A 238000-nucleotide genomic window follows, 5' to 3' on the forward strand; every position below is an offset into this window, starting at 1 on the left:
CTAGGCACGGGTGGAGACGGAGCTGGAACCCCTGAGATGCGCGAGGGCTGCAGCAGCGACGATGTAGAGCCCAGCATTCCCTCTGCTGCCCAAGAGCTCCCGTTTTCGGCCCTATAGATCTGCCCTGCCATTCCCATTTCTGAGATGAGGAAGCCGAGGGCCTTTTTGAGGACCTCTCCGAACCAAGACCTACGCCCTCACCAGGCACTTTCTATGGGCCAGACGCTGTGCCTGCTAGGACAGGGGTTCTAGAGACCACAAGAAGCCGAAGGCATAAGCTTCCAGAGTGGAGAAGACAGACCCACATGCACACTTTACCCTAAATCCCGGTGAGATAGGATCAGACAGGATCGAACCTCAGCTTAAAGTTTTCTGCCAAATGGTTTTTGTGGCCTGGGCGCAATTTTCTCACCCCTAAAATGAGGCTAATAGGCAACACCCCAACCCCACCCTCCCAACCCCTACTCACACCACTCATGTGAGAATTAAGTAATGGGCTTAACCCACTACCTGGCCCACAGCAAACCCTCATTAATGCTGACTACATCCAGTGTATTGTGTTAGGACAAGCCCCACGCCACAGCCCTGCGTGTCCCCACAGCCGCCTGCCTATTGCAGAGATTGGGGTGGGTCTGATAACAGAGCTTGACCCTGGATGACACTAAATTCTGTACAAAGCTGGAATTCCGGTACGCAGCCTCGCAACATCGCCCAGGATTCAGAGCTCGCTCAGGCGCTGCAGCCTCTGCTCAGCAGCTTCCAGGGGGAGCTAAGCAGGGCGTGTTTGTCATCTGACAGGGCTTAATCCCAGCCCCACTGCCAACCCATTCCTGGCCTCCCGTGCGTGATGCTCGCCTTTGTGCATGGCTTCCCATTAGTCGCTGGCCTCCAACCAGAACATTGCGATGAGACATGTGTGCAAACCTGTGTATGTGTTAATTAAAAATGCTTTTAGTTATCTTGCCTGAGTCTTGGTGGGGAGAGGATATATATGTGCTTTTGTAATGAAAGCATAAACATTTTTGTGAGTCTATGTGTATGAGTATTATATGTATTTGAGTATGGGAGCTAGTATCTATTTTTGTATATTGTGTTTTAAATATCTGCATGTGTACTGATGCGTGTTTTATGTGTGTTTTCTGTGTAGTTTTGCATTAGTGAGTACCTATGAATGTTTGGGTATGTCCATCTATGTATGTAAGGGGGAGGGGTGAAATAGGAGGAGTATATGTGGTTCTGGTTTCTGACCAATATCTAGGAAGCACAAATCAAGAATCTGTTTTTACTTCTCTTGAGGAATGGAGGACAAGTCATGCCTCTTCCCCATATTCTTTTGCTGAATCCTTCTACCCTTTCAAACCCCAGCCCAAATATCATATCCTTTAAGATACTTTTTTGGATCTCTGAGTAGGAATTAATCTTTTCCTCCCCACTTTCCCACTGCCCTTTGTTTATTCATTGTTTATAGCCCCGGTCTATCAATCTATCTCTCCCCACTTCTTCCTAAAAGGATTAAGGATGGCTTTCAGAAATATATACAACAGGATAAATTGAACTGCCCACATGGCTTTATTACTTCTCACAGGCATGCATCAGAGGTGATACTAGAACTTTCGATTTCTTTGTCTGTCTCTCCTATTAGGCTATTCTCTCTGTTCTCAGTGCCTAGCAGGGGTAATGTGTGTAAGCATGAATCCAGGCTGGTTAAATGGAACTAAATTGAAAAGAGATCCTGTGGTGCCATGGGAAGAGCTTGTATCTTTAGAGTCAGACAGATCTGGATCATGACTCTGATGTGTGTTTAACCGCTGGAAGAAACATTTCCCCTCTCAGAGCCTCAGTTTCCTCCTCTATAAAATGGTACCAGTGAATTCTGTCTCATTAAGTTGAGCTGAGGCCTGAAGAGAACATTTTTATGGAGCCTGGCACACAGAAGTTGCTCGATCTGTGGAGGTTCATATTTCATTTATACCAGTGCTAACTTTGAGCCTTGTTGGCTAAAGGACCACAAGTAGAAACCTCTGTCCCATAACTTCCCCATCAGGTGACTCGGCCTAACGGTCACCCTACCAGATATCCCAAGTCATAACTGGAAAATTCTCGGTTGGCCCTAAGCTGTGCTATATCAGAGATTTTCTGGCACTAGGGGAGAAACGCTGATGCAGCTTCTTTGCCTGGAGAATCACAGAAAAAAGACTACAAGACCATGCCGAAGTAATCCAGGTCACAGACAGGGATCACCCACACTATGACTTCTTCTTCTTCTTCTTCTTCTTCTTTTTTTTTTTTGGTCTTTTTAGTGCGGAAACTGGCATATGGAGGTTCCCAGGCTAGGGGTTGAATAGGAGCTGTAGCCGCTGGCCTACGCCACAGCCACAGCAACACGGGAATCCGAGCTGCATCTGCGACCTACACCACAGCTCACAGCAATGCCAGATCCCTAACCCACTGAGCAAGGCTAGGGATCAAACCCACGTCCTCATGGATCCTAGTTGGGTTGGTTAACCGCTGAGCCATGCCATGGAACTCCCCACACCATGACTTCTAAGATGAGTTAATTACCTTGTGATACGTATGGAAAATGTTGAATTGTTTGGAAAGGTGATTTAAATGTATTAATGTTGATTCACTCAACATTTAATTCTTAAATTTCTTCTTTTGCCTTTATCTCTAAACTGCAAGATGACTTTTTTTTGGCTACGCGCATGGCATGCGGAAGTTCCCTGGCCAGGGATCAAACCCAGAGCCATAGCAGCACTCCAAGCAGCTGCGGTGACAATACCAGATCCTTAACTGGCTGTGTCAAAAGGAAACTCCTGAGATGACTCCCCACCCCTTAGGAATAATATTTTATTTTTGTGTTTAAAAATAGGAAAACTCTAAATATCTGACATCAGAGAAAAGTATTATTATATATTTTCAACTCAATCATATAAATCATTGTAAAGGTGGCTATGAAGACAGTGGAGCAGATATGAATAATAGACCATTGAGCTTTTACTGTGTGTTAGACAGTATACTAAGAGCTACACATAAATTATTCCATTTAATCTTAAGAACAACCCCAGGAAGTAGGTACTATTATTATCCCTATTTTACAGATAAGGAAACTAGGCCACAGAGAGGTTAAGCAACTCGCCTAAGGTCATTTAGTAAGTGATAGAGTCAGAAATGAAAGTAAGGCTGGCTGGCTCTAGTTGGCCCTCTTAACAATGCACTCTAAAGGGGAAATGCTTATGATATAATGTGAAGAAAAGAGAATATAAAACTTATAGCTGTGACTCTGTGTAACAGAATGTTGTTTGGCAGTTTTCCTGTGGATCCGATCTGGAACTGCATCGAAGGCCCAAGTCTCTAAAGAGAGCTGTCAACACCCCCACTCCCCACCATCCCAACCCGACCCCACCCCATTCCCAGTCCTGGCACCTGGGGCCCTAGGACTCAGTAGGAGGTTGGGAGGAGGGGCTCAAAACAGCAAGTGGTGAGCAGCCTGAACTTTCTCCTGCAGGCAGCAGAGGCACTGTAAAGGCCCTGTCTGAGTCCACTACGTATCCTCAGAACCAAGCATAGTGTCAAATGCACCAAAGTGGTACAAGAATTTTATGTTCAGAGAAACAAACAAAGCCTTCTGATGTGGCAGACACTGCTCCAGGAGTTTTGCATTTGTAACCCACTTATTCCCTAAAGGTAGTGCTATATCACCTGTACCTGCAAGAAGAGCATATCAAAAAATGGTCAGATGGGAGTTTCTGTTGTGGCTCAGCGGTAAAGAACCCAACTAGTATCCCTGAGGATGCAGGTTTGATCCCTGGCCTTGCTCAGTGGGTTAAGTGTCTGGCATTGCTGTGAGTTGTGGTATAGGTCACAGACATGTCTCAGATCCTGCATTGCTGTGGCTGTGGCATAGGCCAGCAGCTGCAGCTTTGATTCCTCTAGCCTGAGAACTTCCATATGCTGCAGGTTCAGGCCTAAAATTAAAAAAAAAAAAAATTAGATAATTGAAATTGAACTTTCTATGAAGAAGACAGACAGATGGGCAAAAACACATGAAAAGATGCTCACCATCACCAATTATTAGAGAAATGCAAATCAAAACTGCAATGATTCACCACTGCTTTTCAACATAGTTTTGGAAGTCTTAGCCACAGCAATTAGACAAACAAAAGAAATAAAAGGCATCCATATAGGAAGAGAAGAGATCAAACTGTCACTGTATGCAGATGATATGATACTATACCTAGAAAACCCTAAGGTTTCTACCCCAAAACTCCTTGAACTGATTAATAAATTCAGCAAAGTGGCAGGATATAAGATTAACATTCAGAAGTCAGTTGCATTTCTGTATATCAGCAATGAAACATTAGAAAAGGAATACAAAAATACGATACCTTTTAAAATTGTACCTCACAAAATCAAATACCTCGGAATACACCTGACCAAAGAGGTAAAGGACCTATATGCCGAGAACTATAAAACTTTAATCAAAGAAATCAAAGAAGATGTAAAGAAATGGAAAGATATTCCATGTTCCTGGATTGGAAAAATCAATATTGTGAAAATGGCCATCCTACCCAAAGCAATCTACAGATTCAATGCAATCCCTATCAAATTACCCATGACATTGTTCACAGAACTAGAACAAACAATCCAAACATTTATATGGAACCACAAAAGACCCAGAATCGCCAAAGCAATCCTGAGAAATAAACACCAAGCAGGAGGCATAACTCTCCCAGACTTCAAGAAATACTACAAAGCCACAGTCATCAAAACAGTGTGGTACTGGTATCAAAACAGACAGACAGACCAATGGAACAGAATAGAGAATCCGGAAATAAACCCTGACACCTATGGTCAATTAATCTTTGACAAGGGAGGCAGGAACATCAAATGGGAAAAGGAAAGTCTATTCAGCAAGCATTGCTGGGAAACCTGGACAGCTGTATGCAAAGCAATGAAACTAGAACACACCCTCATACCATGCACAAAAATAAACTCAAAATGGCTGAAAGACTTAAATATACGACAGGACACCATCAAACTCCTAGAAGAAAACATAGGCAAAACACTCTCTGACATCAACATCATGAATATTTTCTCAGGTCAGTCTCCCAAAGCAATAGAAATTAGAGCAAAAATAAACCCATGGGACCTCATCAAACTGAAAAGCTTTTGCACAGCAAAGGAAACCAAAAAGAAAACAAAAAGACAACTTACAGAATGGGAGAAAATAGTTTCAAATGATGCAACTGACAAGGGCTTAATCTCTAGAATATACAAGCAACTTATACAACTCAACAGCAAAAAAGCCAATCAATCAATGGAAAAATGGGCAAAAGACCTGAATAGACATTTCTCCAAGGAAGATATACAGATGGCCAACAAACACATGAAAAAATGCTCAACATCACTGATTATAAGAGAAATGCAAATCAAAACTACCATGAGATACCACCTCACACCAGTCAGAATGGCTGTCATCAAAAAGTCTACAAACAATAAATGCTGGAGAGGGTAGAGAAAGAGGAATCCTCTTACACTGTTGGGGGGAATGTAAATTGGTAAAACCACTATGGAGAACATGTAGGCTCCTTAAAAAACTAAATATAGAACTATCCTATGATCCAGCAATCCCACTCCTGGACATAGATCTGGAGGAAACCATAATTCAAAAACATACATATACCCCAAAATTCACTGCAATGTTCATTGCATTTACAATAGCCAAGACATGGAAACAACCTAAATGTCCATCAACGGAGGATTGGATAAAGAAGATGTGGCACTTATATACAATGGAATATTACTCGGCCATAAAAAATAATGAAATAATGCCATTGGCAGCATGTGCATGGACCTAGAGATTATCATATTAAGTGAAGTAAGTCAGACAAAGACAAATATCATGATATCACTTACATGTGGAATCTAATAAAAATGATACAAAAGAAATTATTTATAAAACAGAAACAGGAGTTCCCATCGTGGCGCAGCAGAAACAAATCCGACTAGGAACCATGAGGTTGCAGGTTGGATCCCTGGCCTCGCCTAATGGGTTAAGGATCTGATGTTGCCATGAGCTGTGGTGTAGGTCACAAACATGGCTCGGATCTGGAGTTGCTGTGGCTCTGGTGTAGGCTGGCTGCTACAGCTCCAATTCGAACCCTAGCCTGGGAAACTCCATATGCCGCAGGTGCAGCCCTAAAAAAATAAAGGACAAAAAGAGACCAAAAAAAAAAAAACAAAAAAAACACAGAAACAAATAGATTTAAAAATCAAACTTAGGGTTACCCTATGTGGGAAAAAGAATGGCTATATTTATGTGTACAACTGATTCACTTTGCTGTACACCTGAAATGAATACAACATTGTAAGTCGAACTCTACTCCAATAAAATTAAAAACAACAACAAACTCAGGGTCACCAAAGGGGAAATTGTGGTGGGGAGATAAATTGGAAGGATGGGATTAACACCTACACACTACTGTATTTAAAATAGATAACTAACAAGAACCTGCTATATAGTACAGGGAGGTCTGTACTATTCTGTAATAACCTGTAGGAAAAAAGAATGCATACATGTATGTGTATAACTGATTCACTTTGCTGTAAACCTGAAACATTGTAAATTGACAACGCCCCAATAAAATTTTAAAGAGAGAAAGAAACCGAACCTCTGAGAAGTTAAAGGACTTGCCCAACATCTGCCCAACTACAAAATGCAGATTCTTCTCTAGACTCCACTTTCCATTCATGCGACCACTGTGCCTTGCACATAAGTAGGAGGTGAAAAAACACATGATGAAAGAAAGAACATGTACACACCAAATTTAACCTTCCTGCCAGGGCAGCATTTAAGAAAAGAGAATCATTAGGAATAAAAACAGAAGAGAAAGCATAATAATATAATCAGCAAAATAGCTTCATCTCCCAGAATCGAATAAAACATAGAAACTTTCCCCTGTCTGGTTTCATTGAAACAGCAATGCTGACATGGACTATTTCTAATCCTGCCAGAGCCCAGGCTCCTATCAAATGTGTTAGTTGCGAGGTTTGGCATCATCTGCAGACAACTTTAGGATTATTGGGGCCACTGTTAGCAAAGTCTGCTCAGCTCACAGACAGGGAAATGCAAATGGCCAAGACACATGAAATACTGTGTATTCAGTTTAAGTAATCAAAGATTTGCAAACTGAGACAAAGTTACCATTTTTTTTAACCTATTGATTTGGCAAGAATGTTTAAAAACTGGTAATACTTGTGACTGGCAAGAGACTGCCTCACAGAGTTGATGAGAATGTAAAATGATAAAACCTTTCCAGGAAGCTTTAAAAGTGTTTGTTCTCTTTGACTCGTTGTTTCCACTTCTATGGGAAATAAACAATTACATGGAAATAAAGCTTTATGTAAAAAAATGTCCATTAGAGGATTATGGATAATGATGAAAATTAGAAAAATCTGAACAGATAACAATAAGGGATAGGTTCAATACTTTGTGTTCTATGACCTACCTGTGTTAGAGCACTATAGCCTATTAAAAAATCATATTAATGAAGGAAATTCTTATAGTATAGAATTGTGGAAAAAATAGGTTATGCACCTCTTAGAATAGCCAAAATCCAAAACATTGGCAACACTAAATGCTGAAGAGGATGAGGAGCAAGAGAAAATCTGCTGGTAGGAGCAAAAAATGGTACTTCCACTTTGGAAGACAGTTAGTGATTTCTTACAAAGCTAAACATCCTCTTACCATATGATCCAGCAATGGTGTCCTTTGGTATTTACCCAAAGGAGTTGAATACTTAGCATAACTTCTGAAACTTGGAAGCAGCCAGCACACCCTTCAGTAGGCAAATGGATAAATAAACCATGGTCCATCCATTGGTTAACCATCCATTTAACCAATGGATAAATAAACCATGGATAAATAATCCATGTTCATCCATAGACAATGGAATATGATTCAGCATTAAAAAGAAATGAGCTGTCAGGCCATAAAAAGACATGGCAGATACAAATGCATATTACAGAGTAAAAGAAGTCAATTTGAAAAGGCTACATACTGTAGGATTCCAGCTTTGTGACATTCTAGAAAAGGTGAAATTGTGAAGATGGTAAAAAGATCAGTGGTTGACACGTTGTGGCGGGGAAAAGGGATGAATAGGTAGAACACAGAGGATTTTTAGAGCAAACAAAAATATTTGGAAGTGATATTATGACAATGGGTGTATGTCATTATATTTGTCCAAACCCACAGAATGTACAACACCAAGAGTGAACCATAATGTAACCGACGGACTGGGTGAATATAACGTGTCAATATTAAGTTCATTAATTATAACACATGTAGTATTCTGCTGAGGGATATTAATAGAGGGAGGCTGTGGGTATTTGGGGACAGGGGCTATATGGGAAATCTCTATACCTTCTCAATTTTATTGTGAACCTAAGACTGCAATAAAAAAGTTTTATATAAAAATAGGTTATAGGAGGAGTTCCCATCATGGCTCATCGGTTAACAAAACCAACTAGCATCCATGAGGACACAGGTTCCATCCTTGACCTCACTCAGTGGTTAAGCCTGGCCTTGCCATGAGCTGTGGTGTAGGTAGTCACAGATGCGGCTCGGATCCCACGTTGCTGTGGCTGTGGCATAGGCCAGAGGCTACAGCTCTTATTGGATCCCTAGCCTGGGAACTTCCATATGCCGCTAGTGAGATCCTAAAAAGACAAAAAAAAAAAAAAAAAAAGTTACATGACTACTTATACTATGATCCCAATTATTTAAAACAATATACAAATACCTATAACCTTTGATACACACACATATATGTAAAATTAAAAAGGAATATACCAAAACATTAACAATCTTTGTTTCTAAATGATTGCATCATGGGTATTTAAATTTTTTCTTCTTTATACTTTTCCACATTTTCTTTTTTTTTTTTTTACAGCGAGTGCATATTACTTAAATAATCAGGAATAACTGACCACAGAACTCATTTGGATCTGGGAATCTGCTGACCACATCCTGGATCTTCCTCCAGGGTACCTCTCCTTAAAATAATGAGGAAAAGGAAGGTATATGCTCATATCAATTGCAAAGTCCCTTACCCGATGAAGCAAAATGCTGAAATCTGCTTCAAAGTCCTTCTGATGTTAAAATAAGCTCAGAAAAGCATTTGCTGCAGTTCTTGGAGATCCACTGAAGGACGTCATTCACAGTGGGCACCAAGTCAAACCCTCGCTCGTCATCAGCACTGGCTGCAGAGCAAAGAATTTGAACCATTTGGGGGAGGAATGGGGTCAGATCTTCACAAATAACTCTTTCCCTTAGGTTGCTATAATTATAACAGAGAGGATTACTGACAGGTGCAGAACACATGAAGCTTTCCCAATCATTGTCTCCTTTGAGCTTTGCAACCACTCTGGAGAGAAGGTGGTGGTGTTATCATCGTCATCATTATTAGTGGTAGTGGTGGTTTAACAGCAATAATAATGACTAACATTTTCTGAGCACTATTATATGCCAGATGTCCATGCTAAATGCTTCATGCAGATTATCCCTTTTAATCTTATACTGTAAAACAGGTGTAATTATGCCCACTTCATTTGTCAGTATACTGTTGCTTAAAGAAGTCAAATGACTTGCCCAAGGTCAGCAAACTAATAAATGGAAGAACTAGAATTCGAAGCCATTTATTTACTCCTCAAATCCAGAGTGATTTCCACAACTGCTTACTGAACTTGCTCAGCTTTGACTGATTTTCATTGCTATTGCTATTAGGAGAGACATTAGTGTTGCAATAGAGTGTCAGGCTCAATCCTGGTCTTTCTTGCTGTATAAGTTTGGACAAGTCACTTTGGCTCTGTGTTTCAACATCCTCCTCCGTAGAACGAGGATCATAATATCTATCTCAGAGGCCAAGGTCAAACAAAGCAAAATATATAAAGTGTTGAGCCAAAACTTACCCCATCGCAAACACTCAAAAGACACTGGAACATAACTGATTTTTCTAAACCTTGTTTTTTCACATAGTGGGTCAAGTTCAAGAAAATACAAAGACCATGGAGTCAATACTCAGAACTTCTAGCCTCTCAGAGGAATCATACTCCCTGACCTAATCCCATGATCTCAGGCCTCTTGGAGTGGTACCTGTCATTGGAATGTTTACCTAGTATCCAGGGCTGAGAGTGGTAGAAATAGGCCCCTGACTCCTTGGTACTCCTGAGAAACTCAGGCCTTTGGAACTAAGATGCTCTTTGTTGAATTTTTTTCTGGCCACATCTGGGCATGGAAAAATTCCAGGGCCAGAGATTGAACCCACACCACAGCAGTGACCCATGCCACAGCAGTGACAAGGCAGGATCCTTAACCCACTGAGCCACTGGGGAACTCCAGGCTGAACTATTTTGAGCTAGCCATGTCAACTTCAGGCTGACTTCTGAGGGCTGGAATTTAAGGAAATGAAATCCTAGTGGAGCAAAGTTTCCCTGAAAAAGGCACAGAAAGAGCAAATATCAGAGCCAGAAGAAGACTTAGGAAACGGCCCCTCCAAACTTGCCCAAGTTAAACCAAGACCCAAAGAAGGAAAGGGCCTTGTGCAGACCCACAATGCACATTAGTGACAGAACTGGGGTCAGAGCTAAACCCTCTGACTCTTAGGCCACCATCAGCCCCCAAATCATTCCTTACAGAGGAGGCAGCTTAGAGCCAATGAGGGACCAGGAGTCTGCTGGCTGGGAACCTCAGGGCCTTCCCACACACAGCTCTGCCCTTCTGACTTCTTTCTGGTCCAGGGCTTTTTATGTCACCAGGCTCCCTCACCAGGAACTTTCCTCCTGGAATTACAGCAATGGTACCCGACTGCCAGCTCTTGACCAATGGCCACGGCAGTATTTTAAATGATGACAATGATCAAGGTCTGCTCTCAGGCAGTGGTTGAGGCCTCGAGAATGGCAAAATCTTCCAAATTAGGCCACATTAGGCTAAAGGAACTAGAAACAACATCTTTCCCATTCCATCAGGCCTAAATTAGAACAGCTCTGAAGAGGATCCTGGGAGATCAGGCCAGTTCCCAGGCCCATGGGTCTGATTTTCTTCCTCAAACAATCACCACACTTTGCCTGTGATCATGGGGTATTTATTAGGTGTGTGTGATGACTCAAGTACAGCGTGGAACTGATTGTAATCAGCCACATACAGACACCTCTTTAGAGATGGGAACTTTGGAATCTCTGCCATCCGCTCCCATATTGGGGAATTAGCCTAATGAATCAGCTAGGCTATGTTCCCCACCTAGTCTATCTCCCTCCAAGGTGAAATGGTCTAGGAGGAAAAGCCCATAATCTAGACCCTGGCTGCACTACTTCCGGGCTATGTGACTAGGGCAAGATTTAACCTTGCTAAGCTTCAGTTTTGACATCTGTAAAGAAAGCATACAATGCCGGGTCTACTCATTTTGCTGCTAGGAGGATTCAATCATTCATTCATTCATTCATTCATTCAGGAGAAATATATTAAATACTGATCAAGAGATACCCTAGTGAATAAGACCAAAAAAAAAAAAAAAAACAAAAAACAGGATATGGGGGAGTACCCTGGACTTGTGGTGCTTACAATATATCAAGATTATCAATTAACAAATAAACAGGTAAATAAACAAGATATTTACAGATTATGAGTAATGCCACAAAGGAGATAAAAAGGGGGCTGCAGGAGTTCCCGTCGTGGCGCAGTGGTTAACGGATCCGACTAGGAACCATGAGGTTGCGGGTTCGGTCCCTGCCCTTGCTCAGTGGGTTAACGATCTGGTGTTGCCGTGAGCTGAGGTGTAGGTTGCAGACGCGGCTCAGATCCCATGTTGCTGTGGCTCTGGCGTAGGCCAGTGGCTACAGCTCTGATTAGACCCCTAGCCTGGGAACCTCTATATGCCATGGGAGCGGCCCAAAGAAATAGCAAAAAGACAAAAAAAAAAAAAAAAAAAAAAAAGGGGGGGGTGCTGCGACCCAGAGAAACTGAGAGACATTCCCTTAGGGTGGTCAAGGAAAGCCTCTCTGAGGATGTAACATGCAACCCAAAAGCCAAAGAAGGAGCTGGTTTTGCAAAAGCCACAGGAACAGCAAGTGCAGGACCATGAGGTGGGAAAGGGTCTGAACGGAGCCAGAACAGATGGAGTGTATTAAGGGAGGGAGAGGGCAGCACAGGATAAGGTAGGAGCTGAAAACTCAGGGCTCACTCTGCAGCCGTGTTAAGTAGACTGGATTTTCTTCTAGGAGAAATTCGAAGTCCAGGGAGAGCTTGAAGGAGGGGGCAAAGGTGGATTATAGGGCACAAGGGCAGGAGCACAGAAACGGTGAGAAACTCGAGTGGTCCGGCGGTGAGAAGGTAATGACTTGGACTGGCCTAGAGGCAGATTCAGGATCAATTTTAGATGTGGTATGTCAAGGCTTGCTTTTGGATTGAGGGAGATCCCTTGTGGCCTAGTGGTTAAGGATTGACACTGCTGAGGTTGGAGTCACTAATGCAGCATGGGTTCAATCCCTGGCCCTGGAAATTCCACATGCCATGGGCCCAGCCAGAAGGGGAAGAAAAAAAAAAAAAAAAAAAAAAAAAAAGACTTGATATTGGACTGGATGTGGGAAACAAAGAAAACTAGAACAATTCCTAGATGGAGGAATCAGTGGGATCACTTATTGGACAAACATGGATGAAGCACATAGGTCTACCTGACCCCATACTTAGTGTTGTGGATAAAGATGTGGGCGAAGATCACAGCTTCATCGGGGAGGCAGACCAGAAAACAGGCAAATTTATGCATTGAAATAATTTCAGTAAATGTTACAGAACATTGAACTCTGCTAAGGGAAGAGGATCAAAGACGTCTTCCCAGAGGAAGGGAATTTTTTTTTTTTTTTTTTTTGGTCTTTTTGCCATTTCTTGGGCCACTCCCGCAGCATATGGAGGTTCCCAGGCTAGGGGTCGAATCGGAGCTGTAGCTGCCAGCCTACACCAGAGCCACAGCAACGCGGGATCCGAGCCGTGTCTGCAACCTACACCACAGCTCACGGCAACGCCGGATCCCTTAACCCACTGAGCAAGGGCAGGGGTCGAACCCCCAACCTCATGGTTCCTAGTCGGATTCGTTAACCACTGCGCCATGATGGGAACTCCAATTTTTTTTTTTCTTTTTTTGCTTTTTAGGGCCATACTTGCAGCATATGGAGGTTCCCAGGCTAGCGATCCAGTTGGAGCTACAACTGCTGGCCTACGCCACAGCTGCAGCCACAGCCACAGCAATGCAGGATCTGAGCTGTGTCTGTGACTCGTGGCAATGCCAAATCCTTAACCCACTAAGCGAGGCCAAGGATCGAACCCATAACCTCATGGTTCCTGGTCAGATTTGTTTCCGCTGTGCCACGACAGGAACTCCGGGGAGGGAAATTTGAGCTGAGTCTTGGAAGGAGGAACAGAATAAGGAGGGGGAGGGCTTTGAGGTGGTGGAACTGAGCTCTGAAATAACAACAACAATAACAGCAATAATCATGGGAGGTGATATTTGTGAAGCCCTAACAATGTGCTAGGTACTGCTAGAAGCACAAATTAACTTATTTAATCCTCATGCAAGAATGCTATGGGATAGATACTGTTATTATCATCTCTGCTTAATGAATGAGGGAACTTAGATGCCCTTAACCACTGTTCTGTAACTTGTCCAAGGCCATCTCATATGAGGCTTCAGTCTCATGATATTTGGGCTCCAGAGACTCTGCTCTAACTACAACATAAACTGTCTCCCTCTGGGAAAACACTGCAGCTGAAGGGGTTGACAAGTGCAGAAAGGGAGTAGAAAGGTAGAAGTCGATGGAAAGGGAGATGAATGACATGAAAGTATTTTGCGGCAGTTCCCGTTGCGGTTCAGCAGTAATGAACCCAACCAGTATCCATGAAGACGCGGGTCTTGTCCAGTAGGGTAAGGATCCAGCGTTGCCGTGAGTTGTGGTGTAGGTCGCAGATGCGGCTTGGATCCCACATTGCTGTGGCTGTGGTGTAGGCCCATGGCTACAACTCCAATTCGACCCCTAGCCTGGGAACTTCCATATGCTGCTGGTGAAGCACTAAAAACAAAAAAGAAAAAAAGAAAAAAAAGAAGAAAGGAAAGAAGAGAGAGAAAGGAAGCATTTTGCAAACTATTAAGTACTGTCCCCGAGCAGATTTTCACCATTATGATGAAATAACTTTAAGAGGCAGAGGTTTCTCAGCAATGGCTCTGGATTACTGGCCTTGGGAGACAGTGGGGGCTTGGGTGGTAGTGGGTGTTGGGTGGGGGAATGGCTGCCCAAACAGAGGAGATCTCAGGAGATCTCAGGAGAGGATGGGCTGAAGTGACTCTGACTCAGCAGGTGTGGGTTCCAGTCCTTGTTGTTCCACGGTTTCAGATGAGTGACTTCTCAGCCTGGTCTTCAGTTTCTCCATCTGGAAGATGGTAGGAGGGAGGCCTGGGGATTCTAAGGGCTTGTCCAGCCTCCACATTTTGAACAATTGCTGTTGCCCTTGTGCCCCACTTCTTGATGGGATAAAAAATGAATGTTTACTTGAGACCCTTTACCAAAGCAAGAATGCCCCCTTGCATGGGAATGGCACCTTCCAGAAAGCAGGACCACCCATGCTAGATGAGAAGCCTCTGGCTTATGTCTCCTGGGTCCACGGATCTCTGAGTTAAATACCTTTCATCTCCCCTGTCCTTGCCAGGATGCTGGTGTCCAGCTCCCCTTAAATCCAACCCATTTATATCCCTTTAATCCTCCAGGAGGATCTCAGAAACACAGACAGCACTTTAGACACTGTACTTCAGAGGATGCAATCGGAAGATGTGAGTTCTTTTACATCCTAGGAGGTCCTATTTTAAGTTTTCTGTGAACCAAAGTCCCAGGGCTTTTTGGAATGCGCTGCTCCAGGCTCCATCTGTGTGATTGGTTTTGGATCCACTGCCCTAGAATAAAAAGCATTCAGTTGGATGCAGTGTTGGATCTTTCTCCCCATGTCTTGGGATCTCCATAGTGAGAACAGACTCACAGTTCTCTAACAGAATTTTTTCCATCAAAGCAATGCACTCCAAAGCCGTCTTGCTGACATAGAATTTTGTAAACTGTAAAAACCACTTTCACACATTATTAATTCACATATTACTTCTTTTGCACCTCATAAAATTCCTGAACTCAGAGTTCCTTGGTGGTTCAGTGGATTGAGGATCTGGCATTGTCACTGCAGTGGCTCGGGTCACGCTGTGGCGCAGGATTGATCCCTGGCCCAGGAACTTCCACATACCATGGGCCTGGCCACCTCCCCAAAAAGCAAATAAATAAATAACCCCACCCCCGAAAAATAAAGTAAAATAAAATTCCTGAACTAGTTTGGACAGGGCTAGGGTTGAAAGATAAAATGCAAAATGCCAATCAATTTTGAATTTCAGATAATGAATAGTATAAGTATAAGTATATCCCAAATATTGTACAAGACATACTTAAATTTTTCAGGTTTGATCCTTGGCCTCGCTCAGTGGATTAAGGATCCAGCGTTGCTGTGAGCTGTGGTGTAGTTTGCAGACGCAGCTTTGATCCCGAATTGCTGTGGCTCTGGTGTAGGCTGGCGGCTACAGCTCCGATTAGACCCCTAGCCTGGGAATTCCACATGTTATGGGTGCAGACCTAGAAAAGACAGAAAGACAAAAAACAAACAAAACAAAACAAAAAAGACACACCTAAACTAAATTTTTTTAAAACACCAACTATCTTTATTTTTATTAACTTTTGTTGTATAAAGTGTTATTCATTCTTTACCTGAAATTCAAATTGTTAGGAGTTCTCATTGTGGCTCAGCAGGTTAAAAACCTGACAGTCTCTGTGAGGATGCAGGTTCGATCCCTGGCCTCACTCAGTGGCTTAAGGATCCAGCACTGCTGTGTAGGTCACAGATGCGGCTCAGATCCAGCACTGCTGTGGCTGCTGCCTAGGCCTGCAGTGGCAGCTTTGATTTGACCCCTAGCCCAGGAACTTGCATATGCTGCTTGTACAGCCCTAAAAAGAAAAAAACAAAACAAAAACAAACAAACAAACAAAAAACCCCCACAAACTGCATCTAACAACCCTAAACAGGGAAGGTTAATCCCATTTTGCAGGACTGCCGTTGAGGGGTGAAAGAGTATAGCCAAACTCCCTAAAAGTAGGGACCATGTCTGATTCTTTTTTTTTTCTTTTTTTTTCTTTCCTGGCTGCATCTGCCACTGCTTCCTGAAAAGTCTATTCCTCTGAGAATCTATCCCCTGTGTTTATATAGGTATGTGTATTGCACAGGACATTAAAAAGGTAATGATACATTTTAAATCTCCAGTTCCCAGCCTGGAGTTAACTTCGAGAAGATGCTCGGGAAATGTTTTCTCAATGATTGGGTTTTCCGAGCCTCTCACTCCTACAGGAACCCTACAGGGTGAAAGAAAGAGCTGGCTCAGGACAGAGGATGGTCCCAGGAATCAGTACTAGGCTTCCTTGTTCGTCCAATGTGGTTGTGGCTAAAATTAATTCAGATAGTTTCGGGGAAGAAGAAGGACACTGTAAAATATCATGAAATCAGCACAGGGAATCATGAAAAGTCTCTTTTTTCACGACAGCCCCTTCTGACTCCAGGTGCAGGAATATGGGAGGTCTTTCCAGGGCTGCCATCCCTGGGTGGTCTTGGCATAAAAGCTGCCCAAGGAGCCCCTACACCATTGACTACAGAGGGACAAAGTCCCTCTTCTGCTCTCCGGATGAGCAGCCCAGACGGGGAGCTAGTGGGACAGCCTCCAGGAGACTCTGGACCAGACTCAGCTCATCTCTCTCCTGACAGACATCTGGGGCTCTGCCCACTGACAGATCGCATACCAATGTCATCTGCCCAGCCAAAGCTGTGAATAAACACAGACCCTCTGAGAAGACTTGAGCTGCTGATGTTGGAGGTCAAGGATCTTGGTTCCCTGCCAGGCTATCCACTAAGAAAGATGTCCTCGGAGTTCCCGTCGTGGCACAGTGGTTAACGAATCCGACTAGAAACCATGAGGTTGCGGGTTCAGTCCTTGCCCTTGCTCAGTGGGTTGACGATCCGGCGTTGCTGTGAGCTGTGGTGTAGGTTGCAGACACGGCTCGGATCCTGCGTTGCTGTGGCTCTGGCATGGGCCGGTGGCTGCAGCTCTGATTAGACCCCTAGCCTGGGAACCTCCATATGCCGCAGGAGCAGCCCAAGAAATGGCAAAAAGACAAAAAAAAAAAAAAAAGAAAGAAAGAAAGAAAGATGTCCTGCTGAAGGGCTGGAGTCTGGCACAAGCCCTGGCCACAGGTTTGAGGTTCACTGAGTAGAGGCTGGGAATGTTAGAATTCTAAGAGAAGCCCCTAGAAAGCATCTAGGTCTGTGGAGTTCCCTGGTGGCTCAGTGGGTTGAGGAGCCAGCATTATCACTGCTATGGCTCAGGGTGCTGCTGGGGCACAGGTCCCATCCCTGTCCCAGGAATGCCTGCATCCCTTGGGTGCAGCCAAAAAAATGAACCAACCAAACAAAAAAGCATCTAGGTCTAATCCAAATAGTCTCATTTCCCCAGAAATACACACCAAGGCTCAGAGAAGGAAAGGACTCAGTCAAGCTCACATAGTAACATGGCAACAGAACCAGGCCTGGAACTCATTTTTTTTTCTCTAGGTGCCGCATTCCTGATTGAGACAATCAACCTTCAGTGCACAGCAAACAGCAGGTGGGGGAGACGTGGTCAGTCACCAATGTGCTGGCGCTCTGGGTCATCGAGTTCATCCCTGGCACACAATTAGCATCTTAATCCAGTCTGCCACTCCCTGAAGGCCTGGCAGGCCACAGGCTGAGGATTAGAAATAAACTCCTCTCAGCCAAGGCCCTGAAATTGGAGATGAAATGGCTCATCTGATCTAGTTCCCTCAGCAATGCAGAGTCCCCAGCATCCATGTTGGGACCAGTTCCAAGAACCTGAGAGCTCAGCAAGCTTGCAGGTTGCTGACCAAGACTCATGGAGGCAGAGGATGATGAATCGGTCATGGAGAGATGGCCCAGGTATACAGCTAGCCCAGGTACAGCAGCATATCTCTCTGTCTCCTGCAGCTCTACTCAAAAATCCCATTTTTTTTTTCTTTTTTAGGGCCCCACCAGTGGCATATGGAAATTCCCAGGCTAGGGGTCAAATTGGAGCTGCAGCTGCCATCCTACACCACAGTCATAGCGACATGGGATCCAAGCCATGTCTGTGACCCACACCACAGCTCATGGCAATGCCGGTGAGCTGAGCCACACCACTGAGTGAGGCCAGGGATCAAACCTGCATCCTCATGGATACTAGTCGGGTTCTTAACCCATTGAACCACAACAGGAACTCCCAAAAATACTGTTTACATCCCACTAAAGTCATCTATATGAGCTTCTGTCCAGTGGGTCCAGTCGGCTCCTTCTGCAGACTTGGGTAGAGGAGGTGGCCCAATTGATTCCATTGGTGAAACTGCTGAATTAGGCAAGAACCCAGATCCACATGCTGCCTAGCCAGGCCTCTCTCCCCAGCAAAGCTGATATGTGGATCCCACTTAGGAGAGGAATGAGCAAACCAGACGAAGAAGAGCAGGGGCAGCTCTGCCTGGGAGTTGGGAAAGGATTCCCCAGTATCCGCCAGCTCTGAGCTGCCTTTGACACTGCCCTCGTGGAGCCGATGTTTGGTTAAGGAGGCAGACAATATACAGCTCAATAAATTAAGACAGTGTGAGGCAATGACAGTGCTAAGAAGAAAACACAGGCTGAGAAGGGGATAGAAAATGATCTAGGGGCAGCATGACCTCTTGGAAAATGTGCCCATTGAGCTAAATGCTGAACTCAGACAAGGAGGTGAGCATGGGAAGAGCCAAAGAGAGGGAACAGCATGAGCAAAGTCTCTGGGACAAGGACAAACAGTGTGTTTGAGAGAGAGAAAAGCCAGAAGGGGTAGAACATCATGAGTGAAGGGAAGAAGGGGAGAAGATAAAATCTGAGAGGCGGTCGTGGTCTGAGCCACTGCCTACTGCACTGTGCTTGGCTAAAGATTAAATCATGGTGGTGGAGTTCCCGTCATGGTTCGGCGGAAATGAATCTGACTAGTACCCATGAGGACGCAGGTTCGATCCCTGGCCTCGCTCAGTGAGTTAAGGATCCAGCATTGCCGTGAGCTGTGGTATAGTTTGCAGATGTGGCTGTGGTGTAGGTAGGCAGCAACAGCTCCAATTCGACCTCTAGCCTGGGAACCTCCATATGCCATGCGTGCGGCCCTAAAAAGACCAAAAAAAAAAAAGGTGAAATCATGGTGACAATTCCACTCCCAGAGCTACAACAGAGCAGGAATCACAGCATTGTTGTGAAGATCACTGAGCAGGCCCTGTGCTTACATACAGTGTTGCTGGGATGGGGTCACTGAGCAACTCCACTGGACCCCACAGCTCTGTTCTCACCTCCAACATCCATCACTGGTTTGTCTAAGTCAAACAACCCAGAGGGGCCTGATCCACAGCTTCCCCGGGGGGCACTGCCCAGCTAGGGAGCCCCATAGGTCAGAGGCAGTAGAGGAGCAAGCCTAAGTTTTAAGAGATTTTGTGAAAGCCTGGACTCTGAGCTTCACCTCCTTCCTTGCTTTCAGAGTCTTTACCGGGACTCTTCACCTCCTTCCCCAATCAGGCCTGTTCTCAGAGCTGGAAATGATAAAATTGTTCACCCTGCGGTATAAATGGCACAGTGCCCTCTCCTGAATTATGAAGAGTCAAAGTCCTGAGCCAAAGGAATGCATCTGAAATTGTGTAATTTCAGTCATCAGCTCCCCAGGTGGGGGCGGGAGGGAGGGACTGCTGAGTCAGCAGGTTGATGGCAGGGCCCCGCCTGGAGCTTGGGCTTCCCACTCCAGGGTTGCCTCCACCATGTGGCCATGTTCTGGTAAAATGTTGGTTCCTGCCCAACACAGGCATGTGACGCTTGGGAATTCAAAGGACATTCTAGAAAGCACTGAGCTCTGTATTAACTGCTGGTGCCCAACTCCAACTGCTGGTGCTGGTAGAGGAGGTGGGGTGGCTCTGAATAGACTGACAGTCTGAGGACTGGGATATCAGTTGAGGATATTCTCAGATATCAGTTAAGGGTGTTCTCATGGAAAAGCCCAGGCCCTTCCAGAAAATTCTGCCTAGCTCGGCAAATTGTCCCCTCATCTCACTGGCTCTGCTTCTGTATTTCTTTCCATTTCAGACCAGGAAGAACACGTGGGCAATCTCTATGTACTGGTTTTATCTTCCTTCGAGATGATCTAACCTTGGAGTTCCCTGGTAGCTCAATGGGTTAAGGATCCAGTGATGTCAGCACTGGGGACCAGGTCCCTGCTGTGGTGTGGGTTCGATCCCTGGCCCAGGAACTACTGTATGCTGTGTGTAGAGCCGAAAGAAAAGAAATCTAGGAGTTCCCGCTGTGGTGCATCAGGATCAACTCTGTCTCTGCAGCAGCAGGGTTGTAGCTTGGGATCCCTGACCCCTCTCAGCGGGTGACAGAACTGGCATTGCCACAACCGTAGTGTGGATCGCAACTCTGGCTCAGATTCCTCGCCTGGGAAACTCCATATGCCTTGGCTAAAAAAATTCGAAAAAATAAAAATAAAAGATCTAACCTTTAATTTCAGGAAAAGCCAAGAAACCCTATTCCTACCCTCTGCCTCTTTAGTCTGCTTCTAGGAATGTATTCCCAAGGAAACACTTTCAAAGATTGCTTTAAAATCTTATTTTTTTGTTTATTTTGTTTTGTTTTGTTTTGTTTTTGTCTTTTTGCCTTTTCTAGGGCCGCTCCTGTGGCATATGGGGGTTCTCAGGCCAGGGGTCCAATCAGAGCTGTAACTGCCAGCCCACACCAGAGCCACAGCAACGCAGGATCCGAGCCACATCTGTGACCTACACCACAGCTCATGGCAATGCCAGATCATTAACCCACTTAGCGAGGCCAGGGATGGAACCCGCAACCTCATGGTTCCTAGTCAGATTCATTAACCACTGAGCCACGACAGGAACTCCCCTAAAATCTTGTTTTAATAAAGGTTGATAGTACCATAGATACTAGCAGAAAGTTAGAACTATCCAGATACCAAATGACAAATGGATGAACAAATTCTGGTCCATCCACTTGAAAGCGTAGTATGACAAGCTTAATAAGGGCAAACAGAAATCCTGTCAAGACATGGAAGAGTATATGTGAAAGAAGGAGTATCCAACAAAAATATTAGAAACCCAAACTGTACAAGTCTATCAATTTTTTCTTTTTTTTTTAGCCTTCTCACTGCCCTTGAAAGGCCACCTGCCAGGCTCTGGATTTGACACTGTTCTAGTTTCTTCTCGTTAATGGTTGAATTCCGGGAGACATCACCCTGTGCGAACTGGGCCCCATAACTAGGGTTTTCTTCAAGGATGAAGAAAAATAGCCACAACCAATTTCAATTTACTTTTTACTGTCTCTAAGATGAGCACTATTTTTTTTTTTTTTTTTTTTTTTTTTGGCCACACCTGTGACATGTGAAAGTTCCCAGGCCTGGGAAAGTTCCCCCACAGGTACCACAGCAGTGACCAGAGCCACTGCAGTGACAACGCCAGATACTTAAGCCACTGCACCACAAGGGAACTCCTCTAAGACAGGCACTTAATGTACAGTTGGCTCTCCGAATCTGCCAGTTTCCATACAGAAGGCTGAATAGAGCCTGTACATAAAAACCCAGATAGTTCCTATTGTGGCTCAGCGGTTAATGAACCCGACTAGTATCCATGAGGATGAGGGTTCGATCCCTGGCCTTGATCAGTGGGTTAAGGATCTGGTGTTGCTGTGAGCTGTGGTGTAAGTCGTAGACGCAGCTCAGGTTGCTGTGGCTCTGGCATAGGCCGGCGGCTACAGCTCTGATTGGATCCCTAGCCCGGGAACTGCTATATGCCATGGGTGCACCCCTAAAAAAAAAAAAAAAAAAAAAAAGAAAAGAAAGAAAGAAAAATACAAAAAGATAAAAACTGGAAGAGAATAAAAATTTAAATAAAATTGTGGGTATTTGTGTGCTCAGATGATGTAAATAAAATAATTCCTGTGGGAGTTTCCACTGTGGCTCAGCAGGTTAAGAACCCAAATAGTACCCATGAGGACTTGGGTTCGATCCCTGGCCTTGCTCAGTAGGTTAAGGATCTGGTATTGCCACAAACTGTGGTCGAGGTCACAGATGGGGCTTGGATCCTGTGATGCAGTGGCTGTGGCTATGGCCAGCAGCTGCAGCTCCAATTCAACCCCTTGCCTGGGAACTTCCACATGCCGCAGGTACAACTCTTGAAAAAAAAAAAAAAAAAAAAAAAGTAAAATGTCATTTTAACTGCTAATTGCTCGAAATTGCATTAGGTGGTTGGGACAGAAAAGTGATCATGGAGTTCCCGTCGTGGCGCAGTGGTTAATGAATCCGATTAGGAACCATGAGGTTGCGGGTTCAGTCCCTGACCTCGCTCAGTGGGTTAAGGATCCGGCGTGGCCGTGAGCTGTGGTGTAGGTCACAGATGTGGCTCGGATCCCACATTGCTGTGGCTCTGGCGTAGGCCGGTGGCTACAGCTCCGATTCAACCCCTAGCCTGGGAACCTCCATATGCCGCGGGAGCGGCCCAAAGAAATAGCAAAAAGACAAAAAAAAAAAAAAAAAAAAAAGAAAAGTGATCATTTGCTGCCTGGGATTCAAAAGAGTAGGGAAGGAGTCTCGACCCAGCCTTTTTGTTCTTGGGTTACTCCAGGAGTTGGGATGCGATAGAGGAATAGCATGGGCTCACACCCAAAGGCTGGGAGGTCACTTTCTCAGCCACACTTGTCCTGGACCAAGGGAAACTGCCCAACTGGCCCAAGTGGCCTGTCCTTCTAGAAAAATACCCTGCTCCCCCAAGTAATAATTTTCACTATATCTGTCAAGATTCTTAGCTGTAAACAATATAAACCTACTACGGATAGTTTAATAATAACAACTCTTATTACTGTTATTTTCACCATTAGTGTCCCTGCTGTTATAGGCAGGCACTGTGCTAGGCTTGGTGGTAAGAGTTTTCAAAGCATTATTTCTTTTTATCTATAACTTTGAAAAGGAGGCAGTTCCCCCCTGATAAAAATGAAGTATTCTCTGTTTGGAAACATTGAGAAACTTTCCCCAAAGCCACAGATTTAGTAAGTGGAGGAAATGGTTTTCTTTCTCTCTCTCTCTTTTTCTTTTTTAGGGCCTCACCCACAGCATATGGAAGTTCCTAGGCTAGGGGTCGAATGGAGCTACTGCTGACGGCCTACGCCATAGCCACGGCAACACCAGATCCTTAACCCACTGAGTGAGGCCAGGGATTGAACCTGTATCCTCATGCATACTAGTTGGTCCATTACCACTGAGTCACCATGGGAACCCCGAGGAAATGATTTTCGAAGTTAGAACAGAGGGAAAAGCTGGAGGTTTCAAGGCCAGGTCCTGCCCTCTCAACAATGAAGCTCCTTCTGGGCTTCAGCAAGAATCCAACAAGCAGGCAATGAGCCTCCATCCTCTGTGGGCCTCCAGTGGCCCTCATACAGCAGGGCAATTCCCAGAGAGCTGGGTAGAGGTGGCTGCTGACATTCCCACCAGCACAACCACGGAGCCAGCTTTCCCAGCAGCCACATGAACTGGCAAGAAGCAGAAAGACTCTCATGGCCTCAGGAAACATCTGCAAGTCCTCAAGGAGGCAAGACTCAGCCCCTTATCGCCTTTTCAGGGGAGAGATAACGGGCCTGTCCCATTTGCCAAGACTGGACAGACATACTGCTTTTACCTTCCAGGCTGGGTTTTGCAAACGGAACAACCGACTCCTACTACACTTTTAGGATTGGGGACTTGGGAACAGACCCTGTACTGGGCAGCAGGGGTTGATGTCCTGAAATCAGAGCCACCACCTGCCTTCTAGGGCTCACAGGCAGTCACATGACAAGTAGATTTGCAATTCAAGGTGACTGGTGCAGGAGAGGGGATGTGGGGTAAGAGGAAAAGAATGAACTTTGGAGTCAGAAAGATCTTTCTTCACATCCTGCTTGTGTGACTTTGGGCAAATTTCCTAACCTTGCTAGGTTGTTTGTTCATCTACAAGAAATGTAAATAAGTATATTTTTATTACATAATTCCCATGAGAATTTAAAAAAGCCCAACATCAATACATGAAATTGCCTAGCACATAGCAGGGGCTCACTGAATAATAATTACTAGTATTAATATTGCTAGTATTATTATAAAGGCTCTAGTAGGGGCAACTATAAATGGTGGGGGATTTTTCTTTCTTTCTTTTTCCCCTGCACTCACATCATGTGTAAGTTCCCAGGCCAGGGGTCTAATCTGTGCCACCACAGTGACTTATGCTGCTGTAGTGACAATGCTATGCCACAAGAGACCTCCCTATAAAGGATGTTTTTAAGGAGAAAACAACAGAAGGGTCATATAAGCTGGGTTTTAACAGGTAAGTAGGAGTTTGTTAAGTGCCTGGTGGGCAAGAAGTGTTTTCTACATAGACACAACAGCAAAGGCAGTTTAGTGAAGGAGCATGGGATGTTCAGGGAGCATGAGAGAGGACTGGTTAGGATCCATTGAAATATTCCCATCAAGTGATAATGGCCTGCCTGGGGCAAGATGACTCTGAAATCCCCTTTCTACTGTCCTCAAATAAAGGACCATAATTGACCTCTCAGAGGGAATTAAAATAAACCAGCATTCTCATAATCTATGTTCCCAGAAGGGAGGCAGCCTCTGTGGCCATGGCCAGCCAGTCTACAGAGAATAAATGAAGCTGAGGACTGCTCCAGGCATCCAGGTCTCTGGTTCACATTCTCTGGATTTACACAGGCTTGGGTTTGATTCCTGGGGGAGCCACTTTCCTCACTGTATAACCTTGGCAAGCCACTAGTCTCTCTGTCCTCTCAGTTTTGCGTCTGAAACAACTGGAATAATGACATGTTGCTTAGAAGTCATGACACACCATCCCAACTCCTGGCTCACAGCAGGGAGGGGGAAAGGGGCTGTTCCAGTGCCTGAACTTATTGGAGTATCAAGGGAGGACTAACACATTCCTGGGATAGCTTTGCAATCTCAACCACTACAGAGAGGAAAAAAAAGACTTTCACCCAAAAGGTATATTTTAGATATTGCTCAGCAGCTGTGCTTTTTTCCATGAATAATAGGTCATGTCAATAGAGAGCTTCCTCGTTCTTTTTTTCAGTTGAGATAGGAGCCACATACCACAAAGGTCACTCTTTTAAAGTGTTCAGTTCAGTGGATTTTAGGATATTCACAAGGTTATGCAAGCATCGCTACAATCTAATTCCACAACAATTTCATCATTTCCAAAAGAAACCTTGTACCCATTAGTAATCATCCCCCATTCTCCTCTCCCAATAACTCCCTGTAATTACTTAGTTTATTTCTGTCTCTATGGATTTGCCTATTCTAGATATCTCATATAAATTGAATCATGAGACCTTCTGTGTCTGACTTCTTTCACTTAGCATAATATTTTTCAAGGTTCATCTATGTTGGAACTTCATTAGTTTTTATGACTGAATGAGTATGGATATTATATCACATTTTGCTTATCTATTCATCATTTGCTGGACATTTAGGTCGTTTCTACTTTTTAGCTATTATGAATAATTCCCGTTCTTCTTTTTTGGGGGGGCGCACACGGCATGTGGAAGTTCCCAGGCCAGGGATCTGACCTGAGCCACAGCAGTGACAATGCTGGATCCATAACCTCTAGGCCATCAGGAAACTCTCTCTCTCTCTTTTTTTTTTTTTTTTTGGTCTTTTTAGGGCCACACCTGCAGCATATGGAAGTTCCCAGGCTAGGGGTTGAATCAGAGCTGCAGCTGCCAGCCTATGCCACAGCCATAGCAATGCCAGATACAAGCTGCATCTGTGACCTTCACAGCTCATGGCAATGCTGGATCCTTAACCGACTGATGGGGGCCAGGGATCAAACCCACATCCTCATGAATACCAATTGTGTTCATTACCACTGAGCCATGATGGGAATTCCCATCAGGGAACTCCTAATCCCCATTTTTAAAAAATGCATAGTATTCCACTGATTGGATATAATATAGTTTATTTATTCTACTTAGGAATAGTTCCGCTTTTGCCCATTTTTGGATAGTGTAAAAGGTTAGTGCAAAAAACGTTGCAGCAATACCCTTCTAGTTTTCCATAAGAAGTAGTCAGAACTTACCCCATTTCCTAAGGAAATTATTCAACCAAAGCAAAAAGTTGTTTTGACAAAGATATTAATTGCATCAATTTTTACAATAACACAAAATGGAACTACTTAAAGAGTCCACAAAAAGGAGCTATTTAGACAAACCCTATTGTTTGATGAAATAATGCATAGCCAATAAAAAGATGATCATTACAAAGGCAATGGAGCAATAAGTGAATTGCTAACGATGATCTGAAATGAAGGGAAAAAAAAAAAAAAACACAGCAAAATCACTTGCCCACACCAGTTCTCACAATAGCAAGACATAGGGCCAGGAAGCACACCCATCCCTCTGGCCTCAAGTGTCCCATCTCTGCCACATCGCCGTGATGAACAGAAGCTGGGTTTCCTCTCTAAGGATCCCTGCCACCCCGCATTACCGAAGGTGCCATGAGAGGACTGCTCATAGGAGGATGGAGGGCTTTCCCCTCAAGTGACAAGGGGAATGGCAGTCATGGTGCCTTCCCTAGATTTAAGGTTCCAACTCCTTAAGCTGTCAGAGGGTGGGTCACAGCTGGCTGTGTGACCGTGATGGGAATCATGGATCAAGTTCATCTTGGGGCTACAGAACCAGTCATTCATGAAAGTAATGGGTGACCTGCTGTGATGGAAGCTCTGTAACCTCCCGTGTGCTGTGCTGGAAAGTCTCTTGCCAGCATTCAGGATCTAGGACAAAGGCTTCTTAGAGTGCTGCCTGATACGTACTGTCCACAATAATGATTGCAAATGCATTCAGCCACAGCAAGTGTGAATACATTCAACTGATCCAATCATGAGAATCTCTGTTGTTTAACGTATGCTCTCTGTTGATGTCATAATTGTGTATACTACGTTCATTGACAATAAGAACACACAATGTGGCAAAATTAATGATAAATATGCAGCCTTTAAATTATCACTGTGGTTCAGCAGGATAGGAACCCAACTAGCATCCTTGAGGATGTGGGTTCAATCCCTGTTCTCCCTCAGTGGGTTAAGGATCTGGTGTTGTAGCAAGTTTGGTGTAGTTGAGGATGTGGCTCGGATGTGGCGTTGCTGTGGCTGTGGCTTAGGCCGGCACCTGCAGCTCTGATTCGACCCCTAGCCTGGGAACCTCCATATGCCATGGTGCAGCCCTAAAAATAAAATAATAAAATAAAATATTAATGGGAAAGTTTAGGTGCAATGGAGGATGTTGGTCCTATGGTTATAGTTGCAATTTTTTTTTTTTTTTTTTTTTTTTTTTTTGCTTCTTTAGGGCCACTTCTGAGGCATATGGAGGTTCTCAGGCTAGGGGTTGAATCAGAGCTGTAGCTGCTGGCCTAGGCCACAGCCACAGCAACGCCTCATCTGCGTTGACCTACACCATAGCTCACGGCAATGTCGGATCCTAACCCACTGAGTGAGTCCACGGATCGAACCCGCAACCTCATGGTTCCTAGTCAGATTCGTTTCTGTTGTGCCACAACGGGAACTCCAACTTCTTATCTTTTTGATAGTAGCCACGACGAGAACTCCTATAGTTGCGATTTTTGTGTTGGGTTCTATCAATATACTTAGATTATATTGATTATTTATTATATCTTAGGTTATGTTATAAGAAATAACAAAAGATTATAGGTGTTATCTCTAAACATTCTAAACCTAAAATATACTAAATATGTAATGTCTCTGAAATCATAGTTTATATGAAGGACGGTAGAAAACCATCATGATAATCTGTAAAGTGCATAGTGGTTTCCAAGTGCTCTGCTACCAGCCTCTACATCAGCTCCATGAACCATGAAATTATCCCCAAAATGTCCCCAGTCATAAGCAGAAGTTTGGGGTTGTATTTCTTACGGCCACAGCTAAGCTGCTACAACAAAGAGACTCTAAAATAAAGCGGCCCAAATGTGATGAAGTTAATTTCTCTTCAAAACAGGACAGCCAGGGAGCTCCTGCTGTGGCACAACAGGATTGGGTGTCTCTGAAGCATTGGGATGCATGCGGGTTTGATCCCTGGCACGGCAAAGTGGGTTAAGGATCCATTGCTGGGGCAGCCAAAAAAAAAAAAAAGAATAGCCAGCCAGGCTGGGTTGGTGAGGTGACTCTACCCTAGACAAGTACGAGGTTCCCTGCTGTTCTGCCATCCCCTCGGGTGTCATCATTTGCTTAACCAAAGCTGGTTGCTACTCCTGGGAAAGAGGAAAGAGCCAACATCGAAAATAAGGATCTTAGAAATGACTCAGAAAATGTGCATCACTTCCTTTTATATCCTACTAGTCTAAACTTAATCACACATCCAGCTGCAATGCTCAGAAATGGAGTCTCTCACAACATTGTAAATCAACTATAATTTAAAAAATAAAAGGCAAGACAAGCAGTTAAAAAAAGAGAAAGAGATGGGGGTCTCTACTCTGTCCGGGAAGAGGGAGAAGAGGAATTTGGGGAAAAAACTAGCAATCAGCAAAAGAGATTTTGTTTTTTTTTTCTTTTTCTTTTCCTGAAGCATATGGAGGTTCCCAGGCCAGGGGTCGAATTGGAGCTGCAGCTGCCAGCCTACGCCACAGCCACTGCAACGCCAGATCTGTGAATTAGACCGCACCTTTCAGCAATGCCAGATCCTTAACTCACTGAGCTAGCCCAGGGATCAGACCTGAGTCTTTAAGGATAACTGTGTCAGGTTCTTAACCTGCTGAGCCACAACAGGAACTCCAAGAGATTTTTTTTAAATTAAGAAAAATATGTAACAACAGAATTGTATCACAACCCCAGCACACAACTGCCGACATTTCTCTATGGTTCCTCCCACTCTTGATATGTACGTGTCTTCTTGCAAAGTTGTAAAAATAATCTATGCAATTTTACATTCTACCGGATTAAAAAAACATAATTAAAATAAATGGTATACCATTTTTTCATCTGTGACACTGGCAAAGATTTTTTAAAACTATAGCAGCCAGCGATGGGGAACTGATGTAGAAATAGCCACTTTCAAAAGTGACTAATGAGGATGTAAATTTGTGTGACTTTTCTGGAGGGGAAATTGGTGATACATTTCAAAGGCTTTACAGATTTAGCCTAAGGGGGAAAAGTCAGAGATGTGGATAGAGATTTGGATAAAAGGCTGGCCATCAAAGTCTTATTTATAATGCTAAAAAATGGAGCCAATCTAAATAACCAACAGCAGGAAGTTGTTTAAATGAATTAGGTCCTATCCATCCATACGACCCACTACCACAGAGCCATGAGAATCATGCTTTTGTAGAACATTAATGGCACGAAAATTGTGATAATATATTAACTGGGCAAAAACACTTGGCAAAAGAGTATATACGGTCTTGATGGTGAAAATAGTCAATAAACAGTCTATAATAGGAACAAAAAAGAGTTTTATTTGAGCCAAACTGAGGACTATAGTCCAGAAGACAACCTCTCAGATTACTCTGAGAAACTGCTTCAGAGAAGCATGGTTTTCAGCAGTTTTATGTCTTGTCAGAACAAAAAACATCAAACAAGTCAAGGATATGTTTCCGTCACATTTTCAGGAAAAGCAGATCATCATGTACACAGTGAGTTAGTATGGCCTTGGCACCTGGGAAGGCAGCCAGATCACTGAAGGAGTACCAGCATGGGCGTTCCAGGAGGGAGGCACTTAATATATTTTTTTTTTAATGGCTGCACCCACGTCATAGGGACGTTCCCAGGCCAGGCATCAAATGCAAGCCATAGCTGCCATCTACACAACAGCTGCAGCAATGCCAGATCCTTTAACCCACATACCAGGCTGGGGATCAAACCTACGCCTCCACAGCAATGTACGCCACTGCAGTCAGGTTCTTAACCCACTATGCCACAGCAGGAATTCCTTAATCTTTACTTTATTAGGGACATTCTATATTTCTGGTCAGTGTGCTCTTTTTTAAAATAATTAAAGCAGGTATACAGTGTGTGTTCAATAGGCCACAAACTGGCTGTTTTAGTTAGCATAAAATTCAAGTTAACTCATGTACAAGCCAGAGTGACTTCCCCATACCTCAGTATTAACATTTCTTGGAGTTCCTGTTGTGGCTCAGAGGGTTAAGAACCTGACACAGTGTCCATGAGGATGAGAATTCAATCTCTGGCCTTGCTCAGTCGGTTAAAGATCTGGCATTGCCACAAGCTGCAGCATAGGTCACAGATGCGGCTGGGATCTGGCAGTATTGCTGTGGCTGTGGCACAAGCCTGCAGCTGCAGCTCAGATTCTACCCCTGGCCTGAGATCTTCCATATGCTGCCGGTGAGGCCTTAAAAAGAAAAGAAAAAATAAAATAAAATTTCATTTGTCATCTCATTCCATCTTTTTTTTCACTTAAAATTATCCAGAGATATAAAAAGGAATTGAAGACTATTCACCAAAATGTGAACAGTGGTTCTTGTGGGTGAGTGGTATTAGCAGTGATTTTTACTTCCTTATTTCTTCTTTTTAGTATTTTTCAAAATTTTTGCAATGAATACGTTACATTTATAATAAAGGAGTTATTTAAAACATTGAATTAGAATTAGACATACAGGAGTTCCCGTCATGGCGCAGTGGTTAACGAATCCAACTAGGAACCATGAGGTTGCGGGTTCGATCCCTGCCCTTGCTCAGTGGGTTAATAATCTGGCGTTGCTGTGAGCTGAGGTGTAGGTCACAGACAAGGCTCGGATCCTGCATTGCTGTGGCTCTGGGGTAGGCTGGTGGCTACAGCTCCGATTGGACCCCTAGCCTGGGAACCTCCATATGCCGCGGGAGCGGCCCAAGAAATAGCAAAAAGACAAAAAAAAAAAAAAAAAAAAGAATTAAACATACAGAATCCTAACACATTAGAGTAGGAAGGATCCTTGGCAAAAACCCCCTTATGTTCCCAATAGAGAATGTGACTTGTCTAAAGTAACCCTACTACTCAGAACCAGAATTTGAACCAAGTTCTGTCTTCAAGACTGATATTCTTGGGATTTCCCATTGTGGCTCGGCAGAAACGAACCTGACTAGTATCCATGAGAATGCGGGTTTGATCCCTGGCCTTGCTCAGTGAGTTAAGTATCTGGCATTGCTGTGAGCTCTACTGTAGGCTGCAGACAAGGCTCGGATCTGGCGTTGCTGTGGCTGTGCTGTAGGCTGGCAGCTACAACTCCAATCCAATCCCTAGCCTGGAACCTTCCACGTGCTGCGAATGCGGCCCTAAAAAAAGCAAAAAAAAAAAAAAAAAAAAAAAAAGACCGAGCTCCTACTGTGGTGCAGTAGGATTGGCAGTCTTGGGAGCCACTGGGACATGGGTTCAATCCCTAGCGCTGCACAATGGGTTAGGGATCTGGCGTTGCAGCAGCTGTGGCTTAGGTTGAGACTGTGGCTCTGATCCCTGGCCCAGGAGCTCCATATGCAGTGGCCAAAAATGCCAAAATAGTAATAATAATAATAAAATAAAAATAAAAACAATTTGACCCTGATACTTTAGTCTGTGTTGAGGTGACTGCAAAACAAAATGCATCTGGAGAACTTAAAATAACTTCACACACACACACACCCCAAACTTCTGGTACAACCAGAGCTGATAGGGAAATAAACACCAGGGGAACAAACATTGACATTGACAAAGACAGGAGATGATAACTTCATTCATTCATTACAAAACTATTTGTGGGCACCTGCTATGTGACATTTGCGACACACTAGATCCTGGTAGTCAGTGATGAACAGATATGATTCCTGCTCTTCTTGTTCTACTTTAAAGTATTTGAAGTCTGCTCATAGTTGCCAAATGTCTATAGTACACTCTACATCCCCATAGACCTCTGTCTGCCATATTTCACTAGCAGCATTATTAGCCTCCACTTATTGAGTTAGGGCCTGACTATTATTCATGGTAACTAGGCACTATTTCTAATCTCACAGCAACGTTATAAGACAGCTCTCATTAACCCCATTTTACAGATGAGAGAACTGAGGACCAGAGAGATTAAGTGAATGTCCCAGGATTACAGGTACTTAGTGGCAGAGCTGTTTTCCAGTGCATATCTCTGTGTACTTAAACTGTGGGTCCTATATCCTACACAGAGCGTCACCCTCCAATACCAGTTCCCACCAAGGCCTAAATAAAAGCCTACGACTCAATGATTTGGACCTATCTAGACTTACTAAATTTATTGGGATGGGGCCCAGGAATCGTCTTGTTTTTTTTTTAAATCAGTTGTCAGATTTATTTTGAAAATGGTTGTCAGAGTCTTCTGTTTTTAATAAGATCCTTATATACATCGTACCTATGCTAAACTTTAGGACCATGGCCTTAATCTGTAGCCTGGAATCCTACAGTTCCATCTTCCAAGACAGGAATTGTCCCCAGGCTCCAATCCTGAAGTTCCACTAGGGGGCAGAATTGGCCAATGTGTCTAGAGGAATGGCCATCGCAATTTCATCCAGTCACTGGACCAAGAGTGAAGGCCTCCATGGAGTTCCCGTTGTGGCGCGGCATTTACGAATCCAACTAGGAACCATGAGGTTGCGGGTTCGATCCCTGGCCTCGCTCAGTGGGTTGAGGAGCCGGCATTGCCATGAGCTGTGGTGTAGGTTGAAGATGTGGCTCAGATCCCATATTGCTGCGCCTGTGCTGTAGGCCGGCGGCTACAACTCAAATTAGACCCCTAGCCTGGGAACCTCCATGTGCTGGGGGTGCAGCCCTAGAAAAAAAAAAAGAGTGAAGGCTTCCTAAGTGCCAGGCACTGGGCTGGGCAATGGTGAATGATTCCTATAGCTCTTCTGCTGTTTAAAAACTAGGAAAATTGCTTTGGAGCAAAGTGGTAGATGGGAAAATGGAGTCATAATATTTTGTCATTTCTCCCATCAAGAGGTGGAGTCAGAGTTCCCGTTGTGGCTCAGTGGTTAACGAATCTGACCATGAGGTTGCAGGTTCAATCCCCGGCCTTGCTCAGTGGATTAGATATCAGGCCTTGCCATGAGCTGTGGTGTAGGTCGAAGACACAGCTTGGATCCTGCATTGCTGTGGCTCTGGCGGAGGCCAGCGGCTACAGCTCTGATTGGACCCCTAGCCTGGGAACCTCCATAAGCTTCAGGTGTGACCCTAGAAAATACAAAAAAAAAAAAAAGAAAAAAAAAAAAAAAGAGGTGGAGTCTATTCCTTAGCCCTTGATTGTGGGGCAGCTTCGTGATTTGCTTCAACCAAGAGAACATGGAGGAGGTGGCTTGAGGAATTCTAGAGCCTTGACCTCAAGGACTTGCTGCTTATACCTTTGCCTTTTGGAAGGCTTCTGCCACGGAGAATGGAAGCTGATGTTAAAAGATGATGTGGAGAAGCCCAACTGCCCCAGCTGAGGTCCTAGACATGTGAGTCGGGCCATCTGGATAGTGTACCCCAGACCAGCCACCAGGTGATTGCAGCTCCCTGGGTGAGCCCGGGTGAGTCCAGCAGATCCAGTTAATCTACTGAATTGTGAGAAACAATAAATTATTTTAAGCCACTAAGCTTCAGAGTAGAATATTACAGAGCAACAGATAGTGGATAGAAATAGCAACGTACAGAGAATTATTCATGTATTTAACAATTACTTACTGAGGACATACTCTGAGCCAAGCATTATAATACTCCAGGTATAGGAAGTCTGTATCTTGTTGAACAAGAAAGGGGAAGCCCTCAACCTTGTATGGATGAAGACAGTCAATAAATAAGTAAATTAAACAACCTATAACGAATCCGACTAGAAACCATGAGGTTGCGGGTTTGGTCCCTGCCCTTGCTCAGTGGGTTAAGGATCTGGCGTTGCCGTGAGCTGTGGTGTAGGTCACAGACGCGGCTCAGATCTTGAGTTGCTGTGGCTGTGGTGTAGGCCGGCAGCTACAGCTCCGATTGGACCCCTAGCCTGGGAACCTCCATATGCCGCGGGAGCGGCCCAAAGAAATAGCAAAAAGACAAAAAAAAAAAAAAAAAAAAAAAAAAAAACCAACCTAAATGTCCATCAACAGACGAGTGGATCAAGAAGATGTGGTACATATACACAATGGAATATTACTCAGCCATTAAAAGGAACAAAATACCAGAATTTTTAGCAACTTGGATGAACCTAGAAATTATCACACTAAGTGAAGTCAGCCATACAATGAGACACCAGCATCAAATGCTTTCACTGACATGTGGAATCTGGAAAAAGGACAGAATGAACTTCTTTGCAGAACAGATACTGACATAGATTTTGAAAAACTTGGAGGAGACAGTTTGGGGGTGGGGGGATGCGCTGGGGTTGTGGGATGGAAATCCTATAAAACTGGATTGTGATGATCATTGTACAACTATGAATGTAATAAATTCATTGCATAATAAAAAATAAATAAATTAATTAATAGATGTATACTTTCAGATGGAGATAATACTGAGAAGAAAAAACCATAAGCATATAAGGAGTTTGAAAGGGATTGGAGTTGGACATGGGGGCTTGGGGGAAATGGTCACGGAAATCTCTAGAAAGGTGAAATTTGAGGAGTTCTAAGTACTGAGAAGAGGCAGGATCTGTGCAGATCTGGGAGAAATGTGGGCTAGGCAAATGGAACAGTCAGAACAAAGACCACAAAGCAGAATATAACCTGGAGGCCAGTGGGATTTGTTAAATGCAATGTGTACTAGTGTAAGCTAACATTTTAGCTTATTTAGAATTCTTTTTTTTTTTTTTTTTTTTTTTTTTTATGGAGGTTCCCAGGCTAGGGGTTGAATCAGAGCTGTAGCTGCCAGCCTACACCACAGCCACAGCAACTCTAGATCTGAGCTGCGTCTGCGACCTACACCACAGCTAATAGCAACACCAGATCCTCAACCTACTGAACAAGGCCAGGGATCGAACCCGCAACCTCATGGTTCCTAGTCAGATTCGTTTCCACTGTGCCACAACGGGAACTCCTTATTTAGAATTCTTTATATTTCAGGTTTTCCTGTCACTCAGAACAGGGTAATGCTAGTCACTCGCATTCATGAACTGTGAACTTGAAAGGATACAGTTCTCAAGTATTTGTTGAAATATGTCTAAAAGTTCTTTAGGAGTTCCGTTGTGGCTCAGTGGGTTAAGAACCGGACCAGTATCCATGAGGCTGTGGGTTTGATCCCTGGCCTTGCTCAGTGGGTTAAGGATCCTGCATTGCTGCAAATTCAGCGTGGGCTGCAGATGAGGCTTGGATCTGGTGTTGCCATGGCTGTGATGTAGGCCTGCAGCTGCAGCTCTGATTTGACCCGTAGCCTGGGAACTTCCACATGCCACAGGTGTAGCTATAAAAAAAGGAATAAATAGATATAAAAGTTCTTTATTCATTGTAAATCAAGTGTATTTTAATTTAAAAAATTTTAAATAAATCTTTATTTTCCTGGCTTCTGAATCAGCAAAGTATTTTCCACTTTTCTGTAGTTCTTATTGTCTTTAACGTTCTTCTGTGATATTCAGGACCTGATTCTCAGACCTAGACTACCTCTTCAAAGAATATGAAGTGGTTTTATTTATTTATTTTTGTCTTTTTAGGGCCGCACCCGTGGCATATGGAGGTTCCCGGGCTAGGGGTTGAATTGGAGCTGGAGCTGCTGGCCTACACCACAACCACCACAAAGCCAGATCCAAGCCACCTCTGTGACCTATACCATAGCTCACAGCAATGCCTGATCCTTAACTCACTGACTGAGGCCAGGGATCGAGCCTTCGTCCTCATGGATGCTAGTCAGATTTGTTTCCACTGAGCCAGGACGGGAATTCCAGAAGTGATCTTAAATCAGATCAAATAAATGATGGGTTCCCTATTAAGATGCTAAATTAACTCTAGGCTTTCTCTCTCTCTCCCTCAAAATCCATCCTGGAGAAATTATTTAAGTGAAATGGAAGTCTGGAATTGAGGAACTTGTAAAACAAGACATAAAAAGAATCTTCCAGTCCTGTTTGGATCTGGCTTGGGAAGCTGGCAGTGCCGAAGGTGTACCTGCAGCCTGGGGGAAAGGCTGGTGGAGGGAGCAGAGAAAGGATAAGTTGGAGGAAAGACCTTTAAGGTTGGCTATTGCTTCACCCAGACGCTGTCATGGGATAACCACATCTGCCCCTTCCCATGTGAAACCAGCTGCACAGGTTGCCACACGGTTCAGCCTATCAGGAAAGCAGGAAGCCCCAGTGAGAAGGAAAATAAAATGGAACTAGAGATGATGCCCCGGAGAGACCGCCTCCTGCCAGTGCTGCTTACTATTTAGGTAAGGACAAATCCCTGACCAGAGACTTAATCCCATCTAGCAAGGTGGTGTTAAATCAGAGGGATCGAGAGTGATTCTGCGGGTTCTGGGGTTCTGTGATGTGGGGCTTGTCCCCTATTCTCTCCTTAAACCTAGGGGGAGAGACACAGACTACAGCCTGATCTTTGGCCCTTCCCCCTAAAAACACTGCTGCACAGAGCTGCTGCTGTCCCAGGGGAAGGTGAGCTCAGAGATCAAACTAATGAGCCACCTGAGGACCAGAACCACGGTAAAAGGACAAACATCTACTGTCTGAAGCAACGTGATTTTTAATAGACTGTCCAAGAATACACTTAGGAAAATAAGGCATTTTAAAGCAAACTGGGAATTCCCTGGTGGCTCAGTGGGTTAAGGATCTGGCATTGTCACTGCTGTGGCTTGGGTCACTGCTATGGCATGGGTTCAATCCCTGGCCCCATAACTTCTGCATGCTATGGGTACAGCCAAAAAAAAAAAAAAAAAGTGTAAAACAAAAAAGAGAAATCTTTTTTTTTTTTTTTTTTTTAATAGCCACACTTGCAGCAAATGGAAGTTCCTGAGCTAGGGGTTGAATCAGAGCTGCAGCTGAGGCCTATACCACAGCCTCAAAAACACTGGATCGGAGCCACATCTTCGAATTACACTGCAGCTTGCAGCTAGGCCCAATCCTTAACCCAGTGAGTGAGGCTAGAGATTGAACCCACATCCTTATAGAGACAACATTAGGTCCTTAGCCCGATGAGCCATAACAGGAACTCTGGAAATCATTTTTTACAACGTGAATGATATATAATTAACATACAGTAAGATGCACTTGTTGAAAGTATTCAATTTAATGAGTTTTGACATAAATATACATCTGCGAAACCATCACTATAATCAGGATAATGAAGATCTCCCACAAAGCTTCCTCCCGTTGCCTGTAATCCATGCTTCCTTCCGCTTCTATGCCCAGACAACTGCTGATCTGCTTTCTGTCTCTCTCTCTTTTTTTTGTCCATACCTGAGGCATGTGGAAGTTCCTGGGCCAGGGACTGAAGCCACACTGCTGATGCAGGCTGCACCACAGCTGCAGCAACGCTGAATCCTTAACCCAGGAAGGAACAAAGGAACTTCCTTATTTTGTATGCACTTTCTGTCTCTTGAGATTAGTTTTATGTAGAGAATTTTGCATAAATAGAATCATTTAGCTTACATTCTTTTGGTGTATTGCTTATTTCACTCAGCATGATAATTTGAAGTTCATCCATGTTATTGTATGTGTTGATAGATTTTCCTTTTTTGTTGCTGTGTAGTATCCCACCATACGGATATACCTCAATTTTGTTTATCCATTTAAAAAGAGTAAAGCACATTGGTTAAGATACTCCTAAAACCTGTGCACATTGAGTCCACTTCTTCTCAATCACTTTTCAAGTCAAGATTATCAGTGTCTGTGATTTTCCACCTGATATCTTCCTCTATGCTAAAGAATACTACTTATGCAGCATTTCTTTTAAAATATTAATGAAAGAACAAAATGACATGAAACATTTTAAAGACTTTGCTTATATGTGAGCCAGTAAATTTCCACAGTTACCTGAAACTTGTTGCGAGACATGTTTTTATAATATTTTCTTAGCCTTTTTTCTGAAAACTCCATCTTGTCCTTCTTTACTTTGTCCCGTCTTCCTGCTTGAGAAACAGTCCACAGTGATGGTAAATGACTTAAGCTTAAGAACAAAGACCTAAAGTCATTGGTTATTCGCGGGGTCAGATGAATGAGGACATGATACATTGGACTAGGCGCGCCGGACCTGTGCAGACTGGCACGCCATTTGCACAAGCATGATATGTCCTCTAAAGAATAAGAGAAAGAGGAACCTCATGGCCAAGTGGTTTATGAGTGATCATTAGCAGAATATTCATTAGCAAAGAGAACCAAGGTGCAAACCTAGGCACAAAGGGTTGCTGCAAATAGGCATGCCCTTTGAGGAAGCACAGTGAGGATTCTCTGAAATGCTATGCATAGATAGCTAACTCAAATGCTAATGATTCTTAAATGCCTAAAGTTTAGAGTAAAAGTTTAACCATCTACCAGCTAAGTGACTTTTAAAATAATAAAAGAACTTATAAAATAATAAAAAAAAAAACCCTATATCCTGCACCTATAACCCCCTTTCCACTTGATGTAATCCTCAAGAGCACCATAAAAGCAGTGTGGTTTCTTGAGGCAGGGCTCTTGGTCCCTGAGACCTTGAGTCCCCCAGTTCCCACCTTTAATTAAGATAAATGTCTCTGTGTCTTGTTTTATGTAAACTTTTTTTCCTTAAGTTCCACATTACCCGTTCTTCAGCCCCATCCTGCTGAGCTGGTCTTGGCAGAAACTGAAATTTCTCCCACCTTCTGGGCTTAACCAATCATTTAAATCTTTCATAAAAAAGGGTTTAACCCAGTTCATTAAAAAACAAACAAACAAAAACAAAAAATGGAGTTCCTGTCATGGCACAGCGGAAACAACTCCAACTAGGAACCATGAGGTGTTGGGTTCGATCCCTGGCCTGGCTCAGTGGGTTAAGGATCCGGCGTGGCTGCAAGCTGTGGTGCAGGTTGCAGACATGGCTTCGATCCCACGTTGCTGTCACTGTGGTGTAGGCCAGCAGCTCCAGCTCCAATTCAACCCCTAGCCTGGGAACCTCCATACGCCATGGGAGTGGCCATCGAAAAGACAAAAAACAAACAAACACAAAACAAAGAATGGGGTGTTCCAGAGACAGATGTAAAAAAAAGAAAAAGAAAAAAAAAAAAAAAGAATTAAATGCCTTCACTGCTGAGCTCTAAAGCCAGAACTGCAATTGTATGTGATGCTAACTTAACTTTTTCAGTATGTTCTCTTACTGTGATAAGTTACATATAAGATAATTTTGCCATTTTAACCATCTTAAATTGTAGTTCAGTGACATCAGTCACATTTGCAGTGTTGTGCAATCATCACCACTATTTATTTCCAAAATTTTTCATTATCCCAACAGAAACTCCATATGTGTTAAGCAATAACTTATTCTCTCCTCTTCCCAAGCCTCTGGTGACCTGATTCCACCAGTAGCATCATACAATATGTGTCATTTTGTCTCTGGGTTATCTTACCTAATATGTGTTTTAAGGTTCATGCATGTTGTAGCATTTATCAGAATTTCATTCATTTTTATTGCTGAATAATATTCCATTGTGTATATATGACACTTTTGTTTGTTTGTTTTTGCTTTTTAGGGACCCACCCACAGCTTATGGACGTTCCCAGGCTAGGGGTCTAATCGGAGCTACAGCTGCAGGCCTACACCGCAGCTCACGGCAATGCCAGATCCTTAACCCACTGAGGGGGCCAGGGATCAGACCTGTGTCCTCATGGACACTATTTGGATTTGTTTCCACTGCACCACAATGGGAATTTTAGTGTATACTCCTCTGCTGATGGATACTTGGGTTGTTTTTACCTTTTTGGCTACTATGAGCAATGCTGCTGTGATTGCTGATATATAAGTCTCTGTGTGAGTCTGGTATTTACATAAGAGTGGGACTGATGGGTCACATGATCATTCTATGTTTAACTTTTTGAGGAATCACCAAAGTGTTTTCAATAGAGGCTATACCATTTTATACTCGTACCAGCAATGTCTAAGGCAATGTCTAATGTCTCCACAAACTTGCCAACACTTGTTACTTAGCTTTTTTTTTTTTTTTTCTTTTTAGAGCTGCACCGGAGGCATATGGAGGTTCCCAGGCTAGGGATCCAATCAGAGCTACAGCTGCCGGCCTACACCACAGCCACAGCAACGCCAGATCCAAGACTTGTCTGTGACCTACACCACAGCTCACGGCAACACCGGATCCTTAACCTACTGGAGCAAGGCCAGGGATGGAACCTAAAACCTCATGGTTCCTAGTCAGATTCGTTTCTGCTGTGCCACAACGGGAACTCCAACTTCTTACCTTTTCGATAGTAGCCATCCAAATGAATATGAGATGCTATCTCATTATGTTTTTGATTTGTATTTCCTTAAAGATTAGTGATGTTGGAGTTCCTGTTGTGACGCAGTGGTTAACGAATCCGACTGGGAACCACGAGGTTGCAGGTATGATCCCTGGCCTTGCTCAGTGGATTAAGGATCTGGCATTGCCGTGAGCTGTGGTGTAGGTCACAGATGTGGCTCGGATCCCACGTTGCTGTGGCTGTGGTGTAGGCTGGTGGCTACAGCTCCGATTAGAGCCCTAGCCTGGGAACCTCCATATGCCGCAGGAGCGGCCCAAGAAACGGGAAAAAGACAAGAAAAAAAAAAAAAAAGATTAGTGATGTTGAGCATCTTTTCATGTGCTTTTTGGCTATGTGTACATCTTCTTTGGGGAAGCATCTATTCAAGTCCTTTGTACATTCTAAATTATTTATTATTTAATTATTATTATTATTATTTTTGGCAGCACCCACAGAATGCTAAAGTTCCCAAACTATGATGGAACTTGAGCCATAGCAGTAACAACACAGAATCCTTAACTGCTAGGCCACCAAGGAACTCCCTGTCCATTTTTTAATTGGGTTGTTAGGGGGTTTTTTTGGTTGAGTTGTAGGAGTACTTTATATATTCTAGATATTAAACTATTATCAGATATATGATCTTCAAATATTTTTCCCATTCTGAGGTTTGTCTTTTCACTCTTTTGATAGTATCATTTGGTACACACAAGTTTTTAGGCAGTTCCCATGCATCCTATGTTGTTGGAGCTGTGGCACAGGTCACAAGCACAGGCACTGGTTTGATCCTTGGCCCCAGAACTTCCACATGCTAAGGATGTGGCCAAAATAATGTTTTTAATGTTAATGAAGTTCAATGTATCTACTTTTTCTTTTGTTGCCTTTTTGTGTCTTTTACGAAACAATTGCCAAATCCAAGGTCATGCAGGTTTTCTCCCATTTTAAGACTTTTATGGCTTTTGCTCTTAAATTTAGGTCTTTGATCTATTTTGAGTTAGTTTTTGTATATGGTGTAAGGCAAGGGTCCAACTTTATTCTTTTGCACATGGCTATTCAGTTTTTCCAGCACTATTTGTTGAGACTGTATTTTCCCCCATGTAATAGTCTTGGCTTCCTTGCGGACAACTCATTTGATCATAGATCTGAGGGTTTGCTTCTGGGCTTTCAATTCTGTTCAACTGGTCTATGTGTCTATCCTTCTACCGGTAATATACTGTTTGGATTACTGTGGCTTTGCAGTAAGTTTTGAAATCATGAAGTGTGAGTTCAACTTTGTCATTCTTTTTCAAGATTATTTTTACCATTACGGGTCCCTTGAAATTATATATGAATTTTAGGATAGGTTTTTCTATTTCTTCAGAAAACACCATTGGGATTTTAATGGGAATTGCACTAAATCTATATGGGCAGTATTGTAAACTTGATAACATTGTCTTCCAATCCATGAATGGAAATCTTTTCATTTATATGTCTTCATTAATTTCTTTCAGCAGTATTTTGCAGTTGTAAGTGTATTAAGTCTTGTGCCTCTTGGGTTACATTGATTCCTAAGGGTTTTTGTTTTTGGTTTGTTTTTGTTTTTTTTGTCTTTTTTGCCTTTTCTTGAGCTGCTCCCACGGCATATGGAGGCTCCCAGGCTAGAGGTCGAATCAGAGCTGTAGCCGCCGGCCTATGCCAGAGCCACGGCAATGTGGGATCCGAGCCGCGTCTGCAACCTATACCACAGCTCACGGCAACGCTGGATCCTTAACCCACTGAGCAAGGGCAGGGACCGAACCCGAAACCTCATGGTTCCTAGTCAGATTTGTTAACCACTGTGCCACAATAGGAACTCCAAGTTTCCACTTCTTAAAGAGGGGAGTGTCAATGAATTTGCTGACATATTTTCAAACTATCACACATAATTGCATAGAAATACGCAATTTACAAGAGAACTAAAAGCCCAGTGGAAGGTAGTATATAAAGATATTCAATGTCACTGATGATCAGAAAAACAAATAAAACACCAATAACACTTTATACCTGTTAAGGAGGTGGTACAAGAAATCTTGATAATGACAAATGTTGAGAAGATTGTGGGAATATAGAAGTCTTCATTCATTGTTGTTGGGATGAATGATGGGGCAACCATTCCAGTGTACTGAGTCCTATGAGGCATTTACTCCTTCCCCCTACTTCCCACCCCGCCCCCCACCTACACTGCAGAGAGAAGCTGATGGGAGCCAGGAGGTGACTCAGTATCCAGGGAAAAGAGACTTGGGCCAGACCTGTCCCCACAATCCATGACAATGCCCCACCCAGGTACATTCCATTCTGGAAAGTCCTGTTTCCCTAAAAGGCGCCTTCACCTCTTACCTGGACCACACCAGCTTGTGATCTCATCCAGGTGCACAAATGCCCATGAAGGCCTGAGTGAACCTCTGGTGATGGGGAAGTCAGGCGATGGATGGGGAAACCTCTGGCTTGTGCCCTTAGTCCAGGCAAATATAACTCCCTAAGCCTCAGCTCTCCAAATGTGAATGGGGGCAAAACATTAGGTGGTATCCATAGAACTGTCTGGCTTATACTGGGTACTCAGTATTAATTCTTCTCTATCACATTTTAATGCATTTTTATTGAAGTGTAGCTGATTTACAATGTTGTGCCAATTTCTGCTGTACAGCAAAGTGACCCAGTCATACATATCTATATGCATTCTTTTTCTCATATCATCCATCACGTTCTATCCCGAGACTGGATATAGTTCCCTGTGCTATACGGTAGGACCTCACTGCTCATCCACTCCGAATGTAATAGTTTGCATCTACTAACCCCAAACTCCCAGTCCATCCCACTCCCTCCCCCCTCCCCCTTGGTAACCACAAGTCTGTTCTCTATGTCTGTGTGTCTGTTTCTGTGCTGTAGATAGGTTAATGTCTGCCATATTTTAGATTCCACACATAAGTAACATACGGAATTTGTCTTTCTCTTTCTGACTGACTTCACTTAGTATGAGAGTCTCTAGTTTCATCCATGTTGCTTCAAATGGCATTATTTTGTTCTTTTTATGGCTGAGTAGTATTCCATTGTGTATATAGTACTTTTTTTTTTTTTTTTTTGTCTTTTTAGAGCCACATCTGTATATGAAAGTTCCAGGGCTAGGGGTCAAATTGGAGCTGCGGCTGCTGGCCTACACCACAGCCACAGCAATGCCACATCAGAGCCACGTCTTTGACCTACACTGCAGCTTGTGACAGCACCGGATCCTTAACCCACTGAGCCAGGCCAGGGATTGAACCCAAATCCTCACAGAGACAATGCAGGGTCCTTAACCCCTGAGCCACAGTAGGAACTCTTACACCACATCTTTTTAATCCATTCATCTGTTGATGGACATTTAGGTTATTTCCATCTCTTGGCTATCGTGAATGGTGCTGCTAGGAACATATGGGTACACATACCTTTTTGAACTATAGTTCTATCACATTTTTGACACGTAAGTGGCTGATCACCTCTGGGGACACAGAGGCTCCTTTGTCATGCTACCCTATAGGATACACTAAGCCATCATCTCCATGCTAAATCCAATCTACCTTCTACAAGGTTAAAAAAAAAGGTATTTAAATACTGTCAAAATATATAGAGCTTGAAATGAAAAACAGTTCTGGAGTTCCCGTCGTGGCGCAGTGGTTGATGAATCCGACTAGGAACCATGAGGTTGCGGGTTCGGTCCCTGCCCTTGCTCAGTGGGTTAACAATCCGGCGTTGCCGTGAGCTGTGGTGTAGGTTGCAGACGCGGCTCGGATCCCGTGTTGCTGTGGCTCTGGCATAGGCCGGAGGCTACAGCTCCGATTCGACCCCTAGCCTGGGAACCTCCATATGCCGAAGAAGCGGCCCAAAGAAATAGCAAAAAAAAAAAAAAAGAAAAAAAAAAGAAAAAACAGTTCTACCTTCAGAACACTTAGAATGAACTAATACACTTGGAATAAAACGAGCAGTTTCCAATCCCTGAGTCTTGCCCTACAGAGAGCCACAGAGCTGACTGCCCCCCCCTCCCCACACATATTTAACTCCATATTTTTAAACAAGGTGTTTATACTGCTACTTCTTTCTTAGGATTTTCCGCCTACATGAGGATTTAGCACTGTTGCACGAACTATCCTTTGGGCATCCTCATCTGCTAAATTAGTCATCACTCCTCCATACACATCTGCTTTAACTTCAGAAATGTTCTCGCAACTCTCCCATTTACAAGTGCCTCCTCCTCAGCTCTCTTTGCTCTTGGGCCTTTATATACTGCTTTTTATTCCTTTACTATCATGTTGAGTCTAGAGAAGGGCAGAAAATAAAGGCAAGATGAACCTGCCATCTTTTAAAAGAGAAGTCTCATGAGCTTCCTGGAACAAAATGTTATTGAAAAAAAAAAGTAAGTTATTTACATCATTTCGGGGTAGTAGTTCATACTTAGTTAAGCCTGAAACTATGGCTAAATATCTTTTACTCTTGCTGAATATATACATGTGAATTGAGATTCCCCAACTTGGTTAATGGCAAAACTAAAAATCTGAATTGGACTGCTGATAAAGAATTTATCTTTATCGTAAAAAAATACAATCTTGAACTGAACATTTCTTTCATATTAACTGATCATGGACAGTTCCAATCTTCTCTTAAGGAACTTTTCTTTCTTTTTTGTTTAGGGCCACACCCACTGCATATGGAGGTTTCCACGCTAGGGGTCCAATTGGAGCTGTACCCACTGGCTTATACCACAGCCACAGCAACGCTGGATTAGAGCCGCATCTGTGACCTACACCACAGCTCATGGCAAGGCCAGATCCTTAACCCACTGAGTGAGGCCAGGGATTGAACCCACATCCTCATGGATACTAGTTGGGTTTGTTAACCACTGAGCCATGAGGGGAACTCCAGGTAGGCATTTTTTGTTAGTTGATTTATCATCACTTGTATTTCATTGGAATTTAACATTTGTAGTTTAAGCAATGAATAGCCCTAGAGTTCTCTGGTGGCTCAGCAGGTAAGGGACCCAGCGTTATCGCTGCTGTTGCGCAGGTGCGATTCGTGGCCCAGGGAACTTCTGCATACTTCGGGAGCAGCCAAAAGAGAGAGAGAGAGAATGAATAGGCGTATTTGATTCCTACTATACTTTTTTTTTTTTTTTTTGTCTTTTTAGGGCAAAACCCATGACATAGGGAAGTTTCCAGGCTAGGGGTCGAATTGGAGCTACAGCTGCGGGCCACAGACGCAGCCATGCCAGCTCTGAGCCACGTCTGTGACCTACACCACAGCTCACAGCAATGCCAGATCCTTGACCCGCTGAGCAAGGGCAGGGATTGAACCTGCATCCTCATGGATACTAGTTGGGTTCATTACCGCTGAGCCACGATGGGAACTCCCTTACTAATCTTTTAAAAAAGTTTCCAATGTTGGCACTTGCCAAAATCAGATCCTTTAACGCACTGTGCTGAGCTGGGTGTGGAACCTGTGTCCTGGTGCTGCAAAGATGCTGCCAATCCCATTGTGCCACAGTGGGAACTCCGTGTATGCCTTTTTTTTTCTTTTTAGGGGCCACACCTGCAGCATATTGAAAAGCCCCAGGCGAGGGTTTCTAATCAGAGCTGCAGCTGCTGGCCTATGCCACAGCCACAGCCACACCAGATCCGAGCTGCATCTGTGGCCTATACTACAGCTCACAGCAACACCAGATCGCCGACCCACTTAGTGAGGCCAGGGATCGAACCCGAATTCTCAGGGATACTAGTTGGGTTTGTTACCACTCAGCCACAATGGGAATTCCCATGTGTGCCAGTTTTAATCCTGTTTTTCACCTTATGTTTTTGCATGTCCCCATGAATTATTCTTCATAGCATTATTTGGTAGCTGTGTATTATTCCAGTGCATGATAAGAGAAATTTTAGTGCAAAATTAAAGGCATTTATTTTTAAAACAATAGGGATGAGTTTATGTAGACTGCCTGCTGATATCTTGACATGAAATGCCCTTAACTAAAAATTAAGTACAAGGCAACTCCAGTTTTCGAACACATTCTGAGTGGCTGTAACTTTTATTTTTATTTTATTTTATTTTATTTTATTTTTTTTTGTCTTTTGTCTTTTTGTCTTTTGTTGTTGTTGCTATTTCTTGGGCCGCTCCCGCGGCATATGGAAGTTCCCAGGCTAGGGGTTGAATCAGAGCTGTAGCCACCGGCCTACGCCAGAGCCACAGCAACGCAGGATCCGAGCCGCGTCTGCAACCTACACCACAGCTCACGGCAACGCCGGATCGTTAACCCACCGAGCAAGGGCAGGGACCGAACCCGCAACCTCATGGTTCCTAGTCGGATTCGTTAACCACTGCGCCACGACGGGAACTCCCTGGCTGTAACTTTTAAATGCAAGAAAGGCCTTAGTATAATTAATGTATTCTGCTCATTACCAGATGCTGTTCCTAAGGATTCCAGTAGGTGGCAGAACAGACTAGATAATAGCAGTGGTGCACAACCTTAGCCAGCTTGGGAACCACCTGCTGGACTCCACCTCAGAGCTTCTGATTCATTAGGTCTGGGGTCCCGCCCAGTAATTTGCATTCCTACCAAGTCCAGGGTGATGTGAATGTGCTGTAAGGAAATTACACATTGTGAGAACGCTGGATTATAGGAATCAACGTAAACCCACCCAAGGGCCATTCCATCCAGTCCCTCTTGTAGGCAACATGGGTACAGAGAAGAGTAAGATATAGTTCCTGTTCTCAAGACACAGTATCTTGGGGGAGAAAATAAGAAATAAAGAAAAAAAACCGCTTAGTCAGTTTAGGCTGACACACAGTCTTCATAACTTTTTTTTCTGATTACCACTCAAATAGAGTTCAGGCTCTGTGCCCTTAAAGCTTGAATGATCAACCAGCTCAGGAGTCTCCTTACATGGCTAAATCTGCTGAACCAACACACTCGGGAATGTTTGCTTTCCTGTGAAACTCTCACAGATGGACAATCTCCTCTCTGAACTCGCAGAGGCCTGAAATACAAAAGCACACCTGACAACCCCCATCCCTGACTGTGCATTAATGAGCAAAAATAAAACACTAGGATGACTGGACTGTGTTCTTGAAATCTGTACTTGGTTGCCTTTAAAATGAGTTCTTCATTTCAATTTCAACATATTAATTTTGGAAAAAAAAGTTTTTTTGTCTTTTTTTAGGGCTGCACCTGCGGCATATGTAAGTTCCCAGGCTAGGGGTCAAACTGGAGCTGTAACCGCTGGCCTATGCCACAGCCACAGCAATGCGGGATCCAAGCCATGTCTGCGACCTACACTACAGCTCAAGGCAATGCTGGATCCTTAACCCACTGGTCGAGGCCAGGGATCGAACCTGCATCCTCACGGATGCTCGTCAGGTTATTTCCACTGAACCACAGCAGGAACTCCTGGAAAAAAAATTTGCCCATATTTTCCTTTAAATATTATCAGTCACCTGTGGTACCTCTTCCTCAGGAAAAGACAGTTCTATATATCCAGTACTGTTGCTGAGCTCTCTGCTGTACTTTGACAGGTAATACACAATTTGTGACATACATTAATTACTGGGTTGTAAACTGATTATTGATAGGCTTGCTTGACATTAATCCTTTTTATGGAAAGAAAATTTCAATACATGCCTTGGGTGGAATTCCTACTTCTAAATTAGTGATTCCTAGATTAGTGAAACTTTGTAATTCATCTCAATGTTTCCCAAGTTTTCGAAAACGTACTAAGAATACATGGTTGAGGGGGAGGGGGAGGGAGTGGGAGTTTGAGGTTAGGAGATGCAAACTACTAAATTCGGAGTGGATAAGCAATGAGATCCTGCTGTATAGCACGGGGAACTATATCCAGTCACGTGTGATGGAGCACGACGGAGGATAATGTGAGAAAAAGAACGTGTAACTGGTTCACTTTGCTGTACAGCAGAAATTGACAGAACATTGTAAATCAACTATATTAAAAAATAAAAATTAAAAAAGAATGGGTAAAAGAGGAAGACAGAATTCAAAAGAAATACAAATAAGCACACATAAAAATGTCTTCATGTTAAATAACAATAATAGCAACCTCGGGAATTTTTTTTTTTTTTTTTTTTTTTTAGTGCCGCACGCATGACACATGGAATTTCCCAGGCTAGGGGTCAGATCAGAGCGCAGTGCAGCTGCTGGCCTACACTACAGCTCACAGCAACACTGGATCCCCAGCCCACTGAGTGAGGCCGGTGACCGAACCTGCATCGTCATGGATACTAGTTGGATTCATTTCTGCTGAGCCACAACAGGAACTCCTGGGATATCTTCTTTATACCTACTTAATGGACCAACATTTAAAATAACTACTGAACACTGATGACGTTGTGTTGAACACAGACTCAATCCAGCAAGGTGACAACATAAATCCCTTTAACCTATTTGGAAAGCCACATGATAAATCTGAAGCAAAGGCCATGAAGTGTTCCTTCCTGGAATGGAGGTTTCTAGGGGGCCAGAACTGTTCTTTCTTGACTTGGATAGTGGTTGGACAGGTATTCACTCTACAACTACTCAATAACCTTTGTGTGTTTTATGCTCTCTTCTGTGTCTATAACAACAACAAAAAACTAAGAAAAAATTTCTTCTGTTTTCACCAGTAAGTCATCTACTGGGAACTTGTTCTAAGAAAATAATGTGCAAAGAAGTTCTCTGTGGAATTATCCAAAAAGCAAAACTGGAAACTACTTAATTATCCACCAAAACAAGAATGATTAGCAAATTATATGCAATAAAGAAATGTTACAAAGTATTACAGTAATTGCCAAGATTTAGAGCACATTGCTGACAGCATAATACAAAACAATGATTTGTAATCACATAAACCTACACATACACATGCATAAGGAGTAGAAGAGAATACTAAAAGTCATTATAATAAAGGCGTCTGGGTAATTTTCTCCATAGGTTTGTGTTATTGTCAGATTATCTCTGCCACAAAGAGAACAGAACATGCGGTTAAAATGCAAAGGACAGAAACACCCCACTGGCAAGGACAACTCATGTCTAATCAGAATGATCATCAAACATTCTGTGCAAGTGTACTCAGAATGTTTACAGAATACGGCAGAACAGGGAAGTCTAAGAGAAGAGCTGTGTGTAATTGATCTTTCATTTTTCTTAAAGCTCTGATATTCTCAAGTTATTTTTCCTCCATAACATGTAGCCCCTAAGATAATCCATGGAACTTATTAAAATATCAAGAATTTATTGAGCATCGTTTAAGAACCCAATTCTAAAATGCTGCTGGAAATACAATGGATTCACCTACTAAATTCTGAAAAATGTAGAGATTAAGGGTAAAAGTTAATTGTTTGCCAACTGCAAAAGGTACTACATGATGAATCGCCAAATGAATTGCACAACTACCTATCCTGGAACAAAACACTGAGTCTGCCTGAGTGGGGGATGGTGGTTAGCAGAGGCTTTAAAGACAGTGGGAGGTCAGTGGGGTCCTACAGCTGGCCCAAGGACAGGTAGAAAGAACAGGGAGGACCCAAGGTACAAAAGCAGGAAAAGAAAGACCATGTATTATTTGAAGAGATGAGTTAGGACTCAATTACGTTAATAAATCTAGACTCCCTCTGTTGATAATAAATCTAAGGAGTCATTAAGGTGGCTGAACAGAGGAGCCATGTGCTCAAAAAACTTGAGGAGACACCCTGGAAGCAGAGTCCATGATGGCTCAAAAGGCACACATGAGTGGTGAAGGGGGAGGACAGAGGTCCAGGTCCGGATCGAAGGGACCAAAGTAGGCAGAGAATGGGAAAGGAAACAAGACAGAAAAAAAACCCAGGTCTGTGGAGGCTAAATGTCCTGGCCCCAACCTCATCCTCACCACATACTACTCCTCTAAGCAATGAGCCGCTCTTCCAAGCCTCAGTTCTCATCTGTAAAACAGGAAGGACAGTCTGTTCTATGATGGTGCTACCTGGGATCAAAGGCACAGGACCATGTCAAATGACAAGGAGTCTTATAAATGTAAATTAAGAAGAAAGAATGGACCAACTTGGGGATGTGCTGAACAGAGGGCAAAAGAGAGGAAGCTGACTCCAAGGTCTTGACCCTGCCTAATGCTACTTTTCCCACTTGCATCTATTCATGAAGAGCACCAAAATCCTTGTTCCCCTTCTTGGATCTCATTCAGAAATCACTATATTGTTGAGCTACATTCTAGAACATGAAGAAAGATGTAAAAGAACAGGGACAGCTTAGATCACTTGAGGGGCAGGTCCATTTCTAAAAACGCCTTCTAAAACACGCTTGCTTTTGACAGGTTCCCTCGGGATTGGCTGGGGGGAGAAAGCAAGAAAATAGTCTTAACTACAGAATGTAATTTTTAAGGAAATGCAGCTTTATTTCTTTCAAGTACAAACAGAACTTGGGCGTGGCTAACCAAACGTTGCCTAATTGAGGGAACTTGCTTTAAAGTAAAGGTATAATGATTTATATTAGCACAATCACTCACGGGTAGAAGAATGCTTCTCTGATGCATGAAAATAACCTCTCATCTTAGAGAGACATCTTGTTCCACAATCACTCCACTATGTGCGTAAGCAAGCCCTTTTCCCCTGCCCACCCACCCCACAGAGACAGTTCAAACATAAACGTCACGTCATTCCCCCCCGGATCACAACATACATCAAATGAGTGAAACGTGAGTTACACATCGCTGTAGATGTAGGATTGGTGAGTCCAGCCTTTTTCAACCTGAGCCTTCTCATCAAGAGTGTACTAAGTCGAAATTAGTGAAATATGGCTGTTCACCATTTGAGTATACAGACACCAATGATGAGCTTTTGTCATCTGAATTCGTAATTTTCCAGGTTTAAATACAAGAAAACACATTTTTATTTGAGCATGTTCATGAAGAGTGGAAGTAGCTGTGAATTATTTAAGCTGCAATAAAGGAGGTTTTGTTATCACACTGGTCAAGACTGAAGTACTAGTTTTAAGCAACTAAGCCATTCTGGAGAAGACTGGAAACACACTGAAACAACTTTGACAGCAAAGGACCTTTTTGCCTTGAGCATGATCATTCAGCCTTACTAGGCTGACGGGAATGGTACAAAGACGATCTAGTAATACATTTGAGGGTTTATCCTGAAAAAAATTCACTTTCCTAGAATAGGCACAGGGAGCCTTGGATCAGGACACTGCCAAATGATGGCTGGCAGGCATTTCTGTCGAGGATGCTAACCTGTTCCCTCCTTCAGACACTCTATCTGGGGACTGTAGAATTCTCAAGAGTGTCTTGGTTGTCTTAAATATCTCGGCAAGCACCAGCATAACCAGGTAGGAAGGCTGTGTCAAGGGGACAGTCCTCAGGGGCCTCTTCCCCATCCTGACAACTCTATGGCCCTAAAGGCACAGGTGAGTGTGCCCTGGCCCCGGCTGCATCCTAGGGTAGCAATCTGACTGCACACTTCCCCACAGAGCACGGCAAGTGGCTCAGACAACAAGGCCCGACAAGGGCCCAGACAAGGAGGCATGGAGAGCTGGAAGGTGATGGTAGGAAGATTCACCTCTAGGCTCCCAAGAAGCCAGGGCAACAATCAGGGCTTAAGGAGCTGGTGAGTTGGCCAAAGCAACATGTGAAGCCAGGCTCCACTCTCCTTAGCTGCTTCTGTTTGGTCAAAACGTTTCACCTAACAGAAACAATTTCTTCATGTCTAATAACATAATACTGTTTCCTAAGTATTTCTTTTCTCCCTAAAATGTTTTACAAAGGCAGAGCAGTAATCATTCTCCTCAGAGCAGATACTAGAATGAGTATATAATCCTCACTCACATTTTCTACACATTTTCAATGGCCAGAACAGATTCATTTTAAACTATGAAAAATGAAGTGTACACCTTAAAATTTAATAGCAATATTCTCCACCTTCCATTTAAAAGCTGTCCCTTCCTGTGGAACTCCTTCGAAGTCTAGACCCTCTCCTGGAAGAAGTCTTCCGACTTCTCTGATAGGTCTAAGAGGTCAGATTAGATAGAACTGGTTTAGACAACACTTATTACTTCAAATGATGGGGCTGGCTGGAGGAATCTCCCTTCTTTTGGAATGGGAACAGAATCTGCTAGAATCTCACACTCAACTCAGCTCTGATGGACCCCATCCTCCCACTGGAGCCTGAAGATGTGATGCTTCCCCATTTGAACCCGAGAGGAGATCAGCCCCCTTCTACCACAGCAGGCTCACTCAAGAAACCTCCATATGCCGTAGGAGCAGCCCTAGAAAAGGCAAAAAGACAAAAAAAGAAAAAAAAGACATCCAATGCTCATAAAGGAGGGAGTTTATCTGCTCATGACTGAAGAATTTTTCAGATATGAGAATGTTCACAAAAGAAGGAAGCAGAAGTCAGTGTGAGGGCAGACAGCCTCCAACACCATGAGAGGAGACTGAAGGGCCCCCCACCCCCTGCTCTTGCTGCCTCCCCATCTTGCTTTATTTTTTTTAAAGGATGAGTTAGTTTACCTATATATATATATATATATATTTTTTTTGGGGGGGGGGTCATTTTAGGGCCATACATGACACATGGAAGTTCCCAGGCTAGGGGTCCAATTGGAGCTATAGCTGCAGGCCTACACCACAGCTCATGGCAACGCCAGATCCTTAACCCACTAAGCGAGGCGAGGCCAAGGATCGAACCTGCATCCTCATGGATATTAGTCAGATTCGTTTTCTCTGAGTCACGATGGAAACTCCCTAGTTTACCATATTTATAACAGCTGGCAATACTATGAAGAAATCTAGCATCCATAAAGCAATTAAATAAAATGCTCAGGTGAAATAAAGACCTCTGTGAGGAGGAATCAGATTTAGGACTCCAAGCACTGCCTTCAAAATCAGCTGCGCCACCTTGACGCTATCCTGAGTATTCACCACCGAAACGTGAAATGGGATATGCTACACGGGCTTCAGGTTTGTCATTTTCAAAAACTTTTTCCTACAATTGACTGTAATTATAATCGCTTGCTCTCTGAAGCTACTGGATATATCTGGGGGTGAAGTGGGAGTGGGGAGGGTCATTAATCAATAATCTCAGTTTTTTGCTCCAGCTGGATGAAAAGGAACAAGTCATTTACCCTCATCACTGTCCAAAGCCTCCTGAGGCTCCTGCCAAATGGACCCCAGCTTCGAATCTGGTTGCATTTCTTAGAGGACCAAGCAGAGCTCACGCAGAGAACTCAATGTGAAGTAGATTTGGGAGGATGGAAAAAGATTTTGTTCTTTCACCTAATTCCCTTAGAGTCTCAACATGGGTATTAACTAAATCTATCCTTTAACCAACCATTAATTCTCTAAAACCCTAACTTCGTAGCATTCAGAGGGCCATTGTCAAGCTCTAGGCTGATGAGGTTCTTGGAGAGAGATGTCCCCAGTGTACTTTCAGGCATTCTCAGCTCTGCCAGCAACCCTTTTCCTACCTGAAAAATGTAAGTGCTTTGTACCATAATTAACAAGAATGAATACCTCATATTCCCAGGCAGAAGCTCTCACTCAGGTTCCAGCTCTTAAGTTCATCTTCAAACTACTATCCTGTCAGTCTGTGAATGAAGTGCCCCCTCCCCCAACTCCTCTGTACACAACAGGGAAGAGGTGAATCTTTCTGATTGCTTGCTCCATCTACACTCTCCCTAATGTTAGTGAAAACCATGTTAAGACATTTCCACTGCTGAATCACAGTTATTTTCTAACTTTACAGGAACGAGAGGATGGAGAATAGCCTGTACAGATGTTCTGTTCAGCCCACTAAAACTTAAATTCTCTTCAAGTTACTGTCAATATTTTTTAAATTAGGGAATTACAAATACAATCCTGGATTCCTAAGTCCTCCTGAAAATCAGAAGACCTGACAATTGGGCTTGTCAGGGCTGCATAACTGGCCTGTTAGAGACACTGGCACTGGTGTAGTACTTCCTAGCTTGCTGCCTGCACTCAGCTACATTATCTGCATGGTTCCCCTGGGTGGGTGAGTTTGCAAACCCTAATCTAGGGCAATTCCTTCATTTTCAACAGAGGGTTAAGCTGCCTGAGGCTACACATCAAGTCACAGACAAGGGAGAGAGGAAAGTCAGGGTTGGGCTCTTTCTTCCTGATTACAGCACAGTGCCTCTCCAGAGAGCCACAAGTCCCATCAGCATTTCCGCCACCAATCACCTACATTTACTTCAAACTGGAATACGTTAACATTTTCCACATTCCCACTTATCCACTCCTTTTCATATATTTGATTTCCTTATATAACTTTGTATCCGTGATTTCATTTATATATTATCTCCAAACCCAAAGAAACAATGAATTAGCAATCAGAAAAAACTGCAATGTCAACTTTTGCACACCTTAGCAGATGCAGGACCAGAACCTTAGAAATCACTTAGCCTAACAGCTACCTATACAGATGGGGAAAATGGGGCTCAAAAGTATATGCCTAGGGTGCAGGGTTCCTTCATCTTCCAGCTCAGAGCCCCTCCTGCTGCACCATGTCACCTCTATGCAGTCACCTAGGCTGCAGGGGACCAAGGACCAGCTGCTCCACATCCAAACAAAAACTACAGAACTTCCTCCTGTCTCAGACATGATCAACTTTGACCCTGTCAAGAACTAGGGTTTAGAATGTGTTACAAACCATCAATTTACAGAATTAGATTTGCACTAGAAGACAAATTTCCTTTAGAACTGGTATTTGGTGGAGAATTTACAAGTGTTACAGGACTTGGTGGTCTTTGTAACACAGGCTGTTATAAAAGCTAAGCTCCATGTGAGAAAGTTGCTGTTAACAACATAGCACCTTTGCTTCAACTTCAAAAGAGAAAAAGGCAATGGTAGAAAGCTTTAATAAGAGACTGAATATGTTTTTATAGGCAACCAATTAGCAGATTAATGAGCGATTTGAATTTCTATACTTAAAACCAATATTCAAGAAAGATGAGCCCCAAATGCACCCTCTTATCCTGACCAACATAACTAAGTACAAATGAAGTCAATGGTGCACCCCATCAGCATGCTGCAGTATATGTCCATAAAACAAGCCCTCCCCAACCCGAGCCCTGGCCCCCTGGCAAACAGAGATAAATGATTGTGCACTGCGTGATGATACCATTAGGTGAGAACTTTGGTTCATGCAGTCGGCTGCCACAGAGGTTGCACTCAAAACCCGCAGCCCTGGGCCCAAAGTCAGTCAGCGGTGCGGCTCGTGGCCTCAGCTGTGCTCCTTCCCCAACACCAGGTGAATACTGTGGTCAGGCATGCTGGTGGCAAAGACCAAGCCCGTGTCATTGTGCCCATCCAGTCCATTGAGCCAGGACGCTTCGCCCGCCAGGAAACTGGAGCCTCTCTTGGATTTCCTATACTCTGGCAGAGGCCAGCGGCTAATCAGGCTCTCTGTCCGCAAGTCCATGATATACAGGTAGCGGTTGTCAAACAGCAGGGCAAAGATATCTCCAAAGCCAAGCAAGGCCAAGTTTGCTATCTCAGGAGTCTTGATGACCCTACAAGGATGAGAGTTAAGAAACATGAACCAGAAAGCAACTGTGCTTCTGTTTATGCTACTTTAATCTTTTCTGGAAACATTTAAAACCAATACAAAATTCAAGCAAATTTTGAATTAAATGAATTTCTTTTTATACAAGGGAAAATGTGAAGATAAAAAGCTCACCCTAATTTAGAAAAAAGGCAGCAGAGGAGTTCCCTTATGGTGTAGCAGGGATCTGGCATTGTCACTGCAGCGGCTTGTGCTGTTGCTGTGACACAGGTTCAATCCCTAGCCTGGCAACTTCCACATGCTGCAGGAGCAGGGGGAAGAAAGGGCAGGGGGGAGAAGAACCCTTCATAATGATATGATAACATGTGCATGTAAGGAATGAACATTTATAAAAGCACAAAATTCCCATCTAAGCTGTAAAAGATCTAACAGAATACCTTTTTTTTTTTTTTTTGTCTTTTTAGGGCTGCACCCACGGCATACGGAGGTTCCCAGGCTAGGGCTCTAATAGGAGCTGTAGCTGCCAGCCTACACCACAGCCACAGCAACTCAGGATCTGAGCTGAGTCTGTGACCTACACCACAGCTCACGGCAATGCTGGATCCTTAACCGAATGAGCGAGGCCAGGGATCAAACCCGCAACCTCATGGTTCCTAGTCGAATTCGTTCCTGCTGCGCCACGACAGGAAATCCATGATTATCTCATTTAACACTGTCATTTCTAAGATGTGCAAACTGAAGTCCAGCCAAGGTAAAACCTCAGCAAAGGATTTACTAGTTAGTTACCAGTTAGAACAAGAGTGTAATACTCAACCTTACCATTAGGTAAAAAGACTTAACTCATCGAATCCTATATATATATAGTCACCCCTTGGTATTGAGGGGGATTGGTTTCTAGATAGATCCCCTTAGGTACCAAAATCTGAGGATGCTCAAGGCCCTTACATAAAATGGCGTAGTACAGGAGGCCCTCTGCATCCATGGATACAGAACCCACAGATGCGGAGGGCCCTGTACGGGCCCAGGGGAACCTCCCCAAGCCCAGAACAAAGACTGAAAACCAGGTAACTCAAGGGCTACAATATTGGGCAGGTAGAAAGCACATAGGTTCCGCTCTAAAAACAGTGGAGGCTGAAAATATAATGTTCCCCAAATAATTCAGAAACACTCACTAATAACCAATTCATAGTAAGTCAGAGAAAACTGGGAGAGTTGGGAGGACAGCTTTAAGCCGCTCAGGCTGGCAGTTACTAAAGCACTAATGACAAAGGCACAAAGTGGAAAAGACCTTGCTAAACAGAATGACAAAAACCCCTCAGTCTCTGTTATGGACTGTTTAGTAAGGTGAAAAGTTGATGTCCTCCTTAGAGGTGCTAGGAAAAGAGCTACAAGACAGGGGATGTACAAATTCTGCTCCGTGATAGTAAGTTTGAGCCCATGTGAGAGAGGTCACTTCAGCCTACATCTTAACAAGGACACTGCCGACTAGTGCATGTTCAAGAGGCCAACCAGAAGGGACAGGGCTGGTAACCAGGACAATGTAAGAGCTTCAAAATATTATCCTGAGATGGAGCAAGAAAGAACTGGCAGGGAAGCTAGACATGATGTCACCTTTAGACAGCTTTGAAGGACATGGGAGAAGCCAGGCATCAGGGGCTCCAGCAGAGAGAAGGAAGGCCAAAGGGAAAGTTACACAGAAGCAGATTTCAGTTTGGTATCGGGAAGGGAGGGGACTTAGCAGTGAAGATGAAGACCTGTTCCTCATACTCAACTGATCCAAAACCAAACTTCTTAGCCAAACCTGTTTCTCTTTTTTCCCTGCTTGCTCATTCACCCAGCTGCACAAGCTAGGAAACATGGCAATCACCCAACTCTCAAATCATAAACCCACTCATCATGATCTACTGATTTTATCTCCTAAATTTTCCTTCATTTATTCACTACTACCTGAACTGCCACAACTCTGATCCAAGATACCGCCTTCTGCCTGCATTGCCAACAGTTTTCAATTGGTCTCCCCAAATCTGCTCTTTGCCCCTTTCAATCAGTTAACCTCACACTAAAATCTAATCCTATCACCACCTCATTTAAATGTTTAAGTCTTTCCATGGCTCTCTACTGCTCTACTCCTATCTGCCATCTGCCTTCTTTCAGTCTTTCAAATGCACTGGGCTCCTGCAGTCTCAGGGCCTTTCAACAGATGGCCCTCTCAGTCCTACGATGCTTCTCACTGCAAACCTGCCCCCACTAGTGAAATGCATCCACACATCCTTTAGGGGTCAGCCCAAATCTCCTCCTCAAAGCAGCTTTTCCTTGCTCCTCAAACTAGGTAGGGCCTCAGAGGACCCTGTATGATGTTGCCTACACCAACCACAAAAACATCTGCATGTAGTCAGCTGTCAGCATTCCCTCCCATCAGTTAGTAATCTCCACAAGCTTGTTAAGTAACTCTGCTGGTTCCCAGAGTACATCACAATGCCTAACACACTGGTTAGGTAAGTATCTGCTAATGAACAGCACAGTGAGCACAGGCAAATACAGATTCCTATAAGAGAGACACAAAGGAGCTGGGGAAAATGGCAAGAAAATCTAGTAAGTCCCACATCCTCAAGGCAAGCAGAAAATAACAAGAAACTAAGAAAGCTGAGTGGCCAGGGGAAAGGACTTTAAGCCTGAGGAAGATGAGCTGACTCCAAAGACTTGAGCACAGATGTGTTACAGGACAGAACTCAGATCTTGACCTGTCAAGAGTCAAGCACCCTCTACTTTGATTACTTTTACTGTAAACAGACATCCCTGCTGTGCAGTCTGGGCCCTTGAACCTACAAACCCTGCCTGTTGTACTGAGATAGCCTAGCTCAAGAGATTGCATCACAGCTTTATGGAGCAACATTCTGCTGTCTGTGCTTTGCTTCTTTTCCACTAGCATCAAAGCTTAAGTAACACCACCGGGTCCTGGCAACTGAGGCCATAGGATTTGTACTGAGACTTCAAAATGAGGTTGGTTTATTGCTGTTTGAGGGGGAAAAGCAAGTGATAAAATAGCCCTTTCCTTCTCAAGGAAAAATCTGAACCTAGCATTTGCTAGCAGCAAATAATCTTGCAGGTTTTTTGTTTACATCTAATATATCCAAACACCAAAAACTAACAGAAATTTCATCTGGGACTATGGACTCTGTATGCCATTCTGAGTAAGAAGTAGACCTGAGAAAGAGAGATGCGGGATCAAATTAAAGAGATTCTATGCATTAAAAAGATTATGAGGAGTTCCCGTGGCTCAGCAGTTAGCAAACTTGACTAGCATCCATGAGGATGCAGGTTCGATTCCTGGCCTCACTCAGTGGGTTAAGGATCCAGCGTTGCCATGAGTTGTGGTGTAGGTCGCAGACGCAGCTCGGATCCAGTGTTGCTATGGCTCCGGCATAGGCCAGCGGCTACAGTTCCAATTGGACCTCTAGCCTGGGAACCTCCATATGCCTTGGCTGTGGCCCTAAAAGACAAAAAGATCAAAAAAAAAAAAAAAAAGATTATGATACCTCTATTCCACCTTACCTTTGCACCCCCTCTTCCAAATTTTAATTAAAAACAAAAACAACACTAACGTTAAAGATCTGATTTTCCCATGATGACTATAGTCATATCTGTGGGAAACTGGTTCCAGGACACCCTCAGATACTAAAATGCATGGATGCTCAAGTACTTTATATGAAATGGTACAGTCTGCATATAACCTAGGCACATCCTCCCATATACTTCAAATCATCTCTAGACTACTCATAGCAAAAACAATGTAAACACTAAATAAATAGTTGTAAGCACAATTTAAATGACATGAAAATAGTTGTATTTTCAATCCTCAGCTGGTTGATCTGTGGATATAGAACCTGTGCCAACCTTTTTTTTTTTTTTTGTCTTTTTGCTATTTCTTTGGGCCGCTCCGCGGCATATGGAGGTTCCCAGGCTAGGGTCGAATCGGAGCTGTAGCCACCGGCCTACACCACAGCTCACGGCAACACCGGATCATTAACCCACTGAGCAAGGGCAGGGACCGAACCCGCAACCTCATGGTTCCTAGTTGGATTCGTTAACCACTGCGCCACAACGGGAACTCCCAACCATCCTTGAATTTCTTTGCAAAGAATCAAACACTTTCAAAAGTTCCTTTTCTCTGGCTTGCTGGTACCTTAAGCACATGCCTGCTGGATGATCCAGTCATGGATGGATGGATGAAGGGATACTGGATGAGGATGAGCTGTGGGATACTGGAAGGCCCTTATCCTCTCTCAGCTTCAGTTTGTCCATCCATAAAAGGACTAATGTTTTCTAGGATTTGTTCCAGTCTTTTTTTTTTTTTTTTTAAACAAAGTATAGTTATCAATCATTTCTAGAAATTATTCTAACATCTTGGAAAGCTAACTATTTAGAAGTGTAAGTCTGGGAGTTCCAGTTATTGCTCAGTGGTAACAAACCCAAACCCTGATGACCCAGGTTCGATCCCTGGCCCTGCTCAGTGGGTAAAGTTCTGCTATTGTCGTAAGCTGTGCATAGGTTGCGGATGTGGCTTGGATCTGGCATTGCTGTGGCTGTGGTGTAGGCTGGCAGCTGCAGCTCCAATTTGACCCCTAGCCTGGGAACTTCCATATGCCTGGGTGCGGCTCTTAAAAAAAAGAGACAAGAGAGAAAGAGAAGTGTAGGTCTGATTCCAGGAAGACATAATGGGGTTGTACTTATGACCAGAGGGACAGGCTACCAAAGTCTTGTGGCTAGTAGGATCAGATTCCATACAAGTTCACCTCAAACACATGCGAAAAACAAAACAAAAATCAATTTCTGCCAGTCAGCTCCGAATCATGCCTGGAAGATAATTCTGTGAGCTAGTTAGGTCTCCTCAAAAAAGCTGTGCACAATACATGAAAAGAGTAAAAAAAAAATAGGAGCTCTCGGACATCGTTAGTAATAAAGACTTATCACGTCCTGTGCTAGGTCCTCATTACAGGCATTTCATTTAATCTTTACGGTGAGAAACTGAAGCACAGAGAGGTTAAGAAACTTTCATAAAATGACACAGCTCATAAGAAATGGAACTAGGTCTAAACCAAGTTTATTATCACCAAAGTAATTCTCCTCTTTTTATCTTTTAGGGCTGCAACCCGGTGGCATATGGACGTTCCCTGCTAGGGTCCAATCGGGAGCAGTAGCTGCTGGCCTACACCACCCAGAGCAATACCAACCTGAGCCGTGTCTGTGACTTACACCATTGCTCACAGCAATGCCAGAAACCTTAAATCACTGAACGAGGCCAGGATCGAACCCGTGTCCTCATGGATACTAGTGGGTTTGATATTGCTGAGCCACCACGGGAATTCCAAAAGTAAGTTCTCTTAATCACCATGTGGCAGCTCCACAGCCCCACTAGCAATGGATACGCCAGTCTCCAAGAGTTATGGTATGCAGTGAACTACCAAATATTGCCACGACCTCTCATTATTCTTTGGAGAAAACTTGCCAGCTTTAAAACTTTCTCTAAGTACCTTGCCTTCAACTTGGCAACAGAAGCCACCTATCCCAATGAAAATTCAACTGACAAGGAAGTAGAACTTAAAACATTAGAACAGAAGACCGAAAACTTTCATCAAACTTTTTCCTAGAAAAACTGAGGGAATTCAGAAATCTGAAAGGAAGTAATCAGAGTAAAAAGGATTAGAACCTAACCTCTAGATTCAACATGTAACTCTTCTAATTTAATACGCCTTAAAACATTATGAATTTCAGCATCAAACTCTGTTATAAGGATGAATAAACATTTCCCAAGTTACTAAGGTTCATCCAAAATTATCTCTCCTATTACGAATTCAACAGACGTTAAAGGTAAAGACCAAGAAACATACCTGAAATATCATACTGCAAAGTCCCACTGGTAGAGACCACGCTGAACTACAACAGTATTGCCATCAAAAGAAGTTCGGCTGCAGCAGATACTCATCCTCAGAGACAGACAACGTCTTAAGCACTACAGTTAAATTTCTCTCCCAATTGCCAAATCTACAGATAAAAAAAAATTGGAAAAATGACAGATCACATCCACCATAGAAAGCTCTCCTAACAATGTGCTTTTGTGCTGAAGTCAATACTAATGAAGGAAACTGCAAGACACAGTTTACAGCTGAGGCATGGGTCAAATTCTATTCTGCAGGTTTGTGTAACCTTGAGTAAAAATACTTAACTTCTCTGAACTGAGGTTCTTGCAATGTAGATAGTTAAATGCCTACCACATGCAACAATTTAAAAGATGCAATAAAAATATGTAAGAGTGCTCTATAAACTTTTTACGAATTGCTTTATTATACAAATAAATGTTTGTTTTCATACTTTAGATCGACAAATTGAGGGAGACAGAGATGCGTCTTAAAAAACAGTAAGAACGTGTTGAAGATAAATTTCTGTGATTTTTCCCCTTTATTTACAAATCAGTAGAAACTGCTGAAACATAGAGATAATAATACTTTTTCAATGGATTTAAGATGGCTTAAACTAAGATATTCCCGCCTCCCTTGAAATAGCCCTTGTGCCACACTTCATGAGGCAAATTAGTGAAGGAAAAAAACCTTACCTTGATCTCATATTTGTCTGCACTTAAAAGGATATAGTCTCCAGGGCTGTGCAAGAGACTGACTTTGCACTTCTGCAAACCACCTAGAAATAATAAGTATCCATGTTATAGAAAGATCCTTTCAGTGCCGTTCCTATATCCCTTCTAATAAAAATATGAAAGAGCTCAAAACGATATGGTACGTGAGACTAGCTAACCTATAACTTTATGTTAACTATAAATCATCTAACTTTTACTAAGAGTTTACTATAACCAGATTATCTAAATCATCAGATTCTAAGTGTCTAACGTTGCAGCATTTACTCAGCTTCGCTGGAAGCCAACATTAGACTCATTTAAAATTATAAATATGGGAATTCCCATCGTGACTCAGTGGGTTAAGATCCCGAATAGTATCCATGCGGATGCAGATTAGATCCCTGGCCTTGCTTAGTCAGTTAAAGGATCTGACCATTGCTGTGGCTGTGGCACAGGCCGGCAGCCACTGCTCAGATTAGACCCCAGCCTGAGAACTTCAAAGCCGAGGGAGCAGCCCTAAAATGACCCCAAAAATAAATAAATAAATAAAAATAAAATATGACTTTATAAAAAAGTATGAGGACTGGCAAAGAAAAAAGTCCACACGCAAGTAGATACAATGAACTGTTTCTTAAGCACGAGCACTGTAAAGGAAAGCACTAGACTCAGGACCAGAATTCGCCACGTGCTGACTTGCAACCCTGGCAGGACCATCTAACCTCTTTGTTTCTCAGTTTCCTGTTCATCCATTTCATTCCCCACACCCCATGCCATGCCTCTAGCAACCACCAATCTATTCTCTATAAGCTTGGCTTTAAAAAAAAAAAATACAATTTTTAAAGGTTACTTTCCATTTACAGTTATTAGAAAATATTGGCTATATTCCCAGTGTTTACAATGCACACAAGTACCCACCCATCCTCCAGCCTAGCTTGGCTTTTTGTTCCCCTTTAGATTCCACATGTAAGAGAAATTATGTGGTATTTGGCTTTCTTGACTTATTTCACTTAGCATAATACCCTTGAGTTTCATCTGTGTTGTCATGAATAGCAAGATTTCATTCTTTTTATGGCTAAATTATATATACATATATATATGTGTATATATAAATATATATTGAACACACACACACACATCCACTATCCACCCATTGATGAACACTTGTTCCATATCTTAGCTAATGTAAACAATGCTGCAATGAACAAGAAGGTGCATGCATCTCTTGGAGTTAGTGTTTTCATTTCTTCAAATAAAATCCGAAGTGGAATTGCTGGATCATGTGGTGGTTCTATTTTCCATTTTTGAGGAATTTCCAAACTGTTTTCACAGTGGCTCCATCAATTTACATTCTCCAAAGTGCACAAGAGTTTCCTTTCTCCACAACCTCACCAACACTTGTTATCTCCTTTTTTTTTTTTTTGATAGCAGCCATTCTAACTGGTGTGAGGTGATGCATTTGATTTGCATTTCCTTGATGACTAATGATGCTGAACATTTTCATTTACTTGTTAGCCATCTGTATCTTCTACAGAAAAAATGTCTATTCAGATCTGTCCATTTTTTAATCAGGTTGCTTGTTATTGAGTTGTAGGAGTTATTTATCTATTTTGGAGATTAATCCCTTATCTGATACATGACTTGCAAATATTTTTCCTACTTTGTAGGCTGCCTCTTCATTTTGTTGATGGCTCTTCTGATGTGCAGAATTTTTTTTAGTATGATGTAGAACCACTTACTTATTTTTGCTTTTGTTACATTTGCTTTTGGTGTCAGATTCACTAAATCATTGCCAAAACCTATGTCAAGGAGCTTACTGCCTACATGTTTTCTTCCAGGATTTTATGATTTCAGGTGTTAAGTTCAAGTCTTTAATCCATTTGAGTTATCTTGTATATGACAGTGGTTAGTTTCATTCTTTTGTATGTGGCTGTTCAGTTTCCCAAAACCATTTATGAAGAGACTGACCTTTCCCCATAGTATATCCTTGACTCCTTTGTCATCAGTGATTTGACCATATACATACGGGTTTATTTCTGGGTTCTCTATTCTGTTCCATGGATCTATGCCTGATCTGTGTTCATTACTATAGCTTTGTCATAGTTTGAAAACATGATGCCTCCATGTCTATTCTTTCTCAAGATTGCTTTGGCTTTTTGAGGGTTTGTTTTTGTTTTGTTTTGTTTTTTTGTGCTTCTATATAATTTAGGATTGTTTAATTCCCTGGAAAACGTCATTGGCATTTTGATAGGGATTGCATTAAATCTATTGATTGCTTTGGGCAGTATGGACATTTTAACAATACTGATTCTTCCGTGAGCACAGAATAGCTTTCCATTTATTTGTGTCTTCTTCACTTTTTTCTGATATTAATCTTTGTTATGTCCTAGTATTATTTATGCAACTTTTTTTTGTATTAATTTGTTATTTTTTCTGCAACTTTACTGAATTCATTTAGTAGTTTAACAGTTTTTGATGGAGTCAAGGTTTCTATATATAACATCAAGTCATCTGCAAATGGTGACAGTTTGACCTCTTCCTAATTGAATGCCTTTCTTTTTCTGCTTGGCTAGGACTTCCAATTTTATGTTGATACAAGTGGCTAGAAAACAGCACAATGTCTTTTAAAGAGACTGACTATTACATTTTCCTTTGTTCCACGTGCAAGCATCTTCTTTTCAAAATGGAAAATTGCTTTTCTGATTTAAAAAGAAATGTGTCTATCCTAAAGGGAAAAAATTCTCACAATTCACAAGAAATATCACCGTCAACAGTTTGGCGCAAAAATACATTCAGAAACTGTTACCATACTTGACATAGTCTTCTGTATGTAACCTGTTTTATTTGCTCCCTCTACCCACCTAATATATTGTGGGTATCCTTCCAGGTCCATAAGTCATTCACTCATTAAACTATCATACTGGTGTCTTTTTCATGCTGGCCACTGTTGGACACCACCATGCTTTGTGGTTGCATCTATTCCATCTTACACCCACTAACATATGAGGCATCCACCCACACCTCCATCCCACCTCCAGCAAGAATGACAGCAAGATTTCTTTCTTTTTTTTTTTCTTTTTCAGATGCTTCTGTACATATAGAATTCCCATGCCAGGGATCAAATCTGGCCGGGTCTGTGACCTAGCCACAGCTGGATCCTTAATCCACAGTGCTGGGCCAGGGATTGAACCAGCACCTCACAGAGACAAGCCAGATCATTTGCCCACTGTGCAAGAGCAGAACTCCTCCCCCCCCCCTTAAACTTCTTTATAAGTTTTCCTACCTTGGTGACCCACTCTGTGTGCCCGGTCAGCGTGTTCAGGCACGTCCCAGCAGATAAAGCCCATACTTCACAGTGAAGTCTGCAGAGCCATCACCAAGATGTTCCAGTTCATCGTTGTAGTGACGCTAAACACTAGTATATACAACACACACAAAGTTAAAACATGCCATTGCTATGGGTCTTTTATAATAGAGTTCAATAACATTTATTCTCCCTAGCTGCCCAAATGCTATTTCTCAGCCAGAACTTCTGTCAAGAATGGTGCTTATGGAGTTCCCATCATGACTCAGCAGTAACAAATCCAATAGCATCCATGAGGATTGGTTTGATCCTGGCCTTGTTCAGTGCATTAATGATCCGGCACTGCAGTAAGCTTGGCATAGGTTGCAGACAAAGCATGGTTCCTGCGTTGCTGTGACTGTGGTGTAGGCCAGAGGCTACAGCTCCAATTAGACCCCTAGCCTGGGAACTTCCATATGCCACGGATGCAGCCTAAAAGGAAAAAAAAAAAAAAAAAAAAAAAAAAGCACTTACTCAACCAGCAATTTTATGCTAAAAAATAAATCCATTTCAAAATTCTTGTTATTAATACAGCTTATTACTCTAAGGATGAAAGGTCCCTGAATAATACAAGCTCTAATACTTGTGCTAGCTTCAGAGTGAGAGGTAAAACCAGTGTAGGAGATAATGGTATTTCTTCTCATGACTCTCTGCCTGATACTACTCGTAACTTATCTAGCTTATGCAGGGACAACATAGGTGGACCTACTCAGATTTGCACTATTTATTGCAGGATGATAAAATGTGAAGAATATAAGCTGCAAAACAATACCCATACTCAAGAAAAGCCAATGTAATGAGAAAAACAAAACAAAAACTTCTAAGGTCAGACTGAGCCATTCTTTCAAACTGTCTGAATCCACCCCCCGCCTCCTTTTTGGCCACATCTAGGGCATACAGAAGTTCCAGGCCAGGGATCGAACCAAGCCACAACAGTGACGACACCAGATCCTTGACCACCAGGCCACCAGGGAACTCTCATGAATTTCTTTGCAGTTGTATCTCCAGTACCTAAAACAATGCCTGAGTACAGCAAGTACTCAAATACTTGTTTTTAAATGTCTGTCAAGCTTTAAAGGAACACTAGGGACCCAGAGATGAAGACAGTAGTTGTTTCTTTAGGGAACTCAGTTTAAGTGAGGGTGGAGGAGAAGTCCAAAAATAAATAAATGTTTACCTCTTGCTAGGGAAACACCAAGGAGAATGACTAACTCTGCCCAGGGGTATCAGGGAGGACTTCAGGGAAGAGGCGATATTGGAGATGGGCCCTGAAGGATGAGTAGAATTATCAAGAAAAAAAGAGAATATTGCAGGTAGAGGAACAGCAAGGCACGGAGTTAGGAAAAGCCACAACAATGTCTAAGGAACAGCAAGGAGGACATTTTTGTGAACAGGGCTCTCAAAGTGGACCAGGTACATAATCACCTGGAAGTCAGTGTACACCCCTTGACACTGGAATGTTACACTCAGCTTAATATATAAGTTCCATGAAAATCATATACCTCCAAATGTTAATTTCTGTAACAAACAAGAGGTAGCAGAGCAAACTGAAGAAAAATGTGTAGGATGACAAACAGAATGTTTTTTTGCAATAAAACAACTAGGTTTACTTTAAAGAACTACTGAACTCCAGTTATGGTACAGGAATTCAGGACCTAAGGGTGAATATGATAGGCAGGATTCGTGTCCCTTCTGGAGCTTACAGCTGGTGGGGAAGCCAGTTATCACACTTACTTGTATGATGAGTGTTATACAGTTATTGGGAACATAGAGCAGAGGGACTCAACCTGTTTAGGGAGTCCAGGAAGGCTGCTCATAAATGTGATGCTCACGCACATAGACTGTGATTTGCAGGAGTTAATGCAGCGGGTAAATGGAGGAAAAGAAGAAGGCAGTTGCTGCACAAGGGACTGGGAACTAGATCAATGTGATTTCTGCACAAGGCTCCAAAATACAATGCAGAGAATGAGGGAGAAGCTCAGGTTTGAAGGCTATACTCAAAATGACCAGTCTGTGTAAACCAGGCTGCTGTAAATTATTAGGAAATATGCAGGTATCTTTTTTTTTTCATCTTATTTTTGGACAATAGCTTGTTTTAATCGTCACCAAACTCCAATTTGATGTAATTGTGTAGTCACTCCAAAGGATTCCAGTCCTAATTCCACAAATAAAATGAACTGAACTTACAAGTGTAGCACTTACTCAATTTAGAGGTATGGAATTTGATAAAATAAATAAAACTGATCAACTGTTCACAGGATATAAATGAGAAAGGGGAAGAGAGAACCGCCCTACCCAGTATAAGGGTATATAGAAAGGTCTAAAAATAGGCCAAGAAAAAGCAAAGGTTAGATAGAATTCCAAATAATAACAACTTGAATAAATGGATTAATTGTAGTGACTGAGAAAGAAGCTGGGGGAAAGACAGGTTAAATTAAAAAATAAAAACAAAAAAAGATCACATTCTTGGCTCCTGGCTTTAAGGAATGAGGTTAAGGCAACTGTCAAACCCTTGAAGAAATGCAACCCACCCGCCCCCGTGTGCCCCCGGAAGTGCTGGGTCCTGGCTCCGGAACTCCATTCCAGCAGGCCACAGTGTTGTCAAAGGAGCCTGTCACAAGCTTCTGCTCATCAAACTTCACCGCTGCACAAGTGTGGGTCTGGATGCCATAAACACACTGCCCTGTGCTCACATCCCATAGTTTTGCAGACAAGTCATCTGACCCTTCAAGAGAAAAACAGGAGTTAATAAGAGAACAAATACTAAATAAGGAGAAGCAATTGGTAAACCATGGCACTCTTAAAGAAGAACCTTAACAGCTCTCCCTAGCACCCCACATTGGAGCTAAGAAAAATCAAAGCATGGAGAGAGTACCACAACCTGCCTGGTCACCAAAATGTATTAACAGCCAGAGACTGAACCCAAAGCTTCTGGTTTAGTTCTTTTCCCTTAACTTTCCAGGCTACAGAGGACTGTTAGACTAAAGCATCCCCAACCCTAACTTTCCCAAATCTTTGGCTATTATGAGCTCTCTGATTTACGAGGAAAGTTATGGGTATTGCCTACGACTTCATGTGTACACTTGCAGGCCTGTCCACTACCCAACAACTCTGAACAAATAAAGAGTGTTGAATAGTAAAGCTGTCTGCTGGAACACATTCTAGTCTAGGCAAGTCAAAGATAAGCCTCCAATCACTGTTAACTTCCTGCAAACGCTAACTACTAATTTTTTGATTCATCTTGAAACATGTGAAGGAACTTCAAAGAAAACTGGACACAAATTATCCCAGACATTCACAACAACTCAGTAAAGAGCCTGTAAAACCTCTTAAGATTCTGTAGAGAAAAAAGTAGGTTTTATTTCTGCCTCTGATGAAAATATTATACTGATTATGGTGACAATTCAGGATTTTCTGCCTTAATCACCTTTAAAATCCTAATGATTAACTCGTGGCTCACAATTCACTTTTATAAAAGAAAAGAACTGGCAAAGAATTTATCACACATTGCAATCAACCACACTTCAGTAAAACTTTAAAAAGAAAAAGAAAATTGACAAGAAAGGCCATTTTGAAGATACAATAAATGTAGACTCTCTAAAAAGGATACGACATTCCAGAAAAGTACCAACTGATCAGTTTTCGAAAAGCTTAAATGACTAAATAAAGCCAGCCATATTTCCACATTAAGGGCTGATCAAGAGCCACTGAGTCAGACAATGGAAAAATATCTATCACTTCTGAAGAGGCAGAGCACTAATTTCAACTCAGGCAAACAAACCCTATGAGAGCATACTGAAATGAAGACGATATTTGTTGTCATTTCACTATTTAGGGACTCAGTTTCCTCTCTATAAAATGAAAGGTAGGACCTGCTAAGGGTTCTCAATGAGTATCTGAAGCATCAGAATCACCTGGGAGCTTCATCAAAACACAGGCGCAGGGCTCTATCATCCAAGATTCTAACTTACAACACCTGAGGTAGGAGCCAGTAAGTGTAAAAGCTTGCCAGGTGATTCTAATACATCAGCAAAGCACCAAGAACCAATGGCCTAGAACAATACTATCCACTAGAATATAAGGCAGCCCACAGGCGCAATTAAAATTTTTGTTATCTACTTTTAAAAGTACAAAAAAAAGGGAAAATGATTTAATAATTTTAACTTAATATGCCAAAAATATTATCATCTAACATACAATCAATATAAAAAATTAATGAAATAGTTTACATTTTAAGTCTTCAAAATCCAGTGAGTACTTTCTAGTTCACATCTCAGCCCGAACTAGTTAATACCACAGGTGCTCAAAAGCCAAATGTGGCAAGTGGCTATCAAACTAGACAGCACAGGTCTAGATAATCTTTAAGGTGCTCTCAGCTTTTTGATCCAGTTAGCATTTTGTGACTATATTTCTAGGAAGCTAAAGCAGGAAAGAAATTTTAGGTTCTATCTGTGCTTTGTTTATTTTATTGCCAGTGTTCAACTGGGTTTCCACTGCTTCATTCATCTATCCCTTCACTCAACCTATGCTTAGAGAACTTGGGTCAGGCAGGCTCCTGCTCTTATGGTATTCTGTCTACCTAGGAAGACATAAAGGCTAAACAAGCAAATAATATTCAGTACAGTAAGTGGTAGGCAGTACAAAAGCCCACGGCAAATACAATGAGGGATAAGAGGAAAGAACATCTCATGAAGCCCCACTGAGTCTACAATTGTGTTCCTCGACATCGAGGTGTTCTGCAAACACGCCTATGGAGATGACATGTCTGGCTCCACAACTACACTCTTAATTGTTTTTAAGCCAGGCTTTGGTGTAGGACTGTTGAAGAAAGAATTTCACAGCTTAAACTCCAAACTTTTAACTACTTGAAATCTAAAGGATGAATGAATTAATCAGCACCTTTGTCACAACCAAAAAACAGTATATGCCAGAGCTCAGCCAAACTTTTCTATAAAACTAGCTAACTATATTATCTGTTGAGCCACACAGTCTCTGTGGCCATTACCCTACTCTGCTAGATCTGGCCCCTGCAGTTCAGTTTGCCAATCCCTGGAATAGAACTACTAAAATACCTACTAAGTATCTCTATATATTACATAACTATATGCCAACAGTCATTGAGGTCAACTCATAAAGAACTACATGGATTTCTAAAAACTGTCTAGTAATTATTTACAATACTTGTCAAAATACATTGCCTAAACATGGCCACTGGTAACAGTTGAGTGTGACTGGGAAATGGCTGGCAAGGTCAGGCTGGAGAACTGGGTCTGGAGGATGGTTATGACCTTATCTATCTACATTTCTGAAAGATCACTATGGCTGCGTCATGGAAAATGGTCTCAAGAGGGGCAAGACTGGAAGCGGGAAAGCTAGTTAAAAACTAGGAGAGAGGATAAACAAAATGTGGTACACACATACAACAGATTCTTTTTCAGCCCCCAAAAGAAAGGAAATTCTGACACAGGCTACAGCATAGAGGAATCGTGGAGACCTTACCCTAAGTGAACTAAGTCACAAAAGAATAAACACTGTAAGATTCCACCCAGGAGGTACCTAGAGTAGTGAAGTTCAGAGAGAGCAAGGAGAATGATGGTTGCCAGGAGCTGCGGGGATGAGGGAATAAGGTGTCAGTGCTTAATGACTACAGTTTGAGTCTGGGAAGATACAAAACGTTCTGGGGATAGATAGTGGTCATTGCTGCACAACAATGTAAATGTGCTTAATGGCACTGAACTGTGGACTTAAAATGGTTAAAATGTAACTCTTATGTTATCTACATTTTATCACGATTTGATTTTAAAGGGGGGGGATTAACTAAACTAATTATTTGAACTAGTTTACACAAGAAAACAATGGCCATTCCATTTTACATCCTAAAAAAAAAAAAAAAAAAATCAGGTAACAATAAAGTTGAGTTGTGTTCCATTTGATAGAGGTAGAAGTCTACTGTTAACTGCTGAGCCTGTAGGAGCCATTATTCTCTGCTCCTTTTTGGCTTTGTGGTAACCTTCCCTATGGACTCTCATTTGCTGTCCTGACCCACGCAACATGTTTTCAAAGAGGTTACTGATGACACAGCCTAAAAGGAAAGTGAAAGGGGACTAAATAAATGCAGACCATTTTTCATTACCTGAAAGGGGGAGAAAAGAGCCCTCTCAATTCAGAAAACAGGGTAAAAACAAGCTTTGATATAAAAGTTACAGATGTAACAAAGGTAAGCAGAAAAGTGAGCTGTAACCCAAATAGTGTAAGCTATCTTATCAAACTAAGTTTAAATATTTAACTGGCAGAATCAGATCTCAATTCTCAGACCACCTCTCTGAAGCATTTTGACTCTGCTAACCAACTGAATAAACATTTACCAGTGACTCTTAAAACAGGCAACTTTGATTCTCCTTCTTGAAACCCTCTTCACTGGTCTTTATTTTTCCCCTTTCTCTGAGTACACTCTCAAAGGATTCACCCTGTGCTATTCTTTTTCCTCTCTCCATCTCCTTCTAAAATTTCATTCACAGCCACAGCTATAATGTGACTAACTCGTAAATCATTCTCACTAGCCTGGAGCACTCACTCTCCAGAGCTCTCATCCAGCATTTCCAGATACTATGGGAATCTCTGTTTACACTTCCAAATGAATTCACTGAATTCCATCTACTCTCTTGAATTTACTCCTTCACTTTCTATTGAATTCATTGAACTCCATCTACTCTCTTGAATTTACTCTTGCATTTTCTATTCTTGTCACTAGTACTACTATCTTTGCAGGTGTACACACAACTAAAAACCTTCAGCCATTTCTGAAATCTCCCTATTCCTCACCACATACCCTACTCATTGCCAAATCCTGTCAATTCTACTTGAATAACTGCTCTTCCATTCAACTGCTCCTTTAAAAAATCTCTACCCTTACTATCCAAAACCTCTATCTCTTTAAGCTCATCTAAACTGCAACAGGCTAACACTTTAATTTGGAAGCTCTGGATCTATGTCAAAGAGTATCAATAAAATTAGTATCATCTCTTAGGGGAAGTATTTTAGAAATTTGTAGGGTGGTTTCATTGTCACAATGGAGGGAACATTACTGGCATCTACTGGGCAGAGGCCACAAATGCTGGATATCCTGCAATGTTTGCAGTGCACAAAAATAACTGTTTTGTATTCGGCATCACATTCTTGAAGTTTCTGTCAGCTATCTGTAGGTGAAAAGCTTATCTGACTGAGTCTAAAATCTGTTTTACAAAGCATATTTGCAGTTTAACTGTATACTGAATTTTCTATGAGCGTTAACTACTAGAAAAAACTGAGGAAAGATGTACTTTTCTGGGAACTTTGCTAAGAGTTTTTCACTTTTGAAAAGATTGTATCATGGATGGTAGCTGTGACACAATTAAAACATTCTGCATTCACAGCTGTCGTGTTCACAATGACAGTACACATCTGACTGCTTTAATGCCTTCTAGCACAGCCATGTTCGAGCACTGTGTGTTCAATGTGTATTATTTTAAATTACAGTCCTCCCATTTCTACTCTGGATCAGAGTTTGGGTATTATGTTGATTTTTTTTTTTTTTTTTTTTTTTTAATGACCATACCCTTGGCATATGAAAGTTCTTGGGCCAGGGACTGAATACAAGCAGCTCCAACACAGGACCCTTTAAGCCACTATGCCAGGCCGGGAATCAAACCAGCACCTCTGAAGCAATCCAGGTCAGTGCAGTCAGATTCTTAATCCACTGTGCCACAGTGGGACCCCCTAGTATATTGATTTTTTTAAATGTGTATGTACAGATAAGTTATTTACATGAATTTTATGTCGAGATAGCAGAATATTGCAAAATAATTAAAAAAAAAAAAAAAAAAAAAAAAAAGACCTGGGAGTTCCCATTGCGGCTCAGCAGGTTAAGAACTCAACTAGTATCCATGAGGATGCAGGTACAATCCCTGGCATCCTTAACCATTCAGTGTGTTAAGGATCCCGTGTTGCTGTGAGCTGTGGCATAGGTCACAGATGCAGCTCAGATGTGACACTGCTGTGGTGTAGGCCAACAGCTGCAGCTCCAATTCAACCCCTAGCCTGGGAACTTCCATAAGCCAAAGGTGCGGCCCTAAAAAAGACAACTTGGGTCTGATGGAAATTAGAAACACTCGTTTATGTGAAACAGAAAGCTCTGAACCTTGTTCTTTGTCTACTCAGATATCTTTCATTTTATAGCAAACGGTTCAAACACGTGTTCCTGGCATTCCAGGCTTACAAAAACATAGCCCAAGTCTATTTCTTCAGATCAAATTCTAAGAGTCTCTTAGAGCCCCTACTTATATTTTAAAATTTTAGCTAAAATGGATTTTATTTTCTTCCTTCATGCTCCATGGTTTGGCCCTTTCCACGCCTTTCAAATGATGGTCTTTCTATTGGAAATCCATAACTATGTATCTCAACCCTCCAAAATCTATACAATCTTCAAGACCCAACATCTACTGCCCAAGGGGACGAAATCATTCCTTCCTCTGAACAACTATATAATTTTATATTTCTCACACAATCAACTTCATCATTTTTTTGTTGTTGCTGCTCTCTTTTGAGGTATGACTGACACGTAATACATTAATTCCAGGTGTACAATGTAATGATTTAATATTTGTATATATTGTGAAAAGCTCACCATAATAAGTTTAGTTAAATATATCATTTGATCATACTTTTTAAAATGATTTTTATTTTTCCATTATAGTTGGCTAACAGTGTTCTATCATTGACTTTATTTATTTTTGTCTTTTTAGGGCGGCACCCACAGCATATGGAAATTCCCAGGCAAGGGGTTGAATCAGAGCTGTAGCTGCTGGCCTACACCACAGCTACAACTTGGGATCCAAGCAGTCTTCGACCTACAACCACAGCTCACCACAACGCCGGATCCTTAACCCACTGAGCGAGGCCAGGGATTGAATCTGCATCCTCATAGATACTAGTTGGGTTTGTTAACTGCTGAGCCATGACAGGAACTCCTGATCATACTTCTTCATCACTCTTGTTTTTCTTATTCAACTATAAGCCAGAGGTCACAACACAACCACTTAATAGGTTAAATATGACCCAACCACAACATTTAAAAAATTGAATAATACATAAAAAAGAATACTTTAACTATTTTGCTTTGTAGGGCCGCACCCCTGGCATATGGAAGTTCCCAGGCTAGAGGCTGAATTCCAACTGCAGCTGCTGAACTACACCACAGCCACAGCAATACAGGGATCTGAGCCGCATCTGTGACCTACACCACAGCTCATGGCAATGTCAGATCCTTAACCCACTGAGTGAGGCCAGGGATTGAACTGGAATCTTCAGGTATACTAGTCGGATTCACTTCTGCTGTGCATGACAGGAACTCCCCAAAACGAATACTTTAAAAAAAAATCAGGTTATTTCACAAAAATCTAGTTTCTCTTGAAAAGTCAGATCTGATATAACTCTGAGCCCGAATCCCAATAATTTACTATAGTGGAACAGCAGCTACCCACTTCAGTGTTTTAGGATTAGCCAAAGTTCCTACAGAGACTTCTACTTAATCAGGTTAACTTCCTGATCCCAGTGTGTATGTTCTTTGAGGAAAGAACAGATCTAATTCAACTACGCAAGCCCTCAACAGTCTTTCACACGGTAGGCATTTTATAAATAAATATCTGTTGAATAACATAAAACACGACAGGTTCCTTTCTTACCATTTCAGAAATAAGCAGAAGAATAAACTACCTCAATCTACAGTACATTAATTTTTAGCATTATGATCAATCTTTTCGGTAATACTGTTTTATTGCTTCTCAAAGGCTAATCTGATTCATGATAAATTCACTGCCAAATTCTTAATTAATTTCCCAATTCAACCACAGTGGAAATACAAGCTCTTAGGTAACAAGATGACGCAAACACATGTTTAATTCTATAAGAAATACTTTCCTCAGTAGTAAGAGTCCAGGGATACTACTTTGAGTAATTTTCAATAAATAGAGCATAATTTTCAATATGCAAACTTGGTGAATTTAATAATATTAAAACTAACACAGCATATAGACCCACCTGGAGAATAAATTTAAAATGCAGGTTTGGGTCTACAGTTATTGTAGAAATTAACTATTCAAGTAATTAAGGAATTTAGCAAATGTATCCCATTCACTTTTGCACCAAGTAACTAAGGCTTTACTTTTTTTTTAATTAAAATTTTTTCTTTCATTTTAGGGTCACGTCTGTGGCATATGAAAGTTCCCAGGCCAGGGACTGAATCGGAGCTGCAGCTGCAGGCCTATATCAGCCACAGCCATGCCAGAGCCGAGCCACATCTGCGACCTTTACCGTGGTTCACGGCAACATGGGATCCTTGAACCCACTGAGCGAGGCCAGGGATTAAATCCACACTCTCATGGATACTAGTTGGGTTCTTAACCCACTGAGCCACAATGGGAACTGCCACTAAGGCTTTATTGTATTTCAAATGTAAAGTTTAATGAGACATTAAAAAAAAAAAAAAAGTTTGGAGGTGGTTCTGAAAATGAATCAACTGCCAGTATAGAGTAAGTGCCAAGCTCAAAGGCAATACAGCATCTCAATCGTTAAGAAAGGAGTTCCTGCAGTGGTGCAACAGGATCGGTGGCATCTCTGTAGTGCTGGGACACAGGTTCTATCCCTGGCCTGGCCTGGTGGGTTGGGAATCTGGTATTGCCACAGCTGCGGAGCAAGCACAACTGCAGTCCAGACCTGATCCCTGGCCCATGTGCCTTGGGGCAGCCAAAAAAAGAAAAAGCAAACAAAACAAAAAAAAACAATTTGATCATGAAGTAAAAAGTAGTTAGAGCTTTCTGACTCACATCGCATTTAAAAGAATATCTGGGAGTTCCTGTCGTGGCTCAGCGGTTAGTGAACCCAAGTGTCCATGAGGATGCAGGTTCTCTCTCTGGCCTTGATCAGTGGGTTAAGGATCTGGCGTTGCCGTAAGCTGCGGTATAGGTTGCAGTTGTGGCTCAGATATGGCATTGCTGTGGTGTATGCCAGCAGCTACGGTTCTAAATGGACCCCTAGCCTGGAAACCTCCATATGCCATGGGTGCAGCCCTAAAAGACAAAAAGACAAAAAAAAAGAAGATTATCTGGAGTTTTATTCACATAAAATTTTATAAAAATAACTGTTTTCTCAGAGTGAAAGAGGATAAAAGGGGGACAAACCACTCAGAAATGGGAATAATGCTATTACAGATAGCTCATGTAATCAACAATTACAATTCCCAAGCCTGATGAGTACTTTTTTCTGTTTGTAAGATTACACCCTATGAAATGCAAAAATTAAAAAAAAAAATAAAGGGTCCAGGCTCTCTTACCTGTACAGAGAAGTCCGTCTTTGTAGTAAAGTGCATACACTCTGGCACTGTGTCCAATTAAAGATGAGGTCTCAAAGGCTTCATGGTCCTCCAGTTGCTTCATTCTCAAAATAGCCTTCAAATAAACCTTCTTCCAGTGCAAAGCGTCCTGAACAGAATCATCTATCTGCCAGCCCAAATTTTTACAGGCAGTCTGCCACACCTCTGTACAGGCACTTATGACCTTATTCCACTGTTTAGAGACGAGGCAGCATGTGAGTAAAGTCTGAGGATCGAGCCATTTTAACAAATAAAAACTGAGCTCCAGGGGAAGGAGTTTGAGGAAGTCCCGCTTGAGGAGAGTCTCCAGGTTATTGGAGAGATGCCTGAGCTGGACTGCCCCACTCAGACTAATCAGGTGATCCAGAGTTTCATTTTTCTGCAAGTCCGTCAGAGAAAGAAATGTAACAGAAATGTTATCAAGCCATGTCTCAAAGTCCTTTCTCTCCATAAGGTTATGGAAAAATTTACCTGTGGCACATCAAAATATTGTATTAGTTCTGCTCAAAAAGACAGTTCAAGCAAGACTGCTAACAAATGAAGTATTAACAAATTAGTATAAAAAACTTGGCAACAACTTTATGCTTAGTTACTACATTATAACTTTACAGTTAATACACTGTATTTATCTGAAAAGTTTCCATGCACACAAAAGAAAATACATTTAAGAAAACATACTTTAACAAATCATGTCCTCCAAAACATAAGTCAGTGAAACTTATGTTGGTGTGTGACTTGCACTTTTGAAGTCTAGCACATGCTACATGCATCTTCACAGTAAAAGATTTACAAAGTATTCACTATGAAACAGTGTATTCTATATGATACAATCCCCATCAAAATCATAATATCATTTCCTTAATACACTCTATCACTCTATTTGGGTGGAAAGTAACAAAAATAAGCACCAGGATGTGACAACCAGAAAGCAAGTGTTCAGAGCAGTAACCTGAGACATTAGTTACCATACTAGGGACAACCCAACCTGTTACCAGAATTACAAAACTGACTACTGGCTTTTGCAATAGAAGCTCAGGCAAAAAGGTCTGGGGAAGAAAAATAAGCAAATGCACTAAGTTATATGGCTCAGATATTCTAGTTCTTCCACTTCCTTTATGACACTGCCTGTTAGAACCTGAATTACCAAAGGCCTTATCTGGTCTTACAAAGTCTGTTTTCATAAGCCTCATAGGAGCTGGTGACAGCTCTTAACCTCATGTGACCCCGAAAGCCATGAGGGTCCTGGAGGCACAAATTAGACAAATTAGTAATTCTGATGCTTATAAGACAACCTAAAACAGGTGCCATCATCTCCACTTTACAGAGGAGGAAGCTGCAGATCAGAGAAGGTCAGTGATTTGCCTATAGCCAACGGAGCTATTAAAATAGTAACAGAACAGACTGAAAGTCAGTGCTCTCAATATTAGTACTCTTCCAACCAAGCCAAGCTCCTCTGAAGCCAATTACCACCAGAATTGCCACATGGTGATAAAATCTGGGAGCCCTATGCCTATCTGGTTATACTATCTTTCCTTTTAGGGCTAGTGGAACAAAACACAAACAAAAATTGCTCCAGGGCTAACTGGAACAAAAAATTTTACAAGTATCCAGCAATACACAGTATGTCAAGGTGTCAACACATTCTTAACAATGGGGACTAAACTAATGGGAAGAGAACAAAAAATAAAGCAAATCTGTAAAAACCATCTTTTCCAAGATAGGCCATGTTGGTAGATATTAGTGCTGAGGGTACATAAAGGTTTTTTTATTCTATTTTCATATTTTGTTTTGTTTTGTCTTTTTAGGGCTGCACCCAAGGCTTATGGAAGTTTCCAAGCTATGAGTTGAATCAGAGATGCAGCTGAGGCCTAAACCACAGCCATAGTAATGCCAGGTCCAAGACACACCTGCAACCTATGCTGCAGCTCAAGAAATGCTGAATCCCTAACCCACTGAGCAAGGCCAGGGATCAAACCCACATGCTCATGGATACTAATGAGACTCTTAACCTGCTGAGCCACAATGGAAACTCCCTCTATTTTCACAGGTTGAAACATTTCCCTAATTAAAAGAAGGTAAAAAAAACAAAAACAAAAACAAAAAACCTTTCCTTTTAATGTGACCACACAGGTTCCCAGCAGTCACAACTAACTTTAAAACTTTAGGTCCAAATTAATGTGGAAGAGGAAGGTAAATTCCTTTCGATATATGTCACCTAGATCAGGTCTACACAAACAGCCAGGTCTCCTCTTCCAAATGTGTTAACATTAAGGTATGTGATAATTTTCACTCCTTTCCCAATATCAAATCTGGTGAAAAGATCATCAAACAAAAAGCAGTAGAAGCAAATGAATCTCTTCCTATCATGTCATCTGTGGTCTAATAGTTTTGGTTTTTGGAATAATGAATGAACTCTATGTAGGAATTATTAATTTAAGGATTTTACTTGGTTGCCAAAAAAGAATCAGTTCATCACAATTTTACCAGCGTAATACAAAATAACAAGCCTCTTTTTCTGAATCCTACCAACCTAATACCTATAATATTTTTGGAAAAGTTTTATTTTTAAAAAAAACAGCATTCACAGCAGCAAGACAAAAAAAAAAAAATTTCTGTGGACAGCCACAAAATGTCACAGCAACTACTTAATATTGGCCCATTAAAAACATAACCAAAAACATCTGCCCAGGAATTATTTTTTACAGTAAAAGGGGCCAGGGGGTTCCTCTATCACATCTACATCCACACAAAAAGTATGCCAATACCAACTGTAGAAATGCTTATATTTATGCAAGGTGAAGTGTTATTTAAATAAACACAAGGCAAATTCATAATACCCATAAAAACATATCAAGTTCTCATCATTACCAAATAACTAAGAGACACCATAAAGCAGCATGCCAAAATAATGTGCCCATGACACCACAGAGATTATGGGACAAGTTTTCTAGTGAGCACCTTTAAAAATCCAGCCATTTCTTTAATAACAGCCACTGTCTGTTAAACTACAGAACTCTTTACGGGAGGCTCTTTTCTATTATCATTTTTAAAAAATAAAGCAGGTCCCATTAACTTGGCAGAATGTATTATTTAAAAAATCAGTTTTTATTTCTTTAAATAATGAACTGACTCTGGTGAGAACTTTCTTAAGGTCACAGGTTTAAACTGGTCTCTGATATTCCTCAAGGAATATCATGTACTGACAACACAAGGCCCATGGGGAAAACCTCAGGAAGTGGGATTTCAATTCAACATAGGGAGGAGCTTTTAAAATATCAGAGCTTTCCAATAACGGAAGAGCCACCTCCAGAGTGGTGAGCTTCCCATTACTGGGAACAGTCAAAGACAGCTGGATATAAAACACGAGGTAAATGAAATTGTTTTGGACTCAGTCAAATCTTTCACTGATTCAGCCACTTTCTATGCGCTCATGAACATGTTCAACTAACTTCTGTGCTCCAGTTTTATCATCTGTAAAATGGAAGCCAGCTCACCTTGAGGGATATGAGAATCAGAAACAAGAGTAGGGACATGCTTAGTACAGAGTCCCACTCAAATGGCACTTTTGGTTAGTTATTACTGTGAATACCTGGCAGGAAAGCTTTACTAACATCCCTTCCAACTCTATAATAAACTACAAAGTTTCTCTTAAAATGGCTTAAAATATACGAAAGAAAGCTCAATTGTTCAAACTTACTGGGAGTTTAATTTTATAATTAAGGGCAGTTATTGACTTGAGGCTATGATTTCCCCCAGGTGCATTTTCTCTCCAACCTCCCCACACTCCATGGTGTCTCCCCCCCCCACACTTCAGACTAAACATTAAACTTGCCCTTCTGCCCTCAATATTAACAAGCACAAAGCTCTGAAACAGCTGGTATGATGAAAAGATTCCTGAACTGGGAGATGGGAGACCTGGAAATGGTTAACCCCTTATATTCTCCTAGGCAACTCTCATATTTGTACTGGCTTAAAAGACTAAAATACTACTCACAGATATTACTCCATTTGATATCCACGACCTCATGTAAGGTATCAGAGCTATGCTTAACTAACAAATGTGGATATTTATGGCCCAGGAAGTAGAGTGAATTTCCCAGGGTCCCCACAGGAAGGAGCAGGCGAAGCATCTTGCCCAGCCCCCACCCTCTCAACACAAAACAAAACCTCTATCCCTAGGTCTTACTAAATATATAACATTTTTGACAATACAGGATGAATACATTTGCCTATCTCTCCTGCCTCCGGACCAGGCCTCCCTAATCAAGAGTGAAAGCAAGACATGTGTTGTCCTTCAAGAGGAAGCTTCACCTTCCCTCTCTTTTCTTATCCAGCATAACCAGCAGTTTAAGAGCACAGAAGCTTTGAAAACGTTAACAAAATAAACCTACATATATATAAAACACCTTTTGAATATTCAAGAAGCTGGTAATACCAGCTGCTTCCAGAGGAAAGTGGAGGGCTGAGGAATAGGAGTGAGGGTCCCTTTTTAAATTTAAAACCGTGTGAATATCCGATCTATTTAAATTCACCTTCAGTTTTAAAAGGAATTTTTTAAAGCTTTTTAAGAAAGAAATAGTATTTCTAAAATAAGGGCTCTGCAATTCCACTTGTTGCTGGGTGATCCTGGAAAAATCACTTCACCTATGTCAAGCCCTGTTTCCTCACTTGTAAAATGTAACCAGGAACAGCATTACCTACAACGGTATTCACAGGATAAACAGGATAACACACGTAAAACAGCACAGTGCCCCGCACACTGTAAGCTTACAAGAAACGCCGGTTACCATCATTACTTAACACGAACCTTGTTATCTTTATTGAAAACAGCACCTCACATACACACCTGTTTCTAAAACATACGCATAATTATGGCGCAGCCCCTCGCATTAGTACAGCGCTCTATACTTCATAAACCACCTATCTACACTTCATCATCTTTCAAACTCATGGCAGCCCTGGGACATCATTGTTAACTCAGTTCGCAGCTAAGGAAACTGAGGCACCAAGAGGCAATCACTCTGAGACTTAATCCTTCCATCTCTAAATCAACTCCAGATCCCTTCAATCCGTTCGTCGCTCCCAGGTCCCCAGCTCCCGAAGCCGTGTTCCGCGCGGCACTGACCTGAGCGAGCGCCCCGGGGCCCGGGACCTCGCGCCGGGTTCACACCGACTAGGCGCGCTCGGGCCGCCAGAGCCTCGCAGCGGCCGGGTCCGCTCCGCAGCCATGGCGCCTGCAGGGAGAGAAAGACAAACAGCCCGAGGCGGGGCAGGTCAGCAGAGGCGCGGGAGCTAGACAACCCCCTCTCCGCCCCAGCCCCGCCTCATATCAGACCTGGACCAGCGGCCGCCGTTCGGGGTCCGCAGCCTCACAGGGGAGCGGCTTCCGGTGCTGCCTGCGTCATCTCCGCGCGTCCCTACTCCCGCGGCGCCCAGCGGACGCGGCTGCATTTCCGGCCTCGCCTTAAAGGGGAAGCGGGAGGGCGGAGGCGCGTAGAGGGAGGTGGAGCTTGCGCAAGGCCGCTTCGACCTGTGGCTCCTGGACTAGTTTGCTTGCCTTAGCTGTACACGTGAGTGTTTGTCCAGCGGGTTTATGTCTTTCATCCAGTCTAATCTTAAACTCTGAGCCACTTTTCCTTATTATGATAACTTTACAGAGAGAGAGGGAGAAGTTAAGAGATGTGTCCAAAATCAAACAATGCGTGGCATAGATATATCATATAGACAGTAAGGTAGTCAGTCCATTTAGTGAGGGCACAGCCAAGGCTCCACGCATCCTGAGTACTTCTAAGGTACTTGAAACATGGGAAATAAAAAGTTGACTCTCTGTGGTGGAAGCCAAGTATGGAGTCCAAATATGGGTACACAGATTGGATAACCTTTATGAAAGAGAAGGCAGTGCTAAGGTAATCAAGAAAACTAAGCATTTGTAGCGAATGGTCAACCCCAATATGGTAGGAGTTTGATGCATCAAATTGAAAATTCCGGGTGGAAATGAGGTAGGAGGTAGATGGGCCCCTGGGCTGAGAACAGCTGGGACTTGTTAGGCCAAGTAAATTGGGCCTTATTTCTCTTTGACACTTCAAGGAGAAAGTTAATTGCCGGAGCTGAGTTCTGCAGGAGTAGAAAGATAAGATGACCACTTCAAATCACTCCTGGGGTCAGGGAGAGCTCCCCAATTGCACATGCACAGTAAGATTCCTAAGGGTCAAAAAGGGAGGGGGTGTCAGGCCATAGTAAGTCTTGATATAATCCCAGAACCCTTTGCTCTGGACTTCATCATATCAGGGAGGGCCCTGGATCTGGTCGTGTGTGAGAAATGAAACAAGGTAATTGGCCAAAGGAAAACAAAGACCCAGAAGAACTGTCCTACACAAGTGATTTAAATCACCTCTCTGGCGAGCTCCTCCTCAGGGGATGTCCGAACCTGCACTTCTCTTTAGGGTGTGTATTAATTCTTTGCTTCTGACTTAATAAACTGCTTCTCTGTGTGCTCTCCCACATGTTTTACTGTGACTCTAATAATAAAGCTTGCACCTATTTTTATAGTCTTTGCCTCCTTGAAACATTCTTGCTTTCAACAGGGGGCAAGAATCAGGGCAATTCTACTTCTAGCCTCTAGCTGGTCTAGTGGCTAGGATTCCTGGTTTTCCTCTAGGCTGCCCAGCTTCAATTCCTGAGCAGAAAATTAAGATCTCGATTCAAGCCATCACTCACTGCTATCTCTCTGAGATCAGAAATGCCCCAGAGACAATATTATTTGAACCTCTCATGGACAAAAAATCCAAGTTGTCTAAGTTCAAGCCCTGAGGAGATCCAGGAACAAAATATATGGCTCTAAATAAATGAAAATTGCAAAATAGAATTTGTGTTTAATATAAGACCTATCTTTTTTTCTTTGCTTTTTAGGCCACACCCATGGCATACGGAAATTCTCAGGCTGGGGGTTGAATTGGAGCTGTAGCTGCTGGCCTACACCACAGCCACAGCAATGCCAGATCTGAGCCACATCTGTGACCTACACCACAGCTCACAGCAATGCTGGATCCTTAACCCATAGAGAGGCCAGGGATTGAACCCATGTCCTCATGGTTACTAGTCAGGTTCGTACTGCTGAGCCATGATGGGAACTCCAACAAGACCTATTTAATTGTTCAAATTAGTATATGAAAAAATTTCCTCTGATTTTAATTTTTTTAGAATAAATATTCCCACTTTGTAAAAATCTCCAAGATTGCAAGATGGTTGTTGAGGAATACATAGCCAACTTTAAATGTAATTAGTGGAGTTCCCGTCGTGGCGCAGTGGTTAACGAATCCGACTAGAACCATGAGGTTGCGGGTTCGGTCCCTGCCCTTGCTCAGCGGGTTAACGATCCGGCGTTGCCGTGAGCTGTGGTGTAGGTTGCAGACGCGGCTCGGATCCCGCGTTGCTGTGGCTCTGGCGTAGGCCGGTGGCTACAGCTCCGATTCGACCCCTAGCCTGGGAACCTCCATATGCCGCGGGAGCGGCCCTAGAAAAGGCAAAAAGACAAAAAAAAAATTAAAAAAAATAAATAAATGTAATTAGTTATTCCAAGCCAATTAATTACAGAAACTGCTATGGATTGCAGGTAAAAAGATTGATATGCAAAAAGAAAAACATGAAACATAGCCTGGATAGGAACAGAATGCTCAGAATAATTGCTTATGTGACAGGAATATTAAAATATGCTGGATGTTGTTTCTTTTTTTTAAATAAACTTGCTGGTCAAATGGTGGTTGAAGTAATCTACCCCCCACCCCCCGCCCCACACACAATAGGAAAATTGCAAACATCAAATACTTAGTTTCTCCAACGCAGGCTAAAATAGACTACATGTTGTTTTCCTTTTTTTGGCTTTTTATGCACCTGCAGCTTATGGAAGTTCCCAGGCTGGGGATCGGAGCTGCAGCTACTGGCCTACATCACAGCCACAGCAGTGCCAGAATGCCAGATCCAAGCTGTGTCTGCAACCTACACCACAGCTCATGGCAATGCCAGATCCTTAACCCACTGAGTGAGGCCAGGGATAGAACCCACATCCTCATGGATACCAGTCAAGATTATAACATGCTGAGCCACAGTGGGAACTCCCTGTTTTCCATTTGGAGATAAAGTTGCCTAGGAGAGGTAGTTGGGTGACATGGATTTAGGAAAGTTCTTGCATAGCCTATACTAGGAATGCAAAAATCCTTTCCAATGAGACATACACCAAACCTCACCATATGTTTCTTTGAGTAGATAAAAAACAAAAATGCACCCACTAGGGATAAGTATCCCTTAATATTTAACATATTTGTTGCATGTGCATATACCAGGGAGCAGAAATTTCTCCAACTGTTTAGTTTCTTGAGAGCACTGCTTGTGTGATGATGCTATGGAAAGATGATATGGATAACTTACCTTTCTTTCAACTCTCACGTATATTTCACCAGGAACTTAGCATAAAGACAAGGGGTTGGTTTCAAGAAGTACACAAGGTTAGAAGCACTTGAAGAGGTTTGCTTTCTATTCTTTGTTCTGGATTCACTTGGCTGTAACATGATCAGCCTTTGCCCTCCTATGAAGCCAACAAGTATTTTGGGACAAAAGCTTAGGTTGACTGGCAGGAAACCTTATCCTTAAAGCCTGAAGCACAAAGTATTGTACTTCAATTGCTGTTAGACTGAGTAATCCTGAGATGCATTTGGGCATACTCTGGCATCTGGACTCAATAATTTCCAAAGCCCTGAAACTGTCCACAGACAACATGCAAGTAAGTTTCTTATAATCTTTGAAGCATTTTATATCTATTGAAATGAGCTTTGAGCAGGCTGAAGTTTCTTCTGTGTGTAAATTATCAGACCTGAGAAAATGGAAAGTTCAGATTATAATTGCAGGAGTTTGTTTTGCTTTTTCTTTTTTTTTTCCCTATTCAATAGACTAAAATGTGGAAGTCAGGATTCTCTAGTGGTTAAGAGTGAGCTTTGAAATGTGACAGATTTGGGTTCAAATCATGGCTGTAGCTCACCTCCTTACCCACTGAGTGATCTTGAGCAAATCACTAAAGCTTGAATGGTCAGCTTAAGTTTGAGATAACCTATCTGAAAGGGATATTACAAGGCTAAGCATGTTAAGGCACGAAAAGTGCCTAGAACAGTGCCTGGCCCACAGCAAGTGCTCAGTAAGAGGTAATTGTCATTGTTGGAGTCTTGTTGATTGAAGCGCCAGTGAATAGTGATTCCTTAATGTCCCTGGCTCTTGTTATATTGCAATACTGTATATGCTCTTCCAATTGAAAGTTTCCGTCTTTGATGAGGTGGAGTAAGCTTGGCACAGGTACACCCTAGATCCCTGAAGAGGTGCTATGCAGATAACAGGAATCTGCCCATATTAATAGATATGTCACATGGATTAGGGGACATAGTCAAAACAGACCAGTATTAGATTAAATTGAAAAGTCATACTAGAAGAATGTAAATGTTTGATAGTAAATGTTTGATAGTAGCCACAGTGCAGTGGCCAACAAAAGCTACCGCTACATTGTAAAACAGCACTTGACCTTTGTAATTGGAAGAAAGGATCCAAGTGTGTCAATTATAGAAAGAACATATATTTTCCTGTAGGCTTTTAGCACAATGGTGCCACTTGTCACTTTATATCCTTGTGTCTAGTCCGATTCCTTTTTGCTTCCCCAGTGTCTAACACAGTGACTTAGTATGTAGTAAGTAGGCTTTCATCTAAACAAGCAAAACAATCAACTAACATTTTATTCAGTTTCTACTTTGTGCCAAGCACTGGGCTCAATTAGCACTGGAGGAGAGGCATAATGCCTGCTGTCCAGGGGGCCATGAGCTACTAGTAGAGATAGATAACAAAAATAAGTATTAATAAAAACTTGGTGTACCACTAAGTGCTGTAAGAGGTACATGTAGTGTTCAGTAGGGACAAAAACAGAAATGGAAATAAGGCTTGAATGAACATGTGTTCTTTAATTCAGGAGAGATTCTGCAGGCTTCGGACTCACAAGTGGTGTTTCATTCTGTTTAATATTATTCTATTTCATGCCTTGCTTTTTGGGGCTGATTTTGTGGAAGAGTATTTTTGGCATGCTGTGCCATATGTAAATATGAAAGTTCTGGAAATTAAGGCTAAGGCAAGAAAACGGAACATGAAGCCCATAAGAAGTAACCTTGCTAAATATTATATCCTGAGCCACTTGGAGGTGTGTAAAGGGAAGGATGTATTTTTACTCACTCTTATCTTCAGTAGCCCAGGAAATGGAACAAGGTGAGACCTCATTAGGAAAACCTGGGGTAATGTGACCAGTGTCCGAGGGCACCCCATTCTCACACTGTTTGCTTAGGGGATGCCTGTTTTGGTAACTACCCAGCAAGAGATAGACAGAGTCCCAAAAGAATAATGATACAATTGAAGGAAACTTCTTGGACAGTGCTGAGAACCAAACTCTGAAGATGATCACAATGATGCAGTGGGCTGTAACCTTCTGCCCTAATGCCCTTGTCATTCTCAAGGTTGATGAAGAGATGTTTGTCAATCTACCAAGTTTGGTAGACCATCTCCTCAATTTGAAAGAATACCTTGAAGACATCTATTTAGGAAGAGTTATCCACCAGGATACACCCAACAGAGACCCTAACAGCCAAGAATTTGTCCCTTTCAGTGAGTACCGAGAAAAGTATTACCCAGGTTACTGCAGTGGTGAGGCCTTTATTATCTCCAGAATGTGGCATGGGTGATGTACGCTGTTTTCAAAGTACCCATTACAATGCCTGCTGATGTGTTTGTAGGAATTTGCACTAAGGCCATTGGTCTTATACCCATCCACAATTCAAGGTTTTCTGGGAAAAGGCACATCGGATACAACAGATGTTGCTATAAGTTCATTTTCATGTCTTCAGAAACTACAGATACTGAAATGCCCCTGGCGTGGAAGGAAATTCATAATGGAAAAGAATGTACATTGTTTGAAACCTATCATGGGCTCATTTCCTGCAAACTTCTGACTTACCTTGACAGCTTCAAACATGGGTACCATAAAAAATAATGCCATGTATTTTGGTGATTAGGATCTCTTTGTTTTTCTTAAAAGTGTATTCTTTGAAAATTACGTCCTACCTTGTAGAAAGTGCCCCTCCTTCCTCTGTTTTATGTACTCTGCATCTTTAATTGTATTCAGCAAGCGGTGAGTAGTTCTTAGTGCTCTGACATACTACTGAATTGAGATCTCATTTAGGAAATGTAAGTTTGGAGTTCCCATTGTGGCTCAAGTAGTTAACAAATCCGACTAGGAACCATGTGGTTGCAGGTTTGATCCCTTGCCTTGCTCAGTGGGTTAAGGATCTGGCATGGCTGTGAGCTGTGGTGTAGGTTGCAGATGCACCTTGGATCCCGAATTGCTGTGGCTCTGGTGTAGGCCGGTGGCTACAGCTCCGAGTAGACCCCTAGCCTGGGAACCTCCATATGCTGCAGGAGCGGCCCTAGAAAAGACAAAAAAAAAAAGAAAGAAATGTAAGTTGGTGTAGCATGATTCTGTTGAAAATAAAAATGTTTTTGTCCAGAAAAGAGAGAACAAGAGAACATTACAATAATAACCAAAAGTCTTGTCTGTACAATTAATTTCTAAAAATCACATTCTGTGGAACTGTCATGACTCAGTGATAGCAGTGCTGAGTTTTGAGGATGCTCAGAATTAAAGGAAAACACCAAATAAAGAATCTAACAAAATGTTCATCTTGTCTGCAAGCAGGAAACATTTTTATAATCTAGACGGTGAATTACACTTACAAGTTTTAGCTCCCAAGTATATTTAACTTAAATTTCACTAGTGTAAAGACTTGGATCTCTAATTTTTTTGTGAAACAATTTTCATCAAGTCCTGATTAGGCAGTGTTTTACAAACAGGATGCCACAAATACACATTTCATATTATGTATATTCTCTGAATTAGTTTCCAAGAGATGCCTAACAAAGTGCAACAAACTAGGTGGTATAAACCAACAGAAATATAGTGGCATTAGTAGGAAAATGGCCAGTATGGAAACATGGAAAAGGGGACTCAGAGGTACCAGAGATGGCAGAAGAGAGATGACTAATCTGGGGACAATAAAATTCCAGTCACCTGAGAATCATTTTGCTACAGAGAAGAGCTGGTTTATCAATGTCACCATGGCTCAAAAGAAACCTATCTCTACATGCTGAACTATCACACTGATAACAAATTCATGTAGAAACCTCTAGGTTGGTAAAATGATTGCTCTGCCCTTTATTATTTTATTTTTTTGCTTTGCCCTAGACAGCTGAAAAATAGGAAAACAGGTGGGAACATTTTTTAATCAATGAAAAGAAAGTGCATCCTTTGCTAATCAGTATCCTGGTTTAGGCAGGGTGTCCCCTCCATTCTGACTCTGGTTTTCGGGAGTCAGTTTTCCCCTATCTGATCAACTCAATATTGACTTGATGAATCTCAAAAATCAAAAGCAAACCTTTCTGGTTTGGCACATTATCATTCCACCTCAGCCAAAACCAGAACAGAGTAAAAGGCATTGCTAAACAGCAAAAAAAGCATCAAGGAACACTAGAAATATTTTTAAGATTGTTTATTTTTAAAAGGAATAATAGTAACAAAAAATAAAAAAAAAACTTGTTAAAAGTACTTCTTATTATAGGGAACATAATTTTAAAATTGCATATTACCTGTTTTTCAAAGAAAATTTATATCCAAGACTTTGCAAGTGGAATCAGAAGGTGGAAAAGGACCAAGAAAAAAGCGATGAGAATTCACAAACAATTTTAGATGAAGTGGATTTTAAAATAATATAGTAAGTCCACAAAAATTTTCTGGGGGGAAAATAAAACTTCTTCCATCTTTTTGCAAGGACTAAGGCAGTCAAAGGAATCTGAGAACTGTCTGGTTCAATTACGATCAAGTTTGTCTGCTTTCCTGGTTTTACACTGAATTTCAATGTAGAAACACAACAAATGTTGATGGTAAGATTACATCAGATATTCCATGATAATTTTGGTGGTAGGGAAGTTTCTGTTTTGTAAAACACATATGGAGTCAAATGCCTCAGGAGAAATTTTGGTCAATAAATGGTCTAGACTCTAGAAGAAATCATTCTGCTCCTTCCACTGCTGTCGTGGAAATAGGTTTCACATAGTATGGACCTTCACTCAGGTAAGTTCTAAGCCTCAAATAATTTGGGTTACCAAAGATTTCTGCAATTGTCTTGGAATTGGCAAGCGCTTTTACCAGTTCATATTTGGCATCCTTTGAAGCTTTGTCATGCTCTACGGACCGGTCCATCACATATTCTACAAAACCTGGACTGTTAAACATAAGTTTCTGAGCCCAGGGTTGGTTTGCGATGGCCTGAAATAGAAAGAAGAAAGAATAATTCCTCTGAGTCTTAAGAAGATAAGTTTGTTAACAGGATAGCACAAACCTTAGAAGAAATATGGCAATATGAACTTTAAAAATGTTACTTTTTTTTTCTTTTTGCTCTTTATGGCCACACCTGTGGCATATGGAAGTTCCCAGGCTATGGGTCGAATTGGGGCTGCAGCTGCCATGCTATGCCATAGCCCCAGCAACACAAGCCATCTCTGTGACCTACACCAGAGCTCATGACAATGCCAGATCCCTAACCCACTGAGAAGAGCCAGGGATTCAACCACATCCTCCTGGATACTAGTTGAGTTCATTACTGCTGAGCCACAAAGGGAACTCCGAAAGTGTTAGTTTTTGCCTAAGTAAATTCCCTCCTGAAACTCTAACTTAATAATCAAAATATTAAAAAAAACTTTGTATACAAAGATGCTCATCACAGTATGAAAGGTACAGTATAAACCCTGAATAGCGGCCATATGGGTTAGTAAAATTATGGTACATAGCAATAAAAAGTTAAATAAATATTAAGAATAATGTTTAGGGAATTCCCTTGTGGCACAGTGAGTTAAAGAGCTGGTGTTGTCTGCAGCGGTTTGGGTCGCTGCTGTGGCACAGGTTTAATCCCTAGCCTGGGAACTTCCACATACTTTAGGTGCAGCCAAAAAAAAAAAAAAAAGTTTATAAAGAATAGGTAAATCTGTTATACAAAAAAAAAAAAACAAAAAACAAAAACAGATCCAAATTATATACATGGTTGGAGTACCCATCATGGCTCAGTGGTTAATGAATCCGACTAGGAACCATGGGGTTGCGGGTTCCATCTCTGGCCTCGCTCAGTGGGTTAAGGATCTGGCATTGCTGTGAGCCGTGGTATAGGTCGCAGACGCAGCTCAGATCCTGTGTTGCTGTGGCTCTGGTGTAGGCCGGTGGCTACAGTTCTGATTGGACCCCTAGCCTGGGAACCTCCATATGCCGTGGGTGCAGCCCTAAAAAGACAAAAAAAAAAAGTGTATATATATACATGGTATAATTATAACAGTGGAAAAAATCCAATCAAAGACTAGTAAATACTACCCTAAACTGTCATACATGTGCATAAGAGGATATATTTAAGAATGTTCATTGTAGCATCATTTGTAATAGATACCATCTAAATCTTCACTTACTGGAGAATGACACACTATAGCCATACAATGAAATACTAATGACTTTCTCTCTTTTTTTTTTTTGTCTTTATAGGGCAGCACCCACAGCATATGGAAGTTCCCAGGCTGGGGGTCAGATTGGAGATACAGCTGCTGTCCTACACCACAGCTCACAGCAACGCCAGCTCCTTAACACACTGAAGGGGCCAGGGATCAAACCTGCATCCTCATGGATGCTAGTCGGGTTAGTTACTGCTGAGCCACAAGGAGAACTCCCTAGTGACTTTCTAATTGCCTCTTTTAGTTTAGATAAGTCTTAAAAACATAATGTTAAAGAGAAAAAGCAAATTGCGAAACGATATGAACAGCATACTATTTACACAATTTAAGAATATGTAAAATACTATAATTTTAAAATATAATACAACCATGAAAAAAAACTATAATTTAAGTATACATGCATAGGTAGTAAAAGCATAAAATCATGCGTGTGCTTATGAATCCTGAATTCATCACAGTGATTACATCCAGAGAGGGAGAAAAGGGAACTGGATTGGGCATGGGTAGCATGACTGTGTGTTTGAAATACTTCACCAATAAATAAGTAAATAAATAAATATTAACAAATACCAATACTAAAAGGAAATATACCAAACAGGTATATTCTACTTCTTGATCTTTTTCAAATTTAAAAATAATGAATAAGCAACTTATATGGTTCTTTTTTTTTTTTTTTTTTTGCTTTTTTTTTGCTTTTCAGGGCCTCATCTGCAGCATATGGAGGTTTCCAGGCTAGGGGTCCAATTGGAGCTATAGCCGCCGGCCTATACCACAGTCACAGCAATGCGAGACCTGAGCCATGTCTGTGACCTACACCACAGCTCAAGGCAACGCCGGATCCCTAACCCACTGAGCAAGGCCAGGGACCAAACTTGTAACCTCATGGCTCCTGGTCAGATTCATTTCCACTGCGCTACGATGGGAACTCCAATAGCAACTTATATAAATATTTTTGAAAATTTCACTCAAGGAGTTCCCGTTGCGGCACAGCAGAAACAAATCTGCCTAGTATCCATGGGGATGCAGGTTTGATCCCTGGCCTTGCCCAGTGGGTTGGCGATCTGGCATTGCTGTGAACTGTGGTGGAGGTCACAGATGTGGCTTGGATCCTGCATTGCTGTGGTTGTGTATGCTGGCAGCTATAGCTCTGATTTGACCCCCAGCCTGGGAACTTCCATATGCTGAGGATGTGGCCCTAAAAAGCAAAAAGAAAAAAGAAAATAAACTCAGCAAATCTTTGCTGAATGAATCAATAAATGCAAAGTATAAGAGCCAATATTGCTTAGCTCAACCTTGTGGGTTTTCGCAACACCTGCTGAAGAGATACCTCAGCTAGTTCTTGAAAAATGAATGAGTGGTTAACAAGCAAAGCCAGGAAGTCAGGGAAGACTGTTGAATGGAAAGAGTACAGGAGGATGCAGAGATATGAAATGAGAAGTCTGGTATCACTAGAACATCCTATGCCAGAAAGGAAGGGCAGGAAATAAGGCTTGGGAAAACCTGGGCTAGGGACGTAAAGAATCCCGAATTAATTCTGGATTAATTAATTAATCCTGTTCAAACATATGCTGTAGCACCTAATTAATACCTTTTACTAATAAAATCTATCTACAAAGCTGTCTCCCTCATTAGTCTACACTAAGAGTAGAGGGCAGAAACTTCCTGTGCTCTTGTGTATCCCTAGGGCAAGGCAGAGGGACTGGCTCACTAAGTATTCAGGTACTGAGCTGGCAGAGGCCTAGAAAGGCTTGTGAAGAGAATGCTTACCGTAAACACTTTTAAGGCAGCACAGTGTAGTTCAGGGAAAGGTTGATTACTGATGCCACGGAAGAGCTCCAGCGGGTCCCGAGATAAAGAAGAAAACCAGGATTCTGTCATCCTCAGGAGGTCATCAGTCTGCTGTTCAGGCTACAGGACGGAAAAGGAAAATCTCAGGACACTAGAAAGTCAGGAAACCTGGATTCTGATCATACTCTGTCTTTAACTTGCTGTGTGGTCTCTGCCAAGCCTGAAGTGCTTCCCCCTAAACTCAGCCCAAACTGCCCCAGTTTTTTGCTTTTTTTGGGGGGGGGGGTTGATTAAGCAATTTCTAGGGTGCTCTCCAGCTTTTTTGTTCATTTTTTGGCATGTGAAAGTTCCCAGGCCAAGGACTGAACCTGCACCGTAGAGATGACCGGAGTTACAGCAGTGACAATATTGGATCCTTAACCTGCAGAGACACCAGGGAACTCTCCTTTCCAGTTTTAACATTCTACGATTCCACTTTAACTTAAAAAATGTCACCAGTCATAAATGAGGGTTATCTTCTTTCACTACAAGTGAGAAAGATGGCGTTTTTTGGTCAACATTTATAGTAAGTTAACCAGTATTATGTTGATTCATACAGATTTCTTCTCCCCTACATATCCCTAAGTCCTTTATTAATTTCCCAGTCTACTTACTGGTAAATAAAAAAGAGAGGAAACTGCATCCAAACACCTAATTTTGAGCTCTGTTGAGGCATTCTTTGCTTGATATCCTATTTTCATGAGCAATCGTTCAAAGCGAGTTCCTTTGAAGAATAACAAGATTTTTTTTTATTGTGGTAAAACACACATAACGTAAAATTTACCACTTTAACCAGGTTTAAGCATACCACTCAGTACATTCACAATGTTGTGCAACCATCGCCACCATCCACCCCCAGAGGTTTTTCATCACCTCAAACTGAAACTCATTGTTCATTAACAATTCCCCTTTCCTCCTACCCCCGTCCCCTGGTAACCACCGTTCTACTTTATCTCTGTGAATTTAACTATTTTAGGTACCAAGTGGAATCATACAATATTTGTCCTTTTGTGTTTGGCTTATTTCACTTAGCATGATGTCTTTAAGGTTCTCCTATGTTATAGCACATATGAGAATTACATTCTTTTTTTTTTGGTTTTTGTTTTTTTTGCTTTTTAGGGCTGCGCCCTTGGCACATGGAAGTTCCAAGCTAGAGATCAAATCGGAACTACAGCTGACGGCCTACATCACAGCCACAGCCACTCTGGATCTGAGCCTTGTCTGTGACCTACACCACAGCTCATGGCAACATCGGATCCTTTAACCCACTGAACGAGGCCAGGGATTGAACCCACCTCATGAATCCTAGTTGGGTTTGTTACCGCTAAGTCATAACAGGAACTCCCTACATTCTTTTTTTTAAAGACTAAATAACATTCCTCTGGATGTATACACTACATTTTGTTTATCCATTCACTCATCAATGAACACTTGGGTTTGTTTCTACCCTTTTTGGTTATGGTGAATAATGCTATTAATGAACACAGGTGTACAAATATCTATTTAAGTCCCTGCTTTCCACTCTTTTGGGTATATACCCAGAAGTGGAACTGCTGGATCACATGATAATTCTATGTTTAATTTTTTGAGGAACCACCATAATGTTTCCACATTACCACCAGATACGCACAAGAGCTCTAATTTCTCACATCTTGTCAACATATGTTATTTTCTTTTTTTTTTTTTTGGCTTTTGTCTTTTTAGGGCCACACCTGTGGTATATGGAGGTTCCCAGGTAGGGGTCTAATCAGAGCTGTTGCTGCCGGCCAACGCCAGATCCGAGCCACGTCTGCGACCTATACCATAGCTCATAAGCAAACCTGATCCTTAACCCACTGAGCAAGGCCAGAGATCGAACACGAAACCTCATGGTTCCTAGTCGGATTTGTTTCCCTGTGCCATCACAGGAACTCCTGCTATTTTCTTTTTCTTTCTTTCTTTTTTTTTTTTGTCTTTTTGCCATTTCTTGGGCCGCTCCAGCGGCATATGGAGGTTCTCAGGCTAGGGGTCTAATCGGCCAGCCTACACCAGAGCCACAGCAACGAGGGATCTGAGCCGCGTCTGCAACCTACGCAACGCCAGATCCCTTAACCCACTGAGCAAGGGCAGGGATCGAACCTGCAACCTCATGGTTCCTAGTCGGATTCATTAACCACTGCGCCACGACGGGAACTCCTATTTTCTTTTTTTACGATTGTTTTTTTCAGCTGCACATGTGGCATATGGAAGATCCCAGGCTAGAGGTTGAATTCCAACTGCAGCTGCTGAACTATGCCACAGCCACGGCAATGCAGGATCCTAGCTGCAACTGAGACCTACGCCACAGCTTGTGGTATCACTGGATTCTTAACCCACTGAGTGAGGTCAGGGATCAAACCCATATCCTCATAGACACTATGTTGGGTTCTTAATCCCCTGAGCCACAACAGAAACTCCTATTTTCTGATTTTTTTTTTTTAGGGACGCATCAGTGGCATATGGAGGGTACCGGGCTAGGGGTCCAATTCGAGCTATAGCTGCCAGCCTATATCACAGCCACAGCAACACAGGATCCTTAACCCACTGAGCAAGGCCAGGGATCGAATCTGTATTCTTATGGATGCTAGTCAGATTTCTTAACCACCAAGCCATGATGGAAACTCCCCTATTTTGTTTTGTTTTGTTTTGTTTTTTTCAAATAATCGCCATCCTAATGGATGTTAAGTGAACAATGAGATTTTTAAAAGTACACTTTCATACACTATGACTGCTACCAACCTAAGCCAACATGAAATTAAACATGTAGTCAGAGACCATGACACATTCATATGCAATACAAGACATATAAATTAAAGTGTACAGGATTTGGAATAAAAGGACCTGCATCTGAGTAGCAGTTGCTCCACAGTTTGAAAAATGATCTTAGAAAATTTTCTTCACTTCTCTGAGTTTCAGCTACCTTATCAGTAAAATGAGAATGACAATAGTATGTTATGTGCAGGATTGTAAAGGGATTTTATGTCACAGGTAAAAGCACCTAGAAAAGCACATACAACTTGAATACCAGCTGTGATACACAATAGCATAATAATTTTCAACAAATACTTCACAAGGGTTTTAACCTTGCTGTACATTATTTTTTGTGTAGAAATCATAGTACTTGCAAGATACTCAAGGATGTGCCACAGTGCCAAGTATCAATCTTTTTTTTCTGGCTTTTTAGGGCTGCACCCATGGCATATGAAGTTCTCAAGTTAGAGGCTGAATTGGAGCTGTAGCTGCTGGCCTACAGCAATGCCAAAGGAACGTGGGACCTGAGCAGTGTCTGCAACCACAGTTCACAGCAATGCTGGATCCCAGACCCACTGAGAGAGGCTAGAGATTGAACCCACATCCTCGTGGATACTAGTGGATTTGCTTCTACTGTGTCACAACGGGAACTCTTCAATCTTTTTAAAATTTTATTTTGATTCTTTTCTTCTTTTTTTTTTTTTGCTTTTTAGGGCTGCACCTGCGGTATATGGAGGTTCCTAGACTAGGAGTCTAATCAAAGCTATATGCCAGCCTACACCAGAGCCACAGCAACATCAGATCTGAGCTGCCTCTTCGACCTACACCACAGCTCATGGCAACGATGGATCCTTAACCCACTGAGGGAGGCCAGGGATGGAACCTGCAACCTCATGATTCCCAGTCAGATTCGTTTCCGCTGCATCACAACAGGGGGAACTCCCTAATTTTATTTTAATAGTAAAGTTGATTTACAATGTTCTGTCAATTCCAAGTATCAAACTTACACAAAATCTTGTAACAAATTTTTGTTTTCCTTCCTTGACATTGCAAATATATAAAACAAATGTCTTGGGAGTTCCCATTGTGGCTCAGCAGTAATGAACCTGACTGGTATCCATGAGGATGCTAGTTTGATCCCTGGCCTTGCTCAGTGGGTTAAGGATCAGGCACTGTGAGCTGTGGTGTAGGTCACAGATGAGGCTCAGATCCTGTGTTGCTGTGGCTGTGGCACAGGCTGGCAGCTGCAGCTCCAATTTGGCCCCTAGCATGGGAACTTCCATATACCAAGAGTGTGGCCCTAAAAAAAATAAAAAATAAAAATAAAATACGTCTTTTCATTAAATATTCACAACCACTGAGAAGCAGTTGTTATACTCTTTTTATAAATGAGGAAAATGAAGCCTAGAGTAGTGAAGTTCAAAAAACTAAGTCAGTGTTAGAACTGGGACATGAATCCAGGTCTTTCTGACTCCAGACTACGGTCTTTGTACCAAGAATACTATATACAGAAGATGCGGAGGGGAAAGAGTGTTTGGTACAGTCAAGTTAAAAAAAAATTCAGTAATAATTATGAGACTATGTATTTACTTATTTTTTGATTTTTAGGGCCGTACCTGTGGCAAAAGGAAGTTCCCAGGCTAGGGGTCAAATTGTAGATATAGTTGCTGGCCTATGCCATAACCATAGGATGTGAGCAGCATCTGCCTACACCACACCACACCACAGCTACACCACAATGTGACCTACACCAGAGCTCACGGCAATGCGGGATCCTTAACCCACTGAAGCGAGACCAGGGATCGAACCTGTAACCTCATAGATACTAGTTGGGTTCGTAACCCAATGAGCCACAACGAGAACTCTGAGACTTTTTGGGGGAGTTAAAAGGGGTTAGTACACGGTCATGGTAAAAAGACTGCCATCTGTAAAAGTAGTTTCTACCATGCAGTTAATGTAACAGCAAATGAATTTACATGATGAATCCTTGTCAAAAATTGAGACATCCCTAAGGAAAGCCAAAACAAGTCATACCAACCTGTTTTCTGTAAAACCTGTTTTCCTTCAACATTGGATCCCAGGATTCCAATCGTGTCCACTGCTACACCAATCATGGTGGGGTCCTGACTTTCTGTCATTTCAAAGACTTTCTCCACAAAGACAGGATAACGCTCACAGATTTGTTGAGGACTATCCATGATAGCCAGGTTTCCAAAAAACTTCACAAATCCTAAAGATATTTACAATAATATATTTTAATAGATGAAGAAGACAGCATCAATTGTGGGCCCTAGGCTTTCGTGGGACAGTAAGAAATTACAGGCCAGAAAGAGGAGAAAGATTATGATACTGTGTTACCTGGAAATCAGAGAGAGCATAATGAGACCTGTAATCTGTGCCCCTGAGGGAATAGAAGCCCCAGGGTGTCAATGGAGCTGGGTCCAAATACTGAAGCATTGTCATAGGCAAGAGGGAGAACAAAAAACAAGGACCAGTGGATACAAATGATAGGGAGGGAAGTTTGGAGTCATTATCAAGAAAAAAATTTTAAATAGAGAGGTTCATTAATGAAATAAGCAAGGCTACCCAGGGAAGGGATTGATCTATTTCTGGAAGTGCTGAAAAGCAAACAAACAATTAATCATGTCCCAAAATAGAATGGCTAAAATAATTCCACATTAGATAAAGATTCTAACTTCAGAGACTTGATGAATCTCTGCAATATACTATAAATGCTATTACTAGTAGTTTTATTTTTCTTTCTTTTGGCTGAAGTTTGGCAATATTTCCAGAAAATCAGAATCAACAGTGCCTGGCTCTCAAGAGCAAAAGATTCCACCTCATCAAAGGGCAATGGGGCATCCTCTCAAGGGAATGAGCTCTAAAGAAAACAATCCCTGGCCTTTCCTGTCAGAGGTAACTCAGAAACAAAACACACACTACCATTTCCACAAGCATCAATACTTCTTACCTGGCAAATAGAAGCTAGAGAAAGGGTCTGAATCCGCCCCAACAATTATATTAGAAATCTGATCAATGACTCCTTCTTGAGCAAGGTACTGTCGTCCATGATGAGTATATGCCAGTGATGTCACCATCTCTATACAGGTGGCTCTGAAATGCCAAGGTTTTGCAAATGATTAGCTTAGTTCATAAACTACTTTCACACAGGCTATCTTATTTAATTCTTCCCACCAATGTGAAAGGCCAATGATCCTGGCTGTACTTTTCGGATGAGGATACAAGAATGAGAAAACTGTGAGTTGTCCAGAATCATGTTGTTTTTACGAGGCAGAGTTAAGACTTAAATCAAGACCTTCTGGAGTTCCCGTCATGGCACAGTGGAAACAAACCTACTAGGAACCATCAGGTTGCGGGTTTGATCCCTGGCCTCGCTCAGTGGGTTAAGGATCTGGTGTTGCTGTGAGCTGTGGTGTAGGTCGCAGACGAAGCTCAGATCTGGCGTGGCTGTGGCTGTGGCGGAGGCCGGCAGCTATAGCTCTGATTGGACCCCCTAGCCTGGGAACCTCCATATGCTGAGAGTGCAGCCCCCCCCCAAAAAAAACAAAACAAAAAAAACCCAAGTCCTTCTGGCCAGAGGCCCACTATTGTTACCACCATAATGTAGCGACTTCCTCAAAGTTTTTAAACTTTGCTTTTATCTTGAAATGTCAAACATATACAAAAGTAAAGAGAGCAGTACAGTGAGCCCCATGTACCCATAATCCTGATTATACAGCCATCGAGATTTTACTTCACTTATTTCAATTTTTCCTCCCTTTTTTGCTGAGTTATCTTAGATCAAATTCTAGTCATCTTGCCATTTACCTCTGCATACTTCAGTATGCATCACTAAAAAACATGAATATTTTCTCACACAATTATAATGCCTTTACCACATTTTTTTTTTTTTTTTTTTTTTTTTTTTTTTTTTGCTTATTTTAGGGCTACACCTGAGGAGGCATAAGAAGGTTCCCAGGCTAGGGATCAAATTGGAGCCACAGCTGCCAGCCTATGCCACAGACACAGCAACGTCAGATCCGAGCCACATCTGCGACCTACACCACAGCTCACAGCAATGCTGGATCCCTAATCCACTGAGCGAGGCCAGGGATCAAACCTGCAACCTCATGGTTCCTAGTCGGATTTGTTTCTGCTGCACCGTGATGGGAACTCCTACCACATTTTAAAAATAATTCTTTGGCATTAGCCAATACCTAACCGTGACCAAATTTCCCCAATTAACTAAAAAAAAAGTATTTTTATAGTTGATCCTAAGGTATTTTAACTATTTGCGAAGATTTTTTTTCTGTTACAAAGCTAAGGAAATTTAACGAAATAATTTTTTATTAGAGTAATATGAAACAATGTAACCCAAATGCTTTTAGCCAGTGCAACTGGTAACTGGTTTACGTTTGTGAGTTTAACAAGTTCAGTCACATTTAAAGAACACAGGACGGGAGTTCTCTTGTGGTTCAGTGAGCTTTTAAGGATCCGGTGTTGTCACAGCAGTGCCTCGGGTCACTGCTGTGGTGCAGGTTTGATCCCTGGCCCAGGGAACTTCCATATGCTGCCATGTGGCTAAAAAAGAAAAAAATATAAAAAATAAAGAACACAGGACAATCAGAAAATCATTTAAGACACAGAAAACAAAATTCTATGTATACAAAGATAACTTTTAGGACAACAAAATACTTGAAACAAACCAAGCGTTCAACAGTGAGAGTGTATTAGTAAATTGTGGATCATCTACAAGGAACCACTTGGCAGATACTAAAGGGGATTTAGGGAGCAGGGGGCTGGGAGTAAAGATACTGAAATTAACATTTCCTTGAGAACCTATTTGTACTGCTCTCCATGGTCAATTCACTTAATCTTCATATTATCATCTTTATAGTCATTGTTACCCTTAGGAGATGAGGAGACAGGTGCAGAAAGGTTTGTCTGAGGTCAAGCAGCTACTAAGCAGTAGAGATGCAAGCTCAAGTCTCATTCATTTTCAAAAGTCCGTGTTTCTATCATGCCATTGTGCTATTATTTAACGTCAAAAAATGAATATGTTTACATGTTAGTTAATACATATGGCAGTAGCCATGTGATTGGCAAATTTTATTTATTTATTTGTTTATTTTTTGTCTTCTTCCCTTTTTTAGGGCCGCTCCCATGGCACATGGAGGTTCCCAGGCTAGGGGTCTAACTGGCACTGTAGCCACCGGCCTACACGAGAGCCACAGCAACGCCAGATCTGAGCTGAGTCTGTGACCTACACCACAGCTCACAGCAACGCTGGATTTTTAACCCACTGACCAAGGCCAGGGATCGAACTTACAACCTCATCGTTCCTAGATGGATTCGTTAACCACAGTGCCACGATGGGAATTCCGTGATTGGCAAATTTTAAAGAGCCCATGTGCCTAAGGACAGGGAACACAGTTACTCAAAAGAAGCTGAATTGTCATATAGGGCTTTGCTAAGTTCAAGATGCTGTCACTGTGTAAGCTGAGCAATGTTGTAAAGGCCCCTTCTTCAGGACACACATCAGTCATGAGATGGCAACCAGGGCACAGGCTCCATTAGGGAAGATCACACTTAAGTCCCAAGATGGTCCTCTGGCCTTCAAAAGAAGATAATTTGCTTTAAGAACTCTCTCCATCAACATACCTGACCAGCACATCCTCACCGGTCAGTTCTCGGAGGAGCTGTGTTACCAATCCACTGGTGGTACAGTAGTTTAAAGATTCTGGTGACACGGAGGAAATCTCCACAATTAGCTGGAAGAAAAGAACAGAGAAAGCAACAAGGTCAAATCAGCCAAAACTTGTTTGATGTCATTTTAAGTTAAATGCAAGGACTAGGCTGGCTCAGTGGTTAACGAATCCGACTAGAAACCATGAGGTTGCGGGTTCAATCCCTGGCCTTCCTCAGTGGGTTAAGGATCTGGTGTTGCCATGAGCTGTGGTGTAGGTCGCAGATGTGGCTCGGATCCTGCATTGCTGTGGCTCTGGCGTAGGCCGGCGGCTACAGCTCCGATTAGACCCCTAGCCTGGGAACCTCCATATGCCTCGGGAGCGGCCCAAGAAATGGCAAAAAAAAAAAAAAAAAAAAGACAAAAAAAAATGCAAGGACTAGGTACTTTATATAATTGAATTTTTAAAAACCCATTATTTGTCTCCACAAGTAGGAAGATTCATTCAACACACAAGAAATTACTCTAAGAGTTCCTGTCATGGCTCAGTGGTTAATGAATCCGACCAGGAACCAAGAGGTTGCGGGTTCGATCCCTGCCCTTGCTCAGTGGGTTAAGGGATCTGGCGTTACCGTGAGCTGTGGTGTAGGTTGAAGACTCGGCTCAGATCCCGTGTTGCTGTGGCTCTGGCGTAGGCTGGCGACTATAGCTCCGATTCGACCCCTAGCCTGGGAACCTCCATATGCCGTGGGAGCAGCCCTAGAAAAGGGAAAAAGATCAAAAAAAAAAAAAAAAAAAAAAAACAAAAAAGAGAGAAATTAGCACAGAATACTCCTTTTTTTTGGCTTGTTTTTTTAAGGGCCAAACCCTAGGCATATGGAGGTTCCCAGGCTAGGGCTCCAATTGGAGCCTACACCACAGCCACAGCAACGTGGGATCTGAGCTGTGTCTGCGACCTACACCACAGCTCATGGCAACGCCAGATCCTTAACCCACTGAGCGAGGCCAGGGATGGAACCTGCATCCTCATGGATACTAGTCGGATTTGTTTCTGCTGCACTACAATGGGAATTCCCAGATTTTGATTTTTCAAAAGATCATTCTGACTGCATGTGACGACAGCTAGCAGCGACAAAAATGGATGAGATTGGACCAATGTGGATGCAAATACAGTCTTCCAGGTGAGAAACACTGGTAGCTTAGATTACGGTGGTGGTGACTATGTCAAAGAAGAGAAATGCACGAGTTTAAGTAAAACTAACTGAATGGATATGAAGCAGGGAGAACATGGCCTTATAGACAATGAGCTGGAGGTCCAATATCCAGCCATCTGGACTGTGAGACGGCGTCAGTTTGTTGCTGCTGTTTTCTATTAGGGGCATGAGGTAGGTGGGCAAGATCAGGAGTTTGATTTGAACATGAGCATGAGCGTCCTACAGAAAGCAGTTTACTTGAATGTCTGCGCTCAGAAGAGAGGTCATAGGTTTACATGTGAGAGTCATTGCCATTCCAGGTGGGAAGTGAAACCACAGCATGAACACAACTGCCTAGGAGTGAATATAGAGCACAGTGAGAACAGGGCTTGGGATTCTGCATTCACAAATTCCAACAATTAAAAGTTCAGCAGAGGCTAAGGAGCCAGGAGACGGAGAAACAGCTAGAAAAGCAGAAGGAAAACCAAGACAGGGTAATATTAAGGCATGCAAAGTCAGAAAGTGTTCTGGAGAGGGAGACAGACTGTAGAAGGTCCCCCCCCGCCGCCTTTTTCTTTTGTCTTTTTGCTATTTCTTGGGCCGCTCCCGCGGCACATGGAGGTTCCCAGGCTAGGGGTCGAATCGGAGCTGTAGCCACAGGCCTACGCCAGAGCCACAGCAACGCGGGATCCGAGCTGCGTCTGCAACCTACACCACAGCTCATGGCAACGCCGGATCGTTAACCCACTGAGCAAGGGCAGGGACCGAACCCGCAACCTCATGGTTCCTAGTCGGATTCGTTAACCACTGTGCCACGACAGGAACTCCAGAAGGTCCCTTTTGAATATGCAGCCTACTAACTGCGTGGTCTTGGGTTAATGACTCCATCAATAGTGAGATTAATGACAATGAAGTACAGGGTTTACTGTGAGAATTGAAGGTACTTATGTGAGGATTTAGCGCACTGCTCAGTACACAGCTTCTTCTTACCACCACCACTACAGCTAATTTTTTCAAAGTCTAGTTTCAGCGGTATCGCCTCTATTACAGAACTTAGAGTGTAGTATAAATATTTTTTATATGACCATCTCATATACTAGGTTGGGAGTTCATCCCTACACCCTGGGCACCTAGGATAGACCCTAACAGATTATATACTCAATAAATACAGGATACATGAGCCATTCTGCCTTCTAATCTAAGCGTTGCTGCATTTTGAATTACAGGCACCAGAAAGTATGCTTTCAGTCTTACCTCATACACCCTGTATCGAACAATGTCATTTGTCTTCATCACACTTTTCAAATCATCTAGCAGATTACTTTCGAACAAAGCCTCCAGTCCAGCTTGGGTCAGTGAAATTCTTGACAGGGATTTAATGGCCTGATAAGGAAAGAAAATAATTTAAGTCATAAAAATATAGAATTGTATTTTCTACTTTATAAGATTGAGGTGAGCTCCCATCGTGGCTCAGCAGAAACGAATCTGACTAGTAACCATGAGGATGCAGGTTCGATCCCTGGCCTCACTCAGTTGAAGATCTGGGGTTGCCATGAGCTATGGTGTAGGTCGAAGATGAGGCTCAGATCCTGTGTTGCTGTGGCTGAGGCATAGGCTGGGAGCTACAGCTCCAACTCGACCCCTAGCCTGGGAACCTCCATATGCCACAGGTATAGCCCTAAAAAGACAAAAAGAAAAAAAAAAAAAAAAAAAAAGATTGAGGTGAAAATTAGTGGATGGAATGCATCTTACCCAATGAGCATTCACTACATTTCAGCTATTCTTTATAACTGGAAAAGATACAGAGTATTCCCAACAGAAAACAGAAAAAAGCTTCTTATCAAGAAACCCAATGTAAGCCCTATGATGGATAATTTAGCTATGGATTTCTAGAAAATAGAAGAGATTCACTAGTATTAATTTGACATCATTTATTTATTCATTTGATACCATCTTTCTGAGGTTGCAAATTCAATGACACAAATCATCCATTCTAAACCTTTACCTCTCAATCCAGAAGGCCTTTCTCTGTCTTTTAAAACACTAATGTCTCTGCATGTTTAGGCTGATGGTTGTGACTCACCGCTTTAGCTACAGACAGATTCTCTCCACCAATACAATAAACGATTTGTTTTAGTAATTCAGCATTATTTAGAATCTCAGTAACAGCATCAGAATTGTCAACAATTCTTCCAACCTGAAAAGAAAACAACAATCAGAACTACTCTTCCAATGTTGGGCAACATGGGAACACATGGTGGTCAAATTTCCTTAGTTATTTCACGAGTTACTGCTTACGGCTACAAGATGAGCCATTAAAAATTCCAAATGATCCAAATTCATTAAAGCCAAATATAGAGATGATAGTCACATCTTTGAAAGCAGAGGGAAAAAAAAGGTGAATAAAGAGTTGAGACATCTTAGTGAGTGAAAACAATACAAATCCTAGTTCTACCATTTTCAGTTGTGTTGATCTTGGGCAAATTAAATAACTTCTTTGAACCCAATCTTTTGTTTGTAAAATGGAAATACTTAATTACTGTCCTCCATAGTAATGAAGATTAAATGGGACTAGATAGGTAAAGAGCCTCCTACAGACTTTTGCACATAAATGGTCAAAAAATAAGTTGATACTTTCCCTCCTTTCTTTTTTCTCTTTAGGGCTGCACCCTCAACATATGGAAGTTCCCAGGTTAGGGGTCAAATTGGAGCTGCAGCTGCTGGCCTAAACCACAGCCACATCAACTCGAGATCTGAGCTGCATCTTCGATCTACGCCACAGCTCATGGCAATGCTGGATCCTTAAGCCACTGAGCAAGGCCAGGGAAAAAACTGGCGTCTTTATGGATATTAGTTGGATTTTCAACCTCTTGAGCCACATCAGGAATTCCTCCCTCTTTCTTAAACAAACCATTCAGAGAAGAGGAAAAACAGTAGTTGAACATCTTTTGGATAAGTAACTGCTCATCTTCTGTCACTTCAGGATAGTCCTCAACAGCAGCTCTTTACCTAAATTATAGCATGTGAGGCTACCAGGGTAGTAAGAGTTACTGTCTTAATTTGTTGGTATAGTGACCTTTATAATAGTACTTTGTCCATCACACTACAATAAGACTTAACATGGTAAGCTTTTGCTCTGGACCAAGGGCTCACTGAAGGAAAGAAACAGTAGCTCTAACAGCATATGGTACAATACCTGGTAAAAGAAACTCAGTAGTTGATGAATCAATGATTCAGATGGTACTGAGTGGAACTTCTTACTTTAGCTTGTGGTTATAGTTAGGCATGCACACTAGAACAGACTAGACACTCCCTAGGGATAGAGAGAGCACATGTTTTCTTCCCCTCTGTTTTTGGCACCCAGCACAGAGTCTTGCCCAGGGCAGATGGTTACTAAACGTCAATTCCCTTATGATGTACTAGTAAAATTTCCTACCTGGGACAGAGTGAGGATTTTTACAGAATCATTGGTATGAGTAAGTCCCCTCTGCAGGTCAACCTTGAGGTTCCGAGCCACGTGAACTGGCTCTAAAGCTTGAAGCAATCTCTCCAGGATGGATACACACAAAGTAGTCTGTTCCCTAAAGGAGACACCAGAGATGTCATCAGTTCATGTCCTACTAGGTAAGAAGTAACAACCTACTAATATCTGACACCTGGCTCAATGAGGCTCTCCACACAGACCTCCTTTCAAAACACCAGCTTCTACCAATTTACTCAACATTTATTCAGTACCTGTTATGTACCACGCCTATGCTGGGCTACAAATCAGAATAAGATATATTCTCCAGTCTCAAGGAGCTCAGATTAGTGGAAGACACAGAAAAATAAAAAGACAGGGTTCAGAGAAGGCTTCCCAGAGGGATAACACCTGAGCTAAACTTTAGGAAAAAGTGAGCGTTATCTAATTGAAGAAATACGTTCCAAGTCGAGGGTATACTAGTAAATGAAGTCACAGAGAAATGAGACAATATCATGCCTTCGAGGTACCAAAAGTTGCTTGGTATGATGCGGAGGGAGAGAAGTGGGGAGAAGGATGAATGATAAGAAACGAAATAGGAGTTCCCGTTGTGGCTTAGTGGCAATGGCCCAACTAGTATCCATGAGGACATGGGTTTGATCCATGGCCTTGCTCAGTGGGTTAATAAGGATCTGGCATTGCTGTGAGCTGTGGTGTAGGTTGCAGATGCAGTTCAGATCCTGTGTTGCTGTGGCTGTGGCACAGGCCGGCAGCTGTAGCTCTGATTCCATCCCTAGCCTGGGAACTTCACACCACATAGATAAACCTTTAATAATGCTGTGTGAAATAAACCAAACAAAAGAGTATATAGTAAGTGACACCTTTTGTGGGAAGGGGAGGCTGTGCCTGAAGCATGTAGAAATGCCCAGGCCAGGGATTGAACCTGTGCCACAGCAGTGATTTGGGCCACTGCAATGACAATGTCAGACTCTTCACCCACTGTGCCAGAAGGGAACTCCCATCACCATTTATGTAAAAATACATATATATATATTTATAAAAATATAATATTTTTAATATTTCATAGTTATAAAAATATATATTTATGTATTATAAATATATATATAAAGAGGCAAACTCATATATAGGATAGGAAGCAAAACAGCAGTTGCCTGGCTGAGGCAGAAAGGGACTCATGAAGGGGCACAAGAAACTTCTGGGGGTGAGAGACATTTTTGCTTCTTTGATTATGGTGATGGTTTTGTGGTATATACATGCCAAAACTTGTCAAACTGTATTTTACTACGTGCAGTTTATTTTGGTAAATTATGTATCAATAAAGTGTTTTTTTGTTTGTTTGGGTTTTTTTGCTTTTTAGGGCCAAAGCATATGGAAGGTCCCAGGTTAGGGGTCTAATTGGAGCTACAGCTGCTGGCCTACACCACAGCCACGGCAATAAGGGATCTGAGTCCCATCTGCCACCTACACCACAGCTCAGGGCAACAACAGATCCCCAACCCACTGGGCAAGGCTAGGGATCGAACCTGCATCCTCATGGATACTAGTCGGATTCATTTCTGCTGCACCACAACAGGAACTCCCAATAATTTTTTTCTCTTTAAAGCAATAGTAGGTTAAACTGTACAATGCACAGATACAGGGTCACATGTGGCCCTCTGAAATCAAGAAACCAAAGAATTAATAACATACAGTCTTGTTAGCCTTTTATGTTTAAGGAAGTAATCTTAGGACTTACTTTCCCTCACAAAAATTCCAGTCAAGTCTAGATTTATAACTATCAGCAAAGATCCAGAGTTCCCGCTGTGGCACAACGGGACTGGTGGCATCTTGGGAGTACTGGGATGCACGTTTGATCCTTGGCCCAGCACAGTGGGTTAAGGATCCGTGTTGCCACAGCTGTGGCTTATGTTGCAACTAAAGCTTGGATCTGATCCCTGGCCTGGCCTAGCCCAGGAACTCCATATACCAAACAAACAAAAAAAACCCAAAAAACAAAACCAAACCCCAAACCAACATATAAACCTGTGTGATTTAATCAGGAAAATGTATATTGCCAATCCACTATCCAGAGAATGAATGTTCCCACAAATCGTAATTAGTAGCTATGACGTGCTGAGTTCTGAATAACTTTATCTTTAAATTTCCATTAAAATTGTTTCCTAGAGCACTGCTCCTCCATTCAATAAACCACCTATCCCATGAAACTTTGTCTTCAAACTCCCCTAAATTTCTGTTCCTATTGCAACTCTGGTATTAACTTATGTTGTGGTCACTGAAACTCTCTTCATCTTTAATATAAAGTGATTGGACTAGGTGGGCTCTCTAAAATTCATGAGTTTAATGTCTCATTTGCCATATATTGTATTATGTGCTACACCTTAGGAAGCATGCAGAGATGAACAAAATATTCTTTGCCTTCAAAGAATTTACAGATTAGAAACAAACACATATGGAATTATAACATAAAGCGATACTGTCAAATATCATTAATAGAAGTTAACAGATCTGGAGATCCGTGGCCAGTCCCTTGCCAACTGTAGTGACTGAGAAAGCCTTTTTGGATGAGGTGGTAATTCACCTGGGCCTTAAAGGATGGACAGATTTGGAGAGAGGGTGAGGCATTTCAGTTAGAAGGACTGGTGTGAACAAAGTTAGGAAAGTGCCAAGTCATGCTCAAGGGAAAGTAAGTATTGCCACGCGGTAGCTGGAGCAGATGAAATGTGTAGAGTGGAGAAAAAGGATGAGGCTGGAAAAGTAGGGTGGAAACATATTGTAAGGTCCAAATGCCAGACTAACAAGTCATGATTTTACACTGGAGTCAATGGGAAACCATGGAAAAGATGTGAGCCAAACGACCTGGGCAGTTCACTGTGGTTGCAATGTGGGAAGGACACACTAGAAAAGGAAGCTCAGAGGTAATGAATGAGAAGTCAGACTAATGCAACAGACCTAACAAAAGGGAGAAAATGAGGGCCTGAATTAAAATGGACAGAGACATTGCACAGGCAGACTTGAATGTTAACTAAGAGAAATTAACAGAGGGAGAACACATATGAAAAGGGAGGACTTTTAGAAGGTCAGAGCCAAGAAAACCCTCTGAAATCACCCAGTGTTGATCCAGTGCTTCATTCTCTTCCAGAAGAAAAGCTCTTTTACAATTTCTGGATCACAAACATTTCAAAAGTCTTTTAAGTTATCAGATGATCAAATACAAAGTGTTTAAAATCAAACACTACAGATGTACATAAAATGAAAATAGTTGCCAACCTACCATTCAAAGTTGCACTTGTATGTTAATAGTTTCAGATACTCTTAATGTTACACTGGCCTGTGTTCACAAGGGTGTAGGAGGGTTGTAACCGCCCCCACCCCCCCTTTTTGGCTGCACCTTCCGGCATTCAGAAGTTACCAGACCAGGAATCAAACCTGTGCCACAGGAGTAACTAGAGCCAATGCAGTGACAATGTGGAATCCCTAACCTGCTGAGCCACCAGGAAACTCCTGTAATCCTTTTCTAAAATTACACATAATGAGATCATAAAGGCTTCAATTTTCTTCTTTTTATTCAGCAACATATATTAGAGATCTTTCCATGTCCACATACTGGATCTGCCTCAGTTTTTCTAATAGCTTCATAGCATTACATAGTCACGTATCATCAATTTAAGAATCCCCTTTTATTGGATATTCAGGTTGTTCCTAGGTTTTTTTTTTTGTTTTGCTGTCACCTTCTATCATGAAAGTACATTTTGTGTGCGAGCATACCTCTACGTTAAATTTCTATAACAGGAATTACTGGATCAAAAGGTATGAGTTTAAAATATTGATGGATCCGGTCAAATTGCCAGGATAGTACCCCTTCTTAAGAGGAGGAGAAAAGTCAAGGACTTCGATATAGGATTGTGGAGTCCTCCCTGGCAAGCGACTGCCAGGGGCACACCTCAGAGCCTGGACTTGAACACTGTCTTTCGCTTTTCAGCCCAGAATCCTCCCCTCTCTGAAATTTCAGCTAAATTCAACCTTCTCTGAGACTGGGAAAAGCCTCCCCCGCTACCACGCCATCCCTGTCTCCATAACTGGGGGTGTCACTCTCCCCTTCTCAAGTAGAAGGATCCTCTCACCGATGGTTCTCGTTGAGCAGGGAGAAAAGCGGACCGAGGTGCAGTTCCGCAGCATGCTCACGGAGCTCGCTGAGTGGCACCGACTGCAGCACCGATTGCAGAGCGCGCAGCTCCTCCAGCGGCGCCTCCAGCCGCGACACCTCCCTCAGGAGCGCCAGCACCTGGGCCGCCATCTTGCCCCCTCCCGCCTATGTGCCGGCCCTCTTCCCGGCGCATTTTCCCGAACCTCGCGAGATCCGCCTGGCGCAGCCTCTGTTCCCTGAGTTTTGGCAGGACTGGGACCAGCCAGGGCGAGCCAATAGCATTTCAGAGTTGGCGGCCGCGCGCGCTCAGGGGCTGCTAAGCCTCGCGAGACCAGGACCCATTGGGGTCGCTGATGTTACGGGGTCGCGCGGGGTGTCATCTTGGCTACGGCTCTGTTAGTTCCACAGTCCGATGCTGCGGTCTGTTTGCTTCTTTCCCACCGAGAGGGAAGGCAGAGGAAGTGCCCCGCAAGCGGAGTAGGGAGAATGAGGACCAACCGAAGGTTAAACGGCCCTGCGGGCGTCCCCCGGCTCTAAAGCCAGGCTCTCAGCAGTGGTTAAAGTGGAGGCCGCTGCAGCTTGAGCAGCGTCTTAGGCCGAGCGGAGGGATGGGCGTACTGCTCCCGGGCCAAAGACGTTTTAAGAGGAGGCGGAGGGTCATGGCTCTGGAAGACGAAATGAAAATTCTCGATAACCTGGAGGAAGGCGTGAGTAAAGGCGGCGTGGGGCGCCCTTTGGGCGTCAGTCAGGCAACCACACGGATCCTGAAGCAAAACGAGAAGGCCATCAGGGCCAGCATATTTCGCCATCTACTCCAGGTGCTGTGCATTCCCCGTGTCGTAAACATTGAGAAGATGGAGACTTGCGTTAATCTTTTGGGTGTAGGATTAGACCAAAGGGGGCCGGTCTCTGACGCCGAAGGCCAGCTGCGGGGGCAACCCAGAGAAGTTTTCAGCGTACAAGGGATGGTTTGAGAAGTGGGGAAGTGGCTGTAGTCTGAGAAATTCGAAGTTGGTGGGGGAGGAAGAACCGTTAAATACCCAGTCGGCTCTCATGTATTCCAAGCAACTCCAGAAACTGAGGGGAGCCGGAGGCTTTGTGTCTCAGTAGGTCTTCAACGCCAAGGAGATGAGCCTGTTTTGAAAGTGCTTTCCTTCGTGTGTTTTTGGGGAAAGAAACAAAAATCCGGAAAGTTTAGAGGAAGCTAAGGATAGATTTTCCCTCATTTTTTGTGCCATCGATGCAGGTGAGAAAATGATAAAAATCGTTGCTGCTTTATGAAGATCCTAATCCTACTTGTCTTGTGGAAAAAAATAAACGCCTTCCTGTTTTCTGGCGGTCACTAACAGTATCTTTAACAGCTGTCATCATTTTGGATTGGTTTCCTAATTGTCTTACTCATCGAACCTGGAATTATTTAACAAAAAAAAATCTTTTTTAGGGCCACAGGTGCGCCATATGGAAGTTCCCAGGCTAGGGGTCACATCGGAGCTGCAGCTGCCAGCCTCCCCACAGCCATGTAGGATCCGAGCTGGGTCTGCGACCTACACCACATGGCAAGCCAGATCTTTAACCCACTGAACGAGGCCAGAGATTGAAGCCGCATTCTCATGGATACTAGCTGGGTTCATTTCTGCTGAGCCACAACAGGAACACCCCAGAAAAAAATCTTGAATTCAGTGTTGCTAACTTTGGACCGGTGTCCCAATTACCTAGACTCATATTCTTTGTTCATTCTAATGTTGATATTGTGTTTCTCCCTCTGGAAAGCACTAACTATCTTCAGCCCTTGGATCAGGGTATAGTTGAAGCTTTCAAGAGGTTCTGCACGGAGCGTGTATTTGACCACTTTGCTGACTCTATTGAAAAAAAAGCCTTGCTGATGCTTTGGTAGTAATAAAAGAGGTGAGGGATGATAAAAAACCAGCTGCTCTTAATAAAGCCTAGTGGAAACTTTGGGATGATGCTGGTGATTATGCATGTTTCCCTAGAGCTAATGAAGAGGTTGAAAAACAGTCTGCAAAATGGATGGGTTTTCAATTCATTGATATCGATGAAAGTAAAATTAATGAGCTACTTGTTTCAAGCTTTGGCAATAACAGTCTGTATCTGTAGATGAGGAAGAAGACAAATCTCTGGAACCAGAGATAAAGATGAACCTAAGGAAACCAAATACTGTCTTATACTAGGCGCCAGACCTCATTGATGCAGTTGATACGGATTCTTTCCTGGCTGGAAGTTTGGCTTTTACAAAAGATTTTAGTAAATTGTATACTTATAAAGAGGTGCAAAAGAACCTTCAAAATTAAGCAGAGAGTTGAAGAGAAAGGAAGACACAAACAAAAAGAAGTGTGTGAAAAAAATGGTACAGAATCTGAAGAGTCTTGAGGCCGGATCTGAATCCAGTAAGGAGGAGGAAAGAAAGAAAGAGGGTAAGAAGTGTCCAGAAGAGCTTGGAGCCTCAGGTAGTGAGTGGCTCTGAGACTTACCATATCTTAAGAATCTGCCAAAGGCTTAAATGGACTTTTGGAGTCTAATCTTGGAATTGAATCTGGAGAGAGTAGAAGTGCCTGAGTTGAAGCAAGAAAAGACTATAAAGATGGTTTCTTCCAAATAACAGTTCATCTCTTGCCATCCTTCCCTGTTACCCCAACATTACCTTCATCATGACCATCCTTATAATCACCAGTCACGCATCCATGTCATGTGATCACTTGACAAACATTTGTTGAGCATAATCTGTGCGGGGTCCTGTGCTGAACTCTGGGACATCATCTCAGAATCTAAGGTAAAATGGTCCTTAACAGTGGCCTTTCTTATTAATGTAATAGGTATAAAATTTTACAGCCTTGATTTATTTTGAATAAATCAACTTTGACTATAAAGTTTTTTTTTTTTAGGACTACTCAGCCTCATTTTCCCTAACACTGTTTTTTCCACAAGTGGAGATTTCTTGAGTAAACCTTGTTTGGTAGTTGGCATGAGATCACCTGCTCTTGAAATGCTGACATGGTCTTAGGTTTGGTAAGGCACTTTTCCATTAACCTCTGTTAACTCTCACTTGAGGTCTGTGAAAGAGGTATTAGCACTTCTTTACCCCCCTCCCCCGCGCCCAAAAAAACTCAGGTTAAATAATTTGCCTGAGTCTGCATAGCTGTTGATGTAAATGACACGATTAGGGCTACAACTGCTGTGTTGGACCCTTTGTTAGGAATTGTATCAGGCCTTTAAGAATTTGTAGTCCCAAGGAATGAGATAGAAGGTAAACTGTTAAATACTGAGGCTATGAATTGGCCACCTGCAGGCCAGTTTGGCTAACAGGTGTATTTTATTTGGTCTGCCTAGTTTAAAACAATTTTGAATTGTTTTTCACCATTTCTTTAAGGTGCTATTTACATACAATTCACCAGTTTAAGTATACTTTTTTGTTATTGAACTTTTTAATGTTTGTGTAACCACTGCCATAATGAAGATACAGAAGTTTCCTTGCCTTAAAATTTACTTATGTCCTTGTGTACTCAAGCCATTCCCCAGAAATGTCATTTAAAAATTAAGATATTTCACATTATAAAGCTGGATTCAAAAATTGGAAACCGTGACAACAGTGGACTCTGCATCCTCGAAGGGCAACGGTCAGTCATTAGTTTGCTGCTTTTTAAGATTTGTTTGCAGCTCCCCATAGTTGATGTTAAATGCTGCAACAAAAGTGTGGACAAAGAGCCTTAGGCGAAATAGAGGACCGTGGCATTAACCTTGGGAATGGCTGCACAGAGCAGCTGGCCTGGAAGACGAATGAATTCATAGGCACAGCAGTCAGGAGCAAGAGTGTTCTAAGCCAGAGAGAGTTAGAAGGGAGATCCTGGGAGGAGGGGGTGATACAGGAAAGCAGCTGTGGGTGCTTCATTTATTTTTGGGGGGATGGGCCTCTAAAGTGGAAGAGTTTTGTGTGTGCCTTAGTGTTTGTGGGCTGTGCTTTCTGAAGGTTTTACATATCTAAGAAACTTAAGTCTTTTATACATCTGGGGATTTTATGAATTTTTTTGTACATGTGAGTATGAGAAGGGAAAATTAGTATTTTTATTTTCGCAGGGGGTGGAGGTTTGCATATGGTGCTTGGATTGTATTTTCTAGAGAGTTGCCCAGTGAAAATTACTCCCTCTTTCCCCATCCCCTCCACTATCTCTTTACAGCCAGGCTGGCTTGGACCTGGCTGGGCAGTGGGGGAGGCAGCAGGTGGTAAGGGGAGAGGGCAGTTCAGGCCCTTCGTGCCCGCCCATCAGCCAGCAACTCGGCCTGCAGTTCCAATAGGCTGTGCTGCTAAATTACCAGCGACGCCATGGACAGGCTGGGTTTACGGTGCCCTCTGCCAGGCTGCCCGCGGCCCTCTGTCCTTATATGCCTCCTGGTGAGTGTTCCCCGGGCTACGATGCTATGGACAGTCTTACTTCTAAACCTGGGGATTGGAGGAAGAAGGCGAATTTCTCTTAGTATTCCTGGGTTTTGAGTTAGAGGCAGGCAGGTTGGGGGTGAATGGTAAAATCCTTGGAGGCATCACCCAGTGTTCTGGAGATTGTGGTGTGATTCTGAAGATTACTAGCACCCCTTCATGCCCTGCCTTGTGAGGAGGAGTGACTGGGCTGTGTATTACTGCCAGGGTCGTTGGAGTGGTGAAGGGTATCTGCTGGTGAGTTCTCATGTAAGGTTACAGGATAGATTCTTTCCGATGTAGTTACTCTGTCATTTTTCTGTATTTTTCTGGGGGCTTTGTTTTCTCATCTTTTAAAATACTGTGGTTGGAAGTGGCTGCAGAGGACCTGAAGTGGAGCTGGTGGTTGCGACAGTTCAGGGGGAAGAAGAAAGGAGACCTGCAGGGAGGGCCAAAAGCCCAGGGGTCTAGCCCACCCAGCTGCTCACTTTTTGATGATTTCTTCCTCTCTCTGGTCCTTAATTAATTGGCACAAATCAGTGGCTCTTACCCTTTTGGGGACTAGATTTTCTTGATTTGTGTGTGTATGTGTAAATTCTGGATTTTTCACCCAAGGAAAATTTATGGATAAACATAATGTCAATTTCAAAATATTCACATTTCTTAAAACAGGGTGGGTTCTAAGTTTAAAACCACTGAGTGGTTTCTGAGGCCCCTTTTGCCTTAACACATACTGCAAAGTCAACTATAACCTCTTAAAGGCTAGACATGTACTCCAGGACAAAAAAAAGGAAAAAGGTAGAATGAAATGTGAAATAATTGAAAGGAGATATAAAATATTTTAAAAGACTCTAAAATTAGAAAAGGCATAAAGACAGAAATATGAAAATATTTTAGACTTTTGTAATTTTTTCCCATAATAAATTTCTATTAGGAAATGTGGTGATGTATGTATTTTGCTTTCATATAATATCACTCTCTCTAATGTATTATAGTCCATCCTTGGTTCCAGACTGACATTTCATGCTCCCGATTCTTGTTGGTATCCACAGACATTTCTCAAGCCCTACTCCTTGTTGGGTTGTAAAGTGCTGGGGATGCAGAAATGAATGAGGCCAAAGAGCTCATGTCCCGTGCAGGAGATATAAACAACTGTGTGTATTTAAGTGTGATCGATGGTTCTGTAGAAAGATGTTTATGAGCAATTCTGGCTTGTACCCACTAGATGCCAGTGACATCTCCTCCTCAATCATGACAATCAAAATTATCTCTAGATGTTGCCAGATGTCCTCTGCAGGGTCAAAATTGCCCCAGGTTGGAGCCACTGGATTAAGTGAAGCTGAAATAAATACCCCACTGTATCATTCCTAGTCATGCTCCTCAAAATGCAGAGAGCCCAGAGGCGGGAGTTTTGGATTCAAATCTTGGTTCTGTCAGATAATTTCTGTGTCTTCTGCTTCAGTTATCTGTTATCTTAGATAATACCCAAGAACCAACCCAGAGTGCCTCTTAGTATTTTCACCATGAGTTCATACAAAAGTTTGAATATATTTTAGGGAAGTTTATATTTAATTCTATTAGCTTTGTGTTCCACTGATAACCTACTGGCTGAAATGCCCCAGCTCTTCCCTAGGAGTGACTTTTTTTGATTGGGAAATAGGCCATTGCTCCTTTAGATTCTAGTCTGTGCCAGAAGCTTCCTTAGAGTCGTGTACTTAACACGACAGTGTCCTGGTATGTCCAGTTCTCTGCCAAAAGCACTGTGGGTGACCCAGAAGCCCTGCTTACTTCACAAGGCTGTTTAGTCTCAGTATCAACATCTTGGTGTTCTAATTCACCAGTCTGGAAGTATTGCTTGAGAATCTGCTATGTGCCATGAACTGTCTTGGGGACGTAGGGATGAGCAAAGTACCGTCCCTTCCTTTATTGGATTAGTTTTTCCTATCTTGTTTCAACCTATGGCAACTTTGAGACAGCACAGATGTCATAATCTCCAATTTCTAGATAACACTTACAGAAAGGAAAGGAAGTAACTTGTCCAAGGCCACATGCAGTTAGGAGTACTGGCACTAGGATTTAAATCCTGTTCTATAGTGCCTTTAGTTTTTTCCTGTATAATCTAATTGAGTTGTCGTTAAATACACACACACACACACACCCCACTTCATTGGAAAGCCTGGTTCTCTTTTTCCTTCTTTGATCACTGATTTAGTTCAGAAGACTAGTGTATTGGATTGGAGGTGTTGGTGGAGGTAGTGGGAGGGGAATGAGAAACCCGCCCCAGACAGGCTTCTAGTCAAGCTGAAGCTAAGGACATAAAAACACTACTCAGGCCCTGCCAAAAAGTAGGAGCCAGGCAGGGCCGGGCTATAAGTAGGAGTGAGAGGACAGAGGTTTATTTGAGCAAGGCAGGAGCCCTGGGCTGGGAGGCAGGAGAAGCATGCTCTGTTCATTCTTGCCTGAGTCACAGTGGGGCTCCTTGCAAGTTGCCTCAGTCCCTGTTAATGACTTCTTTGTATTCCCCAAGCAGAGAACCCTGGAATGGAAGAAGTCTTCCAAATCTTTTCATTTCTTATTATCTTAAATGTTTATCATTAAAATAGTAAGAAAAATTATATCAACTCTCTTTTCCTCTCACGTTGTCACTGGCATTTTCTTAGTATCTTAATGTCTTTTTCCTGGAACATTGTAATGACCTTTTGAATAGACTGCCTTCTGATCACTCTCCATCCTCCTCCTTGTTATTCTACTCAGCTTGGTCATATTATCCTCCTACATAAAACCTCCAAAAGCACCCTATCACTGAGTGCAAACCCCTAACACCTTGACATGGCTTATAGTTCTAGCCAGTCTCATTACCTCCCAATCTCATACCCACAGACTTAAGACCCATGCATTCTAGGTAGCTCATCTGTCCCTAAATACGTCTTGAGTTAGTAACTGTCATATCGCCCTCTCTTGTAATCCTGTTATTTCAGTTCCAACTTAGATGGTACCTTCTCTTCAAAGCCTTTTCCTGTCCCCACAGTTAGAGCCTTCCTGTTGGACCTCTGGCTCTCTTGTCACAGTAGCACAGTCACGTTGTTTTAGAATTAGGCTTTCTTTCCCACTAGACTCCCCACAGCACCTGGCACATACACAGTTGAATGAAGGTGAAGTTAACTCCCTAAAACATCAATAGATTTAATAATTTATTCATAATAATCTTCACAGGATTATTGAACTTAAGTGATACAGTTGGCAATACCTCCGGTAGCAGTTTTGTGCAATAGAAATGGATTTCAGGTTACCTAGGCTCTACTCCTAATCTTGGCTTCACCGGTTAAAAGCTGTGTGATTTTGAGCACGTTAATTGGTTTTTGAACCTCTATTCCCCCCCCTTTTTTTTTAATCATTTGCAAAATAATATAGGTATGAAAACTTTTAAGTGCTAAAGCTCAGTACAGATCCCAGTAATTATTTTGTGGATGGGAAATGGGGTTGAAAATATGATGCCCAGCCTTGGGGCCAGTCTGCTTGAGCTGGCATATAGTGAGTTGAGCTGGCAAGTAGTGAGTTGGCCATAACCAGTAGTAAGTGGTTGCTGATCTGTGCTTTTCTTTTCCCACCATGTAGATCCTGACAGCTTCTTTCCTGACCTACCCCATGCTCAAGACCCTTAGCCTGCAGCTCCTTTCACTTGTCACTGGCAGCTATGTCTCCGGCACTTACTCCATCGTCTTTGTCAACTGTCCCAATGAGCAGATTGCCAGAGATATTGCCAGGTATGGTGAAGGGGCTTAGGTGCTGCCCCAGGAGGCCTGGGGAGCTACCGGCATCCTTCAAAGGGCCACATTGGGGCCCTTCTCTTGATTTTGACAACCCCCTCTGCCACTGATGAACTACACAGCTATCTGCTTGGGGTAATAGGAGAAGCGTGGCTAAATGATTCCCGGGAGGATCCTGTTGCTGGGACTGAAAGTGTTGAGTGGCATGTGGGGGTATATAGGAGATACAAGATAAGTAGCTTGCCCAGGGTGTTAAGAGAACAATGGAACCCTGCAGGTTGAGAATTTGAGAGTTCTAATTCTGGCCCAGCTCTCTTTCTTCTTGGAGGTAGTCTTTGCTCAGTCCCAGAGGTGCTCCCCATGACAAGTAGGAGGAAAACAGTTCCAATGGCAAATTTTTAAAAGTAGCTGTGCTGTGGTAGAAAGAACACTTGCCTTGTAATCAGAACAGAGTTTGGGGAGTTCCCATTGTGGCTCAGTGGTAATGAACCTGACTAATGTCCATGAGGGGATGTGGGTTCAATCCCTGGCCTTGCTCAGTGGATTAAGGATCCAGCGTTGCCATGAGCTGTGGTATAGGTTGCAGATACGGCTTGGATCTGGTATTGGCTGTGGTCTAGGCCCCAGCAGCACCTCCGATTCAACCCCTAGCCTGGGAACTTCCATATGCTGTGAGACTAGCCCTAAAGGGGAGGACAGAGTTTGAATCTTGGTTCTCCCACCTGCTGTGTGACCTCCGGCAAGTTGCCTACCTTCTCTAAGCATTAGTTTTCTGAATTATAAAATCGGATAATGGCACCTACCTCACAAGGTTGTTTAGAGGATTAGATGATGTATATACAACCCATATTCCAGTAATTCAGATGTAGTATATGCTGAATAAATGTTTGTTGTGTCTGAATTTCCCTGCTTCACTCTTATTTATAGTTGCAGCTTTGAAAAGGATTAGTGAGGCAGGAGGTGGTGGGGGAGTGGTGGTAATGGTGTTGGATTTGGCTCCTAGCTCCCTTTCTTTTTGCTCTACAACTCAGCATTCTTGAAATTTGATGATAGACTAAGTTATAGTGTTTTATGTGTTGTCTGGTTTCGGGGGCACATAGCCTCCAAACTGATGGTCACAGATTAACTTTGCATTTGAGTCCATCTTTCATGCCTCTAACCAGAATGTTTATTTTTTCCTTATTAACATTACCTTTGAAGAACAGATCTTGTCTAAAAGAACATGTGATTACTCCAGAAATATGACCTTAGTGTACTCTTAGCAGCTAGGGAATTGAAATCCCTTCTCTGGTTCTGGGAAAACTATAAAACTCAGTCTAAAGACCCAGCGTCTATGCTAAACTTGCTGGACCCCTGGATTATTCACTTTGGATCCTGTCAGGGAACAACTTCAGCAGACATCTCTGAGGTTGGGTGTTGGGAGGAGAAGGATTCTAATGTCTGGATTCTAAATAGTTGAAAGGCCAGTTCAGATAAATGGATCAGTATCAGCTTGGAGAGAAGTCTCTGTCTTGCATTCAAGGTTGCTAATGAAAAGTCAGGAATAGGGCCTCATTGTAGGTAATGCTTTTTCTGATAGTTTTTAGGAGTTTATCCTAATGTTCAGCTATTACTCTGTTAAGTATATTCTCTTTACTCTTTCTAACCTTTCTGCGTCTCCTATTCCAGAAGTTCCTGGAACTCCTGTTAGACAGATGTTGAATTTGTTTTCTGTGACTAAATTTTATAGTTTTCTTTAGACTGAGTTTTATAGTTTTCCTTTTCAAGATTTCAAATTGTTTTTAATAACCAGCTGCTTTTGTTTTATAATTGTCTGATTTTGTTTTATGGGTACAATAATCATGCCTTTCTAAAATTATAATTATTTTAAATTTTTTTCTAGCTTTATTGAGATATAATTAACACATAACATTTTGTAAGTTTAAGGTATACAACATAATGATTATATTTATGTATATATTGTGAAATTATTACTATAATTTATTTAAACATAATAAATAATAATAAAGTTAAACATCCATCATCTCAGTTACCTTTTTTGTGGTGAGAACTCTAAAATTTATTCTCTTAGCAATTTTCACATATACATAATTATACTTATTTAATTTATTTATTTGTCTGTGGCATGCAGAAGTTCCTTGGCCAGGGATTGAACTCGTGCCACAGCAGCAGCCCAAGCCACAGCAATGACAACATCAGATCCTTAGCTTGCTGAGCCACAAGGGAACTCTTGTTTTGTAATTCTTAGTTGTAGACTTACTCATCTTTTTAGCTATGCCTATGGGGAAGTCCAGGAACAGCTGCAGGAACTGACCTTAGGCAGCACTGTTTTTGTTGTGAGTGAGGAGTGACATTCTACTGGCTGGGCATACATTCTCCCTTTTGTCCTTGGCTGTCAACAGTCACTAGAACAATGTTTTGCCTTTTGTCCAAAATCCCCACACTTATTGTTTTGCTTGGAGACAAACATCCCATTACTGTTCTTTGGGCCATGGGAGATCTAGGGGGTGTGCTTGCTCCTGCTGTGGCATTCTAACTATTGACCTTAATGGTTGCCTCTAAATTCCTGTCTGGTCTGGTTCCCATCATCTCCAGATACAGACTGTGGCTCTCATCTTCTCTCTTCTCCCCACAAGTTCAAAAGGCATATTTATTTACAGAGAAACAGTATACATCTAATAAGGAAAAAAGGAAATAAAATAATAGGCACACTTCATTACATAGCAGATGTAGGCAAAACTTACCAAGAAGAGTAAATACTTCTTCCATCTAGGATTTAACAGTCAAAATCAGTTTTAAGAATAATTTATCACCTCAGGAAGACATTTTAGGAGGGTCAACCTATATGACTCAAACTATGACTACATTAATGAAAAAAGTATAATTTTATTTATTTTTAACTCAGTGGGTTTTACTACATTTATAGTTGTACAATGATCATCACAATGCAGTTTTACAGCATTTCCATCCCAAATTCCCAGCTCCCCCCAGTGTGTCTTCTTTGGGAACCATAAGTTTTTCAAAGTCTGTGAGTCAGTATCTGTTCTGCCAAGAAGTTCATTGTATCCTCATTTTAGATTCCACATATAAGTGACAGCATATGACACTGGTGTCTCACTGTCTGAATAACTTCACATAGCATGATAATTTCTAGGTCCATCCATGTTGGACCTAGAAAAGGAATTTCTTTCCTTTTCATGGCTGTGTCATATTCCATTGTATGTATGTACCACATCTTCTTTATCTATTCCTCTGTCGATAGACATTTAGGTTGCTTCTGTGTCTTGACTATTGTATATAGTGCTGCAGTGAACATTGGAGTACATGTATCTTTTCCAGTCATGGTTTTCTCCGGATAGATGCCCAGGAGTGGGATTGCTATATCAAATGGTAATTCTATTTTTAGTTTTCTGAGGGATCTCCATACTGTTTTCCATAGTGGTTGTACCAGTTAATTCCCACCAACAGTGTAAACGGGTTCCCTTTTCTCCACACCCTCTCCAGCATTTATTGTTTGTAGACTTTTTGATGATGGCCATTCTGGCTGGTGTAAGGTGGTACCTCATAGTAGTTTTGATTTGCATTTCTCTAATAATTAGTGATGTTGAACATCTTTTCATGTGTTTTTTTGGTCATCTGTATGTCTTTGGAAAATCATCTATTTAGATCTTCTGCCCATTTTTTGATGGATTTTTTTGGTATTGAAGCAGGAGGCATTTATATAATTTGGAGATTAATCCCTTGTCAGTTGCTTCATTTGCAAATATTTTCTCCCATTCTGTGGGTTGTCGTTTCTTTTTGTTTGTTTTTTTTTGTTTTTGTTTTTTTTTTGTCTTTTTGCTATTTCTTTGGGCTGCTCCTGAGGCATATGGAGGTTCCCAGGCTAGGGGTCAAATCGGAGCTGTAGCCACCGGCCTACGCCAGAGCCACAGCAACACGGGATCCGAGCCACGTCTGCAACCTACACCACAGCTCACGGCAACGCTGGATCGTTAACCCACTGAGTAAGGCCACTGATCGAACCGGCAACCTCATGGTTCCTAGTCGGATTCGTTAACCACCGCACCACGACGGAACTCCTGTCGTTTCTTTTTGTTTAGGGGTTCCTTTGTTGTGCAAAACTTTTAAGTTTAATTAAGTCCCATTTATTTATTTTTGCTTTTATTGTCATTACTCTAAGAGGTAGATCTGAGAAGATGTTGCTGTGGATTATGTCAGAGAGTGTTTGGCCTATGTATTTCTCTAAGTTTTATAGTATCTGGTCTTATATTTAGGTCTTTAACCCATTTCAAGTTTATTTTTGTGTATGATATTAGGAAGTGTTCTAATTTCATTCTTTTACCTATAGCTGTCCAGTTTCCCCAGTGTCACTTACTAGAGGGACTAGTCAAGCAAGGCTGCCTTGTCCTGATGGCTTTCTGGAGCAGTTATTAACTAACAGTGACCTCCCAATGCCCCCTAAGTTTCCCTCTTTAACTATGGTTCCCCACCGGGACCTCTACAACTACTTGTGCCTACTCCATCCCTATCAGATTGACCTGAATTCTAGTGTCCTCCGTGCTGCCAACACCACGTAGGACCTTAGACAAGTCATTATTTTCTAGGAAAGAAGGGAATTGAATTAGGACCAGGGTCACAGACACAAATATTTCCAGTTAACTTAAATGAGCCACGTGGGCTAGGGTGTCATGATGAAGAATGATAGTAGATAGCAGCACTCACTATTCCTAGGTGTTGGGAGGGAGAACAGTGGAAACTATTGAACTGAGAAGCATATGTCATGCCTAGAGGGAGTAGCCCCTGCTCAGGTGTAGCTAAATGTGACCTTGTAGCACTAGAAGCTAGGTAATGTGTATTTTTTAAAAATTACGTTCTATTTGTTTATTTTTGCTTTCATTTCTATCACCTTGAGAGACTGACCTAAGAAAACATGGGTATTCTTTATGTCAGAGAAGGTTTTGCCTCTGTTCTCTTCTAGGAGTTTTAGAGTCTTTTGTCTTATATTTAAGTCTTTAAGCCAGTTTTGTGTGATGATGTGAGGATGTATTCTAACGTCACTCACTTGTGGCTGTCCAACTTTCCCAGCACCGCTTGCTGAAGAGACTATCTTTTCCCATTGTATATTCTTGCCTCCTTTGCCAAAGATTAGTTGACCGTAGGTGTGTGGATTTTTTCCTCAGCTCTCTATTCTGTTCTGTTGATCCATGTGTCAGTTTTTGTGCCAGTACCATGCCATTTTGATTACTGTAGATTTGTATTATTGTCTGAAGTCTGGGAGGGTTATGTTTCCTGCTTTGTTCTTTTTCTTCAGGATTGCTTTGGCAATTCTGGTTCCATATAAAGTCAGGATTATTTGTTCTAGTTCTTTGAAAAAGGTCATGGGTAATTTGATAGGGATTGCATTAAATCTGTAGTATGACCTAGTTTTTCCAATCCAAGAGAATGGTATAGCTTTCCATTTCTTTGAATTATCTTCAGTTTCCTTTATTAATGCTTTGTAGTTCTCAGTGTATAAGTCTTTCACCTCCTTGGTCAGGTTTATTTCTAAGGTTGTAGGGGGGGAGTTTTGGTGTGATTTAAAAAGGTATTGCCTTTTTACATTCCCTTTCTGATATTTCATTGTTAATATAAAGAAATGCAACTGATTTCTATATATTAATCTTATATCCTGCTACCTTGCTGAATTTATCAGTTCTAGTAGTTTATGTGTGGTGTCTTTGGGGTTTTCTGTATATAGTATCATGTCATCTGCATATAATGACAGTTTTACCTCTTCCCTTCCAATTTGGATATATTTTGTTTCTTTTTTTCTTGACTGACTTCTGTCACTAGGACTTCTAAAAATATATTGAATAGAAGAGGTGAGAATGGGCATTCTTGTTTTGTTCCAGATTTTAGTGGGTAGGCTTTCAGCTTTTTACCATTGAGTATTATATTGGCTGTGGGTTTGTCATAAATGGCTTTTATCCTGAAGAGATGTATTCCCTCTATACCCACTTTGGTGAGAGTTTTTATCATAAGTGGATTTTGAATTTTGTAGTGCTTTTCCTGCATCTATTGTGATAATCATGTGATTTTTGTCTTCCTTTATGTTGAAGTGTTGTATCACATTAATTGATTTGCTTATCTTGAACCATCATTGTGAACCTGGGATGAACCCCCTTGGTTGTGGTGTATGATCTTTTTTTGTGTTGTTGAATTTGGTTTGTTAATATTTGTTGTGAATTTTTGCATCTATATTCATTAAAGATATTGGCCTATAATTTTCTTTTGTGGTGGTGTCTTTGTCTAGTTTTGGTATTGGGGTGATGGTGGCTTCATAGAATGTCTTTGGGAATGTTGCCTCCTCTTCACTCTTTTGGAAGAGTTTGAGAAGGATGAGTATAAGTTCTTTTATGTTTGGTAGACTTCACCTGTGAAGCCATCTCCTTCTGGACTTCTGTTTGTAGGAAGTTTTTAAATTGCAGTTCCTGGAGTTCCTGTTGTGGCTCAGCAGTAACGAACCTGACTAGTATCCATGAAGACTCAGGTTCGATCCCTGGCCCTGCTCATTGAGTTAAGGATCCAGCATTGCCGAGAGCTGTGTTAGAGGTTGCAGACCTGCCTTTGATCAGGCGTGGCTGTGGCTGTGGTGTAGGCCAGTAGCTGCAGCTCTGATTCAACTGCTATCCTGGGAACTTCCATATGCCACGGGTGTGACCCTTTTAGACCAAAAACAAACAAAAAATTTGCAGATTCTGTTTCTCTTATAGTGATTGATTGGTCTGTTTAAATTATCTGTTTCTTCTTGATTCAGTTTTGGTGGGCTGTTTGTTTCTAGGCACTTGACCATTTTTTCTGGCTTGTCAGATTTGTTGGTATAATTGTTCATAGTATTCTCTTTTTTTTTTTTTTGTATTTTTTGCAGTATTAGTTGAGATTTCTCTTTTTTCATTTATTTTGTCTTATTTGGGCTCTCTCCTTCGTCATTCTGGCCAGAGGTTTGTCAATTTTGTTTACCCTCTTTAAGAACCAGCTCTTCAAATTCCTATTGCAGCTCAGTGGGTTAAGGATCCAATTGTCTCTCAGGATGTCGGTTTGATCTTTGGCCTCACTTAGTAGGTTAAGGAGCAGTGTGGCTCAGATCTGCTGTGGCTGTGGCTTTGGCTTCAGCTGCAGCTCCGCTTCAACCCCTGGCCTGGAAACACATGGCTCAGGTGCAGCTATAAAAAGAAAAAGAAAAAAAAAAAACAGCTCTTTTTTATTGATATTTATTTTCCCTACTGTTTTTTTAAACCTCTTATTTTATTGATTTCCTCTCTGATATTTATGATTTCCTTCCTTCTGCTGACTTTAGGTTTTTTTTTGTTCTTTAATTATATTTTAAGTGGTAGGTTAGGTGGTTTATTTGAGATTATCCTTGTTTTTTGGAGAAAGGCCTGTTTTGCTCAAAATTCCAAGAACTGCTTTTGCTTCATCTCAGAGATTTTGTCTCGCTCTTTTTTTTTTTTTAAAGGCTGCACCAGTGGCACAAGGAAGTCAGTAGGCTAGGGGTCAATTGGAGCAACAGCTGAGATGGAACCTGCATCCTCATGGATATTAGATTTGTTTCTGCTGAGCCACTATGGGAACTCCTCATAGATTTTGTATGGTTGTATTTTCATTATTTGTCTCAAGATATTTTCCGGTTTGATTTCATTGTTGACCCATTGGTTTTTTAATAGCTTGTTGTTGAATCTCCTCATTTTTTTCTCATTTCTTTTTCTGTGGTTGATTTCTAGTTTCATGCCATTGTGGTCAGAAAAGATTTTTTTTTTTTTTTTTTTTGCTTTTTAGGGCTCCACCCAAGACATATGGAGGTTCCCAGGCTAGGGCTTGAATTGGAACTGCAGCTGCAGCTGAAGCCAAAGCCACAGCCACAGCAACACAGGATTCAAGCTGCATCTGTGACCTACACCACAGCTCATGGCAACACTGGATCCTTAACTCACTGAGCAAGGCCAGGGATTGAACCACCATCGTCGTGGTTACTAGTTGGATTCATTTCTGCTGTGCCACAATGGGAATGGTCAGTCCTGGAGAATGTTCCATGTGCACTTAAATATGTATTCTGCTTTTTTGAGAGGTAATGTCCTGAAAATATCAATTAAGTCTAATTGTTGTATTTTATCATTTAGGATCTTTGTTGCCTTATTGATTTTCTATCTAGAAGATCTGTCCATTGATGTATGTGAGGTATTAATGTCTACTATTATTATATTCTTGTCAGTTTCTTTATGTCTGTTAGTATATGTTTTATGTATTTAAGTGCTCCTATTTCCGGTGCATAAATGATGACAAGTGTAAAATCCTCTTCTTGTATTGTTCCTTTTATCATTATATAGCGTCCTTCTTTATCTTTCTTTATGGCCTTTTAGAGTCTACTTTGTCTGATATGAGTATTACAACCCCTGCTTTATTGTTATTTCTGTTTGCATGAATTTTTAATGAATTTTTTCCATCCTCTATCAGTTTATGTGTCCTTTGCCCTAAAGTGGGTCTCTTGTAGGCAGCATATTGTAAGTTCTTGGTTTTTTTTTTTTTTTTTTTTGGTCTTTTTGCCATTTCTTGGGCCACTGCTGCGGCATATGGAGGTTCCCAGGCTAGGGGTCGAATCCGAGCTGTAGCTGCCAGCCTATGCCAGAGCCACAGCAACACAGGATCCGAGCCGCGTCTGCAACCTACACCACAGCTCACGGCAATGCCGGATCGTTAACCCACTGAGCAGGGGCAGGGATCGAACCCGCAACCTCATGGTTCCTAGTGGGATTTGTTAACCACTGTGCCACAATGGGAACTCTTGTAAGTTCTTGTTTTTTTTAATCCAATCTGCTACTCTCTGTCTTTTGAGTGGAGCATTTACGCCATTGGTATTTAAAGTAATTATTGATAGATAGGTATTTATTGCCATTTTAAACATTGTTTTCCAGTTGATTCTGTGTTTTTTCTATGTTCCTTTTTCTTTTGATTTGCCTTTTGTGATTTGATGTCCTTTTATGCTTGTGTTTTCTCATTTTTGGATTTAGTGAATTTATTTTATGTTTTTGATTTGTGGTTACCTTGTTTTTTGAATGTTAACCCCTTCCCCATCTACCTGCCTTATTAGACTGGTAATTGTATAGGTTCAAATATATTCTAGAAAAAAATTTATATTTTTGTACTCTCCTCCCCCACATTTTATTTATTTTTTTAATTTTTTTTGTCTTTTGTCTTTTGTCTTTTTTTGTTGTTGTTGCTATTTCTTGGGCCGCTCCCGCGGCATATGGAGGTTCCCAGGCTAGGGGTCGAATCGGAGCTGTAGCCACCGGCCTACACCAGAGCCACAGCAACTCTGCAACCTACACCACAGCTCACGGCAATGCCGGATCGTTGAGCAAGGGCAGGGACCGAACTCGCAACCTCATGGTTCCCAGTCAGATTCGTTAACCACTGCGCCACGACGGGAACTCCCCTCCCCCACATTTTATGATTTTGATATCCTCTTTTACATCTTCGTGTTTATCTTTTTGCTGTTCATTGTGACTGTCTTTGTTTCCACACACAAAACTTTTTTTTCTATGTACTGGATCATTTAAGTGATTTACTTTCCAGTTACGATTTTCTCTTTCCTATAGATTCTGGCTTTTTTTCTGTTGAGAAATCCTTTCAATATTTCCTTAAGGATGGGTTTGGTATTGCTGTATTCCCTTAATTTTTGCTTATCTGAGGAATCTTTCTCTTTCCTATTCTAAATGATAATCTTGCTGCGTAGAATACTCTACGCAGCATCTTTTTTGAATGCGAAATACCCTGATAGTAAATTTTGGTAGCAAGGTCTTTTGGTTTTGGATCTGAGCCGTGTCTGCGACCTACACCACAGCTCACGGCAGTGCCGGATCCTTAACCCACTGAGCGAGACCAGGGATCACACCTGAATTTTCATGGATTCTTGTCAGATTCATTTCTGCTGCACAACAAAGGGAACTCCCTGCCATAGGGGCTTTGTGAATAGCGTAGTCTTTTATAATTTTATAGGTATGATTAGTCATCAAGGCGTTCACACTCCCAAAGAGACTGGAGGCCTGTTAGGCAATGAGTTATTTTTTTCTAGAGGTTTAGTTGAGTCCCTGTGTTTGCTTGCCACCTTCAGAACCAATGAAATGTAATTTCTTAGCAGATCACTTGATTGAGCAAGACTTGCAGCAGTTACCTAAACAATTTTGTGCCGTATGCCTCTCCTACACCCAGGGATTTATTTATCTCCTGGAACTTTCCAAGGTAACAAGGATGGTGGTAATACCACATTAATGTGGAGCCTTAAATAGAGCTGGTCAGCCTGGCACTCAGGGAAAGAGAAAGTAGGTCGCTTCTCTTGGCCGTGACCGAGGGAAGGAGGGAACAGTAATCAGGGCTCACATGAGGTTTATTTGGCAGGGGCCACGCTCTTCAGAGGACTGAGATGAGGCCCCTTTGGCTGCCTGAGATCTGAGGGGTTTGTCAGGGCCTGCCTGATTCTGAGGGCTTGGGGATTTGATACTCAGGAGCACTTTTTTGCATCTATGACTTGGTGACTGTCTCTGTGACACCTGTATTACTTCAGGCGTGTTTTATTATGCATAGCAATCAGACTGTCAGAGCAGAAATTCTAAACTCTGATCTGTCCAAAAAAAAAAAAAAAGTTTTTAGAGGTCTGAAAAGGTGATGATTGTCCTCTTAGGGCTGTGGTAGAAACCTTTACAAAATAAAAACAGAGCCTATTTTTGCTAAAGACAAACAGGATATGATGCCTTTTTTTGCTCTTCTTTGGAGTTGTATCAGTTGCTTGTGGTCACATGGTTATCTATAGACCAGAAACACCGAGTGTCAGCCCAATACATATCTGAGACAGAAAAGGAGAAGAAGGTGGCATAATGAAAGGAGTTCTTGCTGGTGAAAAGGGTTGGAAACCACTGACTGAACCAGTCATCTCGTTGTACAGCAGGAGAGTTGGGTTGAGTGAGGGGTTGTGCCTGTCTTGAATAGGTGCTCCAGTACTTATTCCTAGAATAAAAGAAAGCTTGCATAAGGCCACATAGCCATCCTCCTGCAGGGCTGGAATGGAACCCAGGTCTTTTTGTTCTCTGTTCAGTGCTGATAAATTCCCATTCCCTAAGCAGACTGGGCCTGTCCTTATAACTGCTTTCCTGCTTCTCTCCTCACCCAGGGAAAGACTTATAAACAACTGTCTTCAGAGGGTCTGTGCGCAGTAGTCATGGAATGTGTTGATTTGAGTTGGAGAGGGGCACTCTAAGTGGTTATCCACTTAGACTTAGGTTTCCTGGGTAATTCCCAGGAACTCCTGTCCCTTATCCTTTCTCTTAAGATGCTGGACACTTGCCCCAGTGACTGTCTTTCTTTGTTTTAGGGCGATACTGGATAAGAAGCTGGCTGCCTCTGTGAACATCCTGCCTAAGGCATCCTCACTGTGAGTTTTCGTGTGTTTTTTTGTTTGTTTTATTATTTTTAGAGCTGGCATGGCATATAGAAGTTCCCAGGCTAGGGGTTGAATCAGAGCTACAACTGCCAGCCTACATCACAGCAGCACAGGATCTGAGCCTCATCTTCGACCTGCATCACAGCTTATGGCAACGCCAGTTCCTTAACCCACTGAGCAGGGCCATGGATCAAACCTGCATCCTCATGGATACTAGTCAGGTTTGTGACGGCTGAGCCATGACGGGAACTCCCTCACTCTGAGTTTTGCTGTGGTCAGTGGGAGGGCATGGGAGTGTTAAGATAGGTCCTGCCTGGTGGGAAGAGCACTGTAACTCGTGGGGAATTGTCAAAGAACAACTCAAAGACATCTAATTAATCAGGAGTTAACTATTAATTTGCATTAAAAGGAAATCAACCAGTGGGTTTGTCATTCAGCAAAAGCAAAAACAGCCTGTCTTTACAGAAGGGAGAAAAAAACCTACAGTTTAGGAACAGTGAATCTGGTTTGCACATTGTTTGTTTAAATCAATAAGCTTACTGTCAACAAAGAAGTCATACTGGGAGTTCCCGTCATCGTGGTGGCACAGCGGAACTGAATCCAACTAGGAACCATGAGGTTGCAGGTTCGATCCCTGGCCTTGAGGGAGGGCCATGAGCTGTGGTGTAGGTGGCAGATGTGGCTTGGATCTGGAATCACTGTGGCTGTGGTGTAGGCCAGCAGCTGTAGCTCCGATTAGACAGACCCCTAGCCTGGGAACTTCCATATGCCGTGGGTGAAGCTCCCTCCCCCCAGAAAGACAGAAAGACCAAAAAAAAAAAAAAAAAAAAGTCAGACTGAAGATTCCACCCCTGAGTAAGCCAACTAGGGATATCAAAGAATATAATTTCCATTACTTTTGGATTTTCTGGAAAACTTTGAGAGTTTAGCATATGTGACAGGCTGTTTCTGAGTATTGTCTGCCTTTCATTTTATCAGCTCCTTTACTTATGCCTGATTTATACCATTTCCCTTATCAAAATATTTCAGAAATCCAGTAATAGCTGTGCAGGATTTATTTGTGCCTTGAACTCTCTGATCAGCCTTTTTCTCATCTCCTTCCTCTCCTGATGGAAAGGAGAGAGAAAGAGAAATAATGTCTAAAGGTCAAAACAAAAAAGTGCTGTATATTGAGAGCCTTCTCTTACCTGGCAGTGTCTGTTCCCTTAGTAGCTCATGTCATCTGTAGCTATGGCTCTCAAATTGGCTAGTCTTCAGATTCCTGAGTTCTGTTCTGGAGCTATTCAGTCAGTCTTCCTAAGGGTAGGCCTTGGTCTCTGAAATTTCAAGTTGTTTTATAGGAGCTCCTCTTGTGGCTCAGTGGGTTAAGAACCCAACTAGTATCCACTGATGCAAGTTTGATCCTTGGCCTTGCTCAGTGGATTAAGGATCTGGTGTTGCTGTGAGCTGTGGTTTAGCTTGCAGATATGGCTTGGATCCAGCGTGGCTGTGGCATAGGCCAGCAGCTGCAGCTCTAATTTGTCCGCTAGCCCAGGAACTTCCATATGCCACAGGTGCAGCCCTAAAAAAAGAGGGGAAAAAAGTTTTATAGATGATTCACATAAAGCCAGTCTGGAAGCCAGAGCTTGGGAACTAGAATAGAATTTTAGCCTACTGGCCCCCTCGTAGGTTCCTCCTTCCTTAAAATTCATGCTTTTAGCATGGCTGTGTGAGACAGGTAAGGCCAATGACCTGTCATTTTGGACTTGCCCTGGGTCAGCATAGATATACTTAGACTGAATTTCTTTCCTTCCAATGATGCTCTTCTCATACTCTTTTCTAAACATTGTCATTGACTTTGTTTTTGACTCGTGGACCTGTTTCCATATTGTATAAGGCTCATTTCATTTCCTCCCTGAATCTTTGTGTGCTTTTTAATTTACCCATTGGTGGGCACTCAATTTTGAGAGTCAGTGACAGAAATAGTACCAGTCCAAAGGATGGGGAGGTACCTGGAAGCCATGAGTATGGGATGAGCGTTGAAAGAACTAGGGATGCCCAGTATGGAGGAGAGAATGTATAGGAGTTTCTGCAGGGCCGTCCTGGTTTGGATATTCCTGCGGAAGTTGGAGAAAACAACTGGGTGGCAAATGTTGGTACATCATAAGAAAAGCCATCTCATGTGAAAACCTTTAAGGTAGGTGGACTTTCTCAAGAGATGGTGAGCCTCTCTTCTCCAGGAATTTTAAGGTAGGTACCAGAAGCATATTTAGACCAGATGACGTGTAGGACTCTGGCCAGCTCTAGGCTTTTTTAATATGAGCTTGGCAAGATTTTTCAAGTTTCCATCTTAGTAAGTCACCTAATTAGGCCAAGTTTATTTCACTGAACTCATCTTGTGAGCACGATCATTTTTTTGTTGTTCCCTTCCCCAGGTACTTTTGGAATGGAGAAATAGAAGAAGCCACTGAGATCCTATTGGTGAGTGAGGATAGGGGGATGGGGCCTTGATGGGGAAGAATGAGACCAAGGTTCCAATTAAAAATTAGCAAAGATCAACTGGCTGAGGTTCTTGCCACACATAAGATGCCCTAGGTTCATGTGTGAGCCAGTGACAGCGGCCTGGGGACCTGTAGGAATGCTGTGTCCTAATTAGCCAGACAAACGAGCAGCTACAGAGCTGGGGCTGAGGTTGTAAAGCAGTGAGTTTTACTTTTCTTTTTTTCTTTTACAGATAATAAAGACAAAGACTTCCAAGGTCCGTTTGCTGTCCAGCTATATCAGGTAACAGTGTTGTCTCCTCCCAGCCAGGATAGGAAACTGCCTGAATGAGCTTGAAAAGTAGGAGACCTGGAGCCTCCCACATGGCCCTGGGTGAGGCCCTGTCCCTCAGACTCTTCATCTGAAGTGTGAGTTAGTTTTAAAGCAGCGGTTCTCAAAATTTTGTCTCGGGATCCCTTTACACTTTTAAAAATTATTGAAGACCCAGAAGAACTTGTTTACATAGTTAACTGTATTCAAATCCCATCTTAGTCTTGTTGTTGTTGTTGCTTTTTTTAGGGCCTTACCCGTGGCATAAGGAAGTTCCCAGGCTATGGGTAGAATCAAAGCTGCAGCTTCTGGCCTACACCACAGCTACAGCAATACGGGATCTGAGCTGTGTCTGCGACCTACACCACAGCTCACGACAATGCAAGATCCTTAACCCACTTAGCAAGGCCAGGGATTGAACCTGTATCCTCATGGATATCACTTGGGTTCTTAACCTGTTGAGCCACAATAGGAAACTCCCTCAAGGGAGTGATGATGTGATGTGATGATGAAGAATACAATGGCAGTACAGTTTGGTGCCCTTGTCTTAATGCATGCTAAGGCCTACAGTCTTACCCATCGTTGCTTTTGCACATTAGTGCAAATGTCAACATAACAAAAAGATATTCAATAAGTTAGTATTATTATAAAAATAGTTTTGGCCTCCTGAACCTCCTGAAAGACTTCGAGTTCCCCAGGGGTTAGTGGACTCCACTTTGAGGAGCACTGGTCTAAATTCTTAGTTATCATTTAGAGTGTAGTTTTGGAATAATTGGCATCACTTGGAAGCTTGCTACAACTGTAGAATCTTGCACTCACCCCAAACCTCCTGAATCAACTACAACTTAACAAGCTCCCTGGGTGATTCCTATGCACACTAAAAGCTTGAGACTCACTGGTCTTTTGCTTTTTAGGGCCACATCCAAGGAATGTGGAAGTTCCCAGGCTAGGGGTCAAATCAGAGCTGCAGCTGTTAGCCTGCACCACAGCCACAGCAACACTGGATCCGAGCCGCATCTTCCATCTACACCACAGCTTATGGCAATGCCGGATCCCTAACTCACTGAGCAAGGCCAGGGATCAAACCCTCACTCTCATGGTTTCTAGTTTGATTCATTTCCACTGCGCCTCAATGGGAATTCCTAAACCAGGGATTCTTAATGTTGGCTACATACTATAATCACGAGGAGATGTTTTCAAATTACTAATTTAGATTCCACCTCCAATTTCTGACTTTATGCAACTGGAATGGGGGTCAAGAATGGTGTTCTTCAAAGCACTCAGTTTGACTTCTGTGTAGCCATGGATGCAAGTCACCTGTCTGGATGATACAGACCTGTTCCTTTTACTTCTTGAGAAACCAGGCAGGATTCTGTGGTTATATGACTGTATCAGGTCTCAGATCCGGTGGTAGAGTAGGCCCTCGTGTTACCACCGTAGTGCAGGTGTGGAAATCGGGCACCCTTGGTAGAACCAGCAGTGTTGAGAAATTACAGCCAGATTGTGAGGGACAGCTTCAGGGTTAAGACAGTAAACCCCAGAGCTTGACCTCAAGGGTCTCATCCTGGCTCCTCCACTTGTGGTTGTAGCGGAAAGGTGTTAGATTACTTAACTTTTTGAGCCTCAGTTGCCCCATGTATAAAATGGGGACCATACTAGTACCTTGGGTTGTTATGCATATTACAGCCAATGTATGTGACACAGTATACACATGAAGTGCCGTATCAGTGGCAGCTCTAATACTAAAGTGTTCCGCCAATGCCTTATTCTGTGTGTCTCAGTAGTATTCAGACATATATATACTGAATTCTGTATGTCTGCCTATAAAACACAGGAGTTCCCGCTGTAGCTCAGAGGAAACCATCTGACTAGCATCCATGAGGACACAGGTTCAATCCCTGGCCTCGCTCAGCAGGTTAAGGATGCAGCGTTTCCATGACCTGTGGCCACAGATGAGGCTCAGATCCTATGTTGCTGTGACTGTGGTATAGACCAGCGTCTGCAGCTTCGATTCAACCCTTGGCCTGGGAACCTCCATATGCCATGGGTGCAGCCTTAAAAAGGCTAAATAAATAAATAAACAAAACACATACACTGGCCTAGGTATCCGTGAAATTAAGAAAAGTCATTGTTCTCAGGCCTTGGATAAAATTACCCCACTTATTCCTGATGTTTAAGCACCTGCATACACATGATAGTAAGCGTCCTATCTCGTGAGAACTTTACAGTGCCTAATTCAGCAAAAAGGAAACAGAATTATTACTCCCATTTGACAGATGAGACTGAGGCCCAAGGCTTTAGGTTTCTTCATGTTGGAAAGTGGAAAGAACTTGCATTGTGTGCCAAGGACCAGGTGAAACAGGGAGAAGGGGAAGATTGCTGAGGTTTGGATGGTCAAGGAGGGTCCCTGGGGAAAGGTCAGTGGTTGAGTCGAGTCTTGAGGAACAGAGAGGCTTTCAGTTAATCTGCAGGAGCAGGGAGAACTAGGTGGAGAAGAGAGTACAGAAGTAGGGGGGAAAGAGGAGTTGTTTGGGGAAGGCACAGTGGTGAGTGCTGGATGGTAATACAGGTAGTGGCTAACATTAATGCATACAGTGCCAGTCAGTGTACCAGGTCGGTGTTTTGTATACCTTGTTTCATTTAATCTTCAGCAATCCAGTCATGTAGATACCATTTTTATTCCCTCTTTCATAGGGCCTTTAGGGAAATTAAGTGATTTGTCCATGCTTACATAGCTAGTAAGTGGCAGACTTGAATCTGAACCCATGTCCGTGAGACTAAAAGCATCTGACCAGGAGTTTCCATCGTGGCTCAGCAGTTAATGAATCTGACTAGCACCCATGAGGACACAGGTTCGATCCCTGGCCTTCCTTAGTGGCTTAAGGATCCAGCATTGCCGTGAGCTGTGGTGGAGGTCAGAAGCTACAGCTCTGATTCGACCCCTAACCTGGGACCCTCCATATGCTGAGGTGCAGCCCTAAAAAAAAAAAAAAAAGTTAAAGCATCTGGCCTAACTCATCACTTGGTGACAGATGGTAACAGGTTCAGGAGCGGTGGGCTGTGGGGCCAGACAATTGGGCTGCAGGCAAATCGGGGAGGCCTCAAGTGAGTTGGGCCAGTTGGATTTCATTGCATAGGCTGATTCTAATCCTAGTCACTCACAGGGCTCTGCCTTCTTTCCAAAGGTTGGTGCATCCTTTTGAAATCCCGGAGATCTTCAGTCTTCCCATGGACCAAGGAGATGTGCACTATTTAAAGTGGCTGGAGGAGGGCATGGAGGAGGAATGAGTAGGGGCTTCTTGTTCATCCTGCTGGCTTCCTCTGGCCTTCATCAGCTACTCTCTGGAGGAGGATAGGCTTCTTTTTGCCTCCTAGCATCTTTGGATTCCAAGCTTTTGTCAGCACAGAGGAGCTAAGTAACTTGTGAAGGATGAAGGTCCAAGGTTCCTGAGGCTGGAAGAGGACCCTGGGCCAAACTAAGCAAGAACCCAGTGGAACTTGTCTCGGAATGCATCATATTTAAAGGTGGCCGGGGGGAGGGTGAAGATGACTGTGTGTAGGGGCCAAGGAGAGGTGGCACTGAGGGTGAGGTTTGTCACCTGCAGTCACTGAGCCTATATTGAACACCTAGTTAGTTATTATTCTCCTGCTTCTCTGAGGATTGGACCCAATGACCTGCTACCCAGAAGTGTGTGGAATGACTGCCACCTTCTAGGGGAACTTGGAAGAGCTTTATCCAAAAGGATGAATTGTTCATGGAATTTCAGGGACAAGCAGGATTGTTTCTCTTAGCTAGAGGAGGTGTTTGTTGTTATTCCTGAGTCCTGAGGAAGTGAGACTGGGTTTCCTGAGTACATGTAGGACTGGGGGAATCTTAGGGCTTAGACATAGCCTCACAGGGTGGGAGCTGACTCTGCTAGCCTGAATGTGACTGACATCAGAAGATCCTGGTGCCTTGTCCAGTGGAGACATAGATTCTGAGCCCACTACACTTAACCTTTCCACCTGAGCATTGGAACTGAGCATCCTGAAATAGGAAGAATCGTGGGGAACTGCTGCCCGGGGTTTTTCAGACTTGCTCCGCAGAGCCCCAGCGGTTCACAGAGGTACCCTGGGGGCTACCTGGGTGGGGGTTAAGGGTGTGAGGCCCCCTACTCATACTTAAGCTGGTACCGATGTGCTTTTATTATTTTTATGTATCGAGCTAGGTCTTTGTTAAAAGTTTGTAAACCAGTAGCCTAAGCCAGTCTCCATTTAGATTGCTAAAGGAAACTGAACTGCACTGAGGTCCCCAAGGGGGTGGCATGTTGCCTTACAGATGGTACAGCCAGGGCTGCTCCTTCTGTCTGGTGCTGTCTGCTGCTCTGTGGATGTCAGGTGGAGGAGGACAGGGAGGGCAGAGCCCTGTGGGGTGAGAAGAGAGACTTGACCTGGCTTTGTCACAAGGTGCCTCCACTCTGGGGGCACCATGGGAAGTTTAGATGGGGGTCCACAGACACCTGTGGAATCCTGTGTCTTCCCAGAGGGAAGAGTGTGTGGGAGGGATACAGCCAGGCTCTGGTTCTGACACCTTCTGTGCTTCTTGGATCTGAAACTAATGAGGAAGACAGGGAGGGAGGCTCTCTAAGGGCCCTTCCTTGAAGACCTTTTAGGAACTTTAGGCTGAGCCCCTTCCAAAGGTCCAGAGGTTCCTCTATGTGACAGCCAGTGGGAATTTGGAAGGGCTGCCCCAGGATAAGAAAGAGAATGATAATGATAATGGTGATGTCCTTTTTTATGACAGATATTTCTGGTGCAGATGAAAATCTTGTGTAAAATAAACCCTACCTGAAAATCTTGTGTAAAGTAAACCCTACCAAAAATGTACTGAGGAGCCTAAATGGACTGCATGTGTTGCTTTCAGGATAAAGTCCAATTTTTTGGTCTGGCTTTCAAGGCTCTTTTAGCCTTGCCTCAACTCACTTTTTCCATCTTTACCTTCCACCTCTCCTCTCCTCCGCTGGCACATGCGTGGCTCCAGTGTGCTGTGCTGCTACCCCTGTGTTCAGGCCATCCTGTGTACTTGAGTGCCCTCCTGCATAAGAGCTTGTGAGATTTGGTTGCTCCTCTGCAAGGCCTGGCAGCCCTGGTTGGAAGGACTCTCTTGTGCCTTGGCATCCTATTAGCCCTTTGCAACACATTCTCCTGTTTCTAGACTATGAGCTGCTGGAGGTAAGGGGTACATTTGAATCTCTTTGATCTTGTGCTCAGGGTTTGGCACATGTTTCCCAAATTGGTGTATCAAGGATTTGAATAGCTAAAGCTTTCTTTATAGTTCAGCTACCTTCCTACTTATGGAATTGGGAAAATCCACCTTTTTTCCTTGAACTTTGTTAAAGTGGGGATAATTCCAAAGACTTTTCTTTCTATCTCTGGCCTTCCTTGGGTCATTTTGTATGCTGATGTGCACTGAAAACGGTTTTTGGGTGGTTTCCTTTACCCCGGTGTCACAACTATAGGACATAGAGGACAGGGACAAAACACAGCTCTCTTTGTCAGGTACTGTCTTAAGTTCTCAACGTATTTTACCCTTATAACTCAGTGTCATCTTCACTTTTCAGATGAAACCTGAGATCAGAGAGCAGGAGACACTTAAAATTAAATGGCAGAGGGAGTTCCCGTCGTGGCTCAGTGGTTAACGAATCCGACTAGGAACCACGAGATTGCGGGTTCGATCCCTGGCCTTGCTCAGTGGGTTAAGGATCTGGCGTTGCCGTGAGCTGTGGTGTAGGTTACAGACACGACTCGGATCCCGCGTTGCTGTGGCTCTGGTGTAGGCCAGCAGCTACAGCTCCGATTAGACCCCTAGCCTGGGAACATCCATATGCTGTAGGAGTGGCCCTAGAAAAGGCAAAAAGACCAAACAACACAACAACACACACACACACACATTAAGTGGCAGAGCTAGGCTCTGAACCCAAGCATCTGATTCTAAATCTGATGCTCTTACTGCCTCTTTCAAAGAGGTTGGATATATATATCCCTTTGTAGGCCAAAGACCCAGAGAGCCCACTGTGGCCAACTCTAAAGGAAGAGTTTTCTGTTCCTAAAACATCTCTGTGGTAATTGGTATATTACATTGTTTACTCCTCCCCACAGATCTGGAGGTTGGTGATAAATATTTCCATTCAACAGGTGAGGGAACAGATTTAGAGAGGTTTAATTTTTAGTGTTTTCATGACTCCAACTTACATGGCTTGACTACTGTGCCACACTTTCCTTCTGGTTGCTGCTGAGGGAGCTGGAACTAGAACCTAGATTAGGGTTTCCACATGGGAATTCCTTCCCAGCATTTCTCAGGAAATGTTTTTTGAGTCCGAAATCCCTGGGAGAATCAGTTGAGGAAATGAGAAAGAGTATTAATTAAAATTATCTATGAATACTAAAGCTTAAAAGCATAGAGACGTTACTGGTTTGAAGGAATCCATCTTCATCAAATAAAAGAAACTAGAGCAAGACATTGTAACATACAGAGTTGAAGGTTAGAGAACCAGGACAGGAACACGTAGGAGGAAAGGGTTTCCATCTAGTCAGTCTTGCCTATGATTGTTGCCATGTCCTGAATGTCATCAAGTGTGTGTATCTAGCCCTGTCTGCTGTCAATCGTGAATTATTCTCACAAACAAGGTAAGTTCATAAACGTAGTATACTTTATACAAATCCTACCAATGGCATTCCAAGAAATAAGCTTTGGAAGCAAAATAAATTCTTAATTTGGCAAATGTGACACATGATTCTAAGTACTAAGTACTCTTAACCTTGTTAGGATATTTGAATGTTATGGTGTTTGAATACTATCCAGTTATGTCCCCTGGCGTGGTCCAGTGTTTAAATATTCCCTGAGGCTGCAGTTCTTTGTATATACTACTAAGCTTAATATTTTTATGTGGGGTTTGTTTGGGGTTTTTTGACTGTGCCTGCAGCATGCAGAAGTTCCCAGGCCAAGGGTCAATCTGCACCAGGGCAGTGACAGTGCTGGATCCTTAACATGCTGGGCCACCAGGGAACTCCTATTCCTATTTGTTAAACTTTTTTTGGTTTTTTTTTTCCAGACATCTATACTAATGGGGAAAGAGTATGAAAAATGAAGTATTTTAAGAATAACTTAGGTAACAAGGACCTACTATAGTGTAAGGAACTATACCCAATGTCTTGTAAATAACCTATAATGGAGAAGAATCTGAAATTGTAACAATATTGTAACAGTGTTCTTAGTTTCAAGTGTACAGCAAAGATTCAGTTATACATGTATATAAATGTGTTATATATATATTTAAACATGTATATATAAATATATATGTCTGAATCTTTGCTATAGACGTGAAAGTAACACAACACTGTAGATTAACTATACTTCAGAAAACCTTAAGATTTAGGGAAGTTGTGAGGATTCTAATTTCCTGCTCCTAAATTCCAAAGGTAGATATAGATACTTGTGATGTGTAAACGCTAACCTAGACCACACAGGAGCAGGCAGGCACTCTCCAGCCTGGGCAAGACCACCGATCTCAGGAGGGTCTGTAGGGCTGCTCACTGTAGAACTTGAACTAGAGCCCAGGTCTCTGGCTGTCTGGTACCATTCACTTTTCGTTCCATTACACTGGTTTCAGCCCAGAGAATGATCCTTCCCCACCCCAGCTCTAGTAGTTTTCTTCCAAGGGCAGTTATAAGGTTGAAGCAGAAGGAGTGGTAGGAAAAAGGGGGGAGCCATAGTTAATGATTTTTAAGAGCAGACCTTAACACTCACGGGGTTAACAGCCTCCACTAACCTCTGAAAATATAGATCTCAGTTGTACCCATGGCCTTCACCTCCCTGTAGCTTTTTCTCCCCCTTCATGCTGCCCCTGTCTCTCAGACTGCCCCCCCCCCCGACCTCGTTTAGAGAAGTTTACCTAAGGTGATAGGTAACACATCACCTTTCTATGTGAGAGGGTTCCCTGAACATCCAGGAGCTGAATACAGCAGGGATTCTCTCCTGACATGTGAAGGATTAGGAACTGAAACAAAGGAACCTGACCAAGTGGTGCAGGTTCTGAGCAGGACAGCCGGCCAGGAACGCACTGCAGATTTCTACAGCTGTGTGCCTGTGCCACCACGTCAAGTTTTATATTGCCTCTACTTAGAACCTGACTATAGGAAGATGCTTAAGTTCAGTCCCCATCTTTAACCGCTCTCTGTGGCCCTGAGCTAATGTTTTTTGCCCACACAGGTCAGGTACAGTAGAAGAAAAGTTTCATGTCCTTCCGGCAGTAGGGGTAAGAATGTTGCTGAGAGAATGTGGGTAGGTGGGGGTAGAAGTGGCACAGTAGCTAGCCAGAGAGAGGATGGGCCTGCCATGCTCCTCACCTTCCAGGAAACTGGAGCTAATTCCTCCTCCTGGTACCCAACAACTGATAGTTCACTAGGGGAATGACAGGCAGTTTTTTAGAGGAAGCCTTTTAAAATTGTAAATCAGACACATTAATTATAATTTTAATATAACAAATGTTATTAGAAGCAGCAATTCAAAACGATAAATCTTTTCAAAGGTGCACAGGGTTATGATAAGGTCAGTTGGCAGTAATGCAGCTATTATCAGGTATGAACAAAATGCTGGGGTGTGGTGGGGTCAGGGTGACCTTGCCAGGCCTTATGCAGACCTCCACGTGGGGAAGACACTGTCTTCCTCCTTCTCTTCAAGCCCAGAGCCTCTGAAGCCTGCTTCAACAAGCTGTGCTCATCCTACACTTCCTCAGAAGCCTGGAAAGCAGGCCTGGGAGGTTGCTGTGCTGTTGAGCCAGGCAGGAGGCCACTGGGTGGATCTGATCCCACACCCCAGCTGGGCTGGGGGCTAGCTTCTCAGCTCCCTTCCACTTGGCTCCAGATGGGGGGCTTCAGTGGCAGCAGCTGGGGGGCTGAGAAGGGAGAGAACTGGGCCCAATCAGCTTATCCCTGCCTGGACCATGCTGGGGAGCAGAGGGAAGTGGGGGGGCTGTGTAGAGGAAGTGAGGTCCCAGTTGAAAGGCACTGTTTGAGCTGAGGTTTGAGGCAAGGGGCACCTGAGCTATTTCAGGGACCCCTTGGATGCTCAGAGATGGGGGGGGGGTCAGCCAAATAATGGAGAAAAAAAAAAAAAAAGCTCCAGGCCTGTTCCCACCCCTTGTTCATCCACCTTCACCTTGCAGCTGGCAGCCTCCAGAACCCAGCCAAGCTGGTCCCCATCTGGCACATCCTCCCCTAGTCAAGGCACTTCTTTCCATTTTCAAATCAATTGAATCAGTTTCTAATACCTCTGGAAGCAGCAAAAAATCAGGGGTCTCCTCCCCCTCCCAGTTTTGGTCTTCCTACACATGGGTCTGAGTTTTAATGTCAGTTCTAAGAACTGTTTATACTCCTACTAACAAAGACTTCCCTTTGAGGGGACTGAGTGACTCAAGCCCTTAAAAAAAAAATCCTAACCTGCCCCCAAAAATGATTGTCAGTTTCAGGGCGGGGCAGGGGAATAAGGAAGAGGGTAAGAGTCCCCTGTGCTTCCCTCTAGGGTCAAAGCTGGTTCACGGGCAGGAGCCAGACTTTCACATTTAGTTATAGCACATGGCCCTAGGAGAGGGCCAAAGGAAAACCAGGGGCAGGAGCCAGGCTGGCACTCAAAGGAATGTGGGGTTATGTGTGTGGTGTGTATGCACCTGGAGGTGAAAACACACACCTGGTTGGAAGTTGGTGTGTGTGTTGCTGGGGTCTGGGGGTTGGAGGCAGAGGAGACAGTCTCAGGTGTAGCAGGACAAGCTCCCTTTCATTCTACTTCCTCTCAGCCCTCAGGTTTGCAAGCTCAGGGCCAGCCTCACGTAACAAGGGATGTAGCAGGAGGGGGGAGAACTTTTGTGGATCTCGGAAGCTGACAACCACAGCCTTCGTTTTTAAGTCTTAATAACGGGGCTCTGGTGCTGGTGCCTCCTGATCACTCAGAACCTGAGGTCTCAGAGTCTCTGCCACACCGCCTCCAGAGGCCTCCCACCCTCACCCCCTCTTCCGCAGGGCAGAGGAGGGACAGGAAAATGGGAAATGGGCTCCTCGGGGCCTCCACTTACCCATCTTCACCCAGCCTTTCTTAGATTTCCGGCGTGTGTGGTCCCTGGGATGGGTCAGGTGTGAAGGACATCCAGTGGAGGGTTGGGTGTATAGACACAACACACCCAAAAGGGGAAAGAGAGGTAAAGGGACACACTGGGGACAAGGACTCAGGCCTCAACAGGCCACAGAGCCAGCAGGACACTAAATCAGAGGAACAGGTAACAGTCTGAGGAAGTGTGTGTAGACACCAAGAAGTAGCCAGCGAGACCTCAGACGCAGGCAGAGGGGGGTGAGCCAGAGGTGGCCAAGAGCAGGAGGGGCACAGCCCGGGCCTGGCAGGGAGGCAGGCAGGCGGGGCTTTGGCCAGGCACTTGCAGCTCTGCCCTGCTTCCCTCCCTCACCCCAGCCTGGAGAGAACTAGGGAGCCTGGGGCTTCCACTGTCTCTCCTTTGGTTTCCAGGGTTCCTGGCATCCCCTGGGGCTGGTCAGTAAGGGGTGGTCCCTTCCCACTCCACCAGGTACTGAACCTTGCCCTCAGGCGTGACCCTGCGAGCCAACACCTGGTACTTCTCCCCACAGGCTAACCGCCCAGCCGCGCCAAAATAGTTGGTGATGGATGACTTGAGGTGGGACAAGGATGAGTCATCTTCACTGATGCTCTCGAACGTGTGGCTGTCGATGCCCTCGTCTGGCCGCTCAGGGCCCGAGGCCCCCTCTGCACTGCTGTCCGAGGGGCAGCATCCACCCAGCTCAGCCGCCCGCCGCTTTGCCCGCAGTGGCATGTATGCTTTGGCTGCCAGCTTCCTCTTGCGGCTGCCCACTGTCCGTCTGCATCAGAAGAGGAAGGGGGAGGAAGACAGGAGTGCAATGGGGTTCTCCTCACAAGTCCCTGTCCCTGGCCACAGATTATCTCACTGGATCCTCACAGCAGCCCTGAGGAGGCTCCCGAGGAGAAACCACCAGCTGGGGGGTGGCAGGGCTGGGTGCAGACCTAGGGGTGTCCACCTCCAAAACCATGTTCTCTTTGAGGAGCTTAGCATCCCACAAGTCCAGAGGCGTGGTTCTCTGCCGCTTGAAGCCATGCGGTGCAGAGGCCCTGCCTGCCCTCTCTGCCCCTCACCTGGACTCCTGTGTCACTAGAGGAGTCACAGGCGTGGCAACCTGGAATGGAGACAGATGTGTGTGTCTCCCCACAACCCCACAGGGACAGAAAGAGGCAGAGGAGGAAGAGAAACACACAAGAAGAGGTATGCATTCACAGATGCTTAGAAACAGAGCCAAAGAGAAAGGGAAATGTAGAGGCAACAGCAGAGACACTTAGAGATAGTTGGAGACAAGACCCTTCAGTAGGCATACTTTTCATCCTACTTTTGCCAGGGCCTCAAGTATCCTACAATACAGGTAAAGGAGCCTCCATCTAGAACTTGTCTGTGTGCTTTGTGCCACCATCCTCCCCATGCTGCCTACGACTACTTATTGCCAAGCAGGCTGTACATACCCTTAGCTAGATCCCCCAGGGATTTCTGGCCCCTCTCCCAGACCCTACACTTTGCAGGATGCCCTCTTCCCTCTATCAGGGTCAGAGGACCTATAGCCAAAGGCACAGACATTGCAAAATCATGGCAAGCAGAGGCCAAGAACCTCAGAATGAAATATCTGAAATTGCCCAGCAAGAAACCACATAACCTGCAAGCAGGCAAAGAGGAGTGGCCTGAATGCCCATCCTCCTGTCTGAACCCCCATGACTCAGACAGGAGGGTCCCAGGCTCAGGTTCCAGAGCCCGAGACCCCAGTGAGCCACACATATCATGATGGGCGGCGGAGAGCAGTGATGGAATTTGAGTCCACGGTGTTGGAACCTAACCTGGAGTCATAGGAGAGGCTGGTGGAAGCCGAGCCTGAGGTGCTGGCAGCATCGGTGGAGTCCACATCTGAGAAGAAGGTCTGGCCTGAGCTGGCACTGAGGAGGAGGAGGAGAGCGTGAGCCTGCTGTGGCCCTCAGTGCCCCTTGGGACCCTCCCGGCCATCTCCTGGCCCTTCTGACAGGCATTCTGTGTCCCAGCCAAGGCCACCTTCCCACCACCACAGCTTCAGTGGCTGCCTCCTCCCCTGTCCATTTCCTACCCCTCCAGCCTTCCCCACCCACCCTCCCCTGGCAGTGACGTAATTGGCACTGTGACAGTAACTAGAGGTGAGCAGCATGATCCCAGGCACTGGGCAGCACCTCACAGGCCCAGAGTGCTTTCATTTACAGTATTTTGTTTTTGAGATGTCGTGAGGAAGAAACAAGTGAGGAAGCTCAGAGAGGCTAAAGAATTTTCCTAGTGTTACACAGCGGGCAGTTGGTAAGTAGGAGCTAGAACCCAGGCCTGTCTGTCTGAAACTCTTGTTCCCTTCATGACTATAGGAGAGCACTAAGCAACCATTAGTAATTTTGGAAATAAGTGCAGCCCCTCCCCCACCTCGGGTGTACCAAGCACGAGGCACCATAGCATCTGCCACAGCCTGGGGAGGGTTAGGGAGGGCTCCCTGGAGGAATGTGAGTGATGCAGGTGCTGGGTGAGACTAGGAGTAGCTGGAGAGGCAGGGGCACTGAGTGGGAGCTGTCCCCGTTCTGGGAGCCCTGCAGGCTCACATCAAGGGTGTCAGGCCTAAAGACCCTTCAGGCAGCCTTCTGCTATGCGGACCCTTTTAACTGCAGTGACCCAAAGGGAGCTTCCCCTCCCTCCAAAGGCTGTCTGCTTCACCCCTTCCAGAGCTGGGGCAGTGGTGGTCTCCCCGCAGAGTCCCTCATTGTCACCTTTTTAAACTCTGAATTTCATCCAGCGTGAAGTCAAATATGCTGGCCAGGTGGTGGTTGGTGCTCCAGGCCGAGGTAAAGTCACTCTGTGGACACAGGAAGGGTGGTCAGCCAGCTAGCATCACCTCCACCTCCCACAGCACTTGCCCGCTGAAGGCTGCACAGGCTGCCACTGGGCCAGCCGGCCTTTGTGGGTCAGACTTGTCCCTTTTTTTGGTTCTCACCAGGGAGCCAAGTCCTACTGGTTCTATTCCTGGCTCTGTCTCTAGCCAACTGACCATCCCATTTCTGGGCCTCAGCTGAAAAAAGATGGACCGTAGCCCCTTCTGAGCTTCACTCAGAAGTACCAGGGACCGTGGTGGAATGAAATGCTGGTGTAAAGGTGCCTTCTAAGTGGTCCAGGGAGGCCTGAGGCCCTGCTGACATTACTGCCCACAGCAAGGGCTCAGAGAGAGACACAGGGCTACTAAAGAAAGTGCTCTGGAGCACTGCCCTCCCCGAGCCTCAGTTTTCCCACCTGGACAGCGGGGGCAAGGGTATTACCTGCCCTTTGGGTTCTCGGGAGAACCTGGGGAGACAAAGGAGGGGTCGTGCAGTGCCTGGCCCTTCCTTGTTTAGCCTTAACAGGAACTGGCTCCTTTCAGGGATGCAGGCGAGTCCCCTGGGCCTGGGGACTCAGTTTGCTGCACAGGAATCCCTAATGTGTGCTGGCCCTGCGTGTGAAAGTGGAGAGTGAGAAAACGAGAAACTAACACTGGGGATAGCATCTTCCAGCAAAAACTTTGATCTTTTTCTTCTATAAACTCGCCTTTTCTGCTGCTGGAACTCATGAGGCAACAAACTGTGGAGACAAAAAACGGAGAGGGTGGCCCAGTCAGAACCTGAAGGCCCAGAGGGTGGTCCCGAGGGAGGAGTGGCTGGGGCAAGTGTGGGCTCCCGCACAAGGAGACCCGGGGGGAGGGAGGGACTTTGGGCAGGCGAGAGAGGAGGCGCCTTTCCTGGCTCAGGCATCCAGATGCTCTGCCCTCCTACCCCTATGCCCAGAAAGAGGGGCTGGGCTCAGCCAGGAGTGCTAGGGGCCCTCACACACTCTGATGGCCCCTTCACCTCTCTACCTCAGCCCTGAGCCAGCCGGACTGGGTCCTGTGGTCTGTCTTTCCCTCCAAGCAAGGCCACAGGGGCTGTGCTGGAAGGAGTGGGGACACGGGATCAGATCCCAGCTCAGAGTCCCTCTGGAACTAACCGGCTGGAGGCCCGCCTTGCTCACTTGGATGCCTCCACACAGCTCGTTGTCAGGGGCATGGAGGGGGACCCCAGGCACTGACCCAGGCTTGCTCTTTCCTCTCTTACGCGGCTCCGAGGAGGCACCGTTCTCAGGGGGCACCAGGCCCTTGTCGGGCAGCAGCTTCCCAGGGGGGTTGGGCGGGACACGGATGCGCAGGCGGAAGATGCACTTCTTCTTCTTGATCTCCTTGCCGCAGAGGAACCTGGGGGTGAGCAGGGAGAGGAGAAAGCTCTGGAGCCTGTCCGTCCATCCTCCTGGGGAGGAGAGTCAAGTGTTAAAACTTCCCTCTCTGCCTCCCAGACCCAGAGCTAAAATCCACAGTGGCTCGAAGAGACACTGATGCCTCAAAACCTGTGGGGTCAGGGGCTTCAGGCAGCAGCCAGGAATGTGGCAGGTGGCTCCTCCCTGTCCCTCGTGTGTGTGGTTCCTGCTGCTCCTCTCCCCTTTCTTCTCTGCCTCAGCCAGCCCCGAGGCTGCCTCTTACAGGAAGGCCTCATCTAGCTCTCCAGGGAACACTAGGGGAAACACCGAATTCCTCACCACTATTCTCCACTCGCCCCATGGAGACAGAAAGCACCTCCAGGCACTTCCCTCATCCTTCAACACTGGCTGAGTTGCCAGGAGACCACAGAGGCAACTCAGCCACAGTCCTACCCTCAGGAGACTTCACGGAGAGGGCAGGAGGCCCCACATACTCAAATGTAGGGCTGTGTCTGGGCCCAAACCATGAGAAGATGGAAGAGCAAGTGGCCAATCCTATCTAGAGAGGTTCCATAGAAACAGAGACCGTGTCTCATTCACTGTGTCCTCAGTACCTACACAGGGCTGACACAACTGCCGATCAATAAATAATTGTTGATGGAGCAAACAAAAAAAAAGGAATTGAACAGCATCCTAGGTGAAGAGAATGTGAGCAAAAACACTGAGTGGGAAAGCAAAGGCTTCAGCGTGGCTGACCCTCAGAATAAATAAAGCGGCAGTGGCAGAAGGTGTGGGTAGAGTCTGATCATAAGAGGCCTTGAATGTCGTGCTAAGGAGCCCGGGCATTCTCTGGTGGTAGTGAGGGACCTGCCACCCATGTGTTCCAAGAAGAACTCAGTCGTCTGGATGGGAGGACATGGGCCAGGACAGTTAGGAGGCTGCAGCCCACTTGAGAGAGGGTGAAGTGTTACCTCAGTGCCTGGCCCAGAACCACAGATGGCCAGAGCAGGGGTTGCTCAGAGATCACAGGTGCAGCCCCCTAAGGAGCTGAGCCCAGTACCCACATGTGCCAGGCGGCTGAGTGGTCAGGGAAGTGTCCCAAAGGAGGTAGGTGCTCCCTGGATCTTGAGGGACAGGTAAGATGGATACAGTCAGGGAAGAGAAGGGCAGACGCCCAGGTGGGAGCATGGCTTGAGCAAGGGCTATGAGGTAGGAAGACCCTATACTGAAATCCCACTGCTGGGGGCCCCAAAGCGCTCCCTCCCTTCCCTGAACATACCGGCTTTTGTAACTGTTGAGAGCGTTGAGGAGATGTGGTCCCCGGTCCGTCACAGGGGTGTTGGTGAGCTGCAGGGGAGAAGGCCAGCGGACAGTCAGACCCGGCACGTGGCATCTGAGGAGGCCTCAGCCCCAACCCCTCCCTCTCAATCTCTGATGCTCGGCGTCCTCCAGCTGAGGACCACTGACTTGTTCTATGATCCAGACAAGTCTTCTCACCTCTCTGAGCCCACATCCCCATCTGTAAGTGAGAGGAATAACTCTTGTCCCCAGTGCATTAAGAGCTTTAAAAATGTCTTTGTCCTCGACCCAGTAATGCTACTCCGCAGAACCTATCATAGAGACATAATAAGACACGCGAACAAAGCTTTATGTACAAAAAAGTTCACTGCAGCATTTTTCTAATGATGGGCAAGTACGAAAAATGGGAAAGAAACTACATGCCCAACAGGAAGGAAAAAAGTAAAGATACTACTTATTTATAGTAGTAAATGCAGCCAGGAAAAATAATGACAAAAACCCTTTCAGTAAGTATGATATAACATAAACCAAAAAATGACTTAAATTATACACACTGTGAGTCCGTTTTTTTTTTTTTTTTTTTTTTTTTTTGTCTTTTTGCTATTTCTTTGGGCCGCTCCCGCGGCATATGAGGTTCCCAGGCTAGGGTTGAATCGGAGCTGTAGCCACTGGCCTACGCCAGAGCCACAGCAACGCGGGATCCGACCACAGCTCACGGCAATGCTGGATCCTTAACCCACTGAGCAAGGGCAGGGACCGAACCCGCAACCTCATGGTTCCTAGTCGGATTCGTTAACCACTGCGCCATGACAGGAACTCCTGTTTCTGTTCTGTATATAGATTCATTTGTATTATTTTTTAGATGCCACATGTAATATTACTTTGTCATAATATTACAAAGACATAATTTGTCTTTCTGGCTTATTTGCTTACTATGATATTCTCTAGGTCCATCCAGTTGCTGCAAATGATACTTCATTCTTTTTTATGGCTGTGATACTCCATCGTATATATACACCACACCTTATAAACCAGTCGTCTGTTGACGGGCACTTGGGTTGTTTCTATGTCATGGCTATTGTTAAGTAGTGCTGCTATGAACACTGGGGTGCATTATCTTTTTGAACTAGAGTTTTCGTCTTTTCCAGATACATGCCCAGGAGTGCTGGGCCGTATGATAGATCCCTTTTTAGTTTTTTAAGGAACCTCCATACCATTTCCCATAGTGGCTTCACCAATTTACATTCCGACAAACTTATGGCTACCCAAGGGGAAGGGGAAAGGGATGGCTAAGTGAGGAGTACGGGGTTAACAGATACAAGCTACCAGACAGAAAACAGATGCGCCACAAGGATTTACTGTAAAACACAGGGAACTATATTCAGTATCTTGTAATAACCTATAACGGAAAAGAATATGAAAACATACAACTGAATCACTTTTCTGTAATCTGAAACTAGCAATAACAATATTATAAATCAAATATATTTCAATAAAAGTTTTAAATACTGTATAATCTAAGCCATGTAAAAAGAAAAACGGGAGAATGAAAGGATGTGTATTAGCAGCAGCTGTTTCTGGGCGGTGTGATGCATGAGGGTGGCTGGTTTTAAGGATACTCCCTTATGCTTTCGGTGCTCTGAAATTTTTCTAAAACATGTATGTATAATCAGAAAAAAAATTTAAATACCAACTCTACTTATCTTTTAGGGCTTTATAATATATATGCCTTATAGATTATCAAATGCTATAACTGAAGATGTTATATGAAAAGCTTTTGCAAAGGATAAAGATTATTTTTAAAAAAACTCCATTTCACTAAAGGATTTGGGGCAGTCAGCAGAGAAGATGCCTCACTGGATGCGGTGGAGAGGATTCTGAGGGTGTCATTAGAGAAACGGGGACATGGAAGTGTTTGGGGAGGCCCTGGCAGTGATGAGCACCAACAAGTCAGTCTTCACCTTTGACATTCTGAAAGGGTCAGAACATGACTCCCTGGATCCCAGCTCCCAGAACTGCAGTGAGGACTTCTGCTATTCAGAGTATGACCAGCAGGGGGCAGGCCCACTTCACCTTCCATCCTGGCTAGGTAATCTGGAGTAAGTCACCCATCTCCGCAGAAACCTGATCCAGCCAGACTCGACCCCCAGGCTCCCTGCGGCTGTCAGTGGGGTCCTAGCCCATCCACTGCCAAAACCTGGGTTAGGAAGCCCCTTGCAGGGCACAGGCTCAGATGCCTGGACACACGGTTGCAGCAGCTGAAAGGCCCTGGGTCTTTGTCCTTACTCAGTAGCCTCACAGACAGGTGGTATTCCTCAAGACTTGTGCTCAGAGACCCAGATCCTAGTTCTGCCCTGTGTGACCCTGGGCAAACCTCTCACCTCTGGACCTCAGTAACCCCACTTTGGAACAGACTCCTGCCATTCTGATGCCACATGGTCTTGCATACCTTGCCAAGCTGTAGGAGCTCCCAGTGGTGGTTGACAAAAGCCAGAATCTCCTCAAAGTCAAAGTACTTCTTCTTGCTCTGCACCCCCAGGTTGTAGAGAGCCAGGTGAACCACATCGACCCTGGGCAAGGGGGCAAGGAGGTGGGAGGGCTGGAGCATTCAGGTCCAGGCTGAAGGGCAGGGGTAAGGCTGGGACCTGGTGGCTGGAAGGGACCACCCACAAGGAAGAGGAGAGGGGGGAAGAAGCTGGGAGGGGACAGGAGTGGACCTGGGCCAAGGTCCCCACCTCACCATCGCAGGGGCAGCCTCTCGATGTACTCTGGGCCCTGGTTACACACGGAGCAGAAGAACAGGTAGAACCTGTGGGTGGGTGAAAAGGGGACCGTGGTAGGAGGGGCTCTGACACCCCACCCTGGCCCAACCCCCTCCCCCCACACTTGCTTTCCTAGTCAGCACTGTCCTCATTCCCTTTGGGGAGGGGATAAAGATGGGGCAGAACAGGGACCAAAAACTATTCCCCTACCCCTTTTAACCTCCACCCGAAACCCTTTCCCAAGTATCACTGCCCTGGAGTGTGCCTGAGTTCAGACCAAGCTGAACAAGACTGGGCTGCGAGGGTCATCCTCTTCCCTCTGCCTCAAAGACACACAGATGCACACACACACAAACACACACGTCATCACAAGCCACATGAGACACCAACCAAGACACACACAGTATCTGGCCTCCATTAGTTTAGCCCCACTGGTTAGGAGCCAGATCACCCATTTCCCCTGTGGCTCCACCAACAACCCTGGGCAGAGTCTGTGGCCCTCCCCCTTCCCCAGACACTTGAAGAAACTGGGGCTTAGGGAAGGCAGGGCTCTGTCTAAGGTCCCCCGCAGGTCAATGGTGACTGGGGATGTGGCCCAGCATGTTCCTCTTCTGGGAAGGCCTCCCAACCCTGAGCTGCCTCTGTAGACGGGGACTCGCTATCCCAGCCCCCCACTAGGGTCTAGGGCCTGGCACACAATCCGAAGGAGGTGCTGAGGCTGCTGTTCCCCTACCCCAATGCCCCCTGAAGGCTGTGCCGGACCAGAATATCACCTACCGGTCTCCGAACATCATGGGCTCATTGAGACACTGGGTGCAAGCCTCGTGGAACCACTGCCTGCACCGGTAACACTGCAGCATCCGCAGGTACCATCTGCAGAGCCAGAGGAGCCAGGGTCAGCCAGGCATCAGCCTCAGCAACCTTTCCCAACACAAACTCACCCTCCACGGGGGGAAAGGGATGAGAACTCAGTTACTGAGCACTGGGCTGTGCCAGGGGAGTCCCTGGTAGCAGGCACACAATATATCACTTGGTCTAACCTAATCTGGTCAAAGACGGCCATGTCCCCATTTTATAGGTGAGTCAGAGGTTAAACAGCTTGTTCAAGGTCACTCAGGAAGCAAGTGGTGGATGGTGACTCAAATCCTGGCTTCCCTGACTTCAAAGCCCATGCTCTTCATGCCACACCGGAGCCCCCATCTCTGGACTGCGCCCCAAACACTACCTCCCAAACAGCGCTGACGGGAAAAGGTCTGCCTTGGAGACTTCATGGGAGAATAAAGGCTCCTATAAGCCCCTCACCTGGTGCTGCATCTACCCTATGGCCATTCAACAACCACTCATTGAGTAAATGAAAACCAGAAAGGTATTTTCTTAATGAACAGTCAATGCTTTGTTCACACCTTCTCAGGTGTGGTCCATGGACCACCTGCATCAGAATCACCTGGGGTCAAGGTTAAACTGCAGAAAATTCCTTGATCTGCTCCAGGCCTACTCAATCTGGGGAGCCCCTGGGAGATGCATTTTTAACAATCATCCGAGCAGCTCTGTCCATTAGCATTGAGAACCACTGCCTTAGGGCTGCAAAGTCTCTGTAGCCATTTCTCTACCTGTTATCTCAAAGGCCTCACAATACCCAGAGAAGATGATGGGGGCCAAGCTTATTAACTTATTAATCCCACTTGAGAGAGAAGGTTTTTTTTTTTTTTTTTTTGTCTTTTTGCCATTTCTTGGGCTGTTCCCTCGGCATATGGAGGTTCCCAGGCAAGGGGTCTGTCTAATTGGAGCTGTAGCCTCCGGCCTATGCCAGAGCCACAGTAACACAGGATCCGAGCCGCATCTGCAACCTACACCACAGCTCACGGCAATGCTGGATCCTTAACCCACTGAGCAAGGCCAGGGCTCAAACCCGCAACCTCATGGTTCCTAGTCGGATTTGTTAACCACTGTGCCACAACAGGAACTCCCAAGAGAAAATGTTCTTTAAGTGATCTGCCCAAATTAACCAGCTAGTCTGTAAGCACAGCCTCCAGGCCCCTAGTACTTGTCAGCAGAATTTGGAGCTGAGATTCAGGACTTCAGGGTGTCCTGCAGGCTGAGTTTCATGAGGGCAGAGGTTCCATCTCTCATTTCTGCAGTCCTCCCACAACGTTGGTACAGGTGGCTCAAGGGAGCAGGCTCAACTGTCCGTGGGTATACCGATGCCCAGGCCACAAGGAATCAAAGGCTCCTGTCCTACAGTCAGGTTAAGAATCCCCTCCACAGCATCCCCAAGGTATACCCCCAACCCTGTCTGCACACCTGAGGGTGGAAAGGTTTATCCTTCCGTCCATGCACCAACAGTAACAGTTCACATTTATTAAGTGCTTACCAAGTGCCAGGCATGCGTGAGCCTTTTTGTGAATGATCTAATTTACGCTCCGCTCCCAAATGCCATGTCACGAGAAAACTACGATGAGAACTGAGGCTCAGGGGTAGCATGGCTTTAAGGGGCTGGGAGGATCTGGACATCGGTGCCAGGCTGTTAACCACTCTCCAGTACTTGGTCTCGTCCACAGCGCCCCCAAAATACACCACCACCCCAACCGCCCACAGCGCGCATCTCCATCTCTCATCCGGAGGGAGGTTATGACTCTAGTCCTGGGCCCGCCCCGCAGCCAGCCACGCCCCCGCCACCTGCCCCGCCTCCCTGGGGCCCCGCGCCCCGCCTCCCTCCGGGAGGCTCCGCCCCGTCCCCCCCGCGGCCTTACTCTCCAGGCCCGCCGCAATAGCAGTAGCATTGCTGCTGGTTGGTGCGGTGCGGCGAGTCCCACTCGAGCTCCTCGGGCTGGTAGGACAACACCATCTTCACAGCCTGCAGAGTCCTGGCGATGGCGCCCTTCTTCAGTGCGCCGCCTTTCTGCGGGGAGACAAGGGCCTGGAGTCACCCGCGGGGTCCCGTTGGGCCACACGTGGATCCCTATCAAGGCTATCGAGGTTAATGAAGACCAGGTGGACTTCATTCCATGTAGTCAGAAACGCAGGGAGCCTTTCCACTTCAATCCCAGATCCATCCTCCTCTATCCTCAAGGATCTGCATTTTCAATAGTATTAACAGTGATAAGCACAACAAAAGTAATAATAAAAACCAATATATATTGAGAGGGGGTGCTTATACGGATTTTCTAGCACTATTTGTGCTAGACACCAAACCTGGGCTTGACACCAAACCTGTATCTATTTAACAGCCAGAAAACAGGCTCAGGGTGGCTAAGGAATCTGGCCAAGGACATATGGCTGGCAAGTGGCTCTGTGACCAGGAGTCAGGCCTGAGCCCAGGGAATCTCTGGGCTTCTAGACAGAGGGTCAGAAGGATGGAGGGCTCACCCGCACAGCCAGCGCGAAGATGCAGCGTCGGCAGAACCAAGGAGTGAGCAGGGGCCGGTCAGCACTGCCGGCTATGGGGATGTGGCACTGCTGGTGGTAACCTAGGGCAAAGGAGGTGTGGTGAGTGCCCATGAGGAGGCAGTGGCCCGAGGCCAGTCAGCCCAAAGGCAGGAGGGCTGCAGGAGGTCCTAGGAGCTCGGTGCCTGCCACCTGCCAGGGGCCTGGCTGGTGACACTCACCAAGGCAGCCAAGTTGGTATGCAAGTTAACTGAAAGCCAGCATTGGCCCCGTGGCAGAGCAGCAAAGGTCCAACTTGAGTCTCTGTGCCCATCTTTCCTGTCCATCCACTCCACTTATGGGGGCTCCAAAGTGCATAACTGCTCTCCCTTTCCAGAAGCCCCAGGTCTCCCCCAGAGTCACCTCCCTGGGCCTTCATTCCCAGAGGCTGGCTCCCTGTCACTCTGGAGCTCCAAGAGAAAAAGGAAGCCATCAAAGGCCCTAACCGTGGGGGGCAACGTAAGTCACAAGTCAGCAGGGGATGGAAAGCCACAGGGCGGGACCTTCTGGTGCCCTGCTCGTCACACTTACCCAGGCCACACTTCCCACAGATGAGGATCTCATTCAGAGGCCCTGAGGTCTTCCCCAGGCAAATGTTGCACTTGGGCTCCTCCCCAGGAACTCCGGCTGAAAGAAAGAGGCCCTCTAGGGTCAGGTCAGGGTCACAGGAATTAGGAGTTTTCAAATCACATTCCAGGTGCTGGGCCCACAGCCGCCTATTACCACTCCCCCATTCTAGAGATGGGGAAACTGAGGCCCAGAGAGCTTAAGTCCCTTACTCAGCTAGTCAGTAGGAAAGATGGGAATTCAAACCCACAGCTGTCTGCCATCTAATCATTTATTCATTTGACTATATCATGCTACCTAATTTATCTCCTGGTTAATTTAGCTTGATTTGTTAAAGTTTATGTTAATTGAAAACTTTTGGTTGTGGGGTAATAATAGAATGTTATAATGAAATTCTCTGTTCTTATCAACAATTATGAACTCATGGCCAATCTTGTTTTGACTATATTCCCACCCGTTTCCCCCTCCTGAATTACTGTGAATCAAGCCCCAGATACCCATTCATTTTCTGTAAACATTTCAATATGTATCTCTGAAAGATTAGGACTCTATGTAAAAACACACAAAAAACTACAGGAGTTCCTGCTGCAGCTCAGAGGTTAAGAACCTAACTAGTATCCACAAGGATACAGTTCCATTCCTGGCCTCACTCAGTGGGTTAAGGATCCGGCTTTGCCACAAGCTGCGGCTTAGATCCTGTACTGCTGTGGCTGTGGTGTAAGCCGGCAGCTGCAGCTCCAATTCGACCCCTAGCCTGGGAATGTCAATATGCTGCAGGTGTGGCCCTAAAATGAAAGAGACCAAAAAAAAAAAAAAAAAAAAAAAAGCTACAGCGCCTTTACTGCACCTAAAAAGTAATTTCTTAATATCACAACAAATTCAGTTAATGTTCACATTTCCAGTTGTCTACAAAAGAAAGTCTTAAGTTCATTCAATTGCTTTTAATCTAAAGGCTCCCTCTCCATCCCTCTCTTTTCCTTGCAATTTGCTTTTGTTGAAGAATAAATACATATCTATGGGAGAAAGGTTTCAGTGAATAGAGTAAATACATTTTGATTTTCTGTGTGCTTCTGTCACATTTCCCCCAGCAGATCGAAGGTTCTACAAGGGAAGAAATGGTATCTGTTCATCTCTGCGTCCCCAAGACTTCTTATGGGGAAGGGCACATAACAGGTGTTCAAGACGTGCTTGTTGAATAGTCTCTTGCCTCTTATTCCTGAATATGCTCCTGGGAAGGTGGTACTCACTGTGTGGTGCCCATGCGCTCACACTGGGTGGCCTGGGAGCTGTGGGTTCCTGAGGTGAGCAGCATAGCACCTCCTCGGGGTGCTGGGCCCAGAGTGAGCCTTCTACTCACGGTTGCTAAGGTGAACTCGCTTGCTCACCAGCTGGCTTCCCCTCCTTTAGCTAAGAAGGTACCCCAGGAGAGGAGACCCTCATTGCTTTGGATTTTTTTTTTTTTTTTTTTTTTTTTTTGGTTCTTAAAGCTGCACATGCAACATACGGAAGTTCCTAGGCTAGGAGTTGAATTGGAACTGCAGCTGCCAGCCACAGCCACAGCAATGCCAGATCTGAGCCACGTCTGCGACCTACACCACAGCTCATGGCAACACCGGATCCTTAACCCACTGAGCAAGGCCAGGGATTGAACCCAAAACCACATGGTTCCTAGTCGGATTCGTTAACCACTGCGCCACAACGGGCACTCCCTGCTTTGGATCTTTAAAGATGCATTTTGAGGGAGAGGGGCTTGGAGAAGCAGTCTGCATTAGCCACAACGTCTTGGAGAAAAAGGCAATTTGCAAGCTCTACTAACTGGCCTCTGCTTGGCAGGCTCTTAAAATCACCTATTACGGTAACAAATTCTTCAGAAACTGCTGCTCCCTCAACAGCACTGGGCTTAGCATTTTACAAGGATTATCTCACTTAACCACCCTGTGAGGACCCTACTTTCACAATCTCCTTTTTTTCAGATGAAAACACAGGCTCAGTGAGGTTAGCTCACTTGCTCCAAGACAGGCAGCTAGTATGCGGCAGAGCTAGACTATCTTGGTCCAGGAACCATCTGACCCTAAAATCTGCCTTTCCCCCCACATACCACCATGTCTGTTCTCCTGTTAGAGCATAACTGGCAAAAAGGTCTTTTCTCTCGTGGTGACTCTGATTGGTAGCAGTTTCTTGGAGCTCCATGTTCAAAATATATGAGTATTGTGATTGATTAGTGATGTCTGGCATGGACATGGGAAGGGAGAATGGTGGTAAGAATGCCACCAAACTCCCATCTCTGTAAGACAGTGTCAACTCTCCAAGGGGTGGTATCCAACTCAGCTCCCCTTCAACTCTGAAAACTGTCCCAGCTCCACCTGGGCATGTCTACCATCACCCTGCCTGGTGCATATCTGCTTTTTTTTTTTTTTTTTTTTTGTCTTTTCCCCATGGATAGAGCTACCTCCCTAGTTTTCTTAACATGTTGATATTGTTAAGGAGGACAATGTGCTTAGATGTAAAGGTGACAATTCTGATTGCCTGGGGCTCCTCTGTTCCTAGTGCCAGAGTGATCCAGAGCTTCGGGCAGCATGGAAGCAAACACAGGCCTGGGACCCATCCGAGCTCTCCCAACACCTCCTGAGCCATCTGCCTGCCTCCCTCCTGAGGTCTGAGTATTCAAGGGGGTGACAGATGTCAGAAGTGTGTTTCCACGTAAATGTACAACTGGAAATCCATATGCCTATATAACCTCGGGTGGGCCTGGCACTCCAAGGACACCGCCAGATGCCAGAAATTACAGACAGAAAGAGAGAGGGAAAAAATGGAGGTAGAGGAGAGAGGACCAGGGGTGGGGCAGGGGTGCCTGAAATCATGGGAATACTCACCATGCTGTATGTCCTTCCACAGGACCCAGTACTTGGAATTATCTTCAAAAGTCACAAGGCAGCTCTGCTTTGAACTGCTGACCTGGGGCACAGAGAGGGAGGAGCAGCATGAGACAGTGGCTGGGAAAGAGCCACTGGAACCTGGTCTTCCTCTCCCACTTTTGTTTCCCCCTCCCCAGGGGGGGTGTCCAGAAAGCAGAGCTAGGCTGGGAGGGGAAGGAGGGTGGCAGTTCTGGAGGTAGTGGCCACGGCTCACTGGAGCTCTGCAGTCAGGGACCGGGGGACGGCAGCTCGGTGGGAATGCTTAGGACAGAACAGGCCAGGTGTTCTCTGTGATCCTCTCCAACCTGGTTTTGTTTTGTAGGCACCTGGAGCACTTTTCTAAAGATGCTGGCTCTAAGGATGGCACCTGCTTTTGCAGGCTCCCCCTCCCTCCACTCTCAGCTTTGGAGCAAGAGGGACAAGGTGAGAATTTCCCAGCAGTCTCCCATCTTCCACCACTGGTCTGAGGCCAAGACCAGAGAGATGCTGAGCCTGGAAACTGGGGCCGGGGAGGAAAGGTTTACCCTCTTGATCTTCCGAGATAATACAGTCCATCCGTCCACCGGCACAGCACATACTGGCCCTCTGTCAGCTTGGACATCAGGTCTTTGAAGTTGTTCTTGGCTTTGGCCAAGGCCCCTTTGTTGGGAAGGTGGCTGGTGGCACCATAGGAGTCCCGAGTCCCTGGGTCCACACCTCGATTCTCCATCAGCTTCCACTGACACTACAAGAGAGACAGAAGAGAGTTTTGACTCCTTGCTTCAAGGGAAAGGGAGGGAAGGAAAGAAACATTTATGTAACCTGTGCTCTGTGCCAGATGCTTTTTATCATTTCACTGGATCCGCGTGACCACCCTGTGAAGGAGACATTACTGTTCCCATTTTACAGGTCAGGAAACTGAGGTTTGGCAAAGGGCAGTGGCTAGACGATCAGAGGCAGAGCCACGGTCCATAATCAGATGAACCGATCCTAAGTCTTGCTTTCTTCCCACCTAGAGAACGAACCTTCCAACCAACCACAGAGCAAAACCTCCCTGCCCAGGGGGCCCTGAACCACACTCCCTGGCTTCAGAGTCAGAGGCTTTATCCCTTAAGCAAACACACTTCATGTTCTCTGAGTGGAGGGCCTTCTCCAGGGGAGCAGCGGGAAGTTTTCGGCCCCCTGACCCCTACCCTGAGAGCTGGCCAGAGAAAACCCACCTAGAAAGGAAAACGCCTGGGTGGCTTGTGAACTGGTATAGACTTGGCCATCTGTGTCTTCTGTAATCTCCTTTTCTGTTCTCAATTATGGGATGATTTAATGGAAACCAATTCTGGGACATTTAAACTCACTTATGTTTTTAGTCAGAGGCAAACTGGCTCCAAGCAGCGAAGTCATCGCCATGCCAACCTCTGGGCATCTGTCTCTCACCATCCTACAAAATGGGCTGCTGCCCATTGCTTTCTCTCTTCCTGCTAATGGTACCAATATAGTCCCAAAACCCCCAAGCATCTTAGACTTCGCCAACCAATGAGCGGCCACAGCTGACTACCTTTAAGCACAGTGACTTCTGGCCCCTCTTTTCCATCCTCCTGTCCTGATCTGAGTTTAGGCTTCATCTTGTCTGGGCCAATCATTCATTCAAGAACAGCTTCCTAAGCCTTGTGCTCACTCTCCTATGCCAGGCACCTGGGATGGGGAAAGCGCCACCAGCACCCAGTGCTAACAAGCCACTCTCCGCTTTCCTGCCTCCCCCCAGTCTCTTCCACAGGTTCCTCAGTCCCCACCTTCTTATTCTCCCCTCCAGAAACCTTCTGCGGTTCCCAGTGCCTTCAATGGCATTCAGAGCCCTCCCCAAGGCTCCTTCCTCCCCAGTCTGGGCTCACCTGGCTCCAGGCCCCTCCACACACTCTCCACTAAGCCAAACACAGCCTCCCTCTGTTCCCTGCACCCGCTGCTCTGGTCCCCTCCTTCCCTGCCAAGGTGCTGGACACCTGGTGTTCCAATTACCTGCAGACAGGGAGACTACAGTGTGTTCGTGTGGGTGTGGGTGTATTCCTGTGAGTTTGTGTTTTATGCCTACAGCCTTGTGTCAGTAAGGGTACGACACAGAATACTTGTGTGTGCATGTTAAGAGCCCTGGGGCGAGCTGGGCATTGCCGGGGTCTTCTCTCTCCAGATGGTGGCGCGGCCACGTCCCCTTCTCCCTCCACCCCCCTCGTTCCTCTCTCTTCTTCGGGGCAGAGCGTACAGGCACTGGGCAGGGTGTGCAGTCCAAATCTCTGCCTTCTCCCTGCCACCTGGCTCCCGGGCGCTGCAAGGTCCCTGCCCGCTAGGCCTGGGGCCCGGGCCGCGGCAGGTTCACAAACTGACACTTCCTCCCCCGCCGCGCCGTTGGGAGCAGGCCCGGTCGCCGCGCCCCCGCCTTGGCCGGGCCGGGGCCCTCGGGTGGCGGCCCCCCACCCGCGCCTCCATCCTCCCGGAGCGGGCCCCCGAGGGCTGTGATTGGCTGATTCAAACCCATCTGCAAAGAAATGCCTGTTTGCGGGTTCTCGTCGGCGTCCAGTTCAAATCCGCGGCACCCGGAGCGGGGCCGGGCGGGGGCAGGAAGCGAGGATGATTCATGCGCCGGGGCCTCTCCCAGGGCGGCCGTTGGCTTTTTAAAAAGAGTGCTCGGGAGGAGAAAAAAAAAAAAAAAAACTTGCAGAAGTACCCCCTTCGGGTTCAAGCGCTCTTCTCTTCAGTCGCTCCGACGCCAAGCCTCCCCCATCCCAATCCTGCCGCAGCCTGACTTCGGACGTGAGCAAAATCCCAAACGCTCCCATCGGTCTCCAAACACCCCGCCCCAAAAGAAAAAGTAAAGATTTGGGGCTCGGGAATAGCGATCTGTCACACACACCCTCAAAAAGCTCGGGGACCGGTGAGGGGCTCCAGCCTCCCCGCGCACACTGTTCACCCCCTCCGCCCCAAGCGTGCAGCTCCCCAGAACTCCAACACCCCCACCCCCGGAGTCGTAAGATCCGCCAAGTTCAGGGAGATTTCCAAAAGAGGAATGACTGCAGGGAGAAGAGAGTGTGGCAGGGAGTCCCCCGAGCCGGCCGCCTGCAGCGCTGAACTTACCGCGAGGCTGTGTATCCGCCGGTCCCACTTGGAGTCTGGCCACCAGGCGCATCGGTGGCGGAGGCGGCTGCGCTCGGCCCGCGGCTGCCCGGCCGAGTGTCCGCCCGTGGGGCCGGGGTCGGGGTCTCGGCGGGGGCGGGGCGGGGCGGGGGCGCCGCGGGGAGGGGGGGCGGAGGAGGAGGGAGGGGCCGGGGCGCTCAGGAAGGGGGCCCCCGGGCGCGGGGCGCCATCTTTTTCGCGTTTTCCCGCGAATTATTGACGTCCCGCTTATGTAATTAACGGGGGCCGCGCCGGCCTCGCCATTGGAGCCCGCGGCCGCGGGGCCCCGCAGCGCCGCCCGCTCTCCGGCTCCCGCCCCCGGGCCGCCCCCGCGCCGCGCCCAGGCCCCCGCCCCCGCCCCCGCGGGCGCGCATCCTCCGCCGCCACCGCGCGCCCGGCGCAGAAACGCGGAGCCCGCGCCCTGTCCCGGCCGCCCCGCGGAGGCGCAGACAAGACCCGGGCACACGCGGAGGCACGCACTTGCAGAGGAGACACAACTCTGCGCGCAGGCCACAGGCGTCAGCTGGCACAGACACACAGCAGGGAGGTGCAGACACACGCTCGCTGCGTAGACATAGACATAGAACAACCCAAACGGGATTCGCACAACAGGAGCACACGACATCCACGCACTTGCAGCGTGGACAGTCTGCACACGCGCAACACAGAAACAGATCCACGCGCACACAGTTCAAACACAGGTTCACAGCACATGAGATACACGACGCAACACACAATAAAGAGACAGAGTAAAGACACAAATACACAGGAGAGACGCACCGTGTGCACAGCATGGACACAAAACAGGGCATACACGTAGGGCAAACAGGCATAGAGCCGCAACACAGTCATAAACACAGGCACACAAAGAAACTGTACACCAATCACAAAGTGCACACAAACGCAATGCACAAAAACAACACAGATACAATCGCAAATACATACCACACACACAAACACAACGTTGAAATAAATGGCATACAGTGACGGACGACATGCGGAGTCATAGGAATAGGGCTTTGAGGCAAGGGGCCTGGCTCCAGCCGGATCTGGTCCTTGCCCTGGGGAGAATGGGCAGAAATGTCCACATCCAGACTCTCTCTTTGGAGGTGGCCTGGGGTGAAGAATACTTGTCAACCCCTTCCCTTGCCCCTCAGCCCTTCTCTCACCTGCTCCCATCACACTCTCCAGGCACCTGTGTGGCAGGGGAGTGTGTACCTCATGGGTGTGGTCAGTGGACAGCACTCCACCCCTTCCCTGTTGACTGTCAAGTTGTCCATCCCTGGCCCCCTGCTTTGGGCTGTGAGCTCTCTTGCTGTGTGGGTCTGCCCTTAGGATGCACAGGGCAGATATTATACTTGGAAGCACTTATCTCTGGGCTCAGAGGCCAGTTCCACCGATAACCAACCCTGGGACCCTGAGCACAGCACTTTAACTCTTAACCTCAATTTCCTCATCTACATTGATTTACTGGGAAGGTTAGAGTTAACATATGCAAAGCCCCCAGCAGCCAGTGCAGTAAATGATTATTGCACTTTGTCAAGAAGTGATAGATTCATTGCGGGCCCCCTGGGTAGAATTAGAACTGGGAGCTGTGGGGCCCCAGTCTCTGGGGGAGTCAGGCATCAACAAAAACACACTATGAAGGGCGTGGGGCAATGAACTGGATGTGGCATTGGAGGAGTCCTGGCTTCAAGTTCAGCTCTGCCTCAGAGCCAGAGGGAAATTCTGGGTGAGCCAGTCCCCCTGTAGAAATGTTGCCTGTCTGTCCAAAGAGGGTGATGATACTACCCCATCTTACAGGACCATTGGAGAGATGAGGACAGACTAGCATATTGCAGGAGCAGGTGCTTTCGTAAATGAGAAAGTGCTATGCAAAATGAGTTGTTAAAACATTACAAGAAACAATAAAAGCCACTGGAAAGGTATAGTTTCAGGTAACTCTAACTGAATTGAGGAGCAAGGGTAACTATCACAGAAAAGGTGGCATTTAGATGGAATGTGGAAATCCGGGGTAGGTGCTCCCTGCGGAGGGTACGGTGTGTGCAGGAGGCCTGGGACAGAGCGAGAGGCGTCTCCTGGGCTGGAGTTCAGGTGTGCGGAGGGTAAGGCTGGAGAAGGTGGAGCTGAGTGTCCCAGGCTGAGCTTGGTTTTCAGCCCACAGGCCAACCAGGACCACTGAGCAAGTTGTAAGCTGTGTGTGTTCTAGAGAGAGCGGCAAGGAGTCCAGAGCAGAGAAGGGCCATGATCTGAGTTTGCTTCGGATCTGGCAGAAGTAGGTTGACAGTGTGGACAAACCAGAGAAAAGAACGTCAATTTAAAAAAAAAAAAAAATGGGTTAAGGATATCAACAGGCAATTCACAAAAGAGGAAACCTAGGTGGCCAAAAATATGAAAAGATGTTCAGCTTCAGTGGTCATGGGACATGCAAATGAAAAGAGCTATGACACACCATGTCAGATCCACCAGACTGGCAAGGAATAAGAAGTCACTATGGGGGGTGGGTGAGGACCTGGCACCCTGGTAATCCTCATACCCCCTGGCAGGAGATGGACATCAGTCCAGCTACTCTGGAGAACAGTGTGGCCACATCTAATAAAGTTGAAGATGCTCTTATCTACAATTCAATGACTCCACTCCACTCACTCAGCATATAATTGTGAAAAATTAGAAACTAATGATCCATCAACAGCAGGGCAGATAGATTAAATTGGGGTCTCCTTATGCAATGGAATAATATACTGGAAAATAAACAAGGCTGTAAGCTTCAATATAGAGACAGTCTAGAAAAAAAAAATCAAGTGGTAGAATACTTTGATACAAAGTATTTTTTAAAATTTGAAACTTGGAGTTCCCACCAGGGCGCAGTGGAAAGGAATCCGACTAGGAACCATGAGGTTGCGGATTCAATCCTTAGCCTCACTCTGCAGGTTAAGGATCCAGCATTGCTGTGAGCTGTGTTGTAAGTCGCAGATGCCAATCAGATCTGGTGTTGCTGTGGCTGTGGCATAAGCCGGCAGCTGTAGCTCCAATTTGACCCCTAGCCTGGGAACCTCCATATGCTGCAGGTGCAGCCCTAAAAACCAAAAAATAAAAATAATAAAATTAATTCTAAACTCTACTACAGAAGAATTTTTAGGGATATAGTCAGAAAGTGAAAGTGTTAAGACTTGCTTGGAAATTAAAGACACCAAATTTAGAATAGTAGTTACCTCTGGGAAGAGAGGGGATGGGAATGAGATCAAAAGAAGTACATGAGGATTTAATTATATCTGCACTGTTTTATTAGGAAAAAAATAGCTGAAGCAAATATGGCCAAGTGTCAAGATTTGACAAAGCTGGGTGGCTTGTCCCTAAGGTGTTCTCTCTGATTCTTCTCCTTGGCAAGTCCAAAACGTTTCCTTAAGTCTCTAGATGTTGGAAACATTTGGTAATGATAACGATGGGGCGGCAGTAGGACAGGGAGATTATAGCAAAGGAGGTTTGATCACAGCACTACCTGTCACATGTGCAGAGCCGTCACAGCTCACAGGGTCCGAACACGTCTGTCACCTGAGACTTGCCTGCATGGCTGGTGTCAGGTCTGTTCCCAGAGGAGAGAATGAAGGCTGGGAGGGGTGGTGGGACTTCCCCAAGGTCACACACAGTAGGGACGAGTACCCTTACCCTCTGCTATGTCTCAGGGGAGACCAGCAAAGGCCTCACAATATAGAGAGGGGTCTCCTGTTTTGCAGGAATCCATTTCCCTCTAGGTTTACTTTCAATTTTGGATCCTCAGAAAATACAGAAAAGCACAAGGAAGAAAAGAAAAGTCACTTGTGATTTTCACTGTCTTGCTTTTTAAGTCGGCTTTATTGAGGTATATATAATTCACATACAATAAATTCACCTAGTTTAAACATGCAACTTTTTTTTTTTTTTTGGTTTTTTTAGGGCCGCACCCACGGCATATGGAGGTTCCCAGGCTAGGGGTTGTAGCTGCCAGCCTACACCACAGCCACAGCAACACTGGGATCCAAGCTGTGTCTGCGACCTACACCACAGCTCACAGCAACGCGGGATCCTTAACCCACTGAGCGAGGCCAGGGATTGAACCTGCATCCTCATGGATGCTAGCAGGATTTGTTTCCGCTGAGCTGCAATAGGAACTCCCTACAGTCAGATTCATAACTCACTACACCACAGTGGGAATGCCTCTCTTTTTTTTTTTTTTTTTTTTTTTTTTTTTGCTGCATCAGCAGAAACCAGAGCTATAGCAGTGATAAGGAGGACCCTTAGCACACTGTGCCACAAGAGATCCCCAACGCTATCCTAATTCTTGAGAACAGAATTGTTTTAGAAGTATACATTCCAGTACTAGACCAGCTAGCATGTATGAAAGTGCTCTACCAAGAAGAAAATGCTTTTCACAAATTTGAATAATTATGATTATAATAAAAGTTTTGGAATAATGAAGATAAAGTTGCTGTCATCCTTAAAAGCAGGCGGACTGAGTAGGCAGACCTGTGTTTTGTTGCCTGAAGCTGGGGGTCAGTTTATAATGGCATCGGCATGGAGGTGCTAAGACCTTTCAAATTAGAATAGAAAGGATGACTGTTAACACCATTTAAATATCTTTTTTAAAAAAGAAAGAAAGTGTTGACAGGGTCAGACTGGCCTGGGTTGGCTTCCAAGCCATAAACACCTGTACCTGTGGCTTTTGTGGGGAACAGAGAGACCATCAAGTGTCCTCTCTAAGAGCCCAGGAGCACCTTTGCGGAGACACAGGAGATCCTGCTGGCCCTCCCCCACAAGCTTGCTGAGGAACCAGGGGTGGGTCGAGTCTCTTCTCTGGATGAGTCTCCCCATCTGTTAAAAATAAAGTACAGCTTTATTCACACTTGCAACGTTCAGCAGCCATTGAGGGAACATGCTGTGGGCAACACCCCTCGCTCGGAGCAGGGGTTGGGGCAGAGGGAGATGTGACTTAAAGATGAAGAAGTCCCAGACTTCGGCATCAAGAAGCCCAGATCTGGTGATGGGGTTGGTGGACGGACATATTAACAGGTCTGTGATAGGGGGTTAAGAGAGAGTGGGTTAAAAGATGACTCACTATTGTCAAGAATTTCCTTTTCCTTTTCTTTTTCTTTTTGTCTTTTCTAGGGCTGTACCCGTGGCATATGGAGGTCCCCAGGCTAGGGGTCCAATTGATTGGAGCTGTAGCCACCGGCCTACACCACAGCCACAGCAACGAGGGATCCCTGCCGTGTCTGCAACCTACACCACAGCTCATGGAAATGCCGGATCCTTAACCCACTGAGCAAGGCCAGGGATCGAACCCGAAACCTCATGGCTCCTAGTCAGATTCGTTAACCACTGAGCCACAACGGAAACTCCAAGAAATTTCTTTCTTTGTTTCTTTTTTTTTTTTTTTTTGCCAATGTGAGCTTTGTATTTTTATTTCTTATTCTTTTCTAATTTCTATTTCTGTAATTACTGTTAATTTTTTTCATGTATGAAAAAAATAAAGAGAGATGGGCTCTGAGCAAATGCTGACAATCTCTAAGGTGGCTCTGATCACAAAAGTATTTGATTCTATGAATTTGTTTCTCCTTCACTCAGTAAGCTTGAATAAGTCACATTTACTCACTAATCCAAGTGTAACATTTAGAGTATAAATGATTAGTTCCCAATCTTGCTCCACCAAGGATCTTACATAAAGATTTGACCACCAACATCATATTTACTGAGAGTTTTGTCTTCTCTCAATCTCTCTCTCTCTCTTTTTTTTTTTTTTTTTTTTTTTTTTTTTTTGGCTACACCTGTGACGTGGAGAAGTTCCTGGGCCACAGATCTAACCTAAGCCACAGGAGTGACCCGAGTCACAGCAGTGACAACACTGGATCCTTAACCCACTGCACCACAAGGGAACTCCTGAGTTCCCCATTTTGTAGATGAAACTGAGATTAAGGAGGTTGAAGAGGTACCCGAGGTCATGCAGCCAGAAGGTGCTGGATACAAGACTCAGGGTCAGGTTTTCACAACAATTGGAAAGGACCTTCCAGGTCATGTTGCTCATCTCCTCATGTTCATATGGGGAAGCTGGTATCTGGAGAGCAGGTGAGGCTTGTTCAAGGTCATCCAGGAAAGTTTTGTTCAAGGTTAAGTGGTAAATCAGCAAATGAGCCATAATTTGATTAAGGTTTCTGCCTCCCTGCTGAGAGATTTATGTCATGTTGCTTTTGTCAGATCTCCAGCAGTCCTCTTGAGTTTTCCTACTGCCAGAATTTATTTTCAAACCCTTCTGGTTGAGTGTTCTGTGATATGTGACATTCTCATGAATTCCTGTGGGGCAATGTCTAGGTGGCATTCAGCTTGGAGAGGCTGAGAGACTACAGCTATTTAAAGAGAATCTTTGCCCTTTTGCTGCTCTCAGAAGAAACTCTCAAGCCTGGTCTCTCTCTGCGGTCTGTTCTGCTCCCTAATCTTTGAGTCTAAACTAAGCAATATCTCCAAGAGGTTTAGCAGGGACCACCAGGATCTTGCGTCTTACACCTGCCCCTCCCAAGATCACAGTTCAAGATCCCGTGGACAGGAAACTTCTGGGCCAGAGGGGTGTGGAGGGAGCCCAGTCTGTGTGGGGAACCCCTGAGTAGGAGTCCGTGAGCTGAGAGCTGCTCATTTCATATGCGGCTCAGACCAGGGATGGGGCTGGGGGGATCTGTATCCCACCTGTGAGGCTTTGACAGGTCCAGGGTGTGTGTGGGGACCGAAGTGGGGGTGATTAGAGGAGGGAATCTGGAACAGTGGGCATCCAGGAAGGTGGCCCTTATGTGGGGTTGGTGGGAGTGGTAGGCATAGCTCTCACGGACATTCAGCCAAAATAGAGATGCTGAGGCAGCTGGACAGAAAAAGGGGGGAGGGCACAGGGATGGGGAGAGACCAGGACAGGTTGCAGAGGAAGCAGAGAGAGCAAAGCACAAACCATGAGTTGATCTGCTCACAAACCCTTCGTGGCCAACTCAGCTCTGGTCATGAGCCCTTGGTGAGAGGAGCCACGTCCTCTTCTGCAGCCACTCCAGTCACTGGTCTGTTCTGTCCATAGTTGCCTACCTCTGACAATCCCAGGAGGCACCAACCTGACATGACCCTTCTGAGAGGGTTAATTCTAGCACCCAGTTGTTTAATCAAATGCGAATCTAGGTGTGGCTGTGAAGGGATTTGGGAGAAGTGGTTAGTTAATGTCTACAGTCGTGGTTGATTTAAGTCAAGATAACCCTGGCAGCATGGGTGGGCCTCATCCATCATTTGGAGGCCTTAAGAGCAAAAACCAAGTTTCCCTAGAGAAGAAATGCTGAGTCAACTTCTGGCTGCGTCCGAGTCTGTCAGCCTGCCCTATGGATTCCAAACCTGGCAGCCCCACCACCCTGGGAGCCAGTTTCTTAAAATCATTATATTCCTTAAAAAAGTCTATTTATTTATTTATTTATGGCCTCACCCATGGCATGTGGAAGTTCCTGGACCAGGGATTGAACCTGCACCACAGCAACGACCCAAGCTGCTGCAGTGATAACACTGGATCCTTAACCCACTGAGCCACACAGGAACTCCTATATTTATTTTATATTTATCTATATCAATCTCTATATACCTACATCTACTTAATTATTATCTATCTACCTACCTACCTACATCTACCTATCTATCCATCCATTTATCTCCAGTTGTTTCTATTTTTCTGGAGAACTCGGACTGAACCCTCTTTAAGAGCCTGGAGAAGAGATCACTGATCAGGCCCTTCCCAGTCCATCTCCTGAGCACCTCCTGGCACATGTGTGGGTTCCCTTCTTCCTCCCCCGGAATCCCCAGCCCCTCTGTCCATATACTCCCAGCCCATCCCTCCTTCAGCAGTCCACACCCACGGGTTTTACCTCAGCCTCCTTCTCTACACTCATGACCCTTAAAAGGCCAGAAGGACCTGGGTGGGAATGGAATCACAGATGAGGAAGCTTTGTGGCAGCCTGAGGAGTGAGGAGGTCTGGACCCCAGTGGTGAGAAGACACAGACCAGGAGAGTATGGCTAGCTCTTCAAGACACAGGGAGCAGCCTGGACAACTGAGTCTACCGGCTGTGAATGCTCCCAGACCTTGGCAAGAAAGGCTGTGCCAACATTTTCACAGCATTCAAAAATGGTTTTCCTGGTAACAGTCCACTTGGGCAATGCCCACAGCAGCACAGGAGGCAGTTATTTCCAGCTAGCTCTATAAACACGATGGAAACCTATGACCTCATATCAGTTGGGATTCTTGGTTACAAGTAATCAAGATCATCTCTGGCCATCCTAAGCAAGGAGGGACTTACTGGAAGATAGTGAGGGCTCACAGAACCAATAAGAGACTGGACAAAGGGCAGAGCCATGGGAGCCTGAGGAACCCCAGCCAAGGGACTGCTGCAGGCACAGTCTGATCCAGGATCCCCTACTGAGAGTGCTTTCGGCCTTCAAGGGTCCTCTCATTACTTACTCAAGAATCAGTCCCAGGAGTGAGTATCTGATTGGCGAGGGTGATTTCACACATGTCTGTCCACCATCTAGGCAGGAGATGCTGGAGAAACACTGGGCTTCACTGGGCTTACATGGCGATGGTGGCCATGGGAGCTGGGTGCTAGCTTTTTCCCTTCCTCTCAATGGGGGAATTCTCTCAAAAGAGAACAATGGTTCTAAGGTGAGAGTGGATACTGGACAGTTTATAAGTGGTGCTATTTTCCAACTTAAGCCAATAAGAGTTGGATGGTATTGCTTAAAAAGGAATATGGCGGGGAGTTCCTGTCGTGCCTCAGCATTAAGTAATCTGTCTAATATGCATGAGGATGCAGGTTCAATTCCTGCCCTCACTCAGTGAGTTAAGGATCTGGCGTTGCCATGAGTTGTTGTGTAGGTTGCAGGCAAGGCTCGGATCCAGTATTGCTGTGGCTGTGGTGTAGGCTGGCAGCTGCAGCTCCGATTAGACCCTTAGCCTGGGAACCTACATATGCTGTAGGTTCAGCCCTAAAAAGACAAAAAAAAAAAAAAAAAAAAAAAAAAAAAAAAAGAGTAGGGTGGAGGGAACTGAACATAGGATCTGAATGTGGTTCGGATCCTACCCCTTATTACCACTGTGACTCTGGGCAACTTATCTAATCTCAACCAGCCTAAACTTCCTCCTATGAAAAATAGGGATAAAAACAGTACCTACAGCTCACAAAATTACATGTGAAAACACTTTGTAAACTATAAAGTCTTTTTTTTTTTTTTTTTTGCTTTTTAGGGCCACACTCGTGGCATATGGAGGTTCCAAGGCTTAGGGGTCTAATTGGAGCTATAGCTGCCAGGCTACGCCAGAGCCACAGCCTCAGCAACGCCAGATCCGAGCTGTGTCTGTGGCCTACACCACAACTCACGGCAAGGCTGGATCCTTAACCCACTGAGCAAGGCCAGAGATCGGACCTGCATCCTCATGGATACTAGTCGGATTCCTTTCTGTTGCGCCACGATGGGGACTCCGAACTATAAAGTCTTTTGAGCCCTAGGGGGCAGTGGGGATGGGGCAATTGTGCCTGAGGCATCCTCTCATCTTGGTGCCCAGCTCAAGGCTCGTACCCAGTAAATGCCCAGGAAGTGTTTGTTGACCGAAGGGAAAATGGGACCAAGTGATTATTATCATCGTCCTAACTGGATGATCAGCTTTGCCGAAAAAAACCAGGCAGATGCTGTCGGACTCCAATGTGGGTTTAGTGAGCTGGGGCCTCATAAATGAGCCTGCATCTTTTTTTAAAAAAAATAACGCTTTTGACGTTTTCATTTTAATATGTGAAACCTGGCTACTTGTCTCAGGGAGAGTTTATGGAAAAAAAGCTTCCAGCTGGCTTTGGGGCAGCCCATAAAAATGTACTGAAAACTTTGACCAGTTAGAAATTAGGAGCTGTTGGACGACAGAGATCAGTGACGCCATAAACCCTGGTGAGGCCCACAGTATTTCAGTAATTAACTTTCTGGGCAAGAGGATGTGTTCTTCATTCCTTCCTGGTTCCTAGTCAAAGGATGGGGCCCAGAATCTGCCAAAGAGAAACCGCAGCTTTCAAATAACAGACAAACACATCTTTAAACACAGGCAGCCTGTGATTCAAACCGTTTCATAGGGCGTTGGGGAGGGAAGGCTTTAGTAGAGCTTTAACTGCAGCACGCTGATCAGACTGCTCACACCTCTGCCGCCCTGCCAGCTTTGCACATCCTCTCCTTCCCTTCGCTCGAGTCTGACCTCCTCCAGGAAGCCCTCCTTGATAATCTCAGCCTATCATGGGTTCATTGGGTATATGACTCCTGGACCTAAAACCCTCCACAGGTTCCTCCAAGCTTCAGGGTCAAATTCAATCTCCTTAGCTTGGCATGCAAGGCCTCGTGATTTGGCCTCTTCCTGCCTCCGTGGCCTCTTCTGGTATCCAACCCCCCCCACCACCACCTTATCCAACTGTGCCAGACAACCTTCTTTTTTTTTTTGTCTTTTTGCCATTTCTTGGGCCGCTGCCGCAGCATATGGAGGTTCCCAGGCTAGGGGTCCAATCAGAGCTGTAGCTGCCAGCTTACACCAGAGCCACAGCAACTTGGGATCCAAGCCTTGTCTGCGACCTACACCACAGCTCCCGGCAATGCCGGATCCTTAACCCACTGAGCAAGGCCAGGGATCGAACCCGCAACCTCATGGTTCTTAGTCGGATTCGTTAACTACTGAGCCACGACGGGAACTCCCAGACAACCTTCTGGTCCATCTCCTCCCCCACCTCTTTTGGAGCCTCAGAACCTTGGACTGTACCCTCTCTCTGGCTGGGATTTTCCTTCTCCTTCTTTATGCAGCTGGATGGCATTTATTCCCCAAACTTGGCCCAGGACTCTCTTCTGGAGGATGGGGGTGCGGAGACTTTGAGTTCCGCAGGCTGGCCTAGGTGCCTCCACTTGGGTTACTTACTCTGCTTGCTCACCCGCCTGCCTCCATCCTCTCCTCTCCTCTTTGCTGGGAGCCTTCCTCGCCTCAGCGTCTCTCCAGCCAACACCCGACCCGGCCCCGGGAATGTGCTCCCTTTAAAGCCCTGCTCCTCACACCTGGCTGTAGGCTGGGATAACCTGTGGAGCTTTCAAATGCCGCAGCCTGTGCTCTCCTCCTCGGAGATTCTGATTGAATTGCTCTGGGAGGTGGCCTGGACCCGGAGTTAGGGAGAATGGGTTGAAAAGTTCTTCAGGTGGTTCTAACCTGCAGCCCGGGAGAGAGAGCACCAACGTGATTGATAGCACCTGACTCAGGACTCGCCAGCCAGTCACAGGGGTGGCACTCTGGGCACCTATCAGGGAGCCTGGTCTTGAACTCACAACCCCAGGGTACCTGCAAACCGTTGTGTTGAAAGGAACACTATTCATCCATTTATCTGGATCATTGGCCCCCAGCGGCTCTGTGATCACCCTCAGGTCCCACCCAGCCCTCCAGCCAGTAACTCAGTACCCATTAGAAAACCATCTGAGCCCCGCCCCAAATCTGGGAGCCTGACCTAGGACCCTGCGCTGGACCAGTTACTGCGTGCTGTGGGCACACACCCACGGACACAACTCAAAATATCCTAAAGCCAGGCTGCAAGCTCCCGGTGATTTGCAAAGCCAGGTAGGGAAGTTGGAAACCAAAAGAGCCTTCAGGGAACTGATCATCAAAAACTACTCAGCTCTAATCAATTCTTACCCTCAGGCAAGGGGGGCCCCCACGCAGCCAAACCCCACCCCCTGTTTTTTTGATGGACTGCCAAAATCTGGCTTTTTAGGTGAAATCTCCTGTTTAAAATGGACAATGAATCCAAACCCTTTAATTGTACGCCTCAGGCCAAACAAAGCTTACCTGAGGATTGCGTGTAGCTAGTGGCCTGCCAGTTTGTTCTAAATGTTTCCTATAAATAAATGCTGCGTGAGGATTAACACAAGAGTGGAGAGTGGCACGCTTGTCCTGTGCTGTGTCCTCTCCTTCTGAAGCTGCTTTCTGCTTTGGAGTCAGGCCAGCACAGAGAGGGGCACAGGAAACAAGCCCCTGAGGCTTGCGCTGTGCAGGCAATCAGGATGCCACCACTTGGGGACACTGCTCCCTACATTCCACGTGTTCTCACACCAATTCCCCAGAAAAAGACTCCTTGGTCTCAGGGCCCAGGAGAGGCATGTTATGAGCAGCCCTGATTCATGGATGTCTTTTAGACACTGACTCTCAGGGGATCAGGGTTTGGCCTCTAGAAAGCTCCGAGGACAATTTGGGGCCAGTCTCCTGTAACCCAGAGGACCTCAAGCTCTGTCCTTTTTCTGCCTGTCTCGTTCCTGGGGTCCTCTGACCTTCCCAGCTTCTGTTTTCCATTTGTCACCCGTCACTTGAGCATGCCTCTAAAATTTTATTCTCTCGCATATCAAGAAGCTATGTTAAGTGCTTTCTGGAATAAAGCAGGCCATAAATAAAGAAGCTCATACAAAATAGTAAGTGCTCAACAAGAAAAGAAAAAAAAAAAAAAAACAAGAAAGCTCGTTGAATCAAGGACTACTTGAATGATTCATCTGTGGCCCCACCCAGAGCTGTGTGCTGAGCAGGTGTGCAGGAAATGAGGGGCCGGATGATAGGAAAGCGACCGTTTAGAGATGGTGGGACGGGAGCCCTGTCTTCCCCAGCGACTTGGGCCTTGGCCAAGTCACTTCCTAGCCTCAGATTCTTCATCTGAAAAACGGGGTAATCTCAGCACCCACTTTATGGGGGTTGTTGGGAGGACTGAATGAGGTTTGTATATAAAGTGCCTGGTACCTAACAGCCACTTAATAAATGGCAGCTGTGATTACTAACAATAAAAAACACCCTGGTGTATTGATGTCATGATTTAATAGCCTAATTAATTAGGTATGCACGTGGATGAGGGTACTCATGCTCTACTCAAGTCAGCCTGACTCCAAAAAAGCAGCCCCAAGTACCCACTGGGGGAATAAAACGGAAATGCATTTGGAGAAGCCCTCAATTTCCCCAGCTCTCTGTCCCAGCTCTCTGCAGACCCTGCCCAGGGCACCCTGGCTTCAGTGGGTAGCCGCCCCTTCAGCAGCTCAGCCTCCGTCCTGCCTCCTGATCACTCGACTTCCCAGCCCTAGTCCTGTACATGCCTTTCTTGGAAGCCTCTGGCAGTTTTCTCCAAGCTTTCCAACTTCTTCTTTAGCTCCAACTGTCCCCTCTCCTGGGGATTGCTGAAGGAAGCAAATTTATCATCAACAATCACTTGCAGAGTTCCCGTCATGGCTCAGTGGTTAACAAATCCGACTAGGAACCTTGAGGTTGTGGGTTTGTTCCCTGGCCTCGCTCAGTGGGTTAAGGATCCAGCATTGCCGTGAGCTGTGGTGTAGGTCGCAGACGCGGTTTGGATCTGGTGTTGCTGTGGCTGTGGCATAGGCCGGCGGCTATAGCTCTGATTCGACCCCTAGCCTGGGAACCTCCATAGGCTGCAGGTGCCGCCTAGGAAAGACAAAAAGAAAGAAAGAAAAAGACAAAGAAACAAACAAAAAACAATCACTTGCCCTCATTGCTTAATGGATGCACCCCCACTTTAGGAAGTCTGTGCCCTGTGGTGTCCAGGAGGAGCATTCAGAGGAATGAATGTAGCATGGGAGGAGGGGGCTTCCCTTGAGAGCAGGAACAGACCCTCTAATATCAGTATAGGGAAGGCAGGTCATGGTACATCCTTGCCTTGGAAAGTGGTCTCTGGTAAATGTAAGGTCTCGCTAATCACTGAAAATGTACTCTGAAGGGGCACCATTGTGTAGCCCCAGGTTCCCTGAATGTAGGTCATAGACCAAGAGAATCAGCATCCACTAAGAATATGGGATAAATGCACATTTATCACATAATGTGCTAAACCTGGGGTGGACCCAGCACTCTGTTATAACAAGCCCTCAGGCTGGTGCTGGTGCGTGGCTGTTTGGACTGGACGGGAGGGCAAAGCTTGGATTCCAGTTCTGCACCTCGGTCATCTCCTCTGTAAATAGGGACGATGCTTAGGGCAGGGAAATGAGATGAGTGTGGGGCTCATGCCCATGCATGGTTGGTGCTCAGCCATCCCTCACCCAGTCACCACTGAGGTTCATGTATGGCCTGACACTGTTCTCTGATAGGCCCAGAATCAACTTGGACCCCAGGGCTCTATCAAGGAGGAGAAGCAAGACAAAGTTGGAAAGTTTGGTAGGGCCTGAATGTCTACCTTAGGACTTTTATTTAAAATGTTTCTATTACTTTTCTACAGGATGCCAGTGGACCCTGGGGCAGCTGGCCTCTTCTCTCCTGGCCACTTCTCAGTCCCTGGTGGGGCTGTGGAGGAGAAGCTACTGAGCTCCTGGGAATCCCTCACTCCCCTCTCTCCCCTCCCTGCTTCTTTCCCCCCCCCACCCCCCCCCCCGCCCCCTGCCTCTCCCTCCCTCTCCTTCCCCCCTCCTCCCCCAGGGTAAATGCTGCTCCCGCCCCACCCCTGCCCCTGCTGGCCTTGGCATCCTCGGTCCTCCTCCTTGGGTGGAAGGCAGCCCTGGGAGGCCCTCTTATCAGGCGCTGAGGCCCTGGCTGCCTGCAGCGGGCCTGGTGCGTTCCAGGAAAAGGCGCCTGGGAGAGCAGATCCGCGTGTTTGGAATGCTAGAGCCGCTCAATGCATTCCATATGGCGGCGGGTGCTGGGCAGCCTGGCCCGACCCGGGGACTGAGGGAGGAGGACGGACTCTGTCAACCAGCTGCTCCCCCATTGGGCCCTGGCCGGCCCCTCCCTCCGGGAAGGCACATTTATTTGTGCTTCCCCCACCTCCGTGTGCAGGGATGTTGACCACTGGTTACTGAGACTAGCCCAGTGCCAGGAACATGGATGTCGGGAGGATCTGATGAGTGAACACCTAACAAACGACTTCTTGGTAGAAAGCTTTAGGGCTTCTTCCTCTTAAGGAAACCCAGCACACAATCCCCCAGGGCACTCGGCTTCAGCTAACATTCCTGGGAATCTTCTGTGTGTCAGGACCTTACATGTGTAATCCCAGCTGACTCTCACAAAGCCCCACTGGTCAGGGACGGTGTCACTCAGCTTTGCCCAGCCGATGATGCCCAAGGTCTCAGAGCCAGCAAGGAGCTGGGCAGGACTGAAAGCAGGTGGAAGGAGGGCCGGTCCAGTGCGCTTTCTATCCAAGCCCCAGAGGGAGGGAAGATGCTAAAGCTTTGATCTACCGTGACCTCTGGGGGGTTGGCCTCATTCAGATCCCAGGAGTTCCTAAGACTTGGTAAAGTAAGGAACAGACTCCCTAAGAAAACAGGGTGCAGAAACCTCCAGCAACCTTAAAATTTTGTTTTCAGTTTTATGGATGTATAATTGAAAAATAAACTTGTCAGAGCTTTTTGAGCTTTCAGATTTAAGGGAGAAGGATTGCCTTAAAGAGGAGTCTGTGATTTTCTTTTTTTTTTTTTCTCTCGTCATTGAGATTTAATTGGTTGATACGAGGTTCAATGCACAGATATTGCAATTTGTACATAAAATTCTTAATGAAGTGAAATTTTATTTTATGTTAATTTTTTTACTAATTAATGATTTTGAGTCTGTGATTTTCATGCTGTGTTTATGTAATAGCCCTAGAGGCACCACTGCCTGATGAACAGGTTCTTTGGGTAAAACCCTAGAAATCCTCTAACTCAAATTAGGAACTCAATGAAGACTCAAACCAAAACTCGATACTATGATTCGACATTGATCTGAAAGTTTTAGCCATTGCAGCAACATGTTAAGCAAGGCGGTGACTTAGGAAAAAAGATTACCTACCACTTCTTAAGAACTCTGAAATTAGAGTTGATATTAAATATCTTATTTTGTCGAATACTCATAGCACCTTAACAAGGTATATAGTATTCTATATATTAGCATTATATCTACTTTTCCCTTATAAGGGAACTGAAGTTCATAGATGATAAGTAATTTGTTTATGTTTATCCACCAAATGATCCTCATAGCTCATTTGGAAGATAAACATAGACTGTTATTGCTCTTGGAAAGGAGACAAAATTATGCTGCTCTAAAGAAGACCTGTTGGTCCACCTTGAAAATCAAGAGAATTAACTGAAAAACTACAAGATAGGAGTTCCCGTTGTGGCTCAACCGAAGCAAATCTGACTAGCATCCATGAGGATGCAGATTCGATCCCTGGCCTCGCTCAGTGGGTTAAGGATTCGGCATTACTGTGAGCTGTAGTGTAGGTCGAAGATGCAGCTATGATCCCGCATTGCTGTGGTGTAGGCATAGGTGGGCAGCTATAGCTCTGATTCAACCCCTAGCTTGGGAACCTCTGTATGCCACAGGTGCAGCCCTAAAAAAAAAAAAAAAAAAAAAAAAAAAAAAGACATAATAATAAATAAGAGAATCCAGCAATATTATTGGATATAAAAGGCAGTCACTATCCTATAGATCTGTACCATTACATCTGTACCACTTACATACCAGTACAACCAGTTGGAAAACATAATTTTAGAAAATCTCGGTCACAACAGATGAATAGCTAACTTGACCAAGAAATGTAAAAAGCAGTAAGAAGACAAGCACACATCTTTATATCTTTACTGAGAAACTTAAAAAGATAAATAAATGGAGCTTCATGCCTACTGTGATCTTGGGTGGGAAAACTGGATGTTGGGAAGTTGTCAACTTTTCTCAACTGAATTTGCAAATTTAATGAGACTCCAATAAAAATCTCTGAGATATCTGTATCATTGTTTGTTCCATCTGGAAGAATAAAAAGGCAAAAATTGTTGAAAATGTGAGTTTAAAAAAAGGGTTAATTTGATGTGTGAAGGAAAAAGAATACCTGAAATGTCACATTTTAAAACATACTCTGAAGTTTTAGTAATCAAAACAGGATGGTAAGGATATAAGGAATGGCAATGGATCAGGACAGAAAGAGCCTGGAAACAGTCCTTATCATTTACAGGCTTCAGGGTATAATAAGGACGGCAGCCCAATCACCAGGTAAAGGAAAACTGATTTAATTGCAAGGCTAAGACAGTTGGCCAGCCATCTGGAAAAGAATTAAGTCAGAATCTCACCTCTCACTTTATACAAAATCAATTTCTGATGGAGAAAGAGTTAAAATATAACGCCACAAAACTTTAAAAAAACCTAAATTAACATTTTTAAACTTTTTTTTCCTTTTTAGGGCCACACGTGTGGCATATGGAAGTTTCCAGGCTATGAATTGAATTGGAGCTGCAACTGCTGGCCTATGCCACAGCCAGAGCAATGCTGGATCCAAGCCATGTTTGTGAGGTACACCACAGCTCACGGCAGTGCTGGATCCTTAATCCACGGAGCGGGGCCAGGGATCGAACCCACATCCTCATGGATACTAGTTGGGTTTGTTACCACTGAGCCACAATGGCAACGCCAACATTTTTCAACTTTTTTTTTTTTTTTTTTTTTTTGCTATTTCTTGGGCCGCTTCCGCGGCATATGGAGGTTCCCAGGCTAGGGGTTGAATCGAAGCTGTAGCCACCGGCCTACGCCAGAGCCACAGCAATGCGGGATCCGAGCCGCGTCTGCAACCTACACCACAGCTCATGGCAACGCCGGATCCTTAACCCACTGAGCAAGGGCAGGGATCGAACCCGCAACCTCATGGTTCCTAGTCGGATTCGTTAACCACTGCGCCATGACGGGAACTCCTTTTTCAACTTTTTAAAAAACATTTTAAACTTTGTATTTTAAGAAATAATTTAAGACTCACATAAAGTTGCCAAATAGTACAGAATTCAACACCTAGTTTTCTCTAATCATAACCTCTCACATTTACCACAGCACATTTTCAAAACCAAGGAATTGAAATTGGTATGATGCTATTAACAAACTATGGACCTTATTTGGATAGGGACATTTTATTTGTTTTGTTTTGTTTTGTTTATGTTTTTTGTTGTTGTTGTTGTTGTTTTTCAGGGCCATACCCGTGGCATATGGAGGTTCCCAGGCTAGGGGTCTAATTGGAGCTGTAGCTGCCGGCCTACACCACAGCCACAGCAACACAGGATCCGAGCCATGTCTGCAACCTACACCACAGCTCATGGCAATGCTGGATCGTTAACCCAATGAGGGAGGCCAGGGATCGAACCTGCAACCTCATGGTTCCTAGTCAGATTCATTAACCACTGAGACACAGCGGGAACTCCTGGATGGGGACATTTTAAACAATAAGAAATACAACTCCATTGAAAAAATTAAAATCCTTAGTATATTAAAAACTCAAAGTCAGAAAGGCAAATGGCAAAGTGAGAAAAATACTTGCAACAAGTACTACCAATAAATGGTTATTACCATGCTTTGTGATAAACTAATAAGAAAAATGCTAAAATGTATATAGCAATTCAGACACAGGGCATGCATAGACAATTCACATAAAATGAAATATGGTTACTAATCCTATGAAACAGGTTCATCTTCCCCAGATACCAAAGGAAACAAATTTAAAATGGCATTGCTCAACCAGCAAATTAGCAAGTATGTAGAAAACACAATAATACTTAGTGAGGTGAACTACACGACTTGATACACTTGGGAAAATTTAAATGGGTATATAATTTCTGGAAAACAATTTTCAATATGTATCAAGAGCCTTAAAACCATTCACATCTTTGATTGAGCATAGTACATCTGAGCATCTCTCCTCTGGCTGTCATCAGAGGTGCCACCAAAGACTTAAATCAAGATCACAGTGGGGAAAAACAGAGTTATCTGATGGTTAGGGGATGGCTAAATTACTCTGTCCCCTCCATGTAATGGAATGCAACATTGCCATGGAAATAATTTTTCATAGATTTTTAGTGGTATATAAAAATGTTAATAATAATATGAAATGGAAAATGAAAGATACAGAATGGTACACACATATGATTCCAATTTTGAGGATTGTGTGTGTGTGCGTGCGTGTATGTGTGTATTTGGCGTATGTATCTATATATCTGTATCTGGCAGGAAATACACTACCATGTTAATAGTGGTTATCTCTAAGTAGTGGGATACTTTTTGGTATTTCCCCATCCTCTTTAAAGATAATGACCAGCTATCACTTTCATGTTATTATTTTTAATGGCTTTGCTGAAGTATAATTTACTTATCATAAAATGCGCCCTAGTTTATATTATTTTAAATGATTATATAGGAGTTTCCTGTAGTGGCTCAGTGGTTAACAAATCTGATTAGTATCCATGAGGACCCGGGTTCCATCCCTGGCCTCTCTCAATAGGTTAAGGATCCGGCATTGCCATGAGCTGTGGTGTAGGTCCCAGATGCGGCTCAGATCCCACATTGCTATGGCTGTGGTCTAGGCCAGCAGCTACAGCTCAGATTCCACCCCTGGCCTGTGACTGTCCATATGCTGCAGCTGAGGCCCTAAAAAGCACAAAGAAACAAAAAAAGATTACACATTGTCCATTTAAAAACGAATTTATATTTAGAAAATAGAATATTATTTAAAACTAAAAACAAGGGAGGTCCCTGTTGCCTAGTGGGTTAGGGAGCTAGTGTTGTCACTGCTCTGGCATGGGTTTGATCACTAGCCCAGGAACTTCTGCAGGCTGCAGGCATGGCGAACTCCTCCTCCCCCAAACAAACAAAAAACCAAAAAAATCCCAAAATTAAAAACAAATCTTCTAGACTGTAGTCTGTATCAGTGAGGCTTCCACTAAAGAATGAGAAAAAATAAATATAAATGCCATTGAACTGTACTCTGTGAATGAATGGTGTGGTATGTAGCTATCTCTTAACAATACCTGACTTAACCTGTTACCAAAACTTCCTAGCTCTGCCCCTCACTGGCCACGTGACCTTGAGGCGTGGCCTCACCTCCCTGAGCCTCAGTTTCTTCATCTGTTAAGGGGTGATGACAGCAGCAGTGACCTCATGTTTGGATGAGGACACAGCAGGCCCTGGGTGAACAATAACAGTAGCGAGTGTTTCCTTAGGGTTCGTCTGCCTGGGGCACTTCTGCCTGTAACCTCACTTAGTCCTCAACCCCGCTGTGCAGAGGAGGCCGAGGCCGAGGGAAAGCCAAGCCACAGTGCTCTAGGAGGCAGGCAGGCACTGGAATCCGGGTGTTCTGGAGGCTGGCGCCTGAGTTCTAGCTGCAAGACCCTCTGGCATTCGTGCGGTGCAGTCTTCCGCATGTGTGGGTCCTTTGGTTATTGGGACCCACAGCACCAGGAGGTGTCAGCTGCACAGCCTGAGGCTAAGCTCCGTCCACCTGCCTCCTCCTTCCAATTTCTACTCTCTCCTTTTCCTTAGAATACTTTCCAAGGTAGAAAACCTCCAGAGAGAAGCCACCTCGGGGCCTGGTGACTGCCCAGAGTCACTGGGCAGGTCAGGCCTCCAGGAGGAAGGCTCAGACCTGGCTCTGCCGCCTCCAAGCTTGGAGAGACCTCTGAGCCTTGGCCTCGGCCTCGTTACAGAAACATGCAGGTTACGATAGTGTTTACTTGCCAGGGATACTGTGATAATGAGCCCTGAGAGGCCCCAGCTCCAGGGAGTTGGTTTCTCCCGAGACCCCCCCTTGGCAGGGAGAGGGCAGGCCTGGGGCTGGCTCATAGCCAGCGAGCCTCAGAGCCAGCTGTGCTGAGACAGAGTGTACAGCTGCTAAAAATAAAAGTCACGTCTAGTAGGGACATGGGCTGGTCCAGAGGCAGGGCTTGGCCCAGGCAGATGGGAGTGGGGTGGGGGACCAAGATGCTCACCCACCACCAAGGCCCCTCCACCTGCACAGAAAGAGAAAGAGAGAGAGAGAGAGTGTCTGTGTGTGTGTGTTCACACATGTGCATGCGTGCACACAGAGAGGTGGGGTCTGCTCTTTCACCAAGGCAATGAGAAACGTCCTCTAGAGTTGTCCAGTGGACATATAATTCAAGTGACACATGTAACTCAATTTTTTAACATGGACAATAAAAAAAGAACAGGTGCAATTAATTTTAATAAATTTTACATTCAGGTACGCCTGTGGCATGTGGAAGTTCCTGGGTCAGGGATCGAAACTGCGCCACAGCGGTGACTTGAGCCACAGCAGTGACAATGCTGGATCGTTAATGGCTAGGCCACCAGGGAACTCTAATTTTAATACATTTTTTTAACTTAATATCTTACAATGTTGATCAACATGTCATCAATATAAAAATATTAAGTAAATTCTCTTTTATTCTGTGCTAAGTCTCTGAAATATGGTGTCTATTTTAGACTCACAGCTTATTTCAATTTGGAGTAGCATATGCCAAGTATTAGTTTTTGACTGCTGCTGTAACACATTAGCACTTAGTGCCTTAAAACAGCACGCCTTTATTATCTCACAGTTTTGGAGGTTAGAAAGTTGGAAATGAGTCTCATGGGGGCTAAGATCAAGGTGTTGGCAGCGTTGTGTTTCTTTTGGGGACTCAAAAGAGTTGTTTCCTGTCTTCTCGAGCCTGCATCCCATCCATCCATCCATCCATCCATCCATCCCTTCCTCCATCTTCAAAGCCCATATTCCAAACTCTGCTCCTGTTATTACATCTTCTCTCCCTCTGCTTTAGTGGTTGCTTTGCTTTCTCTGACTCTGACCCTCTGACCCTTGTAATGATATTGGGCCTGCCCAAATAATCCAGGAGGATATTATTAATAATTGTTAATAATTAATCATCTAGATTAAGGTTAATAATTACATAACAAGGATACAATATAATTATTAAGATTAATAATCAATAATTATAATATTAATAATAATGTGGTAATAGTAATATATAATAGTTATAGTATTATAATATGCAATAATTATATAATAATCATTATAATATATATTATTGTATTATAATAATTATATTATATATTATACAATAAAATATAATTATACCTATTATCAAATAATAATTAATAATGTTTCGAGACAGATAATCAAAATGAATGATAATCATTTAAATTAAGGTTAATAGTAATTATATAATTGTTATATTTATTTATAATTAATAATTCAGGAGAACTTCTCCATCTCAAGATCCTTAGTCACATCTGCAAAGGCCCTTTCACTACATACAGCAGCATACTCACAGATTGGAGGATCAGGATGTGGACATCTGTGGAGGGCGTTATCCAACTGGCCATGCATGCTTTACAGCCGCACGCGTTAGCAGCTGCCATCCTGGACAGCACAGCTCTAGGAAAGTAATAGGGAGAATCTAATTAGACCTTCTAGCTTTCCTGTGGGAGCTTCATGTTCCTGGTTGACTGGACTTTCGCTGTGTGTAAAAAATGGGGTTGGGAAAATGCAACAACCTAGGAGACACGTATGTGCTTATTTAACTGTTAAATGAGGGCCAGTTCAGTTGGCAGGTTGGAGGGGGCGCTGCCCTGTGGCGGGAGAATTGAATACTAGGAGGGTCCTCAGAGGCCATTGGGTTCAGCCCTGCCTCAGTTTACAGATGGGAAAACTGAGGCCCGGAATGGAGAAGAGTCTTGCCAGAGGTCCTTCGTGAGTTGGTAGCTGAGCCAGGGAGGGGATGCAGTGGGAATACTTCCCCGCCACGGCACACTGCCCATCCCGTTCTGGGCTTCCTCACTTACAACATGGCAATTGTGAGGGCATATTTTCAGGGCTGTTGTGAAGATCAAAGGATCCTTCAGGTGTGAACACGCTCAGGAACAGCTAGAGGGTTGTGTAAAGGAAGGGGACAATGACACGGGGCACAGGTGTTTATGGTCTCTCTCTCCAGGGCAAAGGCTGGCTGCACACTGCCTCCCTGGCCACCTTGGAGGGCATTGATCCAAGGGCATTGATCCCGTCTTTGCCCTTCCCATTGCTAGAACAGAGCAGCAAGCCTTCCCCTCGTTGACAAGGGGCTCAAGGCCCTTTCCTGGAAGGCGACCTCCCCTGGGCCCGGAGCCCCTAGCCCTGCTCCTGCTGTGGCGGCTGTGTTCTGGTTGGGGCAGGGGGCCAGGTAAGTGCTCTTCGAGGCCTGGGTGGAGGAGCCTGGCTGCCCTGCTGGCTGGCTGTGCAACCCTGGGCATATTCCCTGGCCTTTCTGTGTCCAGCTGCATAGTGGGTGGGCATGGGTTGGAGCAGAGATGCTCACAGGGTCTGGGACCCAAGATTCAGGGGCTCCCTTCACTGTCTTCAAAGGTGCCCAAAGACAAACTATTCCTGAGTCAAACTCTCACCTGCACTGGTAGGCAGGGCAGGTGGCCTAGCAGGAGCCAGGGTGAGAGGCAGGCATGAAGCAGGAACCAGGGTGGCCTCTACCCGCGTCACGCTCTCCTTGCCTTCTGCCAGCTTCCCAACTCCACTGAGGGCCTTGGGTCATGCAGGGCTGTCCTGAGGAGCTGCTAGGAGCCTTCTGGGCCAGAGGGAGCAGTGCTGACATTAGCGGAGCGGCTCTGAAAAGGCTGGCGGTAAGTCAAACATGCTCTTAACCCAACATGCTCTTTAGGCAGTTTCCATGCCAGAGGGAGAAAGGGGTGTATGTACCCCCCCATGGGGTGGGGTGGAGACATAGGACTTTGGAGAAACAGCCTCAGAGGTGCACGGCCCCCAGCCTGGGGAAGATCCATTCATTATTGTCCCCTAAGTACCAGCTCTGTGCTGCATCTTGTGTCCCAGAGAGAAGAGACTGTGTTTCCTACTCTCTTACAGTCCAAATGTCATTTTCTAGACAGAGTCACTGCAGCTTTATGATGGGACAGGGCTGGCTTCAGGTCCACCAGGGATTAGAAGACAGGGCTAAGGCTAGTGGGAAGACAGCTGTTTGGCCTTGACCTACGGCTCCTCAGCGGGCTGAAGCCTGAGGCTTGTGACCTTGATAACAGTGGTAGGAATACTAGGTGCCCCTTATAAAGCTCACACAAGGGGCTTTAAGTTCCTACCATGTGCTGGCTTGCTTCATTCTCACAACAGCCCTACAAGGTAGAAACTTCACATTACATTTTCACACATGGGGAGACGGAGGCACAGAGAAGTTAAATATCTTGCCCAAGGACAAACAGTTATACTAAGTGACGGAGCCGGGACTTGAACTAATGGATTCCAACACCTGCCCCTGACCAAGTGCAAGTGTGAGGCTGGGAGAAGACAGTCTGAAGTGTCCTGTGTGCCCTGACCAGGACTTGCCACCCATGGGCTGTGGGATGACTTATGGTGGCCCTGTTTGGACAGACAGGGCTGGATTCTTACTTCCCCAAGAAGCAGGGACCAGGGCTGAGAGAAGATACCACCAGTTTCCCACGGGGAGAGGGCCTTCCTCCATCAGGCTCTGTGCCCAGAATCCCACATGGTCAGCTCTGTGTCTATCCCCATCCACCTGTCCACTGTGCAGATGGGAACATGAGCTCAGAGACGACAGGCAATTGGCCTGACATCCCACAGCAGGAATACGGAACCCCCAGCATGCTGGACACCAGACACTCGATGGTCTAGAAAGTTGGGAATGCCTTCGTACCCCCATCCACTCCCAGGAGATGCCCATGGGGCAGGCAGCTCCCTGGGGGGACAGGAGCAGCAGCGAGGAGTCCCCCACCACCACCCCGGGCCCAGATGCCCGTGTCCCAGCTGGATCCTACTCCTCTGCTGGCCCCAGGATTTCCCCACAGATGGAGCTGTGCTAATGAGAGGAGCACGGACAGGAATCAGTTGTTCCATACAGAGAATCTTCAGTGTCGATAGCAACAAGTTAACGGGTGAAGTGGAAGGGCCGGGGGCTGCAGCAGAAGACCCGGATCCTAGGAGGCTCTGCCCTGAGTGAGCAGCTCTTCTCTGAGCTGCTTCTTTTCATCTGTACAAAGAGGACAGGGGCCCAACTGCTGGGAGAACAGATCCAAGTGCCCAGAGGGTGGCAGGAGGTGAGAGCAACAGGCGGGAGGGACGATGGCTCAGCTGACCTCCTCCTACCAGAGAGGAATCACAGGCCGCTCTGTGGAGCCACTGGCCCACTGGGTGACCTTGACCTCCCTGCCTTACCAGGGTCAGCTGAGAGAGCTGAGACATTAGCACCGTTCTAAGGAGGAACATGCCTTGAGACGTGTGGGGGTTGAGGAAAGGACCTCCAAAAGAACGTCATCAGCCCAGACGACTGCTTGGTCTGGAATGGTCCCCCAGACTCTGTGCCACACGAGTGTGCTTTGCTTAAACAAACACAAATCCCAGATGCTGAGGCAGCAAATGAGATCCAGCTCCCGGCAGAGGCTCACTGGCCCACCAGCGGCTCCCCTGACTTCATCCTTCTGCTTCCCCAGGGCCTGTGTCAATCCCACACAAGGGGTCTTGCATCTCCCCTAAAGGAGAAGGGGTGGTGGCTGGTCCAGAAAGCTTGTCACATCCTTGACCCTCTTCCACTCCCCAAAGCACTGGAAGAGACATCGCCATGGTGAAAACCTTTGACTGTGGAGGCAGAGAACTACCTGTGAGCTGTGTGACCTTGGGGAAGTTGCTTGGCCTCTCTGAGCTTGTTTCTTCATCTATAAAGTGAGGAAAATGATGCCTTCCTCCCAGGTCAGTTATCACTATTAAGGATGGTACTTGCAAGTAAAGCAAGTGAAGTAGGTGCTCAATAAATAGCACTCCTCATCTTTGTTGTGGTTGTTTAAAAATTAACCTGCAGTCTGTGCAGAACCAAAACTTATCTCAACTTTCTGTATAATTTCCAGAACATCATGCTGATCACATCACTGGATTAAGAGTCCGAATCTGGCACAGACAAATCTGGGTCCAAGTCCTGGCTCCCAGCTCTTCTGTAACCTCAGTGAGTGATTTTCATTCCTCAGAGCCTGGGTTTCCTCCTTTATAAAATAAGGATGATAATAATTACACCCCCCTCGTGGGGTTTATATGCAAGTTCATGAAATGATGCTTGCGAACCCTTGCTCAGTGTCTGCCACTCAGCTAGACACTCTATGACTGTTTGGGATTCCTGTTTCTATTATTATTAGACTAGGACCCCACAGTGTACAGAGCTAGTGGTTTCCATGACCTTGGCATCCTCAGAGCAACTCTGCGAGGCTAGGACTTTCACTCATGTGCAGACCCCGAGGCTTCGCAAGTCTCTGCTCTTGAGCTCAGTAAGGGAGCAGGGGTCAGTAAGAGCGAGTGGGTCCTGTTTGCTCCACTGGGGTTCAGCCGCTTGAAGATAGAAGAAGCATCCTCTCCCCAGCCCAGGTGAGCACGGCATTCTACCTACTGGCTGCTGGACCCACTGTCTCTTCCAGACCCACAAAGCAAATCCTCTCCTGAGATTTCCCTGAGCCCTGCCTGGACACTGGGTGAAGGACAGAGAAGAGTCTAGGAGCCCCACAGTCATGTGATCTTAGATAGGTCACTGCCCTTATTGGTGCCTTAGTTTCTCCATCTGAGTGTGAATCTTCAATAGCCAAGATGTGGAAACAACCTCAATGTCCACTGACAGATGAGTGGATAAAGAAGATGTGGTATATATAGATATATATATCTATATATACAATGGAATATTGCTCAGCCATGAAAAAGAATGAAATAATGCTATTTGCGGCAACAAGGATGGACCTAGAGATTATCATAAGTAAGTAAGTCAGAAAGAGAAAGACAAATATCATATGATGTCACTTACATGTGGCATCTAGGACACAAATGAACCTATCATGGAAACAGAAACAGATTCACAGGCATAGAGAACAAACTTGTGGTTGCCAAGGGGGAGTGGTTTAGGGGAGGGAGGGAATGGGAGGTTCGGGTGAGCAGATGTAAAGTATTATATGGATGAACAACAAGGTCCTTCTCTACAGCACAGGGAACTATATTCAATATCCCATGATAAACCATAATGAAAAATAATATTTAAAAAGAATGTATACATATATATGTGTATAGCAGAATCGCTTTGCTGTACAGCAGAAATTAACAAAACATTGTAAATCAACTATACTTCAATTAAAAAAATATGTGAATCGTGATCCCACCCTGATTTGGATTGGGCTTGAATACATTACTTTTTTCTTAGTTTCTGTGTCTTCGTCTACAAACAGTGGCTAATGGAAGAATGTGATAATGGGATGTTAAGTGAAAAAAGGAGCACACAGGGGAGGGAGGGGGAGAGGCTGGGAGTTTGGGGTTAGTAGATGCAAACAATTGCTTTTGGAGTGGATAAGCAATGAGATCCTGCTGTGCAGCCCAAGGAACTATCTGAACACTTGTGATGGAACATGATGGAGGAGAATATGAAAAAAAGAATGTATATATATGTATAACTGGTTACTTGGCTGTTCAGCAGAAATTGACACAACAGCGTAAATCAACTATAACTAAAAACTTTTTTGAAAGAAGAAAAAAGGAGCACATAAAGCTATAATTAATGTGACTTAGATGCATTTAAAAAAGTGGTTGTATGTTTATGTGTTCGTATCTACTGTTTCAAAAAGACAAAGAAAATTTAGTGAAATGTTCCTTGGAGCACTCTAGACACAAGGCTCATGAGTGATTTTTTTTCTTCCTTCCGTACATTTGCAGTTTCCCAATTTTTCTACCTCGAGTATGTGTCTCTTACAATCAGAAATGAACAACTAAAGGCATAAATAATAGTTGTCCCTATGGCTCAGGGTAGTCTTGGTCCGAGGATCACCTGTGGACACCACCAAGGTGGCTTATGAGCTGCTGGGTGACAGCAAATGTCCCCCTGCTGGCTGGGCTCACGTACCCATCCCGGGCACCATCAGGGTGGTGTGTGTTTTCCATGGGCTGGCCCTCTGGCTGGGAACAGAGGGATCCACTGCCTCCCAAGGCCTCCTGGGAAAATGTGACCTCATCTCAGCTGAAGACACAAAAGAAACTGAAGATTCCTCATCAACCTAAAAGAAGGGAAGTAACTAGAAGCAAAAGATCTGGCTTCTAATTCTAGCTGCCTCCTCTGCACCCACCTCAGTTTCCCAGTCTTTAAAGAGGGATTAGCCCATGCTTGCCGACAGGGGGTTGTGAGGATCCAGTGAAACAGTGGCTTTGCCTGCTTCTTGTCTTCCCTCCCCTCGAATCACCTGTAAGAGGTGAGATGTCAGGTGTTTGGTGTGCTTAACCTAGGGCTTCGATGGAAGATAAATTAGTAAAGGCTTCAAATCATTGTCTCATCCTGCTGATAACAGCCCGAAGGGTCACACACAGGTGGCTTGGGAATCCCCTGCTCAGTGCTGCTCCTTTCAGGCAGCTGGCACCACCCTGATGTCTCTGTGCTTCAGCCCGTTCTACCTTCCTGCCTTCCCCTCCGGGGTTCGGCCTCCCAGGCCCTACCTGAAGCCAAGACTGTGTCCCATCTCTGGGTCCTTACTCTCCTCCACACCCCATCCTCTGCATCTCAAAATATTTTAAGGCTGAGTTTACATGCTGCTTCTTCCAGGAAGCCCTCTCTGCTTCACTCGATGGATCTGGGTTCCTGTGCTGTCTCTGAGGTTCTTATATATCAGTTTCTATGATCTACTTACGCAACTGTTTTGTCCACTGAACTAAGAGTTTCCTGAGTGTAGGATGCACACCTTACCTTTCCCCACCCCCTAGGGTCCAGCACAGCAGGTCTCAATGAAGCTTTGCAGAAAAAACGGCAGCGACTCACAGTGGTTGAAGAGAGTGTGTGACTCTTCCTATGAAAGGTATAGAGGGACAGTTGTCCCTAGTGGAGTTGTCCCACAGAGCCCTTGTTAGGTCAGTGAGTAGGGATGACTATTTTTTTTTTTTTTTTTTGCCAGGACACCAGCTTTGAGACACATGTCCCTATCACTTGCTAGGCCAGGCCTTCCCTTCCTATCTACACACATCAAGGAAGCAAGTCAGCTCCATGACAGGTTGTCAACAGCGGGGACAAGAAAAAGAAGCCCTGACCGATTGCAGCCTATCGCGCATGGCAAGGTGCCATCACACTACAGAGCACTAGAGCAGCTCCAGGATCATATCCAGCCCTTGTGAAAACCCCGAACCCTGTGAGCTGAGCAGGGCCAGGAAGGATGTTTCCCGGGTCTGTAAATGAAGAGGCTGAAGCGGGACGGGAGACCAGGTCTGGACAAAGCCTGGGTCTGGGCTTCCTGATACCTTGAGCCCCCTGGGTCATGCTGCTCCCCTCTTATGTGAGGATCATGCTCACAAACACTGGGCTGGAGAGAACCGGCAGGGCTGCTGACCCATTTCACAGATGAGAACCTGAAGGTGTGAGGAGTGAAGCCAATCACGGCCTCAGGGAGTAGAGGAAGAACAGGCGGCAGGGGAGGCTGATGGGGAGAGGAGTGGGGACCTGCCCTGGAGCTCTGAGCAGCAACGTGACGTCTCAGGGGCTCTGGGAAGTCAGGCGAGGTCCCTGCAGGGGGCTCCAAGGCGAGAACACAAGCGTGGGCCGCGGCCAGGCCAGGTGGGCAGTGGTGCCGGGGCCTTTCGCTCTCCAGCCCCTCCTGTGTAGCATCTCCTTTGAGGTCCCAGAACCCAGCAAGGGTGGAGGGTTCCCCATTACAGACAGAGGATCGAGGCAGAGAGGGCCACTCCTGTCAGCACACCAGCCCTGGATGTCACCTGCAAAACTGGCCGCACCACCCAGAGCTCAAGTTACCACCAATGCCCACAACCATACCCTTTATGAAAACTGCAAAAGAGATTTAAAAAAAACTCTTCCTTTGGTTTTATACATATAAAAGGACAACCTCTGCTGGTGGCTCAGAGGTCCATCAACTAGAGATGCAGTTACCTTGGGTTCACCGGGTGACCTGGGATTCTGGAAATGGCAAGCGTGAGGCCCCCAGGCAGGGAGTGTGGACACCTCGTGCCTCTCTCCTTTTCTACACTCCTCCTGGCTGCTCCTGGGAGCTCAGGGACCTGGTTTCACCTGGAGGAGGTGGAGGGGAGCTCGGCTGGGGGAAGTGCAGAATGCAGGGCTGTGTGTGGCTCTGCATGGAGGGGAAGCAGAGCTGCCAGGCCCCGGGTGGCAGGTGCCATGCAGGCCAGCCTAGCCCACTGGGTGGCACTGAAGGCGAATCAGGAACTGGAGAACACGAGGCTCCTGAGTGTTCCTGGAACTCTGCAGCCCTAGGCTTCATCTGGCTCAGGAGACCTAGAGCTAGATACTTTCTGGGTTGGAAGGAATCTTGAAGGTCTTCGAATTGGCCTCCCTGGTTTGATGCCCTCCACCACACATACCCTCTAGCTCTGCTTGCTCACCTCCAGTGGTGGGGAAATAAGTCCAGGCCAGGACAGACTGAATTCACACTGGCACCCTGTGCCCTCCACCTCCCGGTCCCAGCTCTGACCCTGTGCAGGAAGAGAGCAAGCACACTCTCCACAGTGGCCTGCGGAGGCCTTCCTGTCCCCAGAGCTTCTTTGCGAGGATCCACATCTCCAGGTCACCAGCCACGTCCTTCTCATCTTGGCTGGAGTCTGCCTCAACATCCAGGGCCGGGGTGGCCCCTGGGCCTCCAGCATTGCGTGGTCAGTGCAGGGGGAGCAATCTCGCACTGCCTCCTTCTGGACCCTGTGCCTCTGTGGGCCTGGCCCAAGGTCCTGCCAGCCACAGTCAATCTGCCAGCCCCGCTCAGGTCATGCCAGCTCCAGCCAATCACTGTGCCCTGGGATCTCGGGCGCCAAGGGCAGGACCTCAGTTGTCTCCCTGCATCCCCGTCTGAGCTGGGGTTCCCTTGAGACCGCAGTGTGGCTTGCTCTGCCCTGCCCGCCCACCCTAAGCGTTTGTCTCCACGATGCACTTGAGGAACATAGTGTCATCCTTCACGTAGGCATGCTTGGGGGACTGCAGCTTGTTGAGAGGGAAGAAGAGCGGGCAGCCACTGGCCACGTTGGTTTCACTCTGGGGCCGCTGGAAGGATGCTGAGGTCAGGTCGGGCCGGAAAGCATCAATGGCGTGCTCACGGTTGTTCTGGTCAAGCAGCATGAAGGTGACCTGTGGGGCAGGGGCGAGTGGGAGGTCAGGGCTCCGGGCTGTGTCTGTCACCTGTGAAGCCCCTCCAACCCTGATCTCACACTGTCAAAGAAACAGGCAAGGATCACACGTGGCGTATCGTGAGGCGCCGGGAACGGAAGCACCTGGAACATGAGCAGCCTTTAGGAGTGTCCTCTGCTTAAGGCTCAGATGGTGCAGCCACAGGAAGGGGGGGATGCAGATGGCACTGTCAGCTGCGTCTGGCTGCTGCTGGGGGCTAGACATAGGACTAAGCACTGACAGGGGGCCTGGACTCTGTAACCCACCATGGCCCTTCCTGTTCTGAGATTTCTGATCCTTCAACTGTGGCTGGAGCCTCCAGGGCAAGGCAGAGGGGCAACAGCGGAAGGGGCTTCCCTTGAGGGGATGTCAATCAACACCTCAAAACACGAACCCAGCTTCTGGTCTACCCGGGGGCTCTGTGTGCCCTGGAGAAGCTGATGATCTCAAAGTGACATATACCCTCCTCCCAGGCACATGTTACCGAAATGCCCGTTGGGACATGAAGCGGCTTCCCGCTGCGGCAGTTCTCACACTTGGCTGCACTTTAGAATTCCCTGGGAAGCTCTGAAGAATCCTGATGCTCAGGCTCCACCATTCAAAGCCGTGAGACCCAGTTACTGGTATTTTAAAAATCTCCCCAGCACGTTTGGGGACCACTGACCTGTTGGCTCATACCCAGACCACCGTGGCTCTCCCACCCCTGCCCCCACCTGCTTTTCCCATCCCCCACCCCCCTACCAGCTGAGGTCTGGACTCCACACCCTCCTCTTCCCACCCCCACCCCCTGCTGTTCATCTATAGGGAATGCCTGTCTACCCACCCCCCTCGGTTCCCACCATTTGTTTATTTATTTATTTGTCTTTTGTCTTTTTAGGGCCACACCTGTGGCATATGTAGCTTCCCAGGCTAAGGGTTGAATCGGAGCTGTAGCTGCCTGCCTACACCACAGCCGCAACAACATGGGATCCGAGCCGCATCTGCGACCTATACCACAGCTCACGGCAACAGCCAATCCCCAGGGATTGAACCTGCGTCCTCATGGATACTGGTTGGGTTTGTTAACCACTGAGCCACAATGTGAAATCTCCCCCTCCTCCCCGCTTTCAAATATTTTAAAACAGAGTTGATTTTTTTGGAGCCATTTCAGGGGCACAACAAAACTGAATGGAAAATACGGAGACTTTCCAGAACCCCCTTCCCCACCCTACCCCTCTTACGATCAACACCCCCTCCAGAAGGACACATTTGCTACAACTGACGAACCTATCTTGACACATTGTATTCCCCCTAAGTCCCTAGTTTATATTTTTTATTAACATATGGTTGATTTACAATGTTGTGCTAATTTCTACTGTACAGCAAAGTGATTCAGTTATACATACATATCCCAGGAGACTGGATATAGTTCTCTGTGCTGTACAAGAGGATCTTGCTGTCTATCCATTCTAAATGGGACAGTTTGCCTCTACTGACCCCAAACTCCCAGTCCATCCCACTCCCTCCCTCCCCCCACCCTGGCAACTGCAAGTCTGTTCTCTATGTTCGTGCTTCTCTTTTGTAGATAGGTTCAATTTGTGCCATATTTGAGATTCCACCCATCCAAAGTTCCTAGTTTACATTAAGGTTCATTCTCAGTGTTGTACATTCTGTGGGTTTGGACAAATGTATAAAGACATACATCCATCATTATAACATCACTTCAGCGTATTTACGCAGCCCTAAAAAATCCTCTGCATCCACCTGTTCATCCTCCTCCCCTCCATCAAACCCTGGCAACCACTGATCTTTTTATTTCTCCACAGCTTTGCCTTTTCCAGAATGTCATATAATTGGAATCATACAGGATATAGCTTTTTCCCATTGGCTTCTTTCATTCAGTAATGTGCACTTAAGGTTTCTCCCTATCATTTTGTGACTCGGTAGCTTCTTTTTTTTTTTTTTTTTTTTGGTCTTTTTGCCATTTCTTGGGCCACTCCTGTGGCATATGGAGGTTCCCGGGCTAGGGGTTGAATTGGAGCTACAGCCTCTGGTCTATGCCAGAGCCATGGCAATGCAGGATCCAAGTCATGTCCACAACCTACATCACAGCTCATGGCAACGCCGGATCCTCAACCCACTGAGCAAGGCCAGGGACCGAACCTGCAACCTCATGGTTTCTAGTCGGATTCGTTAACCACTGAGCCACAACGGGAACTCCGGTAGCTTCTTTCTTTTTAGTGCTGAATAATATTCCACTGTCTAGATGTACTACAGTTTAATTATCCATTCATCTTGGCTACTTCCCAGTATTGGCAATCACAAATAAAGTTGCTATAAATACCTGTGTGCCGGGTTCTGTGTGGCCCTAAGTTTTCAACTAGTGGGGTAAATACTAAGGAGTATGATTTCCAGATCACATGATAAGACTATGTTTAGTTTTGTAAGAAACCTCCAAACAATCTTCCAAAGTGGCTGTACCATTGTATATTCCCACCAGCAATGCATGGAGTTCCTGGGGCTCCACATCCCTGCCAACATTTGATGTTGTCATTGTTTTGGATTTGGCCATTCTAAAAAGTCCACAGTGGTATCTGCCTCCTTCCCTTTTTTTCTGAGGATGCTGCCTGTTCAGGCTAGCCCCACAGCACCTCCTCTAGGCAGTGTTCCTTATTTACCCCGCCATGTGAATTCATCTCTATACGCCTTCCAGGGGCGCTGGGACAAGCGTTTTAGCTCCTGGACTCACAGTGAAGGAGGGAGACCTGGCTACTAGATGTGAACTTAAGCTCTTGTTTTATACCAGGGGACACTGATTACACAGAGTGCAAAAGACTTGCTGAGGTTGCACAGGTAAGTTCATGGCTAAACCAGGTCCAGGACCCAGGGTTCCTCCACCCCGCTGCATGGTTCACCGGCTCCTACCTTGTTCCGGAAAGGCCACGGCAACAGAGCATCGTACTCTCCTCTCATGATCACGATGAAGAGTGACAGGTGGGTCTTCTTGCCTGTCCCGTCCCCATTCAGGTAGAGCCGCAGGCACAGCTTGTACCCATACTTAGCAGTGTAGAAAGCTGAAATGCGGAAGCCTTAGTCAGCACTGAGGCAGCTGGAGGGTGCTGGACTTTGCAGATGAGGAAACTGGGACTGGCATGGAGGCATGCCTGAGTCATGGCTCAAAATTAAGAAATCTGGGGCTGGAGCTCAGCGTCCTTCTCCATTACGGAGCATCAGATCTTGGAGATCTTCTGGCCCAGTGGCTGTCAAAGGCCATCAGAATCACAGATCACCAGGTCCCACCCCTGGGGCTTCTAACTCAGCGGTGCTGGGGGAAGACCGAGAATCTGCATTTCTAACAGGGGTGGTGATGCTCCTGCCTTGGGATCACATTTCTTTGTTTGTTTTCTGTATTTTGGGGCTGCACCCATGGCATAAGAAGGTTTCCAGGCCAGGGGTCAAATCAGAGCTGCTGCTGCCAGCCTATGCCACAGCCACAGCAATGCCGGACCCTTAACCTACGGAGCGAGGCCAGGGATTGAACCTGCATCCTCATGGATACTAGTCAGGTTCATTACCACTGAGCCACGATGGGAACTCCCTATACTTCTGATTTAGCAGCCTGTGTTTTGCAGTGGGGAACCCGAGCCCAGTGAGGGGAAGTGGCTGGCCACAGTCTTACATTGTGTTGGGGCAGAGCCAGAATTAGGAGCCAGGCCTCCGACCTCCCCCCAACACTGACTTCTTTCTGCTGCCCTAAGCCAAGTGGCTGGGGTCTCCTGGAGGCTTGGGGAGAGTGGGGCGGCTCACAGTTCTGCCGGCCACCCTTGGCAAAGGCCCCTGGTGTGTGATTAAGCCCAGGGGCCTGTGGTCTCTCTCCCTGGGCAGCTGAAAGAGCCACAGGAGTGTGGGTTCCAGGGGCTGTCACCATGAGGGCCCCTCCGGGAGGGCTGAGGGAGGACAGGGTGTGGGAGCAGACAGGAAGGAGCAGAAGAGGGACAGGCTGACAGTCTGACTCATCTCTGCCCTTTACGTTGTGGTAAAGCGGGAAGCCAGAGACACTGCTCGATTTTTCCCTCTTTGGAAAGAAGCCAGGACAAGAGGCTTACGGGTAGAAGGCAAGCCCCCCCCACCCCCGCCCGTGAAGGGGCTGCCCCTGCTCCGGAGGAACGGGGCCTGGCTTTGTGACCCAGCCTGCAGCCTGCTCTGCGGTGTGCGGCAAACTCCAATGCCCCTCTTAATCCCGGTGCTGTTGGCCTTGGCTGTGCCAGGAGTGGAGGACAGAGAGGGCATGAGGCTGAGGCAGATGCGAGTGGTGAGAACTCCTCCGCAGAAATCCTCCTCACTGACCCACCTGTTTACTCAGAAGCACACGAGTGACGCAAAGGGGGAAAGCACACAGGTCTGAGCACAGCCATACACGCTGTTACAGAAACGGAGAGCCGTTACTTAAGAGACACATACACAGAGCAACTGCCCACTTTGTGCAAGACGTTGTGCCAGGCCCATGGGGCCCCAGAAACGAGTAGGAACTGCCCCGGCTGACACAATACTCACTCATGTGCTCCCCACAGCCGGACACAGATGCAGGCTGTCTGACCTAGTTCTCCACTATTTCTGCCCCCTGGGTCTCTGAGGGCAGGGACACCCACCTGAGAAAGTCGTCCTCGGCTTCCCTCGCCCCCGCACAAACTCTGGTTCACAGCACACCCTCTCTCACAACTGAGTCCACACAAAGTAGCTAACAATTTCACTCCTAGTCGCAGAATACAAGGGAGGCCCAGGCCTGCCCGGGGCAAACAGCCCTGCTCCAAGCGGCTGGGTGGAGAGGGACCTACCACCCCTGCTGCCCAGCAGGGCAGGGGGCCTGGATGCAGCACGGCCGTCAGAGCTGCCCCCCTCCCCTCTCGTTTCTTGGGCCCCATGGGGCCTGCCTCCCCCAGTTGGTATCTGGGCCCCTGGGGAAGTGTGACCTGGGGAGAAGAGGCTGACGGTTCTGCCACAGGCCGACTCATGGCACCGCCTGGTGACGTTGGTGATCTTCCACAGGAAGGTGCCGTCGAAGGAGGCCTCCTCCAGGAGGTGGAGGCTCTGCTCCAGCTTGCCCAGGGCCTGGTCTTTCTGGGCCAGGGTCTGCTGCAACTCTATCACCTGCGCGGAGAAGCCCACTCAGTCAGGGACACCAGACCCTGGCTCGGGGTGGGGTGGGGATGGCGTGATGGAGACAGAACTGCCCCAAACACGCCTTCCTGACCGCGCTGCCCTCGGCCGGGGGCACCTGCCTTTGTGTGTGCTACCCCTCCTGCCTGGACTTCCTTTTCCTTCCTTCTCCACTGGCCAACTCCTACTTATCTGTCAGGAATCTGGTACCCACAGTCCTTCACAGCCCTCGCTCAGCTGGTTCCTCTCTCTCATCTACATTTTTACAGCACCCTTACCACAGTCTGATGTATTTTTCTGCCATTCCTAAGGATAGATGGTCTCCCTTATCAAGGGCTGGGTCCATACTCATTTTATCTGTGTCTATGTCTGACACAGTGCCTGGCATGTAAAAATAAACTCAGGAAAAAAAAATTTTTTTTTTTTTTTTTGTCTTTTCTAGGGCCACACCTGCAGCACATGGAGGTTCCCGGGTTAGGGGTTTAATTGGAGCTGTAGCCATTGGCCTACGCCAGAGCCACAGCAATGCGGGATCCGACCACAGCTCACGGCAATGCTGGATCCTTAACCCACTGAGTGAGGCCAGGGATCGAACCCACAACCTCATGGTTCCTAGTCAGATTCGTTAACCACTGAGCCACGACGGGAACTCCAGGGAATTGGTTGATGATCTGAAGGTACAGTCACTGACCTCAGGGAGGTCACCACCTTCCAACCAGGCAAGAGTTACATAAATAAAACCTTTAATCGGTCACTCAAACCCAGCGCCTGGCACTTCTGGTCAGTTTCCGCATTGACATTTGAAAGACAAAATCATTGACAAACTGATTCTTGGGTGTGCTCAGGTAGGGAAGTCAGGAATGGAAGTGAGTGTCCTTAAAGAAAATTGAATCCCTGGAGTTCCCTGGTGGCACAGAGGGTTAAGGACCTGGTGTTGTCACTGCAGTGGCTTGGGTCACTGCTGTGGCATGGGTTTGATCCCTGACCCAGGAACTTCCATGTACTATGGGAGCAGCCAAAAAAAAAAAAAAAAGGAAAGAGAATTGAATGCCTAATTTTACATATGGGAAATTTGTGGTCCTGTGACTTTCTCAAATCTACACAGCAAATTAATGGCAGACCTAAAACTAAAATTCAGGCCTAACTCAACATGAGACAGGGATGTAATTGTGGCTGCCCTCCACAAAAAGCAACATTAGCATTATGACTGGTTATATTAAGAAAAGTATAAGTTCTGGAACAAAGGAGGGGACAATCTGGCTTGACCAAGAACTGTCAGATAAATAGATTATCTGATGGTCTTGGACCACTGCTCTGAGTGTGTGGAATCCTTTAGAGACTGAGCCAGAATATATGAGGCCAGCATGAAACAATGTGATCTGATGAAGGGGTGAAGGTTCCGGGGGGAGGTTAGCCTAAAGGATGAAACAACAGGATATTATTATTGACTGCTCATCTCTGAAGGGCTTCCATGGGAGCTAGAAGGCAAATATTTTGTGTGCCCTCAGTGGCAGGGCCACAAACAATGCACGGAAGACTAAGAGAAGCTGTTTTAGTTTAGCGTGAGGGAGAATTTTCTAATAGTGAAAAATGGCCAGTAATGAAATGAGATGGCTGGGGTGGGAATATCTTACTGCAGAAACTCAAGAAAAGGAAATGAAGCACTGGATGAGAGAGTCTGACCTGGACTATAACTTGAGTCAGTCCTCTTCCTAGAAGGTCTTGAGACACTGGAGGGATATATATATATATAGTCTTTTTAGGGCTGCATCCACAGCGTATGGAGGTTCCCAGGCTAGAGGTTGAATCAGAGCTGTAGCTGCCGGCTCATGCCACAGCCACAGCAACATGGGATCTGAGCCGTGTCTGCGACCTATACCGCAGCTCACGGCAACGCTGGATCCTTAACCTGCTGAGCAAGGCCAGGGATCGAATCCGCGTCCTCATGGATGCTAGTCAGGTTTGTTAACCACTGAGCCATGACAAGAACTTCTGGAGGGATATTTTTGATGGAGGAGTGATTGCTCTGAGCAGGTAGAATGCTTAGGAGGAAGGCTAGTCCACTGCCCTGGAGACAAGATGGGGGAGAAGGGACCCCCCTGAGCCAGCCTTGAAGGTGAATGTGCCTCCCATGCTCACCCTCTGTTCCAAGCTCTGGATGTGCTCTCTGTCCAGCTGGCTCTGGTGGATGGAGGCAGCCAGGGCCAGGTTGGAGGCCTCCACCTCCTTGTTGAGGACGGCGACAATATTCTCAAACACGCACAGCTTCCCCTCCAGCTCTGTCAGGAGCTTCTCTTTCATGAAGTGCTGCAGGGCCTGTTCCTCCTGGCTCTCGGAGCAGGGGGCCCGGTAGCAGTCCACCTCTAGGTCCCCAGCCACCTCCACGGCCCCCTGCAGCTGCAGGTCTGACAGATTCTGCTCCAGGGCCATGGGCCCGGACCCCGAGACAGAGCCCAGCTGGGCCTTCCACTGTTTCATGAACCCCAGCAGCAGGTTGAGGTGGGTGGCCTGGGAGGTGACCTCATGCTCCTGTATGAACTTTGGGCTCCCCTGCCAAGAGAGTGGGGCTGATGAGTGAAAACACAGAAGGAGGAGGGAGGACCAGGGAGCCTGGGAGAGTCCTGGCACCAAAGGTTGCCAAGGGAAGTCCTAGCCATTCACTTGGCAAAGGGAAGCATGTAGTAAGAGGGATTCGGAGGACCCTGCTATCAGACATGCCCATGATGAGCCAGGGGCATCCCAACCTCCACGGCAACATTTCTGCCCTGCCCTTGGGCTCAGGGATGATTCAGGACCATGGAGAGAGGCACAGGGCTTTGGGTGGGGGTCATTTTAGTGGTGCTACAATGTCAGGTGAGACATGACGAACTCCCCTGAGAAGGAAGATGATTTACTAGTGATTCTGCTGCTTGGGGAAGTCACGTGAGGGACATCCAGAGGAGTCGCTTGATGTTGCGGGAAAATCCTAGAGGGGGTGAGCGGGGAGATGCAGGAGTCTGGGACCAGTGTATGGACCTTCTCTCTCACATTCAGATGCTTACCTTGAAGGAGCAGCCAACACCAGCAAAAGGGCATCCAACTCCAGCCTCAGCCACCTCGGGGTGATCCTAAAAATAATAACCATGTCACTGGATGTTACTGGGGTCCCCAGTGTCACTGAAGCTCTCTGCTAAGCACCAACATCCACCAGGCATGAGCTGGGCTGGGTTGCAATACTTTGCACATGCTGTTCCTTCTGCCTGGCTGACTTCTGCCACCCTTCAAGCTTTAGACCTTCTGTGACCCTCCTTCAAAACAAGATCAGGGCCCCTGCCGTAATCCTGGGAAGCGATGCCACTGTTCCTGTTGGGACATGTTCCACCCAGCCCCATAATCGTCACTCACTCTTTGGCTGTCCCCACTGGTCTAAGGGCTCTGTGAGGGTCCTAGATGTGTTTCCAGTCCTGGGGTCAGTGCCTGGTGCAGAGGAAACCCTCAGGACATGCTGGGTGCATCCTGAAGCCCATGGGGCTCTCCTCACAATTTTCATCTGCATGCCTCATGGGCAATCCATCCCTGACTGAGGTGTGCCTGCCCTGCACTGCCCTCCCTTCCAGGTAATGGAGAGCCCGAGGGAGTGACACAGAAGGGTCTCAGTGCTCAACAGCGACTTGACAATACTGCTAACTATGCAGAGGTCTGAGGAGTTTACAAAATGCTCTCACAGTCAAAATTCTTCCTAGGGCCCCTCACAACACTTGGGAATGGCAGGGTAGGTTTTTTTGTTCCCATTTAATTGATGAAATAACTGAGGCTCACAGAGGGGAAGAGATGTGCTCAAGGAGGGAGAGCTGGGAAGCAGCAGAGCTCCAGGGCTCTTCCCATCCCATAGCTCTATCTCTTATCAAAGGTCAGTCCAGGGAAACTGGGAGGACATTTCCTGCAAAAGGCAAACTTGGAAAAGGGCTTATCTCCAGAATATACAAAGAGCTCTTATGATTCAATAATAAGACAAACGACCTAATATGAAGTAGGTAAAATATTGAGCAGATACTTCCCCAAAGGAGATATATATATGACAAGCATATGAAAGGATGTTCAACATGACCAGTCATCAGAGAAATGCAAAATGCCACTGTCCACTCACTAGGTGGCTTGAATGTAAAAAGAATGACAGTATCAAATTTTGGTGAGGCTGTGAAAGAACTGCAACACTCATATGCTGCTAGTGGGAATGCAAAATGGTACAGCCTCTTTGGGAAAATGCATGCATGGGAGTATCTTGTAACGTTAAAGCATACTTGCAAAGTAACTTACTTTATAGACCATGCTTATCAAGTTATCATACAACCCACACATTCCTCTCCTAGGAATTTACCCAAGAGAAATGGAAACATATGTCCACGTGCCTATGTGAATTTCACAGCAGCTTTACGCTGGAGACAATCCAAGTATCCATCAACTAGTGAATGGATGAACAAAAGTGTGGTATAGCCACACTCTAGGATGCTACTCAGCAATCAGATGGACTAAATTACTAATACGTGCAGTAACGTGGAAGGACCTCAAGCATTATGCTAAATAAAAAGAGTCAAACACGAAAGATTCCATTCCAAACACACTAGGATTCCTTTCGTATGAGCCTCTAGGAAAGGCAGAACTATAGTGACAGAAAATAGATTAGTGGCTGCCTAGGGCGACAGGTGGGGAAGACTCACTAGCCAGGGGCACAAGGACGTTTTTCTGGTGCATGAAACATTCACCCTCTTGACTATAGGTCACGCACAACTGTATACATTTACCAGCATTCATCAATCTGTACACTTAACATGAGAGAATTTTCCTAACTATAAATACTAGCTTGATCTTCCAAGAGCTCTGTTGTTTTTTTTTTTTTTTTTTTAAGAATAATCTCACAGGGTGAAGTGAAGGGAGATTTGGATGGTAGGAGGGGAGGATAGAGGTCTTTGGAGCTGAGCAAATAGAAAGCCACACTAGTTATTATTCTTTAAAAGTGAAATAAGTGAGAGTTGTGGCCTTAATGATTACAATTGATTAGAGGCACAGAGCACAGTTCAGCAAAGTGCCACCCCCTGCCCCCTTTGCCTCACTGCCCTCGGCTTTAAGCACAAGTTGTTCCCAACGAAGAAGAGAAAACAGATGTTTTATCACAGGGCAGAGGGGGCAGTGTTGGCAGGGAGGCCCTGCTGGCTTTGGAACATGCCCCGTGATGCAGCCTGTCCCAGCAGGTAGCATCCTAACCTGTGGGAAGGACAGAGGGCCTGAGGCTGGTGAGGACCTGGTTCCAGGGTGGACGCATCAGGGTGACCTCTCAGGCCCTGAAACTCCTGACAAACCCATGATTCGAATCCTCTGTGGTTCTAGGGGTGTATGTTTGAAGTGAAAGTCAGAGGGAAGTGCAAAGGTGAAAGTGATAAAAGTAATGGTGGGATTCCAGAACCGCTCACAGGTGGACAGGCATGTGTTCCTTTGACAGCTGAGCCTTGTCGTTTTGTGTCTGTTTGGTGAAAAGCATGCAGGCTGGAAAGGGCTGTGTGGGTGGAGCGGTCATCCTTGTCATTGTGTGTGATGGGAGGAGGCTGGAATCAGCCTCCCATGGCCTGCAGAGAAGGGGCAGGGGTGACTGGAGAGGCCAACGGTGGCCAGGCAGGGTTGGGGCCCCAGAGTCCCATCATCAGTCACTCTCTGTCTCTCATTCCTTGGGATGCTACAGGGGTTAAGGGGGTGCATTGTGGAGCCAGTCTGTCCGGGTGCAAAGCCCATCTTTGTCACTTTACATATAGCTGTGTGGCCCTGGGAGAGTTATTAGCTTCTCATGTCTCAGTTTCCCAATCTGCAAAAATGGGAATAATAACAGAACTCCCCCTTACAGAGTTATGGTGACATGATACCTGCAAATTCTGATATGAGCAACCTATTGTGCTATAACAAAATTCCCCATACTTAATGGCTTAAAACAACACACATTTATTATCTTACAGTTCTGGGGATCAGAAGTTCTAACACCAAGGTGTCGGCAGGATTGTGTTCCTTCTGGAGGCTCTAGGGGAAAACCTGTCCTCTTGTTTCTTCTAGCTTCTAGAACCTGCCCGAATCCCGTGGCTCATGGTCTCTCCCTCCATATTCAAAGCCACAGGGCATCTTCCAATCTCTGTCTGATTCTGACTCTCTTGTCTCCCTCTTTTGAGGACCTCTGTGATTACAATGGACCCACCAAATCATCTAGGGTAATCTCCCCATCAAAAGATCCTTAATTTAATCGCAGCTGCAAAGCCCCTTTGCCACTGTTATGGCCCCAGAACTGTGAGAAAATAATTTTCTGTTGTTCCCACCACCCAGTCTGGGGAACTTTGTGATGTGAGCAGCCTGAGTAGACTAATGCAGCCATATAAGGTAACACAGTCACAGGTTCTGGGGATTAAGACACTGGCATCTTTGGGGAGCATCATTCTGCTTGAGGCAGTCCTCAATAAACGTTAGCCATTATTAGTAGTAATATTACTGTTATTAGCATAATTTTTCCTATGGATTAAGCACTGCCCTTGGGACCTCTTTTTCCTCCCCCCTAACTGCATCTCATTTAACTGTCACATCTCAAACTCTCAACAGCGAATTCTGTAAATTACCCATTGGATTTCCTCGGGGGTGAGGATAGGGTAGGGGTGAGGAACATCCCTAAATGCATGTGTATTTACCAAAGCATTTTTGCCTGTTATGTCACAGGATTCCGCTAATGATCCCTTTGAGGCAGACAGCATGGGATCCGCTTCGCCTTCATGCAGATGGGAAAGCTGGGTGAACAGCTTGCTCCAGGTCACATCAAGCTCACATAGCTGAGGAGTGGACAGAATCTGGGTCCTCTGTCCCCCAGTCGGAGACCTTGCAGGCTCGCTGCTTGCCCTGCACCTGGGTGAGCACGACCCCATTGGCTCTCATGGGGCCACGAGGAGGGGCCTTGGAGGTTCTGCCTCTTGTGGTGATCAGGAAGCTAAATCTCAGGGATGGCTGGTGACTTGCATAAGGTGGTACAAGTTTGGGGCAATGCAGTGGTAGAGGCCAGGGGCCTGGAACCCATGTCCAGGGTCCTTCCTCCCCACCAGGGAGTCCTCTCCTTGACCAACGAGTGGCCTTGTCTGAAGGCTGGGGACCAAGGGCACAGGAGAGGGGATCAGGCTAGGTTGCAGAGGAAGAACGGGGCACGTGTCCTGGGCCAAGCCTGTGTCTGCCTGGTGCCACAAGTGGCCCCTGTGTGAGTGGCCTCATTGCCTGCAAACTGCTAAAAATAAAATCTGCAGTGCAATTTCCTCTGAAGAGGAAACAGAGAAAACAAAATCCTAGCCCTAAGGGAACACTCGTCCTTCTGTTCATGTCCCAGAAGTCTGGGGGTATGTGGTGTTCCCGGCTGCCCTGCTTACCCTTTGAGAAGAGGTCAGCAGAGGGCTCGTCCAGGGGCCCCCAATTGGAGACTTGTGGGCCTCCGAGAATGTGAGTGTTAAGAGGGTGCCAGGAGCATGAGAGCCGCCTCTGTGAAGCCACCACACAGAACAGAGTGTCTGCGACGTGCCGGGCACTGCCTATGCTGTTGCATTGGGCACAGAAGCTGGTCAAGGTCCTGGATGCCTGGAGGGGCCGTTTTTGCTTGGGCCTTGGTGAGTGCTGACAGAGAGGCACTCTACAGTGACAGGGAGGACCCGGTCCACCTGCTTCTAGTTGCCAGTTCAGGCCCTCCTCTGTCCCTGAGCCAGTTTCCTTTCTGGCAACCTCTGCTCAGCTCAACTGCCACCTCCTCCAGGAAGTCCTGCCTGATTCTCCTGATTGACAGTAGTCTTGCCCATTCCTGTTTCCACAGTGCTTGAGGTAGACTGTGTATTTAAACCTGCATAAAACATTTGGGGGCGATCCACCATCTGGAAGCAGCAGGGAGACGATGCCAGCAGCCCAGGGGGCAGGTGTTGGAGCCTGGCTCTGCCTCCCCTTTGCTATACGACTGGGCCAAGCACCTCCTCATTGAACCTCCATATATTACCTATTGGTGAAATAGGGGTATAACAGGATGTCACAGGACTGGCGAGGTTACAGATGCGACTGTCAAGCTCAGAGGTGTAAGGGGGTCCATTTCCAGGCACTGCCTCTCTAAGGATGCAGATATGCACAGAGGCTGAGGACAGATTCGAGAGGGACGTGGTCAGCACCCTTCCATAGACACAGAGCCGCCTCAGGGGACAGGAGGCTGCCTCACCTGCCCTTTGTTACCCCAAGGGAGACAGATTTCAGCTCAGTACAAACAGAGAGGCGAATGGTACAACAGCTAGTTCCCCATGGTGGAAGTGGGTGGTTTCACGGAGTAATGAGCTCCCTGTCACTGGAAGGACATGAAGCCACCTGGCAGGAATCAGCACAGAGTGGAAACTGGACTGGACAGCTTGACCTCCTATCGTTTTCTTCCTTCCTTCCTTCTTTCCTTCCATTCTCTCTCTCTTTATCTTTTTAGGGCCACACACGCAGCCTATGGTGGTTCCCAGGCTAGGGGTCTAATTGGAGCTGTAGCTGCCAGTCTATGCCACAGTCACAGCAACTCGGGATCTGCGACCTACACCACCACTCACGGCAACGCCGGATCCTTAACCCACTAAGCAAGGCCAGGTATCGAACCATGTCTTCATGGATATTAGTCAGATTCGTTTTCTGCTGCACAACAACAGGAACGCCTCATTTTCTGATTCCAGAATAATTTAAAGCATTCTTGTAAGCCACTGGCAGCAGACACCAGCTTGTTTGTGACCTTCTTGAGTGGCCTCAGAGGGAAGAGAGTAAGAGAAACAATCCCTTTCACTGGGTCTCAGGTAGACAGAATTGACTGCGATTTCCCAGCCATCAGGTCTTCCTCTACTTCATTGTCACTTCTGTAGGAAGCTCATTTCAGGCAAGAACCAAGTCTCTAACTAGGTCAACAGGAATCCTTTAATACCTGCTTCTTACATTAGCCAATCAGTCTAGGGCTCTGAGCACTTCTGAGAGAGATACTAATCTAATGAAGTCAGAGGATGAGGACAAGCTGAAAAGCAGATGGCACGGAAAATGTTTGCAAGGACGGGTATCCGGGCTTAGCTCAGCTGATCTCCTGCCCGGCCCTTCCCCACCTCCATTTTCCAGGTTTCCCCAGATGCACAAACTTCTGAATCGCCATGTATGCAAAGCATTGATTTAAAGTCAGCTGCCTGCCTTTAGTCAAAAGTCCCCCCAAAGTTCCCATTGGGTCAGGAGCTGGAGGAGTCCCTGGTCTTTCCACTTGTGGCTTTGTGCAGGTGTCAGACCACTGGCTCACCCTGCCCCCAGCTTTCCACTGGGGGTGCAGTGAGGGCCGCACTGGGGAGCACTCCCTCCCACTCTACAGTCTGTTCCAGTGCCTGGAAGTTCATCACCAGAAATGCCTTCCTTTGGTTTAAGGCAACACGTTTCAAACTGTGCTCTGCAGGGCCCTAGGAATCCCCAGAGTCCCTGAGGAGAGGAGACAGGAGAACGAAGTGGGGTAGCCTAAAGGACAGGGTTCTGGGCTCCCCTTTAGTCCAGGGCGCTTCTACTTTCATCTGATTTCACATTAACGAAGATGAAAAAATTAAGACTACTGGTTTGAGACCTATTAAAATACCTCTTCTCCATATTATCTAAGATTGATACAATAAATCTGTACTGATTTTGAAAAGAAACAAGAATAAAACAAGTTAAAAAAAAAAAAAACAGTCCAGGCTGGTAGGGGCCTTTGAAAGCATCTAGCCACCTTCCCTTCTGAAGGGGGAGCACAGTGGCCCACAGAGCACAGAGATGCCCACATAGGGAATCTTGGGACGTTAGTCCAGGTGCCTTTTATTCTACTATCTCTTACTCTATTGCACAGTAAAACTTTCTAGGGAAAAGCATTCGATCCTTACTATCATTCCCTTCAAGGCCTGCAGGTGAGAGGCTGCTGCAGAGAAGAAAGGAGAGCCCTCAAAACCAGCTCCGGGTGGGATAGAGAGGTCCCCCAGCTCTCTGTAGGAGACAGGCCAGAGTGGAGAAGAAAGAAGGGAAATACGGAGGCTTGCCTTCCTCTGGTTCCATGGCAGGAAGGAGAACCACCTGTCAGCCAGTGACTGGTATTCAGACACAGCAGGTGCAAGAAAAGCTTTACACACTCAACCCAGCTTCTTTACTTTATAGGTGGAGAAACAGGCCCATAAGTCAGCTTAGCCATGTGCTGAATTATAGTCCATCCCTGGACACCAGACTGTGGTTTGGACAAGGAAGGAAGTTTTGTTTGAAAGGAGCCGGGTACCTTGCAGTGTGGACAGTGCAGGTGGCCTAATAGGTGAGACCTGGTCACTGGGGAGGTCTGCACAGAGATACCCCAGTGGGTGTCAGGGCCCACATCTAAGATGAGGGGGTTAGATTTGGAGCAAGGGTTCTTACAGCTTTGGAGTCATGGACCAATACAAATATGTTTGCTTAGTAAATCAGGAGATTAAAAGATTGCCATGTTTTTCTTCCACCAAATTTTATCCAAAGTTCTATTATCACACTGATCATTTCATTTATACGAAGACGTGAACAGGAAGGGCATAATCTCAGAGTAAAGGTTCATTCTATAAATGGAAAGAATTTAGTTTTATAAAAAAAACTCACAACAATTGCCTTATTTTTATCATTTTGTCATGAACTGGGGGAAATGGACCAGTGCAGAGTGGCAAGTGGGAACTTCTGGGTTGGACTCTGCCAGGGTCCTTCCAGCTCAGAAGGGCCAGGGTTCTTCTTTTTCTTTTTTGTCTTTTTAGGGCCACGCCCATGGCATATGGATGTTCCCACGCTAGGGGTTGACTCAGAGCTGTAGCTGCCAGCCTACTCGATAGCCACAGCAATGCGGGATCTGAGTCTACGACCTACACCACAGCTCACGGCAATGCCGGATCCTTAACCCACTGAGCGAGGCCAGGGATGGAACCCACGTCCTCATGGATGCTAGCTGGGTTTGTTAACCACTGAGCCATGACGGAACTCCAGAGGGGCCAGGGTTCTAAATTGGTGCCTGAAGATGACTCTAGCCCTCATACTTCCAAAGGTATTTCTTATTCTTGGAGGCACAGCTTGGCACAGCTGGAGAAGTGAGCTGACGATGGCCTGTTCCCGTCTGAGAGCAAAAAGGGCCAGAAAGAAGTGTCTAGATCAAGAGTTGGCAAACTTTTTCTCTAAGGGCCAGATGGTGAATATTTTGGGCCTCTGTTGCAACTACTCACCTTTACTGTCTTAGGGCAAAAGCAGCCACACACAAAACATACATGATGAGTTGTGTCTGCAAACCAACACAACTTTATTTATGGACCTCAAAGTTTGAATTCGACATAATTTTCTTAATTAAAAAAATTTTATAGGCGTTCCCATTGTGGCTCAGTGGAAATGAACCCAACTTGTATCCGCAAGGATGTGGGTTCGATCCCTGGCCTCATTCAATGGGTTAAGGATCTGGCGTTGCCGTGAGCTGTAGTATAGGTCATAGCTTGGATCCTGCATTGCTGTAGGCTGGCAGCTGCAGCTCCAATTCGACCTCTAGCCTGGGAACTTACATATGCTGTGGGTGCAACCCTGAAAGGACCAAAAAAAAAAAAAAATTATAGTCATACCTGTGACATATGGAAGTTCCCAGGCCAAGGATCAAATCTGAGCCACAGGTGCAGCAACACTGGATCCTTAACCTACTGCGTCACAGTAGGAACTCTTCCATATAATTTTCATGTGTCACAAACTCTCATTCTCCTTTCAATTTTTCAAGCTGTTTTAACTAATTTTTTTTTTTTTTTGTCTTTTTGCCATTTCTAGGGCCGCTCCTGTGGCATATGGAGGTTCCCAGGCCTAGGGGTCGAATCGGAGCTGTAGCCTCTGGCCTACTCCACAGCCACAGCAACTCGGGATCCAAGCCGCGTCTGCAACCTACATCACAGCTCACGGCAACGCCGGATCGTTAACCCACTGAGCAAGGGCAGGGACCGAACCCGCAACCTCATGGTTCCCAGTCGGATTCATTAACCACTGCGCCACGACGGGAACTCCCCATTTTAATTATTAATGCCATTCTTAGCTTGCGGGCTGTACAAATGGGTGGCAAGCTGGGCTGGGCCCACAGGCCATGGTGTGTGGACCCCTATCTAGACTGCTGTTCTCACCCTGAATCTGTGACAGACTGCCCAGGTGGTTTGGGGCAAGCTGCTTCCCCACCATGAAAGTCAGTCTCCTCACCTCTGACAAACCAAATTCAGTCTAGACTCAAGACAAGGAGGGAGGTGCCTGCCAGGGACTGTGTGGGCAGATGCCTACTTGGCCTCAACCTCGGCAAATGGAGACAATGAACAATCTTTCCTGGCAGTGCCAACATACCTTCTCCTGAGACAGAAGACTTCCTGGGCTTTCAGACGGAGTGTCGTCGCCTTTGCATTTGGGACAGATCTGATCCTCCCCGTTCCTGGGGACACATAAACAAACGATGCTGAGTGAGGCATTCACCACTCATGGCACCAACCTCCATCCCAATAGCTCCAAAAGCCTAGGCCTTGTCCAGCGTGGCGGCTAATACCAATGTGATACCAAATTCCAGACCCACCATCCCCAAACCTCAAAAGCACCAAACACTCAATGTTCTCCCACAGTTTGTGTGAGCTTCCCTGGCAGCCATATCTGGTCTGAAACAACTGGGGACAACTATCCGCCCTTACTTATCCCACTTAGTGTGAATATTCATGTTTGATTGCAGAAATGGTCATACGCTTGATTACAAGGTGTGGCCCCAATGCCTGATAGAAAAATTACATAGTAACGCACTGACCTGCTTTTCTAAAATCTGAAAAACGTCTGAATTCCAAAATACATTTGACCCCAGGAGTCCAGGTAAAGGATTGTTTACGTGTGGCTACATTTGCTTTTCTTAGCTTCCTCTATTTGATCTTGGTCTGTTACTTTTAGTAATTACAGATGACCATGGCCTCTCAGAACAAGAAGGGGCCTCTGAGAACACCTTGTCTGAGGTTCTTAACTGGGAGTGGGCGCCAGACTTTGAATGGGGTGACACAGGGGGCTATGAGCTTTTCCAAAGCTCCCAAGTGCTCTGATCCCCAGTGGCAGCCACTGGTCAGGCCCATGTTACAGGGAGGAGAACGAGACATGGGAGGACGTATGCGTCAGCCAAGGCAGTGTGTGGCAGGGGCAGAGCTGGGCAGAGCTCTTCAGGCTCAGGCCTGGATCCCTTCCCCACCTCTGCCAGGTTTTGGAAGAATGGGAAAGGAAGCCAAGAGACCCACTATGAAAGTCTGAGATGAACCCAGAACAATCAGCGAGATGGTAAAACCAGTCAAGCCTTGCTCCTCCTCCACGCTTGCCCTTCCCCCCAACAACCTCTCCCTTCTCTCAGCCTCCCCCTTGGTCAAAATATTTGAACTTTTCAAGCTTGCTTGAGTCAGTTTTCCCACCTTCTAAAGCTGTAAAGTCCCAAACAAAGGTCATGCTGGGGGCGCATGGCAGTTTAAGGACACATGGGTCAGGAAACTGACCTGGGGCAAACTGACCTAATCCCTCCATTAGGCCTCACTGTCCTCATCTGTAAAATAGGATCATAACATGCCCAGTTTTCCCAGACTCTTCTGAAGACACAAGGAGAGAGTGCCTGGCACACAGCTGATACATAATAGTTGCTTAAGGTTGGATGCTGAGGAGCTTATTGATATCAGATCTCTCTGAGTTACTCATATTTTAATTATAAATACACACTTATTTTATTTTATTTTATTTCATTTATTTTATTTTATTGTCTTTTTGCCATTTCTTGGGCTGCTCCTGCGGCATATGGAGGTTCCCAGGCTAGGGGTCGAATCGGAGCTGTAGCCACCAGCCTACACTGGAGCCACAGCAACGCGGGATCTGAGCCGCATCTACAACCTACACCACAGCTCATGGCAACGCCGGATCCTTAACCCACTGAGCAAGGCCAGGGATCAAACCCGCAACCTCGTGGTTCCTAGTCGGATTCGTTAACCACTGCGCCACGACGGGAACTCCCAATATACACGTATTTTAATATATAATATATATGAGGTATATTATAGATGAATATTTTATATATATGCAAAATGTGTGTATTACATATAGATATTTATATACATAGACATATATTTTATACATTATACATACATGGACTTCCCATGTGGCTCGCAGCATAACCATTCGGCGTTGCTTCTATATATACATATATAAATATATACTATATGGTTATACTAGATTTTTTTGTCCCCTTTAAAACTGTTCCCAGCAAACAACCCAAGGTGATGGGTGATATTGTGGAAGGAGATATATTTGCATAGCAGTTTGTCATTTAGCAGGGAGTTTATATTCACTATTACAAGAATTTTTTTGGCATCGATTGGGCCTTGGCACAATCCTGGGAGTTAGAAAATCACTTTATGGGCACTTTGTGGCCAAGGAAGCTGAGTCTTCAAGATGTCAAGGCAATTTGCACAGGCCACACAGTAAGTGAGTGGCCCAGCTGGGCCCAGAAGCTCTCCCTCCACCCTGCACAGCCTTCTGCTGAGGGAGCTGTTTTTCTGAGGCTACTCCTCCTTCTACCACTAGTCAGATGGGGCAGTGTCAGGGACCATGGGGAACAGGTGTGGAATCTGAGGCCAGAGAGGTGAGGTCACCTGCTTGAAGCCATGGTTCCTCTCTCACCCTTGCCTCCCATCAGGTATCCCTCCCGACACCTCCTCCCCTCACCCCCCTTGCTCCTCCAACCTCTCACCTCACGTTCTCGGGGAGACAGACGGTGCAGCAGAGGGGCTTGGGCTCTGCTGGGTTCTGGCAGATGGTGGGGGGGCACCCAAAGGGGAATTCGTTCTCATCAGGGGCCGGGCGGGGGCTGCTGGCTGAGCCAGAGGCCATCTCAGGGTCCCACGCTGGCCAGGGGAGGGGCCTGTCCGAGCTCCTCTGGGGAAGGGACCAGCCCCGTGGAGTCTGTGCTGAGAGAAGAGGTGAGTTCTGGCCGGGCCACCCTCTCTGATGAGGAGTCTGATGACTTTATCTTCTTGCTGTCTTGTGTGGTTCAACGTCACAGCTGAGTCACAGCAGAGAAGGGACAGGAATTACCCTTCATGGTGAAAAAAATCCCCTGGATGGTGACTGCAGGCTCTAGGAGTGTCCAGTTCATTCTTTTGAGCGTGAGGGAGGAGGAGAGCAAGTCAGAGAGAAAAAAGAACTGTGTCATGGACTTTTCAGGAACCGCAGTCAGAGTTCCCCCGTCGCAGGACCCCAGGCTGCTGCTAGCTTCCTCCCCAAGGGACAGGGGCAGAGAGAGCCACAGCCGGTGACTTGCCTGTGTTCCCTGGGACCTCCCAGCAGCCTAGGATTCTCGGTGGGGGTGGTCACTGCCCTCGTGGAAATCCCCAGGATTCTGGAGGCAGGTCCAAAAAGGCAAGTTCCGGGCGCATTAGCTCTGTCCTGTCCAGAATGTCTCAGGTAAAAGGCACTTCCTCACAGCAGGTCTCAGTGACCCCATCTGCAAAAACAGGAATTGCAACAGGGTGTCTCCAAGTCTTCTCTGGGCCCAAGTCTCATGGCCAAGGCAACCAGAGGCGGCAGCAGGCCTCTGATGACCCAGCCCTGCTGGTGGCAGTCAACAACAGCATGAGGACTACACCCGGCCCTTTCCTCCTTTGAAGTCCAAGACCTCAGGAACAGGGACTGCTCACAGCCCTCCCCCTAGGCCCCACTCAGGAAGTCATAGGTGGCCACAGACTCGGGTCAGGCGCCACCACTTCCCGGCCCTGAAGAGAACAAAGATCTAAGCAAATACAAGGTCACGGGGAGTTGGTCTCAGCAGCCAAGAGGGATGCAGATCCAGAGCTGTATGGCAGAACCAAGGCTCCTGGCACACCCACTGTGCGCTTGGCAACTTTTCCCTTCTAATTTCTTAGAGCACCCTGCTGGGAATTCCACAGGCACATACAGGCACAGAGAAGCAAGATGCCTGGTCCAGAGCCCCTCAACTCCTAGTTGTACAGCACAATTAGCACCAGGTCCTTTGGATTCCAAGCCCTGTGCCCTTCCTCCTCATCAAGACATGTGAAAGCAAGGTGGTTGGGTGGAGCCTACACGGCCAAGGATGGAAAAGATGTTCTTTCCACATCGATCCTGCTAGGCTGCTCCTAGAGGTTTTGCAAACCTTTACAGCAGCTTCAAATCACAGGCTCTGAGGTCTGACAGATCTGAGTTGGGATCCTGAGTCCATCACTTACTAGCCGTGGGTCCTGGGACAAGGTCAGTGGCTTCTCTGAACCTCAGTTTCTGCATCTGTAAAATGGGGATAATGTCAGTTCTTACTTCACCCGACTCTTGGGATGACTAAATGAGATCATGGGTGAAAGCGTGGCATGGTGCATGGCCCAAGGGAAATATTCAAAAAGCTTTGCTGTTGATGATGGCCAGAGCCCTCCCAGCTCCTCAAGATCAGGAAAAAAAAGATTAAAATGGTAAATTATTTTTTATTTTTATTTATTTTTTGTCTCTTTGCCATTTCTTGGGCCGCTCCTGCGGCACATGGAGGTTCCCAGGCTAGGGGTCTAATCGGAGCTGCAGCTGCCAGCCTACGCCAGAGCCAGAGAAACACAGGATCCGAGCTGTGTCTGCAACCTACACCACAGCTCACGGCAACGCCGGATCGTTAACCCACTGAGCAAGGGCAGGGACCGAACCCGCAACCTCATGGTTCCTAGTCGGATTCGTTAACCACTGCGCCACGACAGGAACTCCAAAATGGTAACTTATGCTTATACAGTGTTTTCACATTCATCAACTTTAGTTGAGCCTCGCAAGTGGGCAAGGCAGGTCAGACCCCCATAAACTCAACTGCTCACCTTCCCTGGAGAAGGCAGGGGATGCTGGCAAAGACGGCACAGCACCTACCCTACCACTGCAGTGGAAATCTGGACCTCCGCCCTCTCCTGGGCCAGCCCTGGTCTGGCTCTGTCTCAGGAGATGACTTTGAGGCTTACTTCAGAGAAAAGAAGAGCAGAAAGCCACTCCCTTAACTGCATCCCCCAAATCTGCAAACTTCCCTGCATCCCCACCTGTTCCCTCTTTTCCTTGGTTTGGCACTGAAAGGCACTTATCTCTCCATCCAAGTTCTGGGTCCCTTCCTTTCTGCTCCCTTTTCTCTGCTCTCTGTCTTCAATGCCTCCCAGCTCCTTCCTATCAGCATCAGAATATGCCTAAGCTGCTCTAATAATTAAAAGTGAAAAGTAATAGGTACTTCTCAGCACTGTGTTAAGTGCTATTACAGACACCATCTCATCTAGTCTTCACCTGAACCCTGTGAGGCAGGCATTGTCATCTTCACCCCCAATTTACAGACAAGGGAACTGAGGCGCAAAGAGGGTCAGTGGCTTGCCCAAGGGCTCAAAGATAGGACTCTGGAATCCTGAGCCTACGTTCTAACCACATATCAGCTTTAAAACCCTCTTCACTCTCACTCCACATTCCTCTCCAGCATCCTCACACTCTCCTCCCTTTAACAAAACTTCTAGAAAATACTGTCTAAAAGGCGCTCTGCGTCCTCACTCCAATCTCCACAGAATCATCTCCCCAAGTTTCTCAATGTGAAGGCTGCCAAATGCCCAGGGTTTGTCCCAGGTTCTAGTCAACCAGCCCTGTGGCCTGCACCTGATGCGCCACCTGGCACCTTTCCATTTCTCTACTTTTCTGTGGCTTTCTGCACCCTTCCGTGCTCCCTGCCCCTATTTCTCCCGCTGCTCCTCCTAGTCGCCTTGACCCTTTACTACTCTGAACTCCATCCACCCCATCTTCCCGAGAGTCCCCTTGGGCCGTCCCAGGTAGGGTTGGTCTCCCGGCTTTTTGATCCCACTGCGTCCGAAGGCAGCTGGAGCACATTCCCCCGCCGCCCGGCGTGGTAATGCCGGGCGGCCTGTCCGTGTTGCCCAGCCCCGTTTGTGCGCTCTCCGGAGGGCAGGTGACAGTCGTCTCGCCACATCTCAAGAAGCGTGCCGAGCGCGGGGAGCAGAGCAGCCCGTGTCTATTCAAGGATGAGAGACTCCAGCGCTGCCCCAGGAACCTGCAAGAAGGGCGGGGGCAGCGAGTCGGTGTCCCGGCGTCGCGCGGGGAGGTCTGCATTTGGGGAGCCCCCGCCCCAGCGACCTGGAACCCGGCTGCCGGCGGCGGGGAGCGCGGGGGCGGGGGGCGGAGCCCTCCGCAGTCCGCGGGCGGGTGAGGGCGGGTGAGGGGCGGGGTGCAGTGCAACCAACCTCTGCGCTGCCGCCGCCGCCGCCGCCGCCGCCGCCGCCACCAGCTCCCCGCGGCCGGCGGGAGCTTCCGGTGGAGAGGGTACTTGGCCCGGCGGCGGAAGCAGGGGAGGGCAGGCCCCGGGCGGGTTCCTATAGCCTGAGCCGCCTCCCGAGGCCGCCCTGGGGGCGGGGCGAGCGCACCCAGATCGGGAAACTGAGGCCCGGCTCCGCGGCGTCGCAGGCTTTGGTTTTCCACTGAAAAGGCATTTTTCCGTTCCCCTCCTCCCCGCGCGTGTTTCTAGCACATGTGTGGGATTCGGTAAAGTGTTCGCAGAATAAACGAATTCAGACCTGGGACTTGAGCCCCCACCCCTGACCTCTGCCTGCCTGCAATCCCGCGTATGGTGGGCGGAGCAGTAGCAAAACCCGAGTCTCAGCCCTCTTGGATTCGGGCAAAGATCCTACACGGGCTCGTTCAAGCTCTTTGGAGCAATCAGCAAGGAGATGTGCAAGGCAATTCCGAAGGCACAGAGCTTATGCAAAACTGGATGTTTTCAGGAGCCATTTCTGGTTTTTGTTTAAACACACACAGAGCCGCTTATTCCCTATGAATTTTGTGTATATCAACCAAAATAGTTACAGAACTTAGTGTTGGGGTAGCATTTTTGTTTAAAAGATACAAACAACCTTTATTTTTGCGAATCTGACAAAGGCCTTTTCTCCATCAAAGCCTAATATCTGCAGGAGTGTTGGGTGAGGAAGGAATGATTTTGTTTTGTTTTAGTTATTAGAGGCACCCATTACATTCTTTATGTATGAGGGGTTTTATTTTGTTTTGTTTTGTTTTAGTCTTGACATCCAACTTGAGTTGGAAAAAGTGTTTTTTTCTCCTTTGGTTTTGTTTGTTTTTAACCTGGGATGTATTTAAGTCTTACACCTACCCAGGGCAGAACGCCCAGCTTCTGAATGAGAAGGTGATGCTACAGGACGGAGTTCTGCTGGAGAAAGGAGGGCCTCTGGTGGTACCTGGAGCCACCTGCCTGCAGTCAAGCAGTGGGTCCCAGGGGCCTCCAAGAGAAGCAGTCACGTGAGACATTGACCAGAGGTGGCCTCTGTGGTCACCTTCAATTCTAAGAGGAAAGAATTTAGAGCTTCGAGTCTCTGATTAAAAAGTCATTGATTCTCAGTCCAATCCTTGAAGGATTTGGGACCTCTAAAAGCCATTCTCTGGTCCCACCTCTCTCCCACACACCCCTTCCTCTCCTCTCCAAGCCAGTGTTAAGTGAACAGGCAACCTGACCTTAACTCTCTTCATGTGCCACATCCTGTTTTCAGATTAATGAGCTCACTTGGTGGAAATTTACCAAAGGAAATAGTTTAATTTTGGAAAGTACCAAAAACTTATCTGTAGTCACTGGGCTTATTTTGGGGGGCTCTTGAAATAGAGGGGGCATCACCAGGGGACCTCTGAGCACTCAGGGAGTGACAAGGCTGCAGAAAATGAAAGCTGAGCCCAATGAGTCTGAACCTGACTCAGAAAGGAATCGAAACTCTTTGGGGACACTCATCTCTACCCAGTAGAAAAAAATTTTTTTTTCCAAAAATAAGTTTAAGAAGAAAATTAGTCCATTTGGCTGAGGCCTAAGATCTTGTGGTATGAACCTGAAGAACCATGATTGAGGAACAAGAAAGCACACACAGGGAAGTAGGGGATGTTTGAGCCTGAGCCGTCCCTCTCAGATCCGTATCTGCTCTGGGGAACTAGCTGTTCTAAGAGGCACCAAAAGGGTTTCATTCTCTACTTTTGCCCCAGTCCTTCAGCTGTCAGGCTCTTGACATTGATGTTGCCTGTTAGCCTTATGCCTCTTGAGTTTGTGGTTCCTGGAAGGAGCTAAGGACTGAATGGCTATGAAGACTCTAGAGAATTAAAGTTTTATAAGCTGTTCTGCTCTGAAGATGGTAGAGCACATGTGACAAGCCCCTTAAGTGTCTGACCACCTCCTGGCCTGCCCTGCTTCCTAAAGGAGAGATTTTTTTTTTTTTAAATGGCTGCACTGGTGGCAAGTGGAAGTTCCTGGGGCTAGGGATAGAATCGGAGCCGCAGCTGTGGTAACACTGGCTCCTTTAACCCACTATGCTGGGCTGGGCTGGGCTGGGCACCTCTGCAGTGACCTGAGCCACTGAAGTCAGATTCCTAACCCACTGGGCCACAGCGGGAAGTCCAAGGAGAGATTTTTTTTTTTAATCCCTTCTAAGATACAGAATCAAAAAATGGAGAAAACTAACAAGGCCCTGACTTGGGATTTAGTACTGGGATGAAAGAAATTATGTCCTCCTTCCTTCTGCTCCCATCTGAAATCTGTAGTGGTATTTTGGAGGATATATTTATATTTTGGAAGGAGCACTGGACTAGGAATCATGAGATTGTGTTCTTTTTTCTTCTCTCTGCTGTTAAAGCAGTTTTGGGGGCAGATAAATAAATGAACGCTTAAGTGATAATTCAAGAAATAATAGTTCATAGTTTTGTAGGGGATTTTTGTGTGCGTCTGTGTGTGGCCTTAAAAAATCAATAGACGCATTGGGTTTTTCAAAATTTGTATTAGCCTGTGTGCTGACCTCTCTCCTACCTCTATCTTGACCTCTAGGCTCTAGGGACACGGTTTAAAAATCATGGATCTAATGAGATGCTCCCAGGTCCTGGAGGTGGAAAATGGGATTCTTTCTTGGGATGGCTTGGCTCTGTTGCCCCAGCTGTTCAGCCTTCTCCCCAACGACTGTGCCTTTTCATGTGTTACAGTCCAGATGGGCACTGGGGGAGGGAGTGCTTACATTGGCCTGGATCCTTAGCCTTCCAGCAGCTGTGGGGGCAGGACCAGATTGGCACCTAAGCGTCTAGAAGGTTGGGGTTGCTGGTTGTGGTAAAAATAATAGTGACAATAATAGTGGATTACACTTTCATATCAGACACTGTGACGTGTCCCATGCCTCGCTCCATTTTCTCAGATCCCCAAGAAGGAGCGAGAAAACTATTTTCTCCTTTCCGGGTGAGAAAATGAAGGCTCAAAGAGTTAACTCTGTAATGTGGTCATGGTCAAGCAGTGTTTGGCAGCAAGTGGAGGGGGAAGAACATTTAGTCCAGGCTTTGCGTGTTTTTTCTGCTTCTTCAGACCAAGCTGTGGTCTTACCTGGTTCCTCACTGGCAAACTGAGAGTTGTTTTCCGGCTCTGGGCCTCGGTTTCCTAGTTTGTCAGGTGACAAGAGTGGAACAGAGACTCCCTGGGATCCTTTGCACACTGTCAGTTTCAGTTTACAAAATCCGGGCCTGGGGTACAAGAGGGTGTAATGGGGCCACCTGACTCCATATCATGGTCCAATATGCTGGCCCACCTCTTAATTCTGGACATTTCTTTAACCAGAGACAGATGGATGTTGTCTTTAATAAGAGGAACTGGGTCATCGTGACCCCCGATTCCATTTAAAGGTCAGGAGGAGGCCTTCCTGAGGGCCAGCTGGGAGAGGAGAAGGAAACTGAGAGTCCAGCCTTGAAGGAGCAGGGAGGAGACTCCATGGAGGGATGAGGGGACAGAGCGGGGGGTCACGGTTGCTGCAGATGTTTTCATCAACTTCATCCCAGACATATTCACGGAAATATTTATAATGTATTTGGTCAGAACCCCGGCCTCAGATTAGAGCAGTGGCGGAGGCAGACCAGCTCCTGGTGTCCCGAAACCGCCTCCTAGATGTACCTGCAGCCGCTGAAGGGATCCAGTCAGCAAATGCCAGCCATTTGGGCCGCTTCTGTGTGTCAACAACCCTTAAAATGTGGAGCCCACAATAGGCTACTACTCCCTCTAATCATAATCCCAAACATTCCCCATTTTGCCCCTATATTCCTTCTTGTCATTGCCAGCTGCCTGCTTTGTCCCAGTCCTCTTTCGGGGCTTGTGTGTAGTAAAAACAATGACTGAACAGCTTTCCTGAGAGCATCGTCTAAATCTCCTCTGAGACCTTCTGACTCCTGAGCCAGGAAATTTAATTAAACAGAGGATTACAGGTTATCAGTCACCTCGTAGATTAGAAGGCGAAATGGTCCTGGGTTCCTCGACCCAAATTCAGTACCTTCCCATGGTAACTCACACAGAGCTGATATCGACAACAAGACAAAGAACTATAGCAAATGATCTTGTCAAAACGAAAGCCTGCAGTACACATTCTCCACTTTGGTGTGATGGTTTAAAATGTCCCAAATTTCCTTCTGTCGATCTCCGTCTTGGTTCTCACTACACGTATAGCTGGCAATTTATAAAATGTGACTGCTTACAAGTTTTTTTCTGCCGCACTAGACTATGGGAATTTTTTTTTTTTTTACACGGCCGCACCTGTGGCATATGGAAGTTCCCGGGCTAAGGGCTGAATCAGAGCTGAAGCTGCTGGCCCTGCATCACAGCCACATCAGTGCAGAATCTGAGCCGCATCTGTGCCCTACACCACTGCTCACGGTAACACTGGGTTCTTAACCCACCAAGTGAGGCCCAGGATTGAACCCGCATCCTTATGGATACTAGTTGGGTTCTTAACCTGCTGAGCCACAACGGGAATTCCTAGACGATGTGAATTTTATGAATATAAGAGATTTAATGAATTAAAGATGTTTAAAAAAAAGCTGTGTCTGATTTTTTTCATTGTTCTTTCCCCTGACTTAGCACAGAGGTATTTAGTCAATTAATGTTGGTTCAATAAATGACTAACATGAAAGGCGCTAATTATAATCATTTTTACTTAAGGTAATTGTCAGGGATGATTTTGCCATCATCACAAAACATTTCTTAAATATCTTTGGCCTGACCTTTTTCAGGGTGTTATGAAATTAGAAATAGCTTTCTGACGAAAATTTGAAAAGAAATCTGGGGTTGTTTGTTGAAAGGAGTTTCTACGTCTGGTGATTTTCCCTATCTCGATAGATTTCCAGATTTTAAGGAAAGACAAAAAGCCACCTCAGAAGCTCTTTGAATGGTAGGCACCAGAGCTGTCTCTGGGGGTTTTTCAATTCCTTGTGGGACTGGCCACTTTGAAAGTGCCATGGGAATTTCAGTTTGTGATGGGGATGCCAGTGACACACAAGGGGATGGTACTATGGTCCAGGCAAAGAACTTGGCAGATGGCCCCCTTGATAAAGACAGGCTCTTCAGAGGCCAAGACTGAGGGAGGCGGACAACTTTGGGTCAATACTATTCAACCTCCTGCTTCTCTTTGCCATCTCTGGCTACCTATGTGCCTTGTTCTAAAAGTTTGGTTTTGCTATGTGTCAAACTCCTTCTTTCACAGACCCTTCTAAAGGTGGGTGTCCAGGCCTCTAAGGGCTCTTGCTGGGCTACAGAATCATTGCTCTTCCTTCACACTTACTTTTGTGAGGTTGGGTTTCTCAGGCTCTTGGCTGTAGCAGAATAAGAATAACTCGATGGATGTTCTAGCTCCCGGGCAGTCAACGTCTGGATGAAGAGGGATGCCACCTAGGGGCCCTCCTCTCGCACGGTCCCGAGGACTTAGCCTAACAGAGAAAAATCAGGGAGTGAGGTGAGCTCTTCTCAAGAATCAGCTCTGCCTCTGACATTGACTTCAGGACTGTAGGGGAAAGACTGTCCCATCCTTGGGCCCCATTTTTCTCATCTGCAAAGTTGGAGAATGACCTGAGAACATTCCTTCAGTGCAAATGCTTTAATAACCATTCAAACCCTGCTGCTGGGGAAGGGGTACAGCTCTGCCCCCTGTTGAGGGGCTGCTCTCCCCACCTGGACCAGGAACCCCTCTAACAGATGTGGGAAACGTCCACTAGATGCCTAGTCTTTTTGGACCCCAGACATTTTTTTTTTCCAAGAGAAAGCAATGTGAAAAACCTCCTCTGATGGATTTCTTTCAGAACTCAAGCCAGATGAATTCCCAGCACAAGCCAAGACTTGGGAGCAAGAATGTGAAGCGGGGAGTAAGAGGCTAAGAACCAGGGCTACAGCCTGTGTTCCCTCAGAGAATACCCAAGCTGGGAGCTGGAGTTGGGAACATGGGGTTGGTGTTTTCTCATCTCTTCTGAGCTTCTTGTCTAAAAAAGGGGAAATGGGGGCTCGGAGAGGGGAATGAGCTTGCGTAGTAAGTCAGAAGTACAGAGGCATCTTCTATGTTCTGGTGTCTTTTGTCCCCAATGTCTCAATAATACCCTGTCTTTTCTTGTTCCGACTCTCATTTCTCCTCAGATGTCTCTCCATAAGACCGAGTTTCCTGAGGGTCAGCAAACAGAGTGTATTCATCTCTGTGGGCTCTTTGGACCCAGCCTGTATCTCATACACTAGTAAATATTTATTAAGAGAGACTGACTTGCCATGTTAAGAGGATCCAGGAATATTAGGAAAACATCAACCCTGCCTTTCACATCTGTGGGTTACCAAAATGTATTTAACAAGTACATTTTTAGTTCTACCATGAGCCTATTTGCTCATTTTAAATAGAACCGTAGTATAGACATCTAGCAACACTTTCTGGGGTTATCATTGCCTTAATCATTTTGGAGCTAGATTGCAGGCATTTTAAAAATGCAGAATTGAATACACAAGAAAAGCTAGTCTGTCTGGCTGCCATTCTTGGTTGCTTTCTTCTGTAACCAGCGTCCAGCTACATGGCCAGAGAACTTTGGATAGGGCCCGCAGTGCTCTCCAGCCCCAATGACTGCTGAAACCAGAGCTGCCTGGGGAGGCCAGAGCCTGGCATCAGCTCCTGCCTGGTCCTGCTTCTCCGTTCACAGAGAACGTGTCTGCACACAAGCCCTCCCAAGCCACCCTGGAATGCCTCCAAGGACAGGCCTGGAGGCCAGCCAGGAGGGAGGGTGCTCCTGGAAGGGGGAAGCAGAGACCCATGGCATACAGGCACATACATGAAAATCCTTGCAGGATGGCTAGATCTTCCAAGGTTTCAAGAGAAATTGGAAATCTGGATTTTTAGGTGCAATGGCTTGGTTCTGGAATACTCTGTGAGCCAAAAAACAAACCTTTATCAGATGAGCATCCCCACAAATCCTGTCTGTGACCTCTGGACCCTGGGACATTACACACATGACCTAAGCAGGTGAGCTAGTGCCCTGACCGTGGCTCACTGGGACTGCACACACCATGTGTGCTTATCCAGGTGCAGACCCCACGTGCACCTGGTGGAGACCAGTCATCAAATTTTACACACACTTGCAATCTCCTAGAATGTCCTTTTAATATTTTCTCTTTCCAGCTAAGGAGACCGGGTGCCAAGGTCATGTAGCTGGTGGTTGGTCGGATTCACATCACTGGCTACCTGGCCACAAAGCCAATGTTTGCCCCACAGTCACTTCCCCAATACCCTCTTTCTGAATTGATACCTCTGCTACTCTGCATCTCTCAGTAAACCTAGGGAACTGTGTTTTATTTGCTGTTTCATCCCCATTGCCCAGCACTCTGCCCAGAGGAATATAGAAGGTGCTCAATAAATACTTGTGGGGTTGCCCACAGGCACATAAACACACATACACATGTAAACCCAGTCATGTAACTCCATAGCTATGAACTGCCCGAGGGCATAACACGCTCCCACAGGCACACGCCCAAACCCATCTCCCACCTCCCAGAGCATCCCAAGCCAGGCCTCCCCAGGTCCCCCTGCCAGCCTTGCTCAAAGCTTTCACAAATTATTTCCTGGAAATCTTGAGGCGGCTGTGGTGTTCTTTTTCCCTAACTCAGGAGACAATTCAGCAGTTTTGTTTTTCAAAGTCTGGGACTCATAAACCTGGAATCCTTTCTTCGTTTTTTTCCACTAGAATTTTCCTTGGCCCAGCGCCTTTCCCCAGGGCCGTGGCCAGGAGGTTGCACTCAGAGCGCCCTCTGCTGGGCACCGTCCTCCCAACCTGGTCCGCCGTCGCAGAGGGGCGGGGCGGGGCTGGGGTGGGGGTGGAACCTGTCGCAGACCCAGCTGCTTTACAGATGGGGATACTGAGTCATACGGCGTTATTGGGGAGAGGTTGGGCCATGTGTGGGCTCATTCCAAGTGTGTGCCAATGGGAGCTACTACTAAGTGGTTTTGTTACTATTATTTTTTTTTTCGGATTGTTGAAAATAATAAAAGAAGAAATAGCTTCCAGAGCTCAGACATGGCAGAGAAAGGCCCTCTGCTCTCCCTGGGCCTCTGTGTGGGGCAGATGACAGAGGGCTGGGAATGTCATCAGATTCAACTTTATCGTTAAATCCCCACTACATTTAGCAGGCGAGGAAACTGAGACACAGAGAGATGTTGGGGGAAGGAAGAGGGCAGTCTGCTATGCACTAGCTGTGGTTACAAACTCATTTAATCTTCACAGGGACCTTGTGAGGTAGGTGGTTTTGCTTCCATTTTACATATTCATACATAGAGGCTGAGCGAGGTCTTACGATCAGAAAAGAAGAGGAGAGCTGGGATTGAATCCCAACCTGCTGCTTTCTTGGCTTTGCCACCTCCTGGATTTTTCCCATTTGGCTCCAGTGGGCCCAGGGAGGAGCCTTTGCGGCTGGGCTCATCAAGGCGAGGTTTCCATGGCCCTCAGAAAGGAAAGCCCCTCTCCTCAGCCCCTCCCAGAGGGCAGCACTGGGGCCGGTGGGGAGATGGGCCAAGGAGCCCCATCGCGCTTGAGGCTGAGGGTCCCAGAACTTGGAGCAGGGCCCTGGGACTGGCAGCTGTGCCAAGGCCCCTTAACGAACAGTAAAAACAGGATTAGATGTCTTTATAAACTAAACTCACGAGAGGTTCCAAAGGGCAAGGGTTTTCCTGGAAAAGAAAGCAGGTCCTGGAAGGTTTTTGTTTTGTTTTTCTTCTTAATGGGGCCCTGGTTAATGACTCAAGGAAATGAAGAACACATTTCACCAAGAGTTAGTCACTGCCCTCCCCAACCCTCCATCCTGCTGCCCTTTCCAAACCTTCCAAACTTCTCACTTCCTGCAGGAAAAAATCTAAAGCCCCCACCTTATTCATCTTTGATCAGGCTTGGCCTTATCTTCTGCTTGTCTCATTGAAATAAGCCACCCAGGGGTCTCTGTACACATTTCCTTCTAGTTCCATGCTGGACGTTTGCTCCCAGTGTTACCTCTCTCTGAAAAGACTTCATTTCTGCTTGCTCAGATCTTCATCATTCTTCAAGACCCAGCTCAGAAATTTTCTCCTGCATGGAGCCTTCTCCACTGTTCCCAGTGGGAATAATACTACCTTGGGCTAATGGGTGCAGGTGCTAGTCCTTCTAACAGACTGGGGCCCTCGAGAAGCAGCATTGGATTCATCTTTGATCACCCTTTACGGGCACTTGTGCGTGTGTGTGTGTGTGTGTGTGTGTGTGTGTATGTGTGTGTTCTGTCATTAGGAGATTAGGGTTGAATGAAGACAATGCATTGAAGAGAGCTGCTGTGCTTAAGTCAAGAGAAAGGAACTTCATGGGGTCTGTTTAGAGAGCTTAACATGTATCTATGGTGGTTTGAGATGGGGAGTCACACTGGACTGTATCTGACAGCCACCAGAGAAGTCAAAATGATGAGAGATGGGTGTCATCTTAGACAAATAAGACAAGGGAGAGAAGGCACTGCTTGGATCAGCCTGAACTCCCAAAGTTGGTCTGTGGAAAGGATGCTGTTTCCATGGACTACAAGTGGGTCATGTACTAGAAGAACGGATGTGAAGGCCTCTTAGGTCTGCCCAACAGGGGGACAAATTGAAGGTACTGCTGGCTTCCTAAGGCTGCAGAAGGGGTGACCAATGGGATACAAGGCAGTGAAATGCCCATGTAAGGGTGTGACATCCTCAGAGCTTGGGTGGAGTGTTTGAAAATTCTATAGATGTGCCCACACGAGTCAGATTTAAAGCCATCTTATGACCGTGCTGTCAGGTGAGAGCTCTCCTGCTTCCCTTTATTCTCCTCATTGCTAATCCCTTAGCCCCAGAGAGGCCAGAGGTCACAGCAAATTGGGAAGCAAAGTCTGGGGAAAGAGAAGCAGCTGTCCATGCCCCAATTCCCAGCTATAGTGGTCCCACCTGCACGGATTGGGAGAAAAGATTGAATTTTAAATCAAATTTGGATTTTGCTTTTGTATGGGACTGTTTTATAAATACAATTTGTTTGGTGATCGCAGGAGTTTTTAATTTCCTGAAGAGTGATCAGAAAAGTCATGGGATGCTTGAGTTTTCACCAAAGGTCAGAAAAAGGACTTCTCTCCCTTTCCTCTGAACAAATTCTTAGAGGGGGTTGAGAGATAAAATAAAGTTGATTTATGATTATACAGTCAAGTCTTATTTGTTTAGTGTATTGATTATATTTGCTATTGTAAAGTGGATTGTCTTCTTCTATCATATTTTTCTAATTGGTGTTTGCTTTTTTTAATTTTAATTTTTTTAACGGCTGCACCTGTGACATATGGACGTTCCTAGGCTAGGGGTTGAAATGGAGCTGCAGCTGCCAGCCTACACCAGGGCCACAGCAACGTGGGCTCTAAGCCTCATCTATGACCTACACCACAGCTTGCTGCAACACTGGCTCCTTAACCCACTGAGCGAGGCCAGAGACCGAACTTGCATCCTCATGGATACTAGTCGGGTTCATTACTGCTGAGCCACAGTGGTGCTTGCTTTTATCACTTGTCCCAAAGCAATTAATTCCCTGTGCTCCCCTCAGATAAAACCAGTTAATCATCACCTGGACGTTTGGCTTCACTCCAGGCTTCAGCTCCCTTCCTTGTATGAAGGGGCCTCACATGAACACATCAAGGGACTCAGTGTCCACATGCTATTATTGCTAGTTCTGGTGTGACAATCAAATTCTGATTCTGTAGTTCAACTAAATGTAACAGCCTTTAACTTATATATCCCCTGTGCCAGGGTCTTCTTAAGGATACAGGGGAGAACAAGATACAACCCCTGTCCTCCAGGAGCTCATGGTGGGGTGGAAGGACACAGATAAGCAATCGGAACACTCAGTGTGTAGTAAGAGCTCCAGCACAGCTTTGTTCCCAGAGAGGACCCTGTTGGAAGTTTTACTGAGTCTCCCCCTTGGTGCTGCCACGGGCCCACTCTGCCCCAGGCTCTGCATTTCTTTTGCAAAAGTTGGCTCTTCAGGAAGTCTCCCTTGCTTAGTTGTACTTCTAGCCTGATTGCTTCTTCACTCTGCCATCTCAGCGCTTTGCAACTCAGCCTTGTGTCCACTTACCCTGGTGCTGCAAGTTTATTGAACACACATAACCTGCAGGATACAGTGATATGCCACTTATGCCAGCCCCCTCAGAAGACTTGGAGCCATGACTTGAACCCAGACAGTGTGACACCTGCTTCTCATCCATATATAGCTATTACATGGTGGCAATCACTGGCTTTGCATGTGAAACATTATCATAAGCATTTTCCAGCGTCCTACCTAGTCTTTATAATGATTATTTTCAGAGGCAGCACAATATTTCATTGGATGTGTATACCATCATTTATGTAATTATCTCTCCGTTTTTAGACCATCACTTTCTGGCCATATTTAATATATCACATAAAGTACTCCCATATAGTTCACATTACCATATACACCATAATTCTAGACTCATGCATCCAATTGTTACTTGCTTTCACCACATGTTGTGGAGCCAAAGGGCTTCCCAGAATTCCTGTTGGGCTCAGTGGTTCAAGAACCTGACAGAGTGTCCTTGAAGATGCAGGTTCGATCCCTGGCCTCATTCAGTGGGTTAAGGATCTGGCGTTGCCATGAGCTGTGAACAGGTTTCAGACGTGGTCAGATCTGGTGTTTTAGCTGTGGTGTAGGCCGGCAGCTTTAGCTCCAATTTGACCCCTAGCCTGGGAACGTCCATATGCCTCAGGTGCGGCCATTAAAAAAAGCAAAAAGAAAAAAAAGCAAAAAGAAAAAAAAGCTTCTCAAACATAACAAGCTCCCAGCAGAAACCCTTATCCTCCTTTGTATTAGTTTCCTAGGGGTGCCATGACAAATTACCATGCCCTGGGTGGCTCAAAACACCTTGCTTTCACAGTTCTGGAGATTGGAAATCTGAAATCAAGGTGTCAGCTGGACTGGCTCCTTAGGAGGGTTCTGGGGGAGAGTCTTGTCCACACCTCTCTCCTAGATTTTGAGGACAGCTGGCAATTCTTGGCATTCATTCACTCCAACCTCTGCCCCACCTTCACGTGGCTGGCTTCCCTCGAGTGTCCATGTTCTCCTCTCTGTGTGCTTCTGTGTCCTCATTTCCCTCTTATAAGGACGTCGGTCACATTAGAGTCAGGGCCTACCCTACTCCAGTATGAACTCATCTTAGTTTGACTAATTACAACAACCCCTTTTCCAAACAAGGTCCCTTTCTGAGGTGCCGAGGGGTACGGTTTCCACATATCTTTTCGGGGGATGCAGTTCAACCCATAACATCTTTCTTTATTCCCCTAAATTGGTATCTTCTCTTGCTTTCTCCAGCGATCTAAATGGCACCCGCAGCAGCTCAAGCCAAGAATCCATGAATAATCCTTGATTCTTCTGCCTTCATCACCCCCACCCAATTCCTTCACCAAATCCTTTCAGTCCTACCTCCAAAAATACCCCCAATCCACCCACGTCTCTCCATCTCCATTTCTACCATCCTAATTCAAGCTACTATCACCTCTTGCCAAGACAGCTGCAAGAGCTCCCAGCTGGTCTCTCTGTCCTTTCTTATCTATAACGTGGTCCCACACACCTTGTTTAGAACTCTCTACTGAGTCAAATCCAAACATCTTCACCCATGCTAACAAAATCCTACTGATCTGGCCCCTCCCATTCCTCCAATCTCATTTCCCATCACTTGCTTTCTTTGATCCAGCCACATGAGCCAGCCTGCAGTTCCCTGGGCCACTGGCCTCCCTTTTGTATACCTGCCCTTTCTTGCCTGAGAATCTCAGCTTAAATATCATCTTATTTAGTGACATCTGAGAAACCTTTCCTGACCACCCAAACAAGAGAAATCACCCAGTTATCCTCAATCTCAGGCCTTTATTTTAATTTCCTGCAGAGAATTTAGTAGATAATTTTTCTCGTTTATGGAGATATTTATTGTCTTTCTCCCCATAATCCCCAGGAGAGCAGGGACCTTGTTTATCTTGATTACACCATCTAGAACTGTGTCTGGCACAAAGAAGGAACTCAATAAATATTTACTGAATAAATAATTAATCTTGCACAGAAGATCTTTGTGTATGAACTTTTTTTTTTCTGCTTTGGGGAATTTATATAAATAATCCAACAGGAGGCAGATTACTGGATCAAGGGATATAAACTTATTTTGGCTCTTGAAATGTATTGGCAAATAGGTTTGCAAAGATGTTAGGTCAGTTTTCATTTGTTGGGCAACCTTTTGAATCCCAAGTGCCAAGGTAGTGGTTTCTGGTATGTGGAGGAGGAGGGGAGGGGAGGGCATGTGCTGAAAATGGGGGGCAAATCAGAGCTGCTGCCTCTCATGGGTCAGGGCCCGCAGCAGCAGCAGCAGCAGCAGCAGTGATCAACCCACTCAGCAGGCCCCTCACCCAGTGCCTGTCTGGAACAGCAACAGCCTGGTGTCACTGGCCTGCTTGGGGCAGCACATGCAGGGGGACCCTTCTGCTGCATGAACTTGGGTCTGGCTGTAGGAGCCAAGGTGGGCAGAAGAGTGCAGTGCCCCTGCTCGCCAGCACAGGGAGGCCATCCCGGAGGTGGTGAGGTTGTAGAAGCTTAGGACAGAAAGTGGGGCTTGGACCTTGTACTGGAGGCCCCTTGCAGAGGCTATTTCTGGACCTGGAGCTTTCCTGCTTGACCATGGAACACTGGGTGATATGAGCACCTCTATACATAAACCAACAGTAACAGAGAGACGTGTCTTATGCACTTCCACACACAGCCAGGCCCCCTGCCCGTCTTGTACAATTGCTACAAGAACTAAAATAGCAGATGTATGTTAAGGTCCTTGGAATATGCCACATGACAGGCATCAACGAAGTGTGGGCCATTTATCAGCCCTTGCTCATATTCCTCATGGGACTATAGGCTTTCTGAGGGCAGAGACCAAATTTGAGGGAGAACTAGTGCTACTGACTCAAGCTGCCCGAGTTGGAAATCCTGGCTCCACCACCTCTTAGCTGAGCGACTCAGAAAGTTACTTAACCTCTTGTTCCCAGTTTATTCCTCTGTACCAAACTCATTGGGTCATTTTGTGGATTAATTGAGCTAATGAATGTAAAGAACATAACACAGTGCTAACACATAGCTGCAACTTGGTGGGTAAAAGAATTAATTGGTGCCCAGCCCTGCCTGGACCATATTCTACAAAGGCAATTCAGTTTTCTCTTAGAACCTCCTGCCTCCTCTTTTTCCTTAAGATCTCTTTCTGTTTGCTGCCCTGTGTTCCCAGAATCCCTCAGCCTTTTCTGCAACCCACTCCCAAAAGGCATTGTGCACAATGACTCTCAGCTGAAGTGTTGGCTGTTAAAGTGTTGCTTCCCTTCACGTGAGGATCCCTGACTTTATAGAACAATTTAGAACCTCGTTAGCTTCAAGAACCAGCACCGTAGGCATCACCAGGGAGCTGTAGAATCTCTAGCCACCCCAGGCCTATAGAATAGAGTCTATGTTTTTCAAAAGCTCTAAAATAATACTTCTTACATTTTAAGCTGCCTGGAGATCTTTTTAAAATATAGATTTCTGTGCTTTACTTCTAAAGTTTCTGACTCAGAAGGTCTGAGCTGGGGCCTGAGAGTGTGCATTTCAGCACTTTGCAAAGCACTGCTCTAAGACTGCCAGCCACAGGACCAAGGGAATGAGTCTCTCATGGGAACTTTGAGGCGCTGACATAGTGGACCCTTTCCTAATCTTTTAAAAGCACACCAGGCAGTCTCTGCCAGTGGCATCTTAGCATCTTAGCACAAAAATGCTTTTGATTATTTATTTTTAATTAATTAATTTTTGCACCTGCAGCATATGGAAGTTCCCAGGCTAGGGGTTGGATCAGAGCTGCAGCTGCCGGCCCACGCCACAGATGCAGCACGCCAGATCTGAGGTGCATCTGCGACCTACGCTGCAGCTTGCAGCAATGCCAGATCCTTAACCCACTGAGCAAGGCCAGGAATCTAACCTGCATCCTCACAGATACTAGTTGGGTTCTTAACCTGCTGAGCCACGAGAGGAACTCCTATAAAAAATGCTTTTGATTATTAATGCCAGTTCCATATTTGTTCAAAATTCTACAGCTTAAAATTTATTCACTTGTTACATCTAGGTTTCATCCTGCAATAACCCTGTATGTTGGGCCAGGAGAAATTACTGCCTCATTTCCTAAAGACAGAATAGAGGCACAGGGAACTGTGGGAGTTGAGATCATAGACTGCGCTTCCCGAGTGGGGACAGAGGTGTTATTTGTAATCCTTACAACTCTTCAAGGCTGCTCATCCTGTTCTCACTGGATAGAGGGGCAAACTGAGAGGCTGGACAAGATTTAGGAATTTTCCCAAGGTCCCTAACCAGGGCAGGCCTTACTTTTTCACTTTGTCATTCCCCATAGTAACCACTCCTTTCTCTTTGTCTGTCTCTTACACACACACACACACACACTCATGGCAAACCGAGGGGCCATTTTAATTTCCACACCCTGTGTTTAATTACTGAACAGGCCACAATTTGGCCTTTTGCCTTCAGAGGTGAAAGGAGATGGCAAGATGGGCATGAGTGACAACCAACCCTGCCTCAAGTCCCCAGGGGACCCTGGAAACCTTCTCTCTGTTTTCTCCTTCTCTGGCCATATCTCCTTTCTCTTCCTCTGTTCTCAGAGAATTAGAGTTCAGTCCTGACTCTAATTTCCCAAAGATTCTCTATTTGGAAAAAAATTATTTTAAGCCGTATTAATTCTTTCCTCAGCTCTGATTTCCTCATCTTAGCTTTAACCCCCCTTTCCACCTACCCTTGACAACGCCAAAACACACACACACACACACACACACACACACACACACACACAGAGGCAACTCCAGCCAAACCAAAACCTCTCCTCCAGGACAGTTTTGACTTTTCTCCTCTCATCTGCCAGCAATGCTAACCCTGGACCCCACCCGGGGGCACTGGTCTCTGCCCGCCCACCCTTTGGAGGAGACACTCAGGCATTAATATGGGGAAGGAAGAGCCTGGCGATATGATTCCAGCTCTGATTTCCACGTGAGTCCCTTGGAGAGCCCCTACTCCTTCCTGGCCTGTTTCCTCATCTGTGAAATGGGGAAAATTTGATTAGATGATCTCTAGGGGATCTTTAGGTTCAGTATTTTATGATTCTATGTAGGAGACTCACAAGGGAAAAAATGTGAACTCCACTGGCAAATTAGAGTCCTTTGAGGGGAAGTAGGAGGACCCGTTGATTCAGAGTTTTGCATATTGTATTGTATCCACATGGAAGATGATTGCAGGACACATTCTGCAGGTGTATCAAGTTTATCTCTGATGCCACCTTCCTTTGTTTTTCTACACCAATGCCAGTGTTCCACTGCCCCAGTACCCTGTACCCTGAGCGCTCATCTGCTCACTCTGCCTCCCTGTGGTCCTCGCATGGGAGACAGCTTAGAGAGCATCTAATGAAAACACTTGTTGCTGATGCCCAGGGAGGCAGAGGTTTTGCCAGGATTACGCAATGACAACGTTACTACCCTTCCTGTGTGTGAGGATGGCATCAGCTCAGAGTTAGAAGCATGGCCCCCCAGAGCCCCAAAAGTGCACATTGAGTTATGGCCCTACCACTCATGAAGGTATGAGACCCAGGGCAAGTTACTTCGCCTCCTGGAACCTTAGATGCTTCCTTCCTAAAAGTAAGGATGACGACAGTCATCACAGGCTGGGTGTGAGCTCTCAACAGGATGTTCCGTGAAATGCAATCAGCACAGTGCCAGGCAAGAACTTTGTTGAATTCACCACTTATTGTGTGGCAGGGCTGCAATACGAACAACCTCAAGTTACACTTATTGTGCCACGCCCGTGCTCATCACTTTATATGCATGATCGCATTTATCTCATTAGCTCATTTGTCTCAGAGAAATCCTCTGAAGTTGGAATTATTTTCGGTTGTGAAAACGGAGGCTTAAAAAGGAAAGCGGATGTTTTCCTTTCTATGAATGGCCTGGCAGAGCTGAAAGGACATTGGAGGTCACTGGGGCCAACCTCCTACCTTGAATGCTTCTACAACGTTCCTGGAAGGTGGTGGTGATGGGCAATGCGGTCCCTGACAGAAAGCCTAGTCTTTCTTTGAGTGGTTCTGGCTGTAAGGAAATGCTTCTTTACAGGGAGCCCAAATCGATCTCTCTGTAACTTCCACTCATCCCCATAGAAAGAACACTGAGCTCAGAGTCAAAGGCCTTGGGCTTGGGTGCCAGCCCTTGCACTGAGCTGTGCTGTGACCACTAGAAGCAACTTCTCTGGGCCTGTTTTCTCAGGTGAAAATGAAGGAACTGGACGAGCTATGTTTTAGGTCCTCCGTGGTTTGGACGGTTTAGGATTATATAATTCATGACGGTGTGCATAATCACACATATCTGACTATAATAATGGAAACAGTGAAGAAGTGGACGCTATGTTCCAAGGAACAGATCCCCTTCTGCCAACATATCTGTCAAGGTGGGGACCCTGCCAGCTGAGAGGAATCCAGGAGTTCTTGTCTTAAAAAGAAACCCCATCCCTCTTCCCTCTTCTCCTTCCCTCTCCTCGCACTCTCTACCCCTTCTCCTTCACTTTTTCCTTTCGTCCTCCTCACTTCCTTTCTTCCTTTTTTTTTTTTTTTCTTTTGTCTTTTTGCCATTTCTAGTGCCATGACCTCGGTATATGGAGGTTACCAGGCTAGGGGTCGAGTCAGAGCTGTAGCCACCGGCCTACACCAGAGCCACAGCAACACAAGATCCGAGCCAAGTCTGCAACCTACACCACAGTTCATGGCAACGCAGGATCCTTAACCCACTGATCAAGGCCAGGGATCGAACCTGCAACCTCATGGTTCCTAGTCGGATTCATTAACCACTGAGCCACGATGGGAACTCCCTCTTCCTTTCTAATTCAGAGACATAAAGGGATATTTTAATCTCTCAAAGTTAAAGATTTTGCCCCTGGTGATGATACCTTTCTTACATCACACTAAACCCCCAGAATCAGTCTGTTTTCAGGAGTAGGGAAAAACCCCGGAAACGTGGTGCAGAGTTGTTTTGTGTCTCTGAGAACCTCCCAGATGTGGCGGCTAAGTTCCCAGCTCTGAGACAGGTTTTCGGTCATGTGGTCCCTGCGTGGACTTTCAAGGGGCCTCTGAAAAAAGCATACGAATTTGTTCACTGTGTGCACATATGCATTTTCTAGGAAGAAGGGTCTGTGAAAGGGAAGAGCAGCTTCTCACAGCTGGGAGCTAGACTGGGAGTTGAGTGACCCTTGGTACTCAGAGCCAGGCTGTGGTGTTTTCCATGTCTGATTTGGGGGACATCAGACAAAATGGATGAAGATAAGAAGAAAATATAAAAGACTTCGCCATAATCATGTTTGAGCAGAGAATAAAACAAGAACATAATCCAAACTACAAAGGTGACCAAATATCCCTTTTTTCCCCGGCTAATGTGACTGCTCCTTTTTTCCCTCCTTTTTTTAAAATATAAGAATATACTCAATCATAGGATTACCCCTGCTTTCAACAGCATCTAACCTAGAACAAAGCCTACGTCCCTGAACCCTCTCCAATAATCCATCACAAACCCAAATCCTGTAACAAGTTCTTTATAACATCCTTTGACTGAGAAGCTCCATAAACTTGACTTTAAGTACCATAAGGTTTTGCCTACTTTATTTCAGTAGCCTCCTAACTGGTCTATTTTTTTACTTTTGCCTCAGTTTCAATGCATCAGTTAGCACAATCCTTTTAACAGGTAAGACAGACCACATCACCCCTCTCCTCCAAAATGTGCAATGGCTCCCTTTTCCTGTTGAGTAAAACCAACACTCTGTCCATGACCTGCATAATCTTGTTCCTGTGACCTCTCTGATCTCATCTCCACCCACTGTCCCTCTGCTCAGCCTGCACCTACGACAACAGCCTTCTTGCTCCTCCTAGAACACACCAGGTGTGCTTCTGCTTTCAGCTCGGGCACCAGGTGCTCCCTCTGCCTGGAACACACATCCCCCAGGTCACCACATAGCTCACTCTTTTCACCACCTTCAAATCTTTGCTCAAGTCTCACTGAAGCCCACCCTGACCTGACCACTCTATTAAGATGCAACCCCTCTCCTGACCAGTCCCCATCTCCCTTACTCTGCTCTGCCTTTTCTTTTCACCATAGCTCTTACTACCCTCTATCATTCAAGGTCAATCCCTTAACTATTGACTTTATTATTTAATGTATGTCTCCTTCAGCTGGAATCTAAGTTCCACAAAGGCAAGGATCTAGGTACCAAGCGCCTCAAATTGAGCCTAGCCTGCAATGACCAATCAGTACATATTTGTTGGATGTGGCTGAATAAATTAGCACCACAGGGGCTGGAAAGTAAAACCAAGCATGACTTTGGCTTAGAATCCCTCACTGAGAAATAAGGACTCAGGCAGTCTGCCTCAAGCTTGGCTGGTTGTCAATTCCACATATTTTCTTAAGACAGGGTTTCCTCAACTTCAAGTTTGTACATGCCAACCTCATGATTTTTGTCCTAAGAACAACCTATACTTTTATTTACTTAAAAACTTTTCCCTAAATAGACTTTTTGACAAGTACATTTATTTTCAAGGGAAATTTTATATCATGGCTTTGTGCTAGTTACGTATTTTTTCTAATATGTATTAAAACAAGCATATAGCAACTACACTGAACAATGTTCATTTGTACCACCTAAATCATCTTGCTTCCCCCAGGGGAAACCTGCCTCATGCTTTTTCCTTCAACCAGAAAGACCCTCCTGCCCCTCTCTACTTTCCCAAATCCTGCCCATCCTTCTCCAGGAAGCCTCTGGAAGTTCCTCCAGCTCACATACCCATTCACGTCTCGGAGCTCCCCTCCACTTACAGGAAGAAATACATACCCAACAATTGCATATGTACATGCCCTGGAGTCTTATTTTCTGTTTCACACCATAAGATTATAAAATTTCTTCTTGGGGCTCTAGATAAAAGAGGCATTAGAGTATTCCTCTCCCTTGTTTCACAGGCCATCAGGAAGACAAAGAGGTTCATCCCAAATCCCTGCCAGGGGCAGAGCCACACTAGTACTTGGGTGTTCCGATGCCTCACCTTCAGTGGGGAATCCACAAACACTTGTCGAGTCCCTGGAACATGCCCGGCATTGTGCCAGACACAGGAGATAGTGGTAACGAGAAAGGACCCAGACCTTGCACACATGGAGCTCACAGTGGAGCCAGGACACTGCACATTGAACAACCAGACATGACTGAGTAAATACTTGCAAGTGCCTTGGAAGAGACGTTCAGGGTTGAGGAGCGGCTCCAGCTCTGTGGAGGGTCAAGAAAGCCTGACTAAGGAACTGTATTTAGGTACACAGGAGTTTGCTGAAGAGGAGCTGGAGGACTTCTCAGTGGAGCCAGGCTCACTCACAAAGGCCTGCTTTGACGTTTTGAAAGCTCAGCTGCATTGTGGGTTAATTAGGCAGCGTGTGGCCGAGCTAATTGAAACAGTGCTCAAGGAGAAGGCAACTAGTGGCTCCGAGATGCTGGTGCTTTGGGGGTGCTGCAGTGGTCCTGCCCACCCTGCCTTCGGCAAGAAGGTGACAGGAGGCACTTCGGGCCTGCTCTGGAGGGGCCCCTCTCCCGTCACTGGGCATATTGGACACACTGGTTGTTTTTGCCAAGGGAGTGCCTACAATGTGAGTCTTGACATTAACAAAAATAAATCCTTAGTTCCTGGAAGTGGAAAATCTTAGTTTAACTTATGAGGCACACTGCAAGGCCTTGTGTAGTTCCACTTAGATGGTAAAGTGCAGGTTTTTCAAAAAGGTGATGCATTTCAGTCACTGCTACCATTTCCTCCAGAGTTCCCATTTCCTTGTGGTGTTTCAGTGGAGCTGGTTAAACTATATCTAAGAAACTCCAGCTGCATCCTGCCTGGGTCTTAGGAAATTAACCTGACAAGGAATGGGATGGTGTGAGTGAAACGGGCGTGTTTAGATGTGAGTGAGCCTTGGGGTTGGGTTTCCCACTCTGCCCTTACTAGACTGGGAAAATTGCTTCACTTTTCTGAATCTCGAAGTCCTTATCCATAAAGTGGGGATAATTATAATTCCTGTACCTCAAGAGATTCAGGAGACATTAAATGGGAGTATGTGAGAACTCTTCCATAAGACCTAAAATGCTGCAAAATGTCACTTAAAAATGAGTCTCCTGTTAGCAACCCTCTTTTATAAACCCCAAATGG

At 45.4% G+C, this 238000-nt stretch overlaps 5 protein-coding genes and 1 long non-coding RNA gene across 15 annotated transcripts; 2 read left to right on the forward strand and 4 right to left on the reverse strand.

Moving 5' to 3' along the window:
* FBXW2 (F-box and WD repeat domain containing 2) lies at positions 55460-82923 on the reverse strand. Its single transcript, XM_021068123.1, is given in 14 exon segments — positions 55460-56130; positions 59877-59893; positions 62026-62104; positions 62106-62132; positions 62134-62165; positions 62734-62815; positions 66030-66096; positions 66099-66152; positions 66155-66163; positions 68623-68673; positions 68676-68816; positions 77457-77966; positions 82621-82729; positions 82831-82923. Coding segments are annotated over 12 exon segments (1338 nt in total). The 5' UTR covers positions 77947-77966; positions 82621-82729; positions 82831-82923; the 3' UTR covers positions 55460-55841.
* LOC110256163 lies at positions 82994-84045 on the forward strand. The gene is made up of 2 exons (XR_002337433.1): positions 82994-83065; positions 83784-84045. It is a non-coding gene; the product is annotated as an uncharacterized LOC110256163 (long non-coding RNA).
* On the reverse strand, positions 90099-111463 carry PSMD5 (proteasome 26S subunit, non-ATPase 5). Its single transcript, XM_021068163.1, has 10 exons — positions 111192-111463; positions 107026-107170; positions 105673-105786; positions 104844-104972; positions 102372-102481; positions 99682-99824; positions 98749-98940; positions 94556-94665; positions 93882-94022; positions 90099-90891 (listed from the first exon to the last, which is right to left on the reverse strand). The coding sequence occupies exons 1-10, from the start codon at positions 111362-111364 to the stop codon at positions 90634-90636; spliced, it is 1515 nt and encodes a 504-aa protein (XP_020923822.1). The 5' UTR covers positions 111365-111463; the 3' UTR covers positions 90099-90633.
* On the forward strand, positions 111472-140433 carry LOC102164650 (protein CutA homolog). Of its 6 annotated transcripts, none has more exons than XM_005660390.3 (6): positions 111472-112032; positions 119256-119404; positions 130809-130868; positions 133292-133337; positions 133591-133640; positions 136853-140433. In XM_005660390.3, the coding sequence occupies exons 1-6, from the start codon at positions 111568-111570 to the stop codon at positions 136953-136955; spliced, it is 873 nt and encodes a 290-aa protein (XP_005660447.1). In that variant the 5' UTR covers positions 111472-111567; the 3' UTR covers positions 136956-140433. The 6 variants fall into 6 exon arrangements, 4 of the variants coding, with proteins under 4 accessions (XP_005660447.1, XP_013849263.1, XP_020923828.1 ...); XM_013993809.2 differs by having other exon boundaries at positions 111590-112460; XM_021068169.1 differs by lacking the exon at positions 111472-112032 and adding an exon at positions 114009-115619.
* PHF19 (PHD finger protein 19) lies at positions 142158-162472 on the reverse strand. Of its 2 annotated transcripts, none has more exons than XM_021068142.1 (15): positions 162108-162472; positions 159533-159732; positions 158967-159048; positions 156058-156153; positions 155470-155570; positions 154854-155002; positions 152881-152976; positions 152082-152150; positions 151791-151911; positions 149322-149389; positions 147882-148043; positions 147310-147397; positions 146557-146642; positions 145621-145716; positions 142158-144584 (listed from the first exon to the last, which is right to left on the reverse strand). In XM_021068142.1, exons 1-15 carry the CDS (start codon positions 162157-162159, stop codon positions 144242-144244), a joined length of 1809 nt encoding a protein of 602 aa, XP_020923801.1. In that variant the 5' UTR covers positions 162160-162472; the 3' UTR covers positions 142158-144241. The 2 variants fall into 2 exon arrangements, with proteins under 2 accessions (XP_020923801.1, XP_020923809.1); XM_021068150.1 differs by lacking the exon at positions 162108-162472 and adding an exon at positions 159810-160072.
* TRAF1 (TNF receptor associated factor 1) lies at positions 190887-216674 on the reverse strand. 4 transcript variants are annotated; one of them, XM_021068177.1, is made up of 10 exons: positions 216594-216662; positions 214572-214626; positions 213650-213832; positions 213080-213485; positions 210673-210757; positions 201312-201377; positions 200410-200820; positions 198084-198261; positions 196039-196187; positions 190887-193095 (listed from the first exon to the last, which is right to left on the reverse strand). In XM_021068177.1, exons 4-10 carry the CDS (start codon positions 213217-213219, stop codon positions 192877-192879), a joined length of 1248 nt encoding a protein of 415 aa, XP_020923836.1. In that variant the 5' UTR covers positions 213220-213485; positions 213650-213832; positions 214572-214626; positions 216594-216662; the 3' UTR covers positions 190887-192876. The 4 variants fall into 4 exon arrangements, with proteins under 4 accessions (XP_020923836.1, XP_020923833.1, XP_020923848.1 ...); XM_021068174.1 differs by lacking the exon at positions 216594-216662 and adding an exon at positions 215190-215754; XM_021068189.1 differs by lacking the exon at positions 214572-214626 and having other exon boundaries at positions 216594-216674.

The sequence above is a fragment of the Sus scrofa genome, chromosome 1, assembly GCF_000003025.6.
Source record: "Sus scrofa isolate TJ Tabasco breed Duroc chromosome 1, Sscrofa11.1, whole genome shotgun sequence".
In the NCBI taxonomy this organism is placed as follows: Eukaryota; Metazoa; Chordata; class Mammalia; order Artiodactyla; family Suidae; genus Sus; species Sus scrofa.

What these genes read in the sequence shown, in the direction of transcription:
- PSMD5 (XM_021068163.1), bottom strand. Translation starts at nt 111,364, where the DNA reads ATGGCGGCCCAGGTGCTGGCGCTCCTGAGGGAGGTGTCGCGGCTGGAG. An exon ending in AAATCCTCACTCTGTCCCAG is followed by an intron (nt 105,787 to 107,025) that starts GTAGGAAATTTT and finishes TTTTCTTTTCAG; the next exon opens with GTTGGAAGAATTGTTGACAA. An exon ending in ACAGGTTTTACAGAAAACAG is followed by an intron (nt 94,666 to 98,748) that starts GTTGGTATGACT and finishes TATTCTTCAAAG; the next exon opens with GAACTCGCTTTGAACGATTG.
- LOC102164650 (XM_005660390.3), top strand. Translation starts at nt 111,568, where the DNA reads ATGTTACGGGGTCGCGCGGGGTGTCATCTTGGCTACGGCTCTGTTAGT. An exon ending in TATTTCGCCATCTACTCCAG is followed by an intron (nt 112,033 to 119,255) that starts GTGCTGTGCATT and finishes CCCACCATGTAG; the next exon opens with ATCCTGACAGCTTCTTTCCT. An exon ending in AAGCCACTGAGATCCTATTG is followed by an intron (nt 133,338 to 133,590) that starts GTGAGTGAGGAT and finishes TTTCTTTTACAG; the next exon opens with ATAATAAAGACAAAGACTTC.
- PHF19 (XM_021068142.1), bottom strand. Translation starts at nt 162,159, where the DNA reads ATGCGCCTGGTGGCCAGACTCCAAGTGGGACCGGCGGATACACAGCCT. An exon ending in CCCATGATGTTCGGAGACCG is followed by an intron (nt 152,151 to 152,880) that starts GTAGGTGATATT and finishes ACCCACCCACAG; the next exon opens with GTTCTACCTGTTCTTCTGCT. An exon ending in GAGAGGCTGCCCCTGCGATG is followed by an intron (nt 151,912 to 152,081) that starts GTGAGGTGGGGA and finishes CCCCTTGCCCAG; the next exon opens with GGTCGATGTGGTTCACCTGG.
- TRAF1 (XM_021068189.1), bottom strand. Translation starts at nt 213,219, where the DNA reads ATGGCCTCTGGCTCAGCCAGCAGCCCCCGCCCGGCCCCTGATGAGAAC. An exon ending in TGTCTCCCCGAGAACGTGAG is followed by an intron (nt 210,758 to 213,079) that starts GTGAGAGGTTGG and finishes ATGTGTCCCCAG; the next exon opens with GAACGGGGAGGATCAGATCT. An exon ending in TCCAGAGCTTGGAACAGAGG is followed by an intron (nt 198,262 to 200,409) that starts GTGAGCATGGGA and finishes TTCTCCGCGCAG; the next exon opens with GTGATAGAGTTGCAGCAGAC.